The sequence below is a fragment of the Microcaecilia unicolor genome, chromosome 6 (genome assembly GCF_901765095.1).
Source record: "Microcaecilia unicolor chromosome 6, aMicUni1.1, whole genome shotgun sequence".
In the NCBI taxonomy this organism is placed as follows: Eukaryota; Metazoa; Chordata; class Amphibia; order Gymnophiona; family Siphonopidae; genus Microcaecilia; species Microcaecilia unicolor.
In genome coordinates this window covers 328,175,303-328,463,660 of record NC_044036.1, presented here as the reverse complement: position 1 = coordinate 328,463,660, position 288,358 = coordinate 328,175,303, and the positions used below count along the sequence as shown (strand labels likewise).

The 288,358-nt window shown below is 43.5% G+C and overlaps 2 protein-coding genes across 3 annotated transcripts in view; both read left to right on the top strand.

The window, feature by feature from the left end:
- Positions 1 to 100,741, top strand: part of TEX2 (testis expressed 2) — a 117,138-nt gene extending 16,397 nt beyond the window's left edge. For both annotated transcript variants that reach the window (XM_030208419.1, XM_030208418.1), the window contains exons 2-12: positions 30,804 to 32,471; positions 47,692 to 47,892; positions 51,890 to 52,235; positions 55,698 to 55,945; positions 56,537 to 56,683; positions 59,420 to 59,519; positions 77,700 to 77,832; positions 80,119 to 80,241; positions 92,794 to 93,003; positions 94,251 to 94,371; positions 98,746 to 100,741. In XM_030208419.1, the coding sequence (XP_030064279.1) occupies positions 30,828 to 32,471; positions 47,692 to 47,892; positions 51,890 to 52,235; positions 55,698 to 55,945; positions 56,537 to 56,683; positions 59,420 to 59,519; positions 77,700 to 77,832; positions 80,119 to 80,241; positions 92,794 to 93,003; positions 94,251 to 94,371; positions 98,746 to 98,862 (3,390 nt within the window). In that variant the 5' untranslated portion in view covers positions 30,804 to 30,827 and the 3' untranslated portion in view covers positions 98,863 to 100,741. The remainder of the gene's footprint in view (positions 1 to 30,803; positions 32,472 to 47,691; positions 47,893 to 51,889; positions 52,236 to 55,697; positions 55,946 to 56,536; positions 56,684 to 59,419; positions 59,520 to 77,699; positions 77,833 to 80,118; positions 80,242 to 92,793; positions 93,004 to 94,250; positions 94,372 to 98,745) is intronic.
- A 14,190-nt stretch (positions 100,742 to 114,931) lies between these two features.
- ERN1 (endoplasmic reticulum to nucleus signaling 1) lies at positions 114,932 to 279,186 on the top strand. Its single transcript, XM_030208417.1, has 22 exons — positions 114,932 to 115,087; positions 183,332 to 183,452; positions 204,348 to 204,381; positions 209,963 to 210,035; positions 214,323 to 214,395; positions 222,705 to 222,827; positions 222,944 to 223,045; positions 227,410 to 227,671; positions 230,198 to 230,276; positions 230,982 to 231,147; positions 239,131 to 239,249; positions 241,117 to 241,308; positions 255,063 to 255,330; positions 258,762 to 258,852; positions 263,999 to 264,188; positions 265,106 to 265,205; positions 266,895 to 267,094; positions 268,244 to 268,391; positions 273,108 to 273,235; positions 275,730 to 275,853; positions 276,046 to 276,113; positions 277,856 to 279,186. Exons 1-22 carry the CDS (start codon positions 114,998 to 115,000, stop codon positions 278,075 to 278,077), a joined length of 2,973 nt encoding a protein of 990 aa, XP_030064277.1. The 5' UTR covers positions 114,932 to 114,997; the 3' UTR covers positions 278,078 to 279,186.
- Positions 279,187 to 288,358: the final 9,172 nt, after the last annotated feature.

The window sequence follows — 288,358 nt, the reverse complement described above, 5'->3', positions numbered from 1 at the left end:
GTGTGATAGAGAGTGTGTCAGAGACAGTGTATGTGATAGTGAGTGTGAGTGTGCGCCCCCTCCCCCTCCATTTCTGGTCTTAGGACCCTCCTCACCCCCACCTTTCTGGTCTTAGGAACCCCCTCACTCCCTCCAGCCACCCCTGTCCACCGACCCTCCTCTCCCCCTGCCCCCCCTGCAGCCACCCATGTCCAGCGACCCTCCTCTCCCCTGCCCCCCTCCAGCCACCCATGTCCAGTGACCCTGCTCTCCCCCTGCCACCCATGTCCAGCGACCCTGCTCTCTTACCTGCCCCTCCTTCATCCACCCAGGTTGTGTAACGAAATCTTCGGGGCAGGCAGGAAAGATCCACAGTCCTGCCTGCCCACTGCTGGCACTGACGCTTCCCCGCTGCCGGATCGCTGTTGAAAATAGCCGCCGAGACTTCTGCTGAAGTCTTGGAGGCCGCCCTTGTAAGTATCAGCGGCCATTTTGAACAGCGATCAGGTGGCAGGGGAGCGCCAGTGCCAGCAGTGGGCAGGCAGGACCAGGGATCTTTCCTGCCAGCCCTGAAGAATTTGTTACACAAGTTGGGTAGATGAAGGAGGGGCAGCTGAGAGAGCAGGGTGGCTGGAGGGGGGGCAGGGGGGAGGGGAGGGTCGCAGGGCATGGGTGGCTGGAGGGGGGGCAGGGGAGAGGAAGGTCGTTGTTTGATGCTCCGCTCCCTGCCACTTGGAATCAGCTGTTAGTGACGTCAGCCTTGCTACGGAGCCTAGCTCAAGAAGGAGGCAATTGACACAGGCAGTTCCCGATTAGAACGTTGGTGGTGAGAATTATTATATAGGACTAGGAACAAAAAAACCAAGGCTAGGGTGAAGCTGTGGACATTTATGTCAATTGGGGAGCAGTGTGTAAATATTAGGGCATGCAGACTTTATAAACTACACACTTAGGGTTACAACTCTGCTGTTGCTCTTCTCAAACTCTATCTAGAATATGCCTACATGCAGGTCATGCAAATGCAAATGCTCTCCTGGCATTGCACATACGTTTGTAAAATTCCATGTATGTGTATAAAACAAGGTTTCATGTGCAGTAAAAATTTATAAAATTTAACATGAGTTCTGCTTTAATAATATTATACAAGCAACAACCTTTTACCTACTCTTGTGAAAATTCTTGTTGGGAATGGAATGGAAAAAGAAATTGCTTTAGAGTAGAAATGACATATTTAGAGGGGCATTTTTGATATGACTTCTAAGTCCGAATTAAGACATTTTACAGAAAATGTCCAAAAATTGAGTGGCAAGCAGAGACTTTTGTGGTTTGAAAATCGCTGTTTTTTTATTTTAAAAAATTGCTATTTTCTAGATGTTTTTGTACTCGGTGCATCTATCTTTTGGTACCATTTTTGAAAGAAAAAAGTCCTAAGGAAAAATGCACAAAAATAAGCCATTGGGATGTCTGGGGGCCAGGATTCTTAGTAGACGGCACACAGACATTCCAGCAGACCAGTGAGACAGCCTAGGGAGCACTGCGGTGGACTTCATATAAAAGGTCCTCGGTACACATCTCACCATAACCCCCTTACATGGTATGGCAAGCCCACCAGGAATAGCAAAAAAAAAAAAAAAGTACTGTACCTGACTGTACACTACTGCAATAGCCCTTAACCCCTGAATTCTATATAGTGTGACTTGAGTTGCACACGCAAATATAATTAGTGTAACAAGCCAATCTGCATCAATAATTGAACTTAATCAAGTAATAACACTAATTGGCATTAGAAGTTATGAGCACAAATGCCTAAGCATATTCTATAATGTGATGCACAGTAAGATACAGATCTAAAACTGGGGCGTGGAATGAGTGGGTCATGTTATAGAATATGCCCGTTCCACGTGTAATTTAGGCGTTGGCATTTACACCAGGTTTTCATTGGCGTGGCTTCAACTAAATATAATCACAGAAAACAGGTGTTGGGCATATTCTATAAACTGCCTAAATATAGGTTTATAGGTGGGGGGTTTTCGGCACTGATTTTTTTTTTTAGGTGTGATATATAGAATCTAGCCCTAAGCCTGCAGGTGTCACCTATATGTAGGTACAGTAGGTATTTTGTGGTTTTTGGAGGGCTCACACTTTCCACCACACGTGTACCAGTTCGAGTGGGATATGGGCGTGGGTCTCCTTTTCTACAGTCCACTGCACTGACCACTAGGCTACTCCAGGGACCTGCTTGCTGCTCTAAGAGGAATGCACATTATATCTGCTGCTATCATAGAGCCTAGTATGTACTGCCACTTTCACCTCTTAGGGGGGTGAGAGGGGGTCAGTGACTACTGGGGGATCAAGGGGGCGAGTTATGCCTGCATTCCCCCAAAGGTAATCTGGTCAGTTTGGACACCTTTTTGTTTTATTTTTATTTTAGTTACATTTGTACCCCGCGCTTTCCCACTCGTGGCAGGCTCAATGCGGCTTACATGGGGCAATGGAGGGTTAAGTGACTTGCCCAGAGTCACAAGGAGCTGCCTGTGCCTGAAGTGGGAATCCAACTCAGTTCCTCAGGACCAAAGTCCACCACCCTAACCACTAGGCCACTCCTCCACTGTTGCTACTATTTGAGATTCTACATGGAATGTTGCTAGTGGAATAGCAACATTCCATGTAGAATCTCCAATAGTAGCAACATTCCATGTAGAATCTCCAATAGTATCTATTTTATTTTTGTTACATTTGTACCCTGCACTTTCCCACTCATGGCAGGCTCAATGCGGCTTACATGGGGCAATGGAGGGTTAAGTGACTTGCCTAGAGTCACAAGGAGCTGCCTGTGCCTGAAGTGGGAATCAAACTCAGTTCCTCAGTTCCCCAGGACCAAAGTCCACCACCCTAACCACTAGGCCACTCCTCCACTGTTGCTACTATTTGAGATTCTACATGGAATGTTGCTATTCCACTAGCAACATTCCATGTAGAAGCTGGCCCTTGCTGATCACCAATGTGGCCGCACAGGCTTCTGCTTCTGTGAGTCTGACGTCCTGCACGTACGTGCAGGACGTCAGACTCACAGAAACAGAAGCCTGCGCAGCCTTCTACATGGAATGTTGCTAGTGGAATAGCAACATTCCATGTAGAATCTCCAGTAGTAGCAACATTCCATGTAGAATCTCCAATAGTATCTATTTTATTTTTGTTACATTTGTACCCTGCGCTTTCCCACTCATGGCAGGCTCAATGCGGCTTACATGGGGCAATGGAGGGTTAAGTGACTTGCCCAGAGTCACAAGGAGCTGCCTGTGCCTGAAGTGGGAATCAAACTCAGTTCCTCAGTTCCCCAGGACCAAAGTCCACCACCCTAACCACTAGGCCACTCCTCCAGTCCTCCACTTAGTTGTTATTGAAACAGATCTAGACAAAAATGTCCTATGGTTTGGCCTGGTCATTTTGTCCATGTCTCAGAAAAACATCCAAATCGTAAGCCTGCCCAAAATACGCCCCCTTGAGATTTAGACAAACTGCAGAGAAAAATGGCCCAAATATGAGCTTTGAAAAATCACAATTTGGACGTTTTTCCAAGAAAAATGTCCATCTGTCAGTTTATACCAACATTTTTGTGTTTAAAAATATTCCCTTAATGTCAGAAAACGCTCAAAACTGTAAGTCAGTTTGTAGCAGTTCTGTAATCTCTGTTCTGCCTGTTTCTAGTTTGTGTTCCAGGATGCAGGCCTTAATGTTTGTCAGATCCTGACATATTTTGGCAAGTGTGACTTGCTATCTGTCTTGTGATTTGTATAGCAAAATGTTTATTTCATGTACTATATCTTTAGATAAAATGTTCCATGTTTTGGCTATCCCTCCATTCAAGTATTAGTTTATCTTGCTTCCTCTGGTCATTGAGTTCCATATGCTGTGATTTTCATCTGAGTAATGCAGCTATTCTGGAGCTCACTATTTTAACCAGCCCTCTTTCATAATATACAATTGAAAATATTCTAAGCATGTAGTTAATTTTTGACATTTCCAGTTTATTATATTTTTATGCCAATTATCATGTTACCTTGTCAAATATAAAATAAAAATGCTTGAGGAAAGGCCACTGAAATATTCCAACATCAAATATTTATTAGATTTATAAAAACGTATTCTCTACTTAATTTTCTGGATCTTCTAGCTGATTTTATTTGCATGTTATAAAACAGTGAAACTGAGTCATGTGAACAGAAACATTAGGCCCTTTATGTGACACACTGGCTTTCAAGTCAAGAACTATACCGTGTTGCTGGTGAATAATCTATTTTGTCTAATTACTCATGAAACTTTCACTAGTGAAAACTTTTAATCACACTGTTGGATTTTTACTGTTCTCTACTATAACCTTTAAAGTCTAGTGCACAGTAGATGAATCAGTGTTTAGTATATCCAGCCTTGAAGGTTTTTTTTTTTTTTTTTTTTTTAATGTGCTTTAACACAAGCTGTTTTATTGTCAATGAGGCCTGTTTACCAATAACTCATGTTGAAGACACATGAATGTGCAATGGCCCTTGGTTTGCTCTTGTTTCCAAACTGTTAGAGCATTGAACTACTACAGCGTTCTGCTTTCCTTGCCATTTATTTTAAACTATTTGTTTTGTGTTAATTGCTAAAAGGCTTGTGAAATTACTGCCTAAAATGCTATTGCACATAAACCCTTATAAAATATTTGGCTTTAAATTGCCTTGAAGGTATTTTTTTGTTCGCTCCAGGGATTTGTTAAAATATATAGAAAAGCTGCTTAGTTAAAACAGGGAGATAAAGCATGTTTAGAGAGAGATTTCAGTAAGTAATTTATTTTTAGAACTGGAGCCGAGATTGAGCTCTGTCTGAAACCTACTTTAGTTAACCTGCTCATTCCAATAATAGATTCCAAGTACAACTGTTGCTACCTCAGAGGTGATTCAGTTGAGGAAAAGAGATAGTTTGTTTATTTATTTGTTACATTTGTATCCCATATTTTCCCACCTTTTGCAGGCTCAATGTGGCTTACATATAACTGTTAACAGTGTTAGCCGATTATGGTTTGAACAAATACATAGTATGAATGATTACAAAGTGATAATGTGGTATAATGAGGTATATGTATGGTAGGAAACAGTCGCGGGGAACTTAGAGAGGGAAAGGGGGAAGAAGAGTCAGGTAATGTCCGTTGCAGTCTTTAGTTATGTTGTGTCGCAAGTATTTTTATGTTGGTTCAGTGGGGTATGCTCTTCTGAACAGGTCTGTCTTATAGTGCTTTCTGAAAATGTAGGTGGTCGAGCGTAGTTTTTACTGCTTTTGCCAATGTGTTCCATAGTTGTGCGCTTAGGTAGGAAAAGCTGGTTGCTTAGGTGGATTTGTATTTTGAGTCCTTTGCTGCTTGGGTAGTGGAGGTTTAGATATGATCGTGCAGATTTTGTGGAGCTTCTGGTGGGCAGGTCAGTGAGGTCTGTCATGTAGCCCGGTGCCTCGCCATAAATAATTTTGTGAACAGTCGTGCAGATTTTGAAAGTGATGCGTTCTTTGGTAGTCAGTGCAATTTTTCTCTGAGTGGTTTGGTGCTGTCGAAACGTGTTTTTCCAAATATAAGCCTGGCTGCTGTATTTTGGGCCGTCTGAAGTTTCTTTATGATTTGATCCTTGCATCCCGCATAGATTCCATTATAGTAATCTGCATGGCTTGATACCATGGACTGTACCAGGTTACGAAATATTTCCCTCAGGAAGAATGGTTTTACGTGTTTGAGTTTCCACATTGAGAAAAACATTTTCTTTATGGTGGACTTCGCTTGGGTCTCTAGTGATAGGTTACAGTCGATTGTTACTCTGAGAATTTTCAGGCTGTCTGAGACAGGCAGGGTGTATCCTGGGGTGTTAATGTTTGTGGGTTTGTATGTGTTGTATTGGGATGAGATAATGAGACTATGTTTTTTCTGTATTGAGTTTTAGTTGGAATGCATTTGCCCATGAGTTCATGATGTTTAAGCTTAGTTTGATTTCATTGGTGATTTCCGCCAGATCGTGTTTTTAAGGAATATATAATGTAATGTCATCAGCGTAGATAAATGGGTTGAGGCCTTGGGTGGATAGGGTCTTGGCTAGTGGAGTCATCATGAGGTTGAATAGGATTGGTGATAGTGGTGATCCTTGCGGTACTCCGCAGCCTGGTTTCCATGCTGACGATATGTTTCTTTTTGATTTCACTTGATATGTTCTTTTGGTTAGCCCTTAATCCAATTCAGAGTGCCACCACTGATTCCGAAGTATTCTAGGATTCCTAGCAGTATGTTATGGTTAACCATGTCGAATGTACTTGACGTGTCAAATTGGAGGAGGAGAATGCTCTTGCCTATTGCTGTTTCCTGTTTGAATTTGGTTAGGAGAGTTGAGTAGTACTGTTTTGGTGCTGTGTAGGGGTCGAAATCCTGATTGTGACTCATGTAGTATGGTGAATTTGTTTATGTAGTTGTTGAGTTGCTTGGTCACCAGTCCTTCCATGAATTTGACTACTAATGGGATAGAAGCTACTGGGTTCAGTGCCATTGTCTAGACAAGGAGTTGTCAACCAGTCCTTGGGACACACCTAACAATCAGGTTTTCAGGATACCCCAAATCAACATATATGAGTAAGATTTGCATACAATGCATACAAATTAATCTCATGCACATTCATTGTGGATATCCTTTAAACCTGACTGACTGGGTTGAGAACCCCTGGTCTAGACAATGGAAGATGAGTCTGATTCTTCATTGCTTGATGCTTAATATTCAAAATAAATGTAAATATAAAATAGGCCTTAATGTTTTATGTTTTAAATTAATGCAATTATCTTACTTCCATTTAGTTTTTGACATTGTGACTATTCTGATCAAATAGTATTGTCTAATTCTGTTATTAAGTTGTTTTTCTCCTAGAGATTTGTTTTTTTGTATTTTAAAGTATATATTTTAATTGTAAATCACTTCAAGCATTACATAGAAGCAGTTGATACATGTAAATATAGTCTCATATTTCACTATTCTGAGTTTCAGTCCATTTCCAGTAAGAGTTTGGAGTAGCTTCCAAGTTGGGAAAACAAAAAAGCCAGTGTTCTTGGGTCATGTTTCATAATATTTTTTGACTTTTAGTGTCAAACAGTTCCCAAGGCTGTTCCTATGACTCTAAAATCAACAGCATGGTTAAAGCTTAAGATTCTGTTGTTTAACAGACAAGCAGCAATCTTGAAAGGTAGACTTTACTGTGTTACATGATTTCTACTACATTGTTTTAGCTCTGCCTTCTAGCTTGTCTGAATGGGCTGTAAATTGATGATGTGAAATCAAATATGGAGCAGAAAATAAGTCTTGTATTTAGATTTAAAGTCATCAGTGCTTAGCTATAATGTCTTATTAAAGAAGCCCAGTACTGTGGGGTGAAACAAGTTGTTATATGTCTAATTTGATTGGAAAGCAGGGTGTTAACTTATTCCGAGCTCAGAAGCAAAAGATGACCCTATATGCAGGTTCGATAGAGCATCAGTTGAAAGGCAGGGAGTCCTTGATTTGTGCAGTGGTTCTCAACCCAATCCTCAGGAAACACTTAGCCAGTCAGGTTTTCGGAATATCCACAATGAATATGAATGAGAGAGAAGTGCATACAAATTTTATCTTGCATATTCTTAGTAGGTATCCTAAAAACCTGACTGGCTGGATGTATCCCATGGACTGGGTTGAGAATTTCTGCATTAGGTTGACAGTTTGGGCTCAGCGTGGAGGATGAAAAAAGAAGATGGGGTAAAAATGAAGTTTATGGGAGTAGGTGGAATGTGGGTCCAGTGTGTTTTTCTTGATCATTATGCCAATGAGGTGAAATTAACTATCCAAAAGGAAAACACCTTCCTACTTCCCACATTCACCGACAGCCAACAAATATGACCCCCATCAGTTGTAAATGCAGTTTTCCCTCGGGATCCCTGCAGTTGTCTCCTGGGTTGCCCTTTAATCGCAGAACGTAGCAAACATTATTGCAGCAAACGTATCGTGAGTCTCCAGAGAATACTGGTGAATGGAGCTTATAAATCTTTAACTTTCAATATCCCAAGTCAAAATGTTGAATGAATAACTACATTTATCAGTTTAATGGACTGGGTTACCAAAGATGCCCAAATCAGATTACAAAGCATAAATCATAAAATTATTAAGCAAGTAGGGAAAGTGTGTGTGGCTCATGGAATGTTTCCGAACCACTCTACTTGTGTATGTATAGATGTGTGCATTCACATGTTTGCATCTGTGTGTTGTCTGATCTGAATAGGATAGAGGAGTGGTTCCTCAACATTTTGTTTGGCAAGAATAATATGTGAAACTAAGTGTGGTAATACAGATAATAGTTAGATGTCAGCCGATTTTAAAGAATGCATATTATGAAGAGCAGTGTGTCAATAAATACATGGAAATGGAATTTTACATTTAAAGTATAGAGTGCCTCTGTATCAAGGCAACAGATATTACTGTGCTTTCTTATCAGTAGGAAGCTGTACACATAGCAACCAGAGGCAAACGGCATAGTTAAGTCACTATACAGAGCAACAGTTAAGGGTGTAAGGTTCAGTCAATAAAGAAAATGAGAACAGCTGAATCACTAAAGGGGCCAATGCTCAAAGGTTTGCAGTAGAATTCTCATTCTACTGTGAAATTAGCACAAAACAATTGCTGCGTTAAGCTCAAACGAATGAACAAGCGATTACTGCCGTGTTAAAATCCATGGCAGTAATCTGCAACTTGATGCTAAATGTCAATTTTCCTGCCAGTGCCTGAGCGGTGATTGGCTCAGGCACTGCCAGGAAAGTTGACATAAAGCAAAAACACAGCAAAAGAAAAACATGTTGCAGCATGATTTAGCCCCTTACTCCCAACCCGACACCTTTTACCACCACCCCCAAATATATCCCTGATGGGTAGCAGCACCCATCCCACTCGCACATGACTGACTCCCCCTCTCCCTCACCTTCTGGCGTGAAAAAGTAAATACCCAGTTGGTCTGGTGGCCCCCTCCTCTGCCATACAAATTCCCTGATGTTCTAGTGGGCCCCCCTGACCTCATACCTCGAATGAGGCAGGAGCAATGCCTGCAAAATATTGACTGCTGATACGAAGCATATACATATGATTCTCAGATTGCTACCCTGAGGAAGGATGCAAACCTTGACCATGACAGCAGGATGTCCAGTCTTTTTTTTAGTCATCTGTGCAACATTTTATAAGTTAAGTAGTATGACATTACACTTGAAGATGCTTTTTCTACACTGGAAGTTTGAAAGACAATTGCAAAAGTAAAGTTTGGTATAAAAATTGGGACCTGTGAGGAAGAGGCTATTTTTGTATTATAGACGTATCTATGCTTAGATATGCCAGAAGGAAGGGATCCTCAGGAGCTTAGCCTAGAATGGGTGGCAGAGCCAGTGGTTGGGAGGTGGGGCTAGTGCTAGGCAGACTTATATGGTCTGTGCTGGGGCTGGTGGGTGGGAGGCGGGGATAGTGCTGGGCAGACTTATACGGTCTGTGCCAGAGCCGATGGTGGGAGGCGGGGATAGTACTAGGCGGACTTATACGATCTATGCCCTGAAAGACAGGTACAAATCAAGGTAAGGTATACACAAAAACTAGCACATATGAGTTTATCTTGTTGGGCAGACTGGATGGACCGTGCAGGTCTTTTTCTGCCGTCATCTACTATGTTACTATGTTGTTCTGAGAATCCCTAAATATTTATTTATCAGTAGTAGAAGATGAATAAAATTGCAACTTAATAAATGAGTATATGCCTTGTAGCGCTATAGAAATGATAAATAGTAGTAGTATACCAGAAACACTGCTGGGATTTATATACGTGCTGATGAGTCATCCTGCAGCATAAGAATTGTCCTATTTCTTGTGGAGCTATCTGCAAAATGGCAGCGCCCCGCCCTGCCCCATGCAGTTGCTTGTAAGAAACTTTTTACGAGCATGGCTGCGGGGTACTTAATGACGCAATCTGCGGTAATGGGTAAGGGTATCGTGCAGCCTGGAATGTTCAGTATTTCAAATAGCCAAGCAGTGGTTCTCTGATTCTCTAGAAAACACAGGACACATCAGACATGCAAGCCCTTTGCACCAAGGTGTAGGACTCTGCAGCTCCTATGCGGCCATGGGCAACTGCAAACCTCCTCATCCGGGAGGTTGAGTATGAGGCAACGTGCCACGCTGGGTTTGACCCATGCACGTCCAGACCTGGCACCAAATTTGAGGAAGGAACTCCGTGTCCCACCAGAAACCGGAATTATACAGAGCTGGCACAACAGCAAGTGACTTATCTGGGAAATGTTCTACAGGCTAAGAACATATTTGTATTATGTCCCGTCCAAAATCACTAATTGATACTTTTTGGATGTTAAACTTCTGTATACAAACAGTTGAGGAATTGGCAACAGCAAATTTTCTTGAACTAAATACTCAAAACCCCCAAACTACTCTGGTTTGGCGATCAACAAAAAGTTGCCTTGGAAAATCTGATTCTTTCTTCAGGAACATCTTTATGATTCGACAAGCAAGTCTAGAGCATTGGGGGTAATACTTGATTCTAAGTTGTCCTATGAAAATCAAATTGATAATTTGGTAAAAGGTTTTCCTTACTTTATGTAAATTGAGGGTGATTAGAGCCTCATTAAATCCAAGAATCTTTAGGATTATTACTCGGGCAGTTCATTTACCATTTCTGGATTATTGTAATTCAGTATACTGTGGTATAAATAAGCAGCAATAGAAGAGACTACAACTTTTACAAGGTACTACTGCCAGGTTGATATTTAGAGTGAGAAATATGATAAGGTTAATCCTCTTCTTAAAAAATTGCATTGGTCGAGAATAGAATCTCTTGTTTACTTTAAAATTGTCTGTTTGATCTATAAATGCTTTCATGCTTTAAACTCATTGGAGGTCTACTCTTATTTCGAAAAACAGACTTGGATTGAGAAGTTCAAAGACATTATTGCTTTGATTTTTTTTTCCCATCAGAAAATATTATGGGAGCGTTCTTTTTCATTTCAGGGTGCAAGAATGTGGAATATTTTACTGGTTGAGATTCGTTTAATTACACCCTATTTTTTTTTTTTATCTGTACCTTAATTTTGTAGTGCCTTTCAATTTCAAGAGCTTTAGAATCCAGTATTACTGAAATCTCACTTTCATGATCACAAAAGATCTTTCAATTTATGCATTAATTATACTTTTATTTTGTTATGAAGAATTACTCAACTGAACTTATGCTGTCAGTCCATAAATAATTGGTATAAAATGCTGTGTTCCTTTAGATGTTCTTTAATCTGATGCAGACAGCTCATTTTATATTTCAGTAGAATATTGTACTGGCATAGTCTTTCATCAGGTTCATAGGGCTGGCTCAATAGCCTAGTGGCAGTGCTCAGTATTTGGTTTTGATGGATGTTATATGGACATCCCTAAATCTAGGATTCCATGTTCAGGTCTGCCATAAGTGTATTCTTTGCTGTATACACTGACCTATGATCACAAGGTTGCTGCTAGCTTCTCGGTGCAGATGTAGTGCCACTACCACTGTCAACAGTAGCTAGCAGGTAGTAGTATCCCTACGTTCCTCCCCGGGAACTCCGTTCACTAGGTAAATCTCTCTTATCTGCACCCTTCTCCTCCACCGCTAACTCCAGACTCTGTTCCTTTTATCTTGCTGCACCATATGCCTGGAATAGACTTCCTGAGCCGGTACGTCAAGCTCCATCTCTGACCGACTTCAAATCTAAGCTAAAAGCCCACCTTTTTGATGCTGCTTTTAACTCCTAACCCTTATTCACTTATTCAGAACCCTTATTTTATCATCCTCTCTTTAATATTCCCTTATCTCTTGTTTGTCCTAATTAGATTGTAAGCTCTGTCGAGCAGGGACTGTCTCTTCATGTTCAAGTGTACAGTGCTGCGTACGTCTATCGCTCCATGGTGCGACCGCATCTTGAGTATTGTGTTCAATTCTGGTCGCTGCATCTCAAGAAAGATGTAGTAGAATTGGAAAAGGTGCAGCGAAGGGTGACTAAAATGATAGCGGGGATGGGACGACTTCCCTATGAAGAAAGACTAAGGAGGCTAGGGCTATACAGCTTGGAGAAGAGACGGCTGAGGGGAGACATGATAGAGGTATATAAAATAATGAGTGGAGTGGAACAGGTGGATGTGAAGCGTCTGTTCACGCTTTCCAAAAATACTAGGACTAGGGGGCATGCGATGAAACTACAGTGTAGTAAATTTAAAACAAATTGGAGAAAATTTTTCTTCACCCAACGTGTAATTAAACTCTGGAATTCGTTGCCGGAGAAAGTGGTGAAGGCGGTTAGCTTAGCAGAGTTTAAAAATGGGTTGGACGGTTTCCTAAAGGACAAGTCCATAAACCGCTACTAAATGGACTTGGAAAACTCCAAAATTCCAGGAATAACATGTATAGAATGTTTGTACGTTTGGGAAGCTTGCCAGGTGCCCTTGGCCTGGATTGGCCGCTGTCGTGGACAGGATGCTGGGCTCGATGGACCCTTGGTCTTTTCCCAGTATGGCATTACTTATGTACTTATGCACTATAGAAATGATAAGTAGTAGTCTGTAGCTCTCCATCTATATCCTGTACCAGAATGAGGAGCTCTTTTGCACCCCACTGTGCCAGGGTACTGGAGAGCACCATCAGCTGATATATTGGATGACTTTCTGCAGAACATTTGATTAAGGATCCGTTCTGACCACCATATAAGATGGCCACTGCCATCATTCTGCCTTTGTTTCCGCAATATTAGAGCAAGTCAGATTAGAACTTCAGGTTTTATTTGTCCAGGCACATCAATATTTTGATAAATGTTGGTAACCATATTCTGCTCCCCTTTGTTCTCTGATGAGGTTTAAATTGGGATGGCTCATACTTGCTGCTCCGGGTTTATAAAGCTGGCCTTTGTTGATGTGTATATCTCATTTTCATTTATTGCTGCAATTCAATACTCTTCATTTTGACCTTTAAACAAAAAAAAAAATTGTTGTACTAACTGCAGCTATCATCTGTGGTGGGAAACCTGACCTTCATTCTGTATGCACAGTAGGTAAGGGATCTGAGGAATATTCTTTGCACAGTAGTAACAGGATAGCTTGTGAAACAGAGACTCCATTACCTTGTCCTGTGAGGTGCTGGTAATTACAAATATTTGCTGTGTACTTCATCTAAAAGTAATGACTGGCAGGTGAAAGGCAGCAGCATTAAGCCTTAAATGTGGAATATATTAGCTGAAAGTAACACTCAATGGTGTTAACCTTTCAGTCTTCTAGTGGAGGTGTAATGGAAATATGGTCTTTGTAGCTAGGATCTGCTCAGTGTATAAACACCTATGCTGAGTTAATAAAATACCTTTATTTGCCCCTCAGAAGAAATGTTCCTCTCTGCTTCTATTTAAACTCCTGTTTACTAAAGTGCACAGTGGTTTTGTATTTGGCAGCATTAACTGCAAACAAGGCACATTAGATGTGAAACTTGTTTCAGTAACTGTTGGGAACATTCTCAGCATTTGGGAAGGTTACCGTGCAGTAAACTGGATGGTGGAATACAGTTAACTCTACCTCTTAAGTTGTAGTTAACTTCTCTGAATTATCTGCCATGCTAGCAGTTAACACACTGCGATGACTTCTGTGTTGCTGCAAGGCACAGTCTCCAACCATTACTTACTCTCTAGAATGGTGTTTTCCAGGGTAGCTGTTTAACACAGCAATTAGCACACATTTATCTGTTTATAGCACATGGTAATTCCAACTGCTAATACAGCTTAATAAATAGGGATCTTAGGGGCTGATGCATAAAAGTTCCCGCAAAAAACCTGTTGCTTTTAGATACCCGGTAAAAGTTACTGAGTTTGAAATAGCAAGTGATGCTCAAAGGAAATTTCATGCCAATGAGCTGCTCACAGTTGCAGCAAACAGCTTGGTAGGGAAAGCCCCAGCGCATGCGTAGAACAGTCACTAAGCGTCAATGCTGTGCGTATGCCCAGAACAGCGTGTGCTATGGACACGTCTCCACAGCATTCCACTGCTACATGCGGGTTTCATACATTTGCATATAAGCAATAAACCACCCGGGGCGTGAAAGTTTTTTTTTTTTTTGTGGAATTCCACACCAACTTTCACGTCCCGGGGTTTCATTGTTTATATGTGTGTGTATGAAAGCCGTGTGTAGCTTTTTTTCAGAACGGCAGGTGCCATGGTTGCGCCTATGTGCTTTTTTTGTTCCAAGACAACTTCCTCACAGTGCTGTTACATTTGGGACACACATGTGCAAATACTGTTTAAATATGACAGCAGACTGCTCTGCTGAGAAGCCACCATCATGCTATGACAGCTCCAGACCTCCTGTAAAAACTTTTCTCGTTAAAGGTAGGCGCTCCTTTCTGTCCATCTCGGGATGCTCATTTTAATACTAATCAGCTCGTTGTAGTACATTCACATACAATTCACGTTGGCTGCTACCGCGAATGGTAAAAACCACACGGAACCCCTTTGTGCTAAATAACTTGCTTGCTAAACTGGGTTGAACCAGTTAAAGTCGGATATTCTTCTAGCATGGTAAGCTTTGTGCATCAGGTTCTTAGCGCTCTATTCAGGTACTAGACATGTTTTCTTCTGTTACTGCCCATTTTTTTATTTATTTATTTTGTTGCATTTGTATCCCACATTTTCCCACCTTTTTGCAGGCGCATTGTGGCTTACATTATGCTGTGATGGCGATCGCCATTTCTGGAATGAGAAATACAAAGTAGTATTACATTAAAGTTCATAAATGTTACAGTACATTATAAAGTAAGTTGGATAAACAGTTTATTTCAGGCATAAGAGATAAGGGGGTAAATCGTTAATGTTCATTGGTGATAGTTGTTATTTGTGTGCCATACTGTTCTCTTTTCCTCGTTCTGAAAAACACTGAGGAAGAAAAGATCGAGTTACTGAACTAAGTGGTTTTGTGTATTTCCATTTTTATAAATGCAATACATGCATTCCTTGGAGAGAGAGAGAGAGAGAACCTAGATAGTGACATTTACACCCACTTTGAGGTAGGCATGTTAGCCAACTGTTTGTCTTGGACCTCCTGGGGATTGCACCAGTGAATGAGTGCTTTCCTTTTGGTGTTTAAAAATACCTTAAAAAAATTCCAAAACGTGAGGATTATTTTATTCCTTTGGCTCCTTTATTGGCTCTTCCAAAATCTGGTACTTGAGTAAGAGCCAGCGCTTACACGTTCTAAACCTTAAGTGGTCATGCTTTTTTTTTTTTTTAAATGTGTGCCTTTCTAAAATGGCTATTCCCACTGTACATGCTACAGTCTACATTTGTAGATATATTTTACAAAAGGCTCAGTGTTCCAACCTGAATGTCCCAATTCCTGTGTAAAATCAGGCTTCATGTTGAATGATATTGGAGGTAGAATAATTTTACCAAACTATTTATATTTGTTTCTTCTTAATTGATGATTGGACTCATAACGAAGGCAGCTATGCTGAAAAATCCATAGGAATAAATGGGTGTATCTAGCATTAGCGCACACTAAAAACGTTAGTGCGCCTACAGCGTGGCTTAGTAAACGGGGCCCTAATTTTATATAGATTTTGTGATTAGTGTATTTATTCATCTGTCACGCTCTTTTCTTGTGTCCATAGGCTTAGTTTTTTTTTTTTTTTTAAACCTGTATGATGTTTGTTTTCCCAAATGTTTTACACGTTTGTTTTGAACATAAGAATAGCCATTCCAGGTCAGAACAAAGGTCCTTCAAGCCCAGTATCCTGTTTCCAACGGTGGCCAATCCAGGTAGAAGTACTTGGCAGAAACCCTAATAGTAGCCACATTCCATGCTACTATCTTCTCATTTGATTGGACTCCTGATGACGGCCGCAAACTCTGCCGGTGTTGAGTCCATACCTTTCAACCATTGTACATTATAAGGTGTTTAACAAAAGTTTTTATCTTGGAAGATCTTGGATCATCAGTTCTTTATATTTGGTCGTTCCCACTGGGAAGTATAAATAACACACAGCAGAGAGAACTGGCCTTTCAACGAACACACACAAGCATTAAGGGGACCTTTTTAGAGAACCTTATGTGGTTAAGAGTTCTCATGGAATTACAGAGAAGTCTTCCCGTTCACATTAATTGATTTGATTTGCTTATTTTTTATTTTATGTCTATTAGATTGTAAGCTCTTTGAGCAGGGACTGTCTTTCTTCTATGTTTGTGCAGCGCTGCGTATGCCTTGTAGCGCTATAGAAATGCTAAATAGTAGTAGTAGTAGTTTCACATGGGTCTTCTACTGATGCCATGTAGACAGTTATGTTATCTTCTTATATTTGGTCTTTTCCACCATGTGTTAGAAACAAGTACAAAGTTTAGGGAATGCAGAGCAGTTTGAGAGGCTATAGGTTTTCTGTACATCCTTGTATATTTATATAGATATAACTCTTTTTATAGTGCCAAAATGTAATAACCTTCTGATCTCCCATTTATATTTGACCGGGTGTGATCCGAAAGGATATCTTACAACTTGTTTGACAGACTACGGAGCCTGTGTAGTAACCTGCAACAATGTTCATAGGTTAGTATCTGTTTCTGTGAAATTCCCTCCCTCAGGTTTGATAGCTGGCTATATTTGCTTAACTGATTTAGGGCCAGATTTGACTAAGCCCTCCCCTCCCCCCAGACACAAAATGAGAGGAGAGGGAGCTGTAGTAAATGGAGCCCTTAATGCTATTATGGCATGGACAGGAGAATAGGTACCATTTTGGGACCAGGCAGAATGAGAAGCAAAGACCTTTTATTGCATTGATTGGCAGCAGATGTACTGAAATAGAAACCGTGTTTCTCCAGGTATCTGTTCTATGTTGGAAATAAAAGCATTGACTATTATGTTGTCCTTGAGTGAATTGTATTTCTGCTGCTCCTGGGATATTTATTTTTCTCACTGTGTGGAATTTGATTCCTTAGCAAATGGATAAATGAACCCATGGCATATAAGTGAGAATGGCAGTCACTGAGCTTATAAAAACTCGTGCTGGTATTATTATTTTTTTAAATTTTGATCTCTTACCTATGGAACATAGAATGAACTATATTACTAGCACTATGTGATTGGATCAGTCTGGTGATAAGGTGTATGTACTTCAGCCTAGATACCATCCTTTCCATTTGTTGTGCTGTGAGTCTAGGGCTGGATTTGTATATCACATGCCTCTAGGTGCAGCATCTTCAGTGCCTCCCCCCCCCCCCCCCACACATACCTACAGCTGACCTTTGAAGCCCAGGACCTCACTCACTCCCTGGCATCGAGTTCAGTGCTTCCCCCCCCCCCCCCCCCCACATACCTACAGCTGACCTTTGAAGCCCAGGACCTCACTCACCCCCTGGCATCGAGTTCAGTGCTTCCCCCCCCCCCCCCCCCCCCACATACCTACAGCTGACATTTGAAGCCAAGGACCTTACTCAACCCCTGGCATCCTGTTCAGTGCAGGCCACCTTAGGTTCAGGTCTTCTGTATCTAATGAGCAATGCCCTATCTTAGTTCAGGTTGATGGCATGACCCAGGTATGACGTACTATTGTATTAATCTAAGTATACATTATGGAGCCCTTTTACTAAGCTACATTAAAGAGCTAGCTTGGGTTTTGCCACACATTAGAAGTATAGGACTGAAGTCTATAAATGATGCTGAAAAGAATAGCCTTAAGGGCTATTCTATAAATGGCATTTAGTACTGGGAACCGCAACTACTTACGCCAACAAAACCTTGGTGTAAATCCCTGCATCTAATTTATTCTATAATACTTGCAAATTAAAGGAATGCCATGCCCCCTTTTTGGACCGTTTGTAAAATGTAATTCTAATTAGCACCTAAAATTGCTTGTTAAGATATCAGTTATTGGTACTAATTGGCTCATTCAGTTAAATTGTGCGTATTCAAATTTGTGTGTGCAGTTTTTAGCAACTTTTATAGAGTTTGAGAGTTTGTGTGGACTCATGCTAATGTCACCCATGTTTAAAAACAGCAGTGTGCAGTAAAAATCCCACACTGGCTGTGCTGTCGAGGGCAGTTAGCATGGGAGCATGGCTGCATGTACCACCTCCGCAAGAAGAGAGGTGGTAAGTGCAGCTATTCTTGCAGCAGTCTGGTAGTGTGCAGTTTTAATGGAGGATTTGCGGTGTCAGACAGCCACAGCCTGCTTCCAATCTTCTCCCTCCCACCCCCAGAATCCACGCAGGACTCCATGGTGCTCCAGTGGTACCCAGGCAACCACCGAGCCCCTCTGTTGCTGCTTGGGACTGCATCAGGATCCAAAAAGGCCACATGCGTGAGAAGTGAGAATGCGTTCAGTGCCAACTTGGGTTCAAGAACTCAGCTGTCCAGCCAGCTGCAGAGCTTGGCGGCATGGTGTTCTGGGCTGCTGGATGCCTTCAGAGTACTAGAAGAGGTATTTAGTTTGACAGGGCTTGGGGATTCCTGCCAGCCACAGTAAGGGTGTGCTGCTGCTGGGTGGGCCTGACCCCAAAGTAGGTGTTCCCCTTCCCACCTAGGCCTACATATGGCAATGCCCCTGGTTTAGAGTGAAGAATAATGTTGGGGTGGGGGTTTGAAAGGATGATCAGATATATTGGGGGGGGGGGGGGGGGAATGAAGCTGTTTTACCCTTTTTTTTTTCTGGGCCCGCATTGCATTACATGCAGTGGGGGAACACTTTGCACTCTCTGCCACTGTATGTAAACACTGTGCTATGCTATGTGATAAGTGCCCTGTGCAGATGCTGAACACAATTTCTGCATTTACTGCAAAGATTTTGTACTTACTGCATATTAATTTTTGCTGTTAATGTGTGGTGGTACTACTACTTAACATTTCTAGAGCGCTACTAGGGTTACGCAGCGCTGTACAAAATAAGCAAAGAAGGACGGTCCCTGCTCAAATGAGCTTACAATCTAAAGAACGAAATGTCAAGTTGGGCAGTCTAGATTTCCTGGGTAGAGGTGTAGAGGTTAGGTGCCGAAGGCGACATTGAAGAGGTGGGCTTTAAGCAGAGATTTGAAGATGGGCAGCGAGGGGGCCTGACGTATGGGCTCGGGGAGTTTGTTCCACGCGTCGGGTGAGGTGAGGCAGAAAGGGCGGAGCCTGGAGTTGGCGGTGGTGGAGAAGTGTGGTAAATGCAAAACTTACCGTACTGTAGTAAAAGGGCCCAATATATTAAAAAAGACTTCTTGCAAGAAGGAACTTCAAACTGTTCATATGTGAGCTGCTTTGGATATACAAATGGAACTTAATGAATGAATAAAACTTCAGGACATCACGTTATATAGTTTCTGTACCAAAGGGCCTCATGTCTATGAGCCTGGAGTTCTTACTGCAGTTATGAGGATGTTTGCACTTAATGTAATTTCATAACAGGGCACCTATTGTGAAATGTCAGAAGTGCCTACATGTCTGTTTGTAAAGGCAGCATAGGCACATATGGGCACGCATGTATTTAATAAAATAGACTTCCACGATGACCCCACTGGTTCAAAATTTACACCTGCTCTGAGGAAGGTGTAAATTTGTGCATTATACACTTGTACCCCTATACTCCTATAATATGTAACTCAGGGGCGTATCTGCGTGGGGCCACAGGGGCCTGGGCCCCTGCAGATTTCGCCCTGGCCCCCCTCCCCGCCGTCAACCCTCCCCCGCTGCTTACTTTTGCTGGCGGGGGGCCCCAACCCCCGCCAGCCGAGGTCCGACCCGCAATCTCCATATTTCGTCTTCCTCCGTGGCCATGTGCTTCAAGGAAGTAACGCTGCAGTGCTGATTCGTTGAATCCAGTTCGGCGTCTGACGTCACAGCGACCTGATGTAACTTCACCCCTAGCTCCACATAAATTATGTCTTTTGGAATCCCTACATGCAGATCACATAAAAATAGCTGTAATCTTGCAGTGCACCTTCTTTTTATGTGTTTACCCCTGTGCAATTTTATAAATATTTTCCATGTATAAAACATGCTGTACATGTGGAAAAGCTTTTAAAAAAATTTAGTTCCACGATGACCGAATGTGTATTTGTAATCTGCCTTCTAGTTTATTTGTCGAAGTCCAGCTCTTGGCCTTTATGTACTCTTATATTACAGTCCTATGCTACTGTTGGACGTTTGTCTTTAACATCAGGTAGGACAGAAATGTGTTAGAGAAAATATGAAACCGAAGAACATTAACTTATTGTAGGAAGTGTCAAAAACGTAGCTTTATTTGCTAGTATCAAATGGAAATTAACTTAGTGAAAATGTCACCAAATATGGCAAACAAGCTTTATGCTGTGCTTTCTGATCTTACCCAGGCCCCTATTGCAATGAATTCTCAGATGGTTTTGCCATTTCCAAATACCCTGGCCCAGATTTTTTTTCTTTCAAAAATTACTACTTTGCAATTGCCGTTCCCTCCGATAGATGATGAAACTGCCACATAATTAGCAATTACTCATTCTTGGAATACCTACACATTACCATCTCTGTCTAAAATGTCTGCCAGACGCAGAAAAACCACAAAAGTGGAACAGACACCAGTATCCCAAGGGGAGTCCAAGAGAAGGCGGAGAGTGGGAGAAAAATCAGAAACAGACCAAAGACACTGAATATGAACCATAAATTTAATAAAAGATGACTCAACACAGTGTCATGTTTCTAGATGCCGCTGATCCCTTGCAACACCTCATAACGGTCTTTATAAAGACCACAACGTTCTACTTTTAAAAGATTGAATTTTGAAGACAAAGATTGCCAGGCACGTTTACCAAGACTCCTGAAGAAGGCACTTTCAGTGCCAAAACATGGTACCATATTGAGTCATCTTTTATTAAATTTGTGATTCATATTCAGCATCTTTGTTCTGTTTTTGAAGAGCCTGATTCTTCTCTCACTCTCCGTCTTCTCTTAAAATGTCTGCATGCATGTCACCATGTATATCCTGGACCCAATTCTATCCAGTTGGCTCAAGGACACCACTCAGGGCTTGTTGCCATTAGTGCTTAAGATCATAAACCATAGTCTTTCCCCCTGGGATTGTGCCAATATAGTGGAAGCAGGCTGTTGTTCATCCCACTTTGAAAAAGGCTGCTTTAAAACTTTTAATTCCAGCAAATTGTCAGACCATTTCCAATCTGTTTCTTTCTAAATTACTTGAAAATGTATATGTGGTGGGTTTGGGTTTTATTTATTTTTTTTGTTTACAATTGTTGGATCATATTGAATCGGTTTCTGTTTACATCCACATCAGTCCAGATTTAGAACTGGACAAAGCACTGAAACAATTTTGACATTTCTTCTGCGTGAAATTCACACAAAATTGGACAAAGGTTTCAATGCCTTGATAATAACATTGATCAACTGCAGCCTTTGATATTGTAAATCTTTCCAAAGTTTTTCTTACACTGGTTTTCGTCTTCTTACGTGATTGTTCTTTTGTGGTGAATATGTCATTCTATAGGGTTCAATTTTATCCCCATTGCTGTTTAATATTTTTTTAAGCCCACTGGCAACATTAATTCAGGAGTTTGGGATTACTGTGTATTATTAATGGTTTACTACCTCTGATACCCCTGACCTTTCTTCTTTTCAGGATTGTTTAGATACTGTTTACTACATGGCTTCAAACCAAGCATCTATTTGCTTAACCCTGATAAGACCATTGCATGTTGGATTACAGGTTGTAAATTTCAGCCAAAGATTCCTAGTCTCTCTGGGAAACCTGTTTGGTGGAATTATTTAGACATTTGGGGATTATTATTGATGCCCAACTATCTCTTATCCAGTAAATCTCATCTAACAGGGGTTCTTGGTCTTTCGTAAATTGAGATCTGTTATGAAATATGTTGATGTTGTTATTCTGCAACCTTTCTCCACGCCCCTTTCATTTCAAGAATAGACTACTGTAGTGTTATCTATTCTGGAATATCAAGAAAAAAAACCTTATGTGATTGCACTCACTGCAAAGTACAGCTGCTCATCTGCTGTGCCAAGCAAAACGAGAGGACCATACTACTTCGGGGCTCATTTTCAAAGCACTTAGACTTACAAAGTTCCATAGGTTATTATGGAACTTTGTAAGTCTAAGTGCTTTGAAAATATGCCTCTTTGCCAACTCCATTGGTTGCCTTTTTGACTCCGTATCCATTTTAAAATTTTACTTATAGCCTTTAACATAGTAAATGACGACAGATAAAGACCTGTACGGTCCATCCAGTCTGCCCAATGAGATAAACTCATTTTACATGGTATGCGATGGTTTATATGTATACCCGAGTTTGATTTGTCCTTGCCGTTCTCAGGGCACAGACTGTAGAAGTCAGCCCAGCACTGTTCTCGTACTAAAATTTCTGAAGTTAATGTCAAAGCCCCTTAAAATTTACACTCTAACCCATCCATATCTATTCAGTCACAATCAGGGCACAGACTGTAGAAGTCTGCCCAACACTGGTTTTGCTTCACAGTTACAAAGGTTTGAACATTGGTGTGTGTTCTTTTGTCCAGTCTTACAATTCCATATTCGCCAACTTTGTTTACTTTGATCATTAAATGACCATCGTCTTACCAAACCCATCAGTAACGCATTACAAATCTATATGTGGCATGATCCAATTCATTAAAAAATTGAACGTAAAAGATTGTTCCTACGTGGTTTCTGATGCTGGGAATCAGGTTAAAAAAGATTTGTTCCTACATGGTTGTCGATGCTTGGAATCAGGTTAAAAACAAAACCCTGAAAAATGCATGGAACATAATTCTAAACAAATCAGAAAGACACGGAGTGGGAGAAGAAGACGATGATATCCTTGAAAACTTTGCCAAAGATCTTCTACAGGTTCCTGGTTGCTCTGATATTGAGAATGTCGGTGAATGGATATGCAGTGATCAAATGATCCAGAGTATCAGACCATAACAAATGATGAAATCATGGAATCGGTACAGGACAAGGAACACGAAGAATCAGAAACTGATGATGATCACCAGGTTAATGATGATGCGGGACAAACACACGCAGAAGCCTTTGAATGTTTAAATACAGCAATGGCTTGGCTAGAAAGGCAGGAATAAAGCAATGCGATCCAGCTCCTTTGTTTTAAAAGACTGCGTAATCTTGCATCGGGGAAATGAAAATCAGCCTTGAAGCAATTAAGAACTACTTCCTTTTTTAGTGTACAGTAGTATATATAAGTACCTGTAAGTACTTTTAAATATTGTTCTGTACTTTATTACAGCGTATTTCCCTTTTTAAATAGAAATACAGTATTTCATATACTACAAATACAGTAATGTGCTGTAGTTTGTACTTTTTTCTGCCAACTTATTGTTGAAAATAAAACTAATACTCAACATTCAATGCTGTGATTGTATTTTCTTGATGAAAATGAGGTATGTCCAATTATCTGGATTTATGATTATCCGGACCACCCCCTGCAGAGGATAATCGGCATCCTACTGTATTTGAAGCCAGTAAATTTTGACATGTATTCTCTACACATTTTACTTTTCAACAGTTTTTATTGATGGTTCAACTCACAGTACATAACCAAAAACTATATTGTACATCAAAGTGGAAACTCTAGTATTCATAAATATGCAAAAAGAGAACATGTGCCATCAACTATTTTTCATAAGTCCCCCCTCTCCCCCCATTTCTTAACCCTCCCCAACCCTTACTATTTCTCCCAATGTGTGCGAAATTGAAAAATGCCGTATCAGAGGTTCTTTGTATCATACTAGTAATGAAGGCCCGTTTCTGGCACAAATGAAACGGGCGCTAGCAAGGTCCTCTGCTCCCCCCCCCCCCGACATAGGCCCTGCCCATCTCCAGTACATGCACGTTGGCCCCCCCCACTCCAAAATCGGCAACCCCCCTGTACTACCCTCCCCGCCTCTTACCGGAGTCCCAGGCGCAGAAGTGAAGGGCAAGGTAGTTCGGAGATTCTGGTGCCTTAATCCGTTCTGTTCACTATGAGCTGTGTGCCCTGAATGGCTGGTCCCGCCCTTGCAGAAACAGGAAATGAGGGCGGGACCAGCCAATCAGGGCACAGAGCTGATAGCAAACAGAACGGAAGGCAGCAGAATCTCCGAAGTACGTTGCCCTTCAGTTCTGCGGCTGGGACTCCAGTAAGAGGAGGGGAGGGTAGTAGAGGGGGGTTGCCGATTTTGGAGGGGGGGGGGCGACGTGCATGTACTGGGGATGGGCGGAGCATATGTCGGGGAGCGGAGGGGCGTTGGGCAGGTGGCGGCATGGGAGTGGTTTGGCGTTTTTGGAGGGGGGGGTGATGTGCACGGGCATCTGTGACGGGGGTTGGATTTTTTGGGGGGGGGGGGCGATGCGTGCTTGGTGTACAGTGTATGGGAATGACGGCTGCGTTGGGGAGTGAAAAGACAGATCAAGCAATGGGCTTCCTAGCTTAGTGTAGTTGTGGTCATTATGAGCCGCCCCCGATGTCATAACGTTTTGACGTGAGGGCGGGGCAGAGTTAGACGGTTTGTAAAAGTGGTTACAGAGCTTCAAATTTACGAACCCTGAAGCCACAAAGTTTAGAACGTTGAGGTTGCTTTTTATGTGCAGACTAGTAAAAAAGGCCCATTTTGTAAACAAATGAAATAGGCGCTAGCAAGGGTTTAGAGAGAGTGAGAGTATGTGTGTGTGTGTGTGTGTGGTTGTCTGTATGAAAGAGAGTGTGCAAGGGTAGGGTGAAAATGAAGAGACAGCAGTGGAATTTTACATAGGACAGCTGAACCATTTGAGGCGTGTTTGTGTGTCTGTGTGATAGAGTGTGTATATGTGTGTGGGTGCGTGTGTGTGTGAGATAGAGACAGTGTAAGTGTGTGTATGTGTGTGCGCATGTGTGAAAGTGAGTGTGAAAGGGTCGGGTCAAAATGAAGAGACAGCATTATAATTGTACATAGCAAAGCACAAACATACCCCTCCATACCCAACGATTCTTTCCTTGTCTTCCATCCCCTCTGTGTCCCATGTGTGTGTGAGAGAGAGGTGCTAGCAGTCCCTGTGATAGTGGCAGGTCAGTTGCTCATTATAGCCAGTTAAGAGTGAGTGTGTATGTGCTGTTTTTTTTCCTTCCCTCCTATGCCCTCTGTGTTCGTTGTTTGTGTGGAGAGCAGAGATCTATATGGTGCATAGCTAAACTAAGGACGTATTCTTGTCTGCAGTGTTTGTTTTTCGTGGTTTTTTGTTGTATGCTACTTCTTAGCAGTCGGATTTTTGTTGAATAGCGATTTTGTGTTCTGGTAGGGCGTTTTGTCAGGGGGAAGCACATACCGTGATCTTAAGCATGGCGTTTTGTCAGGGGAAAGTACAAAATGGAATCGGCTTCCTGCAAGGTTTGTCATCTCCTTGTTGTTCTACAAGTGCCCAGTTTTGTTCTTCCTTCTGTTCCTTTGTTCCATAGCATTGCTTTGTGATTGGTCCTTTTAGCGTTGCTGTTGACGTTGCGTAGCAACTGTGTGCTGCTGGTTTTCATTGGTCTGCGATGTGTCTCACGTCACGTACCGTCGCTTAGTAACAGGATCTTGATGCGATTGGTTGAGTGTCATTGTTCCGCCCTCGACGTCATGACGTTTGATGCGGGGGGCGGGGCAAACACTCATGGGCTAATTCTGGGTTTCACCACCATGCAGTTAGAACGTTGGGACTTGTGGAGGCTTCAGAACTTTGAAGGTGCGTTTTATATAGAGAGATGGGGCGTGGCTGAGGGCGGGTCTATGAGTGAGGGTGAGTGGTCCACATAGCCTAGCCTACACAGAGTACAGGAGTTCAGTACTTCACTGCCACGGAGTGAGCTTCAGAACGTTTGAGGGGGGATTTTATTTATATAGATTTGTGTTCAGTCCTATTTTTGAAAGTTTAAACCCCTGGCCTCCCCGCACCTCAACCATTCCAACTGCACCTGGTAATTTAGTATAAATTAATACAGCGGAGAAGGAACCCTTGTTCTTGTGGTCCCTTCCCCAATTCTCTACACATTTTAATTAAGTATTCAATCCCATGGAAGGATTAAGTTGAGAGTTCCACGAATAATGTTTATTTTTCACTGGCATTTTTAAGAAGCTCAATGCAGTACATGCGTTCTGATCAGGGAAAGTGAAGAGTGGATTTAGGATCCTAGAACAAGCTTATTAAAGAAATATGTTAGTAAACAGGGCACAAACTAGTGACTCTGATAGTTTTAATCTGTCTGCGTGTACCTGTTGAATCTTCACTGCATGCATTGTGTACCTCCACTAAAGATGGGATTTCTTGGGAATAGTTCACATTCTTAGGTGTTTTCTTAGAAATGCGGTTTTTTGAAAGGCTTTTAAAAACAGGAGTCCAAATCCTTGTGTTTTTTTTTTTTGTTTGTTTTGTTACATTTGTACCCCGCGCTTTCCCACTCATGGCAGGCTCAATACGGCTTACATGGGGCAATGGAGGATTAAGTGACTTGCCCAGAGTCACAAGGAGCTGCCTGTGCCTGAAGTGGGAATCGAACTCAGTTCCTCAGTTCCCCAGGACCAAAGTCCACCACCCTAACTACTAGACCACTCCTCCACTTGACTTATGATGTGGGGATTTTGTTATTGTTTGACATATTGTTTCCATGTGCAACATATGGCCAAAGTCTAACCTTTGTTTGCTTTTCAACATTTATTTTTGTGTAGTATCAGTTTGTAAAGGTCAGTAGTATCTTGGAAGCTATTTGTTTGAATTCTCTCATTTAATATGCAGCTATAGCAATTTTTATTTTAAAAGAGAATGATGTATTTCAGTCAAAATTCTTTATAATGGAAAGGAAGTGATGTCGTTAATGATCTGAAACATCTGAATCATAGCTTGAATGTGATTATTAGTCCAGCTTCTGTCATTCTAAGGAGCCCTTTTACTAAAAAAAAGTGCAGTAAAAATTTAGTTACTACATGCACAGTAATTATTGAAAACAGGTCCAGCATCATCGCTTATAGTTGGTCACGCTATGCTATAGCCAAATTGTTGGGCAGATTAGATGGACTATACAGATCTTCATCTGCCACTTTTTTTTTAGTATATTATGCGTGTTAACTGCATTGCAGATATTAAGGTGATATTTAGTGCATCCTTATCTGCCATGGTAATCAGTTGTCAACTTGATGGAGGAGGCAGCACAGCTCCTGGCCTGGATGGAGCTCCACCTGGAGGACCTGTCCACCACCCATGTGGCAGGGGCAGAAAGCGTTCAATCAGACATATACTGGATCCAGGGGAGTGGAGCTTCAGGTGCGCCACCTTCAACCTCCTGGTGGACAGGTGGGGTTGCCCGGTGATGGGTTTGATGGCCGCCTCCCTCAGTGCTCAGGTTTCTAGCTTCTTCAGTCGCAGGAGAGATGGCAAGTTGGCGCTCATACATGCTCTAACTCAGGAGTGTCCCTCGGGTCTTCTTTGTGTTTCTGCCTTGGCCTCTGGTAGGTCAAATTCTAAAGAGAATATAACTTCAGCATGGAAAGGTGATCCTGGTGGCGCTGGATTGGCCTCATCGACTGTGGGATGGTGATCTGGTGTGTTTAATGGTCAATCGTCCCTTCTGGTTACTAGTTTTGGATGGACTGCTAGTTCAGGGTCTCGGGTCGATGCCAGACTCATCTTCGTTTTGTGTTATGGCTTGGCTCTTGAGCGGATACATTAAAGGAAATGAAGTTGTTTCCACTCTTCACTCTAGGAAGCATTTTATCTCTCTGGCTTAGGTCCGGGTGTGGTGTGTGTTTTTGAGGCCTGGTGTTTGGAGCATTCCATCCTTCCCTTTGAGTCTTCAGTGCTGCAGATTTTGGAATTTGTGCAGGATGGTTCTGATAAAGAGCTTTCTCTGTCATCTCTGTAGGTGCAGATGGTGGCCTTGGCGTCATTTTGAGGTTTTGCTGAAAAGTAAGGTCTTAACTTCCTATTGGGACATGGTTTGTTTTCTCTGTGCAGTGCGTCTAATCCACCCTCTGGTCTGGCCTTTTGTTCCCTCCTGGGATCTTTAATCTTGTCTTGATGGCACTGGTCTTTGCTACTTTTGAGCCTCTTGTGAATAGTTCCCTGAAGGATCTTACGTTGAAGATGGTGTTCTTGCTGGCTATTACTTCAAGCGCGGTGGATATTTCAGAGTTGCAGACATTATCTTGCTGGGAACCTTTTCTGATGTTTTCCAAAGAAAAGGTGGTCTTATGGGTTGTTCTGTCCTTTCTTTTTAAGGTGGTATCTTCTTTTCATGTGAATCAGCCTGTAAGCTTTCCGTGGATTTGGACGTTCTGCGTCACTGCATTGGTACTTCCCATCTGTACCAGTCTGGAGAGACGCTATGGAAGGGGAAATTAGACCTTACCTGCTAATTTACTTTCCTTTCCTTCCAGACCAGCACAGAGCCCACCCAGTTCTCTTGGTGATTGATGTGCATGCTGTATTTGTGGCTGCGAAGGGTAGGTAGTGCTGGATTTCAGACAGGAGTCCTTATCTGGGCTTAGTTCAGGTTAATGAGCAAATGTTTAAAAAAAAAAATAAAAATAACAAGTGTTTAAGGAACCAAAACATAATCAAAGAACAGAGCCCTGGGGGCCCAAGTGTCTGGGCATCCCCCATGTCTGCACATGCATATTCCATGCTGTGCAAGACCGGTGGTGCTAGAGGAGCAGCAGTGCATTGTGTCCTGGCTTGTGTAGTTTATTGTCCGAGAGGGAATTCTGGAGTTTTTATAGGGGTTTTCCAGTGTTTGCTGCTTGGCTATTCGGGGACTGTGCTGCAGGCTTGTAGCCAAACTCACAAGTTAATTGTTCTTAGTTTCCATCTGCTGGTCAGAGTGCATAACCCATCTGTGCCGGTCTGGAGGGATGAAATGAAACTAAGGGAGGTCTTTTACTAAGGTGTGCTACCGTTTTTAGCTGGCTCTAAACGCTGAGACACCCATATGGGCGTCTCAGTATTTAGCACCAGCTGATTTTTAACATGAGCTAAAAATGCTAGTGCACATTGGTAATAGACTCCCTAAATTAGCAGGTAAGCTCTAATTTCCCCTTTCAGGAGTTCAGACTAACCCTCCATCTAGGGCCACGGTGTTACTTTTTCCCTGATATGTGTTTTGATAGTATTTTTGTTATATATAGATTATTGTAATCTGTGTTGATCTCTTTGTTGATGGAGGAGCAGAATATATTCAACTAAATTAAATTGTATTTGATAAATCTTTATATAAAATCAGTTATACATGGCAATGAGGAATTACCCTGACAACAAGATAACATTGTATTTTCTTCTATAAAACTTGTGGGAAATCTCAGCAATTAGGTAATTTGCATTATGGCTTGAGAAAACATGCTAATTAATTTGGCTTAGACTTTTGTTAATACTTCTCAGGTAGAGATTTATAGATTGTTTGTTTGAAAAGAGGTTTTTAATATACCAGTAAATTTTTGGTTGTACCTTGATGTCAGCCTTTTTTGAATGGACATGAATATGAATTAGAAGGAAAAAGGATTACGTTCATATGTAAATATTTAAATATTGTAGTTTTGGAAAGGGATCTGATCACGTGTTTGAAAAGAGACATCCTTTTACAGCAAAGCAAGAGCTGGGAACTGATCAGGTGATTCCCGTGAGGATTCTGAGATGATTCATCCTGACCTTGGGTAATTGTACATTTGAATGCATTGTACCTGCCAAAGCTCCAAAAGCACTTAATCAACAAAAGCTTGGACTTCCATTAAGTGGACTTCAGAAAAATTGGTATAGATCAGTCTCATATTTTTGATAAGCTTGCATCGGGATCAGTGATCAAATTGTTTTGGTAGTTCCTTTATATGGATACAGAATATGGGCACCGAGGCTGTTAAAATAAAAAATAAGACTATTTGAATTATATTTTAACTAAATCAGATTTAGGGATGAAGTTACTAAGCTGGGCAAAATGGGCAACTGTAGGAGTTGCCCCAAAACACATTTAGGTGTTGACATTTTAAGCCCGCATGATGCAAAAGCATTCAGTGATTTCTGTGTCTGCCAGCACTGGGTTCAAAATGGTACCCAGTGCTTAGCAGTAGTTTTGTGGTACTACTGCTAAGGGTCAGAACCTGGCACCAGCAGGGCAGGAGTGACTGGGGATTGCTCCTGCCCAATCCCTCTAGACCACCAGTGATTGCTTGAGGTAGACATGGGTGGGGGGTGCAAGCCTGTGAGGGGGAGGGCAATGGAGTATGGGGGCAGAGCTTGAAAGGTTAATACCTAATGCGTCTTTGTGTGTGGGGGGGGGGGGGGGGTCTTTGCTGGAGGTGAAGGGTCTGAGGTTCATTGGTATCTTTGGATGGAGGGAGGGAAGGGGGTTACCAAAGAACCCTGGATTAGGCTTCTAGTTTGCCATGCTGGCCCCTTTTAAGAGAGGCAGCTCAATGCCCTGGTCACGAATAATGCAACTTATTTATATATGAAGTTCAATGCAAGCTGCATTATTCAGTTTGTATAATAATGAAATGCTTTGTATCATGGTTATTATGTAGCCCACTTTAAACTACTAACATATTACTGTAAAATAACTTCTGTTATTTTGTGTTGTATTGAATTAAGAGGTAGTTACTAATGTGTGTTAAGGAATAACATTATTTGCCTCTTAATGTGTGTTAAAACAGCAAAAGTGTGCATTTTTTAATGCTGTTTTAGCTTACCTAGTAGAATTACTGTGGCTTTAATTTATATTTTTGATATTGCTTTTCTTTTTCAGGTTTGTTAAACCCTTAAGACTGCAATGACAAGTCTGAACAGCAGCCATGAAGACAAAACAGGTCCAACATCTTCAAAACAGTCCACACCAAAAGTTCAGGTTCAGCGATCGGTTTCCCGAGAAACAATCACCATTCATTTCTCGGCATTTGGGAAGGAGGAAGAGGAGGAGGAAGAGGAGTTCAGGGATCCTTCCTTTAAGGAACTGGATAACCAAAGCATTATAACAGCACTTGAAGCCAAGGAAGACCTTTCTTTTGGATATGGTGGCCATGATACTTCTGGTCCTGCTACCTCATCAGGCATTGCAGTCACAGATTCTACATCATCATCATCATCGTCATCATTTCCAGTTACGTCAACTGAAAATGCTGTCAAGGTTTTAGACTCTTCCCCGGCATCTCAAGTATTTAGTGCAGTGCCATTAGTTCTCTCATCCTCATTACAGCCATCTCCTGTTGCCAGCTCATCCACTGTTTCTTTCCCTCTGGAACACACAACAAATTCATCTTCCACTGCTGCTTCCTCATCTAAATCTGTTGTGTTGTCATCTAGTGTATCGGCATCCCCTGTTTCCAGTGCAAAGCCTTTCATGAGTTTAGTGAAGTCTCTGTCAACAGACATAGAACCAAAAGAGTCAACACCACCTCCGAGACATAGACATTTGATGAAAAGTTTTGTTAAGTCTTTGTCAACAGACACTTCTAAACAGGAATATGAAACTGTGTCATACAAGCCACCTGATTCTAAATTGAACTTACATCTATTTAAGCAGTTTACCCAGCCTCGAGTCACAGGTGGAGATTCTAAAACAGCTCCATCATCTCCATTGACCTCTCCTTTGGATAGTCGCTCATTTTTTAAAGTAACTGAAGTAGAGGCTAAAATTGAGGACACTAAAAGACGCCTATCAGAAGTCATATATGAACCTTTTCAACTTCTTAGCAAAATAATTGGTGATGAGTCTAATAATTACAGGCCCAAAGCCTTATCTTCGAGTGCTTCAGAGCTCTCAAGTCTTTCCAGTTTGAATGGTCATTTGGAAAGTAATAATTATAGCATTAAAGAAGAGGAATGTGATTCTGAAGGTGACTTTTCTGGAAATGAGGTCTGTGTAAGTAAAAGTGACAAATCTAAATCTCTTGGAGAACAAGCAACAGACTTGGATTCTAAAAGTTTGCAATCTGGAAGCACAAAAGAAACTAGTATGAAGACTCCATCACTGGTTTTAGAGAAATGTTCCTTGTCCGCTTTGGCAAGCAAAGAGGATGAGGAGTTTTGTGAACTGTACCCTGAAGATTTTGATTTGGACACAGAAGAAGAAAATAAATCTGAGCAATTTCCAGAAGCCTGTCTTGAACCTAAGACCCAGGGTAAAAATAGTATAGAACTTGGTAGCGAGGATGAAGCAGATCTATACGTGGAACAACCAGTCCCACCTTTAACAACATTATACTTCTTTGTAATGCTTGTATATGGTTTCTTTGTACTCCCTCTCTCTAGTTATATAAATGGACTTCTTTTGGGAAGTGCCATTGGATTTGTTGTTGCTCTCTCTGTGATTTGGCTTCTTATACCACCAAGTGCTCATGGATATGATAAGTGGAATAAAACCTCAAAACACTGGATGATAACATCTCTAGACATCAACGAGCCTGAAATAATGAAGGTGAGGGATGTGTGTGTTTTTTGTAAAGAGTTTTTCCTGAGGTCAGTATTACCTGATAAATGAGATTTTATTAATTTATTCTGCTTTTAGTTTATTATTTTTTAATATAATTCATGCATATCAATACAAACTATTACAAATACAGTAACCATTTTATATAACCGTAATCATTACATATGATCTCTTCTAAAGAGAATGCTATTTTAATAAAGTGTTCAGACCAGAAAGAATTAAGTCTACTACTACTACTTATCATTTCTAGAGCACTGCTAGATGTCTGCAGTGCTGTAAACTAAATACATACAAGACAGTCTCTGTTCAACAGAACTTACAATCTATTCAACTAATGTACTCGTCCATTAACTGGAAAATTTTTCACATAGAAAATATATTTTTGTATATCCAATTCACCCTTGTTCTGCTGTCTTGCGCGAAAACTGCTGCTGATGACTGATGTAGCTCATGTCAATAATTTAGAGGCTAAAAGCTGATTATTGATATTGGTGTAGAAGGGGTAGAAGTAAATTGATTTTTCACTCTTTCAAAAAGTACAAAGACCAGAGGACACTCAATGAGATTACATGGAAATACTTTTAAAACAAATAGGAGGAGAGATTTTTTTTCACTCAACGAACAGTTAAGCTAGTGATTTTCAACCTTTTTCATCTTGTGGCACACTTACAAGACGCAAAACTTGTGAAGGCACACCATCAGTTTTTAAAGGATAAATATTTAACAAATGACTACTACTTATCATTTCTATAGTGCTACTAGACGTACGCAGCACTGTACACTTGAACGTGAAGAAACAGTCCCTGCTCAACAGAGCTTACAATCTAATTAGGGCAAACAGGACAAACAAGAGATAAGGGAATATTAAAATGAGGAGGATAAAATAAGGGTTCTGAACAAGTTAATAAGGGTTAGGAGTTAAAAGTTGCATCAAAAAGGTGGGCTTTTAGCTTAGATTTGAAGACGGCCAGAGATAGAGCTTGACGTTTCCAGGCATATGGTGCAGCAAGATAAAAGGAACGGAGTCTGGAGTTAGTGGAGGAGAAGGGTGCAGGTAAGAGAGATTTACCCAGTGAACGGAGTTCCTGGGGAGGAATGTAGGGAGAGATGAGAGTGTAGAGGTACTGAGGAGCTGCAGAGTGAATTCACTTATAGGTCAATAAGAGGAGTTTGAACTGTATTCAGAAATGGATAGGAAGCCAGTGAAGTGACTTGAGAGGGCTAATATGAGTATTAAGATTGAGTTTAAAGTTCAATAATTACAATTTTAAACATTATCTTTATAGCTACAAATAGCGTGCATTGAAAAACAACAAATTTAAAATGAATCCACCCACCCACCCATCACCCTCATCTTAAAAAAATAAAATCGGTGAGAAATCTGTGCTTGGTAATGTTTTTTTCCAGCTCCCCTACCTGCATACATACGCCATGCATCTTTTTTTCATCCCCCCCCCCCCCCCCCCACACTCCATCAACCTTTTTCCAAACCCCCTACTCACACTTGCCATCCATCTTTTTTTCCCCGGCCCCCTTCCTGCACACACACAGCTATCAGTCCTCATCTGAGACTCAGAAATAAAAATGGGCTGCAGAAGGTGGCAGCACCTGTGACAGTTGCCAGAAAGCCCATCCTACTTGCGAACGAAAGCAAGCTGGCAGCAGTCCTGGAATGCTCCCGTCTCCCAGAGGCAGACCACATTCCCAAAGAGGAAAACAATGCTTCAGGCTTTGAAATTGTTCATGAGGCTGCCGCCTCCTCCTCAGATCCAGAAGTGCAACTTGCTGAAAGATTTGGTGTATTTGATATATCTCAGCTGCATTCTATTTTATCAAATTGCAAATGCTCAGGAAGCCTGCTGTACAGAAAACTGGGCTGTGCATTTTTTGATGACAAGACTTTGGCCAATACTTGGCCAATGGGAAAAGGAAAAGAGGGCTCAATAATAAATGCAAAGGGCTTGATCAGAATATTTTGGGAGCAATAAAGGTGTTCACAGAAAAATGCTGCACTGCCAATCATGTCGATAACATCAAACACTGCTTTGATGACAAACCACAGTTAACTGCCACTGTGCAAGTCCTGCGAGTCCTCCCTAAGTGCCTCAATTGCTCTCTATACACTGACAAATGCGTGGGCTGGCCAGATGCATGCATCAGTGGATCAGGTGACCTCTGACACTGATGGCTCATGCATGGGTCAGTGTGAGCCTTGCTGCATCAACCCGGGCAGAGAGCATGTGCGGCTGTGCTAAATTACTGAAACGAGAATGCGGTACGTGGGTATCATGGAGGACCCTGGGTAGGTAGTTGGTCGGTAAGAGACTTGCAACTCCCACCGGAACCCTGCAGGAACTACTATGCCCGCGGGATCCCCGTTGACCTGGACAGGGTTCTGGTGAGATCTCTGTGGATTCCCCGTGCAGCTCTGGGCCGTGACACACCTCCGGAGTAGCTGCGGCACACCACTGTGCCATGGCTTACCGGTTGAAAAATGCTGAGTTAAGCTATGGAACTCACTGCTGGAGGATGTGGTAACAGTGGTTAGCGTATCTGGGTTTTAAAAACGTTTGGACAAGTTCCTGGAGGAAGACTAGCCTGTTATTGAGATGGACAAGAGGGACGCTACCACTTGCCCCGGGATTGGTAGCATGGAATGTTGCTACTAATTCGGTTTCTGCCAGGTACTTATGACCTGGATAGGCCACTGTTGGAAGCAAGATGCTGGGCTAGGTGGGCCATTGGTCTGACCCAATGTGGCTGTTCTTATGCTCACACTCAATTGGTTATAGTTCCAAAGTTCTTCTGTTTACAATAATGTCAACTAAAATAGTATAAGAACTTTCAATCTTCAAACATTGGAGTGGAGGAATGGCCTAGTGGTTAGGGTGGTGGACTTTGGTCCTGGGGAACTGAGGAACTGAGTTTGATTCCCGGCACAGGCAGCTCCTTGTGACTCTGGGCAAGTCACTTAACCCTCCATTGCCTGCCGCATTGAGCCTGCCATGAGTGGGAAAGTGCGGGGTACAAATGTAATAAATAAAATAAAATATCACCCAATAATTTTTAGTTGTAGGTAAAAAAAAAAAAAAAGGACCTCAGAAAAATGCTAGATGATAATTTTGCCATGTCATAAATACGACCTTTTATATATCATGAGCCAAACTTCAATCATTGGTCCAAAAAACCTATTGAATCACCATTTATTTTAAGTTATCTTCTATTTTTCATTTTTTATTCTTTGATATTTTCATAGAACTTCATCATTTCCTCATTATTAGCATTGACTTCAATGATGTATCAACAAGACACTTATCTTTAAGAAGATCCCTAACAGTCACCCGTTTCGCCTGAGCGGCTTCATTGGAGGATCTTCTGTCATATTTGCAGGAACGACTTCAAGTCAGTGCTAGTAATGAAGAAATGATGAAGTTCTATGAAAATATCAAAGAATAAAAAAAGAAAAATAGAAGATAACTTAAATGGTGATTCAGTAGGTTTTTTGGACCAGTGATTGAAGTTTGGCTCATGAATTGGGATCTGGGGGAACGGTGCTAAAGTGATTTTCAAAGTTCTTTAGCAAATGATCATATCTCGTTCAAAGCCTACAGCGCCGCCCCCATGAAGACCACTGATTGCATCACCGAGAGACCATGTACACTGATGACCACACACCTGTTAGATGAACCCTGAAAAAGAAAAGGACACACTGCCTTCATTACAGTGGCCACCTCCGCTACCCAAGCGGAGCTCACTGAAAGCCCTACAGGCTGGAAAGAGCTGCCGTCTTGTCATCAGACACACAGCCGATCTGTTCCCTTCTGTGTTGATTTGGTTGCCATTGTGGTGATGCAGGCTTCCTGCACAGGAAGCTTGTACTTCAGCAGGAGTTGAGCTGCAAGTCTTGGTAGGTGAGGGGATGGGGGGGGGGGGGGAACCCATGTGGAATTTACCAGGTTTTGTGGAGCAGGATGACAGGAGAGAAGGTGATCGCTGTCCTCTCTCCAGCATGACATCACTTGATCCCTCATGCATAGGTGTTTAAAATGGGGCACCTATATGTGAAAGTGGCTGAACTTCCACATGTATGGAACCTTCTTGTATGTTTTGGAACTGTGCAATTGTTATGGAGACTTGTTAATCTGCTTAGCAGTAGTGTCTTGCACATATTCCCAAATATCTATTTTTTTTAATGTTAAGAATAAAGAAATAAAACCCCAATAGGAAAGACATTGTGATAGAGCTGCTTCTGGACCTTGTCTTGATCATTGTCCAGTCACCAGAAACAAGAGATGTCTGAACATTTTCAGTAAGTTGGAGTTTTTCTCATCAAGTCTGTTTCTTTTCAAACAAAAGTCCATGCTGTGTTGCTTCTGTGCTATAGACTTGGGATGTTCTTTTGTTTATTTGCAAATGAAAATTGCTTTGTAGATATTTGCAGTTCGTTTTTCTGCAGGTACATTTACTACTATAATCGCACATGTACTTTGAAAATACAACAGTATACATGGTTTTGCAATCCTTGCTGTAGCTGTACTCCCAAAAGTGCCTCCATTAAATGTAGGTAAAATTACACACATGGAGCTATACATTTACATTTTACTTGCGTACTAGGTGAGCAATTTTGAAATTGCCCACTTTCATTAGCAGAGTACTAAGCATCACTGTATTTGGCCGCATTCAACAGCCTGCTTTGGATCTTCTGAATCATATCGATGTGTTCTGTGTTTGCACACTTTAGGTATTTCATGCCCCCTCCTGGTTTCCCTTCTTAATGATTCTTCTGGTCTTCTCAGCAGATTTTCTGATCCTTGTTTCAAATCCTTTTTTACCATATCTAGGGGTATGTTTACTAAGGTGCGTTAGCGTTTTTCACGCACCTTTAAAGTTAAGGCGTGTTAAACGCTAATGCGCCTATACATTTCTATTTCTATAGTGGAGGTGTAGCCTAGTGGTTAGTGCAGTGGACTTTGATCCTGGGGAACTGAGTTCGATTCCCACTGCAGCTCCTTGTGACTCTGGGCAAGTCACTTAATCCTCCATTGCCCCTGGTACAAAATAAGTACCTGAATATATGTAAGCCGCTTTGAATGTAGTTGCAAAAGCCTCCGAAAGGCGGTATATCAAGTCCCAGTTCCTTCCCTATTTGAGATTCTACATGGAATGTTGCTATTCCACTAGCAACATTCCATGTAGAAGCCTGCCCTTGCAGATCAGCAGTGCGGCCGCGCAGGCTTCTGTTTCTGTGAGTCTGACGTGCAGGACGTCAGACTCACAGAAACAGAAGCCTGCGCGGCCGCATTGCTGATCTGCAAGGGCAGGCTTCTACATGGAATGTTGCTAGTGGAGGAGTAGCCTAGTGGTTAGTGCAGTGGACTTTGATCCTGGGGAACTGAGTTCGATTCTCACTGCAGCTCTTTGTGACTCTGGGTAATCACTTAACCCTCCATTGCCCCTGGTACAAAATAAGTACCTGAATATATGTAAACCTAGTTGCAAAAACCTCAGAAAGGCGGTATATCAAGTCCCATTTCCCTTTCCCTTTAATGCGCGTTAACCACTAACGTGTGTTACCAATGCTGACATGCCTATAGCGCACCTTAGTAAACATAGGCGATAGTCATCTAAGCTACTCATTGCCTTTTTGGGATTGATCATTCGCTGTTGTCCATTGTGAGCACGTTCTTATTGTCAATTTAAATAGGATTTTTTTTTTTGTGATTGGAGAATCTGTCTTTGTTACACTTTAGATTTGTCATTTGGATACTATTGGAGAGCATAAAATTATAGTCTACTGAATAGAATTTTTAAGAGGGATAAAACTAATTAGTTGCAACACTTTTTACTGTACTTTTTCTGTTCCAGTACTAACGATTTTTATAGGGAGGAACTTAGACTTTTGACCCTCAATATTTAAGAAACATTTTAAGCTAGCAAATTTAACCAGTCTGAGGGTTTATAATTCTAAAATAAAATGCTATCCTCCTCCCCTAAAGAAAGATAAATAATTTTATAATATGTGCATTTTGCTTAGAAATATTGGACTTTGCTGCAGTATGTTATGTACCTCGGTGAGTGGTGCATAAAAATTGTATAGCACCCTTACATAGAGTGCCACAGGGTTCTGCAGTGCTGTTCTTGAGGGCATATAGTGTTACTAAAAGACCAGCATGGTCTATAGATATCCCCTAGAGTCCAAAAATTAATTTATAATTTTATAACATTGAATTCAAATAGTGATCTAATTATACAGAACTGTACCTTTTATAATACAATGAAACTTGTCTAATCCAGATCCTCCTGATTAAAAACCAAGCCTTACTGAAAGATAATAATTACTGATTTAAATGTATTGAGCCCAATATTTAAAACGATGATTTATGTTTTAGCATTTTTTATTGATGGTTCAACCTTATAAACATCACAGGTAGGTCTGGCATTATACAACTGAAAATAACACCGCATATCTGTGTATTTGCAACAATAACAGCCATCATCAACCATTTTTATCATTTTCACCCTCCTTTCCCACAGGCCCGACTCCCTAGATTCAAAACATTAAATATAACACAGCTGTATCGGTAGAGATCAACCGTTGTGCATTGATGATGGTCACCTGGAACAAACTCCTTCTTATATCTTTAATGCATCCATATCATTCATATATATTCCTGTTAAAAATCACCCAGTTCGGCCCTGATAGGCTAGGCTCCAAGGGCTTGTGCTCTGATAGCCCTCCAAGACCTTTCCCATTCTTTATTACCTCTGCGCTTTGGCCAGAGAAACGTAAACCCACCACCATTCTAACCAATTACTTTTAAACCAGTATTCCAGTTTCCCCCCCTCCTTCCCCTCTATATCCCCCCCCCATGTTGCTTCTAATGTCTCTTCCTCCCTCCCTATTTAAAATGAACTGAATAGTGCTGCTGAAAATGTCCAGTTAGTGCCCAGTGTGAAAATCGGCTATTTTGGCGGTGTCCAGGGATGGAGTCAGCACTTAGCCACATAAAGCTCAGTCCTATATTTATACAGTTTGCCATAGCCAGTTAAGTGCTGAATATCACATGTAGTCGGCTATTTATTTATTTGTTACATTTGTATCCCACATTTTCCCACCTATTTGTAGGCTCAATGTGGCTTACATAGTACCGGAATGGCGTTCGCCAATTCCAGTATGAACAAATAACAAAGTGATGTGTGGTAGAATAAGGTTCATGTGTGATAGACACATTAGGGAAACGTAGATAGAAGAGTTATTTTATGTCCTTTACGAGCTATGTTTTTGCCAGCCCCATATACCTGGAAATTTAGTGCCAGAGCCCAGCATTGAATTTCCTGGGATGACGCCGGTGGCGGTCAGCAAAACGCTAATCACCGCCAGCTGAATATCAGGCCCATTGTACTTCAGGGTTGGGAAATACATTTCTTTCTTTATAAACATTTTTGGTACTCTTTTAAAGTACAGCAATTAAGCCAGGGATATCAGATTCCTTTACAAGGAAATTCAATTTGGTGTAGCAAGACTACAGGAAATGTATTCTTTAGCCAAAGGATTGCTACTTGGAGAACTGTCTGATGTAACTGCTATAACACAGCACAGCTCTTAGGATAAAAGGTTTTTAAAATTTGTGGTGTTAGCAATATTTGTCTTGAATGGAAAGCTAGAAGTCTGTCTTCTACAAATGAACCTTTTTTTTAAAAATTGGATTCTTTGAATGGTTTTTAAGATTGACTGATTGAAATCGTCTACTGAGGAATGAAAGGACTGATTGATTGGTCTGTGATGATATGGGTATCTTATGACAGGTGATCTGAAGGAACATTGAGGGGGGGCCCTTTTACTCAGATGCGCTACGAAATGGATTCAGTGTATCCTAAAGTGAAACTTTCCTGTATGCTGAGCCCATTTCTAGTATATCTATAAAACAGAAACAAACAAAAAAAAAAGGCAACAGTCTCCTTACTAAGATAGGACAATAGTAAAAAAGGTAGTCTACCTTTTTTACTATTATCCTATCTATAGTAACATAGTAGATGACGGCAGAAAAAGACCTGCCCGGTCCATCCAGTCTGCCCAACAAGACAAACTCATATGTGCTACTTTTTGTGTATATCTTACCTTGATTTGTAGCTGTCATTTTCAGGGTACCGACCGTACAAGTCTGCCCAGCACTATCCCCGCCTCCCAACCACCGGCTCTGGCACAGACCGTATAAGTCTGCCCAGCACTATCCCCGCCTCCTACCACCGGCTCCGGCACAGACCTTATGTCTACCCAGCACTATCCCCGCCTCCCAACCACCAGCCCCGCCTCCCACCACCGGCTCTGGCACAGACCGTATAAGTCTATAAAACAGGGCATTTGTTTATTTGCAGATCTTGTGTCATTAGTACATAACAGCTGCAAAAAATGTGGGAGCACTTACTATTTAGGAGGTGCTATAAGGGTTCCTGGGTTAACACGTTCTAATGTGAGAGCACTACTTGAATAGTGTTTCCACACCCTTTTTCTGCTCCATCATGTTCCCTCTAAAAAAAGAAACCCATGCAGTTAGCACACACAAAAGTGAAAATTGCTGCAAAACGCTAAAGCATGCTTAAGAACTTTTGAACAGTAGTTTAAAAAAATTGTCTCTTTTAGAATCCAGTGTGCCTTGGTAAGTTGTTTGGACTGTTATAATTTTAGTTATTTAGGTATGACAATTGTTTTCACCCTTCAGCAGTCAAGTTTTTAATTTAAATATTTGTATTCTACCTTTACAGGAAAATCTGTCCAAAACAGATCACACACATGGAATCAAAACAAATCTTGGTGGTGCTTAGATGGCAGTTCAGGTAGATGGGAAGTAAGGTCAGTGTTGGGCGGACTTCTACAGTCTGTGGCCCGATTTAAGGAAAGGCAGATTTGGATGGGCCGGATTGGGTTTTGACGGCAACTCCAGTGATTGGGAAATAGGACTATTGGTGGTCAGGTTTCTATGGTCTGTGACCTGAGAATAGCAGGCAGATCAAATGTACATTCCTTGGCGTCCCTCAAAACCGGCCAAGAGAAGACTGATGGGTTGTCCACACCTACCAGCTGATGGAGACAGAGAACTCTGATTCTTGAGCTAGTAAGGACCCTGTACAATCCTTCCTAGAAATCAGTATTCCCAGTCTCCGAGTGATGAGCCTTTCAGTCTCATTCAGGATTCTTTTATTTCTTTGATTCTTCTCTGTTTAAAAAAAACCTCTCTCCCCCCCCCCCCCCCCCCTAGTCTTCAAGGGACAGCCACAACAGCACTTAAAAAAAAAAAGGCATTGGAAGGAAGCAGCTTTAAGTGAAGTGTGCTTCCTCTTTGACACTGACACGTCATCTTCTGTGTCACTCTTTTAGGCTGTTTTATTACAGAACTCAGGAGAGTTTTGGTTTGGAAGGTTGCTACTGATTCTAGGAGGGGTCGTACAGGGTCCTAACTGGCCCACTCAAGGATCAGATTTCTCAGTCTCCACTTACTGGTAGGCGTGGACAACCCATCAGTCTTCTCTGGGCCGGTCCAGAGGGACTAAAGGAAAGTGTATTAGATCTAATCTCTCCTTTTTTGTGTGTGTTACACTCTTAGTATGTGATATGAATTCATCTTAGAGGGGGAGAGGAGACCCCTTAAAATTGATACCGAGTATAATGTTGTCAGTTTGCAACATTGTCAATATTTGATTAAACCAGCATTCCAACAATGAGTGTGACTGTACGGCAACCAAAATTATAAAAACACTGTTCCATGATTGTGTAAAATACAACTGGTATCGTGGCATATTGCCTGTTGCCCTATTTGTGATGCCAGGATTTGATAATGGAGTGTAACCTGCACAGAATGACAGATGTCTCTGGCTGCCTTGTTGGACAGACTAGATAGACCATGCGGGTCTTTATCTGCCGTTATATACAATGTTAAGGACTTAAGGTTTTTCATATTAGTAGTAACTGAAATAATTCCTTTAATGAAAAGCCTTCCTCCAACAAGCTGGTTATCATATTCATGGGTGCAAGATTTTTAAGCCAGTTGTTTTCCCTGATTGCAGATGTTAATGGTGTATAGTGGGGAGGAGAGTTTTGAAGGAGCACTTCCTTCACCACTAATTATATAAAGGGCTGGAAGTCCTGTCTTACTGTCTTATTTTCTTTAAAATTTCTTATATACTGCCCACATAACAAATTACTTTTACAGAATATAGCAGCTAGAACGATTTTAACTGTAAAAGTACGATAGGGTTACGCCCTTAATGATTAAACTTCATTAGCTTCCGTTAAAAAGCAAGAATCATTTATAAAATTTATTGTGTGGTCTTTAAATGCTTTCATGGTCAGGCACCTGAGCATTTGTGTATCATGTTAAAAGAGACCATCTCATATTTTTCGTTCTTAGGACCAAAATTTGCTTAATTTTCTGTCAGTCAGTGGTTCTTTATAAGAAACACCTGAACAGTTTTTTTGTTTTTTTTTTAGCAATCCACACATATTTGGAATAGTCTCCCATTAGAAGTTAAGTAAGAATTAAATTACTACCCCTTTTACAAGAAATTGAAAACTTTTCTTTATAATTTAACAGTATAAGAATGTTATTTTATATTGTTTTTATGGTATTAAGATCTTTGTTGGAATAGGTAGTTAATAAAAGCCAGGATTAGATTAGATTGGATGCCTCATAGCAGTGACTTCAGGCGGTTAACAACAGTATTGATATTTTCCAATGCAGCAGCTTTCTGCCCCCCCCCCCCCAAAAAAAAAAAATACATGACTACCTTGTCATACATGAGCGAATTCCAGTCTAGCTGACTGACACGGGACCTTTATTCTCATCTGTCCCAATATCAGCACCATTTTTTCTAGGGCATGCTTCCTTCCTAAGAGTCTTGCCAGGTAATTATGATGTGCATTCTGTAACTGTGTTAGTCATTTTTAATTGTACTGTGAATTTAATTAACCACACTGGAGGCTGCAAAAAGCGCTAAGCTATACTTTAAGTCTTCAACTAGTTCTAGTTAAGTTCAGAGTAATAGCAAATGACAACAGCAGACAGAGACCATCCGGCCCAAACAATATGTCCAGCTCTCCTATCCATACAGCTAAGATTCATCTCAGCAGTCACAGCGCATTACCACCTGCAAGATTTCCTCTGATCCAAGACAGTCTTTTGGCATTTCTCCTTTGTATTCCATCATCTTGGTTAGAGGACCATATATGATCCCTTCTGAATTTCCTTTAGCATCCACTTTTTCTATGCCTAACCACAAAATACTGCAATATTCTAAATAGCCAGAAATACTAGCATGGCTGTTGCCCAAATATCTGGTCTTCTAGGCACCCCACAAAATCTGCCAAACAATCCAAGATATGCAAATATGCCTGCATTTCAATGAGGTCTCCTGGTCACTGTAGATCACCTGTGTTATGGTTTATTTTGATTTGCTATATTGCCCTTCCTGCAAATATCACAGGACGGTTTACAATCAAATAACAAACAATATTTAAAGAAGCAAGGAAAAGGATGCCATTGGTCATTGGACAGGCAACAGTCATACAATAGTCATATAAAGGAAGTAGGAAAAAGGGAAAGAAGGAAGGGAGGTCATTGAACCCTTAGAAGCTCACTATCAACCGAAGTGTCACCAAATGCCTTCTGGAAAAGGTAGGATTTCAATTTGGGATATGCGGTTTCGAGTTGCACTTGAGAGGGCAAGGCATTCCAAAAAGAGGGGCTATATGCAGAAAAAGGCACTTGTTCTAGTCAAATCATATTACTGGCAGGACTTCCGAATTTCATATTAACCTCTTTGCTTTACATTCTGGCAGCCTCAAGATCCACCAGTGATTAATCAAATACATGTTGCCAAGTTGCATTCTCTACTTTTGCCACTTTTAGGAGCTAAGAATCTTCTGTGCTTATTCTGTGACTATCACTCATCCAGGAGGGCATTCCATTCTTCCACTGGCCATTCTGGTGGGGGTGGGGGTGGGGGAACTTCCTGATGTTTCTCTTCAATTTCTGCTTTGGAGCCTCATATTGTGATCTTTTGTGCTAGAACATCTTTCCTTGAAACAGGTTTGTTTTATTTGCATATCTATTTTAATGAAAAGATTGTTCTAGAGGAACAATGTGGGAATCTTAACATTTATTCTGCTAGTGAGGTAAAATGGGAGCTCAGAAGGTGAAGGGAATAACACACTAAAGACGGAAATAAAGTTTTTCCATCATGCTGAGCCATTGAGAGTAATTGATAGCAGCCATGCAGGGGGGCCTCCATAGAAAGTGCCACAAAAATTGTGAACTTCTGTCCTTACAATGGGTAACTACCAACAGTATTTTAAAAAAGCAATAGTGTGTCCTCTGCTAAAGAACAATTTTGACCAGCAAAGTCACCATCCAGTATCCTATTTCTAGGATATCTTATAGAAGAAACAGTCTGCATTCAGCGCAGCAATTGGCTAGAAGAGGGGAACTGGCTAGGTCTGTGTCACATTGAATTCAGACCCAGTTATGGAACAGATAACAATCCTCATATCCATACTAGATGATCTTCAAGGAAATAAGACAGGGATTTGCCTCAGTGTTAGTACTGCTGGATTTCTCAGTTGCTTTTGACACTATGGACCACAATATCATGGTAGCACAATTGGCAGAAACGAGTATCGGTGGCACAGTGCTTGCTAGGTTCAGATTCTGTCTATCAGGTAGACAGTAGGTGGCCATATTGTTGGGCCTGCATCTCGGCACTGGTACAGGATTACTCTTTTGTTAGGGGCCACAACAGGGACTCAAATCCTGTGTTCATGACTGGATTTGCTGTTTTAGTACCAACTGGCTCTTTGGGCTCAATTTATTTAAACATATATCTAGCCTATCTAAAATTCTAAGCAGGCCCCACGGCTGGCACTGCTTTTAAAGGTTTGTGTGATCTTGTGAGAGTACTACTACTACTATTTAGCATTTTTATAGCGCTACAAGGCGTACGCAGCGCTGCACGAACATAGAAGAAAGACAATCCCTGCTCAAAGAGCTTACAATCAAATAGACAAAAATAAAGTAATCAAATCAATTAATGTGTACAGGAAGGAGGAGAGGAGAGGGAGGAGATCTGGCAAAGATTAGGATTGAGCACATAAGGTGCAAATCGGAGAGCCACCAGTGAAGATTTTTGAGAGAAGGGCTACAAAATGTTGCCTATCCAGATGATCTGCAGTTATGTTGCCTGATTGCTACCCCTTCATGGCATGCCCAGGCTCAACCAGGTCAGATAGATTGTCTGAGGATCTGAACTTGCATCCCCTATCTCTTATGTTGCTATTGTACAGCCTGGGCCATAGGGCCAGCCTAACACCATAATTTTGTATAAAACATACATACTTATGGGTTCACCACATATAATTGTGTCTGTATCTCCAGTGCATTTTATCATGAATGGAAATTACTGATAGGCACACATTCCTGCTTATAATCGAACGAGAAAAACGCCCAAGTTCCGACCTAAATCGGGAGATGGGCGTCTTTCTCACAAAAACAAATAAAGCGGTATAATCGAAAGCCGAACTTTGGACGCTTTCAACTGCACTCCGTCGCGGATGCGGACAAAGTGGACGGGGGTGTGTCGGAGGCGTGGTGAAGGCGGAACTGGGGCGTGGTTATCACCCGAACAGAGATGGGCGCCTTTCGCCGATAATGGATGCGTTTGTAGCTAGAATTTAGGGCACTTTTCCTGGACCCTGTTTTTTCACGAATAAGGCCCCCAAAAGTGCCCTAAATGACCAGATGACCCCCAGAGGGAGTCGGGGATGACCTCCCCTGACTCCCCCAGTGGTCACTAACCCCCTCCCACCACAAAAAAATGATGTTTCACAACTTTTTATTTTCACCCTCAAATGTCATACCCTCCTCCCAAGCAGCAGTATGCAGGTCCCTGGAGCAGTTGTTAGGGGGTGCAGTGGACGTCAGGCAGGTGGACCCAGGCCCATCCCCCCCCTACCTGTTACAATTGTGCTGCTTAATGCTTAGTCGTCCAACCCCCCCAAACCCACTGTACCCACATGTAGGTGCCCCCCTTCACCTCTTAGGGCTATAGTAATGGTGTAGACTTGTGGGCAGTGGGTTTTGAGGGGGATTTGGGGGGCTCAACACACAAGGGAAGGGTGCTATGCACCTGGGAGCTCTTTTACCTTTTTTTTTGTTTTTGTAAAAGTGCCCCCTAGGGTGCCCGGTTGGTGTCCTGGCATGTGAGGGGGACCAGTGCACTATGAATCCTGGCCCCTCCCACGAACAAATGCCTTGGAGTTATTCGTTTTTGAGCTGGGCGATTTCATTTTCCATTATCGGTGAAAAGCAAAAACGCCCAGCTCACACCTTGGCGAATAAAACATGGGCGTCTATTTTTTTTGGAACATACGGTTCACTCCGCCCCTTCACGGACCCGTTCTCGGAGATAAACGCCCATGGAGATAGGCGTTTCTGTTCGATTATGCCCCTCATTGTGTTTTATGGCTCAAGATTTAAGGCCATTTCTTGATTCTTCTTTATTTGAGGGTGGCTTCAAAATATGCTGTGATACATCTTAATTTATGTATTAAAAAAATCACTATGTAAAACTCATTTTGTATAATAAATGTGAAAGAAAGCACTTGATTTCCTGTAAAACTGCAGATGGAATCAATAATGTGTGTGGGGGTATTTTGTTCTAGGCAGGATAGTGAAGTTGGAGCCATATGTGGCTGCCTCTAGAACACTGAAAAGAAAGTCTGTTCTTGTTGACTTTGAATGTTCAGATTCACCCAGAAAAATTAATACAGTGCATGCTTAAATCCTAAAAAAAAAAACACACAAAAAAAACACCAAGATGATAATATAAAACAGAATTCATTTTATTAGTATTTTCAGTTCTGTACTGTGTTGCTAAAACTAACTTTTTCAGTGCATGTAATGTAATCCTGCAAGTGTTCCCAATTTTATCTCCATCCCCTCCTCATGGATCAGGCATTATACTGTGTACATCTCTGTAGACTTAAAGATCAAAGGATTCTGAAAGCAAAACTCTGCAGGCCTGTTGCACTAAAGGATGTCAATGAGGAATTGATGGACTTATAGGGTCCGTGCTGAAAAAGACTGTCTAGAAATAACTAAAAAGTTAGAATTTAAAATTGCTACCTAAGTACTATTTATCCAAATACATTTTTTTCCAGGGATGGATGAACGAAATTTGTAATTACGACCCTGAAACTTACCATGCTACACTAACTCATTCTGTTTTTGTACGACTGGAAGGAGATACATTAAGACTCTCAAAGCCCAACAAAAATGTTTCCAGAAGGGCTATTTACAATGACAGTACACCTGATGTCACTTATATCAGCCAGAAAATTTATGATCTTTCAGACAGCAAGGTAAGTACAATTTCATTCTGTAAAACATTTGCTTTAAAACAGGGGTTTTCAACCTGGTCCTCGGGACATACCCATTCAGTGAAATTTTCAGGATACCCACAATGAATATGCATGTGAGAGATTGCATGTACTCAGTGGCGTAGGAAGGGGGGGGGGGGGGCGGTCCACCCTGGGTGCATGCCGCTGGGGGGTGTCGGCTCCGCGCTGGTGCACTGCCCTCTCTGCCCCGGAACAGGTTACTTCCTGTTCCGGGATAGAGAGAGCACTGAACCAGCGTGGAGCCGACACACCCCAGCAACGTGCAGTCGGGGCGGATCGGCCCTCCCGTCCCTCGCCGCAGGTATGCGCTCCGGGGGGGGGGGGGTATGCGCTCCAGGGGGGGGTGCTCTCCAGCGGGAGGAGGGTGTGCCGTGCTGCACCCGGGAGGGGGGGGGTGCGCAGCGGCGACCCGCCCTGGGTGTCAGCTCCCCTCGCTACAGCTCTGCATGTAGTACCTCTAATATATGCAAGTCTGTCTATCTCGTACATATTCATTGTGGATATCCTGAAAACCTGACTTTCATAGGTGTGTCCTGAGGACTGGGTGAAGATCCCATGCTTTAAATTGTTGTATGAAGTGGCTCAATTTTATCAACAAGAAAACTCAGACTTAAACCAGAATAATCAAATTCCTTGTCATGTTTTCCCAGCATATGCTTTTAAATTGTTCAGATTAAACTGCCCAGAATTCCTCCTTTTGATCTTCAAAACCCACTCAGTTGATGTGCTGCCTGATAGTGTTGCTGATTGTTTAAAAGTCAGTGTTAAATTTTACTTATTGTAGTGTTTTTGTAGCTGCTTAGTAGATGATATTAAAGGGTTCAGAAGAACACATTTTGAAGTGGCTGTCTAGTAGAAGCCATGTAGTGTATATGGAGTTCAAGAATTATCATGAAATCAATGATTCTGTGATAGTGGTGCTTTGTGAGAAGCCTGAGTTGTGTTTCTGAGCCAGTTTGTTTCTTGGCCTAGCCAAAGTTGACAATGGGGCTCATTTTCAAAAGAGAAAAAATGTCTAAAAAGTGGCATAAATCTGCATTAGGTGTTTTTCTCATAACATCCAAAACCATTATTTTCTGTGAAGTCCATCAGAAGTGTGTTTAAATCACTAGGGGGCATGTCAGGGATATGCTAAGGGCGGGATCTGGGCATTCCTAACACTTGGATGTTTTTCTGCCATAATGGAACAAAATAAAAACATCTAGGGATACAAGTTGGACGTTTTGTCTAGATCTGTTTTATTAACGAATAAGCCACAAAAAAGTGCTCAAAATGACCAGATGGCCACTGGAGGGAATCAGGGATGACTTCCACTTACTCCCCCAGTGGTCACTAAACCACTCCCACCCCCCAAAAATGTGATTTAAAACATAACTTGCCAGCGCCAGATGTTATACTCTGGTCCATTAGAGCAGCATGCAGGTCCCTAGAGTAGTGTAATGGTGGGTGCAGTGCACTGCAGACAGGTGGACCCAGGCACATACCTTCCCCTACCTGTTACACTTGTGGTGGAAACTGTGAGCCCTCCAAAACTCACCAGATACCCCCTTCACCCATAAGGGCTATTCTTGTGGTGTACAGTTGGGGGTACTGGGTTTTGGGAGGCTCAGCAGATAAGATAAGGGAGCAATGGTGAGATGTGTACCTGGGAGCATTTATTTGAACTTCACTGCAGTGTTCCCTAGGGTGCCCCATTGTTCTCCTGGGATGTTTGTGTGGCCAGTCTACTAAGAATGCTGGCTCCTCCTACATCCCAGTGGCTTGATTTTGTGAGTTTTTCACTTGGACTTTTTTTTTCTGCGAAAATGGACTAGAAAGATAGACACACACACACAGCACAAAAACATCTAGTAAATAGCCATTTTCAGAAAAAAAAAAAAAGATGTTATGTCCTGTCGAAAATGCCCCTCCACTTATGGTGTTCACAGTTCTGGGGAAGAAAGTCTTAGCATGACATGAGACTGTGTGTATGTGTACATCAAGAAGTGGTGGGAACTATGCATTTCCCACTGTCTGAAGAGAGGTGATACGATGACGGGTTTAGAAGGTAGGAGAAAGAGAGGGGGGTGAATGCCTAAAATTAAAAAAAAAAAAAGAGTAGTTGGGCATAAAAGGCTTATGGTGCCATACACCAAGAGAAGCCTGTTTCTGATTTGAGCTTGAAGAGCAGGAGGCAAATTACTGAGCCATAACAAAAGTTTGTGAGAGGTTCAAAATGAACTGAAAAAAATGAAACAAACTTAGTCGTGAAGCAAGTACTCTTAAAATGTGAAATTCTTAAAAAAAAAAAATAAAAATAAACAACCATGTCTTGAATATGGTCTTGCAAATAGATTCAGACCATAAAGAGACTCCTACTGTACAAAAGAAGTCCAGGAAAATCACAGACGGGCATATAGTCACTTGGTTCTGTAATATATTAAAATATTAAAAAACTACATATCTTAGCAATCTACACCTGAAATTGATATACTAATAGGAAGATGAGCTCACAAGAAACGTTATTAGACACAAGTTGGGATAATAGACAGTCACCCAAAAGTGTGCTTCAACAGGCCAAGCTGGGTCAAATCAGAGGAAGCCGTAGCAGTTCTCGAACATATTGGAGGTGTAAGCAGGGTGGAACCCTTACCCATACACTCTAGAGCTGTGGAAAATATGATAGAAATAAAGAATGCAAACACCTGGAGCATGATTTTGCTGGTAACAAAAAATTGTGTAAGATTAAATAACAAAGCATATCATAGTAACATAGTAAATGACGGCAGAAAAAGACCTGCACGGTCCATCCAGTCTGCCCAACAAGATAAACTCATATGTGCTACTTTTTGTGTATACCCTACTTTGATTTGTACTTGTCCTCTTCAGGGCACAGACCGTATAAGTCTGCCCAGCCCTATCCCCGCCTTCCAACCACCAGCCCCGGCACAGACTGTATAAGTCTGCCCAGCACTATCCCTGCCTCCCAACCACCAGTCCCGATTCCCACCACCGGCTGTGGCACAGACCGTATAAGTCTGCCCAGCACTATCCCCGCCTTCCAACCACCAGCCCCGCCTCCCACCACCGGCTGTGGCACAGACCGTATAAGTCTGCCCAGCACTATCCCCGCCTTTCAACCACCAGCCCCGCCTCCCACCACCGGCTCTGGCACAGACCGTATAAGTCTGCCCAGCACTATCCCTGCCTCCCAACCACCAGTCCCGATTCCCACCACCGGCTGTGGCACAGACCGTATAAGTCTGCCCAGCACTATCCCCGCCTTTCAACCACCAGCCCCGCCTCCCACCACCGGCTCTGGCACAGACCGTATAAGTCTGCCCAGCACTATCCCCGCCTCCCGCCACCGGCTCTGCCACCCAATCTAGTGAGTGGAAGAAAGGATTGTCCTAAAACACTGAAATGCCACTATTAATCAGTAAAGTGATCTGATAGTCATAAATGTCCAAAATAACCTTTTATGAAGATATGATCTCTAAGCAAAATTAATCTGCCTGGATTGGATTGCCATTCCAAATGAAACCTGAATTAAGGGGCAGTTTGAGAAGATGCTATTAGTATTGTGAGTTATTCCGCCCCTTTTTTTCTGGTTTCTGTAAATTTATTAATTTTTTAGTTGTCTTTTATGTATATATTTAACATGTTTTTATTTGCATAAGATATAAATGTTTGTATTCTGGAAATTCTTATAATGTTTGTATTCATTGAAAATGTGTAACAAAAATGTGTATTAAAAATAACTGACCCTTTTCTTCCCCCAAATATTGGAGAAATATACCAGAACAACTTGTTGCTAGTGGTTCAGAAGCAGATTGTCAAATGGCTATTTTCTTTAGTTAATAAAATACCAGAAAAATTAGTATACTATTGAGTATATTGCATTTTTTTATTAATACTTTTCAAAGATTTTGAGGACACTTACTGTGAAGTTTTAAAATATGACATTTTTGTTCTGCAGATCTATCTTGTTCCCAAGAGCTTGGCTCGAAAGCGAGTATGGAATAAAAAGTATCCTATTTGTATTGAACTTGCTAGACAAGAAGATTTTATGTCAAAGGCTCAGGCAGACAAAGAGAATGTAGAAGAGAGACCCTGTGTAGAAAAAGGAGATACAGCAGTTGAAGAATCCAAGAAATCAAATTCTGTTCAAGAAGGAGGAAAATCTACTGGCCAAAAGGATCAAATTCTGTATCTCTTTGGAAGGACAGGCAGAGAAAAGGAGGAATGGTTTAGAAGATTCCTTCTGGCGTCCAAGCTGAAAACCGAATCAAAGAAACCGATGAGCCTATCTGGAAGCAAACCAGGTAATGGTATGATCTGTTAATGAAAGCAGAGGATGTTTGGTGAAGAGGGCAGAAAGGTGTTGTTGACCCCTTCTTTTACAACTTTTTCTGTGCATTCAAATAGTGCCATAAAAATACTTTCCTTTTAGTTTTACTTGCAAATTACTGATTTAATATTTAAAATGCAAAAATAGAAGTACTGGAAGTGACTATATTAAAAAATAAACTTTCTTATAATTACCTGAATCTGAGGTTATATTGCCCTTAGAAATGTATACATATTTTTCATCAAAAATTTAAGGAGGTTTCCATGTAGAAAAGTTGGTAGAAATTACTTTGCATTCCACAGTTGCAGTGGAAAGTGGAAGACTGAGGATATGACAGATAGAAGGGATGACACTAGGAGAGAGAGAGAGTGCTAAGTAAATGGGTGGGAATAAGATCAGAGGAACAGGTAGTTAGTTTCCAGGAGGAAAGAAAATGTGCAGTTTTCTCTTCAGTGATTTCAGAAAAGGAGGCAGGGGTTGAAGGAGGGTTGAAAGAATGGACTGAGGAAAGGAGAGGTGGAGGTGACTGGGTTGAGAATTTGTGAACAGTATGAAAGTACTCTGGAGTCTGGGGAGAAAGTGAAGGGGGAATTGGAGATGAAGGCACTTTCAGGAGAGAGTTTAGTGTGGCAAAGAGACGTTGAGGGTTTGAGACAAGAGAGGTTTGTCAACTGGATGTAGTAGTCTTGTTTGGTGGAAGGAAGTCAGCAAGAATTTGAAATGTATGAAGTCAGCATGGGTGTGGGATTTCAGCCAGAGGTGCTCAGAAGATTGGGCACAGGAACATAGGTAGAGAATTCTATAGGTCAGCCAAGGCTGGGGTTTGGTACGCCTTACAGAACGGGGAATAGGGGGAGCGAGAGTATCCAAAGCAGAGGAGAGAATAGTATTATAGGAAGAGACAGTCTCATTGACAGACTTGGATGACATAGCGGTTGAGAAGAGGTTTGAAACACTGGAGGACAGAGAAGAAGAGTCAATAGCCTGAAGATCCCTAAATATTTTGGTGGAGATTGGATGGGACTTGGGGGAGGGTGTTTAAGTGTGAAAGTTATTAGATGATAGTCGGAGAGGGGAAGCGCTGAGGCACAGAAACTGGAGAGTGAGTATTTGGAGAAGAAGATAAGGTCAAGACAGTGGCCATTCTGGTGAGTAGGGGTAGTGGATCACAGTTGAAGATTAAAAGAGGATGTTAAAGCAAGAAACTTGAGTGTTTGCAAAGAAAGAGACTGCATGCGCATGGGAGGTTTTGTGATCTGAAATCGATGGGGAAATTTAGTCTCAATTCTAAGTGATATAGGTAGCATAAAATTGCATCACATTACCCTGATAGTATTATTCCTGTAGTAAAGCATGGTGGTGCAAAGCATCTCCACACCATAATGCTGCCAACAGTAAGCGTAAGAAGGCTTATGAAGATCGAGGGGGGAGATAGATGGCGCAAAGTGTACAGGCAGGTCCTGGAGGGAAAACCTGTTCTAGTCTGCCACAGAACTGGAACTGGGGAGAAGATTTCACCTTTCAGTGGAGCTGTAAGGACAAATCAAGAGCTACAATGGAGTGCCTCAGCCAGAAGAAAATGAACATCCTTGAGTGGCCTAGTCAAAGCTCAGACCTGAAACCAATGCAAAATCTGTAGCAGCACCTTAAATATTGTAGTCCATAGTTTGAAAGAGATTCAGCTATTCTGCTAAGAGGAGCAGGCAAAAATTGTACCATTCCACGCTGAAAAGCTGATATACACTTACCCTAAGCAACTCTTGCTGTTACAACTGTAAAAGGGGCCTTCAGCAAGTATTGAGTCAAGGATTGTGAAGGTTTATGCAATCATGTCTGTTTGGTTCTTACAGGACCAAAGGAATAACTTTTTAAAAATATTTCTGTAAGTCTTTCTTGTTGACCATATGGAGTGTATTATATAGATTAGTGAAAAAACTTACAATTAAAAATTCTCTAAAGTGGATTTTAGATGGGGCTGCATTCTAATTGTAGTTAACTACTACTACTACTACTTAACATTTCTAGAGCGCTACTAGGGTTACGCAGCGCTGTACAATTTAACAAAGAGAGACAGTCCCTGCTCAAAGAGCTTACAATCTAATAGACAAGTGAACGGTCGGTCCGATAGGGGCAGTCAAATTGGGGCAGTCTGGATTCACTGAACGGTAAGGGTTAGGTGCCGAACGCAGCATTGAAGAGGTGGGCTTTAAGCAAAGACTTGAAGATGGGCAGGGAGGGGGCTTGGCGTAAGGGTTCAGGAAGGTTGAAAGTGGAGGAAGAGGAGATTAATCGTGGTTAAACCTCCCCCCAAAAAACTAGTCTTTTGTCTCTTACAAACATCTCTTCTACTGCCAACCTCTGTGCAATCTGACATCTTTCCCTCCATCTGCAATTCAACATCACCCACTCCTCACCCTGCATCAGTCTACCTTAAAGATGGTTTTCTGTTGATCCTTGCCAGTGGCAGCATTGCACATATGCTTCCTGATCTGAAGCTTTTCTTGTGACGTGTCCCACCTAGGCAGAAACAGGAAGTGATATCAGGAGGTGGGACTGACCAGAAGGAAAGCTTTGGAATAGCCGACAGGCAGCATATGTGCAATGCTGCCACTCCCAGGAGAAGGCCACCTTTAATGTAGACCATTGGGGGCAGATGCTGAACCCTGGGTGTGAGAAGTATGAGCTTCCGACCCACAAGCAGAACTGGAGGGGGCCACTGATGGAAACTGTGACCGAGGCAGTGAGCTCCAGAAACTACGAGAAGAGCTTGGTGTTGCTCACCACCAAGTTTGTGTCACTGCTCGTGGGGGTGAAGGGGAGGGAAGGAGAGGTGCTGGAGGAAGGAGAGATAAAGAGAGATAATGGACCTGGGGGTAGAGGACAGGGAGGGGAAGGAAGAGATGTTGGATCTGGGGATGGGAAGGAGGGAGATCAGCCCTTTAGGTAAGAGGGGGGATGGGATTTGATATACCTCCTTTCTGTGTTTACAATCAAAGCGGTTTACATATTATATACAGGTACTTATTTTGTACCTGGGGCAATGGAGGATTAAGTGACTTGACCAGAGTCGCAAAGAGCTGCAGTGGGAAATAAATAACTAACCTTTAATTGTGCGATTAATCGTGATTAAACATTTTAATCGAAATGCATCCCTAATTTTAGATTATGGAATGGGAAAAATGTACCAGTGCATAAAGTGCTGTATGTTCTTGAGTAGAGGAGTATCCTAGTGGTTAGTGCAGTGGGCTTTGAGCCTGGTGAACTGGATTCAATTCCTTCTGTGGCTCCTTGTGACTCTGGACAAGTCACTTAACCCCTATTTCTGCAGGTACAAAATAATATGTAAACTGCTTTGATTATAACTGCAGAAAGGCGGTATATCAAGTCCCATCCCCTTTCCTTATCTTTGTTTTAACTTGATCTGTGTCCCGTTTAGGCTTCTTGTCAACACACAGTAGGCAAAATAGCCAATCTGGAATCTTCACTCACAGTCGGAGCAGCAGTAAAGGAAGCATAGAAGAAATCCTGCCACAATCCAAACAAAAGGATCTGACAGGAAGTATCCGACAGAAGATGCTTTTGGACTACAGTGTCTACATGGCAAAGTTTGTTCGACTAGAAGAGAGGAGCCCTACAGTTAGTCCGGTTCATAGTACAGACAGTAGCCCTACTGCTACAAAAAAAGTAAGATTGCATTTAACTTTCTGCATTGCACTTAACTGGTTTACTTTGTACAGCAGATTTTGTGGTTGGAGGGGTCTGGGAGGAGGGTTGTGGGAGGGGAGGGGGGTCAGATCATGTTGGCACTGGGGGTAGGAAGAAGGGCAGCGCATGGACTTAGGCTGGTTCCCGGAAGCCAAGCGAGTGCCAGCACCCGCATAGCTAAGCAGGAATAGTTAGGACTGCATTTTGTGCAGGCACCGGCATGGAGATTGCTGGTGCCCACATAACTGCCAGCTCTTCTCTGATTCCAGGATGGACTGCCCAGAGTTAAGATGGCCAGTTGTTCCTAATATTCAGCAGCATTGTCTGGTTAAGTGCCACTGAATATTGACGGTTGGCTCGCTGAGCACAGTTTAAGCTGGCAGGAGCATCTCCTGCCCGCTTAAATCACTTTGAATATCAGGCCCTTCATCTACTTTGGTATTTATTTACCGCCTTTTTTCAAGAAGTTCACCCAAGACGGTGCAGAAAGAATACTCCATATACAGACTTTTTTTTGGTGTGTAAGATCCAACTAGGGTAACAAAAACCTTTTCTGTTCTCTCTCCACAGTTACCAAGTAATGGGACATCAGAGGAGGAGGAGCAGGAGGCCTGGGTGAATGCTTTGGTGGGTAGAATGTTTTGGGATTTCTTAGGAGAAAAGTACTGGTCTGACCTGGTGTCCAAGAAGATCCAAATGAAACTGAGTAAAATAAAGGTACCTATTTCACCTGCTTACCAGTTTTTTTAAAGGCAGGCTTAAGGGCATGCTTCTGTTTTTTTTTTTGTGGGGGTTGTTTTTGGGATGTCCGGGGTCTTTCGGAGGGGTCGTTTTTGTTTGTTTTTAGTAATTGCTAGTATTATATTTAGGAGATAAGTGCAGGTGTTTGCAATTTTGTAAGATGGTAAATTGTCTTTTTAAAAAGATTTATTCCATTATATCCTTCCAATACTAACATAATTAAGATGCAGATGCTATTAACAATTTTCTTATGTACGTTTTTTTTCTTTTGAAAATTGTAGTACTGTTAGGAAGTCTGCAGAATATTTGCTCTTTAAATTGTCTTTTTATATGTAATTATCACTGCAGGGTCTCACAGTAGTTACCACAGTCAGGTAAAAAAAGAGAACAGCAAGTTTTAAATTGCATACTATTTCCAATGATTGCCGTTCTTTTTTTTTTCTTCCAGTCAGAAGGTTTAATCCTCCCAGTTTAGCAGGGTCCAAAGATTTCTCATTGAATGGTATATACCGTATTTTTCGGACTATAAGATGCACTCTTCCCCCCCCCCCCCCAAATTTGGGAGGAAAATGGGGGGTGCGTCTTATAGTCCGAATGTAGTTTTAAAAACACCGTAATTCCGTTTTGCAAGGTCGCTCCCTCGCTTCGTTTTGCAAGGTCCCTCCCTTCCTCCCTTGCTCCGTTTTGCAAGGTCCCCCCTCGCTCCCTCCAAATTTTAAAAGAAGTTTTACCTGGTCGTGGTTGCGGCAGCAGCAGCAAAAAGCGTGCACGCTGGGCGCGTCAGTCTTCCGTTCTGACGTCTCTCTCAGCTCCCAGAGCAGAGAGAGACGTCAGAACGGAAGACTGACGCACCCAGCGTGCATGCTTTTTGCTGCCCCGACCACGACCAGGTAAAACTTTTACAATTTGGAGGGAGTGAGGGGGGAACCTTGCAAAATGGAGGGAGGGGGAGCCCTGGAAAATGGAGAGATCGGGGGCCCTGCATTCGGACAAGACGCACCGGACCATAAAACGCACCTAGGTTTTAGAGGAGGGAAAAAGTGTGTCTTATAGTCCGAAAAATTTTTTTTTTCCTATTTCCCTCCTCTAAAACCTAGGTGCGTCTTATGGTCCGATAAATACGGTTGTCTATCATTCTAAGTTAAAAGGCTAAGGAGAGACCATATTCCACTTAAAACGTGGCTCCTATAGTATGATCTTAATCAAAATGAGGTTAACAAAAATCACAGCCTTCTATTTGTTACTGTAGTAATCTTAAAAGAAAACATATGGGATAATCCCCCTGTTAGTAACTTTAAGGTGTCCTGGGACTGGTGACTCGAGCAAGATTTCTCTTTGGCATGTTTAATTCTTCATTTGCTAAGCTACAAATGCTTCATTAAGGGCCAAATGTACTAAGGGGTTGGTGGTGGTGGGGGGGTTGTGTGTGTGTGTGTTTTTTTCATTTTGTCTATAGGGAAAAATGCTGAAATCATCTAGTCCTAAATATTAGAATAGCAAAAAAATACGTACAATCCTGTACAATTCTATGTTCATAAAGTATTTGGGGGTAGGGGGGGAGGAGCTTCCCTTGTATTCTTCCAAAGGAAGTTTTACATAAAACTATTATCTTTGAGTTTTATTTACAATAATGTGTGTGTAATTTTTGTTTGTTTTGCTTTTTTTCTCAAGGCACCCTATAAATAAATCTGGCCAAACATTATTTGCGCCTGTTTCTGTCATGGAGTAAAATAACTAGTTAACAATAGGAGAGGTACAGTTATTCTTTGAAGCTGAAGAGTCAAAAGTTCAGATTCTGTTAATATAGTAGTGCTGAACTGGAGTCTACGGTTTCAAGTGTGAATTTGTCCCCTTACCTTGTTCTTGTCTTGTAATGTCATAAGCAGAAACTTATGATCCACATGCGAGGGGAAAAATGCAGCAGTCACTGAGGGGAGAGGGTTTCCTTTTATTCATTTGAGTGGAGGAGCGATATAATGTTTAAAATAGTGGGCTGCAAGCCAGGGAAGTGAAGGTTCAGATCCCACTGATGATCCTTGTGATCTTAGATAAGGCAATTAACCGTTCATTACCTCAGGTACAAAGTTAGATTGTAAGCCCTCCAGGAGGACAAGGAAATACCTGTTGTACCTGAATGTAACTTAACTTGAGCTAGTATAGAAAAAGTGTGAGCAAAATCCAAAAAAGTATGAAAGGGATTTGTAATCAGTGGCATTCCTAGGCTGGCTGACACCCGGGGCGGATCGCCGATGCGCCTTTCCCCCCCCGGTGCAGCGCAGCCCCCCCGGGTGCATTTTTACCTGCTGGGGGGGGTGCCACGCGCCCGTCTGCTCCGAGTCCGCTCGTTCCCTGCTGCTCCCTCTGCCCCGGAACAGGAAGTAACCTGTTCCGAGCAGAGGGAGCAGCAGGGAGGGAACGAGTGGACTTGAAGCCAGCAGGCGCTCGGCACCCCCCCCCCCCCCCAGCGGCGTGCACCCGGGGCGGACTGCCACCACCGCCCACCCCCCCTTGGTACGCCACTGTTTGTAATATATATATTTAAATATTAATATATATTTAAATATTAAAATGGCCAAGTTTTTCACGGAGAAATTTCCCCCTTTTATACGGGACATACCTGCACTTTTGATTTTAATGGTCTTCAAAAATACATGAACGTGCAGTTTTTATACTTTACAGAATAAGTTGTACATTCTGAAACTTTGTTTACAGCTGCCGTATTTTATGAATGAACTGACGTTAACCGAACTTGACATGGGAGTTGCTCTGCCGAAAATCCTCCACTCCTACAAACCTACCATTGACCATAAAGGTAACCTTAATTTAAAAGGTCCAATTATTCACAGTAGTCAGCAGGCTTTCTTTACCTATTGCAACATAGTTACACAAAAATCATGGGGCCCAACTGATCTGCCTAGTTTTATTCTTGCTGCAATGCTGTAGACTCCAGTTGACAATAACGGAGAAGATTTATGTGCATTTTTTTTCTAATTAAGGGAAAGTGGATACTGTTAAAGTGGGGAAAAAAAAGTACAAGGTATGAATGAAATTTTAAAACTTGTATACTGTGACTGAAAAAGACACTTCATTTTGTGCTAAGTGATGTGTGGTTCAAAGTCCTAGCAACCCTGTGGAACCTTAGGGTGATATGGATTCTTTGTGGGCTGCGTTAGCTTTTATTGGACCAGTGCAATTATCCAAAGCTAGTACTGCCCATGAGCTTTGGTCACCAACTTCAAAATTCTATACTGTGATTTATTTATTTGTTGCATTTGTATCCCACATTTTCCCACCTATTTGCAGGCTCAATGTGGCTTACATTATGCCGTAATGGCGATCGCCATATCTGGGATGAGAAATACAACGTGATATTTCTTTAGAGTTCATAAGTGACAGAGTAGAATAAGCATTCAAGTATGAAGAGTTCAATTCCGGAATGAGAAATAACGTGGAATTGCGTTAAGGTTCCTTGGTGTCAGAGTAAGTGAAGCGGTCAAGTGTAGAGAGTTCGGTTTAGTCCAGTTCCGGTGTAGTTTTGTTGTCTGGTGTTTAGGTAGGGTCAGTGTGATATGCCTTTTTGGACAGGTTGGTTTTTAGTGATGTTCGGAAGTTTGTTGGGCTGTGTGTTGTTTTTATTGCGTTTGGTAGTGTATTCCATAGTTGGGTGCTTATATATGAGAAGTTGGATGCATATGTTGATTTATATTTTAGTCCTTTACAACTGGGAAAAACAAGCACAACTTAACTATTTATTGCAGGTCACTGTGGCAAGGAGAAGGAAATGAAGCATTCTGACTTCAGTTAAGGCAATAAAAAGAACAAACTCAGGGCCCCTCTTACTAAGCTGCGGTAAAAGAGGCCTGCACTGGTGGCTGCAGTATCTCGGTGGTAGTTTCGGATATGCGAGCGGTAAGCCCACGTTGGGTTTACTGCCCTTTAATAAAAGACCACCTCAGTGTACCTTTGATTAGGCACTGAGGGGCCCTTTTACAAAGGCGTGGTAGGCTCTACACGTGTGCAGCACGCGCCAAAATGAGACGGCTGCCAGGCTAGCTCACCCCCACCCCAGTGATAATTTCAGATTTGGCATGTGCCTACACCGCCGGGACAAATTATTTTTTTATTTCCTACTGTGCGCGGCTTTTTCAGCATTAATCAGCAGTTGGTGCGTGCGAACCAGTCACAGCGTGTGTGACGCGTGAGCCCTTACCACTAATGGCTGGTTTCAGTTTTACCACAGGCCCTTTTCCCGGTCCATTGAAAAAAAAAAAAGCCCTTTTTCCCCAGGCACAGTAAAAACTGGCTCAGCGCACAGCAAAAACACCCACCCACACTACCGCAGGCTTAATAAAAAGACCCCTTAGATTTTAATACAGGTTGTATTGATTTACAGTGCTGTGCTGGAAGTTTACTTGTGAAAACCAATTAGTTCTGAACTGTGTTTATATGGATATTAATAGCTTCTTACAGCAGGCTTGACAGTGACAACACATTATTTTAAAAGAAGTGGGAAAACTGCTCTGCTATGTATTAAAACTGTAAAAATTTAGTTGTTTCTGGTGTCACTGGTTGATAGAACACCCATTAACACTAGTGAACAAATATTCTGACCCTGGTAGTGAAACAATTTGACTAAATAAAACCCCTACCTTATTAAAATATACCGATTGCTGTTTTCATTAGCAAAGAATTGTGGTCATTATGTGGTTCCACTTGAATCTGTGGAAATAAGGGTCACCAAAAAAAGTTGTAGGCAATACCTTTTTTATTGGACTAACTTAATTTATCTGTAACAAGTTCATTAATCTTCTCTTCACTTAGGTCAGTGAAACTGTGTTTGTTGCACAGATTCAGCTAAGTCTTAGGTGGTCTGCATATGCCATTTATAGCTTAATAATAAGGGTGTGGTGGTAGTAGATTGAGGAGATGAGACAGGAATACTTTCAGTTGAATGGCCCTGTATCTGAAATGTCTGGGAAAATCAAATGTCAAGTCATTTTGTGTTCGTTTGAAAGTGCTTGATCATCCTAATTTCAAATATTTCCTTAAGTAACTCTATGGTTGTTATACATTGAACTAAGTGTCTACTTGGTATATCTTGATGAATTCTGTGGACAAAAAAATACGCTTGCCAGATATGTTTATCTGTGTCTTCTGCAGGAGCAATACTGCATGGATTTTGTAAACAAGATGGACAATTCCTGTAATGTTTGGTATAGTTTGGTTTCTTCTTGGAGACTTGTTAAATATTAGAGGAAAAGAAGGCTACTTTGGTTCTCAAATGTAGTAGCTGAAAAGGTAAAGGGAAAAAGGTTAGCCTTCATAAATTACAAGACATTGCAGAAAGAGGAAGACAGGGAAAAATACTTAAAAAAACTAAATGAAGTTGGAAAAGCTGTCAGGAAAGCAAAGATGCAAATGGAAGAGGGTACTCAAGGAACTCTAAGAAGTTCTGGCAGCTCTGTTATTTGACCTTTTCAATGCTTCCTTAGAGTCTGGAGTGGTCCCGGAGGACTGGAGAAGGGCATAGGTGGTCCCTTTGCACAAGAGCGGAAGTAAGGAGGATGTTGGGAATTATAAGCCTGTTAGACTGACCTCAGTGGTGAGTAAACTTATGGAAGCGTTTCTAAAGCAGAGGATTGTGAGGTTTCTAGAATCGAATGGACTGCAGGACCCAAGGCAGCATGGTTTCACTAGATTGATTTCTTTGATTGGGTGACCAAGCAGTTGGATATGGGAGGGGCGCTAGATGTGGTGTACTTGTATTTTAGTGAAGCCTTTGACACAGTTCTGTATAGGTGACTGAAGGAAAAGGATGTTATTAGTGATGTACCATAGGGATTGGTCCTTGGGCTGGCTCTTTTTAACGTCTTTGTGAATTATATTGTGGAAAGACTGTCTGGTAAGGTTTGTCTCTTTGCAGATGATACCAAACTCTGTAATAGGGTGTGGATAGCATGAGGAGGGATCTAGTGAAGCTTGAAGAATGGTCTAGAAATTGGCAACTAAGATTTAATCCTAAAAAATGCAGGGTCATGCACTTGGGTTGCAAAATTCCAAGGGAATGGTATAGTATAGGGGGTGAAGGGCTATGTACGAAAGAAGAGTGGGACTTGGGGGTAATCATATTTGATGATCTTCAGGTGGCCAAACGGGTAGAAAAGGCAATGGTCAAAGCCAGAAGGATGCATGGGAGTAAAGAGGTAATATTGCCCTTGTATAAGTCTCTGGTGAGGCCCCATTTGGAATACTGTGTGCAATTCTGGAGACCGCACCTTAAAAAAGATATAAACAGGATGGAGTTGGTCTAGCGAGCAGCTACAAAATTGGTCAGTAGTCTTGGCCATAAAGAGTATGGAGACAGGCTTATAGAACTCTGGAAGAAAGGTGGGAAAGAGGGGATATGATGATAGATGTTTAAATATCTCTGTGGCATTAACGTACAAGAAATGAGCCTTTTTCAAATAAAGGAAAACTCTGGAATGAGAGGGCATAGGATGAAGTTAAGAGGTTATAGGCTCAGGAGTAATATAAGAAAATACTTTTTCATGGAAAGGGTGGTGGACGCGTGGAATAGCGTCTGGGGGAGGTGGTGGAGATAAGGACTGTGTCTGCATTTAAGAAAATGGAGGATTTCATAGGGAAAGGAGGAGATGACGGTTTCTGCGAGTGGGCAGACTGGATGAGCCATTTGGCCTTTATCTGCGGCCGTGTTTCTATGTTCCTAAGTTTGTAGCAGTTAGAATACATAACATGAAAAAAGGAGGCCATGGTTTTACATCACTTTTGCTTACTGGAGGTTTTTAAGTCTGGTACTCTGCCCTTTATTAATGACCTTTGCTTTGTACCCTGCTATTCTAATGACATATTTACAAATGCAAATCTTAATCCCCTTTTGACTGTCCTCATGGCAGACATCACAGATCTTTCTTTTTTTATGGTCCTAAGGAAATTGTAAGTAAATGAAACATTATCTTTGTCGTTAGTACTGATATTATACCAATGTTTCCAGCAATTGAATGGTGAAATCTAGTAATTTCAATTCAGGACACTGAATAGTTAAGTAAGGCACAAAATAGTTGTTCCTTGAGTCCTTCATAGACCAGTTCTGAAACCCACTCACTGAATCCAGGGGTTGCATGACTTGCTAGAAAAGAAATAAAAATCAGACTATATGGATATGAGAAAATATGATCCAAAGTCTCAATTATGGGTACAGCTTGCTAAAAGAGTACTGGCAGGCTACCTTCTGCACTGGCATAGTGGATAGAGCAGGGATTTGCTGTCTTCTCTCCCTGCTGGTGGCATATCCCGCTGGTGTAGCAGGATTTAAGGAACAATAGTTATCAGGGAAGGCATAACTTTTATTTTTTTTAATCTTGGAATTGTTTTCCAGGAGTTTAACTTAGCCCATAAATCAGTATTGTTCTTAATAGCCTGCGAAAAGAGAAACCTTTTAGTTTCCAGTTCATCCAGCCTACAGGACTTTCAATTTCTCCTTTTGGTTACTGAGATTAGAAATGTTTCTTGGTAGAATACACACCGCTTATCCAGGCAAGCCATTATACGGCCTCAGTTCTAAAGGATATGCATTACAACTCCTCCAGTGTAACCATCTTGGCATCTCAGCCCCTCTTGACAAAGGACCTTGTCCAGATCCTCATCCCCGCCCCCTCCATCCCATCCACAAGAGTTAAAATTAACTTTGCCCTACACCTCTCCCACATCATACTTTGCATCTTGGGTAAATCAATGGTATCCTCAGATGAAACCATATCCTGTATCAGGCAAGCAACAGTCACATCACTTGCCAGCAGTGGATGTTTTTACTTGGAGGCAAGAAAGACTTTCAGGATCCAGGGAATCTGCTGGCCTCTTTCCGCCTGAACTTAGTAGCTGATCCTTGGAGATCTATGATAGAACCAGCTGTTGCAGAAAGACATCCCTAGCCCCAGAGCAGTTGGAACTGTAGCTTTTCAGAGTAAACTTTTTTTTTTTTTTTTAAATGAACATCTCTCGCTGAAAGGTGTGTAGCAAAGAATCAACAGGTTTTTGTCTAAGCATTGGGATATCACCACTGAATTGCCACTATCTTGGTTCCCAGGAAACTGTTTTCGCAGTTGGTTTTAGTCCAGTGTGTGGAATCTTATCAATCGGTGCTGTTACTTGATATTATAATATTGCTGTAATTAGTAGGCTTCTTAGAATGCCAGATCAACCATATGTAAATGTCGGCACCCAGTCATAATAGCCCTGACAAAACAGCCTTGTAACAAAATAACCCTTGACATTTCACACCCTAACAAAATAGCCCTTGAATAAATGGTCCCTCCCACAAAACAACCCTTGACAAAATAGCCCCCTTAACAAAACAGCCCCCTAAAAAAAATAACACATCACAAAAAATATAATAAGCTACAACTGAAATCTTCACTAATAAAGACTCCTACCAGCATTCAATTGCATAAAACACATATAAATAAAATTCTATAGCTACAAACTGGTATTCATGATCTGTTCTGCTATTTAAAGAAACTATTTTTCCATCAACATGCTAATTAAAAAAACCCCAATATTGTTATCATTTTCATAGTCTTACCAACCTTATTCTGTTTGACAAGGTAAGATTATTAGGAGAAACATGCAGTCCCATATTCTGGGCAGCCTGATCAGACCCTTTTGTCATGTGGCTAACTTGTCAAGGGTTATATTGTGGGCAGGCCGTTTTGACAGTGGTTGTTATGTCAGGGACTATTATGTCGAGAGCTTTTTTTTTTGCTTGGAGGTTTTTTGTCGGGGCTATTTTGACCAGGTACCGTAAATGTCATGTGGCAAGCTCTGTGAGGCTGGTGGTGTTTGTCCCCTGTTTCTCAAGCTGGCAAAGAAGTTGCAAACTTTCTTTACCCACATAAATGTGAAATGGTAAATGATTCTTTTTTTTTTCAAGGTCAGAACAATCCTTAAGATTTCAGTGAGTCACCATTAACCATTATATAAAATGGGAATCCTTAGTTTAAACATTTGATTCAAGATGCTCTAGTTGAAGAGCTTAATGAATCTTGAGTGTATAGGAGAGCCATATGCAATGAAATCAATAAGTATACAAGTTAAATTGCAGTTAATGCTTTTCACTTTGTTTCATAATTCTCATGATAACAAGGGCTTGGCAACATTGGGATGGAATTACTTCATAAGCCTATTATCTCACGGGTTTGGGCCTCTGAAGTATGCAAACTGCACTAGGACAGTTCTAAAATGTGTCCTAAATCAAAGGTAACGGCATTAAGTAAAAGAGGCTTTTAGAACTTTTCAGTATTGATCCTTCTCTTTGATGAATTAAAATCAGAAACAACAAGGAAATTTGTAATGATTTTTTTGTTTGAACTTGCAAATGAGTTATTTAAATTCTTTAGCTGAGCAGTGCTGTGAAATGTATAGTTGAAGGTAATTACATGAGATTTAACAGTGACATTAAAAGGGTGAGAAGGTTTTCCAGGACCTCAGGCATACTTTTTTGGAATTTTTATTGGCAAATTTTACTGCATGTAAGAACTTCTGCTCAAACGCTGTGGTCAAGTAATAATGGGGTCAATATTCAGCATGGTTTAAGCAGGCAGGAAAGGCTCCTGGCTGCTTAAACCACACTGAGCGGGATAGTCACCGATATTTAATGGCATTTAACTGGCTTCTGCCGAAACACTCTTCAGTTAGTGCCGGGGTGGTCCAAGGGGCAGAACTTTGGTGGAGCCGGCATTTAACTAGGTAGCAGCAATATTCAGTCCACTATCAATTAAGCACATAAAGTTAGGATATCTTTTTTTTTTACTGTCCTTTTTATCTGCAGAGCAGCAGTCTGAATATTAGCTGGTATCCACACTCACTTGGATATTCAATGCTGGTTCCCAGGCTTAATTTAGTCCATGGCAGTTAGCGAATTAAAAACCGCTGAATATCAGCCAGCGTATTTCCAACCCTAAGAATTGTGTGTGAGGTGGTGGTAGGCTGTCTTACTGGATAGAAAATCTTTTAGTACAAAACTGGGTGGTTTGTTTTCCTCCCCTTAAATTTTTCACATTTCACTTTTATTTGATATACCTCAAATCTAGAATTTAAAATGTAAGTGCTTTACAGAAGTTATAGAAATATGGAAATCAGATCGATGGGGAACGGAGTGGAGGAGTGGCCTAGTGGTTAGGGTGGTGGACTTTGGTCCTGGGGACCTGAGTTCGATTCCCACTTAAGGCACAGGCAGCTCCTTGTGACTCTGGGCAAGTCACTTAACCCTGCCATGAGTGGGAAAGCACAGGGTACAAATGTAACAAAAATAAAATAGATACTATTGGAGATTCTACATGGAATGTTGCTACTATTGGAGATTCTACATGGAATGTTGCTATTCCACTAGCAACATTCTATGTAGAAGGCTGCGCAGGCTTCTGTTTCTGTGAGTCTGACGTCCTGCACGTACATGCAGGACGTCAGACTCGCAGAAGCAGAAGCCTGCGCGGCCACATTGGTGATCTGCAAGGGCCGACTTCTACATGGAATGTTGCTAGTGGAATAGCAACATTCCATGTAGAATCTCAAATAGTAGCAACAGTGGAGGAGTGGCCTAGTGGTTAGGGTGGTGGACTTTGGTCCTGAGGAACTGAGTTGGATTCCCATTTCAGGCACAGGCAGCTCCTTGTGACTCTGGGCAAGTCACTTAACCCTCCATTGCCCCATGTAAGCCGCATTGAGCCTGCCATGAGTGGGAAAGTGCAGGGTACAAATGTAACAAAAATAAAATAGATACTATTGGAGATTCTACATGGAATGTTGCTACTATTGGAGATTCTACATGGAATGTTGCTATTCCACTAGCAACATTCCAAGTAGAAGGCTGAGCAGGCTTCTGTTTCTGTTGTGCAGGACGTCAGACTTACAGAAGCAGAAGCCTGCGCGGCCACATTGGTGATCTGCAAGGGCCGACTTCTACATGGAATGTTGCTAGTGGAATAGCAACATTCCATGTAGAATCTCAAATAGTAGCAACAGTGGAAGAGTGGCCTAGTGGCTAGAGGAGTGGCCTAGTGGTTAGGGTGGTGGACTTTGGTCCTGAGGAACTGAGTTGGATTCCCACTTCAGGCACAGGCAGCTCCTTGTGACTCTGGGCAAGTCACTTAACCCTCCATTGCCCCATGTAAGCCGCATTGAGCCTGCCATGAGTGGGAAAGCGCAGGGTACAAATGTAACCAAAAAAAAAAAAAACTGCATCAGGAGGCCTGGGTTACAATTATAATGTATACATTAAAAGGAATATAGAGTTGCTGAAGGAAACAATTTAATATTAAATAAGGTACAGAAAGAAGAGAGGATAGTGAACAACCAAGCGGCCCTTTTACCAGGCTGAGGGAAAAAGGACCCTGTGCTAGCGGTGGGGGGCCCTTTTTACTGCAGCGGGTAAAAAAAAAAAAAAAGCCCCCAGCACACTTGGCCATGCGGTAAGAGAACTCTTACCGCATGGCCATGCGGCATGGAACCCTTACCGCCACCCATTGAGGTGGCAGTAATGGCTCCTTCGCTAACCCGGTGGTAACCGGCAGTGCATGTCAATACCCGATTACCACCAGGTTATCACTGTGCAAGCCATTTCCGTGGGTTTTCTTTTTCCCCTGGAAATAGCGTGCGCTCGGGGCGGGACTACCGCCGGTGGCTGCGTTGGGCCAGCAGTAGTCCTGAAAGAGTGAGCGGTAAGCCCGTGGTGAACTTACTGCCACTCTGTAAAAGGGCCCCCAAGTGAAGGCAGTGGGTATATATAGGAATGGTGTACAGAATGCCATGAAGCGAGACCCAATAACAATGGTTGAGGAATTCATCAATGACACTAATTTGAAATTTCATAGAGAGATGGCAGGGTGAAACTCCGCTCACTGGACAAACCTCTCTTGTCGTCCCCCTTCTCCTCCACTGCTAACTCCAGGCTTCGCTCCTTTTCTCTCGCGGCACCTTATGCCTGGAATAGACTTCCTGGACCTATATGTCTAGCTCCATCTCTATCTTTTTTTTGAAATCCATGCTGAAAACCCAGCTTTTCACTGCTGCTTTTTAGCTCCCATTACTTCCCTCACCCGTAACTGTCTTGTCTGTCTGTATTATTTAGATTGTAAGCTCTTTTGAGCAGGGACTGTCTCTTTGTATCAGGTGTTCCGCGCTGCGTGCGTCTGGTAGCGCTATACAAATGCTAATAATAATAATAATAATAATAAACTGGAGAGTCTACTGCAACAAAAAGAATAGGCTGCCAAGGTAGATCCCAGTGGGTGTCAGTTTGGGAGTATGGGATTCAGAATTTCAGTAACAAGTGCATCATAAGACCACTCTTTATCCATCTATCAGTTCCACACCAGTACCAATAAAGAACACTTGTAATTCTCAAGTTTCCCACATTGTCCAGAAATCATTCTATGCTGTTTGCAAAATTAGATCATTTAGACCTCTCCTAGAAGATGAGGCTTCAAAAAATGTTATTACATGCTCTTAAATCTTCTGGATTTTCATAACTTGTTTCTCACTGGCCTACCGCTCTACTCACTTAAATTGTCTTCAGTGGATACAAAATACAGTGATTACGTTTATTTATTTTATTTATTTGCTGCACTTGTATCCCACATTTTCCCACCTATTTGCAGGCTCAATGTGGCTGACAAAATGTTACAACAACATATACACATTATAGGATATGAATTTAAGAATATGGATACAGATGGGTACATAGAATATCATAGCAAACATATTAACGGAATAATAATTTTACAATTGTTACAAATAAGAGTGCATAAGTAAATCATATTGGATTGGAAGTGGATTGAAAGATCAACATAACATAATGATATCAGGACAAGATATAATATTCAGACATGAGGATGTAATTAAGATGGGCAGATAGGAGGGCGCCTGAATAGTTGTAATTGCAATAATTAGGAAGTCAAATCGTTATGGGGAATCTTTGTTGTACGCCTTTATGGAACAAAAAGGTCTGACTGTGTTATCCTGCTACTCGCTGAACAGCACTAGTGTCCAGTTAAGTACAGAATTTAATTGCACACCAGGCTGATTAATTAGGTTTGTTGGATTACTTATCTTCTTTAACTGTTCCACATGTCCCTGCTTACTCACTGAGAACAGCAAATACCAAGCTTCGTGTGATTCCGTCCTGTATTAGGATCTTGCTGGATACTTCTCATTGTGGAACTCGCTGCCAAAGGCTCTTCCTACTGAGCCCTCGGAGCAGAAATTCAAATCCTCCCTAAAACCTGGTTGTTTTCCCAAGCATTTATCTAATTCATTATATCCATTAGTTCTCAGCAGGTTTCTCTTTTTCTTTGCGTAACTGCTATATGTTTAACCATCTCTGGGCATATATTGCTGAGCTATTCACCGCTCTCTCTTGTCTCAGTTAATGTGTGGCTATTTTGGTTTGTTTCTTTTCCTATGGTTTTATACCCTTTTTTGAGACTGTAATCTACATTGAAGCATTTGTGATGTGGCAGTATATCAAATTTTGAATAAATAAATCGCATTTCCCCAAAGGAGGGAAAGATGCACAAATGTCATTAACCTGCTGCATAAACACTAATGCAAGGCAGTAAGGTCAGAGGAGGTAGAAGTACAGGAGTGGGGGCACTTAGGGGGGTCTCTTACTAATCGGCGGTAAGCCCAAATCATGCTTACCGCTTGCTAATCTGGAACTACCACTGGCCTAGCACGGCTGGAGCACTTGCCATTTCCGGCGCTCCAGAAAATTTTTTTCTGTATCCGGCACTAACTCGGCAGTAATCGGGCATTCTGGAATTCGTTGCCAGAGAATGTGGTAAAGGCAGTTAGCTTAGTGGGGTTTAAAAAGTGTGTGGATGGCTTCCTAAAGGAAAAGTCCATAGACCACTATTAAATTGACTTGGGGAAAATCCACTGCTTATTTCTGGGATAAGCAGCTTTTTTTTGGATCTTGCCAGGTATTTTTGACCTGTATTAGCCACTGTTGGAGACGGGATGCTGGGCTTGATGGACCTTTGGTTTGTCCCAGTGTGGCAATACTTATGTACCACGGGGGCCCTTACCGCCTCCTCAGTGGGTGGCGGTAAATGTTGCTCACTGCATGGCCATGCAGTAAGGGTTATCTTACTGCGTGGGCACTTTTTGTTTTGGCCATTTTACCCACTGCGGTAAAAAGGGCCCTGGCGTGTGGGGAAAAATGGCCCTCGCCATTACCGCAGCACCCTTTTTCCCGCAGCTTTGTAAAATGGCCCCTTAGTTTCCTAGCTAACCTAAATAACCTACATGGTTTAGGGGTCCCTTTGTAATACTCCTCCTTGGCCAAGGTGATACATTCTGTATAAAATCTAGCTTACTCCCTGAAGCTGATCAAGTGGGATATAGAGGGAGTTTTACACCACCTTCTTACCATGCTGGAGCACATGTGTATTTACTGGCACGTCCAGCCGAAGTGTCCATTCTATAAACATACACACACTGAAAATTGTGAGCACTGGCATTTACTATAGGTATGTGCTGCATTTTAAAAAGATGCCCACATGAGAGGAACCAGTTAAGATGAGCAAAACACTTCTGTTCTGAAGTTTTGAGGTGGTGGTAGGCATTAGAGACTGGTGCAGTTGTCTCATGATTCACTGCTGAAGACCCCAGGTCCAAATGATCAGCTAACTGGCACATGCGCATACTCTACAGGAAAATATGCTGCACTGGTTGGACTGGAAGTTGGAATTTTCTTTAAAACTTTTATGGTTGGCCTTTGAGGCCAATCATGGAATAGGAACTGATTATGTATGTAACAAGTTTTTTGTTTTTTTTTTGTTACATTTGTACCCCGCGCTTTCCCACTCATGGCAGGCTCAATGCGGCGGGCAATGGAGGGTTAAGTTGCAGCACAATCCCCTGACTCCTCTTTAACCAGAATTATTTAAAACCAAATGAAAATATTCCCCAAAGGTTATCCTCCCCTGGATAAAAACATCAGTAGCCAACCAAAGGCAGATGATACACAACAATCAATTAGCTCAGCGTCTTAGATTATTTGAATTTCTCCAAGTTATATACATGTCTTCTACAGAATACAATCTACCATGTGGGGTTCCACAGGGATCGGTCCTGTCCCCATTACTGTTTAATCTATATGTCAGTCCCTTGGCACTTCTCATTCAAACAATGGGTATTAGTTTTTATTCTTATGCGGACGATTTTCTTCTTATTCATTATGTTAAACCATCTAATATGGATCTTACACCACTACAAATTTGTCTGGATAAAGTGGCAGATTGGCTCACAACATATCAATTAGTATTAAATCCAGATAAGACTATAACATCTTGGATAGTAGGACAGGGCACATGTCAAGCAGTGGTACCTATGCTATTTGGCAAGAACATCCCTACAGTTAAATCTTTTAGATACCTTGGGGTTATAATTGATTCTGCTCTGACTTTCGAGGAACAAATATCTGACGTAGTGAAAAAATCTTTTTTCCATCTTAGGAGACTTCGGTCAGTTAGGAATTCAATTAGTAAGGATTCCCTTAAAACGCTGACATCTGCTTATATTACCTCACGCTTAGACTATTGTAATATCATATATTCAGGGATCACTCAAGCTAGCTTGAAGCGACTACAAAGAATACAGAATACTGCAGCACGTATGATTTGTAGGGCCCGGAGGGATGACAGAGTAACACCTTTGCTACATCAACTGCACTGGCTTCCGGTTGAAGCAAGAGTTAAGTTTAAAGCTTTAGTTTTGACCCATAAGGCTTTTTATACACTAAATCCTGACTATCTGTCAAATCTAACTATTCCTTACACTGCCACACGAACCCTTAGATCCCTGACAGACAACAGGTTAGTGATTCCTCCTCTCACTAGGGCTAGATGGGAATCTACACGGAATTCGGCTTTTTTCTATTTGTCTCCCTCTCTTTGGAATGGCCTTCCAAAAGAGATCAGACTTGAGAAATCTTACTTTCATTTTCGGAAACTTTTGAAAACCTTCTACTTTATCGAGTATGTAGATCAGAATTTAGAATAATGGAAGAAAGGTTATAAATTGGGCATCTGTAATATATACTAAGTCAAAACTGTATTATCTGTCTGTGTAGATTATATTATGTATTTAATTTTGTATTTGCGGTGTTCTCCTGTGTACTAATCATGAGTTATATTGTTCTCATCTTATGTAGCTAGTTTGTGGGTTTGCTGTGCTTTCCTGTAATGATTGGAGTTCTAATGTTTGTCCAATTTGTACTTATTGTATTGCTTCTTTTTATAAATTGTAAACCGTTCTGTCTTGCAGTAGCAATAAGATACGGTATATAAATTGACGTAAATAAAATAAATAAAATGTCCCATATTGACAATCACTTTTCTGTTTTTCTGGGCTGTTAATTTAGACATTAAATAAAGTCTAAGTTGCACAATACTGAGTCCAGTGTCGGTGTATTAATTTGTTTCCAAAATTGGGCCAAGAGTATCTTGCCTGTGGCGAAAAGTTGGATAGCATATTTATGAGTTTTTGCTTTTGCTACTGGGGCTTTGAAATGCAGGAGACAGCTGTCTCTACTGTACAGGGGTTAGAGATGTCTGTAATTTGATGCAGCAGGGTAAGGATATTGTTCCAGTATTTTTGTGCTTCAGGGCAGGACCACCAAATGTGATAAGTCCCCTACTTTCCACATTTCCTCAAACAAAGAGTGGATCCTGTGTTAAATATCCGATGCAGCCGTACAAGGGTGTAATACCAGTGATACAGAATTTGATATCCATTTTCAGTCACGGCACTCAAAATGGATAACTTAAGCAGGCTAATTAAGCACCTTTTTCCAACGTGTTAGCTCATAAACACAACCAATGTCTACCTCTCACTTAGCTGTGTAGGTCAAGATAGGCAGATAGATTTTGACAAAGTAAGGGTTAATACAAACTACAGATGCCACCTCTACCACAGCCTGCCTTCAAGGCTCTCTCAAGAGCGGTCTCCTGCAATCAAAGTTCAATAAAATATTTAATTTGTTGATAACAAAAGCCATCTCCATGAGTCAGTCCATACTCATCAATAAGGATCTCACCGTCTGCCCACGGTTGATCCAGACTGCGGAGAGATAAGGTGGCCCACCTTTTATAAGCAGTGTCTAGTTTACCAGGCAAGAAACCTGGTGCATACGTTATTGCTGTCGAGAGAAAGCATTGTCTTTCCGTAAAGAGGGACGAATGTAAGGTCAGCCTTGGTCATAATGACGTTTACATATATAAATTCAGCTTTCTAGTACTGTTCAAAAGGTCAAGTTTGGGCAACCAAAGCAACACCCATAATGTAGTGTTAGATTTTGTTTTAAGGTTACAGAACGAAGAGTTGGATGCAGATAGTTCATGGGGGAGAGAGGTTGGGGTGAGTGTATTACATGTGTGTTATCTGCCCTGTAGAGTTATTTTAACTGAAAGCAGTAGACTGTAGGTCTGCATGTTAAAATCAAGTTATGTTCACCTCTCTAACAGGTTTTGATCTACACATGGTTAACACTTTGTATTTCAGTGAGAGCCACTTGATATCCCTCTGATTTGTAATTCTATAAGGAGGTGCCTATTTTTAGGAGCCAAGAATGCACTTATTTGGAGCTGTGGCGTAGCCACAGGTGGGCCAGTGCCCACCCACTTTGGACTCAGGCCCACCCAAAATTGTAACACTCTTGCTGTGGCTGGTGGGGATCCCCAAACCTTGGCAGCTGAAGATTTTCTCTCCTTGTGCAGCCAGCTCTCTTCTCAATGTCAGCCAGCAGCACTTGCCTTGAGCTAGGGTTATACTTTGCAATATGCTATCTCTGTTACCTGTACCATACCTTGTAAGCCGCACTGAACCTGCTATCGAGTGGGAAAGAGCGGGGTATAAATGCTATAAATAAATAAATAAATATGTCCGGTTTTACCAGGACATGGCTGGGGAACCAGGCGGGTTTTGCCAGCCTGCCCATTTTTCTGGATTTCCGGACAAACGGGCAGGCTGGCAGATGGACGGGCGGATCCTAGTGGTGTCCTATCCTCCCCTCCTCTTACTATACTGCCCTGGTGGTCTAGTGACCTCTTCAGGGGCTCTTTCCTGCCCGGAGCACCTGCATACTGCTTCTCGCTGACTCCAGTCCCAGCGCCGATTCAAAATGGCCACTGAGAGTTGAAGAGGCCTTGCGAGACTTCTACAGAAATCTTGCAAGGTCACTCTCGGCATCCATTTTGAATCGGCGCCGGGACCGGAATCAGCAAGAAGCAGTATGCAGGCGCTCCGGGCAGGAAAGAGGGGGCTCTTTCCTTCCCCGAAGAGGTCACTAAACCACCAGAGTTAGTACAGTAAGGGGAGGGGAGGATAGGACACCCTTAGAGGGGTGTGACGGGGCGGGATGGGGTGTGAAAGGGGTAGGGTGGGTGTGGTGGGGTGGGGTGTGGCAGGGGAGGGGCATATGTCCTCTTTTTGAGGGGAACAAATATGGTAACCCTACCTTGAGCTGATGCTGCGACCAGCCCTTCTGCACATACTCAGTTTTCGCACATGCAAAAGCATTGAGCATGCATGGCCTGCCAGCAGTGGCATCGGTTTAAGGCAAGTGCTGCCGGCTGCCATTTGGAAGAGTGCTGGATGCTCGAGAAGGAGGAAGAAATCTTCAGCTGGCAGGGTTTGAGGATCCCCGCCAGCTCAAGTATTTAATATTTGGGGCTTGTGGGCAGGGAGGGGTGGAGAGAGGAGCAAACCAGAGAGGGACCGGAGGAGGGGGTAAATTCCATGCCCACCCATCTTGGGCTCAGGCCCACCCAAAGTTGGACATCTGGTTACGCCTCTGATTTGGAGTCTATCTGAGAAGGAAAAGTAGGTTCCTGCTTTATAGAGTACTCGAGTGCATAACGTACTACTACTACTTAACATTTCTAAAGCGCTACTAAGGTTACGCAGCGCTGTACAGTTTAACTTAGAAGGACAGTCCCTGCTCAAGGAGCTTACAATCTAAAGGATAAATGTACAGTCAGTCAAATAGGGGCAGTCAAATTGGGCAGTCTAGATTTCCTGAATAGAGTTATAAAGGTTAGGTGCCGAAGGTGACATTGAAGAGGTGGGCTTTGAGCAAGGATTTGAAGATGGGCAGGGAGGGGGCTTGGCGTAAGGGCTCAGGAAGTTTATTCCAAGCATAGGGTGAAGCGAGGCAGAAAGGGCGGAGCCTGGAGTTGGCGGTGGTGGAGAAGGGTACTGAGAGGAGGTATTTGTCCTGTGAGCGGAGGTTTCGGGTGGGAACGTAAGGGGAGATGAGCGTAGAGAGGTAATGAGGGGCTGCAGATTGAGTGCATTTGTAGGTTAGAAGGAGGAGCTTGAACTGTATGCGGTACCTGATCGGAAGCCAGTGAAGTGACTTGAGGAGAGGGGTGATATGAGCATGTTGGTCCAGGCAGAACATAAGACGTGCAGCAGAGTTCTGAATGGATTGAAGGGGGGATAGATGGTTAAGTGGGAGGCCAGTGAGGAGTAGGTTACAGTAGTCAAGGCGAGAGGTAATGAGAGAGTGGATGAGAGTTCGGGTGCTGTGCTCAGAGAGGAAAGGGCGAATTTTGTCAAATACATGCCTGTAGTTTAGTCATACAGCTGGCGTAAATGCTAGTTCCTATAGATTATTATTTTATAGCCTGTAATCTGTGTGCCCGACCCATGCTATGCCCAAATTCTGCCCATGTGAACGCCCACCCGAAAAGTGTGCAGCATTGAATATTGGCGCATACTTCCAGATTAGCGTTTAGCCTGAAAATGATCATTTGCGCCTGGATATGTTCACATGCTTGTAAATGACTGCAATACTGGCATTTATGTGCATTTTTCCTGCCAAAATTTCGGCGACTCCTTATAGAATTTCCCTGTGTTATGTGCTTTGGGATGGTATGTGAACCCACTGGTACGTGCTTATCTGTTTGTGTAAGTGGTGGAACTAGAATTGTAATTGGGATTGAGATGCAAATTATTAAAGAGAGAATGAAAAATGTCTACCAAAATTATATTGTTTTTCTGCATTGAGTAATTGTTGAGCATAATTTATTATTACGTGTGCTACGTATATCTAGTAGAAATATTGGTAATGGTGTTTGGCAAAAGCCAGGAGAAATGGCTCACTGATAGAGGCAATGTACTGTAACAGATATGGAAGGCAGTGATAGGCGAGGGTTGAAAGGTCAAGTGACGGTATGGAGGGGGTGGGGTGGAAGAGGAGTTGGTGTTGGGTTACATATAAGAATTTATATATGCATGTACCCAATGTAGAATCTGAGTAGGGCAGACTGGGTAGGCCACTTTTATCTTCATCTGCTGTTGTTTACTGTGTTACTTTCTAAAAGCAATGACTACTGTATGGGAAAATTTGTCCGTCCCCCCCCCCCCCCCCCCCCCCCCCCCCCACCAACACCACCTTTTCACTTCATTGCTCTTTGCTAAGCCTCCTTAGTCATAAGTTACAATCTTTGTACTTATCGAATGTTTGGAGAGGCAAATATTTAATGCCAGTACAGAGTTAGTCATGACAGGTATATGAGCTCATTCTGCACAGACCTGATGAAAAGATTAAAGGTCTTGAAAGATAGACCAAAGTATGTTGTATCAATCAAGTAAAAAAAACAAAAACCCAAACAAAATACAGCAATCTCACCTACTAGCTGTTGTCATTTATACTTCAACAATAGAGAAATAATAATTCAGGCCATTGATGCAGCTTGGTGTGTCTCATACATTTTACAAATGCCACAGCTACATTGGACTGTACTTCCCAATTATTTTCCCAAAAGTCACAAGAGCATGAACCTTTTGAAAAGGTGCCTTTTTTTGTTTAGGTTATACAGTGTCATTGAGGAGCAGAAGGTGAGATTGGTCAAAATGTATCTTATAGTGTTAGTTAAAAGCTCTAATTGAAGCTTGATTGATTTATTCCTAGGGCTTTGGGTTGATTTGGAAATATCCTACAATGGGTCTTTTCTGATGACCCTTGAGACCAAAATGAATTTGACCAAACTTGGTAAAGAACCACTTGGTGAAGTTCTGAAAGTTGGAGAGGTTGGCAAAGAAGGGTAAGACACCTATTCATTAGAATACTCTATAAATGATTTGTATTTTCATTTTGTTTTCTTTGCTAGACTATTATAAATTTTAGATTATTGTATACTGCAAATTTAGGATAAGCTGTAACTCTGAATATATTTATACTTATATTACTAAGAAAAGAAAATGTTCTGATTTATGAGCTTAAGATAAATGGATTCTCTCTGATAAGAGCACAATTGCTTTAATAACACAGATGTTAATTCTCCCAAATTTACTTGTTTTTAACAAGATATACTTATTTATGGACATTTATATTTTTGCATGCCCTTTATCTGTATCAAAGAAAGCATTGAACAAGCATGGAGGATCTCTGAGGGTAAGGAAAGGATTGTAGAGCTGATCAGTTGGTGTGGATAGGTTGTATGGTCTTTATCTGCTTCTATTTTCTGATGAAGTAGTAGAGAATTTTAGTAAAGTCTTGAACCCCTTACTGCTGCTGGCCATCACTTTGTGACAGGTCTTATTTTAAGGGTTAAACTACGGAAGGCATTGCTTGATAGTGCAGAGGTTGAGGGCCTGTGGGTAGTCTGAAGACAGTGGATTAAAAGTAGCGGTGTCTGACTGATATGTTAACATTCATATTGTCCTGGAATGATGGGCAGAGAGGAGGCTTGAACTCACGTTCTTAAAGGCTCTCCTTTCAAATCATCATCCACTGAGCTAACCACTAGACCACTGCTCTTGTTGAGAGATTGGCAATATTAATAACTTTAAATCCATTAGAAATTGATTTTTTTTTCCAAAAGTAACAACGCCGCCTTTATCACCCTGGCTTCTAATGTCAGTAACATGCATTTATTGGCCATCAAGTTTTTTATCATAGGGTTTGTCTCTTAGGGCCCTGTTTACTAAGGTGCGTTAGTGTTTTTAGCACGCCTACACGTAGCACATGCGCTAACCATGTAGGCGCCTGTAGGGATATTGTAGGGATGTACATGGTTAACGTGCGTTAAAAACGTTAGCTCGCTTCTAACGCTGCTTAGTAAACAGGGCCCTAAATTTCTAAAACAAAATATTCTTGTACACAGGTTTAAGATTGTCCACTTTGTTGAATTAATTACATTTTCTATTAAGGAAAGGTATTTGAGGAGAGGGAGCTTATAATGCTGTACATTTTGTGCACTAATTTTTACTTTTTTCCCTTCACTTTTCATTTTTTATGTGTTTTGGCTTCATCAATTTGTGGATGTGTATTTATTTGGTGAGTGGCATTTGGCAAAATATCAAATTAGCATTTCATTGTGGAGTTGGTTCCATTTGGTAGAATAATAAACCATCTGTTGGGTTTTCTCTCTTTATTGGACAAAATTTGTGGCGTGAAGACATACAATCCAGGAAAATGGCAAGAATATAATCACCCTTCTTGGACTAGGACCTTGGTGCAAACCTGCTGAAATTTATTCTAGATCACTGTTTCAGCCCGCTAGTACAATTATAACCCTGCCCAACTGGTAAAACCAAGATAGGGAGAAGAGGGTTCTGTTGGAATATGTTGACTTTTGCTTGGTATCACCTTCTAGCAGAGTGTTCCTACTCACTGTTATATGTAAGAAAGAAAACCCAAATATTTTGCATGTTCTTAACTGTTGAGATGTTATGTAAGTAGAGCTACAACTTTCATGGAATTCTGTTCCTTTGAAAGATAAGCAGTATCTGAACCCGGCATTATTTAACTTCAGGGGTGGGCAGGTTCAGACCTGGAAGGACACAGATCTGGATTTCAGAAGCTCCAGAACAAAAATATTCATTAAATGCATTTGTTTCAAAAGCCATTAATTTGCATGTTTTGGTATTTTGTGTTTGACTTTTAAGCATTGGAGTAAGCCCATCTTCTGTGTGTCTGTCATGTTATGATTAGTTTTAGATTCCTATTTGGAGTAGGAAGAAAATGTCATATAAAAGGGCCATAATTCTGTAAATTGAATATTGTGCAATATTTTAGAATCGTTGTTATAGCATTTCACTGTACAAAGCCATGTCATTGTTAAATTATTGGCATGCTCACCTTTAAGAATTGTGAAACTGTTAAAAAAAAAAAAAAAAAAAAAAAAGCTGAGTGAAAGATGTTTTAAAGTTGTATAGTACAGTCAGGAAGTTGTGATATTGCTTTATGGCTACCAGTTTCGGGAGAGGTGTATGAGGATGAGGATGTGCATCTAGATGTGTCCTTTATTGTGCAAACTACCATCCAGAACAGTTGTGCTTTCATCATCTAATCATGATTGACCTAGAAACTTAATTCTCTTGGTTAGGGTCAGGCCAAGAGCTTATTGTCTTGCTGACAGTGATGAGGAGTCGTCCAGTGCAGGGTCTTCAGATGAAGATGATGCTCCTGAAGTACTGGGAGACAAGCAACAAGTCTCAGGAGCTGAAGGGTAAGATTCATGGGTGCATTTTGAAGTCTCGTCTTTTTCTTTTCTTCCCCTTTACAGTTGGATCAAGCTGATCTTATAAGGTTTTGATGTGTTGTGCGGAAATGTTATAAGATTTATTTACTTAAAAACAATTTTATTACAGATTAGATTAGAACTATCAGCATTATCAGTTCTGTGCATGGATATAATATAAATAAACGTGTGTGTTTGTGAGATAGGGGATGGCTTTTCAGATGTGCTTGGCTCCACAGGTGGTAAATTGAGGTGTCCCCATTGTAGTGTCCCCTCTCTCCTATAGGAAAGAGAATGGGGAAGGAGGTTGAGGATAATGGTGGGGGATAATGGTGCTGGGCAGAGGATGAAGGGAAAAAGGAGATGCTAAGTGGCAGGAAACAGAGAAATGGGAATGTGCTGGAGCCAGTGCCACCACTGAAGGGGGAGGGGCAATATCAGCTGCCATGACTAGCCGGGAGAGTGTCCATTCCAGTTTTTGCACAGGATTCTGGTTACTGTAGAGCTGGCCCTTTATGTGCTGTATTAGCTGTGCATGTGTTTTGTGCCTGCCAGAAGCTGAGGGACAGAATGAAAAGGTTCATGGAAGCATGTGCTGGTCCTGACAAGTGTTAAATTAACAACCGTCCATGGCCAGTCAGCCTGAGCAGCCATTTAGTGCTTACATTGATTGATGTCGGTCTTAAAACCACAAACCCTTGCACAAGCACCTAGCAAACTATGCAAAACCCTCTTCTATTTTATATACATATTTAACTATGTCAATATGTCTGAATCTAAAAAAAAACTATTTGGTTAGCTCATCTAAGTTGTTCATGTCTGGCATGCTGTCTTCATTTTGAAATAGGTGATCTATTCTGTAAATTTATGTAGTAGTTTTCTGTATTATAATGTTTTATCATACCCTCGGTGTATTTTATGTTTCAACTTTTTTATTATATTATCGTAATAACAGACCATTATACAACACCAAAATGAGTATATATACAACGCAGTCATCTAATTATATCATCAACAACTTGTTTGTAATAATTTTTTTTTCCCCCCCCCCCCCCCCCCCCATGTTCCCCTTTCTCCCCTCCCTCCCTTCCCCACTCCTCCTTTCCAACAACTGATATATTATTGTGATATTATTGCCAAAAGAAAGGATTAACATCATTTACATAATAAAGTGTAATAGTATCAACCTCCGATGACTTATGTGTTTTCATTTGTTATCCTCCAGTTTCGGCTATATATTATAACCAATATCACATCTTGATCATAATATCCCCCTCCCCCCCTATTTACCTATAGATAAGTCTTCTGTTATCACAATTGACACCCAAACAAAAACAAACAAAAAAAAAAAAAAAAAGAAAAAACAAATATTACAGATTGTTAAGAATTCGACTTCTCCCTCTGTGAGTCATCCCATCCAGATAACACCCCCAGATTTTTAGAAAGCGCTCTTTGCGTTTGTATGTCCCTTTTGCCTCTCTCGCTTCCCAAGTGAGCAATTGGTGTACCTGGTTCCGCCAATGCCAGAAAGTCGGAGGGTGTGCAGAGGTCCAGTGCTGCATTATGCATTTCTTGGCAATGAGACATGTTTTGCGGCATAGCATCATTTTATCTTTGTTTAGCCTGGGAAAGGCGTCATGTTTATCTAGCACTAGACATAGAGGGTTCAATGCAATATCACAATTGACAGTTGTAGATAGAAATACAGCTATATGTCTCCAGTATTTTTTTATTGCAGGGCATGCCCATATCGCATGATATAGCGTATTATCTGCCCTCTGACATTTCAGGCAGGTAGCGGTATGGATGCCCCCTGATTTGTATAGTTGTGTCTGGGTAAAATAAGCCCTATGCAATATGCGAAACGCACATTCCCTTAGGTTAGCCCCTCCTACTATTCTAGGCATATCCTGTATTTGTTTTACAATATTCCAACCTGTCAATGCCTTGCCTATATCTGTTTCCCATTTCTGACGGAGTTGACTAAACTCTCTCTCAGGCATCAGTCCCCACAATTTCAGGTGTATACTGGAGATTGATGGCACCTCCTCAGCTATTTCTTCAAAGAATTTTCTAATTTTCTCACCTAAGTGTTTCTTAATCTCATCTGTATTTAGTGTGCGCACATAGTGCGTGAGTTGGCTATGCGCAAAATAATCCCTCCATTGTGCGTTAGTTTGCATTTGTGTTACTGCTTTGATATGCCCATCACCCCCCAATATATCTTGCATAATTGCTATGCCGTTTCTTTCCCACATGACAAAAGTTTGATTCTCTATCCCCGGTACAAACATCGGGTTGCCCCTTATAGTTAATAGCTCTGTATTAAAGGGGTCTCCCCCCAGAAGTTTCCCTATAAATCTCCACGCTTCCCTAGTAGGCTGGAGCAAAACACTATGTTTAAATCTATGGGGGAGTATCTTATTCGGGGTATGTAATAACGCTAGATAATTATATGGGGCGAAGTACACTATCTCATACTCAAGTGGTGTATGATCCGATGCATTCATTACCCAATCTCTAACCTGTCTTAGCAGGCAAGCCATATTGTAGTATTTGATATTTGGAATCCCCATTCCCCCTTGTCTCCACCCTCCTAACAGGAATTTCAATTGAAGTTTGGCCCTTTTCCCAGCCCAACAGAATTTTCTCAGAAGTTTATAAAAGTATTTTATGTCAGTCTGCTTGAGTTTTAGTGGTAGAACTTGTAAAACATACAGCCACCTCGGCATTATTACCATCCTTGTTAAACATATCCTCCCTGTCAAGGATATCGTAAGATTTTGCCAAGAGTTTAACTGGTGCATGGTCTGCTCTTTGAGTTTGCTAACATTTAAATCATAGAGATCTCTTGTATTTACCGGTAATATAATCCCTAAATATTTAAAAGATTTAGTTGCCCGCTTTAGAGGGAAATCTATGGGCCATAGGCTATGGGCATCTGTATTTATAGCTAAGGCCTCTGATTTGTCAAGGTTTAGCGTGAATCCCGAGTAGTCTCCAAACTCCCTAAAAATCTCTAATAAATTACCCAGCGCTTCTCTTGGGTTCTTTATAATAATGAGCAAGTCATCTGCAAATGCAGCCATTTTGAACTGCTGGTGTTGTATGTCTACTCCAGGCACCGCTGGGCATTCTTGAATATCCCTAATTAGAGGGTCTAGATATAGTGCAAATAGTAAGGGCGATAGCGGGCAGCCTTGTCTCGTTCCCCTGCCTATATGAATTGCCTCAGATAAGTTCCCATTGACCATTACCTGCGCTAGAGGGTCTGCATATAAAGCTTTAATAGCCTGTACAAACTCTCCTTTTATACCATATCCCTCCATCACCTCATATAAGAAAGACCATTCCACTTTGTCGAACGCCTTTTCAGCGTCAAAACTAATCATTAAAGCTTGTTCATTAGTGTGCTCTAAATATTCCAATGATGTCAAAATTCGTCTGAGATTCCTAGCTACCGACCTACCCTGCACAAAGCCAACTTGAGCTTCATGGATTATTTTTGGGAGAACACGGCCTAGTCTATTTGCTAAAATTTTTGCAAATAGTTTTGCTTCATGATTAATAAGCGATATAGGGCGATACGATGTTACTAGTTGCTCATCTCGATTAGGCTTTGGAAACACAATTATACGCGCTAGATTTAAATGTTCAGGTAATGTACCTTTTGATATCCATTCTTTAAACACTTTAGTTAATGTAGGTACAATCGATTCTCCCATTAATTTATAAAATTCTGCTTTGTATCCATCGGGCCCTGGCGCTTTACCCATCTTGCTATGTCTTATAGCCCATGTGATCTCATCCTCACTAATCTCCGCGTTCAGTAGATTGCAGTCATGTTCATTTATCTGTGGAATCGTAAGGTTTTGGAGATATTGCGTGCCTGATAGCCCTTCTTGTTCTGTGGAACTATATAAGTGTTGATAATATGTTTTAAATACCTGTCTAATTTCTTTATTGGAATGTATCACATTTCCCTCTTGTGTTTTAATACTAGTGATATTTCTGGAAGCGTATCTAGGGGCAATAACTCTTGCCAGAAGTTTCCCTCCCTTATTCCCAAATTTATACAATTGGAATCTATAATATGTTTGGGATTTCACTTCCCTATCATGTAATAAGGAGTTATAAGTCGCCTGTATTTCTAATATCTCCTGTCTAAGCCGAGGGCAAGGATTTAAGCCATAATGTCTATTTACTTCTCTCATTTGTTTCTCCAATCGCAGGATTTCCCTATCTCTTGCACGCTTGTATTGGGTAGTAAAACTGATAGTTTCTCCCCGCAAGACCACCTTTGCAGCTTCCCAAAAACTAGTTGAAGTTAGTACTGTGTCTTCATTAAAATGTTTATACTCTGCCCATTTCGTTTGTAAATGTTCTCGAAATCTCACATTATTTACTAAATACGTTGGGAACGTCCACCCCCGAAATTTCTCTTCTTCCCCTCCCCCCATCCAATTCATATGTACCGTCGCATGATCCGAGATAACGCATGGTCCTATATCAGCGTCTCTAATTGTGGGAAATAATGTGCTTGATGTTAATAGGTAGTCAATCCTGGAAGAGGTACCATGAGCTCTTGACATATGTGTATATTCTCTGATCCCAGGATGCAACGTCCTCCATATATCTATGAGATCTAGTGTAGTGCACAATTCAGGTAGTCCTCTAGTTTGTGTACGGTGGATTGTTGCCGGAGGGTGCGATCGGTCCACTTGTGGGTCCCAGGTCATATTAAAATCTCCTCCTAGTATTATTGGTATAGATTCTAAACGTGCTATTTTTGCCACTAATTTTTTGTAGAATTTAAGATCTAGGACATTTGGGGCGTATATACTGCCCAATAAGAGTTTTTGTCTATTAATTGTGACAATAGCTAACACATAACGTCCCTCAGGATCCTGGATTATCTTATGAATGTGATTTGTTATTCCTTTTCTAATTAGAATTGCTACTCCCCTTTTTCTCCCCACCGCTGCTGTTGACATACATTCCCCCACCCACCATTTATTCAATTTAGCATGTTCTTCTGCAGTTAAATGTGTCTCTTGTAAAAAGGCTATGTCAGCCCTAAGCCTTTGGAGGTGTCTTAAGATTTTTGATCTTTTTATAGGCGAAGGGATGCCCCCAACATTCCATGTAATAACCTTAATTAGTGTATCTGCCTTGGCCTTCCATCTCCATATTTACATGATCTTGATGTCCGAGAGGAGCCAGCCCAGCCTCCAGCCCCCCCCCCCCCCCCCCGTTCAAATAATCGGGCGAATAATCTATCTTTCTTTTCAGGTATCACTTGTGTTTTCTGGTAATGTCTCCTGTACCCTCCCTCCCTCCCCCCCTCCCCTGTCCCTTCCCTTCCCCTGGGAATCCCCTCTCCCCCCCTACTATCCCCTTCTATTCCTATTGGAATTAGGTCACCTTCGACGCCTTTCCCTTTTTTGTTTTCCCCCTGTTCTCATTTGTATGCAATATATTCGTCCTACTGTTTCCCTCTATATATTAGCTCGCTGATGAATCTTTTACATATTTTTGACCCCTCTATCGATTACTAACACATTTTAACCTTTAACCATACAGTGCAACTTAACATAAATATCAATGCAATGTTTTATAATTACTCAACATTCTTCTCTTCTTCCTTGTACTATCTGCTATTAGGTTAGTTCAATAAGTCTATGATGATCATTCTCATAAACCTATATGGTTTCCACCGGCCAGATCAGTGTTTCATCATCTATGTCCCGTTCCTGCCATAAGACAACTTCATTTGTAATCCAGGGCTTCTATGGTTATAACATTTTCTTCTATGTCAATTATAGTCCCACGTATATGATTTGGGTCCTTCCAACTAAGCCCCAACATCCTCTTTAAAGCTCTCTTTAAAATTGCTTCTTATGTCTTACTATTTCCATAATAGTCATACCTATTTTGAATCCAAAATTCTGCGCTTAGTTTAATAGTAACAACAGCTTAACAAATTGTTCATCATACCTTTCTTCATCTCTGTATTAACTGCTGTCAGATTGAATCAAGATATTTGTTATAGTTAAATTAGTGAGTTTAGTTGGGGCTCTTCTTCAAAATTGCTCAGTCTGTATTTCAGTTCAGTCTTACTGTATCCTTTTTTTGTAAGCTCAGCCTCCCTTATAATGTAGAGTCATCCATTGGGACCAAGTTCATAGTTGAGTTCTGTGTTTTATTCTTTCGTTGATGTTTTCTACTGTTTACACCCATATCTGTTCTGCTATGTTGGTTAAACACAGTCTCAGCTTCAGGGTGAGAATACTATTAATTATCATTGTCTTTCTGTTGAGATCTCTTGAGCTTAGTGCCCCCAATTGGTGCATTGGTTATTTATCTCTTCTAGTTTTATATATTCTTCATTTGAGCTTAGTAGCACTTCATTTTTCTCCTTCCAGTTGATCTAGGAACTCTTTCGCCTCCTCTGCTGTGGTAAATATTTTATTTCCCGTTTGGTGGGTTACTCGCAATTTCGCTGGATACATCAGTGCAAATCTAACTTTTCGCTGTATCAACTCCGAGCACACTGGGGAAAATTTCTTTCGTTGCGCCGCTACCGCGGCAGAGTAATCTTGAAAGCATAATACTTTCCTATTGCCACTGTGTAGATCTTTTCCACCTCTCATCGCCTGCAAAATGGCTACCTTGTGGGCAAAATTAAGTATGCGACAAATAACTACCCTGGGCCGCCCTTCTGCTCCCTGCTTAAGGCCCAGCCGATGCGCTCTTTCAATTCGCAGCGGGCCCAGCTCCGTTGGTAGTTGTAGTTCTTTGGTAAGCCACGTCTCAAGGTATTTGGCCAGGTCTCGTTCTCCTAAATCTTCAGCAAGCCCCACGAGGCGAAGATTGTTACGCCTCGATCTGTTTTCGAGGTCCTCGATTTTATCGGCGTAAGTAGCTACTAGTTTTTGTAAGCGGCTTACTTCTGTTTCCACTTTGTCCACACGATCTTCCGTATCACTTGCCCGTTGTTGATATTGTCCCATGTCCAATTGTATCTGCGTTACGCTATTATGTAGTTGTTCTAGTTTGTTATCCAGCGCTCCCAGCTTTTTCTCCAATATGGCTTCCAATGCTTGAGTAACCTCCCCAACAATCTCGGCTGCCCACGCGGATCCCACCGCTGATGTCCCCGGGCTCGCCGGAGCCGCCATCTTGTCATCGGGCGGCCGGGTCTTTTCTCTATCTTTTCTGGTAATCTTAGATGTCATTCTCCTCCAAATTGGTATTAAACTTTTCTCCTTTTAAGCACTCTTCGTTTACCTTCGTTTGTGGGGTATTGTATCCAATTTTTAGGACGAATTTTTGATAAAGAATCTAAGGGAAGGCAGGAGCTGCGCACTCAGCGTCTTCTCCCGCTCATCGCGTCACGTGACCCCACCCTCGGTGTATTTTAATCAATCTTTCACTGTTTATGCCCTAACATTCTTTTCTAACCCTACACTACTGCCATTAAGTACTGTACCTGCCTCTTTCTGAGTCCATTTTTTGCAATCTTCTTCGAAAAATCTAAAATTACAAGATGTAAGCTAGCATTTCACATAAAGCCAAGAGTCTGGAATTCCAGTACCTGTTTCACCTGCCCACACCAATGATTGGTCTTTTACTCACCTTTTTTTTTTTCCATTGGTTAGAATGTTTACAGTCTTCTGATCAGAATCCAGTCAAGTTATAATAAAACCCATAAGAGAACTACAGTGACTTTGTTAATCTCGTGATTGTCAAAACACAATGCTTTTGAACATTAGCAGAGTAGTTCTATAATGTAAACACTCAGTTACACTCCAGTTACATATGTATTTCATTAGAATAGTGGTGTATATGCATGTATGTAGATGTGTGTAAATGTCAAAATGTCACTTAAATGCTATTCTGTAAACACATGTAGGCAAACACAGGAGTGGAGTTGGGGCCGAGCAGGGTGGGCCTATAACTCCGACATTGTCACAAGCACTTAACACACCTAACATTATTTATTGCGTATACTAGCCGTTAAGCCTGTTAAAACGGGCGAGATTTGTGTTTTGTAAAATGTAATAATTCTCATCTCCATCCATCCATGTCCAGCAAACCTCCTCTCTCCCCTCCCCCGATCCATGTCCAGCAACCCTGCTGTCTCCCTTGGCCTTCCCCCGTCCACCAACCATCCTCTCTCCCTTTTCCTCCCCCCATATCCAGCAACCCAGCTACCCTCCTCGCCGCCGCTCCCTCCCCCCCCTCCTTGCCGGGCCCCCCTGCACTTACATGAGAGCGCCTCTCACCTCTGTGTGAAAGCGCTGCAGGCTGCCTGCAGCGCTTCCAGATGGAGGTGAGAGGTGCTGTCATGTCAGTGCAGGGGGCCCGATACGGAGGGGGGGCTGGAGCGGCAGCGACGATGTCGGGGATGGGGGGGGGGGGGGTGGTGGTTGGTGTGCTGGCGATGTTGCGTCGTCTCCAGGCGGCAGCGGCAGCGTCCATTTCCCTCTCTGTTCCGCCCTCTGACGTCATCACGTCTTGACATGAGGGCGGGACAGAGAGGGAAGTCTCTGCTGCGCATTTGCGGGTGAGTCGGTTACTTGTCATTTATATGTTTGATGTGTGTGATATGACAGTTACACTAGTATTCTGTAAAGGAAAGTAGGCACCTATGTTACTTTTATAGAATAGAGTCCTACTAGGCTCTCAATTATAGAACTGCCCTCTATGGAGCTAATTTTATAGCTGCTTCCATTAGTGAAGAGTATGTGTATACTATTTCACTGTACAGATTCGGACTCCAGTCCAGACTGCTGCACCGTATGCCTGAAATAGACTTCTTGAGTTGGTACGTCAAGCTCCGTCAAAGGCAATATTTCCCACAAAATCATCATATCCTTATCATACAATATAATATAAAATGGCAGGACCTCAGTGTCAGTCTGAGTCGCTGTTAAAACTGCAGTGAAATTGGCAGGCGCTATCATCTAAGGACCAGATGCCAGTTCCTGAAGTAGTAAGCGAAACAAGATCTCTTGTCAAACTGGAGGCGTCTAGCATTATGTTCTGTTCAGCCTGAAGAGAACTAGAAGGCTATAATTGTTAGTGAGGGTCCTAGCGTTGTTGATGGATTTTAGTGCTACCAAGTGTATTTTTATATGAATTTTCGGAACTTGGAGATATATATTAAGTTTTAAGAAATACTTTATTCCATAATTGCACATTTCGGCACTTTCACATATGAGGTGGACCAGTGATGGGTGCTGAGTATCGAATGAGTTTCTCTAAAAGCAGAGTGTTCATTTACATATATGCTGTAGCAGTAGTTTTAACAGTGGCTCAGACTGACACTGAGGTCCTCCCATTTTGTATTACATTGTACTATAAAATAATGATTTTATGGAACACATATTGCCTTCAGGTAATACACACACAAAAATCTATCTGAAACAGATGATGTCAGAGACATCTCCATTTGTTAAGAACCAGGTTCAATATCAGCCCTTTCTTTCATCAGCACCTGAGCAGAGCCCCTTATAGGGCATCTGGGATCTTTCTATTTCTCACCAATTCTGCTACTCTTTACTTTTATAGTGTTACTAGACTTACACAGTGCTGCACGTAAAAGATTCTGTAAATAGAGTAGTCGAATCCACTTTCTGCACATTGGTCTATCAGCAACACTTCTTCATTTCCACCTGTTGGAGGTTGTAGACCACATCAATAAAGAGGGAAATGCCATAGCTTTTTCCAAGGTTGTTCATATCACCACCTTGTTCTCTCCTCCCCCCCCCCCCCCCCCCCAATGAGTTTACTATTATAGGTAAGACGAGAGATTCAGTAGAATGCTTCAGTTCATAAGGTGTCAGATATATAAAGTTTCAGTTTACCAAATATTTCATTGCTTGATCACATATTACAGTTGTTTTCTTAATGAAGACAGTAAGCTGGGTAAATGCAGTATTGTTTGAAGATGCAATTATGAATGGTAAACTGATAAGCAAACAGAAGGAACAGCAAACTCCCATACTGCTCAAAGAGAAACAAAAAAAAGTGGAAGGGTCGTGTTCCAGGAAATCAGTCTAAAATGTGAAGTTCAAAGCTTCTTAAAATTCTTCATTCTCCAACAATTCTCCAATGTGCATACAATCTTGAAATATCAAAAGCGTGTAAAATCTTGATCCTACACGGGCCGTGTTTTGGCACAAAAGGCCTCCCTCAGGGGTCTATTAATGACATCAGAACAACATATGTATTGAAACACAAATGAAATAATATAATAATATGAATAGATTAAATGATTAAGGGAATAAACAGAGAAAAAAAAGACAGGAAATGAAAAAAACAAGGCAAAGGAGATGAAATAATAAAACTAAAAAAGTAAAACTAAAAATTTTTACCTTTTCGTAGACGCTTGAAGGGAAACAAAATTGGCGAGTTATGTTCCTGACACCAAATAAACTGTTGTAAACAAAAGAGAAATACAAATGTATGTATGTGTATATATAACTACTACGATTTAGCATTTCTATAGGTCTACAAGGCGTACGCAGCGCTGCACAAACATAGAAGAAAGACAGTCCCTGCTCAAAGAGCTTACAATCTAATATAAACAGCCCAATGTTTAATCCATGAAAGTGACGTGTTGTGAAGTGCCTTCAAGAAAAAAAGGAATAATGAAAATAAAAACAAACTGATAATACATATGTCAGCATCTTTGATATCCTCCTTTATCCCCCTGAATATCAGTTACACTGCAGGGTAGCCCAGGGGTCTGTTCTCTTTTTGTGTGTGTAAATTTTTTCTGTTCTCATTGGTCAGACTAATAAAGGACCTTGGCAGTTCTTTTATGATGACAACATCTTGTTAGGTGGTTATTTTGATCCATCTTCTTGCGCCATGAATACTTGTTTAGACACAGTAGCTACTTGGCTTAATGACCAGAAAACTTTAGCTGCATGGGTTACAGAGAGGTCATCCAATCCGTCTGTTTCCCCCCACCTTTCTGGGCTCTTTTCTACTAATAATGGAGCCCTTTTAAATATTTGGGTGTGGTCCTTGACTTGCAATTATCCTTTGAGAAGTGGATCTCAGTTACAATTAGGTCTTCATTTTTTGCTTTTAATATTTTCTCTTATCGATAGAAATCAAACAAAATAAAACATGGAAAAGAAAATAAGATGATACTTTTTTTATTGGACATAACTTAATACATTTCTTGATTAGCTTTCGAAGGTTGCCCTTCTTCCTCAGATCGGAAATAAGCAAATGTGCTAGCTGACAGTGTATATAAGTGAAAACATTCAAGCATTACTATGACAGTCTGACAGGGTGGGAGGATGGGGTGGGTCGGAGGTATGCATGGGGACATCAAAGCATATCATTGATATTCTAACAGGGTGGGTGTGGATAGGTGAGGGGTGGGGTGATCAACAGAGAAATACAGCTTTATGGTTTATAATGGGCTAGGAACCCCAGATCCTTGTTAAGTCCTTTCTGTTGGGTGTTAAAATATTCAATCATTCTGACTTCAAAGGTCTTACGTTCTTGTATTTTCTCTTAAAGTGCTTTTTAGAACTTCCTCAGTGCACTCTTTGGTACACACCCTAGTTACCTCCTGTCCAGACTATTATAACGTTGTCTATGCCAGTGTAAAGGTTGCAGACCTTAAACATCTTCATACAGTCCAGACCACTAGTGTGAAACTCCTGTCTAATGCTCATCATTGCAGTCGAGTGACACCTCTCCTCATTGAAAACCACTGGCTACTGGTTTCTTACTGTGTTTCGTTCAGAATCCTCTTGTTGGCACACAAAGCTTTCCTCACCTGTATATCACTGCTTATTCCCTGTGTCCCCCAATCGTTCTTTTCACTCTTAGAGAATGTTTTTTCTTTACCCCACCTATTTCACATGCGTGCTTTGATTCAACTAGGTGTTCAGTTTTCTTTTTCTTTCTTCCCCCATCTGTGGGGATAAAGGATAAATGAGAGGGTCCAAAGCAAGCACAGGGCAAGTCTTCTATAGATATCTCTATCATACGAACATACTCCGACGTTTGAGCTGGATTATTTGTTGTGCTCTGTTAGTAGCAGATCTACACAATTTAACGAGAAATCCTGCAGATATTTGGGACCCCTGATGCAAGCGACTGTTTGCCGAAACACAGCCCGTGTCTGGTCTCTTCAGTAAAGAACTTTTCATTGTCCTGCTCCTGAAGGTCCATTTGTGGGGTTTTTTTGTGTGCTTGCTTTGAACAGAATCGTATACAAAGTTCAAAACTCTTCTTTCAATATAGACCTCGCCACGGTCGTGGTCGGCAGAAGGACGGGCACCCTCATCATTGGCTTATTAATATCTCCCACTTGGATATTTTGTCTTTTCTTTACTTTTTTGTAAACTGAGTGCTTGTTTTCTCTAACTTTTATTTTTTAATTTGTAAACCACCTCATTTTTCTGTCAAGGGGCAGAATATCATGTGGCACAAAGATAAACATATGATATTATACTACAGTTGTGTGTATTTTGTTGACACATTTTCTCATTCCAAATTTTGTAGATATGTCGGACCACATAGAACAAGCAAAATCATGAGGTTTGTAGATAAAATTACCAAGTCCAAATATTTTCAGAAGGCCACAGAGACAGAATTCATTAAAAAGAAGATTGAAGAAGTGTCAAATACGCCATTGTTGCTGACAGTGGAAGTACAAGAGTGTAAAGGAACACTAGCAGTGAACGTTCCACCGCCTCCTACAGACAGGATATGGTATGTACAGGAACACGGGGTGAGGGAACTTGTTAATGTATTTCTATAGCATGACAATTCAGAGCGGCACCTTTTTATATAAATGGTACTGCCTCTTTAAGGGGCCCTATTACTAAGTGGCCTTAGCGTGCCCTTACATGGGTCTTTCCCACACCCTAAGGCCATTTATACCGAGGCCGTAAAAACCCGATATTCTTTTATTCCGTTAACGGCCCTGCCTAATGTTGCCATTAATGAGTGGCCATTCTTAAAATTACTGTGGAAGAACTTACCGCTACCTTCCTCCGGAGTTATCCATTCACTAATCATTAGCACGCAGTAATGTAGATGTGCTAATTGGTTAATGCAGGAACGCCTACTCTCTGCCCCCTGACATACCCCAAATTTAGCATGTGGTTAGCAAAACTAATGCGGAACACTTTAGCGTGTCCCGCGTTAGGCCATGTTTACTGCATTAGGTGCATGTTGGCGCCTAACACGGCTTAGTCTAAGGGGCCCCTAAGTTAATGAACTAATATCTCAGTCCATAATTCCAAGCCAATAACATAACTGTTATCAAGTAGGCCAGGGGTAGGCAACTGCCTCCATGCAAATCTATCTCCTGCATATTCATTGTGGATATCCTGAAAACCTGACCTGCCTTCGGCTCTCGAGGACTGGAATTGCCTACCTCTGAACTAGGCGTTCCATTCTTTTGACGTCTAGGATACATAGAGCCATTCTAACTTTTGATGATGTGTATTGTTTCCCTTCCATGAAAGCCTTTTGCTTTTCACTCTTGCTCATGTTCTTCCTTTAAATAGCATTGATGCATTAGAGATGAAAAGAATTCTACTGATCCCGTGGGTGTAATACTTACTAAGGCTGATGGCTCCCTCTGTATATTGAATAGCATCATGAAGCCTTTGAGAACAGAGAATCTATTTTTAGTTTGGTTGCCATTTATTTGTCTTCATTTAAACTGCAAACATTTCTCTAAAGAACCTTTTAGTGAGATTTCCTGTAATATAATCTTCTAGATGAATAAAATCCTATGAGATGTGCAAAACTGCATCTGCTCCAAAGAGCAATACATGTTAATAGGTTCGGGCTTGAAAATGTTATCAGCATTACTTTGACCTTTTGCTGTTATTTCCTTTCTATTTTGCTTCCTGCATTTTAGCTCTTAAGGCTTATGTTCTTGATGCATTTTATTTTACTACAACCTTCTACTTATACAGCAGCTTTTTTTCCCGTTGTTTTCAAAGGTATGGCTTCCGAAAGCCACCTTTCCTGGAGTTAAAAGCTCGTCCCAAACTTGGAGAGCGAGAAGTAACGCTGGTTCATGTGACTGACTGGATAGAGAGGAAACTGGAACAGGAATTTCTGGTAAAGCCTTTTAGAATAACCTTTACAAAATAAGTATAAATATAGCTTTGTTTTTTTTGTTTTTTTTTTTTTAATTTGCAGAAGTCTTTATTATGCATTGCAAAATAAGTACATCTCCTCCTCAAGTCTCGACATTAGAATAAACTACAGTTCCACATAAACCCTCAAGGAGTATTTGGCAAAAGAAGTAATATTACTACTACTACTTAACATTTCTAGAGCGCTACTAGGGTTACGCAGCGCTGTACAATTTAACAAAGAGAGACAGTCCCTGCTCAAAGAGCTTACAATCTAATAGACAAGTGAACGGTCGGTCCGATAGGGGCAGTCAAATTGGGGCAGTCTGGATTCACTGAACAGTAAGGGTTAGGTGCCGAACGCAGCATTGAAGAGGTGGGCTTTAAGCAAACATTGAAATAACAATGCTATAACAGATGCATACTTCAGATTTTTTGTTTTTAACATTTCAATACTGTAAATCCCCCCCCCCCCCCAACCCTTATCCTACCTCCCCTCTCCCCCTCTCCCTACACCTTCTCCAACTTCCCATGTATAGCCCAGTTAACCAGAACATTTTTGTAGAAAGGGTCCCCAAACCCTTTCCCATGCGGGCATAGTTTTTCTTCTTACTGCGGTTAGTCTCTCCATTTCACATATATAACACACCTTAGTGATCCAATGCACCGTTGAGGGAACTTTGGGCGACTTCCAACTCTGTGCTAAATTTATATGCGCTGCATGCAAGGCTCCTCTCGTCAGAAGCCACTGGTCCAACGTAAAGCCCTCAGGCCGCTGCCCAAATATGAAAATTAAAGGATGCCACTGCACAGATTTACCCACCCAAACCTGCAGATGCGAATTCACCCCCTTCCAATAGGCCTGAGCTTTAGGACTTGACCACCAAATATGACCCATGGTCCCCACTCCCCCACATTTCCGCCAGCAGTCTTTGGGTTCTTTTTTTTTTTTTTTTTTAACATATTAGACCAGCGATAATATGGTAGTTGCCAGTGTTCATTCACGGCAGACATTCCTGTTGTGGGATTGCGGAGTGGCCTAGTGGTTAGGGTGGTGGACTTTGGTCCTGAGGAACTGAGTTTGATTCCCACTTCAGCCACAGGCAGCTCCTTGTGACTCTAGGCAAGTCACTTAACCCTCCATTGCCCCATGTAAGCCGCATTGAGCCTGCCATGAGTGGGAAAGCGCAGGGTACAAATGTAACAAAAATAAAATAGATACTATTGGAGATTCTACATGGAATGTTGCTACTATTGGAGATTCTACATGGAATGTTGCTATTCCACTAGCAACATTCCATGTAGAAGGCTGTGCAGGCTTCTGTTTCTGTGAGTCTGACGTCCTGCGCAGGCTTCTGTTTCTGTGAGTCTGATGTCCTGCACGTACGTCAGACTCACAGAAGCAGAAGCCTGCGCGGCCACATTGGTGATCTGCAAGGGCCGACTTCTACATGGAATGTTGCTAGTGGAATAGCAACATTCCATGTAGAATCTCAAATAGTAGCAACAGTGGAGGAGTGGCCTAGTGGTTAGGGTGGTGGACTTTGGTCCTGGGGAACTGAGCTCGATTCCCACTTCAGGCACAGGCAGCTCCTTGTGACTCTGGGCAAGTCACTTAACCCTCCATTGCCCCATGTAAGCCGCATTGAGCCTGCCATGAGTGGGAAAGCGCAGGGTTCAAATGTAACAAAAATAAAATAGATACTATTGGAGATTCTACATGGAATGTTGCTACTATTGGAGATTCTCCATGGAATGTTGCTACTATTGGAGATTCTACATGGAATGTTGCTATTCCACTAACAACATTCCATGTAGAAGGCTGTGCAGGCTTCTGTTTCTGTGAGTCTGACGTCCTGCGCAGGCTTCTGTTTCTGTGAGTCTGATGTCCTGCACGTACGTCAGACTCACAGAAGCAGAAGCCTGCGCGGCCACATTGGTGATCTGCAAGGGCCGACTTCTACATGGAATGTTGCTAGTGGAATAGCAACATTCCATGTAGAATCTCAAATAGTAGCAACAGTGGAGGAGTGGCCTAGTGGTTAGGGTGGTGGACTTTGGTCCTGGGGAACTGAGCTCGATTCCCACTTCAGGCACAGGCAGCTCCTTGTGACTCTGGGCAAGTCACTTAACCCTCCATTGCCCCATGTAAGCCGCATTGAGCCTGCCATGAGTGGGAAAGCGCGGGGTACAAATGTAACAAAATAAATAAATAAGTTGCAGTCACAGCTGCCAGTACAGTGGCTTCTCTTCAGGTGTTCTTTGCAATGCATTCATGTCACTTCTCAGTTCTTTTAAAGGTTAAAACACACTTGAACTTTGCCAGTACCGTGCAATTCAGAGTTCCCTAGTGCATAAGAATAATATGACAAATGGCATTTTGACTACTAGATGAAGGTTTTTGTATCTGTTACAAGGAGGCATAAGCAGAGAGATTGTATTACAGCTCTCTTAAATAAGCAAATTTAGAACATTTGTAAGACATTCCAGGTCATGTTGTACTTGGACATTACGGTGTTTTTGAGCCCTTTATTCACTGAGTTCATTTCTGACTGTACACACAAAGCATTTTGTTATGGTTCAGTGAGGCATGCCCAAAGAGGTCTTTTTGCTATAATCCATATGTATATGTCCCGCTGTGGGTTGCAAACCTGTTGATTACAGTAAATATGAATCTGACTGTGTGATGCAACTCTTAACTGCGAATCATGATAAATGTTTAGAACTCTGTAGATCCTCTTACATTTAAAGATCAGTCTGACCTATGAAGGAACACTGCAAACCAGTCTGTATTACCCAGTGTATTGAGGATAGAGGGAGTAGGGAAGGTGAGTAGAGATATAGGGAAAAGCTAAAGCATATTGGACTAAATTCTATAAATGGCACTTGAAAATAGTTCTTTGCACCGGGAACTGTGACTACATTTAGGCATGACCATTTACACCAGTGAAACCTCGGTGTTAAGTCCCCATTCCTAAACTAGACATGGATCCCTGTTATTTTTTATTTTTTTAATTTTTGTTACATTTGTACCCCGCGCTTTCCCACTCATGGCAGGCTCAATGCGGCTTACATGGGGCAATGGAGGGTTAAGTGACTTGCCCAGAGTCACAAGGAGCTGCCTGTGCTTGAAGTGGGAATCCAACTCAGTTCCTCAGGACCAAAGTCCACCACCCTAACCACTAGGCCACCCCTCAGGACCAAAGTCCACCACCCTAACCACTAGGCCACTCCTCCACTGTTGCTACTATTTGAGATTCTACATGGAATGTTGCTATTCCACTAGCAACATTCCATGTAGAAGTCGGCCCTTGCAGATCACCAGTGTGGCCGCGCAGGCTTCTGCTTCTGTGAGTCTGACGTCCTGCACAGCCTTCTACATGGAATGTTGCTAGTGGAATAGCAACATTCCATGTAGAATCTCCAATAGTAGCAACATTCCGTGGAGAATCTCCTAGCAACAGAATCTCAATAGTAGCAACATTCCATGTAGAATCTCCAATAGTATCTATTTTATTTTTGTTACATTTGTACCCTGCGCTTTCCCACTCATGGCAGGCTCAATGCGGCTTACATGGGGCAATGGAGGGTTAAGTGACTTGCCCAGAGTCACAAGGAGCTGTACATTTTGGAAACGCTCCCGATCCGCCCCCAATCCTGTGGCCACACCCCCTTTTTGGACCCACATTTAGCATTTGCTAGTGTAAATTTTAAATCCAATTAGCGCCAGTAATTGCTTGTTAAGCCAATTGGCTCGTTATTCATTTAAATTGCGTGTGCAGTTTTTAGCACCTTTTTATGTATTGCTTTCACAGTGCAGGTCTTGTTTTCTTGATCTCTTAAGTTGTGGCACTGTGACATGCATAGTTAGTAAAGTAAATAGCTAAACTATAAAAGATGAGGGGTTAGCTAACTTTTGTACTCGGGATTCTTTTCTAAATGGGCGATGCATTCAGGATATCATGAAATGAGGAAGCTTTTTGTAGACAGAAAAGGTTTGTACCACTGGGTGTTTAAATGTACTTTTCTAAACATTTGGAACTCCCAACCAACTTCCATTATAGGTTTCTGGTTAGGAAGGAACGGAAGTTGCATGACTTAAGTGAGATGCCTTGTTGAAGTGCTGCTTCAAGTCCCAATGCTGTTAAAGCCCTCATTCCTGATTCTTAGCGCCAAGAGCCTACTAAACAGTAAACATTTTATAAACCAAGCATATGTTTAGAAGTGGGAATTGTATAGGCCTCACTGCTTGATGTAGAGAACATATTCCTGCATTAGAAAGTAATTTATTTGTATTTATGCCAGCTCAGGAATTTATCACAGATATTTATAACATTTTTGTATTTATGTTCTACAGAAAATTTTTGTGATGCCAAACATGGATGACATTTATATCCCTATAATGCACTCAGCCATGGATCCTCGCTCTTCTACATGCCCTTCGAAGGATCCCGTCACAGAGGCCGCCGGCTAACCCTGAATGTGAAGACTTAGTTTACAGTATTAAGCCTTTTTTTTTCTTGTTTCTGTGCTCTGATTGGTTCCTAACTTGTCACCCTTTTTAAGAGGACAGTTCTTTGCTCAGTTTGCTTGGTTTATGATTCTCATTCCTTTCAGGTTTGTATATATATTACATTCCATTTGTATGTTAATTATGTATGGCTGCCGTAAGGATTTTACAGTGAGACACTTGAGCATTTGTCCTTTCACTAATTGGTGTGCTAGATATGGAAGCGTGGTTTTTTTTTTTACAGTGTGGTTATGCATACAATACATAGAAGGGATGTCTGTGTGACTAAATGATCATCACCTCATTGAGAAAAAAAAATACACTCTTAAAATTAGAGAAACCCATTCCTAACTTCTGGCAGGGAACGTGCCCAGTTCATTTTTTATTTTTATGTCTTATGTAGTCCATGACTTGCAAGCCATCAAACATAGCACATTTGCAGGGACAAAAAAACATGCAAGTAACTTTATGAGCCGAGTGGAGTAGGTATATTAAATTATTAGCCTGCAAAATGTAAAATTGTACTGTTGGAAGCAAGTAGCTGTAAAACATGTATGCTTTTGAGCATAGAGAGAGAAAGGCATAGGTAGCAGGCCACTAGGGTCATGAGCCCTGCCATCTTTTTGCTTTGTGTCAGCAGTAGCTACAGAGCTGGTGCAGAGGGGAGGCAGGTACAAAGCTTGGTTTATTTTCCCCTCTTTCCTCCCTCCAAGCAAAAATGTTCTGTGGCCCCTGGTAAAAGGTTTGGTTATTGTATGACCTGAAGCAGTTTAGGAAAAGCCACGAGCCAAAGTGAGGGACATTCACCGCGAACAGCTGACAAATAAAATCGAGGTCTGTTTATCAAACTAGATAAAGGAAAAGCCTTTGTTAAACCTAACTGTAATGCTCAGCACATGTAAAAATGTTTTAACACTGTGCTTACTGACCAGAAATATTTAATAATCTTGCCTTTTGAATACAGAGAGCCTTAATTGTATATTTCTCATAGAAGATTTCCAGTTATGATCTAACCCAGATGCCAATATGTACTTACAAAGGCTTTACAAATTGAAGAGTAACTTTTGTAGGTGAAATGTTTTTTTGAAACATTTGAAACAAAGTTGACCATAAATTTATAGCTAAGAACATTTTCCCTTCTCCATTTAAATGGCTATATTGTGTCAAGAAGGTGGCTTCCAATTGGTTTTGTGATCAGAAGATTAATGTGTTAAAATCAGTAACTGAAACACTACCATATCTGATGTTTTTTCAACTGTCAAGTCAGTTCCAGTACTTAATGTTGCCAATGATTTTTTGTTGTTTTTTCAATGGCTGTCGATATTAATTTAGTTTACAAATTCTAATATATTAATTTTTGTTGAGAATTAACCTCTTTTAAATTTGCTGTATAATTTTGTGCCACATGATGCAAAAATAATTTGTGTATTAGTGTCTGGAAAAAAACAAGTGAAGGCTTTTTTTCCCTTTGAAGTGGCACTTTGTCTCTGTAAACATTTAATATATTTGCAAATTATTTTAAGATGTTTCTATTTACTTTTAATTGCAGTATCCGAATATGTTAAACTCTTATTTCACCATCAGAACTATTGTGCATAGTCTGATTTTTCTAAGTCTGAAGGTACTTGGCTTTTCATGAAGTTCTGCATGTGTTATACACAGGTCTCTGTATAATTTCATTTGTGTGCAATAACTCAAGTTCAAGAACTAGATGCACTAATGTGTATTCCGGTATACAGATTTATTACACAATCGCCATACTGTGCTTCATAATCCTAATTAAATGTGAGAAATCACAATCCGCTTGCTTTGTTTTCTGGAATAAATTTTGGCACTTGTCTGATTCTGGGTACGGCATGGTTACTCCTGGAAATATTTTTGGATGAATGGTTTGAATAAATTACCTTATATATATTAGTCCATTATGGGCAGATTCACTACAGAGCTGTTTTTCTGTCATGGATTTCATAAAGACTTAAGTATTTACTCTAAGTACTTTTCCATGAAAATAATACTTAATTTGTGTATGGATGTCATCTGCGGGAATCTGTCTTCAATTTTAGGCTTCTTTTAAGTGAGCATCATTAGTTTATTCTTCCGTGAATGCCATCAACAGCAAACCAATTCTGAAAGGGCTGGTTCTGGTGTAAAAGTCAAGATGCCTCTTAAGACTTGAGTGGAATAATTCTTTAAATGTATTTTAAAGGGACCTGTGCTACAAAGGTACTGTGACCTCCATGCCGCATGGATCTCTGGGCACGTTTGACATGATATGCTTTGAGCCCATTAGGATCCTGTTTTTTGTTTAGTTCATGTTTCTATACAAGTGTGGTATTCATTAGAATGAAAGTTGGTCTATCCCAACGTATCTGAGGACTGTGTAAGTGAAGGACAGGGCCACTGTTAAACATGCTGCAAACCTTGCAGTAGGCCGTGCCTCCATAAGCTTTGGATAAGTATGGGGCCCAGGGCAATTGCCCTGATTGAAGCCCCTCCCCGGTGAAAGACAGGACTAGTACAGCAATGATCTTATGGTAAGAACACTAAAAGGAAATTTTAAGACAATCCAGGAACGCAAGATCTTTTAAGTCAAAATGATGAAATATTTTGACATCTACCAGACCAGGACTTAACAAAGATCTGGGCTTTCTATCCCACTATAAATCATAAAGTTCTACTGCTTTGTCACTCTCTTATCTGCCATACATCTCTCTCTCATCCACCCAGCTCTCCCTGTTTCTCACCTAACTTACCCCTCTCTTTCCTTGTGAGACTGTCATTGGAATGCTTCTGTGTTTTTCACTTTATATTCTGATATGTGTCAACATTTGCTTATTTCCGATCTGAGGAAGAAGGGTTACCTTTGAAAGCTAATCAAAAGATGTATTGTTAGTCTAATAAAAAAGCTATCATCTTATTTTATTTTCTCTGTTTAGATTTATTTCTGTTTATTACCTAGGAATTATTAGGAAAGGGATGCGAAATAAGACCAAGAATATTATAATGCCTCTGTATCACTCTGTGGTGCGATCTCACCGTGAGTATTGTGTTCAATTCTGGTTACAAAAAGTCACGGGAATCACTCCGCTGAATTATAAATAATAACAACTTGCAAACAGCGAGTGTTAAATAGCAATTGTGAAGCAGTAAATGAGAAACAGAGGAGGAGAGGACCTCAGACCAGTGCCACCTTTTTAATCAATAGAATGATATTCATGTGGCCGTAATCATATAACCACTGGTCAATTCTGGTTGCCATATCTCAAAAAAGATATGGCAGTTCAAAGAAGAGTGACCAACATGATAAAGGGTGATGGAACTCCTCCCATATAAGGAAAGGCTAAAGAAGTTAGGTCACTTCAGCTTGGAAAAGAGATGGCTGAAAGGGATATGGTTGAAGTCTATAAAATCCTGAGTGGTGTAGAGTGGGTAAAAGTTGAATCGATTTGTCACGCTTTCAAAAAGTACAAAGACTAGAACAATGAAATTACATGGAAATACTTTTCAAACAAGTAGGAGGAAATATTTTTTCAGTCAAAGACTAGTTGAATTAGTTGCCGGAGGATGTAGTAACAGCAGTTAGCGTACCTGGTTGTAAAAAAAAAAAAAAGTTTGGACAAGTTCCTGGAGGAAAAATCCATCATCTTTGATATGGACATGGGGGGAAGCCACAGAATTGATAGCATGGAATGTTACTACTAATTGGGTGTCTGCCAGGTATTTGTGACCTGGATTGGCTACTGTTGGAAGCAGGATACTAGGCTAGATGGACCATTGGTCTGATCCAGTATGGCTGTTCTTATGGGCTAACCCACAAAATGCAGTACCCTGATTAGCTGGCGGGGATACCCAAGCCCTACCAGCCGAAGAGCTCTGCAGCCCAAACCTCACCCGGTGTAAGGGAGTCAGCATTCTTTCCAGCCACCCATGCTGGCACTTGTCACACATGTTCAGTTCACATGCATGAACTGAGCATGTGTGAGGAGTACCAGGTTTGATGGCGAGAAAGGCCACCACCAAATTCTTCACACACAGGGAGGTGCGGCCTGCAGAGCTCTTGAGCTCGCAGGGCTTAGATAATCACTACCAACAAAGGTAACATTTTTAATTGGGGGAGAGAGAGGAGACATGGGGTCCCCCCCCCCCCCAAACAAAATGGGCTGCTGGCTAGGCCCTGCTTTCAACCAACTGATGGTAAGGCGGGGAGGGGAGGCCCTTAAGATTTTGACCTGGGCTCGGCTTTGTCTCTCTGGCCCTGCTTCATCCAGGCATAGAATCTACATACTCTTTGCACCATCACCTATCAAGGCCACCATATCACTAGCAAGCCACCTCCTCTTGCTAATTACCTTCCTTTATCTGTTGCTCTCCAGCAAACTAGCAACTTCACTGGCTGGGCCCCTCCCAAACACCCCCCCCCCACCACCACCACCGCAGATGGCTTGGACCCCTTCTGCAGCTGATTTGTGTTTGAGATACCAAGCCTAACCTTTCCCGAATTCACACTACTGCCACCTGCCTTTGATCAGTCTCAATACACTGTCTCCCTTATCCATGGGTACCAGGCATGGCAGCAATATCCTCAAATCCTCTGTTTCTAATTTTTTACTTCTGTTTTCTGTATTACAAGCACCAACCTGTGGGACCCCCCAGGCTTCTTTCCTTGCTACTTATTAATTGAAAACCTTGCAACCTCCATGTAGCCTCATCCTACCAAAGCAGACTTCATGGGCTGTAAAGAGTTAACACAAACTTATCTATATAATACTTCTTTCCACCCTTCAGCTGGGAAAAGAGGTGGCTGAGGGGGATATAATTGAGGTCTATAAAATCCTGAGTGATGCGGAACAAGTAAAAGTGAACCTGTGGCTGACTTGGCCTGCTTCTCCATGGAGAAAGTGAAATTACTTACCTGTAACAGGTGTTCTCCATGGACAGCACACCTCTCCTCAAAAAAACATCACTTGACCCTACCTGTCTCTCCAACTACCGCCCCATTTCCCTCCTACCCTTCCTCTCCAAAATACTTGAGCGTGCCGTTCACAGCTGCTGCCTTGATTTCCTCTCATGCCATCCTCGATCCACTTCAATCCGGTTTTCACCCTCTACACTCGACAGAAACAGCACTCTCTAAAGTCTGTAATGACCTGTTCCTTGCCAAATCCAGAGGCCACTACTCCATCCTCATCCTCCTCGATCTATCCTCCGCTTTTGACACTGTCAGTCATGATCTACTCCTTGCCACACTGTCTTCATTCGGGTTCCAGGGCTCTGTCCTCTCCTGGTTCTCCTCCTATGTCTCCCACCACACCTTCAGAGTTCACTCTCATGGCTCTTCCTCTACCCCCATCCCGCTATCTGTTGGTGTTCCCCAGGGATCTGTCCTTGGACCCCTTCTCTTCTCAATCTACACCTCTTCCCTGGGTTCCCTCATCTCATCTCATGGCTTCCAGTATCATCTCTATGCGGACGACACCCAGCTGTATCTCTCCACACCAGACATCACCGCGGAGACCCAAGCAAAGGTATCGGCTTGCTTAACCAACATTGCTACATGGATGTCCAACCGCCACCTGAAACTGAACATGTCCAAGACTGAGCTCATCGTCTTTCCACCAAAACCCACTTCTCCTCTTCCTCCACTTTCTATCTCAGTGGATAACACCCTCATCCTCCCCGTCTCATCTGCCCGCAACCTCGGAGTCATCTTCGACTCCGCCCTCTCCTTCTCGGCACACATCCAGCAGATAGCCAAGACCTGTCGCTTCTTCCTCTTCAACATCAGCAAAATTCGCCCTTTCCTCTCTGAACACACCACCCGAACTCTCGTCCACGCTCTCATTACCTCTCGACTTGACTACTGCAACTTACTCCTCACCGGACTCCCACTTAGCCATCTATCCCCCCTTCAATCTGTTCAGAACTCTGCTGCACGTCTTATATTCCGCCAGAACTGATATACTCGTATCACCCCTCTTCTCAGGTCACTTCACTGGCTTCCAATCCGATACCGCATTCAGTTCAAGCTTCTCCTTCTTACCTACAAATGTACTCAATCTGCTGCCCCTCACTACCTCTCTACCCTCATCTCCCCTTATGTTCCCACCCAAAACCTCCGTTCACAGGACAAATCCCTCCGCTCAGTACCCTTCTCCACCACTGCCAACTCCAGGCTCTGCCCATTCTGCCTCTCCTCACCCTATGCCTGGAACAACCTTCCTGAGCCCTTACGTCAAGCCCCCTCCCTGCCTATCTTCAAGTCTCTGCTTAAAGCCCACCTCTTCAATGCTGCCTTCGGCACCTAACTCTTACCTTCAGGATATCCGGACTGCCCCCTGCCCCTATCGTATTGACTACTCACTTGTCCTTTAGATTGTAAGCTCTTTGAGCAGGGCCTGTCCTTTTATGTTAAATTGTACAGCGCTGCGTAACCCTAGTAGCGCTTTAGAAATGTTAAGTAGTAGTACAGCAGGATATTAGCTACACAGACCCATCAGACACCCCCTTTAGATGAACCTGCTAATGGATTCATTGAAAAAGAAGTAGGCTGGGCCATTGGGTGGGGACTGTTGGTGCATGTTCAGAGGTACCTTTTCAAAAGGCCTCTCTGAGCTATAGGAGAGGAGTCTGGCCATGGAACTGTCACATGTCACTCACATTCACTCTCCTGAAGTGTCATACAAACTCAGACATCAAGGTTGTTTCACATACAGGCAAGATGGGCAATCATAGTATATTTACCCAGGTAAGTGACTTAGAATTTGCCTTCCTCATGTATCAATCTATATTGGGGGGGGGGGGGGGGGGGGGGGAAAGGACTTGTGCATTTTTACAGGATTGATGGAGGGGAGGGATGGTGTTTTTGATAACCATAACAATCAACTCAATCTCAGGTAAAGAGACCTGGTGGCCTGAAAATTGAGAGGGGGAGGATGCCTTGCACCAAGCTTCACATGATTGCTCACCTTCCTTATCCAGTCTGTATCCTCACAGCAGCTTCACCATGCTCTGGATCTGCCCCCTGAACTAACTCAGGTGCTTACCTGCCTCCAGACAATAAGGATGCCAGTCCTGCTGGCTTTTTAAAACTTTTCTTTTTTTGTTGGATTTATCTGGAAAAAATTCTGGGTGGTTCCAAAAAAATAAGTTGGAAGAAAATGGCAGTGCTACAACCTAAAGAACAAAGGCACAAGGCTGATGTATGGTCTTCAGTGTCATATCACATCTAATCTCTTGTCATTTTATTTGATTAAAGATTTATGGTATTTGGTTCAATCCTCCACAATATTCTGCTCTATGCTGACTGTAAATCAAGACAGATGGCCTATAACTCTTAAACAAAGATACACAAACTCCTCTGAGATGAAAGACACTGGGTTCCTGCCAGAATACAGTGGCATATTGTTATGTATGTGTTGGGTTATTATTTTGCTCTCTATCTGGCTTTGAAATGCATTTGGGAGTTGAGTACTCAATAAAAATAATCATCCCTGAGGCAGAGCCAACTTTAGTGATGGGCAAATGGGGTAAGTTGCATGGGTGTCACCAGCAGCCCCAAGTGTCTATGTGTGAAAAGATTGCTACACTGCTGTAAGCATTCAGGAACTTGAAAGTACCACCCACTGACCCAACCAGCCTCCTCTATCCAGAGGGGATATGGTTGGCTTCATCACAGTCTAGTAGAGTCAGGACTGTACTGAGGGCTGGGTGCATGGTGTGGCTTGTACAGGACACAAAAGGTAGGGCCTCGAAATTGCTCCCTTTCTATTGTCTATTTTTTCTTGTGTGGTGCATTGAATGGGTGGGGCACTGGAAAGGTATGTTGACTAAGGCGTGATTGAGTTGGCATGCTGTTGGGTGCAATGGTGGCCTCACCCAGACCCACCACTTACAAAAATAGGGGTGCAAATAAAGTCTGTAAACACAGCCTGACCTTTTTATCCTAAAAGCTGAGAACTAACAGGAGTAGGCATTATTGACACGCCAACCCAGGAAACAAAACTGGTCCTGTCCTGTGGTGCCTGGAATAACCTGAATTATTATGGCTAGGGTGATCCCCGTTAACACTTCTGCAACCTGTCCCTAAGGAATCACAGTTAGATTAGTTAAGACCATGGTAAAACCCAGTAGCCAGTATGCAGATTGGATGGAAGAGGCTAACACAACCCAAGCTCTTGTGTTTCTTGCTCACTGTCTTGATTGCAGAGTGGGGTTCAGGCACATGCCTAGGGCTCAATAGTTAAGGAGGAACGTGCTTAGATGTGATAATTCAATGGCTGCTAAGGCAGGTTTTTACCCTGGTAACTGGCCTTCTGGCAGGAAGTGTATATATGTGTGTATGTGGAGAGAGGAGAACTAGGGCCACCACTGCCTGCATATGTAGAAAATGACATGGGGATGGGACAAACTTTGTCCCTGTTACCAGCACATCTTCCATTGCAGGAAGGACTGGGGAAGACAGGAGAGCTAGATTGAATCCTGAGATTGTTGATGACTTCTTATCCACAGATTAAAAAATCGTAACAGTGCTTCTAGGGCATACAGAATGGGTTGTATTTTGTACCGCTGAACATCGTAACGGGGTGGATTAGGATTCCTTGGGGTAGCAGAAGTCAGCTATTGTTGGGGTTGAAAGGGTGGAGGGTGCTGGTGGGAAGCAGGGTTATTATAGCTATTCGGTGGTGTTATTGCTTTCTATTTGTGATTTAAAAACAACACTTGCACAGCATATTCCTTTTATATATTAATAAAAAGATTTAAAAATAAAATCATAAGTGTTTGAGACTTCTGCAGATGAGGACAGAGTCCATGGGGATGGGATGGTGACAAACTTTGTTCCAGTGTCATTCTCTATGCCTCCCCCCCCCCCCCCCCAATTGTCCTGCAGTCAGCAGGAGGTGGTGAGCAGCCTTAGTTCCTACCCTGCTGCTTCTGGACCATTTTCCTCTGCAGTCAAAATCATGTGTGGCCCCCTTTGTAGTAGTTTTAAAATGTATTTATATCAGGGTAGTTCTATAAAGTAGAAGCTTACATTTACATAAGTAAATGTATATAGTGCTAACATATATGGTACATGTGGATATATGATTAAGTGCTATTCTATAACTATGTGCATATCTCTGACAGCATGTAACTTGCAGATGAGCATAGAGCACACATGTAACAGAAAACTATACATATCATAGGTGCACATACTTACACCAACTCTGGCTGGCATAGGGGCGCCTGCCTAATGCATATCTACTAGAGACTGACTGGAACAGGTCCACAATCCCCCAACTCATTTTTCTGCCTGGTTTCAGCTTTGACTGAAATTGTGTGTTTTTGATGGAAGTGAAAAATTTGTGCTTTTGTCGTTTGTCTCTCTCCCTCCCCTCCAAACAGGAGTTGTCACCCCTCTCTGTGCCCACTTGGGACCTATTTTACAATTTCTGGCAGTCTAGAGGTGCAGTCAGGGCAGGAAGGATCCCCAGATACTCCTGCCCATGTTGGTTGTGCTCAAAAAAATGGCTGCCATGACCTTTAGTGGCATTCTCACGAGTCTATTGCAAGAGGTCACGGCAGCCATTTTTAGAGTAGCACCAACATAGGTAGACATACGTAGTAGATGCTGGTAAATATAGACCTGTACAGTCCATTCAGTCTACCCCACAAGATAGACTTGTTACAGATGGTATGTGATACTTCATAGGTATATCTGGTCTTGATTTGTCCTTTCAAACAAAAATAGAGGCTGGCGTTTTCAGGGCACAAATCATAGAAGTCTGTCCAGCACTGGTCTTGTTCTCCAACTTCTGAAGCTACAGGAAAGGGGGGGGGGGGGAGCGGTGGTGGCCTAGTGATTGCAAGTAACAGTGGCATAGCCACAGGTGGGCCAGGGCCAGGGCCCACCAACTTAGGGTTCAGGCCCACCCAACAGTAGCATACGTTCAGTGGTAGCTGGTGGAGATCCCAAGCTCTATCAGTTGAAGACTTCCCTTTGATGGTAAGCCAAGGTGGAAAGAAGCGTTTTCTCGCCAGCTGAGATATTTTTTTGGTGGTGGTGAAGAACACTTGGTGCCCGCCCACATCTTGCCTAGGCCCACCCAGAATCTGTTGTCTGGCTACGCCCCTGGCAAGTAATACAGTTATGATCTTGCATAGTAGTTTATAATAAATAGAATGATCAAAATAAATGCTTTTGATACAAAAGTTTAGCAGGAATTTAAGTCTTTAAATTTGAGATAAGCTCCTTAGGAGCCCTTTTAAAAGCTGCATATCTATGCATGCCAAAATTGAGTTACTGCGCGGCTACTGCGTGGCTCTTCTGGTAATTTCATTTTTGCTATGCGTCCAATATGCACAGGCGAAAAATAATGTTTTATTTTCTGCCGCAGGTACCGGATGTGTGCTAAGTGGCATTTGGCACACGTAGGTCATTACTGCCCGGTTACTGCGTGAGACGTTACCACTGGGGTCAATGGCTGGCGGTAAGGTCTCAGACCCAAAATGGACATGCAGCAATTTTAATTTTGCCGCACTTCCATTTTCGGCAAAAATTTTAAAAAGGCCTTTTTTTTTTTACAGGTGCGCTAAAAATGATCCTGCGCGCGCCCAAAATCCGCGCCTACACTACCGCCGGCCATTTTTCAGTTCAGCTTAGTAAAAGGACCCCTTAGGAATTAGCCTGGCTGTGGAGATAGGACATGAGCTGTCACTCCAAATGTGTTGCAAAGTCAGCCATTGTACAAACACTGCAGCTTTTAGTTTCAGTTTTCATTAGCTGAAGTCCATGTGGGTGGAGGCTATTTTGCTTGGAAGTAAAATATGGTCATTACATTTATATATCTATCTATATATAGATATATTATTATTATTACATTTGTACCCCGCGCTTTCCCACTTAAAGCAGGCTCAATGCGGCTTACATAGTAATAGGGATTACAGAATATTGATAAAGAAAATATAAGTATAGCAGAAAAATAAGAGAGCTAGGTAGATAGAGAAAGGTAAGGGTGAAGGGAGTAGGAGAGGTATGAGCAAGGGGTAGGTGGGCATAGGAGGAGGGTAGTGGAGGCGGGAGGGGGATGGGACACGGGAATAGGCATAGGTAAAATATGGTGGTAGGTGTAATCTGTATTATTGTCTTCCGGATATATATATATATATATGTATATATATATATATATATATATATATAGGCTTGGATACTATTTGGGTGATTCTAAAGAATTTTCAGGCTTTGTTGGGTATGTCGCCACCTCTCCCTCCACTAGTCTGTTCCCCTCTCTCTCCTTCCCCTCAATCTTTTTCCTCCTTTCCTGAAGTTACTATAGAGGAAACTACACTTCTCCTTTCTTCTTCAAAATGTACCACCTGTTCCTCTGATCCCATTCCCACCCACCTTCTTAATGCCATCTCACCTGCTCTTATTCCTTTTATCTGTCACATTCTCAACCTCTCACTTTCCACTGCGACTGTCCCTGCTGCCTTTAAACATGCTGTGGTCACACCTCTCCTTAAGCCTTCACTCGACCCTATTTGTCCCTCTAATTACCGACCCATCTCCCTCCTCCCTTTTCTCTCCAAATTACTTGAGCGTGCTGTTCACCGCCGCTGCCTTGATTTTCTCTCCTCACATGCTATTCTTGACCCACTACAATCTGGTTTTTGCCCTCTCCACTCAACCGAAACTGCTCTTACTAAAGTCTCCAATGACCTATTACTGGCTAAATCCAGAGGTCCCTATTCTATCCTCATTCTTCTTGATCTTTCCGCTGCTTTTGACACTGTGGATCACAGCAAACTCCTTGATATCCTGTCCTCACTTGGATTCCAGGGCTCTGTCCTTTCCTGGTTCTCTTCCTACCTCTCCCTCCGCACCTTTAGTGTTCACGCTGGTGGATCCTCTTCTACTTCTATCCCTCTGCCTGTCGGCGTACCTCAGGGTTCTGTTCTTGGTCCCCTCTTTTCTATCTACACTTCTTCCCTTGGTTCATTAATCTCATCCCATGGCTTTTCCTACCATCTCTATGCTGATGACTCCCAAATCTACCTTTCTACCCCTGATATCTCACCTTGCATCCAAACCAAAGTTTCAGCGTGCTTGTCTGATATTGCTATCTGGATGTCTCAACGCCACCTGAAATTAAACATGACCAAAACCGAACTTCTCATTTTTCCCCCCAAACCCACCTCCCCACTCCCCCCGTTTTCTATTTATTTCTGTTGATGGCTCTCTCATTCTCCCTGTCTCCTCGGCTCGAAACCTTGGGGTCATCTTTGACTCTTCTCTCTCCTTCTCCACTCACATCCAGCAGACCGCCAAGACCTGTTGTTTCTTTCTTTACAACATCCGTAAAATCCGCCCCTTTCTTTCCGAGCACTCTACCAAAACCCTCATCCACACCCTTGTCACCTCTCGTTTAGACTACTGCAATCTGCTTCTTGCTGGCCTCCCACTTAGTCACCTCTCCCCTCTCCAGTCAGTTCAAAACTCTGCTGCCCGTCTCATCTTCCGCCAGGGTCGCTTTACTCATACTACCCCTCTCCTCAAGACCCTTCACTGGCTCCCTATCCGTTTTCACATCCTGTTCAAACTTCTTCTACTAACCTATAAATGTACTCACTCTGCTGCTCCTCAGTATCTCTCCACACTCGTCCATCCCTACACCCCTTCCTGTGCACTCCGCTCCATGGATAAATCCTTCTTATCTGTTCCCTTCTCCACTACTGGCAACTCCAGACTTCACGCCTTCTGTCTTGCTGCACCCTACGCCTGGAATAAACTTCCTGAGCCCCTACGTCTTGCCCCTTCCTTGGCCACCTTTAAATCTAGACTGAAAGCCCAGCTCTTTAACATTGCTTTTGACTCGTAACCACTTGTAACCACCTGCCTCCACCTACCCTCCTCCTTCCTGTACACAATAATTGATTTTATTTGCTTACTTTATTTTTTGTCTATTAGATTGTAAGCTCTTTGAGCAGGGACTGTCTTTCTTCTATGTTTGTGCAGCGCTGCGTATGCCTTGTAGCGCTATAGAAATGCTAAATAGTAGTAGTAGTAGTGTAGCGTTTAAATCAAACTTGTGCCATGCAGAAGGTAGATTCTATGAGAAAGGAACCGGCAGTAATTGTTTTCAAGCACAAGTATTGGTCAGTTTATATTGTTAGTAGGAAAATTACAATGAAATTAAGTTTATAATATTAGAAAACAATCGTTCTTACAATAGTTCTTGTAATTTTTCAGAATATTGTAGTCCTCGCATTCCGTAACATCACTGTGCTTTTTTTTTTAAATTCTGGATTGTGTATCAGCGTGCTCTAATGGCCACAGTATGGACCCAGTGCCTGGACTCCTTTATCCTATTTTAGTAAGAATCTATATCGCGCTTGTCCTTAATCAGTTTTCTAAATACAAATGGGAAACATCTAAATGCTACTTTATCTCATTACTTGTTCATAGTTTAGGTGAGCATAAAAAGCTGGTGCAAATGATCTTAGAGGATATTTAACTGTATCTACATTAACTTGGGAACCTAAACATGCTGGACTTGGGCGCAGGCAGGAAGAAGAAGCTTGCTGGATAACTTTGCCCCCTCCCCTCCTCGGTGGCCCTGATTGTCATTTACTCTTCTATGTCATCAGCAAATGTAATTACCTCACTAGAAAGCTTAGCCAAGATTGGGTGGCAAAGCCGGTGGGCGGAGGCGAGGCTGGTGGTTAAGACCTCTATGGTCTGTGCCTTAAAAATGGCAGATACAAATCAAGGTAAGGTATACACAAAAAGTAGCACATATGAGTTTATCTTGTTGGGCAGACTAGATGCATCGTGCAGGTCTTTTTCTGCCGTCATCTACTATGTTACTATCAAGCTCATTTTCAAAGCACTTAGCCTCCCAAAGTTCCATAGAAACCTATGGAACTTAGCCTCCCAAAGTGCTTTGAAAATATGCCTCGATGTTGTGAGAAGGCCTTGTTAAAATGGCTCTACCAGTTGGCAGCCTGGAGGGTAAGAATCTCTTCTGGGAAGCTCTGGCAGTCTGCAGTGGGCCTCATTCGCTCACATTCACACAATCAAGTTTTAGTTTTGACCCAAAGCAGATGCTAAGTTCCTGATGCAGTTTTGGTTTCTGCCAAAGGGTTTCAGATAGTTTTAATAGCAGTTTCCGTTTTGTCTGGCTTCTATCTACAAAGCAGTGCTTCTCAACCAGAGCGGCAGGACTCATCTATCCAGTCAGGCTTTCAGGATATCTATAATTAATATGCATGGGCTACCTTCACTCTATGGAAATCTATCTCATGCATATTCATTACAAATCACCTCCTGAGTATCTTTAAGGTTTCAATCTAGTTCCAGGGCAAATTAATATTTATCTAGTTACTACCTTACTTTTTTTTTTTAAAGTCTTCTTACATTTCTTTATTGTAACCTCACAATGATAGATTCATAAAAATATATAATATATTCTACACAATGTTGACCTCACATTTATTCTCATTCACATCATTTGATCTTTCATTCACATGGGTTCATGCTGATGCACAGCATTGTGCTTTTCAGCGGCGCCATTGCTCCTGCTACCGGTTGGAAGTTTGCCCTGCCAATGTGGCCAAGAGTAGTACGGTTGAAAAAAAAAAATGCGAGTTAAAACCCCTGATGACGCATCTAGTGAAACACAGTCTTGTGTAGGGTTTGAGGGTGTTTCAAGTAACAGATTTGCCTGTAGTTTTATAAGAAGAACTGAACCCACAGAACGGAGGATGGGTTGTCTTTAGATTAACCCATTAGTGCCCAATGATCCCATATGGGAGCTTATTATGGGAACACTGGGCACTAATGGGTTAAGAACATTGTATTTGAAAGATCTGGTCACGACCTATGAAGATAATCATGGGGAATGGACCAGGGGCGAAACCCTTAAGAGAGAAACTGCACTGGCTCCCACTTAAGGAACGAATTGCATTCAAGATCTGCACGATTGTACACAAAATCATTTACGCAGACGCCCCAATCTACATGCTAAACCTCGTGGACCTACCTCCCAGAAATGCCACACGATCATCCCGCAAATTTCTCAACCTGGACTTCCCCAGCTGTAAAGGGCTAAAATACAAGCTGATGCATGCCACTACCTTCTCTTTAATGAGCACGCAGTTATGGAATGCACTACCTACAGACCTGAAAACGAAATAACCATCTTTCACAAAGCTCTGAAGACATACCTCTTCAACAAAGCCTACAACGAGAACCGATAACCTCACTAATCCACCTCACCAATCTACTTAGTTATGAAAACCCACCTTCTATAACTACCCTAATCACTCCCTTCCTCTTCCCTACTTAATCTCGGCACAATACTAACTGTATCTGATACCCTAGACTGACAATGTTATTAAAACTATGTAAGCCACATCGAGCCTGCAAATAGGTGGGAAAATGTGGGATACAAATGCAATAAATAATAATAAGTAATACTATGGGGCAACGGGGGGCCTGGGCCCCCTGTCTACAACCCTCTCAACCCTCCCGCCGCCAACTGTCTGTTACCTTTGCTGATGGGGGACCCTAGCCCCCACCCTCCCCCCTTGCCAGCTGAAGTCTTCTTCCTTCAGTTTGGTTTCTGAGTCTGAGGTCATGCACAGCCTTGCTAAAAAACGGATCAGTGTGTGCCCAAAACCTGCCCCTACACTACTGCAAGCCATTTTTCAGCGCACCTTTGTAAAAGGACCCTGTAATGATGTGAATGGGAAGAAGTGTGAGGTCAACATTGTGTAGAATATATATATTTTTTTATCAAAATGTATCATTGGGAGGTTGCAATAAAGAAATGTAAGAAAAGAGTAGAAGCGGGGGTCCGTGTGCTTTATCCTGGCGTCTAGTCTGCCCCCTTGTGAATACTGTCACGTTCAGCTGCTAGTGCGATTGGTCATGTGGTTACTTGGCCGCTGTACAGCGCTGTGTACACTCGCGTAGCGGCTGCTGTGGCTTAATTAGAGCTCCGCCCTTAGACTGGAGCCGGTACCGCCCCGCCCCCTCCCCCGGAGGCGGGCACAGCACAGGCCGCCGGCGGCGGCGGGGCAGAGCGACGGGCACCGAGCTGCGGCGTGGACTGGCAGCATGGGGTGGCGGCGGTGGTCCCGGTACCGGGGGCCGCCGGGCTCCCCGCTGCTCCTCCTCCTCCTCCTGCTGCTGGGAACCGAGTGGAAGGTGAGTTCCGGGCTCGGCCCAGAGTCTCTGTGTGTTTTCTAGATCCACAGTGCGGTGGCGACAGCTTTGGTCCCGGGACTCCAGGCTGCCGGATTCTCTGCTCCCCCCCCCCCTCCTCTCGGGAGCAGGACAAGGGGACCGAACCAGGCCCAGGCCGCAGAAAGAGCGGCGTTGATGGCCCAGAACTGGCCTGGCCCGGTCCTTTTCCCGTTGATGTTGCGTCAGGTTCTTGCACTATTTCGGGGATTTTCCTGTGGTGAGTCTAGTGCACGTGTTGGAGCAGCAGCTTGGAAGAAGCAATGGGGCACTTAGCAAGTGAGACGCCCCCGATCCCTCGATCCACGGTCTGTGCCCCAATCCCTGCTCCTCGCCCCGTCCTTTGGCCAGGCGCTGTCACTCCCCGTCCTAGTTTCCCAGTGACCTGTCCTGCCACTTTCCCGATAAGGGCTTCTCTTGTTCAGATTTTCAAGTGTAGGGCTGAATCTAAATATTGTGGAAGGTGCCAGGGAGCGTGGGGAACGGCAGGATATGTGCTGTGCCCTGCCTATTGCCTTAAACCCTTCCTGGAGGTAATTATTAGGTCCTGTACTTGTTCCGTCTTCGGCACTTCTCGGTAGACCAGTGCCACTCCTGTCGGGGTTAATTTGGGGGCTGTTGTAGAACCTGTTGAGATCTAGGTTGACAACTCAGTAGATACATTTTACATGGCTTGGTCTAGTGCAATTCAGGGAGGTCTTTAGGCTGGGGTTAATTACAAGCCCAGATTTAGTATTAAACAAGTTTTACAAACAGAGTCTAGTTTTCTTGTTTCTGTGGGTTGATGGAGAGTGGGGGTGTGTGGGGGGTTTGTTTTGTTTTTGGGTTATTGGTTTCCAAACTAGTATTGCATCTTTACCAAGAGTTTGTGGGTGTGCTTGCAACTACTGAACAGGTTTAAACAATGCAGCTTAAACAGCAAAAGAATAAATTCATTTTATAGACATGCTTAATGTTGTTTTTCTATATAAAAAAAAGCTGCATTTTGGATTTCACAGTGCCTTCAGAAAAGCAGCTCTCTGATTAGTTGTTGTTGTTTGTGGATTATTTTGAAAGTTTTTATAGTGCGTCTGTCTTAATTGGGGGGGGGGGAACGGGGAAGACCAGCCAACTTTGGTCTGTGGTTCTAGCATTTTTTTATTCTTACGGCCTGTGATATAAAATTCAGGATGCTGCTGATGTTATAGGGAAGAACTAGTCTAGAAAAAGCTGCCTTTGATTTTAGGAGGCAGAGCACTACTCCTCCGTGACTGCTTGTCATTGACTCTGAAAACCAGGCTCCTCTGGGCATGTGCCAGGAAAGCCCCTTCTGCGGGAGGTAATGCAGACAAAAATAAAACAGTAACGGAATTAAAGAATGTGTGGGATAAATATAAAAGATTCCTACGTAGAGAATGGAATCGAATCAAAACTTAGCTTAGGCGGCAAGGGCAGTGCAGGATAGTCTAATATGGTCCGTGCCCCGATTACGGCTAGACAGATCTGGTTGGCAACCCCAGGAGTTGAAAATTAAGCCATTGCTGGACACCTTCTACAGTCTGTGCCCTGAAAATGGCAAGGACAGATCAAAATCAAGTATGCGTATGTTATGTCATATACTAGGATTTGATCTTGTTCGATCTCTTCAGCTTGGAGAAAAGACAGCTCAGGGGAGATATGATAGAGGTCTATAAAATAATGAGTGGAATGGAACAGGTAGATGTTAATCGCTTGTTTACTCTTTCCAAAAGTACTAGGACTAGGGGGCACGCAAAGAAGCTACAAAGTAGTAAATTTAAAATGAACCAGAGAAAATATTTCTTCACTCTGTGTAATTAAACTCTGGAATTTATTGCCAGACAATGTAGTAAAAGCAGTTAGCTTAGCAGGGTTTAAAAAAAGGTTTGGATAGCTTCCTAAAAGAAAAGTCCATAAGCCGTTATTAAAATGACTTGGGGAAAATCCACTGCGTATTTCTAGGATAAACAGCATACAAACACAAACAATAGCAAGAAAAGCACAGCTTGGGCCTTCAGGATTGAGATAAGTAGAGTCCTTTAATTCTCAGAAAAGACCTGACACGGGCCGTGTTTCGGCGTACAAACACCTGCCTCGGGGGTTCGGATAGTTCTTATAGATCTTGCCAGGTATTTGTGACCTGGATTGGCCACTGTTGGAAACAGGATATCGGGCTTGATGGACCTTTGGTCTGTCCCAGTATGGCAATACTTACGTACTTATGACAAACTGGATGGGCTGTGCAGGCCTTTATCTGCTGTCATCTACTATGTTTCTAGGCTGAGGGGACGATATGATAGAAGTGTATAAAATAATGAGTGGAATGGATCGGGTGGATGTGAAGCGACTGTTCACGCTATCCAAAAATACTAGGACTAGAGGGCATGAGTTGAAGCTACAGTGTGGTAAATTTAAAACGAATCGGAGAAAATTTTTCTTCACCCAACGTGTAATTAGACTCTGGAATTCGTTGCCGGAGAACGTGGTACGGGCGGTTAGCTTGACGGAGTTTAAAAAGGGGTTAGATAGATTCCTAAAGGACAAGTCCATAGACCGCTATTAAATGGACTTGGAAAAATTCCGCATTTTTAGGTATAACTTGTCTGGAATGTTTTTACGTTTGGGGAGCGTGCCAGGTGCCCTTGACCTGGATTGGCCACTGTCGGTGACAGGATGCTGGGCTAGATGGACCTTTGGTCTTTCCCAGTATGGCACTACTTATGTACTTATGTACTTATGAAAGAGCAACCCCACTGCTTTAAATGCTACACTGGCTTCCAATCAAGGCAAGATTATTTTTCAAAACTAGCACCGTCATTTTCAAAATTCTGTTGGCAAGTTTCCTGAATATATGCTAGATCTGATTGAACTTTCCCTGAGAAATGCAAGCCCAGAAACCAGAGGCTACCTACGTCTTCATTTACCCAACTGTAGAAATATAATTTACAAAACCATCTACATGGCTGGATTTAGTTATCTGGGCTCCAACTGGTGGAACTCAATACCCAAAGCCAGGGCCGCCCAGAGGGGGGACAAAATTCCCCGGGCCTCCGGGGGGGGGGGGGGGTCGGTGTCGCAGTCCCCTCCACCCTTGGAGGGTGGCACACAGGGAGGGAAGGCCCGAAGGGAGGCGATCTGTAGACTGCCGCTGCTGCGCTTCTTTCACGCGGAGCGAGGTCGAGGTGAGGCGCTATGATTTGAATTCAGGGGGATCCAGCCCGGTGGTGGACGGAGGGGGGGGTGGCGGGGGCTGACTTGCCCCAGCTCAGTCTCTTGGCAGCCCTGCCCAAGGCCACAAGAAGCATTGCTAACTATCTTCAATTCAGAAAAGAACTGAAGACCTACCTTTTCAGGGAATTCTATAGGTGACTTCACACGATAATGATGTTCCACACCACTTTGTAACTGTAATAAATCACTGTAAATTGTAAGCCACATTGAACCCAAAACTTGTTTTTGGATAACAGTGGGATACATGAATGAATGAATAAATAAATATGCAGCCCTGACAGCAATTCCTGAGAGTTCAAAGTCAGTATCCTTTAGTGACTGAGTGAACCAGGATATAATTGGAATAATAATGGGACCTGCCTTTGCAACAAAACCTTAACTTAGGAAACAAGTGAAATATTTTTTGTTGGCACTTTTCTCCTGCTTGGGCCCCTGTCTTCACTAGCCTTCATTCCCAGCTGTTTCTGTCACCTTATTTCTCTGTCATTGCAACAAAAACCTTCAGCCAAGGATCATGCAAGAGGCGTCCTTCTGGAATGCAATAATACGGCCTTTGCATGTAGCCTTTAATTTAAGAATTTCTAGTCCTTTACATGCCACTGACCGTATGAAGCAGATTACACTGATTAAAATGGGATCGAATTAATATACAGTAAGATATTGCATCAGATTAAAACTTATACAATCAACAACAAAACAAATCAGACATAAAACATAATATAATTTATTTATTTGTTACATTTGTATCCCACATTTTCCCACCTATTTGCAGGCTCAATGTGGCTTAAGTATAACTGTGAAGGTGTTCACCAATTCCGGTATGAACAAATGCAAGGTAATGATAGGTAGAATAAGGTTCGTATGTGAACAGACGCGTTAGGGAATCGTAGTGAGGAAGAGTTACTTTATATCCATTGCGAGCTATAGTATCGAAGAGCCTTTGTACTATCCATCTGAGCTTGTGCTTCAACCCCCCCCCCCCCCCCATTGAATGAAGCAAAGAATCATGTGTCAAGTTGAGAAAATATTGTAAATAATTTGATTCTACCTTCGTCTCCTGTGGGGACGTGTTCTACTAAAAGAACAGCCCGTCATAGTGACTTGTAAAGCCGTGCGACGTGGGAATCGATATGTTTTGTGCTTGACTAGAACATGATGGGCTTTTAGAAGTGCTGTTCACGAGTGATGTGCATATTTCATCCTATCTACATCCTGCCTTTCTAAAATCAGGATTTAGACATGATAGCAAGGGGACTTAGTGTCTGAGGTGTGTTGGGCAGGGCAAAAGGGTACAGGTGCGTTTCCTAGTTCAGAAGGGGAATGTGCATTTGTCCACTGACATAAGTGTCGGGATTTAAACCTGCTCTGAGGGACGTCTAAATTTTGGAAAGTTGCTTGTTTTTTTGTAATGCTGTACTGGAGGGAGTAGGTTAGTCATTCCTTTATCTCTCGATGTTTTTGATCTCCTCTGAAAGCAATATGGGCAGGGGATATCGGACTCCGTAATAGCTGTTGAAAAGATACACGTGTGTTGGTATTTCAGAACATGGAAAATAAACCAGCAGATCAATATAACATCAAAAGGATTTTATTGATACCATATATCAGAAAGTTGCCCGACACAGGCTGTGTTTCGTCCAAAGGGGCTGCGTCAGGGGCTAAAATAGACAAACACATGAAATTACAAATATAAAATATAAAAATAAGATATATATAAAACATAGACAAAGATCATCCACATTATATAAAAAATGTAAATATATAAACAAAATATTAATAAATACAAAAAACATAAATTATCCACATAATCATCACATCGCTATACCCACTTGCAAAATTGATAAAAGAAGTATATTTATATGGTTGCAGCAAATTAAATATCACTCGTTTATCCAGGCACAATAAATCTTCAATAGGACCAAGCAGAAATATCCCAAATGACTAATGTCAACAACCAGTCCTAATTTTCTTATAATCTTCTTTTCAGAACCCCATCTCTACTACAATACTATAAACTTTATCATGATAAAGTTTATAGTATTGTAGTAGAGATGGGGTTCTGAAAAGAAGATTATAAGAAAATTAGGACTGGTTGTTGACATTAGTCATTTGGGATGCAGCAAATTAAAGGCACTTATTCAAACATGTAAATGAATACTAAAAACATAAACATATATAATCAAATAATATAAGAATGAAAATAGGACACATATACCTAAAGTAGATCCTTCTTTTAGAGACAACTATTTTTAAAAAAATAATAAAAATACAAATATAAAAATATCACTCAAAGACAATAATAAGAATGTAAAAATAATGAAAAAAATAAAATAAAAAAAATAATATAATATATTGGGCCTGTGTCGGGCAACTTTCTGATATACGGTATCATTAATAAAATCCTTTTGATGTTATATTGATCTGCTGGTTTATTTTCCACGTTGGAATTTGCAGATCGCTTGCCTTGTTGTTTTTTGGGTATTTCAAAACATACATGTTTAAGTGACCCTGTTTATTTTGGTTGTTTGTGGTTCTAAAACAGATGCTCCTGCTGCACATCTGTTTCTTAAAGTAGTTTAGAAAAGGCTTTACGTAAGCAGATCCTGTTCTAAAATACGAGTGGACTGTGAGACATCCCGACCTTTTTCAGCTTCTCGCTAAGATTTTCAGGCAAAGCAGTTTAAGATAAAAAGCCCATGTGGCTTAGCCAGTCTCTTATCTGCTGTCATTGTTTTAGGTTTCTGAGACGTGGAGGGGCATTTTGGATATGACGTCTAAGTCCGACTGAATAGCAAAGAAGGTCATTTTCAAGAAAGAAAAACGTCTGTCTTTTGTTTTCGAAAATAGAAGGTTTTGTGATTTGGATGTTTTTATTTTTTGGTCCATTTTCGAGAAAACAAAAATGCACAAAATCAAGCCATTGGGATGTAGGAGGAGCCAACATTTTTAGTACACTGGTCCCCCTGACATCCTAGGAAAGCAATAGGGCACCCTAGGGGGCACTGCAGTGGACTTCATAAAATGCTCCCAGGTACACATCACACCATTGCTCCCTTACTTGGTCTGCTGAGCCCCCCAAAACCCACTTCCTCCAACTGTACACCACTACCATAGGCCTTCTGGGTGAAGGGGGCACCTGTATGTGGGTACAGTGGGTTTTGGAGGACTCACAGTTTCCTCCACAAGTGTAACAGGTAGGGGGGGAGGTATGGGCCTGGGTCCACCTCTCTGCAGTGCACTGCACCCACCACTATTTTTTATTTTATTTTATTTTTGTTACATTTGTACCCTGCGCTTTCATGGCAGGCTCAATGCGGCTTACATGGGGCAATGGAGGGTTAAGTGACTTGCCCAGAGTCACAAGGAGCTGCCTGTGCCTGAAGTGGGAATCGAACTCAGTTCCTCAGGACCAAAGTCCACCACCCTAACCACTAGGCCACTCCTCCACTGTTGCTACTATTTGAGATTCTACATGGAATGTTGCTATTCCACTAGCAACATTCCATGTAGAAGTCGGCCCTTGCAGATCACCAATGTGGCCGCGCAGGCTTCTGCTTCTGTGAGTATGACGTCCTGCACATACGGACGTCAGACTCACAGAAACAGAAGCCTGCGCAGCCTTCTACATGGAATGTTGCTAGTGGAATAGCAACATTCCATGTAGAATCTCCAATAGTAGCAACATTCCATGTAGAATCTCCAATAGTATCTATTTTATTTTTGTTACATTTGTACCCTGCGCTTTCCCACTCATGGCAGGCTCAATGCGGCTTACATGGGGCAAGGAGCAGCCTGTGCCTGAAGTGAGAATCAAACTCAGTTCCTCAGTTCCACAGGACCAAAGTCCACCACCCTAACCACTAGACCACCCCTCAGGACCAAAGTCCACCACCCTAAGCACTAGGCCACTCCTCCACTGTTGAGATTCTACATGGAATGTTGCTATTCCACTAGCAACATTCCATGTAGAAGTCGGCCCTTGCAGATCACCAATGTGGCCGCGCAGGCTTCTGCTGGACGTCAGACTCGCAGAAACAGAAGCCTGCGCAGCCTCCTACATGGAATGTTGCTGGAGGAATAGCAACATTCCATGTAGAATCTCCAATAGTAGCAACATTCCATGTAGAATCTCCAATAGTATCTATTTTATTTTTGTTACATTTGTTCTCTGCGCTTTCCCACTCATGGCAGGCTCAATGCGGCTTACATGGGGCAATGGAGGGTTAAGTGACTTGCCCAGAGTCACAAGGAGCTGCCTGTGCCTGAAGTGGGAATCGAACTCAGTTCCTCAGGACCAAAGTCCACCACCCTAACCACTAGGCCACTCCTCCACACTAGAGTATTCCAGGGACCTGCATGCTGTTCTAATGAACCCGAATATAACATCTGAGGCTGGCAAGTTATTCATCACATTTTTGGGGGGTGGGCGGAGGTTAGTGACCACTGAGGGAATAAGGGGAGGTCATCCCTGATTCCCTCCAGTGGTCATCTGGTTATTTAGGGCACCTTTTTGTGCCTTATTCATTATAAAAACAGGTCTAGCTCAAAACGTCTTAGTTTTAGTCGTGGAGGTTTTTGTTTTCTTCCATTATGGCCGAAAAACATTTAAGTCTCAGGAATGCCCAAGTCCCGCCCTGAACACGCCCCCTCGAGATATGGACACACTTCTGACGGACTTCAAAGAAAAACGTCTAAACATTGGTTTCGAAAATACTGATTTGGGCATTTTTGTGAGGAAAAACGTCCAAATGCTGCTTTATGCCACTTTTTAGACGTCCTTCTGTTTTGAAAATGAGCCCAAAAGTGTATCAGAACTCGTAGGATAATTGTGTATTACATGAACCTTACCATAAGAATCAATTTGAACATAATTGACGGAGGCATGCGGTACCATAGAGACTAACCAGTTTATTGAGCCGTGAGCTTTCAAAGATTAGGATTAAATTCATCGAATTGGTCCTTGAAAACTCTGGCCTCAATGAATTGGTTAGTCATAAGGTGCTATCTGCTTCTGTCAATTTTGTTACACCAGATTAACACATCTCTTTTAAAATGTGAACATTCTTCACAACAAGCATAAGAATATCGGGCAAAACAGTTTAAATTGAACCCTTTCCAATCTAAGGAGTCTAGTTACCCTGTTCGAACATGTAGGATAAATTACCGTATTTTTCGGACTATAAGACGCACTTTTTTCCCCCAAAATTTGGAAGGAAAATGGGGGGTGCGTCTTATAGTCCGAAGGTAGCGATTCCGGATCGCCCTCCACCCGAGTTCGGGATCGCCCTCCCCTACTCACGTCAGCGATGTTCCCTGGTGGTCTAGTGACTTCGGGGCAGGAAAGAGCCCCCTCTTTCCTGCCCAGTGCGCTGCTCTCCGTCCTCCTCCGTCCTCCTGTATGCTGCCTGACGGTCTCGGCGAGATTCAAAATGGCCGCCAAGACTCTCGGCGGCCATTTTGAATATCGCCGAGACCGTCAGGCAGCATACAGGAGGACGGAGGAGGACGGAGAGCAGCGCGCTGGGCAGGAAAGAGGGGGCTCTTTCCTGCCCCGACATCACTAGACCACCAGGGAACATCGCTGACATGAGTAGGGGAGGGCGATCCCGAACTCGGACAAGATGCACCGGAGCACATAGGTTTTAGAGGAGGGAAAAAGGAAAAATTTTATTTTTCCTATTTCCCTCCTCTAAAACCTAGGTGCGTCTTATGGTCCGGTGCGTCTTATAGTCCGAAAAATACAGTAATACTTGGTTAAGGCTTAACCGTTTGGGTCTCGATGTTGTACAAGGACTGTATCATCTGCAGCACTGTCTAGCCCAAGCAGCTGACCAGACCAATTTATTTCGTTTTTAATCATCTTGATGTTTACGTTTTTCTCTAAACGCATTTCTGTCTACTTATCCCTCTAATGACACAAGAGTGGAGGAGTGGCCTAGTGGTTAGGGTGGTGGACTTTGGTCCTGAGGAACTGAGTTCCATTCCCATTTCAGGCACAGGCAGCTCCTTGTGACTCTGGGCAAGTCACTTAACCCTCCATTGCCCCATGTAAGCCGCATTGAGCCTGCCATGAGTGGGAAAGCGCAGGGTACAAATGTAACAAAAATAAAATAGATACTATTGGAGATTCTACATGGAATGTTGCTACTATTGGAGATTCTACATGGAATGTTGCTATTCCACTAGCAACATTCCATGTAGAAGCCTGCGCGGCCGCATTGCTGATCTGCAAGGGCCGACTTCTACATGGAATGTTGCTAGTGGAGGAGTAGCCTAGTGGTTAGTGCAGTGGATTTTGATCCTGGGGAACTGAGTTCAATTCCTACTGCAGTTCCTTGTGACTCTGGGCAAGTCACTTAACCCTCCATTGCCCCAGGTACAAATAAGTACCTGTATACAATATGTAAGCCGCATTGAGCCTGCCATGAGTGGGAAAGCGTGGGGTACAAATGTAACAAAAAAAAAAAAGAGAGAGTATATTTAATACATAGAAATTGGTGTAGAGAAAGGAACTGCGGTGTCGGCACTTGGGCGAGCACTCATGTCTGTATTCTGAGTTGAGGTTTGGTAGTTTCAGTTAGGGCCAGTTTAACCATCAGCTAGAGCAGGTGGTTGCCTAGGTGGCAGCAGCTTTTGGAGGTCATTAAACCAAGACGATAGGTCCTGAGTGTTAGTGCTTGAGAAAGGTGAACAGTTTTCATAACAGCTATTTACCAGGTAAATGGACATTTCCCTCGTTTGTGTGTTTGTATAATAAAAACCACACATTTAAAAGTTATGATGTCCTAGTGTGTTTTACGGAATTGTTTTGGGAGGGGTGGTGTTGGGTGAATCTAATCAAATTCTCAGGGGTCGGGAAGTTAATTGAGGGGGTTGAAGGCTGAAGGTTTGTTGAGGCCCATATTTTATTTAAGCTTTGTTTGTTTGTTTTTTAAAGTTTGGTGATGCACCTGAGGGTTTTTCTTTTACGTTTCAACTTTTAGATGGCGGACATAGTGAACATTTAATTTTGTCTCTTCTGTTGTTGAAGGGAGTGAAGTTTAAATCTGCCCATGAAAGGTCTTTTAGTTATGGTGCAATTAGTATCTGGAATTCTTTACCTTTTAACATTTGTCTAATTGTGACTTATATGGAATTTAGAAGCTGAAAGCACATTTTTTTTTACCAAGTTTATATATACTGATTGTTGTTTTTTAAAATGTTTTAAGTCAATTTTGAGACCATATCAGCAAATATAACAATATACAACAGATAGTCAAATGGTCAACAATTTTCCAACATTAACCTTCTCTCCCTCCCTCTACCAGACCCCCATATCTCAAATCTGTAGCAGGTATGCTGAAACAAGAGGCCTGTACTCTGATGACCTCCCAGATATTGCTGGTTTGATCATATATATATATATATATACACACGCTATCTTGACTGCACTGTGGTACTTGAGTCACTCAGTGCATTGAGGATACCACTCTGTGATTGTTAATTTTTATGTATGTTATTTCATTTAAGATTGTAGATATGATGATATTGTTTCCTGTTTTGAACCTGATTGATTAGGGATTTGACAGGATACAAATCCTGTTATAACACAACAATTTAATAAAGGTCTGGTCAAAAGTAAACATTTGTTTAGGGAAAAACCTTCCTCTCTAGGTTTACGGAGAGCTTTGTTGCATCGCCATGGTCTAGTTTGGTGGAAAAAGGGTTGTCACTGTAATATGGTGGCCTGCCTGTGGGAAAATGATTTTGAAAACACAGCAGGTATTCTGTGCTGAGCTACCCTGCTTACAGCACAGTAAGGAGAAAGGGACTTGATATGCTGCCTTTCTGTGGTTTTTGCAACTACATTCATAGTATATACAGGTATTTATTTGTACCTGGGGCAATGGAGGGTTAAGTGACTTGCCCAGAGTCACAAGGAGCTGCAGTGGGAATTGAACTGAATCCCCCAGGATCAAAGTCCACGGCACTAACCACTAGGCTACTCCTCCACTAGCAACATGCCATCTAGAATCTCAAATAGTAGCAACATTCCATGTAGAATCTCCAATAGTAGCAACAGAATCTTCAATAGCAGCAACATTCCACGTAGAATCTCAAATAGGGAAAGGGAAGTGGGACTTGATATACCACCTTTCTGTGGTTTTTGCGGTTTACATAGTGTGTGTGTAAATATGTGTGTGTGTGTGTGTATATATATATATATATATATATACACACACACACACATACCGGGGCAGTGGAGCTGCAGTGGGATTCGAACCCAGTTCCCCAGGATCAAAGTCCGCTGCACTAACCACTAGGTTACTCCTCCAGGGAAATGGGACTTGATATACCGCCTTTCTGTTGGGTTTACAGGTACTTATTTGTACCAAGGGCAATGGAGGGTTGAGTGACTTGCCCAGAGTCAAAAGGAGCGTCAGTGGGAATCGAACCCAGTTCCTCAGGATCAAAGTCCGCTGCACTAACCACTAGGCTACTCATCTACTCAGTATCCTGCCATTAGATCTTTCTTAGTGGCTAACCTCTATTTGTATAATGTAACCTGGAATTTCATGCCATGCTCTTTGAATAAGCACAATAGCCTTCATGTTCCTTGAGTGCACGGAGGATTTGAAGTGCGGCGCCATGGCCTGGAACAAAGATGGTTTTAAACGTTCTGTGCTGTAGCTGCTTCAGTCCAATTTATAGAGGCAAGTTTTCATTTGTTTCACTTTTGTATTCTGCTTATCTCCACAATCCTATGCAGGGAACAATCAACATAAAAATTACAAACCCTACACAGAGAGAACTTATAGTAATTCTGATGATATCACAGTTATCTTTACCAGGAATCAGTAGGCTTCTAATTATTAACATTGTTTGGGAAAGTCGCTCTGAACAAGCAGGTTTTTTTTTTTTTTTTTACTTTTTATCTGTTGCCCAATATAATGTGAGGGAAAGAGCACTCCAGGTCTGCTGTGGCCGGTGAGAGAATCCTGGGATGTATACTGTACCTTATGTTCAGGGTTGGCATAAGCATTAGGTGGTCACCTGTTACCACTTACCATTTCTATAGTGCTACTAGACATAAGCAGCGCAGTCCCTGCTTGACAGAGCTTACAATCGAATCAAGACACAAACAGGACAAAGGGTAGCAAGATTCCGGAATCCCAAAGAGTCGCAACATTCCATGCAGAATCTCAGAGTAACAAGATTCCGGAATCCCAAAGAGTAACAAGATTCCGGAATCCCAATCAGTACTACTGCTTATTATTTCTATAGTGATACTAGATGTACACAGCACTGTACACTGAAAATGAAGAGACAGTCCCTGCTCAACAGAGCTTACAATCTAATCAAGACACAAACGGGACAAATAAGGGATAAGGACAAAGGGTAGCAAGATTCCGGAATCCCAAAGAGTAGCAAGATTCCGGAATCCCAATCAGTACTACTGCTTATTATTTCTGTAGTGATACTAGATGTACACAGTGCTGTACACTGAAAATGAAGACAGTCCCTGCTCGACAGAGCTTACAATCTAATCAGAAAACAGGACAGATAAGGGAATTACTTAAGGTGGGAATGACACAACAGACATGGGTACTGAACAGTGAATAGGGGTTAGGAGTTAAAAGCAGCTTCTGGGGGCAGCTGCACTCAAAAGCAAAACAATAGTTTCTGACAGCCACACCAACCACTGGCATGCAGGTTTACCTAGAGGGAGTGTGGGCAGTTTTCACAGAGTCTATTTACCCAGGTAACTGACTATTAAAATGTGCTTTCATAGATAACATTTAATATATACACACACTAAACTGAGTTTGTTATTTAAAAGTAAGATGTCCAATTATGAGTTTTTACAGGATTGTTCTGGGAAGGGGGTGGTGTTAGGGTGATCATAATTGTTGCATTTATCAGGATCTCATGGGGAGGGGGCAACTACCTAAATGCTGACTGAGGAGAGGGTTGGGGGGCTCAAGGATGTAGGTTCGCCTAGGGAACCTTAAGCCAGGGGTGTCCACCCTCTCCTCGAGGGCTGCAGTCCAGTCAACTTTTCAGGTTTTCCCCAGTGAGAGTATTCATGAGATGTATTTGCATGCACTGGCTCCATTGCATTCAAATAGATCTTGTGCATATTCATTGGGGAAATCCTGAGAACCTGACTGGGCGATGGTCGAGGTCTGACACCCCTGCCCAGGGGCAGACTGACCAATCGGGCAGTGCCTGAGGGTCCAGAGGCTGTAGGGAGCCCAGAGGCTCTGGCTGGATGCCCGGATTCCCGGTGCGCTGCTGGTGATCTATGCCTCAGTGGGGGGAACATATTCTTTCCTGCCCAGCCCACTGGGCTGTCTCTATTCCCCCCCCCCCCCCCCACCCAGCACCACTGTATTTTAAAAATGGTGGCCGATACTCCCTGCGGAAGTCTTGCAAGATTGTCGAGCCCCCTGAGAAGTTCCGAGAGAAGAGGACATTTCTTTGGTAAGTGAACGCTATTTTGCTTTGTGCTTTGGGAATTTAAAGATTGGAGTTTAAAGGAGGAATTGTAGGTTAGGTGTTAGGCCAAAAAATTTGCTTTTTATATTTTTAATCAACTAATCTCCATAGTCTTTTCCACTTAGTTTTAAAAACTTTGTACCACAGCATTGATAGAATCTAGCAGGCACTGCAGGATCTAGTTTAGTATTAAGGGGGAATAAAAATAGAGAGAGAGAGGGAAAAGCAAGCAGGACCTAGTTTTAGTATTAAGGGGGGAATAAAAAGAGAGAGAGAGAAAAGCAAGCATCATTAAGTAGTTGCCATAGTGTACACTTTTATATTAGGCTAATATGCTTAATACTGTAGCAAGTTTTACATTATTGAAAAACTCAAAGACACTAAGATGGAGTCAGCAGTCCAGCAGCGAGAGGGGTGCTATTCAGTCTTTTGCATTGAGTGTCATATGTATGATTATCTCCCAGTTGGTGAGATGTCCTATGTGTGTGCCCGATGCAAAGAGCTCCTAGCTCTCAGAGAACGTGTCCGTTCTCTTGAGGCTAGAGTAGCAGACTTGGTGGAGCTGAGGGAGACAGAGAGGTACATAGAGGAGACCTACAGGGATGTTGTAGAGAAGTCCCACCTCCAGTCTGGTAGCCCCTGTGCTACCTTGGAGGAGGGAGGTCTCCTAGAAGGAGAGCATCACCCTGGTGAAGTAGGAAGTACTCCTGTAGCCAGGACAGGCCCACTAGGGGATTTACTATCCTCTCGCACTGGCGATATGTCTCCAAGTGCTGACCGGGAAGGAAAGGTTAGGACAGCTGTTGTAGTTGGTGATTCGATCATTAGGCATATAGATAGCTGGGTGGCTGGTGGACGTGAGGATCGCCTGGTGACTTGCTTCCTGGTACGAAGATGGTGGACCTCACGTGTCACTTAGATAGGATTTTAGATAGCGCTGGGGAGGAGCCGGCTGTCTTGGTACATGTGGGTGCCAGTGACATAGGAAAATGTGGGAGAGGGGTTCTGGAAGCCAAATTTAGGCTCTTAGGTAGAAAGCTCAAATCCAGATCCTCTAATGCTACCTGTTCCACGCGCAGGGCCCAAGAGACAGGCAGAGCTCCGGAGTCTCAACGAGTGGATGAGACGATGGTGCAGGGAGAAGGGTTTTAGATTTGTTAGGAACTGGGCAACATTTATTTATTTATTTATTGCATTTGTATCCCACATTTTCCCACCTCTTTTGCAGGCTCAATGTGGCTTACAATACATTATGAGTAGTGGAAGTACATTAAAAATAGACAGTTATTCTGGGGAACATTCTGAGGAAGGGGGAGCCTATTCCGAAAGGATGGGCTCCACCTTAACCAGGGTGGGACCAGGCTGCTGGCATCGGCGTTTAAAAAGGAGATAGAGCAGCTTTTAAACTAGAAACGGGGGGAAGGCCGACAGTCGCATAAAAGCACATGGTTCGGGATAAGGTATCTTTCAAAGATTTCACCAAAACAGGGAAGATAGGGTATCCGGATAGTGAGGTTGCAAAAGAGACCATAGTAGATCAGGAGGCATATTTTCAAAGCACTTAGCCTTCCAAAGTTCCCTAGGTTTCTATGGAACTTTGGAAGGCTAAGTGCTTTGAAAATATGCCCCCAGGTGTCCTTAAATAAAAAGATTGCAAATTAATACTGTCAAGTACTAAGCATCATGTAAATAGGAACAACAAACATACTTTGAAATGTCTCAGGGGCGTAGCCAGACAGGGGTCTGTGCTGGGACCGCTGCTTTTTAACATATTTATAAATGACCTAGAGATGGGAGTAACTAGTGAGGTATTTAAATTTGCTGATGACACAAAGTTATTTAAAGTCGTTAAATCGCGGGAGGATTGTGAAAAATTACAAGAGGACCTTACGAGACTGGGCGTCTAAATGGCAGGCGACATTTAATGTGAGCAAGTGCAAAGTGATGCATGTGGGAAAGAGGAACCCGAATTATAGCTACGTCATGCAAGGTTCCACGTTAGGAGTCACAGACCAAGAAAGGGTCGTTGATGATACGTTGAAACCTTTTGCTCAGTGTGCTGCTGCGGCTAAGAAAGCAAATAGAATGTTAGATATTATTAGGAAAGGAATGGAAAACAAAAATGGGGATGTTATAATGCCTTTGTATCGCTCCATGGTGCAACCGCACCTCGAATATTGTGTTCAATTCATGTCGCTGCATCTCAAAAAGATATAGTGGAATTAGAAAAGGTGCAGAGAAGGGCGACGAAAAGGATAAAGGGGGTGGGACGACTTCCCTATGAGGAAAGGCTAAATCGGCTAGGGCTCTTCAGCTTGGAGAAAAGGCGGCTGAGGAAAGATTTTATTTATTTATTTATTTGTTGCATTTGTATCCCACATTTTCCCACCTCTTTGCAGGCTCAATGTGGCTTATAATACATCGTGGATAGTGGAAATAAGAAGAAAATAGACATTTGGTATTACAGAAGGATTTTGGGTTGCACGGTAATGGAATACATGATAGTAATATAACAGAGGCATTATTAAACATCTCTGGATATATATATGTGGAGTTTCACATGTGTTGATCTTTGTGGTATATCTTGTCAAAGAGATGGGTCTTCAGTTGTTTGCGGAAGTTGGTCAGTTCATAGATTGCTTTTAGGTTGCATGGCAACACGTTCCAGAATTGCGTGGTCATATAGCAAAAGGTTGATGTGTGCATTAATTTGTATTTTTAACCTTTACAGTTGGGGAAATGAAGATTGAGGAATGGGCGGGATGATATTTTAGCATTCCTGGGTGGTAGGTCTATCAGGTCTGACATGTAGGCTGGGGCATCGCCATGGATTATTTTATGAACTAGGGTACATACTTTGAACGTGATGCGTTCTTTGAGTGGGAGCCAGTGTAGCTTCTCTCATAGGGGTTTTGCACTTTCGTATTTTGATTTTTCGAATACGAGTCTGGCTGCCGTGTTCTGTGATAGAGGTCTATAAAATAATGAGTGGAGTTGAACGGGAAGCGTCTGTTTGCGCTTTCCAAAAATACTAGGACTAGGGGGCATGCGATGAAGCTACAATGTAGTAAATTTAAAATGAATCGGAGAAAAATGTTTCTTCACTCAACGTATAATTAAACTCTGGAATTCGTTGCCAGAGAATGTGGTAAAGGCGGTTAGCTTAGCGGAGTTTAAAAAAAGGTCTGGACGGTTTCCTAAAGGAAAAGTCCATAGACCATTATTAAATGGACTTGGAGAGAATCCACTATTTCTGGGATAAGCAGTATAAAATATTTTGTACTTTTTTGGGATCTTGCCAGGTATTTGTGACCTGGATTGGCCACTGTTGGAAACAGGATTCTGGGCCTGATGGACCTTTAGTCTGTCCCAGTGTGGCAATACTTATGGCACTTACCTTTAGCTCTCTAGAGAGCTAAAGATAAGTGCCATCGATTTAAGTATCACTTTCTGAATGCCACATGTTAGGGGTGGGCAACCTGCAGCCCATACCTCAGAGGCAGCCACTAAAGATTAACACTGTGGTGGCTTGGTTGATCACACACTTGGGAGACGGCGAAGGTGACAAAATAAAACAATGATGCCATATGGTCTAGAAGATTATTAATGAGCAACATCAACTCAACATAGCCGTTTTTCGGCCTAATGGCCTGCCTCAAGAGTCTATACTTAAAGAACATTAAAATTACATCAATAGGTGTTAAAAGAAACAAAGTAATAATAATGTGACATAAAAGCATTAAAAAAATAAGTAAATAATAAAAACTTGCAAATAATTGACAGAGAAAAGCTGGAAGAAGAATTCCAATCAGTCACAAAATTATCTTCACCTATTGAATTGACATCAAAATGTTATATTAGTGACAAAACGTCATGGATATATAAATAACATTGTAAAAACGTGCAAGTTAAAACAAATAAATTACACAGGAGCTATGAGCTTATATGAAAACTATGCATGATTTAACGTGTAATAAGTATATACATTTATATATTGCTAATGTAATAATAATGAATACTGATAAATGTGATGCACCCAAAAATAAAGGACATATAAAAATGTACCTTTCTCTGTTGTGTAGATGGATCTGTCAATAACGCTTGCTGTAATGTAATGCCTCAAGTATTTTCTATGAAAAGAATTTCACCGGATATGATTCTAATTACGAAAAACATAGTGTTCTCGTTGAAATAATTGTAAAGAGTGCTAAAGAAGCAAAAGAAGAAAGCGTCTAAGACACTACAGTCGGGGAAACGTAATGGATGCCCATACGCTGGTGTTTCTGTTAAACATTACACACAAGAGTTAATGTTGACGTCATTAACAGTAAAATGTACCTGTGGGTTGTGTTTTTTTTTATTTTTCCTCCCAAATAATGGCAGTTTTACATTGCAAACGTTTTTGAACTTGTGAAAATCACTGGGTGATCACGCTTAAAAAGTCTGTAACTTTGCCATGTTCTCATAGATAGTAACAAATAAAGCTGTAAAATTTCACCTTGAAATTCCAAGCAGTTGCTAAGAAAACAGCAAAAAAAAAAAACCTCATAAGGGGTTACTTTTGTTGCCTCACCCTGTAGAAATAAAGATTAGACACAATTACCTAAGGTGACAACTTTTTGTTGGACTAATACATTTCTTGACTAGCTTTCTGGAGCTAATGCTCCATTGGGTCAACTGAAGAAGAGGGAGATTGTCTTCAACCTTCCCAGAAAACAGCTGTTAGATTGAGAGGGACTGGGGGCAGAGAAGGGGCCTTGCCCTTTATTGAGGCACTGCGTTGGCTCCCAGCGCCACGAGGATTAAATTCAGGCTATTATGTTCGTTTTCGAAATACTAAACTAAGCTGCCCCTGACTATCTGAGGGAACTAGTTCACGATGTACCTTCTAGACCGCTGTGTTCATCCTAACAAGCACGTCGTCATATGCCTACACTTTCTGTTTCAAGGGTAGAGAATACACGGTGCTGTTGATGTCCGTTCTGAAAGAAATGACCCTAGTTTTAGAAAAAAATAACTATTTCCTCGGCCCACTGACGGTTAGGACTTAAATTGGAGAATAGCCACATTTTATGCTGTATGAGTGTTGAATTTTGTGATGTATATCAGTCTGTTTTGCACCTTGGATTCTCTGTAACAAATCGAGTAAGAAAATCTAAAGTTAAATTGAACCTCGTAGGGCTTATGGTACAGATTCTTGGCCATCTGCTAATCCTCTTTTAGGCTGCCCTGGCTCTGTGTCTTTCCCTCTGGAGATGCAGCCATTGGAGTTGGGTAAAGTGTTGGAGCTGAGGTCCAGCAAATAATTTGTAATGAGGTAATGATTTCTCCCCTTTTCTGTGCTATAAAAGATCTGAAATCCACGACTTTTCATGGGTGCTTCTGTGGTCTCCATGCGCTTACTCGTCAGACAATATTTGTTCTGTATTTTTGCTTTTTTCCTAATCACTCTCCATACCGTCTTCCCCCTTCTCTGTTCAGTCTACTCTGTCCCTCTTTGCATTTTTGTTTCTCGCTTACATATCTAAAAAAAAAGATCTCCGAAAGAAACACAAAAAATTCCCTCGCTTTCCTACCTTAATTTAACCATCAAACTCTTTCATCTTGATTGATGTGTTTTAGCAAAGGGCTTCCGAGTAATTTTGTACACACAGGAGGAAATTCTAGAATTCGGTGCCGAACACTATACTATAAGGGGCATTCTGAGATTAGTGCCGGGATTCGTGCCCAACTTTGGGCGTGAGGAGTTACACCAACTGAAAACCAGTTGTAGATTCCAGCGAGCAACTTGGGTGCGAATCCACGCGAATTCAAGAACACTGCGCACATTTTAAGAGAGTGCTCCTGGCCTGCCCATGGCCACACCCCCTTTGCAGATCTGCGCAGAAACACTTATGTGCTTTCCTATGAATGGGTGCGTAACTCTCTTTTTTTTTTTTTTTTTTTTTTGCACGGATCTAATGTTTTTGCTCCTGGTATCCATTGTGACGCTTTTTCACTCCAAACATTTGTCACCGAAGAATCTCCTAATTTCGGTGCCATATAGAGTTTGCCCCACAGTGTGTTAAAAACTAAACCAAAATTAAATGCATACTTAAAGGAGTAACCGCACCTGAATTGTTGAGAATATGTCCCGAAAGATTCCCAGGGAGTTTTTATTTTTAAACTTTAAATTTTTATTGAATGTTTTGAAATATTTTAAAACATTTGTAACAGTCAGACCATTCAATATACACCACTGTGTAGTTCCATTTCTTTACATAATCTCAACATATTGCCTGTCCAGCTAACTTGTAATACCAACATTAACACATCTTGTAAATTTCACTCAATTCTCTAAATACAGTACCCTCCATCCATGTTCCTCTCTAGATTATCCTCAACTTTGCTTTTCGCCTGTCTAAACACCGGTGGTGGGATCTTCCTTGCCCCCTATCGTTTTCCTTCCCCCCCCCTGCTGCCCTTCAACCCTTAATCCCTAAATGTTTCCCTCCCCCTCCCCCCTCTACTTACCCCCCCCCCCCCCCCCTGGAATGTGTTCCCAGGGAGTTTTAAGTATGGTCTGGCTGATTTACTAACACAGATGCATGGGGCTCTTTGATTTAGAGAAAAGACGGCTGAGGGGGATATGATAGAGGTCTATGAAATCCTGAGTGGAGAGGGACGGGTAAACGTGAATCGATTATTTACTGTTTCAAAAAGAGGCAAGTCGTACAGTACATTAAAAAAAAAAATCTGAGAAAATATTCTTTTTTTCACTCCGTGCATAGTTAAGCTCCGGAAGGTGTGGTAAAAGCAGTTAGTATAGCTGGGCTTAAAAAAAAAAAAGGTTTGGACAGATTCCTGGAGGTGAAGTCCGTGAACCATTAAGACAATCCCTGGGAATCGGTAGCATGGAATCTTATTTACTTTTTGGGATCCTGCCAACTACTTGTGACCTGGACTGGCCACTGTTGGAAACAGGATACTGGGCTTAGACGAACCTTTGGTCTGACCCAGTATGGCAGTGCTTATGCTCTTAAGAGGTGGAGGTATTACTGTATTACCACGCTTATTAATAGCACTCGCAACTTAACTTCATCGTCTAATTTGTTTCCCAAATTAATGTTCTTTTTCAGCTTGATTTTGATTCAGCTCCTTGTTTTGTTTTTGCAAAGAAAACAAATCATTTTTCTAGACCTGAAAGAAATTATACATATGACAGAATGAGGTGACCCTTTGAATTATTACCAGGCGGATGTGTTTTAATAGTCTGCAGCTCTTCGGCGAGTTAATCCTTCCGTTGCCATTTGCTTCTTAAAGAACCTTTTGTTGAAATTTATCTCTGCGAGGGACAGATTTGAAATTTTGGATGGGCCTTAAACCCGCAGTATTAGGTAACGTATAATTAAATTCTGTACTTGGTCAGGATAAGAATTCAAAATAAATATTGAAGTTTCCCTAAGAGAATAAAGTTTTTCTTTTAACTTATTGATGCGGTAACACTGCACCTGTTCCAAGGTAACACTGGTGCATTCATGCCCAGTCGAATGTTGGCCGACGTCCCTGATTTCTAGAATTGTATACAAAATAAAAAAAAGAACCATAAATTGCTTTAAATGTTATGAGAAGAAAGCGATCTGTTATGTGAATCTTTTCATAAAAGAAAAAGGCTAAACAGTCATGTTTTCTAGGGATTTTGTTGACACCAGTAAATTTGTGGAAGGAAAGCTTAGAACACTGGATATGGGCCAACGGGTGTAATTTTCCCTAATGATTCTGGCAGCAATAATCAGTTGTTTTTTTTACAGTGGTGAACAGTTTATCTGCCCCTATAGTAACATAGTAAATGATGCCAGTGAAAGACATTCCAGCTCATCCAGATGCTCTGATCACACAGATGAGGATACCTCCCAGATGCTGGCCACAGAGCGTGGTCACCTGCAAAATGTCTCCCTATCCAGCAACATCTTCTTGTCTTCTACCTTTGCTTTTCCACCATCCTGGTGAAAAGAGTGTAAAATTTCCCTCCAGTACCCCACCACGCTGCGGGGGATCTATAGCACTGTTCCCTGTAAGCTGAACAGGAGCCCTCCAACCAGGGCCGGCCCAGGGCAAGATGCCACCTGAGGCGGAGCTTGCATGCCACCCCCACCCCCACCCCCCTGGGTGTTTAACCTGGTCACGGTGACTTTCCAAACCCAGCAGTGGCAGCAATTCCCATACGCTGCCCTGCCACCGCCGGCACCCGCCTCTTCCCTTTACTTCGGCTGCCTGAGCGAAACAGGAAGTTCAAGCGGCCGCAGTAAAGGGAAGAGGCGGGTGCCGGCGGCGGCAGAGCAGCGTATGGGTATCGCTGCCAGTGCCAGGTTTGGAAAGTCACGGTGACCAGGTAAAAAGCCGTGAAGTCCCCCCCCCCCCCCCCCCGAGATGCCTTTCCTAAAGAGTGCCGCCTGAGGCCTCCGCCTCAGGTGGCCTAATGGTCGGGCCACCCTGCCTCCAACTGTATTGCTACCAGTGGTGGGTGGGTGTTGCTCCAATATTGTGTTTTCAAGCAGTAGGGCACAGGCAGGTTCCCAGGCATGTGGGTAACAGTCAGTACTTTTTAAAAATATATTTTAAGGGGGAAAAAGTGCTGGTATCCATACAGAGCTCACCTTAGGAAGTGAGTACTGTGTGCGTACATCATTGTAAACCAGAATAGCTCTACCTGGAAGGTGGCTGCCGTTCAAAAATGAAGGTCACAAGTTTGGCTGACTTGAGCGTGAATAGAAATAAAGAAAGAAATGCTGAAAGTTTGGGGGTGAAGTGTCTAATTGGATTGGTGGAGAAAGCAAGAAATAAAAGGTGCTGTGTACCACCGGAGAAAAGCACAGGTTGGGAAGAGACACGATGCACAGAGATTAAAATGTTGACATTTCTGCGGCTCCTTCCATTCTGGTATATCCGCAGTATGTGCGCGGGCTGCATTTTCAACAGTGTCTGCACAAGATTTTCTCTTTTGAAAGTGAGCTCCTCAGACTTTTAGCATGGTCCTCAGCTCCTCAGCTAGCCCTGTTGCAAGAAAGGTGAATTTGACACTGAGGCTACATCGACCTCTCAAACTGCTCCTGGACGTACTATGCCCTGGCCTAGCCGGTCCTGGGATCTGCGGAGAACCATATTCTCTGCTGTTGGAGTTAAGTAGCAGATAAATTACTCTTTGGTGAAAAGGGATAGGCTTAGATTACTCCAAGAATATCTGTATTTACAGAAAGGGTGGTGAATGTGTGGAACGGCCTCCCAGCAGAGATGGTGGAGATAAGGACTGTATCTGAATTCAAGAAAGCCTAGGACAAGCACAATAGGATCTCTAAGGGAGAGGAAGGGATAGTTGAGCTTGGTAGTTGGCGTGGATGGGCAGACTTGATGGGTCATATTTATTTATTTGTTGCATTTGTATCCCACATTTTCCCACCTATTTGCAGGCTCAATGTGGCTTACATTGTTCCGTCATGGCGATCGCCATTTCCGGAGTGAGAGATACAAGTGTGTATTACATTAAAGATCATGATTGACATAGTAGATTAAGCAGTCAAGTATAAAGAGTTCATGTTCGGAATGAGAGATAAAGTAGTATTGCGTTAAAGTAGACCTTGGTGGTCGAGTATACAGAGTTAAGTTTTATCCAGTTCTGGTTTGAGCTTCATTGTCTGGTATTTAGGATGGGTCATTGTGGTATGCCTTATTGAACAGGTTGGTCTTCAGCGATCTCCGAAAGTTAGGTCGTGCATTTTTTTTACGGCGAGTGGTAATACATTCCATAGCTGCGTGCTTATGTAGGAGAAGCTGGATGCATATGTTAAATATGTTAATTTATATGATCATCTGTCATCATTTTCTATTTTTTTTTATGTTTTACTAGTAAAAGAGGCCCGTTTCTGGGTGAAATGAAACGGGCGCTAGCAAGGGGATTGGAGAGAAACGTTTCGAGTGTGCGCACCCACTGCAGCCCCTCTCCACCCCTACAGAGGTCATCAGTACTGCTGCTCCCCCCTGTTCGAACGGCGACGCACATAACATACCAGGGCAAACAGGATCCGCACGTTTCGTTCCGTGACATTTTGGAAGGTCGTGTGTATCGCCGGCGCACCGGGAGGTGATTGTCAGGCAGGGCCAGGGGTTGCGTTCCTGTTGTTCATGTGGAAACGGCTGTGGGCGCGACGTCACGGATCGACCGAAATGGCTCCGCCCCGGACATCACGACGTTTGACGCAAGGGCGTGACAGACAGGGTGAGTGGAGAGGCTTCACCACCATGAATCCACGAACCATTCAAGGAAGTTGCAGGATCTTGGGGCCTCAATGGAACGTTCAGGTAGCGAATTATGTCCGGAAGGGGCGTGGCTGGGGGCGTGTGGCTGAGGGCGGGTGTATGAGTGAGAGTGAGTGGTGCTGACAGGGTGCAACAGTACAGGGCTTCAGTGTTTCCCTGCCACACTGTGAGCTTCAGAATTGGAGGTGAGAATTATTAATATAGATTTGTGTATTTCTCTCTCTTTCTTTCTCTTTAGGAGAAAAAAATTCTGAAGCAGGGGAGCAGTGACATAACTTGAATTCAAAGTTACCTCCCAAGAAACTATTTTAGAAGTAGTACAGAACAGTGGGAAGTGAGGGGGGGGATTCACCTCTTAAGATCCAAAAGCAGCTACAAGTGGGCCCCCTGCATTGTAGCGACTGCTTGGGTGGAATTTTTGCCACTGCAAAACATTATCACCAAAGAGCAAAATATAAGTGGTAATCGGCTGGTATACATTAAAAGTGGGGACAGTTTCCTTTACCAAAATAAATCAACCATTGTATTAACCTAGTATAAAAGTTTCTTAGCCTGACATTCCAGTGTTTCCATGGCCGGGGATGGCAAATGGAAGCTCTGTGATTAAGGTCCTCAGTCTCTCTCTTTATACTGTTGCTTTATTGCCACAGATTTAATTTCTGGAAAGGCTAAAGAGATTAGGGCTCTTCAGCTTGGGAAAAAGACTGCCCGCTCCCCGCTCTCTCATTCTCCCTGTCTCCTCAGCTCGAAACCTTGGGGTAATCTTTGACTCTTCTCTCTCCTTCTCTGCTCATATCCAGCAGACCGCCAAGACCTGTCGTTTCTTTCTTTACAACATCAGTAAAATCCACCCCTTTCTTTCCGAGCACTCTACCAAAACCCTCATCCACACCCTTGTCACCTCTCGTTTAGACTACTGCAATCTGCTTCTTGCTGGCCTCCCACTTAGTCACCTCTCCCCTCTCCAGTCGGTTCAAAACTCTGCTGCCCGTCTCGTCTTCCGCCAGGGTCGCTTTACTCATACTACCCCTCTCCTCAAGACCCTTCACTGGCTCCCTATACGTTTTCGCATCCTGTTCAAACTTCTTCTACTAACCTATAAATGTACTCACGCTGCTGCTCCCCAGTATCTCTCCACACTCGTCCTTCCCTACACCCCTTCCCGTGCACTCCGCTCCATGGATAAATCCTTCTTATCTGTTCCCTTCTCCACTACTGCCAACTCCAGACTTCGCGCCTTCTGTCTCGCTGCACCCTACGCCTGGAATAAACTTCCTGAGCCCCTACGTCTTGCCCCATCCTTGGCCACCTTTAAATCTAGACTGAAAGCCCACCTCTTTAACATTGCTTTTGACTCGTTACCACTCGCCTCCACCTACCCTCCTCTCTTCCTTCCCGTTCACTTAATTGATTTGATTTGCTTACTTTATTTATTTTTTGTCTATTACATTGTAAGCTCTTTGAGCAGGGACTGTCTTTCTTCTATGTTTGTGCAGCGCTGCGTATGCCTTGTAGCACTATAGAAATGCTAAATAGTATTAGTAGTAGTAAATAGTAGATGTACAAAATCCTGAGTGGCATAGAATGGGTAAAAGTGAATCGATTTTTTTTTTTTACATTTTAATTTTTTCTCTTTCAAAAAGTACAAAGACCAGGGAGCACTCAAAGTTACATGGAAATACTTTTAAAACAAGAGGAAACATTTTTTTTTTCACTCAAAAAAAAAAAAAATAGTTAAGCCCTGGAACTTGTTGCCAGAGGATGTAGTAACAGTGGTTAGCGTATCTGGGTTTAAAGAAGGTTTGGACAAGTTCCTGGAGAAAAAGCCCATAGTCTATTATTGAGATGGACATGGGGGAAGCCACTGCTTTCTCTGGGATTGGTAGCATGGAATGTTGCTACACTTTGGGATTCTGAATGGAATCTTGTAACTCTTTGGGGTTCTACATGGAATGTTTCTCCTATCTGGGTTTCTGCCAGGTACTTGTGACCTGGATTGGCCACTGCTGGAAGCAGGATACTGGGCTAGATGGACCATTGGTCTGACTCAATATGGCTATTCTTAGGTTCTTATAGCTTTCTTGGAATAACATATAAAAGAAGTGTGTGCATAATTATGAATGTGCCTTTGTTTGCTTTTATATCCAGAAATATTCTGAATATATATTGTGTATGAAGGGATTTGTATCACGATTCCAGCCTTACACTCTTCCACTGTCTTGCTTGAGCTAGTGATGAAGCTGTGTTTCCATGGAGCGTCTTTCTAACCTGCACTGATCTTTGGATGCTTCTTAAAAAGCGTTTCTCATCCCCGAGCAGCTGTGCCTTGGCTTGTCCAGTGTCTGGTGAAAGAGGGTTTAGATAACAAAGTCTATGTCAGCGGGTAAAGACTTGTATGATCCATCCATTCTGCCCAGCAAGGTGGCCAGAATGGTACCTGCCAGGTGACACCTCTCTATGACCTGTTTGGAGTGTGAAGGTCATTTAAGTTTTGCTTTGATTCCATCCCCTCATCTCTACTACCTTCATTAGGAGGCTGTTCCATACATCCAGTACCATTCCAGTAAAAAAAAAAAAATATATATATATATATATATATATATTTCCGTAGAGTACTCCTGAGTACATCCCAGGGCTTTCCAAATCTGTACTGGGGACTACACAGTGAGCCAGGCACCCTGAATATCCAAACTAAATATGCATAAGAAATCTACATATTGAGTCCCCATTGCAAGCAAATTTATCTCGTGCATAATCCATGGTGGACATCCTGAAAATCCGGCCAGCGATCTCCAGGACAGGCCTGGGAAGCACTAGTCTGCCCCTTCTCACTTTTATCTGTGACCCCGTGTTCCAGGGTTTCCTGTTGGAAAAAGGCCTGCCTCCTGAATATTTACACTTTTGGAGATATCAAATATTTCTATAAAAGCTTCCCAAACAGTGGGTTGTGACCCCCAACTACCAAATGGGGTTGTGAAACCCTGTGTTTGGTGTCATGACCTGGGCAAGTGCTCCATAGGATGCCATTAATCCATACCAGCTGGGCGTTGTGTGCTTTCTTTGACCTTGCACATTGGGGTCATGGCCACTGAAAAATTGATCCGCACTGCTATAGAATATCCAGCCTTTCCATCACAGTATATATATATTTAGGTCTGTTCCCACCACAGTTTGAAGGAGACCACTTACCATTTTGGTAGCCAGTCCATCTGGTTTACATCCTTTTGAAGATGGTCTCTAGAACTAACAGTCTGAAGAACCTATATTATATATTTTTTCATGACAGATGTACTTAATTTTCAAATAGTGGAAGGCCAAGTTTAGACTAGGTCTGCCCACATCAGTATGGTTCGACTTTCCGTTGTAGCTTAATTTGTTTTTCTCCCAGGAAAAGAAGAATCATTGTTTGTTTGTCATATGGAGGAGTGGCCTAGTGGTTAGGGTGGTGGACTCTGGTCCTGGGGAACTGAGGAACTGAGTTCGATTCCCACTTCAGGCACAGGCAGCTCCTTGTGACTCTGGGCAAGTCACTTAACCCTCCATTGCCCCATGTAAGCCGCATTGAGCCTGCCATGAGTGGGAAAGCGCAGGGTACAAATGTAACAAAAATAAAATAGATACTATTGGAGATTCTACATGGAATGTTGCTACTATTGGAGATTCTACATGGAATGTTGCTATTCCACTAGCAACATTCCATGTAGAAGGCTGCGCAGGCTTCTGTTTCTGTGAGTCTGATGTCCTGCACATACATGCAGGACGTCAGACTCACAGAAGCAGAAGCCTGCGCGGCCACATTGGTGATCTGCAAGGGCCGACTTCTACATGGAATGTTGCTAGTGGAGGAGTAGCCTAGTGGTTAGTGCAGCGGACCTTAATCCTGGGGAACTGAGTTGGATTCCCACTTCAAGCACAGGCAGCTCCTTGTGACTCTGGCCAAGTCACTTAACCCTCCATTGCCCCATGTAAGCCGCATTGAGCCTGCCATGTGGGAAAGCACAGGGTACAAATGTAACAAAAATAAAATAGATACTCTTGGAGATTCTACATGGAATGTTGCTACTATTGGAGATTCTACATGGAATGTTGCTATTCCACTAGCAACATTCCATGTAGAAGGCTGTGCAGGCTTCTGTTTCTGTGAGTCTGACGTCCTGCACATACGTGCAGGACGTCAGACTCACAGAAGCAGAAGCCTGCGCGGCCACATTGGTGATCTGCAAGGGCCGACTTCTACATGGAATGTTGGAATAGCAACATTCCATGTAGAACCTCAAATAGTAGCAACAGTGGAGGAGTGGCCTAGTGGTTAGGGTGGTGGACTTTGGTCCTGGGGAACTGAGGAACTGAGTTCGATTCCCACTTCAGGCACAGGCAGCTCCTTGTGACTCTGGGCAAGTCACTTAACCCTCCATTGTCCCAGGTACAAATAAGTACCTGCATATGTAAGCCGCATTGAGCCTGCCATGAGTAGGAAAGCACGGGATACAAATGTAACTAAAAAAAAAAATCGGTTAAATCGTCTCTAATATTGTGTTGTCGGAGGGTAGTTTGAGATTTTTAGAATCAACACCAGCATTAGTTTTGGTTTAGAAATTCGTATTTTGATGACACTGCATTTTTATATCCCAGAAGACTTTTAAGTTCATCTTTTATTTTACAAAAGGATTTTTCTTTTAAATCCAGTAATCACGTAGGCTTCACTTTCTGTCAGTGTAGGGTTTTAACACTGGGTGTGTTGAAGTTAGGATCACGTTGGGCTGTGAATTTTGGAGGTGTACAAAACCTCAACCACAGCAGGAAATCTCTGTGGGACATTTGTATGTTCCTGAGCCGACCTGATCAGCATCTTTGCAGCTTGAGTGGAAAAAAAAAAAAAAGAAAAACAAAATTTTAAACATCTGTGGGCAGAAACTATCAAGGTCTTGGCCATGGGTAGGGCTGGCTTAACCATCGGACCAGGTGAGGCTGTGTCCCAAGGTGCCAGCAATTAAAGACACTAAAATACCCAGCCTCTGACCTCACTTGGTCTATTGGTTAAGCTTTTTCTTCCTCATCCCCTCCTCGTGGGTCCAGTTCTCTCCTGCCGTTCTCCCCAGTGGTCCTGTAAAGCTTATGTCGTTCTCTGTTGGCGACAGCAGGAGCAGCATGACAAACTGCCTTTGACCAGCCCCTCTGCTGCATCCTGTCTACAGGAAATTGCATCATAGGAGGCAGGATTTGGCAGAGAGAAGACCCAGGGGCTGACCAAAGGCAGCCTGTCATGCTGCTACCACCGATGACCAACGTAAACTTTACAGGACTGCGGGGGAGGGAGCAGTGCTAAACCCAAGGGGGGGGGGGAGAGATTCTGAACCTGTGTGGGAGGGAGGGGCACCAAAAGTGATGTGATTGGGGGCGTCGCCAATGCAAGTTGGCTCAGGGGTGCCACTGTCCCTTGAGCTGGCACTGGTTTGGGTATTTTATATTTATTTATCAAGCGCTTTATAACCACCACCCCCCCCCCCCCCCAACCTGAAAAGTCACTCCGAGTAGTTCTGTAGTAGAGAGGCCTGTTCTCGTGTCGTGTAAGCCTGGGTTATACCTGTGTACAAAGGGCCTTTTATTAAGTGGGAAATTTGGCCCTCCTCGCTGAGATTACAAAGGTGTCCTGTATTTCATTATTACATAATTGAATGCTGTAGAAATATGAGAATAGATGTGAGCTTGAACAGCCCTTTACTGGTTGTACAGGGTAATTTATTATCCCTTGGTAAAGTATGAAATCTACAGCAGCAGAGAGAGGGGATTTATTAGGAGCCAGAGGAGGGAAAGTCTAATTGTGAGGTGGCCACATGTTAAGCATGTGCAGGGTACTTAAAGTGCAGATCTACACTCTTAAACGTGCCCTATAAAATTAAAAGTAGATATAGTGCAAGCCAATGTTTGTGCAGGAGGTGAGCTCATGGGAAGAGTGTGGACAGACTCACTATTTGCACAGGTATTTTATAATGTGTGTCTCCTTATTCTTCAAAGAAAAACAAGTCTTTTTTTTTTTTTTTTTACACCTTAAATGTATGCATGTGGCAAAATTAAGATGACTGGATTGTGGCAGTATTTTAATAGTCTGCAGCTCTTCGGTGAAGTGATCTTTCCACTAGTGTTTACTAAAAATGATGTTTAGATTTTTGTCTTCTCTGTTTTAGGCATCTATTGATCCATGTGAACAAGCAGATGATCTTCTTCTGTATCTCGCTAACCCTCCACTCCCACCCCCTGCCATTCAGTGTCTTAGTGGTTAGTGCAGCGGACTTTGATCCTGGGGAACTGGGTTCAATTCCCGCTACAGCTCCTTGTGACGCTGGGCAAGTCACTTAACCCTCTGTTGCCCCAGGTACAAATAAGTATTTGTATATACTGTGTAAACCGCTTTGAATGTAGTTGGAAAAAACACAGGCAGTATATCAAGTCCCATTTCCCCTTCCCTAGTTGAGATTCTACATGGAATGTTGCTAGTGGAGGATGAGATTCTACATGGATTGTTGCTACTATTTGAGATTCTACATGGAATGTTGCTATTATTTGAGATTCTGTTGCTACTATTTGAGATTCTACATGGAATGTTGCTAGTGGAGGAGTAGCCTAGTGGTTAGTGCAGTGGAACATAGAATGTTGCTACTATTTGAGATTCTACATGGAATGTTGCTAGTGGAGGATGAGATTCTACATAGATTGTTGCTATTATTTGAGATTCTACATAGAATGTTGCTAGTGGAGGATGAGATTCTACATGGATTGTTGCTATTATTTGAGATTCTACATAGAATGTTGCTAGTGGAGGATGAGATTCTACATGGATTGTTGCTACTATTTGAGATTCTACATGGAATGTTGTTATTTTTTGAGATTCTGTTGCTACTATTTGAGATTCTACATGGAATGTTGCTAGTGGAGGAGTAGCCTAGTGGTTAGTGCAGTGGACTTTGATCCTGGGGAACTGAGTTCAATTCCTACTTCAGCTCCTTTTGACTCTGGGCAAGTCACTTAACCCTCCATTGCCCCAGGTACAAGTAAACCACTTTGAATGTAGTTGCAAAACCTGCAGAAAAGCAGTATATCAAGTCCCCTTCCCCTTAACCTGCTTTTACTGGTGTGCTGTCTATCTGTCCTGATTTTGGCTGCTGCTCCTGCCTCTGCTTGGGGTAACCAGCAGCATTTACCATCCTCTTGATGAAGAAATGTTTTCTCATATGTTCTCTGAGCCTTCCTTACTTCACGTTCTTAATAATGACGGCGTTTTCAGATTCGCTGTTGTAAGTGTTTTCGTGTATGTTCTTTCATTTTCTGCTCCCTGTTTCCTAAGTTTTTCTAAGTTTGCCGGGTCTGGTCAAAATAACATTCAGGTGGTATCTTGGTTTCTGAACCCCTGAGGAGAAACTGAGAGGGAGCAGGCAAATGCCACACAGTAGGCCCAAAGAATTTTTTTTTTTGTTTGTTTCCCTTCAGCTTCTTAGTTTGCTGCAGGACTAATCTTCAAGTAGGTAGGAATCGCAGCATCTCTGAAGACTGCCTCGTGTGACATTTTCTCTGGTTTTAAATTATACTGTAAGGTATTAAAGGGATTGGAGCCTTGAGTCATTGCTCTCACTGAGAAAAGCAGAACTACATATCCTAGCATTCTTAGCAACAAGAGGCCTGGTATCTTGTATATGATTTTGAGGGTAGTTGAAGGTGATAGGAAGTGTGATCATGTTTTTCAGCAAAGAACAGTAGCTTTGAAATTCTAAACACCTAAGAGCTATCAGGTTGAAAACCACATGGCTGCCGCATATCTGATTAAGGCCAGCATGGACTTGGGACTTCGGCTGCAGTTCTCCCTGTTAGATGGAGTCTATCCCAGAGATAAGTCTCTGCAGTTGAGAGGAGGGAATTACTCTTACATAAGTACAGAGGTCTGGATGTTTGCCTCTCAGCCTGAGCTCCGAGTTGGAAATTCACAGTTGTAACTTGTTTTTGGTGCAATGGCAATGAAGGATTATTATTATTATTACATTTGTGCCCTGTGCTTTCCTACTACTACTATTTAGCATTTCTATAGCGCTACAAGGCATACGCAGCGCTGCACAAACATAGAAGAAAGACAGTCCCTGCTCAAAGAGCTATGTAATAAAAGTGAGCCAAGTATAGGACAATCAAGCCATTGTGACATCACTGATGAGGTTGGCTCTTATTGGTGGCCTGAGGCATTATGACATCACAATATTAGCTCTGGTTACAAGAGACTACTAACCTACTACTTATCACTTCTATAGCGCTACAAGGCATACGCAGCGCTGCACAAACATAGAAGAAAGACAGTCCCTGCTCAAAGAGCTTACAATCTAATAGACAAAAAATAAATAAAGTAAGCAAATCAATTAATGTGAAAGGGAAGGAAGAGAGGAGGGTAGGTGGAGGCGAGTGGTTACGAGTCAAAAGCAATGTTAAAGAGGTGGGCTTTCAGTCTAGATTTAAAGGTGGCCAAGGATGGGGCAAGACGTAGGGGCTCAGGAAGTTTATTCCAGGCGTAGGGTGCAGCGAGACAGAAGGCGCGAAGTCTGGAGTTGGCAGTAGTGGAGAAGGGAACAGATAAGAAGGATTTATCCATGGAGCGGAGTGCACGGGAAGGGGTGTAGGGAAGGACGAGTGTGGAGAGATACTGGGGAGCAGCAGAGTGAGTACATTTATAGGTTAGTAGAAGAAGTTTGAACAGGATGCGAAAACGGATAGGGAGCCAGTGAAGGGTCTTGAGGAGAGGGGTAGTATGAGTAAAGCGACCCTGGCACACAATGCAGGCTGTACAAAGAATCTACAGTAGGACCCATGGAAGGGCTTTTCTGAAGGATTTTCCAGCACAGAGGATAAACATCCCATTAAACTGTCTTGTCCACTGAGCACCCCTCATGCATGGATTGTATTTGCAAGAATATTTTATTTCTCTTGCCATATGTTTTCTCATTCCTCTTTCAAGTGCACGATTCGTGTGTGTGTAAAACAAGAAAAATATCATTACGCAAACTTTTTTTTTCTAATTAAAAAAAAAAACCCCAAAACATTTTTTTCAGAGAGACAGAATGGGGAGTTCTCTCTTTTTTTTTTTTTTGGGTGGAACCCAGCATTCTCTCTTCCTGTTTTTTGGAGCGTTCAGTTGGAACTGAGATCAGGAGACGGCACTGTGAGCTTTCGTTCATGACTAGTTGTGGATTTTGTTTTTCCCCACTATTTTATATCCCCTTTCAGCTCGCTTAGTCCATGGCGGCAATTCCAGAAGGCCCCAGGCTGAGCACAAACCTGTAGTTAGGGCTCTGAATCTGGCCATTGCTCGGTATTTAGGATCTGTAATGCCTGCCTCGCCAGCATCTTCATTCTCACTTGACCTTGGGAATGATCTAGGGATCAAATCCAACTTTGTGTTGCTACCACTGTATTACTGTTGCAGTGCAGGGAAATCCCTTTAGTACATCTTGGCTTCTTTTTTTAATAGCGTTGTCTGAAGGAAGCGAGCACCTTAGAAAGATCCCGTTAGCCTGGAAGCTCAGTGTGATTAATCTAGTCTGAATCTAGGACTAAAATCCTAGACCCCAAACTGTGACTTGTGATTCCAAATGGAGGCAAAGAAGCCAGGCTGCCCCCCCTCCCTCTGGACATCCACTGTGACCAGTGCCTAGTAGAGAGAAAAGCATTTTCGTTTGCAGCATACGGGAAATGTCAGCAGCATACTCCATGTTGTTATCAAGTGAAAACGAGCAGGAAAAAATATATAAAAATGAACACTTATCATTTGTCAATAATGTGCACTCTTTTGAAAGAGGGTTCCCACTGTGCATACTTAAAACCACTGTGAATGTGCATAATGGGCCCTTTTTCTGTGACTGACTAATGGCCAAATGAAAACAAACAAAATTAACATTGCCAGAAATAACACAGTAAACGACACAAAACAAAAACTGTCTGGCTGCTGATCCCAAGTGCATAGTAGTAGCAGTTAACCTAGGACCCGTGAGTCGCTGAATGTTCACAGGCCCTGCCCCTCTTCCTGTGTGGACTTCCTGTTAGACTGGAAACTCATGCAGAGCAGGAGCATAGCCAGCCCTCCAATTGGGGGAGGGGGCCCAGGGGTGGACTTGGAGGGGGCAACACATTCCTTCTCTCTCCTCCCTCCCCCTCCCCTTTGCTGGCGGGGATGCCGAGACCCCCGCCAGCCAAAAAGTTTGCTGCCGAGCCCCTCCCCTTCTTCTCTTGCTGCTGCAGGAAACAAGTCGTCGGTGGCATGCCTCCAGCCGCTGACTCCAGGACTCCCTGAGCATGCTCGGTTCCTGCGCAAACTGGATGTCCAATCATGAGAGAGATTTTACATTCGCTGCTTCCATTATGTGTGCGGCTCCATCTTGTTCATTTTCTTTTTTTTTTTTTTTTAAGTATGTTTGTTTATTAGCATTTTCATATCAAACAAACATCATACACTTCGCATCCTAAACAGCATATCTTTACATCCCCATCAGAACTGTACAATATCCCTTCGCCCTTCCCCCAGGGTATTCAGAAGGAGAACTCTTATCCCAGAGCAAGGAGACAGCCGCCTCCACTAGAGATCATACTGATAACCCCCTCCACCCCATGTATGCAGTCCCATGTTTTGAGAAACCGAATCATACCACCTCTCCGTGAAGCAGTAAGTTTATCCATTAGACAGCAATAGTCCACCTTAGCCAAAATCTGATCCACCGTTGGGACCGCAGTTTGTTTCCACATTCTTGCAATTAAAGTCCTGGCTGCTGTAACAATATGAGCCATCAGAGAGTGTTGCGAACCACGGCTCATCTGTGGTGAGATATTCAGCAAACATGATACAGACGTTCAAATATTTGAAAGGTATTAATCCGCAAACAAACCTTTTCCGGAGATGGGAAGATGGTAGAACGAGAGGACATGAAATGAGATTGAAGGGGGGCAGACTCAAGAAAAATGTCAGAAAGTATTTTTTCACGGAGAGAGTGGTGGATGCTTGGAATGCCCTCCCGCGGGAGGCGGTGGAAATGAAAACGGTAACGGAATTCAAACATGCGTGGGATAAGCATAAAGGAATCCTGTGCAGAAGGAATGGATCCTCAGGAGCTTAGTCAAGATCGGGAGGCGGGGCTGGTGGTAGGGAGGCGGGGATAGTGCTGGGAAGACTTATACGGTCTGTGCAAGAGCCAGTGGTTGGGAGGCGGGGCTGGTGGTTGGAAGGCGGGGATAGTGCTGGGCAGACTCATACGGTCTGTGCCCTGAAGAGCACAGGTACAAATCAAAGTAGGGTATACACAAAAAGTAGCACATATGAGTTATCTTGTTGGGCAGACTGGATGGACCGTGCAGGTCTTTTTCTGCCGTCATCTACTATGTTACTATAAGCCCGGACTAAGGGTGATCGCAGCTCCCAGGCCTCCCTGCAGTCGGGCTTGTAAATTTCTCCAAAACTGTTGAATCACCGGGCAGTCCCACCATATATGCCAAAAAGTTCCTATGGACCCACATTTACGCCAGCTCGTTCATTTTCATCGTGAATATCCTGACTGAAAATCTGACCAGCTTGGATGCATCATGAGGTCTGGGTTTAGAATTGCTGAGTTTACCACACAGCATCATGGGAGTCTGCCTCCCTTGCTTTCAGGCCTTATATTCACAGTCTTAACGTTGATCTGCTAAGCTATTCCTTAGCCAACTGAATGGAGAAAGATCAAACGATACAAGAGAAACCACATAAAATGATGATTCTGTGCAGTGAACATTGTAGAAGTTATAGCAGTCACCAGGACTGCAGCACTAGCTCAAGAGAAGACTTAAAAATGGGCAGTTTCTAGGTGGACAAATTCTTCCTTTTGAAGGAAATCTTTTTCTTATCTGGGTTCACTTTGTTCTTATCTAAACCAAACCTTGCCATTCTGTAGCTGCTCAGTTTTTTTTAGTTAATTTCCAGTACAACTGATAACATTGTGGGCTAAATCTCTTGTTTGCGTATAATTAAAAAAAAAACAGAGAAGCAAAATGTAATAAAATTGAATTGATAACACTGCAGGGTTCCTTTTTTAGATGTAACATCATCCAAGGGATAACTGCCTGACCCCAGCACTGAATACCCCAGCCTTGACTCCTGATCGGAACAGGAAGAGAGCGTTATGGCATTCCCTGTTCCATCACGCTTCGAGGCTCAGTTAGTGCATTTGTTTTTCAGGTCTTATCGATCCAGTCCTGGGTTTACCCCATCACTTGTACTTCTGAACTCCCTAAGACCGTGGTTCCCAAATCCGATCCTGGAGGCATCCTAGCCAGTTAGGTTTTCAGGATATCCACAATGAATATTCATGAGATTATTATTTTATTATTTGTAGCATTTATACCCCGCTCTTTCCCGCTCAATAGCAGGTTCAGTGCGGCTTACAGTGTATGGGTACAATATATCACAGAGATAACACAATGTTTGGGTACAAAGTATCCCATAGATAACACAGTTGTATAGAGAAGGATGTGAGGAAGAGATATGGGGGGAAGCATGGTTTATGGTTAATGTAGGTGGTGTGAATTAGGTTAGTGAATTAAGTTGGGTCGTTTGGGTAGGCTTGTTTGAAGAGGTATGTTTTCAGCAGCTTTCGGAAGGGTAGATGTTCGTTAGTCGTTCGGATGTATCTTGGTATGGCGTTCCAGAGTTGGCTGCCTATAACGGAGAAGTTGGATGCGTAGTAGGTTTTGTACTTGAGACCCTTGCACTTGGGGAGGTGAAGATTGAGATATGTTCGAGAAGATTTGGACCCGTTCCTGGCTGGAAGGTCGATTAGATTGCTCATGTAACTTGGGGATTCTCCGTGGAGGATCTTGTGGATCAATGTGTGGACCTTGAAATGTATTTGCTCTTTGATAAGGGAGCCTGGGGAGTTTTTCACGGAGTGGTGTTGCACTTTCAAATCGTGATTTACCAAAAATGAGTCTGGCTGCCGTGTTTTGGGTGGTTTGGAGTTATTTCAGGATTTGGGCTTTGCAACCAATGAAGATGCTGTTGCAGTAGTCAGCGTGGGTGAGTACTGTGGATTGTACCAAATTGCGGAAAGTTGTTTGGGGGAGGAATGGTTTTACTCTTTTCAGTAACCACATCATGAGAGAGATTTGCATACAAATCTCTCTCGTGAATATTCATTGTGGATATCCTGAAAACCTGACTGGCTGGGGTGCCTCCAGGACCAGGTTTGGGAACCACTGCCCTAAGAAAAGCTATGCATTCTGTAGAGTTAACAGCCTGCCTTGGCAAAAAATAGATCCAGCTGGTAATCTGCTAATGCCTGGTCTCTCCCACAGATCCATTTTTCAATTGAGATCCGCTGTGTATGGAGTGCATGGACTAGTGAGAGCAAGGCTGTAAGTGGGGCCTCTTTGAAGGTACCCCAATGTCATGCAGTGGGAGCTTGGGTTCCATTATAAGAATACCAGTGTAAGCTAGCATCAGCGCGCTCGCAGTTACGCCAGGTCCACAAAGAATTTGCATGCGTTGCCTCCATTCTATGCAAATATTTCTCATGCATATTCATTGTGGGACATCTTGAACCTGAGACTGGTTAGGTGTTGGGTTGAGAACCCCTGGTCTAAAACAACACTTAAGTATTTCAGAGGTTCCACTGAGGTCAGTGGTGAGTTCTGAAGTTTGGACACAATAGTCAGGTGGCCTGTAAGTTACCTGCAGGAGAGCCCCTTTGCATTTACATGCCGTGCCAAGTACATGCACCTTTACAGAATCGTGCCTAGCTGTTGTGCTAGCACGTACTGCGTAAATGTACATTTACCCACAAAAGGGCTGGTATTCTATACAAATGGGAGTGGAGGAGTGGCCTAGTGGTTAGAGCACCGGTCTTGCAATCCAGAGGTGGCCGGTTCAAATCCCACTGCTGCTTCTTGTGATCTTGGGCAAGTCACTTAGCCCTCCACTGCCTCAGGTACAAACTTAGACTGTGAGCCCTCCTGGGACAGAGAAATATCCAGAGTACCTGAATGTAACTCACCGTCAGCTACTACTGAAAAAGGAGTGAGCAAAATCTGAATAAATAAAGATTCTAGAATTCTAAAGAATAACAAGATTCCATGCAGAATTTCAAAGTGTAGCAACATTCCATGTAGAACCCCAAAGAGTAACAAGATTCTTTGGGGTGGAGGAGTAGCTTAGTGGTTAGAGCACCGGTCTTCCAATCCAGAGTTGGCCGGTTCAAATCCCACTGCTGCTCCTTGTGATCTTGGGCAAGTCACCTAACCCTCCATTGCCTCAGGTACAAACTTAGACTGTGAGCCCTCCTGGGATAGAGAAATATCCAGAGTACCTGAATGTAACTCACCGTCAGCTACTACTGAAAAAGGAGTGAGCAAAATCTGAATAAATAAAGATTCTAGAATTCTAAAGAATAACAAGATTCCATGCAGAATTTCAAAGTGTAGCAACATTCCATGTAGAACCCCAAAGAGTAACAAGATTCTTTGGGGTGGAGGAGTGGCTTAGTGGTTAGAGCACCGGTCTTCCAATCCAGAGTTGGCCGGTTCAAATCCCACTGCTGCTCCTTGTGATCTTGGGCAAGTCACCTAACCCTCCATTGCCTCAGGTACAAACTTAGACTGTGAGCCCTCCTGGGATAGAGACATATCCAGAGTACCTGAATGTAACTCACCTTGAGCTACTACTGAAAAAGGTGTCCGCAAAATCTAAATAAATAAATTGGGTACTCAAGTGTCACTCTGTTCTAGAACGGAGGGCAGCTGTCAACGGGTCTCTGAAGAGCTCCATGATGCAGCATGTGCCTTCACCCCCCCCCCCCCCCCCCCCCCCCCCCCCCCCATAACTAGCAGGACCAGTCCGAGGAATGAAGTCTGCCTGGATGCTTTCCCTGACATTCATAAGCAGTGTCTGCGTCATGCTTGCAGATACTGGCGATTGGCTTTGAAATGTCTTTAAAGGAGATGAATAGGGTTGATTTCTCAGAAAAGAACAGGAAGTGAAAAAGGTCTGTTTAATACTGTGCAAAGCAGGGGGAGCCTAGAATTAACTGATCGCCATCTGATAGCGAGAGAGAGAAGAGTGAGTATAGTCTGAGTGTGTGAAAGGAGAAGTTGCAAAAGAGCCTTTTGGGCAGGTGGTTCCTCTGTGCTTCCATAAAGTTTCTGCACAGTCAGGGTGGCCTGGTGTTTTTCATAGCATTTTAATTTAATGGCCAGAGTGACCGCTGTTTGGCTTCTGGGGTTCCCCCACCTCACTTCCAGGGAGCTCTAGAATAAAAAGTAGTAGCAATTGTTAACTGTAAGCTGCTAGAATCCAGTGCTTTAAAACAATTATAAATTCCGGCAAGATGGCGGCCAGCGAGGACGTAGCAAACTGAGCTCCGTTTCGATTTCAATCTAATGCGCTTTTGAGTGTTTTACCTTTTGTACTTCATGCCTAAACGTAAGGGGAAGCTCCAGGTACCCTCCTCCAGCTCTTCAGGTCCGCCACTTCAGTAGATGGAGATTGCACAGTTTGCTCGTCGGAATGTCTTTCTGGGCAAATCCTCTGCGCCGGGCTTAAGGAAGAGCCCTGCGCTGGAAAGTGACACTACACTTAACCTGAGTGGCTCAGCAATTCCTCCTGCTCCATGGCGACTCCAGAGATGTCTACGGCAGCAGCTTGTAGCTTCAGTTGGAGAGGTGGATTCACCCTCTGTCTCGGGGTGGGGTGTTCCATCAGTCAACCAGGCAGAGGTCCTGGCCTGTATTGGGAGGATCTTGGGGAGACCCAAGGAAACGAGTTGTTCCTTCCCTGGTTAAGCCTGCAGTGGTGACTTTTGACTGTATTTGGACTGCTCTGGACTCTGCACTCCGAGAAAAACTGCACTGGCTTCCAAGGAACGTATCTGTACGACAGTTCACAAAATCATCTATGGCGAGGCACCAGGATACATGACAGACCTCATCGACCTACCACCCAGAAACACCATAAAATCAGCAAGATCATACCTAAACCTCCATTACCCAAGCAGCAAAGGACTCAAATACAAATCCACCTATGCTTCCAGCTTTTCGTACCTGAGCGCTCAATTGTGGAACGCGCTACCAAAAGTAGTAAAAACCACACTCGACCACATGAATTTCCGGAAAGCACTAAAAACAGAACTGTTCAGAAGGGCATACCCCACCGACCCAACATAAAAAACCTGGACATCTGCGACACAACTTAACCAAAGATCGTAACTGATATATCCTAACTCTTCCTTTCCCTCTCTAAGTTCTCCCCAATTGTCTTTACCATACATGTATCTCACTCTACCATAATATTGCCTTGATATTAATCGCAACTTGTATTTGTTCATACCGAAATCGGTTAACGCCGATTACGGTACCATGTAAGCCACATTGAGCCTGCAAAAAGGTGGGAAAATGTGGGATAGAAATGCAACAAATATTAAATAAATATATACAAGTCTTACCTATCATAGGTGAAAATGCAGCCAAGATTAAAAAAGTAGAAGATGCTTTAAAAACCCAGGAGGGGGAGGTTAAAGAGATCACAGGCCAAGTTTAAAAGTTAAAACAAACTCAAAGTACTTTAATGCAAGACCATCTTCTGTTTCAGAGAAAACTGGAAAGTTTTGAAAATTATACAAAAGAATTGAACTTATCACCTAAGGAAGCTCTTACAAGTACGGTACAATCCGCTTAAGTGCAAGGGTCTGGGACCAAAGAAATACACGCAGTTAACCGGAGCGTGCACTTAACTGTTGTGACCCAAAGAAGCTTGACATCTGATAAACATATGTTCAGTACTGTTTTATTATACGTTGTGACAAGGCTACTGCCAGGGCAGCTAGGATGAAGCAGTTAGACCCGGAAATACAAGTACCAGAAGCCATTGCAAGGAGGGAGGCAGAGGGTAGTCTGGAGACAAGGGAATGGATTCCCAGCTCCAGCAGAGAGAGCCAGGCTGAGCCTATACTTTTGTCACCCACTAGGGGGAGGCAGAGGGAAGAAGCTCAGTTCCCCTGGATACGCAATCAGTATACCATGGGGTCCAGCTTGGGATAGAGAGGGGCCCAGGGAGAGGGAAGAAGATGATTGGATGGATTACATGGAAGGAGGGGTAGATCAGAGCGGGGAGGAATCCCAGGTGGGGGGAGAAGCCTCTATGGAGTGGGAGAGTTCCAAGGCAGGGATGGCCAGCTCCTGAGGGCTTGGAAATGGGGTTAAGAGGTGAGAGTAACCTGATTTATTTGGAAGCCTGCTTTATTTACCTGCTTATAGACAGCCTGACTTTGAAAACCGGCATTGTTCTGAGAAAAACCCTGCGGGGTTGGAAACCTATTTGGTTGGAACCTGTTTGTTTGGGGATAACTTGTGTACAGAAGTTTGAGACAGCAGTTATTGGCCTGATAATAAAAATCATTTGACATAGCCACTGTCTGCAGTTGTGGTGAGATCTGTAAGTTCGGCGGGTGGACGGCTCCACTTTGCTGGGAAGCAGTGGACCCTTTTCACAACGTACAGTATACAGTCTCCGTTAACTGACGTTATATAGTCTCTGTTAGCCGACATTAGGCTTACTTGAAGTAATCAGTCATAGTCCTCTGTCACTCTTGTGTCTGTGAGTTCCATAGACTGTCTGCCAGGCGGTAAAAGCTGTCATAGCGCTGACATCCAGTGGCCTCCAGATAGGCCCGCACGGTGTTGACTCTCCAGCGCTCTTACAAAAGAGACAGGAGGTTGTTGAATTTCGTCAGCATGTGCCTCGCTGCTCGTTTCATCATGTGTTTCATCAGGCGTTGCCTGCGTATAGGCGCATATCTCGACATCAGTGCTGTCGTCAGTTGTTTGTAGATCGTAATCAACAGCTACGTAGTGATGAAACTCCTCTTCAGTAACACAGGCTGGGATGTCAGTAGCCTGTTCATCTGACGCGTCTGCAACAGCTGCATCTGTTTCGTCCCTCTCCACATCCCTAACAAAGCTTGCCCGCTTGTAGCAGTTCACAATGGTTGCCTGTGTAACATGATTCCAGGCTTCTTTCTGTATATGTAGGGAATCCAACAGTGATAGATTACGAACCAGTTCAACAGCACATTTATCCTTGCCAGTCTGGTCATCCATAACTATCTGGTTATCAACTATCTTTCGAAAATCTCTGTAAACATTCTTCTTCAACAAGGCCTACAATGAACACCTATAATCTCACTAAGTCACCTCACCAACCCACTCAATTATGAAAGCTCACCTTATACAACTATCCTAATCACTACCTCCCTTCTTCCTTCCTCCCTACCTGATCGCTACACATTACCAATTGTATCTGATATCTTGTTATGATAATGTCAACAAATCTATGTAAGCTACATTGAGCCTGCAAATAGGTGGGGGAATGTGGGCTACAAATGCAATAAATAATAACGCTCATCAGATGACGTAGCACAAGAGCCCGATAATGTTGTTTGAAATTGGCTATTATGCCCTGATCCAAAGGTTGGATCAGAGAGGTAGTGTTTGGTGGCAGGGAGACCACCTTGACGTTAGACAGCCTGACATCATCACTGTGTGCAGCACAATTATCACAAAGCAACAAAATCTGATGCTTTTGTGCCCACATTCTAGTGTCTAACTTCTTTAGCCACTGCTTCCAAATTTCCCCAGTCATCCATGAATTTACGTTAGCCTCGTATGACACAGGAAGTCGCTTAACATTCTTGAAGCAACGGGGCTGTTTGCTCTTTCCAATGACGAGTGGTTCCAACTTCTCACTCCCATCCAGATTGCAGCAAAGGAGCGATCGTCAGTCGGTCCTTCGACGTTTTACTTCCTGTAGTTTCGGCTTGTTTGAATGCAAGTGTTCCATCAGAAATCGCTCACCAGTAGAGACCATTTTCATCAGCATTGAAAATGTCACGAGGTACAAATTCGTTTAAGATGGTAGGAAGAACTGAAACAACCCAATTTTCAGCACCAAAGTCATCAGTGTCTTGTTTTTCACCATGCTGTTTCTTGAATTTTATGTTGTTCCTCTCCTTCCATCTTTGCAACCATCCAACAGTGGCTTTGAATTCAGTTAGTCCAAGACTTTCAGCTAGATGATTAGCTTTCTCCATGAGCAATGGACCACTGACAGGAAACTGCTCCTGACTTGAGAAAACCACCGAAGAAGAGCATCTTCTACATCCTCAGCTTTTCCCACCCATTGTCTTTTCCGTTGTGGATTTGTATTGTTTTGCCAGTCTTCCAGAAGCTGGTCTTTCTGCTTCAAGACAGGTGAAATTTGACTGGGATTGACACCATATTCTTTAGCAATAGATGCTTGACTTTGTTTGTTTTCTAATTTTTTAAGAACTTCTATTTGTTCAGCCAGTGTTAAAGTCTTACAGTTGCGCGACGACGACGACTCCAGTGTACACTCTAACATTCTTTCGCTTATTCTGCCTGTGGTAGTTAACCAACAAGATTTCAAATTTACCGCCCCTTTGTCATGCGCCAGTCAGCTTTCATATTCCGTGCGTGCGCTTATGCAGAGTCTTTCCTGCAGAGGAGTGGTCTTAAACAATGCATATAAGCGAATCTTGCACTTATCAGTGCTGCGCTAAACCGAAGTTTGACCCCATAGAAATTGATGGCGCCAAAAATGGGACCAAAGTACGGCATGCAGTTAGAGCACACGCTTATCCGCTGTGCACTTAAATGGAGTGCACTGTATTTGCAAGAAGTGTTGAAATATTCCCCGAAAGGGTTTCACCTGTTGTATAAAATTATATAATACACCAATCCCAAAGAAGCAATCGACTCCGGTGAGAGACTGTCATGTCCCCTACCTCAATGCAAGCGGCATCCTCTGGCTGCGCGGGGTCCCGTCGACACGCACACTTGACTGGCACAGCCATGTGTGTGTAGTTCTTCTCTGGGTTTGTTCAGAGAGGCGGTGGTTGCAGGCTCCTTGATTGCTTTGCTTCCATGCACCTGTGTCTGCTCTCCCTCTGCCTGGCTACCCTTGCTTCTCTCCTATTGGTCTTCCGGTTCCTCCTCCCCCTGCTCTTGTCCTATGGCTGTGCTCCTTCTCCCTGCTGGTTCCTGCTGATGTCAGACGCCAGCACTTTATCAGCCGAGCTCTTCCTGGACTCCATGCTTCGGCTTCTACTTTGGTATGTGTTACTTGCTCAGTAGTTTGCTTCTTCTCTACTTTGTCCCTCATTTCTGACTTTACCTGTACCTGGATTACTCTCAACCTACTGCCTGCCTACTGACTTTGCCTGTACCTGGATTACTCTCTTGACCTGCTGCCTGCCTATTGACTTTACCTGTGCCTGGATTACTCTCTTGCCTGTTGTTTGCCTATTGACTTTGCCTGTACCTGGATCACTCTCTTGGCTGCTGCCTGCCTGGCCGATACATTCACCACCCCACTTCCAGCTCCGTCTCGTAAATCCTGCAGGCCGCTCGCAGGGACTCAACCTCTAGGGAACAGCGGTCAGCGCAGGTGAAACCCAGGGTTGTCTGGCCGCCAGGCAGAACCTGGACCAAGTACTGGGCTCAGCAGCGCTCTACTTGGTACAAGAAACTCAAAAGTCTGACAGAGAATCATCTAAGGTGGATGTGTCTTTAGATTGGACTTGACTGCCATTTTGGAAAAATGCTAGGAGGGAGATTATTGCGAGGACAACATAGTAACATAGTAGATGACGGCAGAAAAAGACCTGCATGGTCCATCCAGTCTGCCCAACAAGATAAACTCATATGTGCTAGTTTTTTGTGTATACCTTACCTTGATTTGTACCTGTCTTTTTCAGGGCACAGACCGTATAAGTCCGCCCAGTACTATCCCCGCCTCCCAACCACCAGCCCCGCCTCCCACCACCGGCTCTGGCACATACCATATAAGTCTACCCAGCACCAGCCCTGGCACAGACCGTATAAGTCTGCCCAGCACTAGCCCCGCCTCCCAACCGTCTCTGCCACCCATTAAAGGCTAAGCTCCTGAGGATCCCTTCCTTCTGAACAGGATTCCTTTATGTTTATCCCACGCATGTTTGAATTCCGTTACCGTTTTCCTCTCCACCTTGTTGGTTTCTTTCATTTTCAACCAAGATAAAGAAGCTTTATTATGTTTATATTTTAGATCTAAAGAGTTGAATTGTCTTGGTGGAAAATTTTCCATTTTTCTTGATGTGGCAAGGTCCACTCAGTCCAGACATAGGCAATTCCTTTCCCTTCGTCAACCAGTGATTGATATTGGAGCTAAGTTCCAGTTGAGATAGCCATATAAATGTGTTGTTTGTTTTGATAATCATCAATATATATTATGTTTCCCAACTGCAGTTTTTCTTAGAAGGGAAGGGTTTTGCACCAAGTGGAAACTAAATCGCCTCATTATGTCTGAGCTGTAATAATGTTGACATTTAACTTGATGTTATTCTTGTATTAATGGTTTTCTGATTTTCCCATTTCCTTGGGGTTGTGGATTCTTGCCTCTCCCCATTTGTGCACTGTATAGGATGTATTCTTTAGTTTTTGGTGCAGTTATATGTTAAATTGGATTTTTCTGTATTAATCCTTTATCCTAGTAATTTATTTTGAATGTATTATAAATACAAAAATTTTAAAAACGGTTATAAATTCATGGTGATATTATTTCTTCTTACATTTCATTTTCTAACAGCACTGGTCCCCTGTGTAACGGGCTTTGCCTGTTGTTAGATACACTTGACCGTAATATTGGGATTTGTAACTCGGATTGTAGATGATTAGTCCACAGTTCAACAGCTGATACGGAGTATGGTAAAGTATTCTGTAAAGTCAAGAAGGACCCCCAGATTTAACCCTTGGGGCAATTTCTCCAAATGGCTTAGTTTTGTAGATCCAAAATTTATACTTTTGTCTGTCTTACATTTGAAAGGAATAATATAGAAAAAGACCCATAGAACTTTTGGCTATCTATCTATCTATCTATCTATCTATCTATCTATCTATCTATCTATCTATCTATCTACACACACTATTATTCCTTACGACATTTGTGAGAACTCATAGTTTCAAGACATTGAAATTTCAGAACTTTTACTGACTATGGTTTTTGAAAGTGTTTTTTTTTTCTCCTTTTTGGAGTTTTTACACTACTGTTTTTCCGTATTTCAGTAGAAACCAGTGATAGTAGTCCATTAAGGGCTGCTTTAAAAGTCTGCGACTGCCCCTGGACCGTTGAGGCTTTGTTCATTTAAATATTTAAGTTCTGTGGATTCTTTTCAAATGTAAGAGAGGCCAAAGTATACATTTTGTATGATTTTTGATCTTTTGCTATCCAATTTTGATTTTTCTATATTGAAAATGTTAGTTTTGCACATAACTGTAATGAACCTCGCTCCTAAGCCCCAGGGTATGTGGAGTATGACCTCGGTCTGAGTCTCTCAAATTTATTGCAAATGCTCGTCATAGAACTTGCACCAAAGAGAGCTTTCCTCTGGAGTTCGTAAGATGCAGCGACCTAGCCAGGTGTGTTTGGAAGTTCTTCATGCTCAAGCCAAAACTATGGGAAATATTTCTGTATCTTTCTGCCTGGTCTTAGTCTCCATTTCTTGGTACTGCTTATAATCATGTGCGTTTGCAAAGGACTCTCTTGTATATAACTGTGTCTCATTTTCAATTTAATTTATTTTTGTTTTGTGACATGTGGTTTAGGGAGGGACCAAAAAGCGTTAAAAGCCTCTGGTTTAGTGGATATGGACAGATTTTGTTCCACCCATGTTCTGTCTTCTGTAACCAGTGGTCTGGATTCTTTCCCAGTTTGCTTAGTCATTGTAGAGTGATCTGCTGGTAGAACCTACTGATGTCAGCATTCATAGACCCGAAACATCCAGCAGCAGCAATGCTGGTGGCCCAATTCAGAACCCATAATTACGGGCTTCCAGAAGTCCCCCAGGCTGAGGAGAATCGCTGCTATGACTAGACTAGTTAAGATTGAAAAAAGGGGAGGGGGGTCCCTCCTTTTTCTCTTTACAGTATTAGCTCAGCATCCTTCTTTGTTCAAGAAACTCAAGCGTTTACCCCTCTAGATTGACTTACTCAAGTCATCCTTGACTATAGATGGTAAACAACTTTGAGTGTAATACCCTGGAGGAAAGGAGAAACAGGGGTGATATGATACAGACGTTCAAATATTTGAAAGGTATTAATCCACAAACGAACCTTTTCCGGAGATGGGAAGGCGGTAGAACTAGAGGACATGAAATGAGATTGAAGGGGGGCAGACTCAAGAAAAATGTCAGGAAGTATTTTTTAACGGAGAGAGTGGTGGATGCTTGGAATGCCCTCCCGCGGGAGGTGGTGGAGATGAAAACGGTAACGGAATTCAAACATGCGTGGGATAAACATAAAGGAATCCTGCTCAGAAGGAATGGATCCCCAGAAAGCTTAGCCGAGAGTGGGAGGCAGAGCCGGTGGTGGGAGGCGGGGCTGGTGGTTGGGAGGTGGAGATAGTGCTGGCCAGACTTATACGGTCTGTGCCAGAGCTGGTGGTTGGGAGGCGTGGCTGGTGGTTGGGAGGTGGAGATAGTGCTGGCCAGACTTATACGGTCTGTGCCCTGACAATGCAGATACAAATCAAGGTAAGGTATACACAAAAAGTAGCACACATGAAATTATCTTGTTGGGCAGACTGGATGGACCGTGCAGGTTTTTTTCTGCCATCATCTACTATGTTACTATGAGTGTTATTACCCTCTTTTTCTGTCTTGGACACTTACCCTTGTGTTATGTTTTTTAATATTGTGCTATATTCTCCTCCCCGCCTAGCCTTGGTGGGGCTACTGTACTTGAATATTGTCATGTGTGTACCGAACAGCATTACTTTTATTTGTAAACCACCATGATGGATGCTGAATGGCTGTATACCAAGTACATAAGTATTGCCATACTGGGACAGACCAAAGGTCCCTCGAACCCAGCATCCTGTTTCCAGCAGTGGCCAATCCCGGTCACAAATACCTGGCAAGATCCCCAAAAAAGTACAAAAACATTTTATGCTGCTTATCCCAGAAATAGTGGATTTTCCCCAAGTCCAATTTAATAATGGTCTATGGACTTTTCCTTTAGGAAGCCATCCAGACCTTTTTTTTAAACCCCGCTAAGCTAACCACCTTCTAAATAAATTTCTGTTGCTTCTGCCTGTTGAATATTGACACTGATCTTTTTAGAGTCGGACCAGCTGTGACAGTGATTACATGAAAAAAAGAAGTTAAGCAACAGGTGCCTCCCCTCTCCGTCCATCTATAAATGTCTTATGTGCACTGTGGATTAATTCAGTAACACTGGTATCTGGCACGCGAGAGCCCTGCTTTTATGGACTAGGGTGAAGTTTAAGAAGTTATCTGAACTTCAAAGACAGTAAATTCTTTGAAATAGGTGATTTAATGGGCTACAGGCTGGCCAGCGCGAACTGCTGTTACCTGGATATTTTCTGTTAGCTCAGAAGCATCTGGCAAATGAGGTTCCTGTTCAATTAAATGCAATTAACACACAAGGAAAAAAAAAACTTGGTGATTAAGAGCAGGGTATATGGTTGCTGTTGAGAGGAGGTGGGTTGTTGCTGTGTTACAGAGAGATCCCTAAAAGACCAGAACTTGCAAGTTCAAATTTTGTCTGTGTTGAGCTGACTTTGTGGCCAGGGCAGAACGCTTATGCCCGAATGCTTAACGCACGGCTTCCTAATGCAAGAGTAATAAGTTTTGCTCTTCAGTTCAGTACAGCGCTGAAAACGTGTGCTTACATTTATTTTATTTATTTATTTTGTTACATTTGTATCCCACATTTTCCCACCTTTTGCAGGCTCAATGTGGCTTACATATAACGGTTAATGGCGTTAGCCGGTTACGGTTTGAACAAATACATAGTATGAATGAATACAAAGTGATAATGTGGTATAATGAGGTATATGTATGGTAGGAAACAGTTGGGGGGAACTTAGAGAGGGAAAGGGGGAAGAAGCGTCAGGTAATGTCCGTTACGGTCTTTGGTTATATTGTGTCGCAAGTGACCGGTATTTTTATGTTGGGTCGGTGGGGTATGCTCTTCTGAACAGGTCTGTCTTTAGTGCTTTCCGAAAATTTAGGTGGTTGAGTGTAGTTTTTACTGCATTTTTTTTGTTACATTTGTACCCCGCGCTTTGCCACTCATGGCAGGCTCAATGCGGCAATGGAGGGTTAAGTGACTTGCCCAGAGTCGCAAGGAGCTGTGCCTGAAGTGGGAATCGAACTCAGTTCCCCAGGACCAGAGTCCACCACCCTAACCACTTGGCCACTCCTCCACTGTTGCTACTATTTGAGATTCTACATGGAATGTTGCTATTCCACTAGCAACATTCCATGCAGAAGTCGGCCCTTGCAGATCACCAATGTGGCCGCGCAGGCTTCTGCTTCTGTGAGTCTGACGTCCTGCACATACGTGCAGGACGTCAGACTCACAGAAACAGAAGCCTGCGCAGCCTTCTATATGGAATGTTGCTAGTGGAATAGCAACATTCCATGTAGAATCTCCAATAGTAGCAACATTCCATGTAGAATCTCCAATAGAATCTATTTTATTTTTGTTACATTTGTACCCTGCGCTTTCCCACTCATGGCAGGCTCAATGCGGCTTACATGGGGCAATGGAGGGTTAAGTGACTTGCTCAGAGTTACAAGGAGCTGCCTGTGCCTGAAGTGGGAATCCAACTCAGTTCCCCAGGACCAAAGTCCACCACCCTAACCACTAAGCCACTCTTTTGGCAATGCATTCCATAGTTGTGCGCTTAGGTAGGAAAAGCTGGATGCATAGGTGGATTTATATTTGAGTCCTTTGGGTAGTGGAGGTTTAGATATGATCGTGCAGATCGTGGCACACCAGACTCATGGGCACACTGGTCCTGTGCTAGCAACACCTATTCTGTGCATACAAATCAGCACCCAGAGTTGCATTTGCCCATTTATGCAGAGAATAGCATTCCAGCACGTGCACAGGTGTGCATGCTTTTAACTTCAGCTGCAATACAATTTTACATACATGGACCCATGCACACATGCAATTCTCAGCAGCCCCACCACTTGTACTCTGTTCCAGCACCCCTCCCCTTCAGGTTATTTTTTTTTCCCCCCTATGTTCTTTACGGAAACCAGAAAAAAGTTGCAGATCTTGTAAAGAGAAAAAAACGGGCATAAACTCCTCACTAATGCTGACCACTGATCTATTTTTTTTGTGTGTAATATCTTTATTGAACAAACCAACCAGCACAAAGAAGTCATCATTAATCAGTTCAATAACACATTTACCACTGTAAAATTTTGATCCATATTTCAAACTATACCTCTCGATCAGTGGCGTAGCCACAGGTGGGCCTGGGTGGGCCGTGGCCCATCCACTTAGGGCTCAAGCCCACCCAACTGCAGCACACGTTTAGCAGTAGCTGGTGGAGATCCCAAGCTCTACCAGCTGAAGACTTCCCCCTGATGGTAATGAAAACGCTACTCTCCACGATACTGGCACCTGCGTATGTTCAGTTTTCAGCTCATGCCTGCTGCAGACTGCCAAGGTGGAAAGAAGCATTTTCCTGCCAGCTGAGATATCTTTTGGTGGTGGTGGGGAGAGAACATTTGGTGCCCACCCACTTCTTGCCTAGGCACACCCAAAATCTGTTGTCTGGCTACGCTCCTGCTCTCGATTATCAGGGACGTAGCCAGACCTTGCCGGGAGGGGGGGCCAGAGCCCGAGGTGGAGGGCACTGTTTAGCCGCCTCCCCCCGCCGCCGACCCCCCCTTCCCCCCGTGCGCCCGCTGCTGCCGCCAGTTTTGGACCCCCCCCCCGACGACGACCCTCTTGAACCCCCCTCCCGCCACCAACCCTCCGTCGCCGCCCACCCCGCCGCCACATGAGGTACCTTGTTTGCTGGTTTTGACCCCTTACGTCCTGCACCGTGCATGTAGCCCCATGCAGGACGTAAGGCGTCAAAACCAGCTGATCTTCTTCACACGAACTTCGTTGAATGAAGGCGCCGGAGTCTACTAACTCCGGCGCTGAAGCAGACTCTTCGGCTGGTGGGGTTTGGGGACCCCGCCAGCAAACAAGGTACATCATGCGGCGAGGCGGGCGGCGACGGCGGGGGAGGGTTGGTAGTGGGAGGGGGGTTCAAGAGGGTCGCGGCAGGGGGCCAGGGTTGAATCTACGGGGGCCCAGGCCCCACGTAGCTACGCCACTGTCAGACCTCAAGTTAAAGGCTCAGTGTTGCACTCGGCCTTTGCTGTTCTGAATATTTAGCCAGTAGCTTCTTAGCATGGATTTAAATTTGCTGTGCACCGGTGTCTGCGCAAGGCTTTTGTCCAAAGTTAGCTAATGCTCCAAACTTGTTTTTGCATTGTGTGCCCACGAAATTGCAAATTAAAGCCTAGATTGCTTCCTTGCACCAGTCCTTTTGAGAGCAGTTAACAATTCACATCCTGACTTGGTCCATAAGTGAAATGAGCTTAATGGTCCCAGCCCGGTACTTTTGGATGTTTTGGTATCGGCGTCATAAACCTCAGTTCAGCGTCGTGGTAGCTTACTTCAAGGTGGTGATTAATTTCATTGGCAAATGAAGAGCAGGAATTTGTTTCCTGTTTAGTTTTTGGTGCAGCATGAAAATGGGAAAACGAATTTCAGAAATCTGAAGTGACTTAACCGAAAGAGCATAAAGTGTTTTCTGACTAGTGAATGTAGTGGACCCTGTGGTTCAGAAACGCACCTTCCGCACTCAACTATCGCACTACTTCGGCTATATTGGGATTTTTTTTTAACCACCTTTATGAAGAGATTCACCCGTTGGTCTTTATTCTTTAGCATCTCAGCTAAATGTCCTAAACTGAAATAAGAAGTTCTGGCAGTTGGCGCTGATAGAGAGCTTCATATCAAGAGGGTAATTGTAAAAGTCATTTCTAGATGTAAAGCGGTGTTTTATGGTTTAGTCGTTAACCTGCTTATGAAAAAGTATGCGTGTGCTATTCATGCATGTGAGGAAACAACAAGTCAAGCAGGGGATATCCAGAAAGACCAGATTGAAGTCACAGATGTTGAAAGCCAAAAATAATTTATTGGGACCCTACATGGTCCGTGTTTCGGCCGAAAGGCCTTCTTCAGGGGTCTAAAACAAAAACATACCGTATTTTTCGGACTATAAGACGCACTTTTTCCCTCCTCTAAAGCCTAGGTGCGTTTTATGGTCCGGTGCGTCTTGTCTGAATGCAGGGCCCCCGATCTCTCTGTTTTCCAGGGCCCCCCCCTCCGTCCCTCCCTCGCTCCGTTTTGCAAGGTTCCCTCCTCCCTCGGTTTTGCAAGCTCCCCCCTCCCTCCCTCGCTCCGTAATTCCATTTTGCAAGGTCCCTCCCTCCCTCCCTCCAAATTTTAAAAGTTTTACCTGGTCGTGGTCGGGGCAGCAAAAAGCAGGCAATGCTGGGCGCGTCAGTCTTCCATTCTGACATCTCTCTTTGCTGTGGTCCCGCCCCTTCAGGCCGGGACCAGAGCTGAGAGAGACGTCAGAACGGAAGACTGACGAGCCCAGCATGCATGCTTTTTGCTGCTGCTGCCGCAACCACGACCAGGTAAAACTTTTAAAATTTGGAGGGAGCGAGGGGGGGGACCTTGCAAAATGAAGTGAGGGAGGGACCTTGCAAAATGGAGCGAGGGAGGGAGGGGGGACCTTGCAAAATGAAGTGAGGGAGGGACCTTGCAAAATGGAGCGAGGGAGGGAGGGGGGACCTTGCAAAATGAAGCGAGGGAGGGACCTTGCAAAATGAAGCGAGGGAGGGACCTTGGAAAACGGAATTACGGTGCTTTTAAAACTACATTCGGACTATAAGACGCACCCCCCATTTTCCTCCCAAATTTGGGGGGGGGGGGAAAAAGTGCGTCTTATAGTCCGAAAAATACGGTATATAATATAAATAAAGACATATGAAGCCATGTTCCATATAAGGTGCTGTGTGTAATGATACTTGAAAGTAACATGGAAATGAATAACAACAATTACATATCATAGCAAACAAATTATGCAAATAAAATAATATAATAATATAATATTTGTGTCTGTTCTGGCTTTCCCTCCCTGTGTCTCGCCCTCGCGGAAACCGGAAGTTACATCAGACGAGGGCGGGACACAGGGAGGGAAGGCCAGAAGAGACGCGATCTGCGACTGCCACTTTGAATGAAGGGGGCCTGGAGCCGTGGAGCAGGCAGGTGAGATCGAGGACTGCAGTAACGAGGGGCGGCGGCGGGGGGGGGGGGGGGGGGGGAGGCGGGGGCAGCCTTGCCCCGGGCCCTGCCTAGTCTCTCGGCGGCCCTGGTTGGAACATAAGGACAGAGCTGGGTCGACTTCTCCATTTTATGTTCCAGAAACACCAAAGAAAGACCATGCAAGTATATAATCTCAGTTCGTTGTTGATTTAATCTTGAATTGATAATGAATGTGACTTGTTGGGCAGACTGGAATGGGACCGTTCAGGTCTTTATCTGCCGTCACTTGCTATGTTACTGTGTGTGAGGGCATTTGCCTGGCCTCGGTTAGCCTTGCCACTGTCATCATTTGTCAGGCTTCTAGCAAAACAAATAGCTCAGGTGCTTCCCGTTAAGTCTCTCTTATTTTACCTTCTGGCTGTTTATCTAGCGGGGAGGTGGAAGATAACTTCATGGGGCCTGGGAATTATAGCATCTGTTTCCATTACACAGGAGGAGGAGGAGGTGCAGTGCGGAGAAAATCAACACATGCCTCCGTTATCCTGAACAGAAGAAATGCACAGGCGGCAGCTTCACTGCCGTGATAAAAAAAAACAAAAACCTATAGCACATATTCATTCTGTGCTCCTTCAGGCATATGCAAGGTTTCTCAAGATCCGCTTCATGGCCCCAACATCCCAAGAAATGTGCAGTCTGGGTCTGAGTACAAGGAAGTAAGGTGACACATTTGGATGGGCTGCAGTGGGGCTTCGATGACAACTTCGGTAGCTGGAGAACAAGGCCAGTGCGTGGCAGGCTTTTATGGTCTGCGCCCTGAAAATGGCAAGGACAAATTGAGATAAAGTATGCATATGTAGTATCACATCATACCTTACGTTCTGCCATCATCTACTTTGCTACTATACTATAAACGAAATCATTTTTGGTGTGGGCACCTCTGTATCATTACAACTGAGCCATAGCTTGCCTATTAGCTGTTGCCTGGCATACTCAAAAGGTCATTTCAGATGATCTTATATTTATGCAATGTCTACTATAATAAAACGCACCCTCAACGTTCTGAGGACACTGACGTCACTGCAGGCACTCACACACCGGTTCGTAACTTCATGGTGGTGAAGCCACAACACTCACCATGTCTGCATGCCCCGCCCTCGCATCACACGTGATGACGTCGAGGGCGAGGCAAAACAACGCACGGGGAGCAGTATTTCCCTACTCCTCCCCTTCCAAAAAAATACCTGCAGCCGACGACGTGCCCATCACCCCGCCCCCTTTCGCCCCATCGCACCGCCCCTTTCAACGTACCGCCCCGCACCCGCTAGCAAACTCTTCCCCTCATCACCTTCCCTCCCCCCTGTCACCTCCCCTCCCCTTACGCCACTATCCCTGATGGTCTAGCGGTACCTGTTCGCACGGCCAGGAACGAAGGAACCCCCGGTTTCCTGGCCCGGAGCGCTGCTGCTAGCTGCCCGGCAACATCGTGTCTGAGTCCGGCTCTCGGTGAATCAAAATGGTCGCCGAGCGTTCAAGCGGCCTCACGAGACTTCAACTCTCGGCGGCCATTTTGAAACGCCGAGAGCCGGAATCCCACACGATGCTGCAAGGCACCTACCAGCACTGCTACGGGCAGGAAAGAGGGGGTCTTTCTTTCCTGCCCCGACCGAACAGGTACCTCTAGACCACCAGGGACACAACCGTAAGGGGAGGGGAAGGGAGTCCGGTGCCGGCTAGGGCTCATTTCATCAAAGGCAGAAACGGGCCTTTTTTACTAGTATGTATGTATGTATATATATATATATTTATAAAATTTGCAGTAGTTTCTAGATGGTCAGAATATATTCAGGAAACATAAGTCTTACCATCCAGTAACCGAAGCCCAGTGAATCTGGAGGAGGAGGGGAGAAGCAGAATGAAGGAAAGGAAGAAAACGAGAAGGAAATACACCTGGAAGGGTAAAGTTTTTATAATAGGTCACCTGGACTGACAGGTCAAAAAGATTCTGATGTCCTGTATAAAATTCCAGCACTCCATCCTGCAGAAATTGTGGGTAATCTGCACTTGCATATGTTCATACTAGCTGGAGAGCAGGTGTAGATAGTGACCCCGCCCATGCTCTATCTAGGCTCCACCCTAGAATGTGCATACAAGCATGCGTGATCGTGCACTTTTACAAGAAGCATTATACATGCATATATTGGCATATAAGTACGAAAATGACCTTACAAACTTACCCCCAATGAGGTTTGTAACTGTGTGTGAATGTATATATAATTCATAAATAAAATATAATCAAATTTCCACCATATTTCACTTCTGGTGTATCATAACCCTCCACTGGCACCACTCTTCGCCCCTTCCTGCCCGCCCGCCCGCCAACCCAAAATATTAAATACCTCAGCTGACAGGAATTTCCAAACTCCACCAGCTGAAGATTTCTTCCTCGGGCGCGCCAAATGGCAGCCAGAAGCACTTGCCTCGAGCTGATGCCAGCAGGGCTGAGCCGGTGTTGGCGTCAGTAGGAGGCAAGTGCTACCGGTTGCCATTTGGAAGACTGCTGGCTGTCAGAGGAGGAAGAAATCTTCAGCTGGCGGGGTTTAGGGATCCCCACCAGCTATAGCAAGAATGCCACAATTTTGGGCCCACCAATGTCTACGCCACTGTCATAACCCTTCACCGGTGGTTTAAGATGTATAGAGCAGTTGGTGTGTCTTTATTCTGTGACGAAGCTAGAAGTTATAAGCGTGTATCCGTTTGAAATTAACACGTTTTTTGGACATCTTTTTTTGAATTTTGTCTAAACACTAGAAGGTTTTTTAGCCGATGATGAGGTACAGATCTTATTGACCAATATCTGGGTCGTTTTGATCGCCAGTAGCACCTTGAGGCTTTTCCTTCTTGATAAATAGACATTCACACATTTATTGTTTGTGTGGATCATTTGATTTATTTGGGTATAAGGGTTTGAGTTATTTTGATTCCACCTCCACTGCTTTAGTTGTGTAGTTTTATTCTGTAAACATCTACAGTTACGTGTATATTTATTTGGAATTTGCTATACTGGCTAATGTGACGGGTAGGTCTAGGCGCTTTAGTTAGAACCATTAATTAGATAGGACAGAACGCAATCCTATAACAACAATGGAGGGGGTTGATCAACAGGAAGCATGACTGCAAACCATTAGCAAGGTGGCAACAGAAGCAAACATTAAACCAAACAAGTGAGCGTTAAGAACAGTTTTGAACTTGTTAAAGGATTTTCAGAATGTATAGGTGCCGTTAGATTATTCCAGAGCTTAGGAGCAAGGAAAAAGAAAGTGTCTGGTGGATTCAAGGTGGGGCTCGTCTGGAAGAAGCAGAACGAGACGACCATCGAAAGAGTGAAGAGAACAAGGAAGAGTGTATATTGTGTGCAATTCTGGTCACCGCATCTCAAAAAAGATATAATGGAATTAGAAAAGGTACAGAGAAGGGTGACGAAAACGATAAAGAGGATGGGACAACTTCTCTATGAGGAAAGGCTAAAGCGGCTAGGGCTCTTCAGCTTGGAGAAGAGACGGCTGAGGGGAGATATGATAGAGGTCTATAAAATGAGTGAAATAGAACGGGTAGACTTGACTCGTTTACTCTTTCCAAAAATACTAGGACTAGGAGGCACACAATGAAGCTACAAAGTAGTAAATTTAAAACGCATCGGAAAATATTTTTTCACTCAATGTGTAGTTAAACTCTGGAATTTGTTGCCAGAGAATGTAGTAAACGCAGTTAGCTTAGCGGGGTTTTAAAAAGATTTGGCTAGTTTCCTAAAAGAAAAGTCCATAAGCCATTATTAAAATGACTTGGAGAAAATCCATTGTTTATTTCTAGGATAAGCAGCATAAAATGTTTTGTACTGTTTTATGTTCTTTCCAGCTACTTGTGACCTGAATTGGCCACTGTTGGAAACAGGATGCTGGGCTTGATGAACCTTCGGTACTTAATAATTAAGGTAAACAAATATTACTGAAAATAAAATGGGCCCCTTTACATGTAACAATACATTTTGACTAGAAACTTTGAAAAGACATCAGCTCCCATAGTAATCAGATGGTGTTGGTAAGTCAGAATAGTTTTCCTTTCATTTGTCTTGACACTATCTCCTTGGATTTGGGTTATAACTGACTTTTTTTTATGAATCAGTTTTTGCTATAAAAGAAAGGACCACATGGCTCAGTCCCTGTTTGGATTCTATGACAATCATCACACAAAGGGTTACCCTCCTAACCTGAATCTCCTGTGGCGTTTCTAGCACTGAGAGCAAGTCCAAACTCTACCATCAACAACTACACCTCCATTCACATTTTAAGTTCATCTTAAAAGCTTTGTAAAGTTCTCTATGGCATGGAAAGTGTGCATATTCCAAGAAGTCTTCATTCCTAAGTAGTTTGTTGGTCAGGATAAATTATTCAACACATATTTGGGGGGGGGGGGGGGGTGCATTGTTTTCTTGGTTAATCTTGAAGCATTAAATGACCTTTGTATGCTGAATCAAATCGTAGATTAAAATATTACCCTGGGATTTTCCTACACTAGATAACGCCCTTGATAAAAGCTAGTAGAATATTCTAAAGTACAGATAGATTATATTGGATGTATGTTTGTTTGTTCAATGGATGATCGCATTCATGAGCCCCATCTGTTCAGACAAGAGAGGGATGACTCCCAAAATGACACGTAGCGTATATTTTTTCCTCATACCTATAAACTTCTATTACAAAATTGCTGACAAAAACCTTTCCATTGTGCTTCTACCCAAGCTATTGGAAGTAGTTCCTCAGTAAAAGCATAGGATGTGTTTTAGTAGAAGACAAATGGTATTGAAGAAAATGACTAGTAGTAATAAAAGGTTTTTTTTCCCCCTTTGTGTATACTATATGAGCATCTACAACTAAGTGAAGCCATTTCCAGTGTATTGGGCAGGCATGTGCTCATGTTTTTTAAAAATAGTATTGAACGTTTAATGTCTCCTTTGACATCACCATTATGTAGGCCATCTCCTGTTGTGTCAGTACGTGCAATGGAACTGCCTCTTCATGTGTCTCATTAACAACTTTTTCAGCGTTCAGCTTGGATCCTGAAGAGGATACAGAAGACTATTGAGGCCTTCAAATGGCCTTTGGTAATGCTCGTAATCAGTTGCTCTAGTGGCCGATTCTGTCTGAAGTTTATCGGACTCTTATCATGATGAATAGCCTCCCCCCATGACTACCTATAGAATCATCTCTCTTGAGATTCAAAACAGCCTTAAAATCCTACTTTTTCAATAAACCTATGGATCTTAAGTGAAGTCAGGGACCCCACCATGCTTTGCAGAATTCTACCCCGCCCCGCCCCGCTTTTTCATTCTTGGCTACCTTTCTCTTTCATCTCCACCTCTATCCTTAATGATTTTTGGCAATGCGATTTCCTTTTTCTTTCTTTGCTACCTAATTGGAAATTGTCAACGGCTTAGCTGTGTCTGTGATAGGCAGCATATCAAAATAAAATTGAATATGAACTTGGAATTAACTCACCACATTCTATTGGATGATCACCAGTATGAAGTGGGCGTAGAGACTTTCCTGGATGATATCGGGAAATATTTTAAGATTATTTAATTACTCATCTTTTCCAAACCTTTGGGCTTTTCATGTTTTAGCGTGTTCCATTCCTTCTCTGTGTGAGGATAAATATATGGTATAGGGGATCCCAAAGCCACAGCAGAATTTTGGAAGTGTTGCTTTAGTTCTTGTGAAAAGAACTTCTGTTGGTACCTAGACCGCTTTGGACAGGATAATCAAGTGGTGGACATAAGAGACCAGTGTCCCTTCAGTTTAACGAATCTTTCTTAACAGCAGTTTGGACAAGAACCACCCAGTTCATAGGACTTTGCCATGATGGAGCTGAAAATTTTCAACTGTTGGATGCGTAACCTACAGGCTACTGCTCACGTGCTCAGTTCTTGAGTGTAGATTACTATGACTAGGTCCTTTCTTTGTTTGGTAATTTAACCAGTTATGGTTCTTGAAATTATTAGGATCTATTTACCGCCTTTTTGAACATATTCGCCCAAGGAGGTGTGCAGCAGGAACAAACCAAGCATAGGCAATAGATAATTACAGCAATAAAAATACTTGAGTACTTACAATGTCAATAAAATACACATTGAACATCTTCATAGACAGTATAGGGACCCTTTTAGATAGCGGCAGTAAGCCGAACGTGGGCTTATGGGTGGTGGTAAGAGCAATCTTACCGCATGGCCATGTATTTTTGCAGCCTTTTTACCCTTCTGTGGTAACAAGGGCCTCAGCATGTGGCAAAAACGGCTCCCACTGCTACAGCAGGGCCCTTTTTAATGCAGCCTGGTAAACGGACTCCATAAGGCACAAACGGGGTTGGAATATATAAAGAGAGAGAGTAACAGGAGTTAGACAGAAAATAAGGCTGACTAACTTAGGGGTCCTTTTGGATTAGTGCTGCTAAATAAGACGCCCCTTATATTGCTATGGGTGTCTTAACCATTTAGTGTGCCTTAATCTGTTAGCACGCCTTAGTTAAAAGGACCTCTTAGAGAAGAATTGCACATTATGGGCCCTGCAAACTAAGGTGCGCTAGCGTTTTTTAGCGTGCGCTAACACTGGAGGCACCCATAGGAATATATGGGCATCTCTAGCATTAGTGCGTGCTAATTTTTTATGCACGCTAAAAACGTTAGCATGCCTACAGCGCAGCTTAATAAACGGGGCCCTAAGTCAGAAACGGTACATGAAAATGATCTCGGCTACTTGTGTGGATAAGCAAGTTCTGCTGCAGTAGATACAGCTGGTGTTGGTCCTTGTGTCTACCTACCGTATGACTAACTTTCTTTCATTATATATAGTATACAAGCCGTTGAGCCCATTAAAACGGGCAAGAAAGCGGTCGGAGCAACGCCGGGTGCAGCCGAGCCCCCGCCCAGGAAAGCCGCCCCGGGGGATGGTGGCAGAGGAAAGCACCCGGATCACAGCGACGGCGGCAGCAGCTCATTGTACCTGTCGGAGACTGAGTGCACCTTGGAGCTGCTGTCGGACGATCCCCGCCTGCCCGGTGCTCGGCGGCCAACGTCGGAACTCGGAGAGCGATTTGTGACGTGCCATCTGCGCATGCGCGGCACGTCGGTCACTCTGCATTTATATAGTAGGATTATCAGTGCATCCAGTATTCCAGAAGCTACTTCACACAGCATCAGTGGTTCATTTTCTGAGAGCTTAAAATCTGAGTTTTGAATACAGGGAAACCATCCACATCAAGTTCAGATCTTTAGCAGTCTGGAAGGCCCACCATTCTGATAATTCAAACCAACACAAACATTTACAAAGCATATGTTTTGTTTTGTTTTGTTTTCTTTACTACCTGGGAACGTCGTTACATTCCTTCAGTTTCGAGTAGGGCTGTACATTGTTTAAAATGTTTAATCGCACGAAGCACCCCTCACATTTCCTCCTGTACAACGCAACATATAGATAGCGGATGCAAATTCTCAAAACTGACATATTTCAATTAAGTACATAAGTATTGCCATACCGGGGAAGACCAAAGGTCCATCAAGCCCAGCATCCTGTTTCCAACAGTGGCCAATCCAGGTCACATTATACCTGGCAATTATTAAACTAAAACTAAAAATAATTTATCTTTACTTCTGTTGTGTTGTGATTTTATCTTTCTAATAATCTTGTTCCCTGTCTCTGGTTCTGCTTCCCTGTGCTCTGAACGCTGTTTCGAGGGCAACCTGACTATTTACTATTTTCTTTTTTTCTCCTCCACTTCCTACCCTATATCCATCTTTCATATTTAACTTTTTGCATTTTTATTCCTTCTCAAATCTATCTAGTTTCCATCTCTTTCCTTCCCTTTCCCTCCCATAGGCACCATTTCCGCCCATCTGGTTTCTTTCCCCCTCCTCTCCATGGGTACCATTTTGTCCCTTCTCTCTCCTCCCCTCCATAGGCACCATCTCACATATAAACCCCACGAGACAGGATGCGTTGGTACTGAGGCCTCCCCATCTACTGTCCTGCCTGCAGGAAAAAAATGGAAGTTTCATCAAGAGGATGTAGGGTGCTAGAGAGGGAAGGCTCCGGCTAGAGAGAAGCAGCGTGTACTTCCATACTCATGGAGGCAGGGTATATTGTGATGTATGTTTAATATGAGTATTATTTGTGTAATAGATAGGACTGTGTATTAGGACTGCTTTTCCTGTAGTTTGCAGTTCCTGTGATGGACTCCTTGTGAGCTTTCCCTGTTGGCCGTTTGATCTGAGCTAGGGCCAGCCCTCCCTCTCTGCCCCTGTGAGCATGCCGTTGTGATCAGCAGCTGATCTAGGGGCTGATCCAGCCTTAATCTACTGTAATTCTATCAAGTTTTTTTCACCATCACACCAAGGCATCTCCTCAAGACATCTCCCGAAGTCATTCCCCAAGACATCACCCTAAGACATTTTACTCCAAGTCATTTCCCCATTTATTTTGTCTGAGTTTTCTCCCCCTTATGCTCTTTGAGTGTTACAGCTTTTTCCTCTCAGCTGGGCTGAGGTTCTGGCCATCTCCTGGCCTCTGAGGTGGCTAGATACAGACTCTGTGGGCAGAAGGCCACAATTCTTTTACGAGCAACTGAACTTAGATTTTCTTTGTTTATTCTGAGTACTACAGTCAAGAAGATTTGCTTAAGAATTGAGAGTCTACTGGTGACTCTTCCACTTGGGGATGGGTTATGCTGTCTGTTTAAGCTACACTATACTTTGCCTAGAACCGTACACTTAGCGTTGTCGTCTGTACAGGCAAGATCAGAGGTCCGCCAGAGGGAGGGGAAATGCGATTAATGTGTTTAAAATTATTAACGCAAGTTAAAATTTTATCATGTAAAAAATGCACTAAATGTGCAGTCCTAGTTTCAAGCCTTGACCTGATCTCTTTGTATCAAAATTAGTATGTTCCTTCTTTAAACCAAATACTCTGTAGAGGATATAGAGAATGAAGAGTCGCAGATCTTCTCTCCCCCCCCCCCCCCCCCCCCAATCTCAGGCAAGAAATACAGAACACTCTTTGTATGTCTGTTTGGGTGACAAATGTATTAAGACTGCTGCTTCCATAGCTGCACTGGAAAAGGGATCCATATTTTTATTCTTAAAGAGTCCTTCTGTTCTTGTGAGCTACCTTATCTCTGTAACACAAGACCAGAGGTGCAGGACAGTGTTCTAGTAAGCCCGAAACTGGCTTCCCTGTGAGTTTCAATCATACTTTTTTCATTCAAACAACAGGTCCGCTTACCACCTTTTCAAGTAATGTCTAGTCATTTTTTGTCGGATAAAGCAGTTATTGCTCCGGATGGCAGTTTTTGCTAGTCTAGCAGATAGGATCTGGTTGTCCTTTACAGAGGTTTCTGAGAACCGAGGTATCTGCAGTATCAAAGATTAGCAGTTTCTTATTGTGCTTTAGATAAACATCTGGCATACTTCTTATCAGAACCTCCAGCTTGGTTGGTGGATTAGGTGAACTTAGTTTTTAAGTCACGGTTGCTTTTCCGTGTCAGTGGGAAATATAGAGTTAACTCCTATCTCTAAAGCTACTTGCCTTGATCTTTCCTTACCAGCTAGCTTTAGGCCCATTGCAAACATTCCTTTATTGACTATCTTAATAGAATTTTTGATCAGTTCTCAATTATTAAATTATGGGGCTCGTTTGGGCAGTTCAGGTCTTTACCTGCCGTCATTTTACTATGTAACTATCAGGCTTATTTTCGAAAGAGAAAGATGCCCATATTTCGACTCAAATTGGGAGATGGGCGCCTTTCTCTCATGAGCGCCTAAATCGGTATAATCAAAAGCCGATTTTGGATGCCTCCAATTGCAGTCTGTCGCGGGAACGGACAAAGTTGACGGGGGCGTGTCGGAGGTGTGGTGAAGGCGGGACTGGGGCGTGCTTATCGGCTGAGGAGAGATGGGCGCGCTCGGCTGATAATGGAAAAAAGAAGGGCGCCAGAAGCGAGAATTTGGGTCACTTTTTCTGGACCCTTTTTTTTTTTCACGACCAGGTCCCCAAAAGGTGCCCCCAACTGCCCAGATGACCACCGGAGGGAATCGGGGATGACCTCCCCTGACTCCCCCAGTGGTCACTAACCCCTCCCACCCAAAAAAAAAACTTTAAAAACTTTTTTTTGCCAGCCTCAAATGTCATACCCAGCTGCATCACAGCAGTATGCAGGTCCCTGGAGCAGTTGTTAGTGGGTGCAGTGGACGTCAGGCAGCTGGACCCAGGCCCATCCCCCCCTCCCACCTGTTACACTTGTGCTGGTAAATGGGAGCCCTCCAAACCGCTCCCAAAACCCACTGTACCCACATCTAGGTGCCCCCCTTCACCCATAAGTGCTATGGTAATGGTTATAGAGTTGTGGGGAGTGGGTTTGGGGGGGGCTCAGCACCCAAGGTAAGGGAGCTATGGACTTGGGAGGTATTTTAATGTTTTTTTAATTGTTACAAGTGCCCCCTAGGGTGCCCGGTTGGTGTCTTGGCATGTGAGGGGGCCAGTGCACTACGAATCCTGGCCCCTCCCACGACCAAATGCCTTGGATTTGTTTGATTTTGAGCTGGGTGCCTTCGGTTTCCATTATCGCTGAAAACCGATACCGCCCAGCTCAAATCCGCCCAAATCCGATGCATTTGCCTGGCATCAACTGTATTATCGAAACAAAAGATGGACGCCCATATTTTTCGAAAATACGGTCTGGCCCGCCCCTTCGCGGACCCGTCCTCGGATATAGACACCCATGGAGATGGGCGTTCGCGTTTGATTATGCCCCTCCACGTTTTCAAAGCACTTAGACACACAAAGTATGTCTAAGCGCTTTGAAAATTAGACCCTATTTTTTGCAATTTGCCCAACATGGATTCTGATGTTGGGCAAATTGCAATATATATGTACCCAAACTTTACTAATAGCTTAACATTGGAAATCAGGAAATTATTGGGTAAAGGGTTTCAAGCAGTTTTGCTGCAGTCTGACACTTCAAAAGCATTTGACACTGTAAATCATGAAATGTTGCTTTGTAAACTTTATGATTTGGGGATCTCGGGTTGAATTTTGAACTGGTTTGAATTTTTTTTTTTTTTTTTTTAAATAAACGCTACAAGGGTCTTAAGGATGGTGTTTTTTCCTAGGCTTGGTATCCACCTTGTGGAGTTCCGCAAGGATATCCAATTTCTCCTCTTCTTTGTAATCTTTTTATGAGTACTTTAGAAATAATCATTTTTATTAATGGAGAAGTTTTATTTATTTTTTTTATTTATTGCATTTGTATCCCACATTTTCCCACCCATTTGCAGGCTCAATGTGGCTTACAGAGCTTTGTTATGACATAGTCATTCCATGATATCAAATACAGTTGATATTGTACAAAGATTAAGTAAGAGAAGAGAGAAGGAAGGTGTTAAGTAGGATAGTATAGACTGTGAACTTTAATAACTGGCTGGGTTGGTGAGGTAGTTTTGTAAGGCTATGGGTTCTCTTTGTAGGCCTTGTTAAAGAGAGAAGTCTTCAGAGATTTGCGAAAGTTGGTTATTTCATCAATGGTTTTCAAGACTGCAGGTAATGCATTCCATAACTGCGTGCTCAGGTAAGAGAAGGTGGTGGCGTGTATCAGCTTGTATTTTAGTCCTTTACAGCTGGGGAAGTGCAGATTGAGAAATTTGCGGGCTGATCTTATGGTGTTTCTGGGGGGCAGGTCCACGAGGTTTAGCATGTAGATTGGAGCGTCTGTGTAGATTATTTTATGTACAGTTGTGCAGATCTTGAATGCAATACGTTCCTTGAGTGGGAGCCAGTGAAGTTTCTCTCTTAAGAGCTTTGCACTTTCATATTTAGTTTTTCCAAATATGAGTCTGGCTGCGGTATTCTGGGCTGTTTGGAGTTTTTTGATAGTCTGTTCTTTGCAGCCAGCATATAGTGCGTTGCAGTAGTCTAGATGACTTATTACCATAGACTGTACCAGGGTACGGAAGATGTCTCTCGGGAAGAAAGGTTTCACTCTTTTGAGTTTCCACATGGAGTGGAACATCTTTTTCGTCGTATTCTTCACGTGGGCCTCGAGTGTGAGGTTTCGATCAATGGTAACTCCAAGGATTTTCAGATTTTGTGAGATGGGAAGAGAACAGTATGGTGTGGTTATGGTGGAGTAGTTGTTTGTGTTGTGTTGAGAAGTGAGTACAAGACATTGTGTTTTTTCTGCGTTGAGTTTGAGCTGGAATGCATCTGCCCAGGAGTGCATGATCTGGAGGCTTTGGTTGATTTCATTGGTGATTTCGTTTAGATCATGTTCCTATTGAATTTAATTCATCTTTCTCTCTTTCGGTTATTAGTAATGCTGTTGAGAAGATAAGAAATTGGTCTCAAGTGTTCATCTTAAATACAGATAAAACTAAACTTCTCTAGTTTAGCTCTTAACTAAGACTTTTGATCCTGAAAACAGTGTTCTTCACAGATGAAATATCTTTGAAGGTTGAAACTACCTCTAAGGTTTTAGGCATGCTTCTCGATTCCTGCCTAAGCATGGAACCTCAGATCAAAATCATATTGCAAAAAGAGTTTCTTTAAACTTAGACCATTGAAATCAGTTTGTTCTTATTTTCTTCAAGACCATTTTAGGTTGATGGTGCAGATGTTGATTTTGTGGTCTTTCGATTATTACAACTCCTTTATATTTACGAGTCTTGCTTAAATTCCAAAGGAGACTATGCGTAATTCAGAATACGGACGCAAAATTGATATATTTGGTAAGACGAAATTTGATCATGCTACACCTCTGATGAAGCTTCATTGGCTTCCCGTAGTAGCACAGGTTGAGTTTAAGATTTGTTGCTTGATATATAAGTCTCTCTTTGGCCAGGCTTCTGAGGTTTTTGCTCCCTAGGATCCTCTTTACCAGCAGAAATTCTGCACGGTTGCTTTTTGACTATTAAAGGTTCAAGAGACAGGTCAATTTCTTGCCCTTTTATGCATTGAAAATTTTGACTTATTTACTGTTAAATGTTCATCCTTCTACTTATATTAGTTTTTGGAAGTTATTGAAACATTATCTTCTTAAGAAATGTTATAAAGTTGTATAATTTTTTTTTGGGGGGGGGGCTTCTTTTATGTATCTGTAATATTTGTTATCCGCCTTGAGCCTACTATGGTGGGGGTAAGACAGGCTAGAAGCATTTTAGTACAGTGATATTCAAGGTTATGAAAATTAGGAACTTCTGTGTGTGGTTTGAAACCATCTGTAGGCCTGCAGCTGCGTGCATGAAATGTCTGTGCCATAGTACGTGTTTCAGCTCTTTAGTAAGCTGTTCATTGTGAGTAAAACTTGCGTTTATCTCTGCCGAGGACTATATAATAGAGCTGGTACAGGTGGCTGCGGGTAATACACACCCATGGAGAGCGTTTGCAGATGTTATTTTTGGTATTTATGGTCAACTAATGTGGGGTTTTAGTACTGCAGTAGAAAATAAGTCACGTCGTAGGAGGGCAGATTGCCTTTATCTAGGTAAATTCATCAAGTTGAAAATTGCCCTTTCCTCGGTGGATGAAAGTAAACTTTGACCTAGGGGAAAAAGAGACGGGAAGCTAAATTGAAATCTCCCCTCCACTCACCCAACAGCCTATGCTTGTCACCAGGGCTGCCGAGAGACAGTGTCAGGCCTGGGGCAGAACTGGACCACCGCCTGCCCCCCCTTATCTTTCTGTCTTTGCCTCCAAGGGGGCTTCTACTACTACTACTACTACTATTTAGCATTTCTATAGCGCTACAAGGCGTACGCAGCGCTGCACAAACATAGAAGAAAGACAGTCTCTGCACAAAGAGCTTACAATCTAATAGACAAAAAATAAATAAAGTAAGCAAATCAAATCAATTAATGTGAACGGGAAGGAAGAGGGGAGGGTAGGTGGAGGCGAGTGGTTACGAGTCAAAAGCAATGTTAAAGAGGTGGGCTTTCAGTCTAGATTTAAAGGTGGCCAAGGATGGGGCAAGACGTAGGGGCTCAGGAAGTTTATTTCAGGCATAGGGTGCAGCGAGACAGAAGGCGCGAAGTCTGGAGTTGGCAGTAGTGGAGAAGGGAACAGATAAGAAGGATTTATCCATGGAGCGGAGTGCACAGGAAGGGGTGTAGGGAAGGACGAGTGTGGAGAGATACTGGGGAGCAGCAGAGCGAGTACATTTATAGGTTAGTAGAAGAAGTTTGAACAGGATGCGAAAACGGATAGGGAGCCAGTGAAGGGTCTTGAGGAGAGGGGTAGTATGAGTAAAGCGACCCTGGCGGAAGACGAGACGGGCAACAGAGTTTTGAACCGACTGGAGAGGGGAGAGGTGACTAAGTGGGAGGCCAGCAAGAAGCAGATTGCAGTAGTCTGCTTCCTACGTGCCTGCTCCCACGGTCTGTCCTGGGAGTCGGGACCCGGATATCACGCTAATGCAATCATCCGGGCCCTGATTCCCAGCACAGGCAAGAAAGGACAGACCCTGGGAGCAGGCAGGAAGAAGAAGCTTGCTGGGGAATTTTGCCCCTCCCCCTCGGCAGCCCTGATTGTCACTTACTTTTCTATGTACTTGTGGACAGGAACCTCTCCAGGGAGTTTCCTTTCAAGTATTATGCAAAGTGGATATTCAGGGTACCGGTAGCTTAAAACAGAATTGCCCCCATGATGCCTTGCCATCAATCATTGTACACAAAATTATTCTGAGTGCCTTTTCTCTTCATCTTTATCAAATAATGAAGACTTCAGTTATGTAATACCAAATAGAAGTTGATTTTTTTTTTTAAATGTATGTGGAACTTTGCTTTTGAATTTTTGCAGATAATGTTGATGTATTGAAGAAGGGAAAAATGATGCTTAGTTTAATACGGAGAATTTTTTTTTCCAGAGTTTTGGAAGCTGCAGTACGGTGACTTTGCCAGAAACATTACTGTTTGTTTCAACTCTTGATGGAAGCTTGCATGCCGTTAGTAAGAGGACGGGATCCATCAAGTGGACATTAAAAGAAGGTATGATTTTTATTTTAAATGTATTAAAAAAGGTTTGGATGGCTTCCTAAAGGAAAAGTCCATAGACCGTTATTAAATGAACTTGGGGAAAATCCACTATTTCTGGGATAAGCAGTATAAAATGTTTTGTACATTTTGGGGATCTTGCCAGGTGTTTGTGACCTGGATTGGCCACTGTTGGAAACAGGATGCTGGGCTCGATGGACTTATGGCAATACTTATGTACTTAATTGTCTTTTCTGAATCGATCTTAAACATTGCATTCATACGTATGGGTTATTTCCTTGTCCGAATGGACTCTCACATTAAGATATACCCGAGACAAAGGGTGAAGTGATTAAGAGAGGCATGGTGGAGCCACATTGTCAATCTGTACGCACACCGCTCTGTTTTGGCAATCACATGGGAGGAGATTCCATATATATGGCGCCTAAAAAATCAGCGCTGAAGTCAGTGCAAATTAAGCATATTCTATAATCGTTGCCTAGATTTAGGCGTCAATTATAGAATAGGCTTAGTTGATATATCAGCGCCTAAATCTATGGGCATCCATTTACACCAAGAAAACATGGCGTAAATCCCAGTGCGTAGATTTAGGCACTCTGGGCCATATTCTGTAACTAGGTACCTAAATTTCAGAATGCCCATTTCCCTGCCTATAACCACGCCCCTTTTTGCCTGCACATATTAGAAGTTCGCCGTACATAATTACAAAATACACTGAGTGAGTTGTTCGCCTAGATTCTAATCGGTTCCAATTAGTGCTCATTTATTTCTTAAGCACTGATATCAGCGCTCATTAGTTTGTTAAGCCAATTAAGTTACGTGGGGTGTTAACAGAATCTTGCTCCAATTTCGGTGCCTAAATCTAAGCGCACTATATAGAATCCGGGGGATTGTGTCTTATTTCGTGGCGAAGCGAAACTGTTGCTGATCAGTCTGGTAGATTTTGGGACCGCAGAAAATATGGCAGTTGTATTTCTGGTATGTGAGTAAAATCCTAGATACGAATAGAGGTGTTTCCCACACGTCGTCTACTTAATAATATCGCAGTAGGAATCCTGTGGCCTTTTGTGGCTTCTAGTGCAAAATGGTGCAGTAGAGAAATAAGGTTTTGAGCACCTTTTTCTTTACTTTGATAACATGTTCACAGTACAAGTACCCTGTTTCCCCGAAAATAAGACGACATCTGAAAATAAGACCTAGTAGAGGTTTTGCTGAATTGCTAAATATAAGACCTCCCCCGAAAGTAAGACCTAGCAAAGTTTTTGTTTGGCCCCGATGGGACATAGACACAGAAACCTTAATTTTTTTCGCTGCAACCCAAAGACGAAATAACATTAAAGAAATGCAAGAAACAAGACTGAGGTGGAAAATCTATCGTCCAGCGGACTCCTACCATCCTCCTTCACGCTTTTGTGAAGATCAACTAAGTGAGCCCGGAAAGAAAAGAAACATCCCCCTTGCAGAAATAATAAAAGAAAAGAAAATGAGTAACCGAGCCCTTTCGGCGCTGCTCCATCGCCCAAGGGCTAAGTCAGACTAGAAGGATGGAAAGTGTTGCGAATGTACAGGAGGAGCGCATAAAGCACCACCAATGGGGAACGGAGCTACCGTAGAATTTTTTTTAACGTTTGTAATACGGTAGGGATGATCCTGCACCCTAAGCCCTCTCACAACCTCCCGAGACCCCCAGTCAGAGCAGCCCGGCCCCATATTCCATTACCTTCCCTAGTGCATACCCCTCCTCCATTCCCAGCCCGGCCAGGGCGTCTCTGCTCCGCTCAAGTCCTGCGGTCACTGTGGGCAGATAGGCAAGCCGCGGCCTACTCCTGCAGGATACTACTCCCGAGCCCGGCCCCACTACTACAGAGTACTAGGGTATCCTCTGAGCTACAAGAGACTACTCGTGCACCCACGGTAAGAATACTTCTTCATGAAAAAATAAGACATCCCCTGAAAATAAGACCTAGCGCATCTTTGGGAGCAAAAATTAATATAAGACACTGTCTTATTTTTGGGGAAACATGGTATCAAGCACTGTAGCCTTTGATGTTCTCCACTTCAGGAAGCAGGTAAAAGTTTGGCTGTTCAACCAGGCCTTTAATGGAAGAAGTAACTAACTAGTTAGTTTCACTCACACACACAAGTAGTGACTCAGGCTTCACATCAGGGGCATAGCCAGACTTTGGCGGGAGGGGGGTCCAGAGCCCGAGGTGAGGGGGCACATTTTAGCCTCCCCCTGCCGCTGCCGCCGACTCCCTACCCCCGCTATTGCCGACCCCCTCCCGCCACCAACCCTCCCCCGCTGCCACTGTCGCCTACCTTTGCTGGCGGGGGACCCCAATCCCCACCAGCCGAGGTTCTCTTCTTTCTGTGAAGGCTTCGTTCTGTTTCTGACGTCCTGCACGTTGTACGTGCAGGACATCAGACTCGCAGAAACAGAACAAAGCCTGGCTGATCTGCAAGGCTTTGTTCTGTTTCTGTGAGTCTGACATCAGAAACAGAACGAAGCCTTCGCGGGAAGAAGAGGACCTCGGCTGGTGGGGATTGGAGTCCCCGCCAACAAAGCTAGCCCACGGCGACGGTGGGGGAGGGTTGGCGGCGGGAGGGGGGGTCAAGAGGGTCGTCGGCAGGGGGGTCCAGGGCCTAATGTACGGGGGCCCAGGCCCCCATGGCCCCACGTAGCTACGCCACTGCTTCACATACTGCAGCAAGACGTGTTCATCCACTCCTACCCTAGCTGAGATAGTATTTAACCATCTCTCTGACCTCATGTGCAACTTTCTTTAAATCAGTCACCTTAATTTCTGACTCCTCTTACTCTCTTACCTATCTATATGTTCCCTCTTTGATTTACCCTTCACTGTCAATTAAAATGTTCTATTACGTATTGTGTTGACATTGTAAGTAGTAACTATTCCATACTTAGTATTGTTATTTGAATATTTTTACTGTTGTAATTGTCTATTGCTCATGTTTGATCTAGTCTTACTGTACACCAGGGGCGTAGCCAGACTTTGGCGGGAAGGAGGTCCAGAGCCTGAGGTGAGGGGGCACAATTTAGCCCCCCCTGGCACTGCCGCCCCCCCCCCGCCATTGCTGAACCCCCGCCACCAACTTTGACCCCCCACTGCCATTGCCAACCCCCCCCCCCCGCCACCAACTTTGACCGCCCCCTGCTGACAACCCTCTCGACCTCCCTCCCACTGCCAACCCGCCGTCACCTACCTTTGCCGGCGGGGGACCCCAACCCCCGCCAGCAGAGATCCTCTTCTTCTCAATCCCGCGCAAGGCTTCATTCTAGTCTGACGACATGTTTCTGTGAGTCTGACGTCCTGCACATACAACGTGCAGGACTTCAGACTAGAATGAAGCCTTGCACGGGATTGGGAACAAGAGGACCTTGGCTGGCGGGGGTTGGGGTCCCCCGCCAGCAAAGGTAGGCGACGGTGGGTTGGCGACGGGAGGGGGGATTGAGAGGGTCATCAGCAGGGGGTTCCAGGGGCAAATCTACGGGGGCCCAGGCCCCCATGGCCCCATACTGGCTACGCCACTGCTGTATACTGCCTTGAGTGAATTCCTTCAAAAAGGCGGTAAATAAATCCTAATAAATAAAAAAAAAAAAATACATTTTTCAAAATGGCCAAAGTACCATCCATCTGCCAAAAACATCCAAATCCCAATTTTCGAAAGGCAGAATTTGGACATTTTGTACTGCAGTTCATCTGAATAGCAAGGGGGCATGTTTTGAGTGGTAATAGAGCAGGTCCATGTTTAGGGCAGCTTTCAGCAAAAATGGAATGGGAAGAAACATCCAAGGCAAAATAGGAAGATGTTTTTTTTTATCTAGACCTTTTTCAATCACGTCCAGGGTACAACAAGGGTCCCCCCATTGCAGTGGCGTTCCTAGGGCAGCTGACACCTGGGGCGGATCGCAGATGCGCCCCCCCCCCCCCCCGGCGAAACGACACCCCCCGGGTGCATCTGTACCTGCTGGGGGGGGGGTGCCGTGCGCCTGTCTGCTTCGCTCGTTCCATGCTCCCTCTGCCCCGGAACAGGAAGTAACCTGTTCCGGGGCAGAGGGAGCATGGAACGAGCGGCGCCGACAGGCACGTGGCACCCCCCCTAGTGGCATGCACCCGGGGCGGACCGCACCCACTGCCCCCCCCTTAGGAACGCCACTGCCTCATTGAGCAGCTGACCACTGGAGGGTTGAAGGCATGACCCCTCCCATCCCCCTAAGAAGTGGATACCAAGCTCTGACAGCTTCAGGTATTATGGCCATTCCTAATAGAGCAGCAAGGAAGCGTAAGGAGTAGCCTGGTGGTCAGTGCAGTGGACTTTGAACAATGGGACACAGGTGTAACTCCTACCAACTCATTTCTGTACAAATATGTGAGCCTTCCTGGCACATAGAAATACCTGTGTACCTGAATTTCTAAGACACCTGCAAGCATGATGGCTATTGTTGTGATGTACCTTTAGGTATGGTAGGTTTTTATCTGTTCCTGGAGGGATCACAGCAATATCAAGGAATTAAGGAGGGATTTGTACCTGGGTCCCATTGTTTAAAGTCCACTACACTGACCGCTAGGTTGTCCCTCTGCTCTGCAGGGATGTCTGCATGGCCATTTTTGTACAAATGATGTCAGATGGACGTTCTTGTGTCTGTTGGCATTCGTATTTTGGATGTTTTTCAGCGCAAGAATGCTCTTCTCTTGTTTTTTTTCAAACAGGAAATTCCAGTGTTTTTTTTTCTTGTTTAAAAATGGCCATGAGAGGGTTTTGTTTTTTTTGATGTTATAAACAGGATGTCCCAATTCTGACTTGGAAGTTCTTTCAAAAATGCCACTCCACACGTTCCTGTACCGCTGAAGGCCCTGTTATCCACCCCTCTGATATCATTTCCTGTTGTATGTATGGGGTGGGACAACGGGGCCTTCAGCGGCACAGGAACATCTGGAGGGGCATTTTTGAAAGGACATCCAAGTTAGTGCGGGAGTCCTTAATGCCACCTCAATAGGTAGCATTAAGTGCACCCCCCGCATGGCCACACGGTAAGTGAAATCTTACTGCATGGACATGCCATTTCTTGGTCTTTTTACCCACTACGGTAAGGCCATCCGCAGTTTGGTAAAAGGACCCCATATTGTCTTCTCAAAGTTTAATTTTGCTGTAATGATTTTTGAGTTATGAAAGTATGTTTTCTATTCCTTTATTCAATAACTATAAATATATAATTTATTTATACTCAATGTTGACATTTTATATATATATATATAATCTGTTATTTTTGCATACATGCTGAATGTATACTCATATACAGTCTGCAATACAGCATATAGCTGAGATTACCCTACCCTCTGAAATGGGATGTGGTTGTCTGGTTTAAAAAGGTTCCTCGCCTATGACTTAATAGATACAGTGTAAACTCAGAAATTACATAAGGTTTGCATAATGGCTTGTGATTAATGGCATAGCAAAGCTGTGATAAGACACAATAATTTTATACTTTATTGCATGCTAAATTGGATACAGAAGGGAAGGGCACTTAGCCCTAGCATTTAGGGTGTAGAGTTGTGAAAACTCTTTCCGCCCAACGGTATGTGTGCCATAAGCTGTCACTGTGTTGTGTATTTTTGTTTTCCCATATGTTGCAGTGTAGTGTGACTTCAGATATTGCAGCCGTGTTGGCTGAATCGGCCACGCGAGCTCTTTCAAAGCCCAGGATAGCGGAATTATGGACAAGATGGTTTACAGCAAGCATTGAAAAAATTGGTGCAGATTCTAGAAGAAAAATCTAGAAACAGTTACCTCATGGCTGGCTGCGAAGTACTGATGGAAACTTTGTATCCAGAAAGGCACAACAAGAAGGTACGTCTCATTCATTGGAGACTCTGTAAGCGTTACAACATCAGTGTACCAGAATTGTGGAAAACAAAGAGAGTTGTTATCACCTGGGACATCCCCTTCCTGACTGATAAACGCTGGATGCCAGAAAACCAGATATAGTGATAAAACACCAGAATGGAATTGATTATAGAGGGTCCAAGCGATTACTCAGTGGAAAGAGGAAAGATCCTTGAGTACCAAGAAATGTAGACTGAGACCAAGAAAGTGTGGCAGAAAGATGCAGAAATATTCCCCATCACTTTGGTTGCCACAGACTTGATCAAAGAGAACTTCTAGGTGCACCTGGATAAGTTACATCTTACAAACTCCAGGAAGAAGCCGGAAGAAGCTTTCTTTGGCACAAAGCAAGTACTACGGCGAGTGTTAGCAGTAAATTTGAGAGACTAAGATCATACTGCATATACCCTGACTTAGGAGTGAAGTTCATTACAATCACGGTATGCGCAAAATTAACACAAACACAGCGAAGGTGACTAAAAACAAAAGCCAGATGATGTGAAATGATCAAATGTTTGTTATTATTTATTTATTTCATTTGTACCCCACACTTTCCCACTCATGGCAGGCTCAATGCGGCTTACATGGGGCAATGGAGGGTTAAGTGACTTGCCCAGAGTCACAAGGAGCTGCCTGTGCCTGAAGTGGGAATCGAACTCAGTTCCTCAGTTCCCCAGGACCAAAGTCCGCCACCCTAACCACTAGGCCACTCCTCCACTCCAAGACTCAACATGAGCCATGTTTCAGCCTAAAAGACCTGCATCAGAAGTCTAAAAGCAATACAAGGACATCTATATATATATATATAAAACTCACCCTCAACGTTCTATTGGCTGCTGACGTCACTGAAGCCAAGGTTCGTATGTTCGAAGCTCTGAAGCCTCGAAAATCACAGTCTCTGGGCCCCGCCCTCGCGTCAAACGTTATGACGTTGAGGGCGGAGGCGGAGCAATTCACCCACATCGACGACAGGTGGGGAGGGGGCCACAGGAAAGCCTTGCTAGCGCCCGTTTCATTGGCTCCAGAAACGGGCCTTTTTTTTACTAGTAATAACACAATAAACTGAATCAATTAAAAAAAAAAAAAAAAAAGAGACTCAACAATCCTTAATAACACCATCAAATGGAATGTAAAACAGACATATAACATAATAAGTAGACTATTCTCGTTAACGAAAATATCCCTGATCTGCACAGGAGCGGTTGTTGTAGAACAGGGATACTCAAGCCTTTCCTAGGGGTCCACAGGCAAGTTGGGTTTTTAGGATATCTCAATATACATGTCAGCGTTGAGTATAAAAGACTCTGTTAACTCTACGATTGCAAGTGCTCGTTCCAGAGATAGATATCATCTCTTCTTGACCCCTCTTCCCCAAGACAGTTAAAAAAAAAAACCTCAGTTCTTCAAGGAAGAGATGAGAGAATATTTTGAAGAATTCATTAGAAAACTTTTTGTACACATTCAGAAACCACCTCAGTTATCCGAGCCGGTTGAAGAAGGTATCATCCTCTGTAGGTGGACACGATTGATCTCCCTACGACAGTTCAGGATGACAGTCCTTCTTTACCTGTAGATATGTCGGGAGATTATTCCATGAGTATGGAACTCAACCATTCTTTGCTTTCAGGATTCAAGTAACTAGAAATTCTGCTAAAACTAAAAGAGGAGGAAAAAGGACTTCAGAAGCTCAAGTCACGTTTCGGTAGAACTTTGGACTAATGACCAAGCAAACTTCTTCACTAGCCCTAAAAAACCTCCTTAAATATTTATCTTCTTTCAAACTATTGATTCATTTCTTTTTTTCTTTTCATTTTTCGTAACCATTTTCATTTTTTCCGTGCTGTAATGGGTATCTTGAGTATGCGCACTGCTGTGCTGTACAGTGCGTCACCGTTTCACAAAAAGGCTTCATCAAGAGTGTCTTGGAAATACAGCAAGTAATTAGCCTTCTGAGATAATTGCTTTCAGGATTACAATTCTTGAAGCGATCTTAGGGTATTTACCAGAGTGGTGTCCATTTGTCTTCCTTCTGACCAGTCTTTCACTGAAAATACAATTCTCTGGAATTTGTTGCCAGAGGGTTTAGTAAAAGCGGTTGGCATAGCTGGGTTTTATGAAGGTTTGGACACATTCATGGAAGAAAAGTCTGCAAATTTTAATTAACAAGGTAGACTTGAGGAAAGGCCACTGTTTATCACTGTATTTCTATATTGCTCAATTACAGTTTTATAAAGTGAGGCTTGGCTGTTGCACAGCTGATGACATCACAGTTGAAGTTTACTTTTGGTTTAAAACAGTATGATGTCATTTTACAGAACGGCGAGCTCACAAAACCATTCCGTTCGGGAAAGGAACGCAAAGAAAAGGAAAGTTCTGTGCCCCAGACACTCCAGAGCTCTAATACACTGCTTGCAATTGTTAAAAACCTGTGGCTTGTGTGTGCTTAATTTATTGCACAAGTTCACTACTTGTTCCAGTAGCACCAAACTGGATCGTCAGGTTCTGCAGGAAGGTCTAGCTTTGCATTCAAACTTTAATCCTGAGCTGTTTGCCTTCACTGAAATGGCCAACACTGATTATGACCAGCAGAAAAAAGCCAGTGGGCTCAAGGATTAGGCAATGTTCAAAGAGCTCAGAAGTAATATACTATTGTTTGTTCAGCCAGCAACATTTAATTTGGTTTTTTTTATGCTACTGCTGTTGCCTTTTTATTTTTTTTTTAAAGATTTAATTACTTGCCTTAACTGGGAGAGAAAGGGAATAGCGTGGCGGGGGGGATATAGTTTTGAAGGGGAGAAGGGAGATATGAGGGAGGAAACTAGTGTGTAAAAGATGGGTGTTGTAGCTTTTCCTGGTTTGTGCATGGTTAGGACTGTCAGTGGTTCCCTTTGTTGCTTGACCCCCTGCTTGTCCTTTGCTGGACCAGACAAGTTGCTTAACCCTTTGTTGCCTCAGGTACAAACTTAGCTTGTAAGCAGTCTGGTGATGGAGAAATTCCCATTGTACCTGAAGGTAACTTGCCTTGAACTACTATTAAAAGGCATGAATTAAATGAAAACAAACAAAAGTACGATCCCGGCTAGGTGCTCCCTCTCCTAGTACTCCCATCACTGTTCCTTAAGTGTCAACCTCTCCTCAAGTCACTTCACTGGCTTCCAATCAGGTACCGCATACAGTTCAAACTTCTCCTACTAACCTACAAATGCACTCAATCTGCAGCCCCTCACTACCTCTCTACCCTTATCTCCCCGTACGCTCCTACCTGAAACCTCCGCTCACAGGACAAATCCCTCCTCTCTGCTCCCTTCTCCACCATCACCAACTCCAGGCTCCGCCCTTTCTGCCTTGCCTCTCCCTATGCTTGGAACAAACTCCCTGAGCCCATACGTAGAGCCCCCTCCCTGCCCATCTTCAAATCCTTGCTCAAAGCCCATCTCTTCAATGTCACCTTCGGCACCTAATCATTTTACGTCTATCCAGGAAATCTAGACTGCCCCAATTGACTGCACATGTTGTCCTTTAGATTGTAAGCTCCTTTGAGCAGGGACTGTCCTTCTTTGTTAAACTGTACAGCGCTGCGTAACCCTAGTAGCGCTTTAGAAATGTTAAGTAGTAGTAGTAGTAACCTGTGTCTAGGGCTGGCTTAAGGTGCTAGCTTCAGGGTGCCCAAGCTTAAGGGGCTCCAAAAGCCTGCCTCACAGTGGCGTAGCCAGACCCAGTATTTTGGATAGGTATAAAATATCGCATACCATGTAAATTGAGTTTATCTAGTCATTTACTGTGTTACTCTTTGGGGTTCTACATGGAATGTTCCATCTTAAATACAAAATAAATAGACTTTACACGATCTAGACAAGGCTGAACTCTTGTCACTTGACTGTTTATAACTTATGCTACAACTCATTTTATCACTTAGAAACCTCTATACAATGCCATAATGCATTCCTCTTTACCATGTATGTATACACCTAAATGTATTACCATTTGAAATTCTGTAACTGGAAATGGTGATCGCCATCACGGCATAATGTAAGCCACATTGAGCCTGCAAATAGGTGGGAAAATGTGGGATACAAATGCTACAAATAAATATATAATTGGGATTCCGGAATCTTGTAACTCTTTAGGATTCCAGAATCTTCAGAACTTTTAGTGCAAGAACAGTGCTGGGCAGACTTCTACGGTCTGTGCCCTGAGAAAGGCAAGGACAAATCAAACTCGGGTATACATATAAAGTATCACATACCATGTAAAATAAGTTTCTCTTGTTGGGCAGACTGGATGGACCATACAGGTCTTTATCTGCCATCATTTACTATGTTACTGTATGGTGTTCTACATGGAATGTTGCTACTAATTGGGATTCCAGAATCTTGTAACTCTTTAGGATTCCAGAATCTTCATAACTTTTAGTACAGGAACAGTGCTGGGCAGACTTCTACGGTCTGTGCCCTGAGAAAGGCAGGGCCAAATCAAACTTTGGTATAAAGTATCACATACCATGTAAAATGAGTTTATCTTGTTGGGCAGACTGGATGGACCGTACAGGTCTTTATCTGCCATCATTTGCTATGTTACTATGAACTCTTGGCAGCCATTTTGAAGCGGTGCTGGGAACAAGACAGGTCAGCAGCCACACCGGGCAGAAAAGAGAGGTTTCTTTCCTGCCCCGAAGAGGCCATTAGACCACCAGGGCATGATAAGGTATAGGAGGGGAGAGGTGGGAAAGCGCGGGGTACAAATGTAACAAAAAATAAAAAAAATAAAGGATAAGTGAATGGAGTCATGTGGGTAGAGGGAGGGAGGCTGGAAAATTGGGGAGGAGATATATAAATGGGGGGAGAGAGAGAGGGAATCTGGCTTTCTTGGTGGTGGGGGGCGTCAAAGTGATGGGGCAAGGCGGGGTGATATTTTGTGTCCTCTTCCCCCCCCCCTTCTTAGGGCAAATACGGTAACCCTACTAAGCCCCTTTATTCATCGACATTGCTTTATCTTCTTCAGAGCTTGCCACAGTTATACCATCACTAAGTCCTTCGTTCACCTTTTTCCCCCTTTATGATCCTCTGTTTTTCCAGGTAATTCTGCATAAAATTCAATGCGAAGAAATGCAGAGTGATGCACTTAGGGAATAGAAACCCTCGGGAGATGTATGTGTTAGGTGGGGAGAATCTGATAGGTACGGATGGGGAGAGGGATCTTGGGGTGATAGTATCTGAGGATCTGAAGGCGACGAAACAGTGTGACAAGGCGGTGGCCGTAGCTAGAAGGTTGTTAGGCTGTATAGAAAGAGGTGTGACCAGCAGAAGAAAGGAGGTGTTGATGCCCCTGTATAAGTCGTTGGTGAGGCCCCACCTAGAGTATAGTGTTCAGTTTTGGAGGCCGTACCTTGTAAAAAGAATTGAAGCGGTGCAAAGAAAAGCTACGAGAATGGTAAGGGATTTGCGTTACAGGATGTATGAGGAGAGACTTGATGACCTGAACATGTATACACTGGAGGAAAGGAAACACAGGGGTGATATGATACAGACGTTCAAATATTTGAAAAGTATTAATCCGCAAACGAACCTTTTGCGGAGGTGCGAAGGCAGTAGAACGAGAGGACGTGAAATGAGATTGAAGGGGGGCAGACTCAAGAAAAATGTCAGGAAGTATTTTTTCACGGAGAGAGTAGTGGATGCTTGGAATGTCCTCCCACGGGAGGTGGTGGAAATGAAAACAGTAACAGAATTCAAACACGCGTGGGATAAACATAAAGGAATCCTATTCAGAAGGAATGGATCCTAGGGAGCTTAGACTAGATTGGGTGGCAGAGCCAGCCGGTGGTGGGAGGCGAGGATAGTGCTGGGCAGACTTATACGGTCTGTGCCAGAGCCAGTGGTGGGAGGTGGGGATAGTGCTGGACAGACTTATACGGTCTGTGCCCTGAAGAGGACAGGTACAAATCAAAGTAGGGTATACACAAAAAGTAGCACATATGAGTTTGTCTTGTTGGGCAGACTGGATGGACCATGCAGGTCTTTTCTGCCGTCATTTACTATGTTACTATATATCATAGCTTTTCATAAATGCTTCAGAACCTTGGACGATTTAGTCTCCACAGAACCCCCCCCCCCCCCCCCCCCCCCCAGTCCTTACTACTTTAACTGCTCACCTGCTCTGTTTCTCCCAGACTTTTAGATCTGGAGGATTAGAATAGTGGGCTAAGAACCAGGAAATCCAAATTTGCACAACAACCACAACACTTTTTCTTCCTAGAATTTTGTAAGCTATAAAGCAAAGCAAAAAAAAAAAACCCAAAACAAAACTGAAGTCACCTGTAAACATACATGATGATTGCTTACTCACGCTATAGACCTAGATATATAGATTATATGACGGTCTCTGGGAAAAGGTGGCTAAAGTATCAGATCCAAAATGTTGAGAGTGACTTTTTTTTTCTTTTTTTTTTCCTTGTAATAGGTCCATAAGTAGCCTGCAAAACTTACATGTTTGAACTTCTGTAGCTTTAATTTTTTTCACATAAGAGGATGCTGTTTGGTCTGTTATGTGTGCAATTCTGGACTCAAAGAAGATATGGTGGAATTAGAAAAGGTACAGAGAAGGGTGATGAAAATGATAAAGGGAATGGGACGACTTCCCTATGAGGAAAGGATAAAGCGGCTAGGGCTCTTCAGCTTGGAGAAGAGACGGCTGATGAATGGATTGGGACAGGTAGACATGAATCACTTGTTTACTCGTTCCATACTAGGACTAGGGAGCACACAAGCTACAAAGTAGTAAATTTAAAACGAATAGGAGGAAATATTTCTTCACTCAACTTGTAATTAAACTCTGGAATTCATTGCCAGATAATGTGGTAAAAGCAGTTAACTTAGCAGGGTTTAAAAAAGGTTTGGATATCTTCCGAAAAGAAAAGTCCATAAGCCAGTGGTGTTCCTTGCCTCGACGACACCCGGGGCGGATCGCCGATACCCCACCCCGCGAAATGACACCTCTCCCCCCTGGCGAGATGACACCCCCCCAGGTTGCACACCGCTTGGAGGGGGGGGGGGTGCCGTGGCGTGTGCCTGTCGACTCCGAGTTCGCTATGCTAAATTCTCTCGTTCGCTGCAGCTCCCTCCCTCTGCCCCGGAACAGGAAGTAACCTGTTCCTGGGTAGAGGGAGGGAGCTGCATTGAACGAAAGAATTTAGCTTGGCGAACTTGAAGCTGACAGGCGCGCGCCGCAGCACCCCCCAGCGGCGTGCACCCGGGGCGGACCGCCCCCACTGCCCCCCCCCCTTGGTACGCCACTGCCATAAGCCATTATTAAGATGAACTTGGGAAAATCCACTGCTTATTTCTGGGATTAAGCAGTATAAAATGTACTGTACTGTTTTACTGTTTTGGGATCTTGCCAGGTACTTGTGACCTGAATTGGCCACTGTTGGAAACAGGATGTTGGGCTTGATGAACCTTTAATCTGTCCCAGTATGGCATACTTATTACAAATTGTTTGCGCTAACAGAATTCATTAAAACCTCTTTTTTTTTTTTTTTTTCTGGTGACTTTAGTCACCTTTTCCCAAAATTGTCACATATAAAACAGTGGGGGTTTTTTCTTGCCCTTATTCTTTATTATTGTGCACTGATTAGTCGGTGACCGTTTGCAGCGGCGTAGCGAGGCCAGCTGACATCCGGGGTGGGTCGCCGCTGCGCCCCCCCCGGTGCAGCACGGCGCACCCCCTCCCCCGGCGCACGCAACCCCCCCACCCCTGGAGTGCATCTTTACCGCTGGCGCTCCGCCCCGCCGAGTGCACGTCATCTCTGGGAACTGCGTCAGCTCCGTTGGTTCCCTGCTTTCTCTGCCCCGGAACAGGAAGTAACCTGTTCCGGGGCAGAGAGAGCAGGTAACCAGCAGCGCCGACACCCCCCCAGTGCGTGCACCCGGGGCGGACCCCCCCCCCCCCTTCCTACGCCACTGACCATTTGGAAAGTTGCTTTAGGGTGCTACTTGGCCACTGTCCCGTAGGAGAGGTGCTTTAGGAGGTCAGCAGACAAATCTTGACAGCCTGCATGGTGGACTATATGAAAGATGGGAGCTGGTCACAGCAGAGGGGCTCCAGAAACTTTTTCTTTTCAAGTTCAGACTGCCTGCTTTGTCATTGGGGACTCACAAGGGTAAAGAACGTCAAAGACAGTTGAGAGTCTGAGGGTGTCTAAGAAAGCAGCGTCCGCAGAGTGACAGTTGACTGGCGGCTGCTTCTCTCTCTCTCTCTCTCTCTGTCCCTGCTGTTTCCTGTCTGATATTTGAGCCCTCTTGTTATGTGCCATTGAAGCTGGAGTCTGTGTTTGTCAACCTGGCTCTTTCCTTACTCTTGCATCATTGTTGCCAGTGTAACACGTGTGTGAGCTGAAAAGACTCATGTGAAAGACAAACAAGAGTTAGTTTGCAATTGTAGCTTAATTTAGCTCTACCTATTTCACTTCTCCCAAATGAATTGCATTTATTGGGGTTACTGGAAAACACTGTACTTATGGTGATACCAGTGGGCAGCCTCAGGGCTGAATACAGCAGTGTGGGTGGTGGTGGTGGGATAATGTAGCAGTGGGGGGCATGTAAGGCAGCATTTTGTGGGGGGAGACATGTGAGGGGGTAATGCAGCAGTGTGGGGGGAGTCACTTGAGGGGGTAACAGTGTGGGAGGAGACACGTGAGGGGTAATGCAGCTGCATGGGTGGACATGTGAGGGGGTAATGTAGCTGCGTGGGGGGGGACACGTGAGGGGGTAATGCAGCAGCGTGGGGGGAGACACTTGAGGGGGTAACAGTGTGGGAGGAGACATGTGAGGGGGTAATGCAGCAGCATGGGGGGGAGACGTGAGGGGGTAATGTAGCTGCATAGGGGGACACGTGAGGGGGTAATGCAGCAGCGTGGGGGAGACACGTGATGAGGTAATGCAGCAGTATAGGGGGGGACACGTGAGGGGGTAATGCAGCAGCATGGGGGGACATGTGAGGGGGTAATGCAGCTGCGTGGGGGGACACGTGAGGGGGTTAATGTAGCTGCGTATCTATGATCATTTACAGAAGCTCTGCGCAAGCCTAACTGCAAGGGGGTGTATGTATCTGGTTATGCTAGTATTCTGTTAAGAAATCTAGGCACCCCTCCCCCCCACACTGGTATAATTACCCCCATGGGGCAAATAAGCACCAAATGTTTAGCTTTGTTAGACGGGAAGAGTCGCCATCGCTGGTAGCGTGGACAGAGGGATTCTTCACTTAGCGTTAAGGTCATTCGTACCATCGGAAGTCAGAATTAAGTTCTAGTTGGTTACTTAAGTATTACTCACGGAAGACCCGAGAGTGAATGTAGGAACCATGTTAAATGTGCCTCTGATGATTTTCCTTTGACGTTAGGCCTCCATCCTGTTCAGCGTTTATTCTATATTGAATATGTTTCAATATATACTTTTTAAGTTTTTAAAAAAAGAAAGGGTTTTGGTTGCAGTGGTATTAGAGATTAGCTGGATTATTGTATATTAATTTTTTTAAACTTCAGATTAGAGGGGTTGATATTCAAAGTGATTCAACTAGCCAGAAACCGCTCCTGGCCAGTTAAATCATTTTTTTCATATTCAGCAGCGCTTAACCAGTTAATGCTGCTGAAAATGTCTGGTTAGTGTCGAACTTGAAACTGGCTATGTTGGGGGCGGAGTCAGCTTTTGGCCAGTTTGAGTGCTAAATATCGGCACTTATCTGCCAAGGGTAACCACATACATTGCCAGCCCAAGGTAAGATGCTGCCTGGGACGAAACTAAAATACCGCCCTCCTCCCCGGGCTGAGGGGCCGCTCCCACCCTCCCCCAAGATGCATTTACCTGTTTCATCACGTTCCAAACCCATCAGCGATTCCCATACACTGCTCTGCTGCCTGAGCCTCTGACAAAGCAGGAAGTTGCATCAGAGAGGCGGCCGCAGTAAAGGGAAGAGGCGGGTGCTGGCGGCAGGGTTAGCGTATGGGAATCGCTTCTGCTGCGGGGTTTGGAACGGGGTGACCGCTCCCCGAAGAGTAGGGAGATGCCTCCACTGAAGAAGGCCTAATGGTCAGGCCGCCCCTGACCACATAAATAGGACCATATAAAAGTCAGCCCTATCTTTGTTTCAACCATTTTTATTGATGACACTCAAAGTACTCACAGTAATGCTGAGCGTTGCCGGCTAAATATCGACCCTGTAGTGCTTTTAAAAATTTGATGCTGATGGGGGATAATTCTGAGACAAATACCGCCGACAACTGACTATATGGGAACTGTTTTAGTCTTTAAGGGTGTTGATGTTGGCAATAAAGCTTTACGACTCATGTAAGAGGCGGAGAAGCCAGATGAAGGGTCATAAGAAACAAGGCCCCTGTGCAGCAGGCCGTGCCTTTAATCTACTGTCTCATGATGAAGAGTTTTCTGATTATCAATACCCTGAACAGTATATCCTATGTGTGGTAGCACTGTATGAAGTTGGTGTCGTTCATAACTTGAGGGGGGTGGGGAGAGGGGATGGGAAGGGGGATAAAGCAAAAAATGTTAACAAGCTGACTTGAGTTATCACGTTGATATTTGGATTGATCTTCTTTCAGTATAAAGAATGTACAAGTTTCGTTGTTCTCAATAAAAAAGATTTAAACATAAAAAAAAAAAAAAAAAATTTGATGCTTTGACCAGGTTCATTGCAATAATACATACACCAGGGGCGTAGCCAGACCTCGCGGTGGGAGGGAGCTAGAGCCCAAGGTGGGGGGGGGGGCACATTTTAGTCTGCCACCCCAGTATCTTGCCACTCCCCATTACCTCGCCACTTCCCTTCACTGCCACAGTAGCAAATATCTTTGCTTGCAGGGGTCCCCAACTGAGCATGCTCAGTTTCACTTAAAAGAAAGTGCAGGACGTCAGGAGGAAGAAAGAACACAGGGCAGGGAATGTGGCGCGCCAGAGACCAGCGCTGAAGATGGCTTTGGCTGGTGGGGGTTGGGAACCCCTGCCAGCAAAACCAGGGGCTTGGATGAAATTTGGGGGGGGGGGGCCCAAGCCCCAAGCCCCTGTGGCCCCACCTAGCTACGTCACTGACATACACAAAAACATCAACATTTATCTTAAGATGATGAGATCCCTTAATTCACCTGAATTTTTGAAGAGAACTATATTGATGGCAAAGCGAGTAATTCTGCAATTGTGGTTGGCCACAGAGGGCCCAAGCATAGCACACTGGAGGTCAGCCATGATACACTGTTGCTCATTGGAGAAGGGCATAGCAGATCTGGCCTCCAAGAAAGGGGACCGTTTTTGCTAAATTTTGGTCACCATTCTGGGACTCTCTCACTCCGGTGACTTGAAGTAGGATCTTGAACTGTTAGTGTTTGGTTTGGGGGAGGAAGAGACGAGTTGGGGGGAGATGATGGGGGGAGGGAGGGGAGAGTGGTGGTAGGAGGAGGGGGGGAATGGTAAAAACACAAATCACTTGTTGGAAGCATATCTATGTACTGGTGATGTAGCTGTTTTTCTTTGTTTGCTTGTATATGGGTGTATTTGTGTGATAATAAAGATTTAAAGGGAAAAAAAAAAGGAACTTGTGCTCTTCTGAGTCTCATATGCAACATCTTCGAGTGCTTAGGGCTGGGTCAGTGTCAGTTGATGAGATTTTCTCATTTAGACACATATGTAAAACTGGTGGATCTGCATTTTTCTTCACTGACTTGATGAAGACGGAATAACTCTTGAAAGCTAGTCACACATATATTAAGTTAGTCCCCTCTGGGAACAGGAAAATACTTATTGAATGTAACTCGCTGAAAAGGCCGGAGCTAAATTACAGTCAACACCGTAAGATTTTATTTTTCCATATATTCGAGTGGAATAAAACAGCAAACCCACAGTTCATTCTTGATTAGAGCCAAAATGTCAACATTCACAGGGATCCAGAAAATATGCTAATGCACTTTTAATTCTTCTTTATTGCTTCTTTCGTTCCATTTTGCTATCTTTAGCATTCAGTCTTATAAATTCTGTGAGTGACCATTTTCTTGGCTGTTAAAAATTTATTCTTGGAGGAATTTGGTGCAAAAATGTTCAAATTCCTGCTCCGGGTATTGCAGAATTCTGCATTGCTTTTCAAAATATTGAACAGTGATAGTCCACGTGACTGTGTGAAAATGGTAAAGTATTTGAAACCTTTTAGTGTATCAAAATGTGCTCAGTCCGTGCCTGGTGCAACCATTACGTCCTCAGGGAGAATATGTGGTCATATCACAGTTGGAACCATCACTGCGCATTCGATGTTCCACCTCCCTAATGTATGTACGTACATCCAGACCAGATGTAAGGCCTTCACCATATAGTGGATAATGTAATAAACGACGTGAGAAAGAGTGGATGAATGTATGAGTATGTGTTTTTGAGCACCAACACGGGCACGCGATATCCTCAAGGGAAGTGTCTGTATTAATTTTTTGTGCATATTGTTTTGTACAACTCTGATTGGTTTGTGGTCAGTTACATTAGTGTCACTGAAGATGCATGTACCTCCATATATTTAGTATAAGATTGCGTTAGCAGGGTTTTGGCTGGGTAATGTTTCTTTTTGACAAATATAAAAATGTGTTCATCTAAGGCCTAGGCAAGAAGTGGATGGGCACCAAGTGTTCTCCCCCCCTACCAAAAAAATATCTCAGCTGGTGGGCAAATGCTTCGCTCCACCTTGACAATCTGCAGCAGGCATGTGCTGAAAACTGAGCATTCACAGGTACTAGTATCGTGGAGAGCAGCATTTTTGTTACCATCAGGGGGAAGTCTTCAGCTGGCAGAGCTTGGGATCCCCACCAGCTACCGCTAAACGTGTGCTACTGTTGGGTGGGCCTGAGCCCACCTGTGGCTACGCCATTGTTTCAATTCAACAGGGCTGGTTGAAATCAAGCCTGCTTGTGTTCAATTAGTTGAATATAATTATCGATTAAATTTGGTCAATCGGTTGACTGTGTAACTGCAGTTACTTTTTCACACGGCCGATGTATTATAACTTTGGGAAACTTTTACCAAACTGCGGTAAAAAGTAGCCTTAGCGCATTCCCCAGCACTAAGGCTATTTTTACTGCTGGAATAAAATGGCTGATTTTTTCAATTTTCAGTATGAAACCCATAAAATTGAGTATGAATTTCTAATTTCCCCATTAACACGTGCCCTTACCCTCCTACCCATTGTGTAGCCGGTAAGGGCTCACGCACTAAACATGCGCGAATCGGATAGTGCGCGGCAATGTAGCTCTGCTAACTGATTAGCCCTTCACCATATAGTGGATAATGTAATAAACGACGTGAGAAAGAGTGGATGAATGTATGAGTATGTGTTTTTGAGCACCAACACGGGCACGCGATATCCTCAAGGGAAGTGTCTGTATTAATTTTTTGTGCATATTGTTTTGTACAACTCTGATTGGTTTGTGGTCAGTTACATTAGTGTCACTGAAGATGCATGTACCTCCATATATTTAGTATAAGATTGCGTTAGCAGGGTTTTGGCTGGGTAATGTTTCTTTTTGACAAATATAAAAATGTGTTCATCTAAGGCCTAGGCAAGAAGTGGATGGGCACCAAGTGTTCTCCCCCCCTACCAAAAAAATATCTCAGCTGGTGGGCAAATGCTTCGCTCCACCTTGACAATCTGCAGCAGGCATGTGCTGAAAACTGAGCATTCACAGGTACTAGTATCGTGGAGAGCAGCATTTTTGTTACCATCAGGGGGAAGTCTTCAGCTGGCAGAGCTTGGGATCCCCACCAGCTACCGCTAAACGTGTGCTACTGTTGGGTGGGCCTGAGCCCACCTGTGGCTACGCCATTGTTTCAATTCAACAGGGCTGGTTGAAATCAAGCCTGCTTGTGTTCAATTAGTTGAATATAATTATCGATTAAATTTGGTCAATCGGTTGACTGTGTAACTGCAGTTACTTTTTCACACGGCCGATGTATTATAACTTTGGGAAACTTTTACCAAACTGCGGTAAAAAGTAGCCTTAGCGCATTCCCCAGCACTAAGGCTATTTTTACTGCTGGAATAAAATGGCTGATTTTTTCAATTTTCAGTATGAAACCCATAAAATTGAGTATGAATTTCTAATTTCCCCATTAACACGTGCCCTTACCCTCCTACCCATTGTGTAGCCGGTAAGGGCTCACGCACTAAACATGCGCGAATCGGATAGTGCGCGGCAATGTAGCTCTGCTAACTGATTAGCACAGAACACGCTCTCTCTCTTCCCGCTGTGCTAAAAATGTTATTTTTTTTAGCGCTGGGATACCATGTCCCTATCCAGAAATTACCGCAGGACACCTCGACGCACTCTGCGGTAAGCCGTTTTTTGCTGCAGTAAACGCACGTTGGTGCTTACCGCAGCATGGTAAAAGGGCACCTTTTGTTTCCTGAATAAATGAAGTAATAATTTTAGAACTTGTGTTAAGTGTTTACCCAGGTTCGCTTTGTCTAATATCAAATTTTGTTTAAAGATCAGAAACCGCTCAACGTGATATATATGTATGCAATAATAGGGGAAATCTGGTGGGTGGGGGGGGGGGGGGATGTTTTTCTCATCCCTGTAAATCTTTGCTGAGTTTCCTGGACATGAATTGCACCGTAGCTGGCAGCGTTAGCAGAAAGGTAGGAAAACTCGCGCTGTTCTAATGGGATATTAAATGTTAAAAGATTTAAAGTGGTAATTGACAACCTGTTTCCTGGATTAGTTTACAGTTCGTTCAGCATTTGCAGACTGTTTTGACATTTACAGTAGGCTGAAAATAAGGATCGAATTCTTCTTTCTCGTTTTAAATCTTTCAGCCTGACTCTTGGTTTGTGCCATTAGTGGAGACTGTGAAACATCAGCACTTCTAGGGTTAGTCTTAGTGCAGATTTCAGGATGTTTGATTTTATACAGTAAACATAACTTTCTTTCTTGTTTCTTTTGGGTAGATCCTGTACTGCAAGTCCCAACACACGTTGAAGAGTAAGTTTTGGTCTACCTGTGGTATGACCTTGCTTTTATGCATTTTTATTGTTGGAGTACCTGTGTATTTTGCAATTCAACTATGATAATACCGGAGATGGACTATTTCTGTAAACATGCTTCTGTGGGGGAGGGTTAGGGTTTCCAACTAGATTTAGATTTGCCTGACAGGATCGATCCAATCCTGGGTTTACCCGAAATGCATGCAGGGACTTGCAGCCTGGCTTTTCTTAAGGAATCTAATGGGGGAAATCGGAACCACAAGTCCTGCATGCATTGGGGTAAGCCCAAGATTGGATCAACCCTGTTGGGTGAATCTGGATCCAGTTGGCAACCCCTAGGGAGGGTGTATGATTTTCCATACCTCGCCTCCAAGGCCGGCCCAACCATTAGATGCCCTAGGCAAACCTTCAGCCTTGGGTTAAAGGCTAGAAATTTAACTAGAGGGGGCACAATTCCTCTTTCCTAAGAGTTTTCTTTTTGTTTTTATTTTTTTGTTACATTTGTACCCCGCACTTTCCCACTCATGGCAGGCTCAATGCGGCTTACATGGGGCAATGGAGGGTTAAGTGACTTGCCCAGAGTCACAAGGAGCTGCCTGTGCCTGAAGTGGGAATCAAACTCAGTTCCTCAGGACCAAAGTCCACCACCCTAACCACTAGGCCCCTCCTCCTCCACTGTTGCTACTATTTCAGATTCTACATGGAATGTTGCTATTCCACTAGCAATATTCCATGTAGAAGTCGGCCCTTGCAGATCACCAATGTGGCTGTGCAGGCTTCTCAGTTCCCCAGGACCAAAGTCCACCACCCTAACCACTAGGCCACTCCTCCACTGTTGCTACTATTTGAGATTCTACATGGAATGTTGCTATTCCACTAGCAACATTCCATGTAGAAGTCGGCCCTTGCAGATCACCAATGTGGCCGCGCAGGCTTCTGCTTCTGTGAGTCTGATGTCCTGCACATACGTGCAGGACGTCAGACTCACAGAAACAGAAGCCTGTGCAGCCTTCTACATGGAATGTTGCTAGTGGAATAGCAACATTCCATGTAGAATCTCCAATAGTAGCAACATTCCATGTAGAATCTCCAATAGTATCTATTTTATTTTTGTTACATTTGTACCCTGTGCTTTTCCCACTCATGGCAGGCTCAATGCGGCTTACATGGGGCAATGGAGGGTTAAGTGACTTGCCCAGAGTCACAAGGAGCTGCCTGTGCCTGAAGTGTGAATCAAACTCAGTTCCTCAGTTCCCCAGGACCAAAGTCCACCACCCTAACCACTAGGCCACTCCTCCACTGTTGCTACTATTTGAGATTCTACATGGAATGTTGCTATTCCACTAGCAACATTCCATGTAGAAGTCGGCCCTTGCAGATCACCAATGTGGCCGCGCGCAGGCTTCTGCTTCTGTGAGTCTGATGTCCTGCACATACGTGCAGGACGTCAGACTCACAGAAACAGAAGCCTGTGCAGCCTTCTACATGGAATGTTGCTAGTGGAATAGCAACATTCCATGTAGAATCTCCAATAGTAGCAACATTCCACGTAGAATCTCCAATAGTATCTATTTTATTTTTGTTACATTTGTACCCTGTGCTTTTCCCACTCATGGCAGGCTCAATGCGGCTTACATGGGGCAATGGAGGGTTAAGTGACTTGCCCAGAGTCACAAGGAGCTGCCTGTGCCCGAAGTGGGAATCGAACTCAGTTCCTCGGTTCCCCAGGACCAAAGTCCACCACCCTAACCACTAGGCCACTCCTCCACTCAACAATTGTGATCATCCTACAACAATCCTATAAAAACACATAATTGGATTTTACATTACATTATATTACGTTATACTTCTACAACACTAACACCACAAGATTCAAAGTGGTTGGTTTACAATGTTAAGAAATAACCTAGACAAACTCCTGGGGAGACCTATCAAACAAATTCCTTAAAACGGGAGGTCTTTAACTTTCTTTTAAAAAGAGAGAGAGTGGACAAAATATTGGAACATGGTTGCAGTTCTTTCCTGACTTCAGCAGCTTGGAATGCAAGAAGTGTTTCTTAAATCGTTTGACTCCCTTCAACGTAAGAGGAGCAGAAGGGGAACTGAGCATTGATCTTCTGGTTCTGTTAATAGATTGAAATGCCAAATGTACCCTGGACGTTCACCATTCAAAATCTTAAACAATATACATGAAAATTTGAAAGAAAAGAAATCCTTGCTTCAATTGGGCAACCGATCAAGCTCTCATATTTCTGCAGTGAAATAAGGGACCACCTTGTTTTGCCTGATGGTTTGCCCTCCTGACCTCGTATCACAATACCAACTGTTTAATTCACCCTAAGATTAACAGCAGCTTATTGTAGCAAAATTAATTTCTCATCCAGACTGTGCATGAATCTGAGGATGTAAGAGTCTGGGGCGAAGGATATACCATAAAGATGTTTTTCCTTCTTGGGCCAGGGCAATCCCACAAATTGGGTTTTCGCTGTTTCCTCAGCAGTTTCCCCTACTGTTTCTCCATTGGTTACTGCTCCATTTTCCATTCTCCTTTCTCAGATCACTTTTCTGTGAAACAGTTTTTTGGGGGGAGGCCTTAATTTCAGTGATTTGGTTTTAGCATTCTAACTTTTTTTTTTTTCTTTTAATTTTGCATTCTCAGGAAAAACCAGAAATCGCAAACAGGAAACTTACTAATACAAACAAAATCAGGCCCCAGTCCACTAAGGGGCCCTTTTACTAAGGCTTGCCGAAAAATGGCCTGCGCTGGTGTAGGCGTGTGTTTTGGACGCCTGCAGGTCCATTTTTCAGCACGCCTACAAAAAAGGCCCCCCCTTTTTTTTGTGTCCAAAAATGGACGTGCGGCAAAATTTAAAACCTTCGCATGTCCATTTTTGCCATGAGACCTTACCGCCACCCATTGACTTAGCAGTAAGGCCTCACTCATTAACCAGGTGGTAATCGTCCGCACGCGTACGCTGCTGATTACTGCCAGGTAAGCGCCACATGGTAGAAAATTTCTACTGTGTGTTTTGGACGTGTGTCAAAAACGGAATTACCGCCTGGGGTAGCTGGCCGGTAATTCCAATTTGATATGCATAGGTGCCTACGCCCCTTAGTAAAAGGGACCCCTACGTGAACAACATATAATTGAAAATAAAACCAAAACTTTACAAAGAAAATTACTTTTTCTTTATAAAGTCACTGATTTCATTAAAAAAATTGTTTAGTATACATTGGTTAAGAAATTAAATAAAGAATAAATGAGATACAATTGCAAAGATAAACAGTAAAATATATTTAAAAATGGAGCAATAAGCAAATACAAAATAAAACCAAAAATGAACGGTCCTAATTTTTGAGTAGCAACCCAAAGGAGAAATGCAGGTGACAATGAACAGAGGAATTTACCCCCAAAACATTCAGATCTTAACAGTTACTGCCTTGACCGTAACTGTTTTCCAGCAATGTAAAAAAAAAAAAAATCAGATAAGCCAAACTTTATAAGCTTTCTGTAGTATAAATAATTCCTTTCACACTCTTTAACACTCTAGGGATTCCAGAATGTGGGGACATTATGAGAGAAAAAAGCCTTTTTCTCATTATCAACATACTTTGCAGCAGATGCAGGGGGAATGCATAACAATCGTACCTGAAATATGACATGAGAGTTTATTTCCACAATCATTGTAATATCTCTCACTAGTCAAAACGGCAGTTATGCTCTTGCACAATTGAATGTAATCACAAAGAGGAAAAAGCCTCAGTTGACCCCTGCTAGTTCATATCAACATAGCAATTTGGGGTTACAGTGTCTTTCATAGGCATAAAAAAAAACTCTTTGCATTGTTAATGCCAAAAACATAAAATGCTCACTGCAAATCACTATCAAACACAGCTGTGCTTAGCTTATAAATCTTCCGACCACCACAACAGTCCAACTGAGGTCAGCGTTTCGTTTTCTGCTTCAGGGACATGCGGTAATTAATAAGCAGGAGCAAACATGTCAAAAATTCAGGGAGCTCTCTTTAATCCCACTCTCACAAATATTTTGGCAAATCTGTTCATAAATTCTTAAAAATCGAAGCCGGGATTTTAAACTTTATCCAGGCTTATATGGGCAACCGGTGAAGTTTTATACGTCTATACTACGCTCAACCACCTAAATTTTTGGAAAGCACTAAAGATAGACCTGTTCAGAAGAGCATACCCCACTGACCCAACATAAAAATACCGGTCACTTGCGACACAACATAACCAAAGACTGCAACGGGCATTACCTGACTCTTCTTCCCCCTTTCCCTCTTAAGTCCCCCCCCCCCCAACTGTTTCCTACCATACATATACCTCATTATACCACATTATCACTTTGTATTCATTCATACTATGTATTTGTTCATACCGTATTCGACTAACACCGTTAATGGTTATATGTAAGCCACATTGAGCCTGCAAAAGGTGGGAAAATGTGGGATACAAATGTAACAAATAATTATGAAGAGCAGGCTGAGCCCCAAAGGAATATAGACCACGTTATTCTGTACCTGTTGAAGGTTACCAAGTTTTTTTTTTAAAGTAAATCTAAATAAAGCAGATTTCGGTTGTCTTCACCTCATAAGAAGGCCCTGAATTATTGGTACAAGGTAATCCAAAGATAGATAAGACCATAAAGTAATCATCTGTCAATATGCTTTTGCATAGAGATTCTGGTTCACTCCTTGGGAAGGGGGGGGGGGGGAGGGGAGGAGCGGCAGAAGAGAAAGGGCAGGTATTTCAGGACAGGCCTGTTAATCCAAAAGAGCTCTGTTTTTCTGCGGGTTCAGTAAGAACCTGTTGATTATCATTCATCGATGCGGAAACACAAAACATGATGATAATTCCAGGGTTTTCTTATCTCAGTCCATAGCAAGGTCACATAGCAAGGTCTGGATTTCCCCCATATAAAACTGACATGTAAATCTTAAGTGCCCAATGATTCTGTCTATATATATTACACAAGAGTGGGGATAAAATAGAGCCCTGGAGAACGTCAGACTTCATAACCCCCAGGGTGTTGAGCCAACAAATCAAAATCCATGGTAAGATTCAAGGAGACCACCGCTGTATCAGAACCCCCCTACCTAAGTCTCTGCAAATCATTCACAGTTGTTAGAAGTGTAGTCTGATGGAAACAAATTCTGAGTCTTCTGCTCAGCTTTGATTGTTATACATTTTGTGTTCTTCCCAACCCCCACCAGAAAAATATCTGAGCTGGCGGGAAAAACGCTTCTTTCCACCTTGGCAGTCTGCAGTAGGCATGCGCTGAAAACTGAGCATGCGCAGGTGCCAGTATCCTGGAGAGCAGCGTGTTAATTACTATCAGGGGGGTGTCTTCAGCTGGCGGAGCTTGGGATCCCCACCGGCTACCGCTAAACGTGTACTACTGTTGGGTGGGCCTGAGCCCTAAGTGGGTGGGCCCAGGCCCACCTTTGGCTACGCCACTGGCAAGAACTCAAAGCGGTTACTTCAGTAGTGACAGTGCTGTGCTCATGAGCTAACACATTTATATGCCAGAATATTAATTCAGTCATTTTCACTTGTAGGCCAGCGTTTCTTCCAGATCCCAATGATGGCAGTTTATACACTCTTGGTGGCAAAAATAATGAAGGGTTGACGGTAAGGGTATATTTTGTATTTCCCTTTCAGTTCTTGTTAGCATAGTTTTTCTTAGAAATGTAAGCAGGACATGTGATATGTGTTGGATTCTATGAAACCTGTTTCATTTACAGACTAGTTGAAACAACCTTTAATTATACCACTAATACCATGAAATCCCCACAAAAGAGAATTAGGCTATTCTAACGTATGCAGCCCAGGCAGGCTATCTCAGTGTGTGAACTTGCCAGTAATATTTGATGGTCTGATCTGAATGAGGATTTAAATACCCTTCTCATCTGATCTTGCAGATAACCTGCTTATGTATGTCCGGGATCCTTCCCAAAGGTACCTAAGTGATGTATAAATGGTGTTTGTTACCTTCTGGGGACCTTTATCCATCAGTGTTTAAGGAAAGTGAGGTCAGCCGTCTTCAGGAGAGATTCCCTGCCGTGTTCCAGTGTCAAACCTAGGAACAGTCAGAGGAAAGATGAGTGACCCCCTTGTTTGTGTACAGTGGCGTACCGAGGGCGGGGCAGTGGGGGCGGTCCGCCCCGGGTGCACACTGCTGGAGGGGTGCAGAGAGCAGCTCTGTGGCTGTCGGCTACGCTGGTTCCCTGCTCCCTCTGCCCAAGAACAGGGAACCAGCGCGGCTGCTCTCAGCAGGTAAGAATGCACCGGGGGGGAGGGCTTGGGTGATACGCCGGGGGGGGGGGGGGGATGCCGCTGCACCCAGTGTGTGTGGGGGGGGGGGGGGGTGCCCAGTGGCGATCCGCTCCGGGTGACAGCTGACCAAGGATCGCCACTGTATGAGTAACACTCTAGGCCAGAGCTTCCCAAATTGTGGGTCATGATTACACATGGGCTCGTAGAACCCACATTTGGGGTCACAACAAGGATGGGCCCTCCCTAAGATGTCATTGGCTCATGCCTCCAAGGGGTTGCGTGCTTTCTATGGCCACTTGAATGGGCTCACAGCCACAGAAAGATGGATCAGTACCACTTCAGGCATTAACACTTAACCTGTCTATTAATAAATTGCATGTTATCAGTAAACCGCCCATCCTGAATGAGTCCCTGCTGCTGAGCAGTGCACTTCTCATACTGGTGACATGCCTTGCTAACCTGCGACCCATTACCCTTTGCTATGCACGGTCAGCAGGTCTACATTTGGCCAGAACTCTGCCAGTCTCTGTGGTCACAGCCTTAGGACACTGAACGTGGAGAAACTGAGATTTATGTGGGCTGAAGCCTCTTCACCCAGAGGTCCTTAAAACCCTCATGTAAGGGCAGTCGCTTTGTCATCAGCCTCACAGATGCAGCTCTGACAGGAAGTGGGAAATGAAACGAAAAATGCATTTCAGGTTCTTTTCTTAGTGGTCCCAGATACTTCTGGTATTTTCACTCATTTCTAAAATAGCAGTTCAGTGTTCACCTGTTTTCATCATACTGTGTCTTGATTTTGCTCAGTATGCTGGAGGTTTTCCAAAGTAGGGGGTGGGGAGCAGGGATGTTTCTCCCCCTTTCTCTGTATTTTTTTTTTTTTTTGTGTGTGTCCTAAGCTTTTTTCCTTCATTCCTTCTTTACTCTCCCTGGTGCTTCTGTAATTTACTTTGGTTCCTGCTGTGGAACACACTGCTTCTATAAGGTTCAGCTATCCGTGTGTTTCTGTACTATGTGTCAGGGTCGAAAAGCAGATGATGAGAACAAACTCCATACTCTAAAACAAGCACAACACAGTGGAGACGACAAGTGAGCCAATGATTCTCTAAAGTGCTTTAATAAATGTCTTCTCAAGATAGCAGCAACTCGGGTGGAAAGGCCACCTTCAGGAGCCTTGTAACATCTGTCCAGTGAAGATATAGGATAATACTTCATTTGGGACATAAAACAAACACTCCGAAAGGACATGCATAGCGGTTTCAGTTGAAATACACAACACTGTCAGAATGGTCTGATACCAATATGAGGCATCGGACCATTCTGACAGCGTTATGTATTTAAGAACATACTGAGTCAGACTTATGGTCCATCTAGCCTAGTATCCTGCTTCCGACAGTGGCCAGTCCAGGTCATAAGTACCTGGCAGAAACCCAGTTAGTAGCAACATTCCATGTAGAATCCCAAAGAGTAGCAACAGTCCATGTAGAACCCGAAAGAGTAGCAACAGTCCATGTAGAATCCCAAAGAGTAGCAACAGTCCATGTAGAACCCGAAAGAGTAGCAACAGTCCATGTAGAACCTCAAAGAGTAGCAACAGTCCATGTAGAACCTCAAAGAGTAGCAACAGTCCATGTAGAACCTCAAAGAGTAGCAACAGTCCATGTAGAATCCCAAAGAGTAGCAACAGTCCATGTAGAACCTCAAAGAGTAGCAACAGTCCATGTAGAATCCCAAAGAGTAGCAACAGTCCATGTAGAATCCCAAAGAGTAGCAACAGTCCATGTAGAACCCGAAAGAGTAGCAACAGTCCATGTAGAACCCGAAAGAGTAGCAACAGTCCATGTAGAATCTCAAAGGGTAGCAACAGTCCATGTAGAATCTCAAAGGGTAGCAACAGTCCATGTAGAACCTCAAAGAGTAGCAACAGTCCATGTAGAACCTCAAAGAGTAGCAACAGTCCATGTAGAATCCCAAAGGGTAGCAACAGTCCATGTAGAACCCCAAAGGGTAGCCACACTCCATGCTACCAGTCCCAGGGCAGGCAGTGGCTTCCCCCCTGTGTCCATCTCAATAACAGACAATGTACTTTTCCTCCAGGAACTTGTCCAAACCTGTTTTAAAAGCTAGATATGCTTACTGCTGTTACCGCATCCTCAGGCAACGAGTTCCAGAGCTTAACTATTCTTTTGAGTGAAAAAATATTTCCTCCTATTTGTTTTAAAAGTATTTCCGTGTAATTTCATTGAGTGTCCCCTGGTCTTTGTACTTTTTGAAAGAGTGAAAAATCGATTCTATGCCACTCAGGATTTTATAGACCTCAATCATATCCTCCCTCAGCTGTCTCTTTTCAAACTGAAACGGCTATGCATGTCCTTTCTATGTGTCGGGGCCAGCAACAGTCAATTTATACATTCCTGGGAAACAGGAAGAGCTCCAAAGGGTACTAAGGGCCTGTGGTGGTCAGCAGTGTTCTAAGGCAGTGGCCACCATGGATAGGATTTGACCCCGGATATTCAATGCTTGGAGTAATCTGGACATCAGCTTTGAATATCATAAGAGTGGCCATACTGGGTCAGACCAATGGTCCATCTAGCCCAGTATCCTGTTTTCCAAACGGTGGCCAAGCCAAGTCACAAGTACCTGGCAGAAACCCACATCGTGGCAACATTCCATGTAGAACCACAAACAATAGCAAGATTCTGGAATCCTAAAGAGTGACAAGATTCCATGTAAAATCCCAAAGAGTAGCAGCATGCCATTCTATGAATCCTGGGGCAAGCAGTGGCTTCCCCCATGTTTTACATAGAATACTGTAAGTTATGCATGTAAGTGCCATATGTAGGCTTGTGCACATACGTCTGCTATTCACATGACATAAGTGGGTGCACCTGCATGTGCCAGCTTAACTCTAGAACTCTATAATGGGATTACGTAGGAGCCAAACTTGTGGTGCCCAGTTAAAGATTTGTTCCTGAATGTTGTGTGTGAAACTGGCTTCTGAATTAGACCAATTCTGAACTGATTTTAGAGAGGAAAGATTCCATTTTCCTGTTCCAGTCACTGAGCCACCAAGTCTTAAAGATGAAAGGTACTATGAGCATGTTCCAGTTGCTGAACCGTGGAGTCCTGGACATGGAAGACTGTGTTCTGTTCTATCCATACTCTCACCATAATGTGTCACTAAGAAAAAAAAAAACCCACCCCATTTCAACCCTTCTTGGACTAGAGGCATTGCTGTCCTTTCTGTTCCAGAGGGAGGAAATGTTTTGAGGATCTCTCTTGGGACTGCCTTTTTTTTTTCTTCTTTTTTTAATGCTTCCTCTCTTGTTTGCAAGTGATCATCCTACCTCGAGAACCAGCCGTTTTCAGATCCTGATTGGTAGAGTTCCAAATGTGTCTTCAGAAGATTCGTACAGACAGTGCTGTTCAGTTCAAGCTACATTCATGTAGGGCACTGCCTCCTTGTTTCAATATTTACCGTTGGTAAACAAAGGAACAGTGTGAGAGTTTCCTTCATCTCAGCTATCCTTTTCCCTTTCAGCTATTGGCATTTTGGTGGTACAGAGCTGGCCACAGTCAAGTTTACTTTGTGTTGGTCGAGTTCTTTTGTGGTAATTTGAAGGCGACTGTTTTTTTGTCTTTCAGAAGCTACCGTTCACTATCCCTGAGCTTGTGCAGGCGTCTCCGTGTCGCAGCTCAGATGGCATTCTGTACATGGGTAACAAAACATTTTATATCCATGCATGTTATACAGAGAGTTAGCAAGCTACTCTAATCAATTATTGTACTGCCGTCGTCTACTATATTACACACACACTCTCATTTTCTCTCTCTCTTTTGATACAGAGAGAGAGAGAATGAAAGAGTGAGAGTATGAATGAACTTTGTTTTGTGTCAAACAGCAACAATGTATTAAGACTTGAATTAGTTCAGCATATCTCTGAAGGGAGTGAAGTGCAGGTCAGGGGTGTAGCCAGACCTCGAGGTGGGTGGGCACATTTTGGTCACCGCTGCCTTGCCGCCACCCACCCTCCGCTGCCCACTGCTATCGCTGTACACCAGCTGAAGCACTGCCGCCGTAAATATGTTGGCTGGTGGGGTCCCCAACCCCTGCCAGCTGAAGACTTAGCCCTGCTCTCTCTTCCCCTCACGTCCGGCATGCTCTGTTTCGGTTTTCGTTGATTGTTTTCGGATGGATTATCAACGAAAACCGAGGTACCACTGTACTGACAATGAAGCAATGAAAAAAAAGAGGGTTTCAAGACTGGTTTAAGGCTTTCTGCTGGCATTTTCTTGAACCACCGCCTGGTAAAATGCTGCTGAGGATATGATGATGAGTTGAAAGGTTTCTCTGGTATTTTCGGGCAATCCCACCTTCCTGTGCTACAGTGTGAGATAAACGTGAGAGGGAGAGAGGAACAATCGGGAAGGGGTTCATGAAGATGCCCAGCAGATAGCCTGAAACATCTTTTATTACTGCTCCCAAAATGTGAAAAAAAAAACAACCTATACACCTGTATGTGGGAGGAAGTATATGAGTATATTGGGGAGTGGTGTAGCCACAGCTGGTCGTGTCCCCCCCCCCCCCCCCCCCCCCCCCCCCACACTTTGATCTGAAGCCCACCCCAAATTCTGGCACTGTTGTTAGCTGATGGGGGTCCTCCGGCCAGGTCACTCCCCTATTTGCTGCAGCCAGTGGCACTGTCCACACATTGCCACTGAGCCTCCCCCTCCCCACCCACCCCCCAGTGTAGGCTCCATTTTTGTGCATGCTTGAAAACTAAGCATGGGCAGGAGGGAAGAGGCCGTCGGGCCATCAGCGAGTGGACAGTGCCGCCAGCTGCAGCAAGTTAGGAAATGACCTGTTCTGCTTGCCAGAGGACTTCAGCTGGTGAGGCTTGGGGGATCTCCGCCAGCTCACATATGTGTTATTTGTTGGGGGGTCACTGGTGCAATTTTGTGACCACCCACTTTGGGCTCAGGCCCACCCAAAATAATATGTTTCGATATGCTACTGGGAGAGATGTTACAAGTTAGTAATGTAAGTATGATGCATCTCCTTGAAGTAATTAAGAAAACCTGGTTTGGAGTGGAGAGTGGCCTAGTGGTTAGGGTGGTGGACTTTGGTCCTGAGGAACTGAGTTCGATTCCCGGCACAGGCAGCTCCTTGTGATTCTGGGCAAGTCACTTAACCCTCCATTGCCCCATGTAAGCCGCATTGAGCCTGCCATGAGTGGGAAAGCGCAGGGTACAAATGTAACAAAAATAAAATAGATACTATTGGAGATTCTACATGGAGTGTTGCTACTATTGGAGATTCTACATGGAATGTTGCTATTCCACTAGCAACATTCCATGTAGAATCTCAAATAGTAGCAACAGTGGAGGAGTGGCCTAGTGGTTAGGGTGGTGGACTTTGGTCCTGAGGAACTGAGTTGGATTCCCACTTCAGGCACAGGCAGCTCCTTGTGACTCTGGGCAAGTCACTTAACCCTCCATTGCCCCATGTAAGCTGCATTGATCCTGCCATGAGTGGGAAAGCGCAGGGTACAAATGTAACAAAAAAAAAAAAATTTAGGCAGAATAACTGGTAATGAAATGTAGAGAATCCTGTACTGTAATATTTATTTATTTATTACATTTGTGCCCCGCGCTTTCCCAGATGTTGCAGGCTCAATGCGGCTTACGTAGTAAATACAATGACAGAGTCTGGAGAAGAATATTACAAATTGTAGTAAACGAGTAGTTGTATGCTCGAAACATCCCCTGCCACTACTTCCATTGAAAGCACACTCCAAGAGCGTCTCCGCCTCTCGGAGTTCTGGAAGAGCCCGCCTGCGTACGAAATCTGAGATTTGGTGAAAACATCTTAAGTAGCTTAATATGCTACTTAGATCCGTGCAGTGCTGTACAGATAAACCTAACAGTCCCTTCTCTTCAGAGTTTATAATCTGATCAGCTAAGGTGCTTGTTCTATCTGATTGAGATCTGTCCACTCTGGAGGATTATAATGTTTTGTGCTACACGCTTAGGCTTATTTGAAGTGATAAAAATAACATGGGACGTTCTTTGAAATGAACTACAGGCAGATCTAAAACATATTAAACTTTTGTGCTCAATAGACAAGGCTCTGAGTTTTTTGATTGATGGAAAAGCAGTGGCGTAGCAAGGGGGGGCAGGAGGGGCGGTCCGCCCCGGGTGTCAGCTCAGGGGGGGTGCTCCCTGCCAGCTCCCCCCCTCGGCGAATCGACACCCCACCCCCTACCCAACCATCTCCCGCATCCTACCTTTAAAAAGAATATCGGGAGGTGAGGCGCAACACCTCGCGCCTGCCCTGCACGTAAAAGAAATGTGGACTGTCGGGTCTTCCCTCGCTCTGTCTGTCCCACCCTTCACTGACGCAACTTCCTATTTCCTCAAGGGCGGGGACAGACAGAGCGAGAGAAGGCCCGACGGTCCACATTTCTTTTACGTGCAGGGCAGGCGCGAGGCGCTGCACCTCGCCTCCCGATATTCTTTTTAAAGGTAGGGGGGTGCCATCGTGCTGCACCCGGGGGGGGGGGGGTGCAATGGCGAACCGCCCCGCTCCGGGTGGCAGCCCCCCCCTGCTACGCCACTGTGGAAAAGTTTTGGCTTTTGATGCAAAACCAAAACAGGAAAATCACCGCACTTCTCCTAGAGAAGGGGCTGCTGGCCAGGGTTTATATGAAGAACTTAGGTCTGTCATGCATTGGTCTCTAAGAAGAGAAATGGTAATGCAGTGTAACGGTTAGAGCTCAGAGCTGCAAACCTGGAGAAACCAGTCTGATTGTTCAGGTCTGTCTGATCTAATTTAAATTGTAAACTTCCAGGGGTAACCACCTGAAACATCTTGTATAGTGCTACATGCACTCCCAGTGGTATAAATATTCTAATTTTAAAACCAGGGGGTTTTGAGCAAGCAGGTGACAGGAATACTGTGTAAACTTCATTACTACTTAACATTTCTAGAGCGCTACTAGGGTTACGCAGCGCTGTACAGATTAACAAAAAAGGACAGTCCCTGCTCCAAGGAGCTTACAATCTAATGGGCGAAATGTCAAGTAGGGGCAGTCCAGATTTCCTGAATAGAGGTAAAGTGGTTAGGTGCCGAAGGCGACATTGAAGAGGTGGGCTTTGAGCAAGGCTTTGAAGATGGGCAGGGAGGGGGGCCTGGCGTATGGGCTCAGGGAGTTTATTCCAGGCATGAGGCGAGGCAGAAAGGGCGGAGCCTGGAGTTGGCGGTGGTGGAGAAGGGTACTGACAGGAGGGATTTGTGTGTGTCTTGTTTAAATTTGTGTGTGTCTTGTTTAAATAACATTAGAAAAAGTCCTGAACAGCTTTTACTGTGGGAACCTGGGTGCAGACTAGACAGTGGTTTTTGTTTCCCTGGGTGGATATACTTCCGGGCTACCCCTATAGAGGTAGCAGAGGGGTTTGTACCGGGTCACAGTGACCCTAGGTACTGGGGCTGGGTGGCTCAAGGTTGTCACATTTGGGTCACTTAACAGAAGAGGGGGCACCTACTTCTGTTCGCAGAGTTGGAAGAAGAATTTGGCCTGACCCAGAGAGATCAGATATGTTTTCACCAAATCTCAGATTTCGTACGCAGGCGGGCTCTTGCAGAACTCCGAGAGGCGGAGATGCTCTTGGAGTGTGCTTTAAATGGAAGCAGTGGCAGGGGATGTTTCGAGCTTTCATTCAACTGAAGGCGCTTTGGGAGGGGGAGGGTATGGGAGAAAATCTTTAAAAGGTTATTAAGTGTCTGTGGCTAGTATCATGATGGAAAATGGCTATAAAATGCTTTACATGTGGTATTATACTCCAGACCACCTTCATACCATTTACTACCCTTCTTCCTCTGATTTATGTTGGCCTGGTTGTGGGGCATGGGCTACTTTTCTTAGTATCTGGTGGTCCTGCCCAGTTACTGGACAAAGGTGCTTGGCTTGGTTACAGAGATTCTGGGTCTCTCCTTGCCACCCTCAATGGGATGTGGATTGCTGACCATTAAACCTCCAGGGTTGCTGGACAAGCTCTGCAAACTGGCTTTTTCCATCCTTGCAGCAGTCCGAATAGTCTAGGTGGCGACCTGGAAGCAAACTACTCTATTCACACGCCAACAACTTCGGCTAAAAGTAGACTATGGGGCTAATTTTCACAGCAGTTAGACTTACAAAATTACATAGAGGGGCATAATCGAAACAGTGGGCCGGCGCCGCAAACAGCGGTCCCGAACCGTATTATCGAAAAAGATGGCTGGCCATCTTTCGTTTTGATAATACGGTTGGGGCCGGCCAAATGTCAGAGATGGCCGGCATTGGTTTTCGCCGATAATGGAAACCGAGGCCGGCCATCTGAAACCTGGCCAAATCCAAGGCATTTGGTCGTGGGAGGAGCCAGCATTTGTAGTGCAGTGGTCCCTCTCACATGCCAGGACACCAGCTGGGCACCCTAGGGGCACTGCAGTGGACTTCAAAAATTGCTCCTAGATGCATACCTCCCTTACCTTGGGTGCTGAGCCCCCCCAAAACCCACTCCCCACAACTGTACACCACTACCATAGCCCTTAGGGGTGAAGGTACATGTGGGTACAGTGGGTTTGGGGGGGGGGGCTCAACACTTGCCACCACAAGTGTAACAGGTAGGGGGGGGATGGACCTGGGTCCACCTGGCTGAAGTGCACTGCACCCACTAAAACTGCTCCAGGGACCTGCATACTGCTTTGATGGAGCTGGGTATGACATTTGAGACTGGCAAAAAAATGTTTTTAATTTTTTTTTTTTTAGGGTGGGAGGGGATTGGTGACCACTGGGGGAGTTACGGGGTGGTCGTCCCCGATTCCCTCCGGTGGTCATCTGGTCAGTTTGGACACTTTTTTGAAGCTTGGTCCTGAAAATAAATGGACCAAGTGAAGCCGGCGAAGTGCTCGTCAGAGACGGCCTTCTTTTTTTCCATTATCAGCCGAAGCCAGCCATCTCGTAACCACGCCCCCCGTCCCGCCTTCCATACCCTGCCGAAACGCCCCCTTGAAGGTTGGCCTGCCCTGCGATGGAAAGCAGTTGAAGCCGGCGAAAATCGGCTTTCGATTATACCGATTTCAACGGCTTCAGGAGATGGCCGGCCTTCTCGTTTGAAAATAAGCAGGATAGTAACCTATAGAGCTTTGTAAGTCTAAGTGGTTTGAAAATACTCCTCTGTCTGCCATATGTCTAAATTGACTGCCTAACGACGCAACCAAGTAAAAAATGTCATCAAAGTTTGGAAGCCGTTTACCACCTGATGATCAGAGCATGGGGATGAGTGTCTTTGATTTTTTTTTCCTTTGATGATTTTTGATCTCGGCCAGCTGTACCCACCTAGAGCTCCTATTTCAGGGGTGGAGGGGTTGGGGGCTGGGGTTTGAGCATACTTTGCAGTGCCTGGGTTACCTGTTGTATTGTACCAAGGAGCGATGGTATGGCACGTTTAATCGTTATTTGTTGCAATTGCTGTGCGGCTCTGTTGATTTTGGGACACAAAATAAATAATAAAAAAAAAAGGAGGAAGAAAAAGTCCTGAAGTAACGTCCTCAGTCCCTTAAGGTAGCACCGCTGCTGAGCCAAAAAACTTGTTTCCCAGATGTCATGTGCAGGTGCTCAGTAGCTGTAGACATTGCCGTTTCCCATCAGAGAGCCAAATGCCTGATCTGTGAGTTCTGGAGGCATGACGGCCTTCTTTCTCTTCTTGCACTTTAGATACAATAATGGAAATGTATACAAAAATGTAAAAAAAAAAAAAAAAGGGATTGTATAATACTCTGAAAGCAACAGTACTGGGCCCTTGTAATTTAATACATTCACCATTCAAAACAGAAGGAAAAAGAGGTCAGCTCCTTGTGAAAGTAAACTGGCGGCAAACGCCATCAAAAGAATATCTTTTAATCCTAATCATCGTTCAGCCTCAAATCACCTCCATGCTAGAAATGATTCTATAATTATGTCCAAAATGATTATATAAGTCTATACAGCGGATTATTTTGGGGTAGATATTCAAAGGGATTTAAGCAGGCAAAAGAGGTTCCTGCCGGCTTTAAACCACGATCAGTGGGCCAGGAGGGGATATTCAGTAGCAGTTATAACCATGGTACTGGCCAGTTAATGTCTAGGCAGAGTCAGGGCAAACCCCGTAGATAATGTGGGACCCAGTGATATCCACTGCCGGTGCCCACCTCACCTAACCAGAGACGGATCCACATAAAAAAATGATCCTAACTTTGTTCGGTACCAGCACTCTCATAACTTCTGGGTCCACAGAGAACCTGGATATTCAATTCTGCTGCCCAGACATGGCTCAGCATTAAGTATCCGGGTCTGATTGAGCCCATGGCTGTTACCGACTTTAAAACTGCTGACGGGTGCAGGCTGAATATCCAGGTGGGTTTTTTGTTTTTTGGTCTTTCTGCAGTTTATTCAGAAATATCAGGCTTCACATTTTCACAATCCCGCCCACCTCCCCTTGGCGTTGTTTTCTTCGTAATTTGTTTCTTTTTTATGCTATTGTATTAAACTGAAGAAACGCGGAGACGCCGTGGGCAGGAAGGTGCTCCGCGCATGTGCCCCAGAAGGCTCTGAATTTTTTTCTTTGCTGGCTAACTTGCCAGTTCCCAGGTGACGCGGATCGTCTACCCACTTGCGAGAATGTGAAGCCTGCTGTCCTCGGAGAATATGCATTTACCCCTCATCCCCCCTCCCCATAAAAAAAAGTCCAAAGTCGTATGTAACAGCAGGAATTTATTTATTAAAATTTCTAGCTCGCCTATAACCTAAATAGGTTACAAGCATAAAACACACATAATATAATCAACGCTACATCATTCACATATCATCACTAATATAAAGCTATACATTGCATTGCTCCTTCACTATTCCTCCAAAACATTAAACCAGACATACTCTTAATACTGCTGACACCATGGCAGCACCAGCCCGTCTACCTTCAACTATAACATTAAAACTGAACGTAACACTGTACTCCTTAGACATTAAAAAATTACCTGAACAAATAAAAGCGTTTTTAACAACCTCTTAAACTGCGCTCTGTTCTTACATTGATTTATTTATTGCATTTGTATCCCACATTTTCCCACCTTTTTGCGGGTTCAGTGTGGCTTACAATATGAGTTGAATGTTGGAAATACAATTGTTACAGATAGTTATGGATTATATTATGCAGGGTTATGCGGAACAATTGAGGTGTCGTTAAGGGATGTAATAATGGAACATAGGCATTGCAACTTTGGAAGGAAACAATGGGAGCTTAGGGGCGATAGAAATGCAGAGATCCCGGTAAGGCACTCCATAATAATGGACCGGTCACAGAAAATGCAGTCGATCTAGTATCCGCATAATGCACTTTTTTCTAAAGATAATCTCATTGCTGTCTCTAATCTCAACTGACAAAGTAGGGAGAAGATACCAGAACACTGTAGCATGCAAGGTTTGAGGAATCATAGATAATACCGTAAACTGCACTCTGATTGAGGGAGTAGCAGAGAACAGAAATCTAGGTTGAATCAAACTGCACAAGGGCAGAGAGTGATAGATAATGTCTCTTCCCTTCATGTTTGTCCTGGATGAGGACATAACCATGTTGCCTTACTGTGGTAGGGAACATGGAACTGTTTGTGCTTTTTAAAGGATTTGGAGGATTTAAGTTTCAGGTGCAGTTGGAACAGAATGGTGTCTTTTCACAAGCAGTAAATGCACGTAATAAATTAAAATAAAACCAAAACAGTTAATACACAAACTGCTTGTTTTATACAAGTATATTATGTATATGTTTATACAGTATTTCTAGGATGGGCGGGACAAATTGCTTGTTCTTTTGGCCGCTGTCGGTGACAGGGTGCTGGGCTCGATGGACCCTTGGTCTGTCCCAGCATGGCGATACTTATTAGAGAGTAGAATGTTTCATACTGAAACAATCGTAATATTGAAATGAGTATTCATGTTGTTTCTACCCTTCCAGGAAAGAAGCAGGACATCTGGTATGTGGTCGATCTGATGACTGGAGAAAAGCAACAGACCTTGACATCTTCGTTTGCAGAGAGCCTCTGTCCCTCTACCTCTCTCTTGTATCTTGGACGGACAGGTACCTCTGATCTTCACTCGTTCACGCACTGGTGGGCAAACTGCACTGTGCTTTTACTTAACTGCTTTTGACTGTTGGAAGAGTCGATTGATAGAGGTAATATGTGATTTTTGCAGAATATACAATCACAATGTACGACACCAAAAACAAAGAACTTCGCTGGAATGCCACCTACTTTGATTATGCTGCCACGCTGCCCGATGACGGCACGGAATACAGTAAGAACTTGTGGCGGTGCCACATTTGATGTGATGTGTAAGGAATGCTTTGGAATTTGTGGTGTTGGGTGCTTTTGCATCACAGAGCAGTGGATCTCAACCTTTCTTCTGTTGGGACACACCTGATGGACATTGCTCACCTGCTTGACATATTTGAACACTACAATTCACAATTGAACAAATTTTCAACCCCCCCCCTTGACATATTTGAACACTACAATTCACAATTGAACAAATTTTCAACCCCCCCCCCCCTTGACATATTTGAACACTACAATTCACAATTGAACAAATTTTCAACCCCCCCCTTGACATATTTGAACACTACAATTCACAACTGAACAAATTTTCAACCCCCCCTCCTTGACATATTTGAACACTACAATTCACAACTGAACAAATTTTCAACCCCCCCTCCTTGACATATTTGAACACTACAATTCACAACTGAACAAATTTTCAACCCCCCCCTCCCTTGACATATTTGAACACTACAATTCACAACTGAACACATTTTCAACCCCCCCCTTGACATATTTGAACACTACAATTCACAACTGAACAAATTTTCAACCCCCCCTTGACATATTTGAACACTACAATTCACAACTGAACACATTTTCAACCCCCCCTCCTTGACATATTTGAACACTACAATTCACAATTGAACAAATTTTCAACCCCCCCCCCTTGACATATTTGAACACTACAATTCACAACTGAACAAATTTTCAACCCCCCCCTTGACATATTTGAACACTACAATTCACAACTGAACAAATTTTCAACCCCCCCTCCTTGACATATTTGAACACTACAATTCACAATTGAACACATTTTCAACCCCCCCTGACATATTTGAACACTACAATTCACAATTGAACAAATTTTCAACCTCCCCCTTGACATATTTGAACACTACAATTCACAATTGAACAAATTTTCAACCCCCCCTCCTTGACATATTTGAACACTACAATTCACAACTGAACAAATTTTCAACCCCCCCTCCTTGACATATTTGAACACTACAATTCACAATTGAACAAATTTTCAACCCCCCCTCCTTGACATATTTGAACACTACAATTCACAACTGAACAAATTTTCAACCCCCCCTCCTTGACATATTTGAACACTACAATTCACAATTGAACAAATTTTCAACCCCCCCCCCCCCCCCACACACACTTATATATTATTTCGTTGCTGCTAATAATAATAGAAGCAATAGTGGTAATTATGAGGAGGAGAGGGAGTGGTAGACTGGGAGGCCTGCAACAATTCCGTTTGGGGCTGGTGGAAGAAGTAAGTACTAGTTACGAAGTTTCAAGCACATGTCTTCTAGGTTATCGACTCCCCCCCACCCCCCCCCGAAACTGCCACGCATATAACATAGCGAGTAACAACAGATAAAGACCTGAATGGTCCATCCAGTCTGCCCAACAGTCACATTTATTATCGATTTGATTTAAATCAACAGTGAACGTGATATATACTTGATTGTGGTCTTTCTTTGGTGTTTCTGGGACATAGGCCATAGAAGTCCATCCGGCTCTGTCCTTGTGTTCCAACTATTGGTGTTGCCGTCAAAGCCCACTCCAGCCTATCCAAATCAGTCTTGTCATTTGCGGGACAAAGACCATAAAAGCCTGCCCCCTGCAAATAACAAGATGATTTGGATGGGCTGGAGTGGGCTTCGATGGCAACACCAGTACTTGGAACAAAAGGACAAAGCTGGGCGGACGTCTATGGTCTGTGTCTCAGAAAGACCGTGGTCAAGTATATCATATCACGTTCATTGTTGATTTAAATCAAATTGATAATAAATGTGACTGTTGGGCAGACTGGATGGACCCGTCACTTACTATGTTATACCCATGGCAGTTTGGGGAGCGTTGATAACCTAGAAGACAAGCATATGGTTGTTAAGAAAGCATGGATAATTTTTTTAGATATTGGACTGATACAGCACCTACTTATAATTTCTGCTTTGTTTTCTAATTATGATTATTGTTAAATAACCAGGGCATGAAGGACTCCAAGCTGCTAACCATGTGATAGGGGGGCCGAGAGGCTGAGATGCAGAAATCAGGAGAGGGACATTGGGGTGATAATGAGTGGAGTGGAACAGGTGGATGTGAAGCGTCTGTTCATGCTTTCCAAAAATACTAGGACTAGGGGGCATGCGATGAAACTACAGTGTAGTAAATTTAAAACAAATCGGAGAAAGGTTTTCTTCACCCAAAGCATAATTAAACTCTGGAATTCATTGCCGGAGAACGTGGTGAAGGCGGTTAGCTTGGCAGAGTTTAAAAAGGGTTTAGACGGTTTCATAAACCACTACTAAACGGACTTGGGAAAAATCCACAATTCCAGGAATAACATGTATAGAATGTTTGTACGTTTGGGAAGCTCGCCAGGTGCCCTTGGCCTGGATTGGCCGCTGTCGTGGACAGGATGCTGGGCTCAATGGACCCTTGGTCTTTTCCCAGTGTGTTATTACTTATGTACTTTTAGTGTCTAAAGATCTCAAGGTGGCAAAACAAGCAGTAGCCAAAGCCAAAAGGATGTTAAACTGCATAGCAAGAGGCATAACTGTTCAAGTTGTTGGTTAGGCCGCACTTGGAGTACTTTGTTCAGTTTTGGAGGTCATATCTGGCTAAGGACATAAAAAGACTTGAAGCAGTTCAGAGGAAGGTGACAAAGTGGACGTATGAAAAGAGACCTGAATTTGCATACCTTAGAGGAAAGGAGGGATTGGGAGATTTGGTACAGAATATGTTTAAATACTTAAAGGCATAACAATTCTTTTCATATCTGGAGAAGTGGTAGAACTGGAGGACATAAATTAAGATTCCAGGATGACAGGAGATACATCAGGAAATCCTTTTTCATGGAGAGGGTGGTGAATGCCTGGTATACCCTCCCTGTAGAGGAAGGACAGAAAGTGATGATAGAATTCAAAAACGCGTGAGATAAACAGAGGATCCCCTATATAGAAAGAGAATGGAATCAAAGCAAATCTTAAATGACCACCTGGGAAGAAACAGTGTGTTTTAAGCCTGTAAAATATATTGGATATTTTCCTGTAATGTATTTCTCTAGTTTAGCCAGCAGGTGGTGCATATTATGTTTTAAGCTGTTATAGAAAAGTGAACGCTCCCTCTGTAGTTTCACTCGGTGAGGAAGTGATTTGCAGTACTGTGAGCAGTATGTTTTTGGATGTTGCTGTTCTGGGCTCTGATTGGCCCAGGAGCTCCATTTCATTTAGAATTACTGGCTTTTGCTCCAGTCTCAGTTTGAGAGAACAGAGAGGAAACATCTGTTCTGAGACCCTGCTTCAGACTTGTGAGCAGTATGTCGTGATCTCCCCAGGTACTTCTTAGATAGAGTGGCACCAGCAACCTGGAAATCACTGGGGATATTTTGAGAGCGGGAAACGCGCCCAGAGGCGGTTGGGACCCAGTTAGTAGGAGGAGGCTGCTAGTGTAGAGCACAAGCGGCAGGTGCAGACGGATCTGAGCAGTGCTGAGGGCAAACCCTCTAAGTGGGCCACAGGGTTAACCCAAGTGGGTGATGGGCATTCTGTGACACCTTCATACTTTAAACAGGGCATTGACAATTGTAACCTGCATAGACCATACAGGTCTTTGTGCCGTTATCTACTGTGTGACTATGCAACCATGCAAGGCCTTGTGTGCACTGTGTCTACTTGAAAGCACTCTGCAGATAGCTGATATAATTACTGTGTTTGTATATGTTTATGGCTTTGTTGGAATTATTGAATTGAATACTCAAAAATCTTAATAAAAACAGAAAGTTAAAAACAAAAAGAAGTAGGCCTGGTCCCTAATGTGTCTGGTTAGCTGTGCTCCTCACTGGGATTCTGGTAAATGCTCAGATTGTCTCGTTGGAACTGGTGCTGTAGAACCAATCCTAACCCAGAACTGACTTTCCTGACCAGTAACACTACATAACCTTGAAACACTCGTAGAACATTGTAATATTACAGCTCTCTGGGAAAAGACAGGAAATGGGGCAGAATAATCTCTTCAGTACTGGCTGACAGAGGAGAGCTTCCCATCCTCCAGGAACCACAGAACACTTCAGATGTCAGAAGGTCACTTATGTGGTACTGTAAGAGTTTGACTTGAAGGCAGCAGTGTCTGTGTGCTTGGAAATCCCCTATCTTGTCACATTGAGATTTTAGGAATACAAGGTACTAGAACAGTTTGACCTACAGGGACTGAAGCAAGCTTATCTCAGATATAGCCTGAAGAATAGCTTCAGCTGTTGAATTGCTTGGACTAGGAGGAAGGCTTTTCTCTGCTATTTTCATAAACTTTTTTTCTGTATTGTAGAGATGTCCCACTTTGTGTCTAACGGAGATGGGTTGGTGGTCACCGTAGACAGTGAGTCTGGCGATGTGCTCTGGATTCAGAACTATGCTTCACCTGTAGTAGCTCTGTACATCTGGCAGCGGGAAGGGCTGAGAAAGGTCATACATACCAACGTGGGTGTCGAGACGCTCCGTTATCTTACATTCATGTCTGGAGAGGTTGGACGCATAACCAAGTGGAAGTATCCATTCCCCAAGGAAACTAAGACGGAGAGCAAATTGACGTGAGTAGTAGCATAGCTTTACCTGAAAGCACCGGTTGACTGAGCTTTAAATGTATCGGCATCAATGGGCTATTAGCCAGGTAGTTTAAATGATTGTGTTGAACTTGCTGAGAGAGTTGGCATCTGGTGCTAGATTTTATTAATGGATCCTTAGTTATTTGTCTTGTTTTCTAACATTTCCAAGAAGGAGCTTTTTCTTTCTAACTTGGCTTACTTTCCTCGATTCCTGAGCTTCCAGCCCAGTCGGAACTTGTCCCAGTCCTGTGTACTGCCATTTATGACCAATATTCTGGAACGAAGACGTCATGATCATCCATTCATGGCTAGTAGTGGTCCCCCAACCCATTCCTGCTATATACCTAAGATACAGTTCTTAATCTAGTTATTGTTGCCTTTTAGGTTTTCCTGAAGTTGTTTAATTCCTCCTTAAACCAAGCAAAATGTTGAATGAAAGCCACTAACAATGAAAATACATTATTTGCTGCTCATGAGCACAGACCTTTGACCATTTACTGAGAATTCTTTCTCTTCATTTAGAAATTTTAACAATACTCAACAACTTATCTGTCCACTACTGCTTTTAAAATGTATTTCTTGAGATCCAAGTAGCTAAAGATACATACACAATTTTTATTGTGAGAGTCAAAATGTTCCTTGTGTCTAGCTTTGAAAGCATTCTTATTTGTTGTGTTTGTTTCTTGATCTCAAAAAAGTGAAGGAGGCCTCTTGGTGCATTTGGTTGGTCTCTTGCCTACCTCACCCGCAACCTGAGTTTGAATCCCACACTGGGATTTCTACCAGGTAGTTGACATCTAGCCAACTTGGCCATCCTTCCACCTCTGGTTGGTGAAAGAGTACCCAGCCTTAGCTGGTGGGTAAAAATGGCTGGTGTTGGCAATGGAAAACCACCTCACTAACAGGCTTATTTTTGAAAGAGAAGGACGCCCATCTTTCGACACAAATCGCAAGATGGGCATCCTTCTCACAGGGTCGCCCAAATTGGCATAATCGAAAGCTGATTTTGGGCATGCCCAACTGCTTTCCGTTGTGGGGATGACCAAAGTTCCCGGGGGCGTGTCTGAGGCGTAGCGAATGCGGGACTTGGGTGTGCCTAACACATGGGCGTCCTCGACCCATAATCAAAAAAAGTAGGGTGTCCCTGATGAGCACTTGGACGACTTGGTCCTTTTTTCGTTACGACGAAGCCACAAAAAGGTGCCCAAACTGACCAGATGACCTCCCCTTACTCCCCCAGTGGTCACTAACCCCCTCCCACCCTCAAAAAAATTCTTTTAAAAATATTTTTTGCCAGCCTCAAATGTCATACTCGGGTCCATCGCAGCAGTATGCAGGTCCCTGGAGCAGTTTTAGTGGGTGCAGTGCACTTCAGACAGGCAGACCCAGGCCCATCCCCCCCACCTGTTACATTTATGGTAGTAAATGTGAGCCCTCCAAAACCCACTGTACCCACATCTAGGTGCCCCCCTTCACCCATAAGGGCTAGTAGTGGTGTACAGTTGTGGGTAGTGGGTTTTGGGGGGCTCAGCACACACGGTAAGGGAGCTGTGCACCTGGGAACAATTTCTGAAGTCCACTGCAGTGCCCCCTAGGGTGCCCGGTTGGTATCCTGGCATGTCAGGGGGACCAGTGCACTATGAATGCTGGCTCCTCCCACGACCAAAGGGCTTGGATTTGGTCATTTCTGAGATGGGCGCCGTCAGTTTCCATTATTGCCGAAAATCAGAAACGACTAAGTCTAAGGACGACCATCTCTAAGGTCAGCCTAAATTTCTAGATTTGGGCGTCCCCAACCGTATTATTGAAACGAAAGATGGACGTCCATCTTGTTTCAATAATACGGGTTTCCCCACCCCTTCACGGGGACATCCTGCGAGGACATCCTCAGAAAAACTTGGGCGTCCCTTTCGATTATGCCCCTCCACGTCTACCAAGAAACTGCCGCAAGACAGGTAGCCTCCATAAGTCATTCGTGACTTGGAACTATCTTTACTTTTTTAGTTAGTCAAGCTAAAAATATTCCCATTTATAAACAGTAAAGAATAACTTTTAGAACCTATTGACTCCCAGTCTCCTGTGTTTGGAGATTTTAAGGAGTAAGATTTGATTGATTTTGGGTTTTTGTTTTTTTTTATTTGCCTCTCAAAATCTGAGTCAGGGCAAGTTACGTTGAGGTACAGTAGGTATATCGTGTCCAGAAAAACTTAGTCTAAGGTTTTTGTACCTGAGGCAATGGAGAATGAAATGACGTGTCCAAAATCACAAGGAGCCACAGCGAGATTTGAACCCCAGTTTCTGTGGACTGCTCTGTCTGCAGCTGAAGCTGTTAAATGATCAGCAATAATGTTGCAGAATAACCAGACAAGGCGCACACACACATCCACCTTGTCACTTAATTCTCTCTTCTGCTATAGAGATGTATAACTAATAGGCTGTGGACAAAGCAGTTTATGGATGTATTTGTAATTGAAGTGATAAAAACAATAATTTAAAATGTTATGCTTCCAGGCCAACTCTCTATGTGGGAAAATATTCTACCAGTCTGTATGCCTCAGCATCCTTGGTGCACGAAGGCGTGGCTGTTGTGGTATGTTATACTTTCTGATCAGTTTATAGAGTAGTGCTTACGCCCAGGAATCGCATCTAACTTTGGGTACGGTCATACAAATGTACATTGCCAAAATTAGGTGCATTTCCCTGTTATTCTATAAAAACGCACATTAATTTTAGGAACGTCCCCATTACGCCCATGGCCTTCCCATTTCCGTGCCCCCCCCCCCCCCTTTTATAGATCACGCGTAAATGCCAATTAAATCTAATTAGTGCCATTAATTTCTTGTTAAAAAGCCAATTATTGGTGCTAATTAGCTCATTCAATTAAATTGGGTGCACGCAACTTCTATAGAATTAGGGGTTTTATGTAATGCCCGCGCTATACCCTAGGTGGATTTTGGTGGCACCATCCTGTAAGGAATTATACATTTAACAGCCACCGCTGAACACCTTTAGAACTTAAAGCCAAATTTCTGTGGCAAAATTGGTGGAGAGGATACCTTAGGGAAAATCAGAAGTCTAATTTGAGATGTACTCTTATGTAATTGCTGACAGAAATGCAGCTAGGAGCTGGGAAAATTATATGTAACCAAAAATGGATATGGGATTTTTAGATAAAGTGTAAATGTGGGGTATTTTTATTTTTATTTTTTACACCAAGAAAAGAAACCCCCCAAATGCTTAAAGCGCATCATTTTGGGTGATGTTTCTCTGATCCCTCTTCTAATTGTGTTGGCAGCCGAGGGGCAGAGCCATCCCTCTTCTGGAAGGCCCGAAAACCAAAGGTGTAACTATTGAAGACAGTGGGGAATGCGTGATCACTCCCAGCACAGATTTAAAGTTTCCATCTGGTCTGAAAGAAAAGGATAAACTCAACTTTTGGCGCAACCATTGGCTTTTGATTGGTAAGGAGCACCTTTTATTAATTTGTTGAATTGATTTGAAAGCATGCTTTACTAAGGGGTTCATTTTCAAAGCACTTTAGAAGTTCCATAGGTAAGTCCTAAATGCTTTGAAAACACACCTCCACATCACTCAAAGTGTGGTACACTTAGTAAAGTGTTGAAAAATAAAAAAAAAATCAGTCATCTTTTTAAGCTCATCCAACCATACATCACCATCGCATAACAGAAAGTCTAATTATCCCAACCCAATGCATCCACATACTAAATTAAAAAAAAAAAAAATTTTTTATCTTATTTATTGGCAAACCAGTTTACACATTAACTGACAGTAGCATAGTACAATCATAACCACATATAATCAATTATGCACTTAATAACTTGTGCCCTTTTCTTCCATTTCCCCCCCCCCTCCCCTCCCTCCAGTTGTCCCCCCCATCCTGTACTCCACCTTACCCCTGCCTATCCCGACTCCCCCTATCCCCTTCCCCTCAACAGTTCAAAATTCTGCTTCTTGCAACAGGTGTCAAAGAGTCCCAAAAGGGGTAACCATGTCTTGCAAAATTGGTCTCCCTTCTTTGAGGCCAAGTCCGCAATCCCCTTTTTCTCCAGCGAGCAGCACTCCATCTTGGCCCCTTTCCACTGAGAAACACTTGGTGCATCCAGTGTCCACCACAATTGTAATATTACCCTTTTCCCCATCAGTACCGTTCTTTTCAAAAAAGCTTTCATGCCCTCAGGCCGCTGGCCTCGAGTCACAAATACATCAAACAACTGTTCCAGCACAGGTATCCATTGCACCGACCACATTTGGGTAACCTGTCTGCCCAACTCCATCCAGGAACAGTTCACCACCCTACAGGACCAAAACATGTGGCCCAAAGTGGCACCCTCGTTCTTGCATTTAGGGCAGTCATCCGTTTCCCTCAAAGTCGCTCTATAGGTCCTATGTGGTGAGATATACAGTCGCATTACAAATTTATACTGCATTTCCCACCAAGTTGCATTAGCAGTTATGCCATAGACAAGATTTCAAACAGGCTTCCAAGTGGGTAGAGTCAGCACTCCAATGCATCTCTTGTTTCCAGTGACTCATCACTAAGGTGGCGATGAAAATACCTCAATGGAACTCCTAACTGCGCTTCAAGGCCCAGTAGATCATTTAAAGTGTCCCAGACCTCCTGCGTCACGTGGCAAGAGGGCAGAAAGCTAACATAATGTCTAAGTTGTAAGTAAGCAAACAAGTCCCTCTGGTCTAACCCGAATTCATCACATATGGACTGAAAGGGCTTGGTGGTCCCCTGCTCGGTTACAACCTGGAATAGATAGTGAATTCCCCGGGCGGACCATCTTTGAAACAGTTTTCATGACCCTCCCTCCGGAAATGCCAAATTGCCCCCAATAGGGAGTAATGGGGAGATTTCTTTGTTCCAGTTTAATGCTTTACTTAACCATCTCCACGCTTTACGCAGAGGATTTAAAATATACCCATAAGGGCCAAGGGGGAGGTAATATATCTGACGGGAAATGGAGCCAATAGGCAAAGCTAAGTGGCGCCATTAAATAGGTCTCTATGCTCGTACAAGAAAAGAATTCCTTGACGCGAAACCAGTCAGATAAATGTCGTAGACAACTACGCAACTAAATCAAAATTTAATCACCGTCAACCCTTTGACAGTAGAAAAAGGTTCAAGGCTTCGTTTGATTCTCTGCTTAGGGTCAGACCATCAAAGCAGATTACACAGATTAAAAATAAAGTAAAAGTAAAACCACAGTCCAATGTTGACAGGAAAGGAAAATAGCAGAAAACAACACAAATCTACTGTGCTCCATAGGACACCAGTGTTGAAGCAGGCCGGGCCCACATTTAAACCCAGGCTTAAAAGCCACATTTAAGCAATTTCTAGAATTTCATATAATCTACCTCTGTACAAATGTCTAGTGGAAAGAAAATGCCATAATGTTGGCCCGAAATAAGCAAATGCTCTCTGTCTAACACATTATAACTTCACATGGGCAGGAATTTCTAATATATGCTGAGAAGAACAGAGGGATCTTTAGCCTGGAGAAAAGGCGGCTGAGGGGTGATGTGATAGAGGTCTACAAAATAATGAGTGGGGTAGAGCGGACAGATGTGAAGCGTTTGTTTACACTTTCTAACAATAATAGAACCAGGGAACACAAGATGAATTTAAAATGTGGTAGGTTTAAAACAAATCAGAGAGTTTTTCTTTACTCAGCGCGTAGTTAGACTCTGGAACTCATTGCCGGAGAAGGTAGTGACGGCAGCTGGCCTTGCTGAGTTAAAATGGGGTCTGGACAGATTCCTGAAGGAAAAGTCCATTGATCATTATTAAATTTTGGGTTTTCGCCAGGTTCTTGGGGCTTGATAGACCTTTGGTCTTTTCCAAGTGTGGCATTGCTTATGCTAGAGCTGTTCTTCACTCTGCCATATTGCCTGCCCTGCCCCTTCGGCTGCTTTTCCCCTCACATCGCGCATGCTCAATTCCATCAAAACAGAGCATGCGAGACGTGAGGGGAAAAGCAGCCAAAGGGGCAGGCAATGCGGTGGAGTGAAGAACATAGGATGTCTTCTGCTGGAGTGTTTTATCAGTTATTTTGAGTTTATTACGGGGACTATTGCAGCTGACATGAAAGTTTGAAGTTGGGTCCCTTGAAACAGTTACAGCGAAAGATGGTCCATGACTGGACCCCATTGTTTCCCAGGTCTGGAGTACCCCTTGCCAGTCACGTTTTCAGGGTATCCATAATAAACATGGATGGATGAGATTTGCATATAATGGAGGCAGTGTATGCAAATCAAGTTCATGCACATTTCATTGTGGATGTCCTGAAAACCTGGCTGGCAAGGGGGTACTCCAGGACCAGACTTAGGAAACACTGCCCTAGACCACTAAAGTCAAGTGGCTTTAAAATCATTATTATCATCGGTAAAAGGACATGTAATGGCACATGAAATAACGTCTAAATTTGAAGAGGGAATTTCAAACTTGAAATAAATATTATCGCAAAACACCTAAGAAGTTTGAAAATATCTTTGTATCTCACCCTCCTGTAACCTTCGGGTTTCAACCAGGAAATCTCTTGATGGATTTTAAACAAGTGGAACCTCAAAAACTTCCGATGGGGAAAATACCAACAGTATACAATATCCGCTATCAGTATTGGGAGTGAGGTACTATCATAGGTCCCTACCTGGAAAAAAAGAGATTTTGACATGAAATAAAGTGCAATGATTGGAGGCCAGTGGACAACATAAGACCTTATTTGGATCTGTGATGGTCCTTAAGAGAAATCTATGAGCACATAAAAAATGTTGTTATTTATAGGTATTATAAGTGTGAATACTAAATATTAACTATTGATATGGGAATTGTGGAGTCCTTTTACTAAGCCGCGTAAGCGTCTACACGTGCCAACGTGCGCCAAAATGGAGTTACTGCCCAACTACTGCGTGGTAATTTCACATTTGACGCACGTAGGTCATTACCGCCCGGATTCTTTACCACTAGGTCAATGGCTGGAGGTAAGGTCTCAGACCCAAAATGGAGGCACGGCAATTTTGATTTTGCCGCGCGTCCATTTTCACAGGCGCGCTGAAAAATGGATTGGCATGAGCCCAAGACCCGCGCCTACACTACCGCAAGCCATTTTTCAGCGCACCTTAGAAAAAGCACCCCTGTATTTTTTGTGGCTTGTTTTCCCATATAGTAGTTTTTTCCCCCTTTGATTTGTGGTGGTTTAATGTGTTCAGGACGAACAGCGGAGTACTGCACCATCTCAATTCACCAGCCTCACTCCTGCATTAAGAGATTCGTGTTTTTGTCCACAACCAGTAGTATTTCTGCTGTCTACCTCTGTGTTTGAGCTACATTCGGAGGTGTCTCAAAATGGCCCAGAGGGATTATCCAGATCTCAATTTTATTCCACCAGAATCTTCTTTAGTTGAAAAGGAGTCCTACAAGGATCCTCTAAGATCCATTACTGTCTCTTATACTTGAAATGAATGTTCCTATGCAGTATGGAAGAGATATCACTATTGAACAAAATTTCTTCAACCCACTGTGCGCCAGACTTATGTCCAACGCACTTACTTACATCTCCATTAAGGGCCCTATTTACTAAAATTAGCGCACTTTAAACGCTAGTTCTAGCCCATCTGTTCCTATGAGCGACTTTAGCATGCGCTAAAAACGCTAACGCGCCCTTAGTGCTGCTTAGTAAACAGGTCCCTAAGTTTCATAGTATGGCTTCATAATTGGATAAATCATTGTTTGGGTCTTTTTCCAACGTTTTTAGGCAATATAGTACCAACTCCATTATTTAAAAAGAACCCCGTGGGATCTTGGAAGCAAGATCTTACAAACTATAGGTCCTGTAGTGAATATCCCAATATTCAGTAAGATTTTAGAGACAATAGCGACAAATGCAATTGACAGAGTACTTGGAAGCAAGATGATATGATATCCATCACAATTTGGCTTTAGAAAGAATGCCAGTACGGAATCTTTGGATTATTAACTCATAATATATCAGAAAATTATGGTTTGTCAGACATCAGGCTATTGTCCTACAGTTTTAACTTTTGGCAGCCTTTGATGTGAATGGTGAATAAGACCGAAAATACTGTAATGCCTTTGTATAGCTCCATGAGCGTCCGCACTTTGAGTATTGTGTTCAGTTCTGGTCACTATCTCAAAAAAGGTATAGCGGAATTAGAAAAGGTTCAAAGAAGAGCGTCCAAAATGATAAAGGGGATGGAACTCCTCTCGTATGAGAAAAGGCTAAAGAGGTTAGGGCTCTTCAGCTTGGAAAAGAAACGGTTGAGGGGAGATATGATTGAGGTCTGCAAAATCCTGAGCGGTGTAGAACGAGCAGAAGTAAATTGATTTCTATATTCGTTCCAAAAGGACAAGGACTAGGACTAGGAGACACTCGAAGTTACATGGAAATGCTTTTTACTATATAGATTCTATTTTCCAAAAACCCTTTAGCCAAGCAAATACTCTTCCAGCTGTACCTATTTCACGTAGCATGTTCAGCAAGATGGAATAAGAACATAACAGTAGCCATACTGGGTAAGACCAATGGTCCATCTTCCATCTAGCCCAATATCCTGTTTTCCAAACAGTGGCCAAGCCAGGTCACAAGTATCTGGCAGAAACCCAAATCGTGGCAACACTCCATACTACAAATCCCTGGGCAAGCAGTTGCTTTCCATGTCTGTCTCAATAGCAGACTAGGGACTTTTCCTCCAGGAATTTCTCCAACCCTTTTTTTAAACCCAGATACACTAACCGCTGTTACCACCTCCTCTGGCAAAAAGTTCCAGAGCTTCAACTATTCATTGAGTGAAAAAATATTTCCTCCTATTTGTTCACTCAACGAATAGTTAAGCTCTGGAACTCTTTGCCGGAAGAGGTGGTAACAGTGGTTAGCGTATCTGGGTTTAAAAAAGGTTTGGACAAATTCCTGGAGGAAAAGTCCATAGTCTGCTATTGAGACAGACATGGGAAGCAACATCTGGAAGAGTGCTCCAAATAAATGCTTTTGATAAAAAAATTGAATTGAAGTCTGTAAATTTGGGATGATAAGCTCCTTAGAAATTAGCCTCTCTGTAGAGTTATAATGTCAGCTGCCGCTTTGAGTGTGGTGCAAAAACTGCCGCTGTAAGACTCCTTGGCTGCTTCTTTCAGTTTTCATTAGCTGTGGTCCATGTATGTGCTGGCCATTTTGTTTGGAAATAAAATAGTCTTTCATTTATTAAATTCTGGCTTGCATACTGTGGGTTAGCAGACTGCAAGCTCGGACAATCCCCAGCGGCCCTCACTGATCCACATTCACACAACCAAACTTGTTTCAAGTTTTAGCTTCTGCTGAAAGCAGTTTCAGTCAACCTCTAACACGGTCACCTCTGTCAAACTTCCCTCCCCTTTTACCCTTTCGGTTTACTGAGCTGCAGTAGTATAACCATGCTATTTCGTCACCGACCTGATGCACAGAACAGAGCTCTCAAAAACTCTTCATAGATGTTTAAATTGTTACAATAGGAAGGTCTCACTCTTGCCCCATAACTTCCTTGCGGGCTCCTTTAGTCCCACAATCAGGAACTGAACAGAAATTGCTATTGTACTTTTCATAGAATTGTACTTTTACCCAAATTGCAAAGGACTGAAATGCAAAACAACTTACGCAGCCGGCTTCTCCTACATAAGCGCACAACTATGGAATGGGCTCCCAAAAGCTGTGAAAAAAATCCACGACCACTTGAACTTCAGAAAATCACTAAAAAACCAACCTCTTCGAAAAGGCCTACCCCAACAACCCCACGTAACCCTCCTCACCTACCAACACAGCATGACTATGATCGAACAGGACAACACGCAATCTTCATCCATTCTGACCCCAACGACCCCACGTAACCCTCTTCACCTACCAACACAGCATGACTATGATCGAACAGGACAACACGCAATCTTCATCCATTCCGACCCTCCACTTATACCTCATACGATCACTATACAACTTTGTATATGTTATCCACCGACTGGGCAAACGCCTTTGACGGTACTATGTAAGCCACATTGAGCCTGCAAATAGGTGGGAAAATATGGGGTACAAATGCAATAAATAAATAAATAGAAGCCTTTTCTTTTACTTTCCTGTGATTATAATTTGTTTTGTTTTGTTTTTTATTTGCAAGAAGTCTTTATTATCCATTGAAACAGCACAATGGAACCACAAAAAATAAAAAAATACAACATGCGGATTCAAATACAGGAATCTACCAATACAGCTTGTATGATTACATTCAATAGTTTCAATATAACTATGTCAACAGCATTAAACTTCACATTTTTTATCCAATTTTCAATAAAACAAAGATTTCTCCCCCCGCCCTCCCCTCCCCCCCCCCCTCCAGGTGGACACTACTGGGCACTACCCCTCATGATATTCTTTGTATATAGCAGCTAGATTTATAGAGCGTCAAAAGGGACAGGCTCCCAAACTGAACGCCATTTTCCCATTTGTTGTTTACGCTCAGCCACTAGTCTCTCCATTTCCCGAACATACCTCAACTTATTAAGCCATCTAGATAAAGAGGGAACCCCCTCCTTTCGCCAATGTGCCGCTACAACCACCCTTGCTGTGCCAACCGCATGTTTAACTAGGGTCTGCTGGTGTGACAGTAGGCCTGCGATCCTAGCTGAAAACAGGAACACCTCAGGGGCCCATGGCACAACACACCCCAACCAGTGCTGTAGCCTGAAATGTACAGCCTTCCAAAATGCACGAATTTTGATACAGCTCCACCAAATGTGCCCCATTGTACCTTTGTGACCACACCTTCTCCAGCACATGACCGAAGAGGACGGAAAGATCCTCTGCAGACGGGCCGGTGTAAGGTACCATCGATATAATACTTTAACAGCGTTCTCTTGCAGAGGAACATGAATTGATACCCGCATCACTGCTTTTTCTATTCTCTCCCAGCTTCACACCCAATTCCCGCTCCCAGCCACCCCTGTGCATTCCACAACCGGGTGCCTGCTTACTTATGGTGTGGTACAGGGAACCTATCAAGCCCCGGGAAGATTCAAACTTCTCGCATATCTCCTCCAGGTCAATTTTCTTACGCTGCATTACCTCTCGCACCGCCTTACTCTTGAGAAGGGATGCCAACTGGCAATAAGCAAACTCATCACCCTCCATCCCTGGGTAACTATCCCGCAGTGCATTAAAGGGCAACAGGGAATCAGTATCAAACAGTTGGCCCCATGTTCTCACACCTAATTCACGCCATTTGGTGAAAATCCCCTTTACTGTACCTGGCAAGAATAAGGGATTAAAAGCAATTGGAGTGTACCTGGTCAATACACCTTGTCTCTTATAATTTGTTTTAAAACCTGAAATGATTTATCTTCATTAAAATGAAAATCAAAACATTTTGCTTTATTTTCAAAGGGCATCACGAACTTCCATTATCGGCATCAACAAAGATCCTTGAGAAATTTCCTAGCAATCTGCCCAAGGGACAAGAAAATGTGATTCCGGCTGGTGCTGAAAAAAAGAGTTTTGAAAAGGTTGGTCTGCATGGAAAAAAAAGTTCAGACTTCCTTGGTTCATTTCTAAAGAATTTTTTATCAAATGTTAAACCTATGCAAATTGACTTTACACATGTTAATTCAATATTGCACACACAGATTTTGTTAACAAATGTGCATCCCTATCAATTACAGTTCTGGTGCATGGAGGAACTAGCAAATCTTTGAATATAACTAAAAAATGTGCAGAGGCATGGTTGAGGATGGAAAGCATGTGGGTGCAGTGCCACCATAGTCCTTATGGGAGTGTTTTCCAAGTCCAGTCCTGGGGTACCTCTTGCCAGTCAGGCTTTCAGGATATCCACAATGAATATGTGTGAAAGAGAGTTGCATGTAATAAAGGCAGCATATGCAAATCAAGTTTATGCATATTCATTGTGGATATCCTGAAAGCCTGACTGGCTCCTCAGTATTTTTCCGCTCTCATCTCTCCCTACACTCCTCCCCGTGAATTCCGTTCGCTGGGTAAATGTCTCCTGTCGTCCCCCTTCTCCCCCACTGCTAACTCGCGGCTCCGTTCCTTCTATCTCGCTGCTCCCTATGCCTGGAATAGACTCCCTGAGCCAGTACGTCAGGCTCAGTCTCTGGCTGTCTTCAAGTCTAGGCTTAAAGCCCACCTCTTTGCTACTGCTTTCGACTCCTAACCATGACTCTCTTACTCAACACCCTCACTTATCACCCCTACCACTGCAATTTCCCCACCCCTAGCTGTCTGTTGGTCTGTCCAATTTAGATTGTAAGCTGTGTTGAGCAGGGACTGTCTTTTCATATTAATTTGTACAGCGCTGCGTAAGTCTAGTAGCGCTATAGAAATGTTTAATAGTAGTAGTAGTAGTATGAGCCAAGTATAGGACAGTCAAGCCATTGTGACATCACTGATGAGGTTGGCTCTTAGGCATTGGTGGACTGAGGCATTATGACATCACAATGTCAGCTCTGGTTAAATCACCGCAGCTCCTCAGTACCTTTCCGCTCTCATCTCTCCCTAAACTCCTCCCCGTGAACTCCGTTCGCTGGGTAAATGTCTCCTGTCGTCCCCCTTCTCCCCCACTGCTAACTCCCGGCTCCGTTCCTTCTATCTCGCTGCTCCCTATGCCTGGAATAGACTCCCTGAGCCAGTACGTCAGGCTCAGTCTCTGGCTGTCTTCAAGTCTAGGCTTAAAGCCCACCTCTTTGCTACTGCTTTAGACTCCTAACCATGACTCTCTTACTCAACACCCTCACTTATCACCCCTACCACTGCAATTTCCCCACCCCTAGCTGTCTGTTGGTCTGTCCAATTTAGATTGTAAGCTCTGTTGAGCAGGGACTGTCTTTTCATGTTCATTTGTACAGCGCTGCGTAAGTCTAGTAGCGCTATAGAAATGTTTAATAGTAGTAGTAGATATCCTGAAAACCTGACTGGCAAGAGGTACTCCAGGACTGCACTTGGGAAACTCTGGCCTATGGGATAGGAAAGTCTGTTGTTAATTTGCACTACTCTCCCCATGTAGATGAAAGCTGTTGAGGTCAGTGGGATGTGGTTCAGGGCAGGCCGGGGGTAGCATTCAAGATTATCTGTTCATCAGTGAAGTTTAGCCACTGAATGGATAGCTTGTGTTTTATCTCCAACCACAAATATAGCAGGTATATCTTTAAGTGGATACGTTATTAGTTTAAAGCTGACCAATTTATACAATTCCACACCCTAAAAATCAGCATAACTTTAAACGGGTATCTGAACCGTTTTAAAAAAGGTATGCAGATCGCTGAAAACAGACCTTGCGTTTTACTAGTTGAGCTACGATGATGTAAAGTAACCTCTTTCTCTTCATTGAACTGTGTACTTTTTATTTTTTGATTGCAGGTGATTGATATTGCTGACAAGCCTTCGGAAGACATGCATGCTACCGTTCCAAATGATATTAAAGAAACATCTGGAAGATTTCTGCCCAAGCCAGAAGCACCTGTTGACTCGATGTTGAAAGATATGGCCACAATCATATTCAGCACTTTTCTTTTAGCGGGATGGGTAGCTTTTGTCATCACATATCCCAAGGTAATATGTGGTTTGCCACCAGTTAGATTATGGAGCTCATTTTTGAAACAGAAAAACATCCAAAGAGAAGCACAAAGCGGCAGATGGTTTGGGGGTTTTTTTTGCCACCAAAAACGTTCAAATCACTATTTTTGAAATCCATTTTAAGATGATTTTCTGTACAGGGCATCCAAATTACAAGGGGGCGTGTTGCGGGCAGGATTTGGGTGTTCCCAGATTTTAAATATTTTTCTTCCATAATGGAACAAAGCAAAAACATCCAGGGCTAAAAATTAACACGTTTCGGTCTAGATCGGTTTTGATCATGACCAGTTTCACAAAAAGGTGCCCCAAATGACCACTGGAGGTATTAAGGCATGATCCCCCCCCCCCTTACTCCCTCAGAGGTCACTGACTCCTATACCCTGCCCCCTCCCAAAAGATGTGGCAAGTGGGTCCCTGGAGTAGCCTAGTGGTCGGTGCAGTGCATTGTAGAGAGAGGAAACCAAGCCCGTATTCCAAAACCCCACCAAAAACCTACTGTACCTACAGATAGGTAACACCTGTAGTCATGAGGGCTACTGTAGTGGTGTACAATTGGGTACAGTAGGTTTTTGATGTGTTGTGGAGGGCTCTCCATACAGTATAAGGGGGTAACGGTGAGATGTGTACCTGAGACCTTTTTTGTGAAGTCCACTGTGGTGCCCCACTTCTATGATGGGATGTCTGTGTGGCCGGTGTTTGTGTTTTTTCCCTTGGACCTTTTTGTTGTTTTTTTGTTTAATGGTACTGAGCACAAAAACATCTAGCAAATGGCCATTTTCAAAATAAAAAGATGTTTTTCTGGTTCAAAAATCACTATGTTCACCACTTGATTTTTGAATGTAGACGACATATCGAAAAAGCCCTTCCACATCTTCTGTTCAGAATGATGGTAACTGTAAAACTTGTTCTCCATGTAGAGGGGCTGTGCTAGGGGAATTACAGCACACATTGTGCAAAAGAGATAAAGATCATTAGTAAGGAGATTCAGAGACTGCACCTGGTTTGGGCAAGTTCCACTGTATTCTTATGTTCTATTTTTCCATGTCGTCTACCATTGTGAAATCCTGATAGGCTGAATGTCAGAAGATGATCCCCACCTGATTGGATCCTGCAACAGAGATAACACATTTAGGGGTCCTTTTACTAAGGTGTGCTGAAAAAAGGCCTGCGGTAGTGTAGGCGTGGGTTTTGGGTGCGCGCAGATCCCATTTTTCAGCGTGCCTGCAAAAACTGCCTTTTTAAAATTTTTGCCGAAAATAGATATACGTCAAAATAGAAATTGGCGCGTGTCCATTTTGAGTCTCAGACCTTACCAGCAGCCATTGATTTAGCAGTAAGGTCTCTCACGTTAACCGTACGGTAATCACCTACACGCGTGAAGTTGGAGTTACCGCCCGATTTTTGCCTTGCACCAGAAAATAAAATATATTTTCTGGTGCGCGTAGCAGCCGTATGTAAATGTAAAAATGAAATTACCACTCGGGCCACGCGGTAGCCGGGTGGTAACTCTGAATTGGTGCACGTTGGGCGCGCTGCGCCTACGTGGCTTGGTAAAAGGGCCCCCTAATGATTGCTCTGAGCCCGTCTTCTTTCATTTTCATGTTAGGTTTCACTGCTGAGCTAAGCCCCTTTATTATAGGAATGGGTAGGACTAAACGATAAAGATCCTAAATGTGGTAAGTTTTGTGTTAATCACTGTGTAGAGTTGCCAGCTGGTTTTGAGATTCATCCAGCGGGATTGGTCCAGTCCTAGATTCCCTCTATAACATTTAGGGACTTCTAGCTCTGATTTTCCAGTTGCATTCATTCCCTCAAAAGGCAAGACTACAAGTCCCTGCATGCATGCCATGAGTCAGAACCAGGACTGGACCAACCCTGTCTTGTTGGCAAGACTAGAGCCGAGACAAGTGCCTTTCATCCAAAATCTATGAAACGAGCAGCAAGCTGTGGAAGGGGAGCGGGCATGCATGCCATGCCTGGGAGCTTACTTGCACTCATGTTGTTGCAAAACACAAGTTTTGCATTTAATGGCATTTTTTGTGGCATGTTTTGTACTCTATAGCCATTCTCCATGGTAACTTGGTCTCTCTAACATTTTTTTTTCTCTGTTTGAGTGTCGCAGAATAGTGCTATTTCTGCTTAAAATATGCTGTTTATTAACATAGATGTCAAATTTTCTTGCATTTTATATTTAATTTCATTTTTAGAAAACCAGTCAGTCATTTACAGGGACAGTATTTCGGCTTACAAAGCAACTTCACTGACTAAAAATATCATCTTGCAGTACTTTCCCTGATCCTATAAATATTTTTACCATAAAACAAAATGTGGAAAATGTAAGCTTGCTACATGAGGCAATGTTTGCTAAGTTTCCATGTTGGCAAAACCGCCATAAAGGCCCCGGGCCCTTTAAAATGACCTAAAATGTTTTTTCAGCTGAGAGGTTTACAGAGAAAGATGCAATCACCTTGGAGTTGGGCACTGCTAAGCACCTACAGGCAGACGGATTGGCCCCCTTTCCTTCTCTGCTGTAGCTTGGACAGCTGTTTAGCACTCTGAGCCATGTGCTGGTACATAGTGACTCTAATTAAACAAGCTGTAACCCGTCATTTCATTATGCTTGCAGATTATATTACTGTAGTACATGCACACACTTCTGATTTATATACATGAGTTCCCGGAAGGTGTCCTGGAAAATCTCTGGGAGGAGTAGCCTAGTGGTTAGGGCACCGGCCTTGGCAACCAGGGAAGCCCAGTTCAAATCCCGTGGCTGCTCTTTGCGATAAACCCTCCACAGCTTTAAACTGGTTCCATTCTTACTTTTCAGGATAAACTTACTTATCAAGGTTGCTATTGATAATAGAGTTCCACGGGGATCAGTTTTGGCTCCCACCTTGTTGAATGTTTTCCTTTCTCCATTAGCCCTGCTGATTCAGAATTCGGGTTTTCATGCTCACTTCATGCAGATGATAGTCAGTCAGTGATTGAGAGTGATGTAGGCAATGTATCTAAGCAAATGTCTCTGACTCAGATGAATCAATGATTAGTGCAGTAGCGTACCAAAGGACGGGGCGGTGGGGTCAATCCGCCCCGGGTGCAGGCGCGCGGCTGCAGCTCTGCCGGTCCCGTCCCCTTTGACGTTATTTCCTGTTCCAGGGCAAGGGACTGGCAGAGCCGACAGCCACATAACTGCTCCGCGCACCCCCTTGCTAGGAGGAAAGGTCAGGTGATGCACTTCGGGGGGGGGGGGGCGCCTTGGTGGGGGTGATGCACCGGAGGGGCGCAGCAGTGATCTACCCCAGGTGACGAACAAGCTAGGAACGTCACTGGATTGGTGGATCATAGGTTACATTTACATTTTAGTAAATGTGAAGCCCTCTGGATTTCTAGAACTGCACCCTTTCCTTTTGTGCCTAAAATAACCATCTGATTTCTATTAAACCTTTGATTACGTTTTTAGGGGTAATTCTAGACCAACATTTGACTTTCCCCTTTACATTTCAAAAATTGTTCAGAGATCTTATTATCTGAAGATGATTCATTCCTTGAAGAAATTCCTTGATAAGAAGGCCTCGAACTACTACTGAAAAAGACATGAACTAAATTCTATTACATAAATACATACATAAATGCTTGGGATCTCTGGTTATGTAGGATAGGACTCAGCACAAGCCGAGTGTGTTCTGATATAATTTAAAGGAACTGAGGATGTCACACTTTATCACTGTGACAATATAGTGGGTTTTAAGCCTGTAAACTGTATTATTTCTTGAAGTGTATTTCTCTAGTTTGGCCAGCAGGTGGTACATGTTTATGTTTAAAGCTGTTACAGAGAACTGACTGGTCCTTCTTTAGTTAACACAGATAAGAGGTAACCTGCAGTGATGTGGCCAGCTAATTTTAAAACTTGCTGTTTTGTGCTCTGATTGGCCCAGGAGCTCAAAATTCATCAAGGATGTACTGGCTTTTTCTCCAGTCTTAGCCAGAGAGAAGAGAGAGAAAGATCTCTTTGCTGAGGCCCTGTGAACAGTTATACTTGATAATCTGTGAGTAGCTATATTTCCTGATCACCTCAGGTACTATTTAGATAGTATGCAAATGTTTAGATAGTGTGTTATAATTGATCCATATTTCATTTATCTGTTATAGTTTTGCTGATCGCACCTTTTCTATTCACTGTTCTAATTTTTCATGACAATAAGCATTTTTAGTTTATTGCCTCTGCTTGTCTGGACTGACTAAGAATCCTAGTGGTTTGTGTGCTGGGTCTGTGGGTGCTTTCTAGGAACTGTGGGACCACTGAGAGTGTGGCCCCAATAACCTAGGATCACTGGGGATAATTTGAGAGCAGGAGACTCTCCCAGAGGCTGTTGGGATGCAGTCAGTAGGAGGAGGTGCTAGTGTATAGCATAAGCGGCAGGTGCAGGCAGACCTGAGCTGTGCTGGGAATAGACCCTCTAAGTGGCTGTGGGGTAGCCCCTGGTGGGTGGCTAGGCATTTCATGACAGTTGTCTTCTGCTGTGTAGAACTAGTTCTGATCAGCTGAACTTAGATGGGGCAGAACTAATGACAATGCTACCACTACTACTTAACATTTCTAAAGCGCTACTAGGGTTACGCAGCGCTGTACAGTTTAACAAAGAAGGACAGTCCCTGCCCAAAGGAGCTTACAATCTAATGGACAAAATGTGCAGACAATCCAATTGGGGCAGTCTAGATTTCCTGAATAGAGGTATAATGGTTAGGTGCCAAAGGCGACATTGAAGAGATGGGCTTTGAGCAAGGATTTGAAGATGGGCAGGGAGGGGGCTTGGCGTATGGGCTCAGGAAGTTTATTCCAAGCATAGGGAGAGGCAAGGCAGAAAGGGCAGAGCCTGGAATTGGCGGTGGTGGAGAAGGGTGCAGAGAGGAGGGATTTATCCTGTGAGCAGAGGTTTCGGGTAGGAGCGTAAGGGGAGATAAGGGTAGAGAGGTAATGAGGGACTGCAGATTGAGTGCATTTGTAGGTTAGTAGGAGAAGCTTGAACTGGATGCAGTACCTGATCGGAAGCCAGTGAAGTGACTTGAGGAGAGGGGTGATATGAGCGTATCGGTCCAGGCGGAAGATAAGACGTGCAGCAGAGTTCTGAAATGAACCATAAGAGTGAATCCTAACCACTATCCAGAGAAATATAACTTAATGTTTGATATGATTATTATGGATGACATATGTTTGCAAATTATATACCCAAAGCCCATGGCTGGGTGAGTGTGGTAGGTTGGTGAAGGTGGGGTACAACTGGGAAAGGCCACAAAAACCTAGGAGCCAGATGTTTTGGGCAACATCCACACTAGTACTGGTAGCCATTTAGATGAGAGAGAAAACACTGAGGGTGCAGGATGTGAATTAAATAGAGGACCTTGTATGCGTATCTGCCCAAGACGGTAGAGTGCAAAGGAAAAAGAAATCATAAGAATAGTCATACTGGGGCAGATTGATGATCCATCTGGCCCAGTATCCTTCTTCCATTAGTGGCCAGTCCACTATCACAAGTACCTTGCAGAAACCCAAACCATTAAGGAGAGAGATCCTACAGTAGTGCTCATCAATCTTTCTGAAGCCTCAACCCCAATTTATGTGACTGCAGAAAGCATACAACCTGTGAGCATCACAGGACAATGACATCCTATGAAGTGCCAGCCCAGGTTGTGACTCCAGATGTGGGCTTCGCAATCCCACTTGGGATTGCAACCCACACTTTAAGAAGCTGTGTCCTGTAGTCTAGGTTAAGCAGCTCCAATGTATCCCTAGTAGTGTACACAAGAATAACTGGGTAGACTGCATAGACCAGTAAATCATTTTCTGCTGTCATCTAGTTCAGTGGTTCCAACCCTGTCCTGGGAGGCCCCCAGCCACTCTGCAAGGAATATTTATGAGTGTTATGAAAAGCCTAGCTGCCACCTGCCACCTGCACTTGGGTTCATGCTCTATACTAGCACCCTCCACGCACCGACTGGGTCTCACTTGCCTCTGGACTAGTCTCCCACTCTCGGGTTATTCCCCGGTGATTTCTAGGACACTGAGGCCACATTCCAGGGGTCCCACAGTTCCCAGAAACCACCCACAGACCCAAAAACACAAACCAGGATTCTTAGTCCAGGACCGCAGAGTCAATAAACCAAATAGGGTTTATTGTTGCAGAACTTGAACAGTGAACAGAAAAAGGTGAAATCAGTAAGCAATAACAGGTAACTGAATATGGATCAATTATAAAAACTATCTAAGGTAAAATTATGTATCATACCTGATAATTTTCTTTCCATTAATCATAGCTGATCAATCCATAGACTGGTGGGTTGTGTCCATCTACCAGCAGGTGGAGATAGAGAGCAAACTTTTGCCTCCCTATATGTGGTCATGTGCTGCCGGAAACTCCTCAGTATGTCGATATCAAAGCTCCATCCGCAGGACTCAGCACTTAGAGAATTACACCCACGAAGGGACACTCTGCCCAGCTCACCACCGCCGAAACGGGGGAGGGGAATTAACCCAGCTCATCCCCACACAAGTGGGGGAGGGGAATCCGTCCAGCTCATCCCCGCGGAGCGGGGGAGGGACACCACACCCGTCGATGCGGGGGGATCTGGCTTATCCTGCAACCGCAACCGCGGGAGGAGCTGACTGACCCTAACACCGCCGAAGCGGGAGGGGTACAAAGCTGCCCTACAACCGCACGAAGCGGGAGGGAGTGCCGGCAGAATTTTAAGTCTCAATCCAGCCCCGTAAAACGGAGGGGAGAGGAATGCAGCAGCTCACTGTAACACAAACTCGTCTCAACTCTTGAAGAATCCAAGTGAAAAAACTTGAACACGAAGTCTTTCTGAAGTAACTGAAGACTAAACTTGAACCTGAAATGCAACCAGAATAAAAACAGTACAGATATCTGGGAGGGGCTATGGATTGATCAGCTATGATTAATGGAAAGAAAATTATCAGGTATGATACATAATTTTATCTTCCATATCATCATGCTGATCAATCCATAGACTGGTGGGATGTACCGAAGCAGTACTCACCCAGGGCGGGACATTGAAATCCCTGAACTCAACACTGAATCTCCAAACCGGGCCTCCGCCCGTGCCGCCACAGTCAAGCGGTAATGCTTGGAGAATGTATGGGCCGATGCCCAAGTTGCCGCCTTGCATATCTCTTCCAAGGAGACGGACCCGGCCTCTGCCATCGAGGCCGCCTGAGCTCTAGTGGAGTGAGCCTTCAGCTGTATAGGCGGCACCTTCCCCGCGGCCACATAAGCCGCTGCAATGGCTTCCTTGACCCATCTTGCCACTGTAGGCTTAGCAGCCTGCAGACCCTTACGAGGACCTGCAAACAGGACAAACAGATGATCCGATTTCCGGAAATCATTGGTCACTTCCAAGTATCTGATGATGACTCGTCTCACATCCAGATATTTAAGAGCAGAGTACTCCTCTGGGTAGTCCTCCCTACGAAAGGAAGGGAGACAGAGCTGCTGATTCACATGGAAGCGAGAAACAATCTTGGGCAGGAAGGAAGGCACTGTGCGAATAGACACTCCTGCCTCAGGAACTGCAGAAAGGGCTCTCGACATGAGAGTGCCTGGAGCTCGGAAACTCTTCTGGCTGAAGTGATAGCCACCAAAAAGACTGCTTTCAACGTCAGGTCTTTCAGAGATGCCCTCAACAAGGGTTCAAAGGGCGGCTTCTGTAATGCTCAGCACCAGGTTGAGATTCCACGCAGGCACCACTGAGTGCAGAGGAGGGCGCAGGTGCTTAACTCCCTTGAGAAAACGCACCACATCTGGCTGCGAAGCCAGGGAAGCACCCTTCAGGCGGCCCCTGAAGCAAGCCAGGGCCGCTACCTGGACTTTAAGGGAACTGAGCGACAGGCCTTTCTCCAGACCTTCTTGCAGGAATGCCAACACTGAAGAAATTGGAGCAGTGAATGAAGAAAATGAGCCTGCTTCACCACGCTGCAAAGGTACGCCAAACCCTGGCGTAAGCAGTAAAAGTAGAGCGCTTCCTCGCTCTCAGCATAGTGGCGATGCCTTGTCTGAGAAGCCCTTCTTCCTCAGACGCTGCCGCTCAATAGCCAGGCCGAAAGACCAAAGGGGGAGGGATCCTCCATCACCACGGGACCCTTATGCAACAGGCCCTGCTCCACTGGCAGCCGCAGAGGATGGTCCACTGAGAGCCTGATCAAATCCGCATACCAGGAACGTCTGGGCCAGACTGGACCCACCAGGATTATCCGGCCTGGATGCTTTGCCACCTGGTCTATCACCCTGCCCAACATGGGCCAGGGCGGGAACACATAGAGAAGCTCTTGTGCCGGCCACTGTTGGAGAAGAGCATCTACTCCCAGGGAGCGAGGGTCCCGTCCTCTGCTGAAAGAGCGCGGCACTTGGCAATTGGCCGATGACGCCATCAGGTCTAGGCTCGGCTGGCCCCAGCGCTTCGTGATGCTCAAGAACGCCTGAGCAAATAGCTGCCACTCTCCGGGCTCCAAGGTATGGCGACTGAGAAAGTCCGCCTTGACATTCATGACTTCGGCAAAGAGAGCCGCTGACAGCTGTGCCAGGTTCACTTCCGCCCACTGGCATAAATTCATGGCCTCCTTGGCTAGAGGGGCGCTCTTGGTACCTCCCTGGCGGTTGACATAGGCCACAGCCGTGGCATTGTCCGACAGGACCCGCACTGGCTTCAACGCCAGTACCGGGATGAACTCCAACAACACCAACCGAATGGCTCTGAGTTCCAGGAGGTTGATAGACCACTTGCCTCTGCAGGAGACCAGAGCCCCTGCGCTGTCCTTCCCAAGCAGTGGGCTCCCCAGCCCATCAAAGAGGCGTCTGTCGTGACGACAATCCACTCCGGGGTCACCAGAGGCATTCCTGCAGACAACTTGTCTGTCTGCGTCCACCAGCTCAGCGCCTTACGCACTGCTGGGTCCAAGGGAAGGCGCACAGCATAATCCTCCGACATCGGAGTCCAGCGCAGCAGCAGAGATTGTTGTAGTGGTCTCATATGAGCCCTGGCCCAGGGCACTACTTCCATCGTGGCCGTCATAGAGCCCAACAGCTGCACGTAGTCCCAAGCCCGAATAGGAGAGGCTACTAGGAACTAGTCCACCTGAGCCTGAAGCTTGACAATCCGATTGTCTGGCAGGAACACTCTGCCCACTTGGGTGTCGAATCGAACTCCCAGATACTCCAGGGACTGAGTCGGGCGCAGCTGGCTTTTCTCCCAGTTGATGATCCACCCCAGGGAGCTCAAAAGAGCAACCACCCGGTTCACAGCTTTGCCGCACTCTGCATAAGAGGGGGCTTGGATCAACCAGTCGTCCAGATAAGGATGGACTTGAACTCCTTCCTTCCTCAGGAAGGCCGCGATGACCACCATTACTTTGGAGAAGGTCCGCGGAGCAGTAGCCAACCCGAACGGGAGGGCTCTGAACTGGAAGTGTCGGCCCAGTACTGCAAAACGCAGAAAGCGTTGATGAGGAGGCCAGATGGGAATATGCAAGTACGCTTCCTTGATGTCCAAGGATGCCAGGAACTCTCCTGCCTTCACTGCCGCTATAACAGAGCGGAGGGTCTCCATGCGAAAGTGCCGAACTTTCAAGGCCCAATTGACTCCTTTGAGGATAGGCCGTACAGAACCTCCTTTCTTCGGTATCACAAAGAAAAAGGAGTAACGTCCCTTGCCAAGCTGATTTTCTGGCACCGGAACGACCGCCCACAGGCGGATCAGATTGTCCAAGGTCTGCTGCACTGCCACAGCTTTGACCGGAGACTTGCAGGGAGAGAGTACAAACCCGTCTTTTAAGGGTCGGCAGAACTCTAGCTTGTAGCCGTCTCTGATGACTTCCAGCACCCAAGCGTCTGAAGTTATTGTGGTCCACTCGCCCATAAACGAGGACAGCCGTCCTCCAATCTGCCCTGGGGCGTGGACCAAGGCCCCGTCATTGGGTACGAGACCCTGGGGGAGAACCGGAGGGAGCACCTCCGGGACGGCGGTCTCTGCGAAAGGAATGCTGCTTGGGGGAGAAGTTTCTCTTGAAGGAAGAGGGGGCAGAGGAGCCCGGCCTGCCCGGGTGGTACCGACGGGCTTCCTGAAACCGTCCTCTGGAGGTACCAGGGCGAGTACTAGCCCGAGCCCTGACCTCTGGTAACTTCTTGCCCTTATACGTGCCGAGATCGGTCACGATTTTGTCCAGCTCGACCCCAAAGAGCAGCTTGCCTTTAAAAGGCAATCTAGCCAGGCGGGATTTAGAGGCGTGGTCAGCAGACCAATGCTTCAGCCAAAGCCACCGCCGCGCAGAGATTGTCGGAGCCATGCCTTTAGCTGAGGCTCTCAAGACGTCATACAGCAAGTCTGCCAAATAGGCTAAGCCCGATTCCAGGGCCGGCCAATCAGCCCTCAAGGAATGATCCGAGGGGGAAGCCCGCTGCACCATAGTCAGGCACGCCCTGGCCACATAGGAGCCGCAAACTGAGGCCTGCAAACTTAAAGCAGCCGCCTCAAAGGACGACCTTAAGGCCGCCTCCAATCTTCTGTCTTGGGCGTCCTTTAGGGCCGTGCCACCTTCCACCGGCAACGCCGTTTTCTTAGTCACCGCAGTGATTAAAGAATCCACGGTAGGCCACAGAAAGGCCTCACGTTCACTTACAGGCAAAGGATAGAGGCGGGACATAGCCCTAGCCACTTTAAGGCTCGCTTCCGGGACATCCCATTGAGCCGAAATTAAGGTGTGCATGGCATCATGCACGTGGAAGGTTCTAGGCGGGCGTTTCGTCCCCAGCATAATGGCAGAGCCAACAGGGGCTGAGGGAAAGACGTCCTCCGGAGAGGAAATCTTCAAAATGCCCATGGCCTGCACAAACAGGTTGGGCAAATCCTCTGAGCCAAAGAGTCGCGCTGCAGAGGGGTCATCCGCTCCATCCGAGCGGGGATCCGTCTCCTCCAAGGAATCCGCAAAGGACCGTTGGGAGAACTCAGATACGCTGCCCTCATCTACATCGGAGGAGACAAAGTCCTCCAAGGCCTGGGAATCCACCCAAGGGCGTTTACCTCCGGGGGCCTCAACCTCTTTACCTGACGAGGGAGCAGGGGCAGCGTTCTGCATAAGGAAGGCCTGATGCAGCAGCAAAATAAACTCGGGGGAGAAACCCCCCAGACTGTGCATTTCCGCAGCCTGGGCAACAGCCCTAGACGCACCCTCAACCGGCGCTCGCAAGAGCGGGGGAGAGACATGCTGCGCATCCAAGATGGCATCCGGCGCGACACTCCGCGAAGGAGCCGCGCGGGAAAAACGGCGCTTAATTTTAGCCGCCTTTGTGCCGTCGCCCAAATTAAGGGCGTTCATGGCATTAATGTCTCCTACCTCAAGGGCGGCCCAAGAAGAAGCCGTCCGAGCCGCGTGGCCGGCCAAGATGGCGGAGGCGAGGAGCGGGGGATGGGCGTTTATGGCTGGAAAAACCGCCACACCGGAGGAAGGACCAGGACACTCATCGGTCACAAAACTGTCACCCAACAAGGGCGAATCAGACTTTAAGACCCCCGCATCCCCTCTAGAAGCGCCCAAGCGATCCGGGGAGCGACTCTATAAAAAGGTAAAAATTACCTGCTTTCCGCTCCGAGCTGTAACGACTTGGTGTCCCAGTGAGTAGCTGCAATGAACGTTTAAATAAACGTCGAAATAAACGCCTTTAAAGACGTTCAAAATTTTTTTTTTTTTTTTTAACAGAGCCAGCGGGAGGGGGGAGAAAAGGAGGGACCTGGCACCACCAGGTTTGCACTTGCTCAAAAGAGCCCTCAACCCCAGGCACTCAACAAAACCTAAAAATTAGGCTTGGAGGCCTAGCCAGAGCTGCTGCTGTGTGTGACCACCACCTGCTGAGATAGAGAACATACTGAGGAGTTTCCGGCAGCACATGACCACATATAGGGAGGCAAAAGTTTGCTCTCTATCTCCACCTACTGGTAGATGGACACAACCCACCAGTCTATGGATTGATCAGCATGATGATATGGAAACATTTGTTTAGTACCTGGGGAGTTCAGAAAATATAGCTGCTCACAGGTTATATCATATAACTGCTCACAGGTTCTCAGTAAAGAGATCTTTCTCTTTCTGCTCCCTGGCTGATACTGGAGAAAATCCAGTACCTTCAGGCTAGATTTGAAATCCAGGGCCAATCAGATCCCAGGGCATCAATTTTGAAGGTAGCTACAGATTGCCTTTCTATAAACTGAAACTGGAAGAGAGAGTCTTTTTCTGCAACAGCTTTAAAACTCAAAACAAGCGCCATCTGCTGGAGAAATACACTTCATGAAATAATACAGTTTTCAGGCTTAGAAACCCACTGTTTTGTCACAATAAGATTAATTTGCTTTCAGATCTTTGTGGATATCTTAAACACACAATGGCTATGTGGGAACCTCTGAGCAACATGTTACTGTATTTCTTCGTATTATCCAAATAACACTCAAGAAAAAAGTAAGACAGAGAAATTTTTTTTTATTTGTATTTTGCTCACACCTTTTTCAGTAGTACCTAAAGGTGAGTTACATTCAGGTACTCTGGATATTTCTCTGTCCCAGGAGGACTCACAATCTAAGTTTGTACCTGAGGCAATGGAGGGTTAAGTGACTTGCCCAAGATCACAAGGAGCAGTAGGGGGATGTGAACTGGCCACCTCTGGATTGCAAGACTGGTGCTCTAACCCACTAGGCCACTCCTCCACTAGCAACATTCCATGTAGAATCTCAAATAGTAGCAACATTCCAGAATCTCAAAAGTGGCAACATTCCATGTGGAATCTTCAATAGTAGCAATATTCCATATATTTAGACTTTGCTCACACCTTTTTCAGTAGCAGCTCAAGGTGAGTTGCATTCAGGTACTCTGGATATTTCTCTGTCCCAGGAGGGCTCACAATCTAAGTTTGTACCTGAGGCAATGGAGGGTTAAGTGACTTGCCCAACATCACAAGGAGTAGCAGTGGGATTTGAACTGGCCACCTCTGGATTGCAAGACCAGTGCTCTAACCACTAGGCCACTCCTACACTTATAGAATTGCATAGTAACATAATAAATGACCAGTATGGTCCATCTAGTCTACTGAACAAGGTGGCCAAGTTGTACCTGCTGCTCCATGCAGGTTACATCCCTCTATGCCCTTCATAAAATGTGAAGGTCATTTAAATTTTACTTTGATTCCAGGCTTGTTGTATACAGAGATCATATGTGTTTGTCCCATCGATTTTTGAATTCCATCACTGTTTTTGTTCCCATCACTATCCTTAGGAGGATGTTCCAGGCATCCACCTGGTGAAAAAATATTTCCCGATGTTACTGCTATATCGATGCCCCGCAGTTTCTGTTTTTGTTCTTATTCCCCATCAGTTACTACTAACTACTAATCATTTCTGTAGCGCTACTAGACGTACGCAGCGCTGTACACATTATATGCAGGTACCTTCTCTGTCCCTAGAGGGCTCGCAACCTTTTGTACCTGGGGCAATGGAGGGTTAAGTGATTTGCCCAAGGTCACAAGGAGCTGCAGTGGGACTTGAACCCAGGTTGCCAGGATCAAAGCCCGCTGCTGCTACTCCCTCCAGTTAAGCTTAATGCCAGATTTGTTAGCGTTGATTGAATCATGGAGAACTGGTTCATTTTACTGAATATAAATGTCGTCTTGCTTTTTAAGACTGTCCATCATCAACAGCAGCTACAGCATCAACAGTTCCAGAAACAGCTGGAGGAGAAGATACAGCTGTTACAGCAGCAGAACGTGGCTTTCCCTCCACCTAGTGATACGGCCCAGGAGGCGGAGTTCCTGGACACCACCTGTGTCCGAGCAGAGAGCTCCGCCACCAGCACGCCAAATGTATCTCCTAAGGTGTCAAACCACTCGGTGCCATCGAACTTATCTGTGTCTGACGTGGGAAGTACTGTCTCCACGGAGCTCGACAGAGGTAAATTTGCTCTAGTTTTCTTTAGCCTTTTGCGTTGAAGCAACTGACTTACCATGTCAGCTGTGTTGGGATCCATTTTTTGTAGGAGAAGAGTTTATTTTATTTATTTTTTTATTTATTGCATTTGTATCCCACATTCCCCCACCTATTTGCAGGCTCAATGTGGCTTGCATAGGTTTGTTAACGTTTTCATTTCAGGATATTAGATACAGTTAGTAATGTGTGGTGACTGGGAAAGGAAGAAAGAAGGAGATTAGGGTAGTTGTATAGTTGCGCGTTCATAATTGAGTGGGTTGGTGAGGTGACTTAGTGAGGCTATTGGTTCTCATTGTTCTTTTTGTTTTCTACTTCAGACCCACTGGTGAGATACAGCAACGTAACAAACTGTTACAAAATCCCTCTGAGTTAAATTATTTTAAAAATCATTTTATTTTGTCCAGACTATAAAATAAAGTACAATGGGTTCGTAATTAGTGAAGAACAGATTCTTTGAAGACAGGTAGGATATGTAGCCCTTGCAGATGGGGTGACATCATCCAACAGAGCCTGAGGACAGAGTAATGTTTACAAAGCTGTGGAACTTTCTGGAGTGTTCAGCTGAGCATGTGCAGAATGCCTGGCATCTATACAGTTGCATGGGGCCACCTGGCAGCGGTCATTTTGGCATGTAAGGTTTGTGCTGCAAGACTTTGAGCCCGAAATTCAGCCGGCAGCGTTTTTCTGGCCACTGCCACCGTTATCCCCAGAAATTCAATGCTGAGCCATGTCTGGGCTCCAGCACTGAATTTTCAAGTATACACAGGTGGCGAAAAACATAGCTGGTTAAGTGCAATATTCAGGACTTAACCAGCTATGGGACATCACACAAAGATAGGGCTGACTTTTATTCGGTCCTATTTAGGCAGTTACCTTGGCCAGTTAAGTGCTAAATATTGACACTTAACCAGTCAAGTGCTGACTGTGCCCCCAGAATACCCTCAAAAATAGCCAGATTTGCATTTGGCACTAACCAGATAATTCTGAAACAACAGAAGGCAGTCTATTGCAGATGTAGAACACACAACCAAACAGCAGCAGTGATCCAAGGAAGGACAAACACAGCAAGACTTTATCTAGATGTCATCTTTAATCAGTGCTTTTTTTGTAGAAAAAAAGGTGCTGGTACTCATTATGGGTGGGGTCACCACATATGGCTCCACCCCTATGATAGCCACACCCACATTAACCACACCCCCTATACCAGCCATGGCGCATATAAACAGACATCATTGAAAATATTATAGTACTATAGGAGAAAAAAATAACGTGATTTTTTTTCATGATAAATAATCTCTGTAAGCTCTTACAGCTCCAGTATACCCAGTGCAAAATAAGACAGCCAACGTAAATTCTCAAACCGGACATATTACAAACACTAAAATGAAAATAAAATGATTTTTTTCTACCTTTGTTGTCTGGTGACTGTTTTTCTTTCCATATTGGTCCCAGTCTGTGATTCTGCTTTCCTTTATTTTCGCTTAACTCTTCTGTGCCATTTGTCATTTTTGTCTCCTTTTTCTTTGCTTTCTTCAATATTTTCAGGCTCTCTCTCTGTCCAGATTTAATTCATTCTTACTATCCATTCTTTAATTTCCTTCATCTACCTGTGGCTTTTCATCTTTTCCTCACCCTTGTTCTCCCCATGCCCCTTCCTCTTATTCTCCAGTCTTTCTCTATTCCCCTTTTCCATCCAGCAGCTCTGCTTTCTCTCCCCATCCTTCCAGTGTCTCCCCTATTTCTTTCTGCATTCTTCCATCCAGCGTCTTCCCTCTTTCTCTTCCCATCCTTCAGTTTTCCCCCTCTCTCTCCCCATCCTTCCATCTGTTTTTCCCCCTCTCTCTCCCCATCCTTCCATCTGTTTTTCCCCCTCTCTCTCCCCATCCTTCCATCTGTTTTTCCCCCTCTCTCTCCCCATCCTTCCATCTGTTTTTCCCCCTCTCTCTCCCCATCCTTCCATCTGTTTTTCCCCCTCTCTCTCCCCATCCTTCCATCTGTTTTTCCCCCTCTCTCTCCCCATCCTTCCATCTGTTTTTCCCCTCTCTCCCCAATCCTTCCCTCTGTTGGTTTCCCTCTCTCCCCAATCCTTCCCTCTGTTGGTTTCCCTCTTTCCCTCTCTTCCCAATCCTTCCCTCTGTTAGTTTCCCTCTTTCTCTCTCTCCCCATCCTTCCATCTGTTTTTCCCCCTCTCTCTCCCCATCCTTCCATCTGTTTTTCCCCCCTCTCTCCCCAATCCTTCCATCTGTTTTTCCCCCTCTCTCCCCAATCCTTCCATCTGTTGGTTTCCCTCTGTTGGTTTCCCTCTCTTCCCAATCCTTCCCTCTGTTGGTTTCCCTCTCTTCCCAATCCTTCCCTCTGTTGGTTTCCCTCTCTTCCCAATCCTTCCCTCTGTTGGTTTCCCTCTTTCTCTCTCTCCCCAATCCTTCCCTCTGTTGGTTTCCCTCTCTTCTCTCCCCAATCCTCCCCCCCCCCCCCCCCCCGCGACACTCCGGGCGAGTCCTGCACTTAGTTTTTTTTTAAGACTCAGAACGTGCGAACGATGCAGCTGGCAGCGATTGAAAGAGGCTGTCTGGGCTGGCGTCTGCGTCGGAGCTTCCCTCACCCTCTGCGAGTCCCGCCTTCGTTGTTACAACTTCCTGTTTCGCGGGACTCGCAGAGGGTGAGGGAAGCTCCGATGCAGACGCCAGCCCAGACAGCCTCTTTCAATCGCTGCCGGCTGCATCGTTCGCGCGTTCTGAGTCTTAAAAAAAAAAACTAAGTGCAGGACTCGCCCGGAGTGTCGCGGGGGGGGGGGGGGGGGGGGGGGGGACGACGGGGCGGGCAAAAAAAGGTGCCGGTACACCGTACCGTTGAGTACCGGCACAAAAAAAGCACTGTCTTTAATAGAAACAGGGCCCAACCTGGCCAAGTTTTAGGAAGCCGTTAATACTACAAAAAAAATCTGCTGCCTTATAATGACACTCATTAACCTGCCTGTATTGCAGGGTATTTACGTGGCAGGAAAAATGGCCTCAAAGAGCTTCCAGATCCAAGTTTAATCTGTTGAAGCTAATGCGGGTTCCTTGACCCTGCCTTCATCATTGTATTGTCAAGTTTTAGAAAGACCTTCATCAAGGGGTCATATAGTTTTCCATAATACATCCACAGTTTCAAAGCACGTACTGCAATACCTGCATTTAAAAGGAAAATGAGGTCCAATGTCAAAAGTAAAAGAATAGCCAACAATATCTGCAGGGAAAAAGCTCTGGTTTAATTCGTTTACTTTTGCTATTGGACCACATTTTTCTTTTAAACGCAGGTATTTCAGTACGTGCAAAAAACACTTTTGATGATCCTTAATGACTTCTTTTCATCCTGTTCTGATTTATTTATTGAGTACATTTATGTTTTTTTAGATGAAGACCCGAATATAGTCCATGTTGGAAAGATCTCATTCAGTCCAAAAGATGTTCTTGGACATGGAGCAGAAGGAACAATAGTTTACAAGTAAGCTGATAAGCAATTTTTTAAATAACTGTTTCCCCAGAATCAAGTGAAATGATTGGTATTGAAAGTTCAAGTTATACCTTTTCCATTCAATTGGGTAACACGGTCAAATATATTCAAGTTGGACAATACAAATGAAATTAGATAAAATAGGAGTACCTTGTAGGAGCTGACGTGGTGGCACTGGGTCTTCTGCTCCCCGGGTCGACTGGGGCAGGGGTGCTCTAGAGGCAGCATTCACTGCCCTCATGTGAGTCATGGTCATTACTATAGAAGCCAAAATACAACAAAAAGCACAAAGAGCCTTCAAAAACGGGACACAGTTCCTTTAATTGTAAAAGTCAATCTTTCAATATGGAAAGGTTCCTTTTTGTTCTTGACATGTCGAGTGACCACTTTATAAAGTGGATGGAACTCTTTTTTTTTTTTCTTTTCTTTTTTTTCTTTTTTTTTAAATTTCATAAGGTAATCAATAGAAATAAAATAAAACATGGAAAAGAAAATAAGATGATACTTTTTTTATTGGACATAATTTAATATATTTCTTGATTAGCTTTCAAAGGTTGCCCTTCTTCGTCAGATCGGAAATAAGCAAATGTTGGTAGATGACAGTATATATGGAGAGGAGGAGTAACCTAGTGGTTAGAGCACCAGTCTTTCAATCCAGAAGTGGCCAGTTCAAATCCCACTGCTGCTCCTTGTGCTCTTGGGCAAGTCATTTAACCCTCCATTGCCTCAGGTACAAACTTAGATTGTGAGCCCTCCTGGGACAGAGAAATATCCAGAGTACCTGAATGTAACTCACCTTGAGCTACTACTGACAAAGGTGTGAGCAAAATCTAAATAAATGAATATATGGAATGTTGCTGCTATTGAAGATTCTACATGGAATGTTGCCACTTTTTGAGATTCTGGATTGTTGCTACTATTTGAGATTCTAGATGGAATGTTGCTAGTGGAGGAGTGGCCTAGTGGTTAGAGCACCAATCCCAATGCTGCTCTTTGTGATCTTGGGCTAGTCACTTAACCCTCCATTGCCTCAGGTACAAACTTAGATTGTGAGCCCTCCTGGGACAGAGAAATATCCAGAGTACCTGAATGTAACTCACCTTGAGCTACTACTGAAAAAGGTGTGAGCAAAATCCAAATAAATATAAGTGAAACATCAAAGCATTCCAGTGACAGTCTAACAGGATGGGGGTGGATAGGTGAGAGACAGGAAGAGTTGGGTGGATGAGGGACAGGGAAATATGCATGGAGACAGGAGGGTGACAAAGCAGTACAATTTTATGGTTTATAATGGGCTAGAAAACCCAGATCTCTGTTAAGCCCTGTCTGGTGGGTGTCAAAATATTTAATCATTCTGACTTCAAAGGTCTTACGTTCCTGTATTGTTTTAAAGTTCCCTTTCAGGATTCTTACCATGAAATCACTGGTACAGTGTTCTGGTTTTGTAAAGTGCTGCCCCACAGGCGTGACATCTTTATTGGTACTAGCATTTTTCATATGGTGTCTGTGTAAATTAAATCTCTTCTTTAGCATCCTTTATTTCATAAGGAAGAAGTTTGGTTGCTTTACAAAGCACTCATTCTATATCAGAACACATTTGACTCCTGATGCAGGCAGTGTGTGCCGAAACACGGCCCATGTCGGGTCCATATTGAAAGATTGACTTTTACAATTAAAGTAAATGTATCCCGTTCTTGAAGGCTCTTGGTGCTTTTTGTTGTATTTTGGACTTTGATTTGTACTTTGGACCCTTCTCTGTGTTGTGCATTACTATAGAATCACCACATTAACATGCCCAGCTCCAGTACTATTTTCACCAGAACACACTTCAGAAATATTTTACAGAAGTACTTTTGGATCTGTCAGATACACATGCTTCCGCCATTAGGCTATATTATATGAGCCAAGCATAAATAAGGCTGAGCATGTAATTGTCATCGATCCTTTTATCTATTTTTTTTTTCATTTTTATTTTCTTCCCAAAATATAATATATAACAACTACTCAGCTTCACTTGTTCTTAAATCGTTCTTAAATCCCTCATTCTGGAATGTAGATAAAAGCATAATAGGAGACACTTCAAACCGATTTGAATCCACGTTTCGCCAATGGCTGTCTCAAGGTCAGTCTCCTAAAATAATAAAAAAAAATTGCTTTACAGCTTATTCTTATTCAAAAATATAAGGTCTCTGTCACTGCGGTTTTTAAAATGGCTGTGGCGTTTTTCACACTAAAGCCCAAAAGGTAGAGCTGATCATATGCACCTGTTAAAATAGATGGAGATCAGTGATATGTGCCACCTCATTACTATTCTGGCCCAGTCTGTGCTCGGAGCCCATAATAAGTCAGTCCTGTCTTTTCTGAGGACAGGGTTGAGAAGCAGTTTACTCAGGAAAATACTAATGTACCTCGGTGAAAGAGGGGTCTGAAAATTGCCCTTTTCTGTGCAAATAAAGCTGTGTGTGTGGTTCCACAGTGTGCATATGCTGACTCGTATTCAGAGGAGGCTTTTTCCAAACCTGTTGTTTTTACTATGGATCAACTATAAGTTGAAAAATCAGGCCCCAGTATCTGGGGGTACCTTTGCACTTACTTTCCCTTTGAGAATTAGTGTCAATGTGGGTGGTGTGAAAATGACTCCCTAGGGGGATAATCCGCCGAGGATAACTGGTGCCAGTAAGATGCCCACTTCTGTGCGTGACAATGTAAGGGGTGAAGTGCTGTGTACGAAACGGGCGTAGCTGCTATGGGGGCCTGGGCCCCTGTAGATTTGGCCCTGGACCCCCCTGCCGGCGACCCTCTCAACCCCCCCCCCCTCCCGCCGCCAACCCGCCACCTGCTGCCTTTTCTGGTGGGAGACCCCAACCCCCACCAACCGAAGTCGTCTTCCTTCGTTTGGTTTCTCAGTCTGACGTCCTGCACGTACAACGTGCAGGACGTCAGACTCGGAAACCAAACGAAGGAAGAAGACTTAGGCTGGTGGGGGTTGGGGTCCCCCGCCAGCAAAGGTAGGTGATGGCGACAGCGGGGGGGGGGGGGGTCGAGAGGGTCGTTGGCAGGGGGTCAAAGTGGTTGGAGGTGTCGGCAGTGGTGGGGGGGGGGGGGTGTCGGCAATGGCGGCCGGGGGGGGGGGGAGGGTGTGTAAAATGTGCCCCCTCACCTTGGCTCTGAATCCCCCTACCGCTGAAGTCTGGCTACGCCCCGAAAGAAGAGCAGGACTTGGGAGTGATTGTGTCTGATGATCTTAAGGTGGCTAAACAGGTAGAAAAGGCGACGGTCAAAGCCAGAAGGATGCTCGGGTGCATAAGGAGAGTGATGACCAGCAGGAAAAAAAGAAGTGATAGTGCCCTCGTAAGAAGTCTCTGATGAGGCCCAATTTAGAATACTGTGTGCCATTCTGGAGACCGCACCTACAGAAGCATACAAACAGGAAGGAGTCGGTCCAGAGGGTAGCTACCAAATCGGTAAACGGTCTCTGTCATAAAACATATAGGGCAGGATTATGAACCTCAACACTGGAAGAGAGGCGGGAGAAAGGGGATATGATAGAGATGTTTAAGCACCTCGGTGGCATTAATGTACAGGAGGTGAGCCTTTTTCAAATGAAGGAAAACTCTGGAATGAGGGGGCATAAGGTGAAGAAATAGGCTTAGGAGGAATCTAAGAAAATATGCTTTCATGGGAAAGGATGGCCTCCCCGTGGAGGTCATGGAGACGAGGACTGCGTCAGAATTTAAGAAAGCATGGGACAGGGGATGGGATGACTTCCCTATGAGGAAAGGCTAAAGCGGCTACGGCTCTTCAGCTTGGAGAAAAGACGGCTGAGAGGAGATGTGATAGAGGTCTATCAAATAATGAGTGGAGTTGAACGGGTAGATGTGAAGCGTCTATTTACAAAAATAGCGTTTTTCCAAAAATACTAGGACTAAGGGCATGCGATGAAGCTACAATGTAGTAAATTTAAAACAAATTAGAGAAATTGGTTAGCTTAGTGGAGTTTAAAAAAGGTTTGGACGGCTTCCTAAAGGAGAAGCCCATAGACCATTATTAAATGGACTTGGGGAAAATCCACTATTTCTGGGATAAGCACCTGGATTGGCCACTGTTGGAAACAGGATGCTGGGCTTGATGGACCTTTGGTCTTTCCCAGTATGGCAGTACTTATGTAGATATATGGGATCCCTTAGGAAAGAAGAAGTTAGTGGTTGCTGAGGATGGGCAGATTGGATGGGCCATTTGCCCCTTATCTGCATACTTTATATGCTAGTGTTTTAACGCCTGCAGCTTCAGGGGAACCATGATGGCTTCTGCTTTACTCCTAGTGCGTTATAAAAACACAGGTGCTTGTGTATCTTTGCAAGGTAGGCAAGAAATAAGTACCTCCTTGGCATTCACACATAGGCAGCCTGTTGGGGGCTAATTTTCTGTAAAATAGACACTAAACGTTTTTTCATCCATTACACACGTAATAAGTGTCAAATGTGCCCCTAAATGTTATAGAATTAGGGGCTCCGTGCTAGTATTTTTAGGGCTCTACCGAATATTCGGATTCATTTTGGCCCCAAATACATTATTCGATTTTAGCCGAATACAAATTCTTTTATTATTTGTTATGTTTAAGCTCAATGCCCATTATTTGTATTCGGCTGAATGTTTTTCATTATTTGTATTTGGCCAAATAGTAAAATTTTCTGTTAAGTACAGCTCTAGATTAATGACCCCCTTTATGAGCATGACTGATGTTGACTGCGCTAGACTAGAGCAGGCACTTTGGGTAACGCCCCCCTCCCCCAAAATATCAGATTTAATTGTTGAAGTTGTGGCTTTTCCTGTCCTCCTAGTGAGACTAGGTAAAACCAAGTTAGTCTTCCAGAAGTATTTTATGTATTGAGTGGATTTACTTGATGCATTTAATTACTTTTTATTGTTTAATTTTTGCAAACTGTATTATTTGATGTAGTGATAGTTCATTGTATTCTTAATTATTATAAACCACCTGGGTTGTTCTGTTGTCTAAGAAAGATGGTGTATATAGGTGTGAAAAACAAAACATAGTTGTGTCTTCTAAATTTGCCCATTTAAAGATAATGTACTGTACCATATTCTTTCCTCATGTGAGCCGAAATTTGTATTGCAGAGGAAAGTTTGATAACCGAGATGTTGCTGTGAAAAGAATTCTCCCCGAATGCTTCAGCTTTGCAGACCGAGAGGTGCAGCTGCTGAGAGAATCAGATGAATATCCCAATGTGATTCGCTACTTCTGCACAGAAAAGGACCGGCAGTTCCAGTACATTGCAATAGAACTCTGTGCAGCCACCTTACAGGAGGTAATGGAAAGGCAGGCCTGGCTTGCTACTTGGACACATTCAGAGAGAGTGTTGTTTTTTTAAACTTTGGCTTGGTTCACCTACACAATGGCAAAGTGCAATATAACGAGAAGCCGACATTCAGAGCCATTTCCATGAGTAAAATAGCCGTCTACCTAGGGATATGGACTTTTTGGAACTGCCCAACGCTATGAGTGGAGGAGTGGCCTAGTGATTAGGGTGGTGGACTTTGGTCCTGGGGAACTGAGAAACTGAGTTCGATTCCCGGCACAGGCAGCTCCTTGTGACTCTGGGCAAGTCACTTAACCCTCCATTGCCCCATGTAAGCCGCATTGAGCCTGCCATGAGTGGGAAAGCGCAGGGTACAAATGTAACAAAAATAAAATAGATACTATTGGAGATTCTACATGGAATGTTGCTATTCCACTAGCAACATTCCATGTAGAAGCCTGCGCGGCCACATTGGTGATCTGCAAGGGCCGACTTCTACATGAAATATTGCTAGTGGAATAGCAACATTCCATGTAGAATCTCAAATAGTAGCAACAGTGGAGGAGTGGCCTAGTGGTTAGGGTGGTGGACTTTGGTCCTGGGAACTAACGAACTGAGTTCGATTCCCGGCACAGGCATCTCCTTGTGACTCTGGGCAAGTCACCTAACCCTCCATCGCCCCATGTAAGCCGCATTGAGCCTGCCATGAGTGGGAAAGTGCAGGGTACAAATGTAACAAAAATAAAATAAAAAATAAATAATTACCCCCCCTACGTAACAAAGTTATGAAATAATTTGCAGTGTGTTTTCAATATGGATTTATGTTTAAATCTCCCTAATTATAGTAATAAGCTCAAATAAGGAAGATACTGTCGAATCTACTGCTGCATGCGGTGTGTACAACGATTATTTTTCTTATTCTACAGTATGTGGAAGAAAAGGACTTTGATCGTCATGGGCTGGAGCCTATTACCTTACTGCAGCAGACCATGTCTGGTCTTGCTTACCTGCACTCTCTTAATATTGGTAAGAATATTTCTCCTATTATCTAGCAAATGTTTCATTTTTTGCAGGGCTTGAGATGCAACCGCTGTGCCTCATGCTTGCCTTCAATGAGAGAGCGATAGCATCTTATGCTCCTCTGTACACTTCCCCCATTTCTCCTGCCAGGCATACTTGTTCATTTTCTAATGACACCTGAATAATAAGTCTAAAAAGGGGCCTGTCTACCTTTATGAAGTCAATTCCTGTAACTAACCCCAATAAATGCAAAGCTGCCCTGCTCCTGACAAGGCAGGGGCGGACTGACCATTTGGGCAAATGGGCAGTGCCTGAGGGCCCAGAGGCTCTGCCGGGATACCCGCCGCACACTACAGCCCTCCCCAGTCCTACCTTTAAAGGTGCGCCACTGGTGATCTAGTGTCCTCTACGAGGGAACATGTTCTTTCCTGCCCATTGTGCTGCTCCTATTCCCCCTGCCCGCTGTGTTTTAAAAATGGCGTCTGAGACTCCCAGAGGAAGTCTCACGAGACCCATGAGACTACTGCGGGAAGTCTCAGCCGCCATTTTGAAAACACGGCAGGGGCAGCAGGTGGGGGAATAGTGGCAACACAATGGGCAGGAAATAACATGCCCTCCCCCCCCCCCCGAGAGACCACTAGACCACTGGGGCCCCCCAGGGCAGGGGGGGCATGGCTGTGGAGGTAGCAGGGATGTCAGGTGGGAGGGCCCAGACCACTCTCAGTCCGCCCCTGTGACAAGGTGTAAATTTGGGCATGTTCTGCTTAGACTGCTCCCCAGGAACACCTACACATGGATTTTGCAAAAGTAAGCACACGCTTTCAGGGCACCTACTTAGCACCATTTCATAAAGACCTATAGGCACCTCTGTGTCTGTGTAAAATACTAATGCAAGCAGCAGGAATCACGACTACATTGCAGCTGTGGACGTACACCTGGTCTCAAGCAGGTGTAAATATCCACACTTAGATTATTTAAAAACATGCAAATTAGCAGGGCCGGCTCAAGGGACTTTGCATCGGCACCCCCTCCCCCCCCCAAACAGCAGCTCCCCCTCTATCTCAAATCTCCCCCCCCCCCACCCCTAATACTGGTAATAAAGGGCACCAAAATCCTGAATCCCAATTTGGCATCCCTCCCTCCCCACCTGCTGAGGGGAGGGAAGAGAGAGGGAGAGATGCCAGCCTTGGGTTTTGGTGCCCTTTATCGCCAGTGTCTCACCTTGTCCATAGGTTGAGCCAGCACTGTAAATTAATGTACTTTATAATCTATTCACATGCTGACAATGTTCCCAAACTCCCGCCCGTGTACATGTCCACCAGCAGAGTACACGCCACATTTTATAAGTGCACGATATTTTATAACAGGTCATCTGCATCCATGTGGGGTCACCTATGCATGAAAATTTCATAAAATCTCCCTCTTTCTGTGCACATACAGTTGCACAATTTTGCAAAATCCTTTTTCCTCATGTAAAAGAGGCTTTATGCGTGGAAAAAGCTTTATGAAATGTACCCCCGAATGGTTATCTAGGTATGCTGTATGAAGCTGGAGCAGCAATGGATAAGCTGTGGAATGTCGAGCTGGGGAGGTTAAAATAAAAAAAAAAAAGAGTAGATTAAACTTGGGGAAAAGATATTCTGCTAAACAAAACAGCTCCTGAGAAAAGCTAAACGTGTGTTTCTTTTGCTATAGTTCACAGGGATCTGAAGCCTCACAATATTCTCATTTCCATGCCGAATGCTCATGGCAAAGTAAAAGCTATGATTTCTGACTTTGGTTTGTGCAAGAAGCTGGCTGTGGGAAGACACAGCTTTAGCCGTCGGTCAGGGGTACCAGGTACAGAAGGATGGATTGCTCCTGAGATCCTGAGTGAAGATTGCAAAGACAATCCTGTAAGTTAATGAACTCGGCTGTTTTAGTCCTGTCATATTTCTGGCTAACCCTCGAGTGGCTTCTAAGTTCTTAAAAAAAACAAAAAAGTCTCCCGTAGCATCTAGATTGGTTTAAGGAGGGTGCTGAGTTTTTGGAGTGGTTGGTTGGGCTGGTATCTGCTTCTCTGAATTGGGGATTTATTTGCATAAACTTGTCAGTTGTTGCTTCGGTGCTAAAAATAGACTCTTCAGATAAAACCCATTGTGAAAGCCATGTCCTGTTTCTAATCTTATCATCTGGCAAAAATCACTGAGAAAGAGGTGATTCTACAAATGCTTCACTTTCTGAAATCTCCTCATTGTCTTGATATTGACCGACTAGAGTCTAGATTGAGTTCTGGCTAATGGTATATGCTCACTTAGGCAAAGGTTTTTCTGTATTACTTGTTATATTAATCTCTCAGGTGCCTGTGATTGGTTGATCACACTATTCTGTTGTGCAAAAGTACATATATAAGTACATAAGTATTGCCATACAGGGAAAGACCAAAGGTCCATCAAGCCCAGCAACCTGTTTCCAACAGTGGCCAATCCAGGTCACACATACCTGGCAAGATCCCAAAAAAATACAAAACATTTTATACTGCTTACCCCAGAAATAGTGGATTTTCCCCAAGTCCATTTAATAATGGTGTATGGACTTTATCTTTAGGAAGCCGTCCAAACCTTTTTAAAACTCCGCTAAGCTAACTGCTTTTACCACATTCTCTGGCAACGAATTCCAGAGTTTAATTACACGTTGATTGAAGAAAAATTTTCTCCGATTCGTTTTAAATTTACTACATTGTAGCTTCATCGCATGCCCCCTAGTCCTAGTATTCTTGGAAAGCGTGAACAGACGCTTCACATCTACCCGTTCAACTGCACTCATTATTTTATAGACCTCTATCATATCTCCCCTCAGCCGCCTTTTCTCCAAGCTGAGGAGCCGCAGCCGCTTTAGCCTTTCCTCATAGGGAAGTCGTCCCATCCCCTTTATCATTTTCGTCGCCCTTCTCTGCACCTGTTCTTTTTCTTGGAAATGTACATACAGCAGACATGATCACAGTGGCTGTGTTTTATTCCGTCTTGTAAGAGAAGGTGTTTTATTGTTCTTTATTTTTTTTTCAGACATATACGGTGGACATTTTTTCAGCTGGCTGCATGTTCTACTATGTGGTATCGGAAGGCAGCCATCCATTTGGCAAGTCCCTGCAGCGGCAAGCCAACATTCTATTGGGTTCTTACAGTCTTGACTGTCTAAACCTAGATAAGCATGGTAAGTGCACACTTTTAGCTGCTAAAGCAGATAAACAGGTTACTTGAAAACCCTCCTGACCTACCCCTTCCAAAACAAAACCCTTTACACTCCAGTCCTTCCTACTTATTAGTTATAGTCACTCTTGCACCATTTTTTAAAATCATTTATTTATAATTTTTCATTTTACAAGGGTCACTTGCAAACAGTAATACAGAGATGACTGTAATACAATATTAGAAGAAAACAATCTCAACTAGATAAATGGATTATATACAATCTTTCTCTTTCTTAGACCACAAAATAAATAGGGAGAATGAAACAAGACAAGGAGATCAATTAAACAGTAAACCAAGAAAACGTGGTATTAACTTGATTATCCCCAGTTATTATTTATCTGAATCATTATTCCACATTGATCGTCTGGTTGGCTTCTTCAAACCCAAGACGGTGTAGTCAATTAATTTCATTGGAAACATACTTATTGTCCAATATTGGTGGAAATAATACACCTGATTTCATTTTTTTCTCTTGTAAAACCAGAAATTATTTAACAATACAAACACTTGAATCTCTAATCCAATTCCCACTGATTAAGGTAATCCTAGTTTCACAGGCTTCACTCCTTTTGAATTAATATACCAAGAGGAATCATTTCAGAGGAAAAAAAACTTTAGGAGTCCTACCCGGAAATCTGGGAAAACAACAATCTCGATATTAATCATCTGTAATATTCATTTTGTTCAAATTTTTCTGGTCTATTAACGTTTTCAAAATCTTAACCGTTTCCAGTCTTGCACCATTTTAACTGATAAGGGACAGTGCTGCAGGTGTTTCAGATGTGTAATTTGTCTTTTTTTTATATATATAAAAGAGGGAGCAATAGAGACCATTTTTACATCTGATAATGAAGTATCCCCAGGTGTAAATAGCAGCATGTTTACTGATGGCCATTTGAACCTGAGAACAAAAGTAGGCAAGCCCATTTTGTTAGGGGGGGGGGGGGATATTGTCTATCTAAGTTGTGACGTATACATTTAAATAAAAAGAACAAGCAGCACCTGAATTTGCTTTAATCTGTATGTATGTAAGTGCGGACATTTTTCTTCTAAGAGGCTATGAATCAGTGGACAGCTGAAATAATGCAAAAGGGAGGACTTGGCCCACTTTGAAGGGCTCGTGTATAGGTGGTTGGGCCTAACACATTGGTGTGGAATCCCCATTGTAAAAGGGGACTCCACATTGGCATGAAAAACTTTAGACGTCAGCACTTACACCTACCCCCAAGGCCTGCATATAAGCAGTGGCGTGCCAAGGTGGGGGCGGTCCACCCCGGGTGCACTCCGTTGGGGGGTGCCACGGCGCGCGCCTGCTCCAAGTTCACTAACTTCGCTCGTTTGCTGCAGCTCCCTCTGCCCCAGAACAGATTACTTCCTGTTCCGGTGCAGAAGGAGCTGCAGCGAAGTTAGCGAACTCAGAGCAGGCGCGCGCCACAGCACCCCTTGCCCCCCAGCGGGTGCCATCCAGGCCAGGAACGCCACTGTGCATAAGTGTCTGCATGAAGGGCAGGTATAAAGGCTGAGGTCTTCTTCCCCCCCCCCCCCCCGACTCCCAAGGCATCCTATCCCTCCTAACCCCTTTCCCCAAGCAGACCTCCAAATCCCTATAATATCCTGATTGGGCAGCCAGACCCTAGTGGTAATACCACGGATAACCACTAGGAGTCACAATGGCCATTTTGAAAGAGAGAGCTGGAGCAGGAGGGAATGGGCATGGCTCCTGCTCTCACTAGACCCCAGCACCTCGGTAAAGCCAAGGATGGGGATTGGGTAATATGGGGGGGGGGGGGGGGGGTGCTTCAGAAGTGGCGCACGACTAGGGTAACAGTTGGGTGGAGGAACTAGTACTGTTAGCCGAGGCTGTACGGGAGAAGTGATTTTGAAAAATTGCTCTCACGCATACATGGGGATTATGTCGGGGGGGGGGGGGGGGGGGGGGTTCTCACATGCAGCTTTCAAAATCACTGTCCCGCAGCATGTGGAGAGAGATATTTGTGCAGAAGAAGGATCTGTATTTGGCAGAGCCTCTTATAAAATACTATGGGACTTCTCCCCGTTTATTTATTTATTTCCACTTTCTATACCACTATATGGCCTGTACTAGGCTTCAAAGTGATTTATAGTGCAATAGTGGTTAGGGTGGTGGACTTTGGTCCTGGGGAACTGAGGAACTGAGTTTGATTCCCACTTCAGGCACAGGCAGCTCCTTGTGACTCTGGGCAAGTCACTTAACCCTCCATTGCCCCATGTAAGCCGCATTGAGCCTGCCATGAGTGGGAAAGCGCAGGGTACAAATGTAACAAAAATAAAATAGATACTATTGGAGATTCTACATGGAATGTTGCTAGTGGAATAGAAGCAGAAGCTTGCGTGGCCACATTGGTGATCTGCAAGGGCCGACTTCTACATGGAATGTTGCTAGTGGAATAGCAACAATCCATGTAGAATCTCAAATAGTAGCAACAGTGGAGGAGTGGCCTATTGGTTAGGGTGGTGGACTTTGGTCCTGAGGAACTGAGTTTGATTCCCACTTCAGGCACAGGCAGCTCCTTGTGACTCTGGGCAAGTCACTTAACCCTCCATTGCCCCATGTAAGCCGCATTGAGCCTGCCATGAGTGGGAAAGCGCAGGGTACAAATGTAACATAAAATAGATACTATTGGAGATTCTACATGGAATGTTGCTACTATTGGAGATTCTACATGGAATGTTGCTATTCCACTAGCAACATTCCATGTAGAAGGCTGCGCAGGCTTCTGTTTCTGTGAGTCTGACGTCCTGCACGTCAGACTCGCAGAAGCAGAAGCCTGCGCGGCCACATTGGTGATCTGCAAGGGCCGACTTCTACATGGAATGTTGCTAGTGGAACAGCAACATTCCATGTAGAATCTCAAATAGTAGCAACAGTGGAGGAGTGGCCTAGTGGTTAGGGTGGTGGACTTTGGTCCTGGGGAACTGAGGAACTGAGTTTGATTCCCACTTCAGGCACAGGCAGCTCCTTGTGACTCTGGGCAAGTCACTTAACCCTCCATTGCCCCATGTAAGCCGCATTGAGCCTGCCATGAGTGGGAAAGCGCAGGGTACAAATGTAACAAAAATAAAATAGATACTATTGGAGATTCTACATGGAATGTTGCTATTCCACTAGCAACATTCCATGTAGAAGGCTGCGCAGGCTTCTGTTTCTGTGAGTCTGACGTCCTGCACGTACGTGCAGGACGTCAGACTCGCAGAAGCAGAAGCCTGCGCGGCCACATTGGTGATCTGCAAGGGCCGACTTCTACATGGAATGTTGCTAGTGGAATAGCAACAATCCATGTAGAATCTCAAATAGTAGCAACAGTGGAGGAGTGGCCTAGTGGTTAGGGTGGTGGACTTTGGTCCTGAGGAACTGAGTTTGATTCCCACTTCAGGCACAGGCAGCTCCTTGTGACTCTGGGCAAGTCACTTAACCCTCCATTGCCCCATGTAAGCCACATTGAGCCTGCCATGAGTGGGAAAGCGCAGGGTACAAATGTAACAAAAATAAAAAAAAGAAAAGAAAAAGGGAGAAATGGAGGAGAAAAGAAAGAAAACACACAACTAGTAGCTATCTGGGCCAAAAACAATAAAACCAAAAGCAATAAAAACTACGCTCAACCACCTACATTTTCAGAAAGCACTAAAGACCTGTTCAGAAGAGCATACCCCACCGACCCAACATAAAAATGCCTGTTCACCTGCGACACAATGAACCAAAGACCGAAACGAACATTACCTGACTCTTCCTCCCCCTTTTCCTCTATAAGTTCCCCCAACTGTATCTACCATACATGTACCCCATTCTACTACAATATCACTTTGTATTCATTCATACCATGTATTTGTTCAGACTGTAATCGGTAACGCCGTTAACGGTACTATGTAAGCCACATTGAGCCTGCAAAAGGTGGGAAAATGTGGGATACAAATGTAACAAATAATAATAATAATAACTTGAATAAACAGATGAGATTTGAGCGATGTCTTAAATGCTGAGCGTGGTGATTGGTTCCTGATGTGAAATGGGAAGTTGTGCCCCAGTTTTGGGCCAATAAAGAGCACAGAGAGGTGAGGTGAAGTTTTGAGGGTGACAGCAGCCAGAGAAGAGGGGGGAGGGGTACGGGATGAGAAGTTTGAGATAAGCAGGAGCGGAGGGTGAATGCCATTTGTAAACCAAAATGAGAAATGTAAAAATGACATGTGCAGTAATGGAAGCCAAAGATCTGGACCTGGAGGTGTGACGACCCCCCCCCCCCCCCCCCCCCACCCACCCACCCACTTTCTAAAATCTGCCTCTTACTAATAATATTGTTGAATTATGTTTATTAAGCCAAGTGACAGGCATTTGTCACATGAAATTGAGTTTACTTTGAAGAATTAAAAATGGCTCTAATATTGTTTCCTGCCCTGATTTAATGACATTGTAGGAAACCTAGAGAACAGTTTGGTAGCTTACATTATGGGGTGTGCAACAAGCTAAAGGTCCTTAAATTATATTCCAATTTGCATTCCAATTTATTTTTATTTATGTCATTTTCAAAACACTGCTACCTGTGTTGTGTTACACTTTGCTACTTAGTTGCATCAGAATGGCTTCTTTAAAGCATTCAGAGTTTATAACCAACACAGTGGTGTCTTGTTTTTCTTTTTACTGTAGAGGACATAGTTTCCCATGAACTAATAGAGGAAATGATAAGCATGGATCCTCAAAAGCGCCCATCAGCCAAATGTGTGCTGAAGCACCCGTTCTTTTGGAACTTAGAAAAACAGCTCCAGTTTTTTCAGGTTTGTTCTTTATGCATTTTTAGGTTGTTTTGTTTTTTTTTGTTTTAATGCGCTTGGAACTGACAAAGAATGGGAATTTTTCAATCTCTGGGCCACTTCAATGGAACAAATTTCCTTTGAGACCAAAAAAGAGTCTTAATTGGTCACATTTAAGTGGCAGTTAAAAGGACCGTTTATTGTGTCTGGCTTACTTTGTACCTGTTGAATGAGGTTGCTTTGAGACTACTGACCTCTGTTAATTGACTGCTGAATATAGTTATGGTTTGTTGTTTTATATATGTGTATATTATGTATGTTTTATTGTTGTCCGCCCTGGGCAGATCAGATTATAAGTAATTAATCTATTTAATGCCAGGCATACATTATTTTCAGCAGCACAACACTGGTTAGGTTTTGCCTTACCTGGCTCTAGTATCTGGTTCTCTCTCTCTCTCGACTGAAATATAAATTAACATATGCATCCAGCTTCTCCTACATATGCACGCAAATTTGGAATGAATTACCAAAATCCATAAAAATAACCCACGACATAGTGAACTTCCGTAAACTATTGAAAACTTATTTATTTAAGAAAGCATACAGTAACAACTCATCCTAAATGCCAATTAACAAAACGTATCTATACAACATGTATTCTATGCGTCTTAACTGTTTTTGCTAAATCTTCTTGATTTGTAGTTTAATGTTCCTAATTGTTCAAGTTAATTTGGTCATGAATGAAGTTTAACCTAATACCTTCAGCTCTCATCATAAGACGAACTTTCCTCCTGTAACCTAATCCACTGTGTCCCCTCTACCTCATTTCTCCTATCCCGAACTGGTAAACACCACTTACGGAACTATGTAAGCCACATTGAGCCTGCAAATAGGTGGGAAAATGTGGGATGTTTGTGCAGCGCTGCGTACGCTTTGTAGCGCTATAAAAATGCTAAATAGTACATAAGTACATAAGTAGTGCCATACTGGGAAAGACCAAAGGTCCATCTAGCCCAGCATCCTGTCACCGACAGTGGCCAATCCAGGTCAAGGGCACCTGGCACGCTCCCCAAACGTAAAAACATTCCAGACAAGTTATACCTAAAAATGCGGAATTTTTCCAAGTCCATTTAATAGCGGTCTATGGACTTGTCCTTTAGGAATCTATCTAACCCCTTTTTAAACTCCGTCAAGCTAACCGCCCGTACCACGTTCTCCGGCAACGAATTCCAGAGTCTAATTACACGTTGGGTGAAGAAAAATTTTCTCCGATTCGTTTTAAATTTACCACACTGTAGCTTCAACTCATGCCCTCTAGTCCTAGTATTTTTGGATAGTGTGAACAGTCGCTTCACATCCACCCGATCCATTCCACTCATTATTTTATACACTTCTATCATATCTCCCCTCAGCCGTCTCTTCTCCAAGCTAAAAAGCCCTAGCCTTCTCAGCCTCTCTTCATAGGAAAGTCGTCCCATCCCCACTATCATTTTCGTCGCCCTTCGCTGTACCTTTTCCAATTCTACTATATCTTTTTTGAGATACGGAGACCAGTACTGAACACAATACTCCAGGTGCGGTCGCACCATGGAGCGATACAACGGCATTATAACATCCGCACACCTGGACTCCATACCCTTCCTAATAACACCCAACATTCTATTCGCTTTCCTAGCCGCAGCAGCACACTGAGCAGAAGGTTTCAGCGTATCATCGACGCCGACGCCCAGATCCCTTTCTTGATCCGTAAATCATTTAACTGGCATCTTCATGAAAATATCCTTATTTTAAAACTGTGGATCAGGTATCCAGAAATAACATAATTAATAAGCAGCTAAATGAGACAATAGTAGCAAACCAGTTGGGTTCTGGCCTAACCTCTTTCTTTTCTCTTTCCCCTCCTTCGCTCTTTTTGCGCCCTGTCCTACTTGTTTTTATTTTGTGTTGTGCACCGCATTGATTTTATTTTTCTGAAATGCGCTCTGTGAAAAACAATAAAACACATACTGGGGCAGAAAACACCCAGTGTAACTCACTCATGGAGGCACACTGAGACCGTGTATGAAAGAAGGAAGTCTCCGATGCCTGCTCTCCATCTCAGGGTAGAAAATGTGCTTGTTAGCTTTTGGACGTGGATATCAGATCGAATTACTTTTCCAATTCAAAGCTGAAGGTGAGTTAAAACTAGGTTACAATTCGGTCCCTGAAGCAGTGGAGAGTGACTTGCCTTCCCCAAGATCACAGTGAGAGAAGCGAGCTTTGAATGTTGGCTTCCCTAGTTCTCGGTCTGCTCCTTCCGTCTATTGAGCTGCTGCTTTATTCCACTTTGATAATGCTTAACGAGAGATATATAGGCACAGCACAAGACAGCTTTTATGTACAAAGACACGCACTTGAAAGTAGGAAGCAAGGAAGTTGAAAAGCAGGGGCCCTTTCAGGAGTGATGTGCTGAGAGCGCGCCTGAAACGCTTCTCCAGGGAAAGGGCAGTATTTGAAACCATTTGCATTTCTGTTGCAGGATGTGAGCGACAGAATAGAAAAGGAATCGCTTGATGGTCCAATAGTGAAACAGTTAGAGAAAGGAGGAAGACATGTGGTGAAAATGGACTGGAGGGAACATATCACAGTCCCTCTTCAGACAGGTATCTCACCTTTCTAACCCATTCTGTGACCTTAGTGGCAGTGAGAGGACATTAGGAACATTCGTCCAGATTAATGCGTAGCACCGTCAGTGAAACTGAAGATTGTCCCCCCCCCCTCCTCCCCCACCTGTGAGCAGAGAAGTCTCCACAGGCTCTGGCTGCATTAATTTTATTCTTGCCTTATTTCTGTAGATCTTCGTAAATTCAGAAGCTACAAAGGAGGTTCCGTAAGAGATCTTCTACGTGCTTTGAGAAATAAGGTAAACAATGAGGGGCAAACCAACAGCAAAATGGGGAGCTTTCTCGTTGCTGTTATTGTTCAGTTTAGAAACCAGTGGAAGGAAGTGATTTGTAGCCGCCTCCTCTGCCTTGCCCAGTACTCCTCTCATCTGTGTTTGAGCTAGGTACCTTCTTTTGGGTCTGAGGTCTCATGGCTGCCTTGCCCTCGGCACCCAGCTCCTCTCGTTGGCTTGGCGCACGTGCTGTCCTTCCAAGGCAGTGCTTCTCACTGCCATCGTTTCTTACCTGTGTTGAGTATATGATTTTCTCACATTGGAAATGAACACTATCTGGTCGATATTCAAACACTTTAACTGGCTAGAAACAGCTGCTGACCGGTTAAATATTAAATCGCTTGTTCCGGGTTATCTGCTAATTGTCAGCATCACTTAAGCCGTTTTTGCCGCTGAAAATTAGCAGTTAGCCTTAAGTGAAAACCGGCTATTTTGGGGACGTTCCGGAAGTGGTCAGAGTAACCTCGTAAATGGGATCGCATAGGGTCCTTTTACCAAGCTGTGGGAAAAAGGACCCTGCGGTAGTGGCGGGGCCCGTTTTTTCTGCGCACCAGGGCCCTTTTTACCACAGTGGGTAAAAAGCCCCTAAAACAAAATGACGGAGAGCCCTTACCACCAACCATTGCCTTGGTGGTAAGGGCTCCTGCTGTAACCCAGCGTTAACCGAGCAGCGTGCGGCAATACCCAATTACCGCTGGGTTACCACCACGCTAATCATTTCCAGGGTTTTTTTCCCCCCCAGGAAATGGCACATGCTCGACCCGGAACTACCATCGGCAGCCATGTTGGGCCTGCGGTTGTCCCGGAATAGTGAACGGTAAGCCCGAATTGGGCTTACCCTGCTGCTCTGTAAAAGGGTCCCTTGGTGCGGTAACCCATAACTGCTTAAGTTCTGAATATCAACTTAACTGTCTAGTCGGCTCCACGTCAACCGGATAGTTGGTGTTGAACCCTGGACTTTGGCCCAGCGTTGAATATCTGGGAATAATGCTGGCAGCGATTAGCAAAATGCTTAGCGTTGCCGGCTGTATATTGACCCCTGTCATTTATATACAGCGTAAATAGAGCAATATGGTGAACAAATTTATGTAACCTCCAAGTAACTCTATGCAGATTTAGGGGTCCTTCTACCAAGCTGTGAGAAAAGGGGGCCTGCGCTGACATCAGCACGTTTTTGACTCAGCAGGTAAAAGGCTGTCATCTTTTTTTTTTTTTTTTAAAGAATTGGCTGCGTGGCAAGTGAATCACTTGCCGCGCAGCCATTTCGGGAAGGAGGGGAGCACTTACCACCACCACCAGTTGAGGTAAGGGCTCCTGCAGTAACCGGGTAGAGCGTGGCACTGCCCAATTACCGCCGGGTAAACACCGGCGCTAAAAAAAATAAAAATATTTTTTGCAGCACCAGAAGTGGTGTGCGTTGGGGGGGGGGGGGTGGGAACTACCGCCGGGCTGCTGTGGTAGCCCGGCGATAGGTCCAGATTAGCGAGTAGTAAGCCCGCATTGGGCTTACCACCACTTCGTAAAAGACCCCTCCCCCCCCCCTTAAATAGCTACAGCTGAACTAGTGTTATGACTATAAATATGCCTTATATGATTTTGCACCGTGACATTCCAGCACAGGCCTGTTAATTTTATGACTTTTACTTAATACAGTAATCATAACATTTATTGAATATAATGCTAACTGGTATTTTGTATCTCGTTCTCAGAAGCATCACTTCCGGGAACTGCCGCAGGATGTACAAGAGACACTCGGGTCTGTCCCCGATGATTTTGTGCTTTATTTTACATCCCGTTTCCCCCGCCTCTTACTGCACACCTACAAAGCTATGCAAATCTGCAGTCAGGAAAGACTGTTCCAGCCTTACTATTTTCAGGAATACGCAGAACAAAGACATTCAACTGTCCAAATGCCCCGTGATGAGGTCTGATAGAGGATTTCCATTCTCCGTGTTCAACATTCCAGCCATAGGGCTAAAAGCCAGCACGGCTTAGCAAGTGCAGCAGCGTCACAGTGCGACAAAGGGGAATGCGAAGATTCCCACCAAGTGCCTTGTACTGTCTGCCGCTGGTTTTGTCACAGACTGTAGGCCTTAAGCCCCCGGAGGATAAGGCCTGAGCTTGTAATTATTTGTGAAGCTGCTACAAAGAGCAAAAAGTGAAGCTGAAATAGGTGGAAGTGTCTGGGAGCATCACTTTTCTATTGGACGTACTTGCATTTTATTAAATTATTTGTAAATGTTTTTAAATCACGGGAATAGTGATGACATTGAACAGAAACATGTAGCGTTTACTGGTTTCCCATCTATCGCGCCTGCAAGGAATATATTTTCAGCAGTGTCGGGTCACTTTCGTCTAGTACTGCCATTCTGACATTTAGAAAGTTTACTTAAAACCTGGTTCCAAAGGGGAAAAAAAAAAAAAAAAAGAAGCCAAATGCATTAATAGAATTAATAAAGGTGGTTTGCAGAACCTTCTTCACACGGATGTGAGCTTAGCTTACCTACCTTACGAGACAAGGGACGTTTAGCAAAAGAAAGAAGGGACATGTTTTCAGAGACGCTTTAAGGAAGTCAAGTTTCAGGGCTGTTCCTTCCTGAAACAAGTGGCTGTCAGCTTTAAGTTGGAAACGTCATAATTTGCATTTGTGAAACCACCATATCGCAATAAGTTGCAAATTGGTAGAATTACAGTATTAAATACGAAGGGAAAGTTTCAACCAAATGTATTTATTGTAATGCAATTCCAGTTTTGGGCTGATGTAATATTAGACAGATGTTTGGCTTACCTTAATGTTGTGTCTGTACAAGTTTGCAGTACAGCAGTTCCAGGGTAGGGGATATTTTTCGGGATTGTGAAATGTTCTCTTCTAGTACTGATACACGCTGCAGTGGGGAAAGTGGTTGATTAGAGGCTGCAAACTGGAGGTTATTTAAAAGGAAGCAATGTGGAAAAAAAAAAAAGGAAAGACAGCAGGTCAGATGTCCAAGAGTTTTTGTTCGGATTACTGAATGGAAAACTTTATCAGCAATGCTGTGTTTAAAAAAAAAACATGGTTAAAAAAATATAATGAAAATGGATTTCTTGTCGACATGTATGCATAAGGAGCAGGGTATGGGTCCACCTGGTGGAGAAAAGTGGGTTTAAAACATTACTTTTTTTTTTTTTTTTTTTTTTTAACAAGGATGCAGTATTCCTTTTCGGTTTACTTAAAACTGTGACAGGAATAATTACACTTGTTAAACCATTAATAAAAAAAAAAAAACCAGGTACAGATATGACATAGTTATTACTTCTTTTGCAATTTATTTATTTTAAATATTTATTTGTTATTTAATATTTTACAAATTAATCTTTTACCAAATATAAATTGTAAAAAAAAAATGTATGCCAAATTTCTGAGCCCATTAAATGTTTTTTGTATTCTTTGCCATTTTTATAACTGGAAAAGAGGAAAGTTATACTGCATCTTTCAGTGAAGGTAATCTGGCATTTGTTGTTCATTTAATCCTTTCATGGAGGGAAAGCCTAGAATGTTAGTAAATGTCTGTTTTACAGTAATAACTTAGAACTCTATCACTAAGGAGCATTGCCAATTTAGATGTATGAACTGTCTGATGTCATGGTCTTTATATAGCATTATTTGATAGCTTTTCTTATTGTGTAAGTTACAGTTCGCAAATTGATGTCTTGAGAATGATTTTAAGATTTCCTAAAAGTAATTCAAAACATATTTCTTATTTTTCTACTTACAATGTACAGTTTTTCTAATTCAGCTAAAGTATGATAACAGTGCACCAAAACAAATAAAAGCAAGTCTATGGATCATTTTTATTTCCTCTTCTTTCCCATAAAGTTGAAACTTTCTCAGCCAACGGGAATCTTAAGCTAAGGTCATCCTCAGATTATATGCTAATAAAATGCAGCATACGTTCAGTGGCGATAAACAAAGGAAGATGTTAACGGTGAATGCATTTTTATGTGCTCCATCCAACTAACAAAAATCTTTTAAAAGTAAGGGAAAAAGCATGATTTTCTGATAGGCTGATTGGACTCTGTTGACGGTGTTAGAGCAGTGTTCAGTGTACTTGTGTAGGCAAACTGATGATGAACTTGAAATGTCTCTAAATCTGCGGTTCTCAACCGGTGTATTGTAAGCTCCTAGGAGGTGTGTCGCAAGGCCGGCTAGTGTAAACAGCAATGGTTAGGAGGTTTACTTGACAGGAGACAGCAGGAACGTGCTTGGCCTATTATCTGGCCTGAAGCTAGTAGGAGGAGCTTGCTGCCATACTGAATCACCCAAAACAATAGCAAACGCTTATTAGAAATAAGGACCGCCTATGCATAGCGTGGCATGGACCAATAGTTTGCTTTGGTTTGAATCAAGATGGCGGCTACGGCTTAAGCCTTGTCAAGTGATGCCGTCTCCTGTCAATTAAACCTCCTTGGGGAGGGGAAAGCAGCAACAGGAAACACAGCCCAGTGGCAGGAATTGAAACTACAAGAAGCAATCCCATGCTTCTTCCCAAGTTGTACAGGCAGAAAAACCCGCTTCGTAAGCTTTCACTGTTTTATAGTAGGTTTGCTACATGAGTTACGATTTTGTATTTTACAATGTGTAGATTTATGTTGCTATTAATAAGATAACATGAGAATCAGAATAGTTATATATTTTTTTGTATAGTAACTTCTATGGAAAAATGTGCTAGTTCTGATCTGCACCTGTGTTGGGGGGGGAGATAGGGTTTTTGTCCCGACTGAATGACTACTACTACTACTTAACATTTCTAGAGCGCTACTAGGGTTACGCAGCGCTGTACAAATTAATAACTAAGGACGGTCCCTGCTCAGAAGAGCTTACAATCTAAGGACGAAATGTCAAGTTTTGGGGTAGTCTAGATTTCCTGAATAGAGGTATAAAGGTTAGGTGCCGAAGGCGACATTGAAGAGGTGGGCTTTGAGCAAGGATTTGAAGATGGGCATGGAGGGGGCTTGGCGTATGGGCTCAGGAAGTTTATTCCACGCATAGGGAGAGGCGAGGCGGAAAGGGTGGAGCCTGGAATTGGCGGTGGTGGAGAAGGGTACAGAGAGGAGGGATTTGTCCTGTGAGCGGAAACCAAATAGTAGCAAGATTCCAGAATCTCAAAGAGCAGCAAGATTCCAAGCTATTGATCCCAGGTTTTCCTTAAAAACAGTTTATGGACTTTTCCTCCAGGAAGTTATCTAAACTACTACTACTATTTAACATTTCTAGAGCGCTACTAGGGTTACGCAGCGCTGTACAAATTAATAACTAAGGACGGTCCCTGCTCAGAAGAGCTTACAATCTAAGGACGAAATGTCAAGTTGGGGTAGTCTAGATTTCCTGAATAGAGGTGTTGTGATTAGGTGCCGAAAGCGACATTGAAGAGTTGGTTTTTGAGCAATGATTTGAAGATGGGTAGGGAGGGGGCCTGGCGTATGGGCTCAGGGAGTTTGTTCCAAGCATGGGGTGAGGCGAGGCAGAAAGGGCGGAGCCTAGAGTTGGCGGTGGTGGAGAAGGGTACTGAAAGGAGGGACTTGTCTTGAGAGCGGAGGTTACGAGTAGGGACGTAAGGGGAGATGAGGGTAGAGAGGTAAGGAGGGGCTGCAGATCGAGTGCATTTGTATGAAAGTTAAGAACCCTCTGCTCTAGATCTTGCTTCCTCGCACACTGATGCTCCATGCCTTAGAGAATCCACCATGTCTGCCACAATATTCTTCTCGGGTAGATCTATTCCAGTTACATCCTGAATTTTCTTATTAAAAATTTGTTTGGAAAATTTTCAAAGCTCTTGGTAATAAAAAAAAGCCTTCAGATCTATCCTTCAATCATGCACTGCGACTGAAGAAGTCATAGCTCTGCCATTGCATGAGCTCCTTCAGGAACTTCAGTTATCTATATGGAAAACCCCTCTTTCCATCCAGCACACATCCAGATGTCTAGAACTCAGGTACAAGGTGTTATCAGCACCTGGGCATGATCAACATCAGCTTCCCTACCAGTCAGTAGTGTTGAACGAAGCAGTAAAGCAAAGTAAATCATCTAGAGTAGACACATATGGTCCTCCAGGGTAAAACAATAGGACACTAGACACCATAGGAAAACGTTCCATGCTAAATCTCAAGATTGTAGCTCATCAATTGCAAATGTTGTGCTATCGGCATCTCAGTCTACCAAAAAGAATGGAACTGCAGGGCAACCACCCAATTGCACCAGCAAAACTGTAAAAAGATGCCCCATTGTGATTAAATTTAAACTTGGAACTTGAATGGTTTAAAACAGGAGGGAAAAGACCTGAGCAGTCAACGGTCAGCTTGGATATATGGTCACTTAAAAATTCTTGTAACCTTTCTTACCAGCCTGTCACAAATCTGGAGTGTAACCTGCGGAGCCAGACGTATGCGCCCACGACGTTCCTGACCCAGACGCTACGCATGTAGATTCCTTCCCTCCTGGGTGCCTACAGTCTGGGTGCCTACATCCAGCACACCTACAGTCTGGGTGCGCGCTCCTCTGACGTCAGACGCCTTCAGCTTTAAAACCAGGAATCTTTCACTGCTTCTTTGCTTCGGCTACAACCTTGTTGGATAGTGCTGGTGCGTTTCTTCTTGCTGACTTTCCTGACTTGACCTCTGCCTGAACCTGACTTTATCTCCTGGATTGCTGCCTGTCCTGACCTCTGACTGAACTTGACTTGTCTCCTGGATCACCGCCTGCCTCGACCTCTGCCTTAATCGGACCCTGCCTGGACCACGGCCTGCCTTCACTACTGGTTGACCAGGATCCCTGTTGTCTCCTCACAGACAAGACAGGTACTTCCCGGGTAGTCTCTTCCAGCCCAATTTCCATCGAAATCTTGCCAGCTGCCTGAACATAGGGGCTCAACCTCTGGGGAATGGCGGTCACCGCAGGTAGAGCCTTGGGCCTATCCAACTACCTGTTCAAAGACCAACTCCTCATCTTCGGGCTTGGTTCTCTGCCCTGGGATTGGCATAAGGGCTCACTTCTTGGGTCTATGTCTGATATTCAAGTGACCAACCGAGACAGACCGTGATACGGCCTTAATGACCCTTTTTCATTAATAGGTCTCAAAATTCCTTCTTTATACATTTTTTTTCTTTAATGCTGCATCTTTATAAACACCATGATTATCTTGCGTGGCAGTGCAATCCTGACGTAAGCATGCTGTTTCGCTCTGGGTTCTTCAGGCAATGGCCAATCTCGCTGTGCTTTTTAACACATTGTGCTCACAAGTCAGTGTTCTGTGTTCACTCTCACTCTTTCAATATGGCTCCCCCGAAGACTCCAGAGGAAATTGAAGAGTCATGGGATAGGAGGTAGTGTTCTATTGTGGATTAAAAACTGGTTGGAGGATAGAGAGCAGAGAGTAGGGTTAAATGATCAGTTTTCTCAATGGAGAAGGGTACCTAGTGGGGTTCCTCAGGGGTCTGTGCTGGGACTGCTGCTTTTTAACATATTTGTAAATGACCTAGAGATAGGAGTAACTAGTGAGGTAATTAAATTTGCTGATGACACAAAGTTATTCAAAGTCGTTGAATCACGGGAGGATTGTGAAAAGTTGCAAGAGGACCTTACGAGACTGGGAGACTGGGCGTCTAAATGGCAGATTATGTTTAATGTGAGCAAGTGCAGAGTGATGCATGTGGGAAAGAGGAACCTGAATTATAGCTACGTCGTGCAAGGTTCTACGTTAGGAGTCACGGACCAAGAAAGGGATCTAGGTGTCGTCGTCGATGATACGTTGAAATCTTCTGCTCAATGTGCTGCTGCGGCTAAGAAAGCAAATAGAATGTTAGGTATTATTAGGAAAGGAATGGAAAACAAAAATGAGGATGTTATAATGCCTTTGTATCACTCCATGGTGCCACCGCACCTCGAATATTGTGTTCAATTGTGGTCGCCGCATCTCAAAAAAGATATAGTGAATGCGGAGAAGGTGCAGAGAAGGGCGACGAAAAAGGTAAAGGGGATGGGACGACTTCCCTATGAGGAAAGGCTAAAGCGGCTAGGGCTCTTCAGCTTGGAGAAAAGGCGGCTGAGGTGTCCCTGTGGGCTCTGATAATAACCAGCCCAGTTCTTTTAAATTTTCATCAAAGTTATACACTGTCACCTCTTAGGGGTGTCAGCTATCAATAGAAATCAAACAAAATAAAACATGGAAAAGAAAATAAGATGATACCTTTTTTATTGGACATAACTTAATACATTTCTTGATTAGCTTTCGAAGGTTGCCCTTCTTCCTCAGATCGGAAATAAGCAAATGTGCTAGCTGACAGTGTATATAAGTGAAAACATTCAAGCATTACTATGACAGTCTGACAGGGTGGGAGGAGGGGGGTGGGTAGGAAGTATGCATGGGGACATCAAAGCATATCATTGCAACTTAATTGGCTGACGAGTCATTAACAAGCATTAATTGGCTGCTAGCCAATTATTGATGCTAATTGGCACCAGCTAGGATTTGCGCACACATCTGGCTTCATGCTATTCTTTTGCCCAAATCTCACTGCACGCAATTCAGAAAGGGGCGTGGCCACGGGAGGGGCATCCTGAAAAGCTAGGATCTGGGGTTCCTAGCCCATTATAAACCATAAAGCTGTAATGTCTCTGTTGATCACCCCACCCCTCACCTATCCACACCCATCCTGTTAGAATATCAATGATATGCTTTGATGTCCCCATGCATACTTCCTACCCACACCCCTCCTCCCACCCTGTCAGACTGTCATAGTAATGCTTGAATGTTTTCACTTATATACACTGTCAGCTAGCACATTTGCTTATTTCCGATCTGAGGAAGAAGGGCAACCTTCGAAAGCTAATCAAGAAATGTATTAAGTTATGTCCAATAAAAAAGGTATCATCTTATTTTCTTTTCCATGTTTTATTTTGTTTGATTTCTATTGATAACCTTAAGAGTGGACTAACACGGCTACCACACTCCTCTACTTAGGGTGTCAGCTAGAAAGTCAGGCAGAATATAGCAGTTTCAAACAGAACACAGGAAGGAACTCAGCTGAACAGGTTAACAGTGCAACATCAGCAAAATAACTTCAATTCAAAACAACAAGTGCTAAACAAAATCATGTCCCCAGAAAAACAACTTATGCCTATAAGAGGCCTGAACTTGGGCTCATCTCCACAGCAGGATTCAAAACAGTTCTTTGAAAGCAGAAAAATCAATAAAAACCAGTTCCCAAAATAAAAATGCTTCTGTGAGAATGTTTGAATCCTACCTTACTTAAGGAGCCTAGCCGGGTACACTAAATCTGAAAGGTCCTGATAAACTTAAGAGGTTACTTCCAGAAAGAAAATACTTTTTCAGTAATGTTCATCTCTTCCTGTACTATATATCATCACTCCAGATGTACATATCATAATCATCTAAACAATCTATACCAACATTCATCTGTACCAGCATCACACATACCACATCACCCACATCTACATTCCAACGTCTACGCTGCCATCACAACCTTTAAAATGGCAGCCAACAAACCATAGCAAATCACATTTTCCCATCATCAACACAACCTTCTCTCAGCAAAAATCGCCATCCACATATTTCCCTCAACACAGATCTTCCCAAAGTGTCCCTACAGTTCTGTCATGGTTACTCCATGCGCTTCCAAGCACCATGAATTACATTGCACAACTGTGCACAAAAAAACAAATTAGAAATCCCCTCTATCCAGTGTCTATAAATATTCACAGCCTTAAATTGGCCTAACTCACAGGCTTTTATTAAAACAAACCAAACACAGCATAATCTGCTGTTTTCCTAGATTCCTTTACCATGGCATAAAGAAATATGCTACTCTGCATGAACTCTGTAATTCACAAAAATACAGGCGATTTGCATAGGCGAAAACACGTTTTAGATGTGATTCTTACAAAAATTATTTCCTTCCCTGCATAAATGAAATACATTTAAAAAAAATGTCATTCACATTAGTATATCTGGATAATTAACCTTAACTCCTAAATGATGTAAATATAGCAACAATTCTGTTCATAGCAGCGATAATTCCACTTTTAAATGCTGAGATAAGATATAATATGGGACACATATAAAAACAGAATAGAGTAGATTTTTATGCTTTCCTCATTACATCTGTCTCCAGTCACTCAAAGCAACAGGAAGTGAGCAGTAAACCACAGAAGCAAGCAAACTTAATTTACAAGATCCTTTCATTGCAGCAATACTCAGGAACCTTCACCCATCATCATCAAAAGTAAGTTAAAATTAACATTCACTCCATTATATTTCAAACAAAAGGCATTAACCTTATAATGGTCAATCGTACAGACAATTTTACAGGAACACAAAAGGTTATATTTAACGCTGCGACATAACGCAAAACTCCATTCACACATAACAGCTAAACACTTTCGTTATTGAGATACCTCTCTCATTTTTTTCATGTCTTTCCTTGCACCCAAATACTCACCCCCCCCCCCCCCCCCCCCCCGCAAAGCAGTCTCCATCTGCAGCACCACACCTCCACTCACACACACCAAACACACAAAGCAAGCCACGGTAAAAACAGTGACAGTGATAGAAAATAGCCTGCCAGCACAGTACTTAATCAGCCGACAAATAGACCCCCCCTTTTTTTTTTTTGCTTTATAAAGCACAGTGGCTTTAGTAATCCGAAAACTCAGAGCAGATAAAGAAAGAGTTAAATAAAAATATATTTCCCTACTAGAGTACTACTACTATAAATCATTTCTATAGCGCTACCAGTCGTACGCAGCAAGAAGGGAAACATGCACACATCGTAAGTTTGCCACAAATGCATTTCACGGGTCACATCAACCCTAGCAAGTGCAGAACTCTGCACTACATCTTTCACTAATGCAACCAAAACAGGAACTCTAGTTTCACTAAGTTGGACGGGCTCAATTTTAAAATCATATTTTCCCAGTAACTTCTAGTAAAAAGGATTCATTCATTAATGGTAAGTGTTTACTTAAATGTGCTGAGACTCACATATTAATCTGCATAGAATATTCAGATTAAAGGATCCATCTATGGGCTAACAAAGGTCAGCCTTTTTATTCCACTTAAACCAACTATTACAAATTTTTTGTGAAATCCTTTCTTTCTCCTGTAAAACATTTCTGTAATCAGTAACTCTACAGGTGTGGCCATAATGTGACAGAGAACCTGGTATTTTAAAACACTTTTTCTAACAAATAAACCTGAAGATCCTAGAAATCACCATAGATCACAAACTATCCTTTGACAACCAATACAAAGAAAAAGTTTTAGATAATGTGAGAACTCAAACCCCAGTTCCAGGCCCCTTCTCCCATCTGAGCCCCCCTCACCTCCCCATTCCACACCTGCCTACCAACTCCGTAGACCCTCTTCTCCTGCCACCCGGCACCTGACCCAGGCTTTTAAAAAAATCTGTGAAGCGGCGGCACAGCGCAGCACCTCGCGTCTGCTCTGCGTGTAAAGGAAGCAAATTGCCTCATCGGCCGGCCTTCCCTCACTGTGTCCCGCTCTCTGATGTAACTTCCTATTTCCATGAGGGCGGGACACAGTGAGGGAAGGCCGGCCGATGAGGCGGTTTGCTTCCTTTAGACGCAGAGCAGACAGACACGAAGCGCAGCGCTGCCGCTTCACAGATTTTTAAAAAAAAGGCTGAGTCAGGTGCCGGGTGGCAGGAGAAGAGGGTCATCTGTCCACAGAGCTGGTAGGCAGGTGGGGACTGGGGCGACGGCGGAGCACCCCCCCCCCCCACCTGCTGACACCCGGGGCGGACTGCCCCGCCTGAAAGCACACCTCTTCAAAACACTCCTCCTAGATGACAACACAGCCTAACAGCAAACAGATCACCACTCATAGTAACATAGTAGATGACGGCAGAAAAAGACCTACATGGTCCATCCAGTCTGCCCAAGACAAACTCGTATGTGTATTCCTTACCTTGAATTTGTACCTGTCCTTTTCAGGGCACAGACCGTATAAGTCTGCCCAGCAGTATTTCCCGCCTCCCAACCACCAGTCCCGCCTCCCATCATCGGCTCTGGTACAGACCGTATAAGTCTGCCCTTCCCTATCCTAGCCTCCCAACCACCAACCCCTCTTCCCCCCACCTGCTCCGCCACCCAATTTCAGCTAAGCTTCTGAGGATCCATTCCTTATGCACTCTATCTA

Bases quoted from the DNA above. Each gene is read 5' to 3' on its own strand.
- ERN1 (XM_030208417.1), top strand. From the start codon at position 114,998: ATGGGGTGGCGGCGGTGGTCCCGGTACCGGGGGCCGCCGGGCTCCCCG. The intron at 255,331-258,761 runs GTAAATTTGCTC...ATGTTTTTTTAG, and splicing joins CTCCACGGAGCTCGACAGAG to ATGAAGACCCGAATATAGTC. The intron at 273,236-275,729 runs GTTTGTTCTTTA...TTTCTGTTGCAG, and splicing joins AACAGCTCCAGTTTTTTCAG to GATGTGAGCGACAGAATAGA.